Below are 222,120 nucleotides of genomic sequence, written 5' to 3'. Positions count from 1 at the left end.
GTAGCTTCTCCATTTTTTGCAATCTGGGGCTGGGTGATGGCTTAATGTTTGCGTGCCAAGCTGACATTTTGTTAATAAAATTTTGGTGTAGATACAATGTTTTGATCGCCCGTTATTGCATTTTATTGCAATGTAGAGGCAACCAAAAAAACATAATTCTGCCGTTTTTAATTTTTTTCTCGTTATGACGTTTGGGGTTAATTTTTTTAAATTAATTTATCGGGTGATTCTGAACAGGGCGATACCAAATATGTGTATATTTGATTTTTTTATTGTTTTATTTTGAATGGAGCAAAAGGGGGGGGGTGATTTGAACTTTTATATTTTTTTCAGTGTTTTAATATTTCTGAAAACTTTTTTTTACTTTTTGCATACTTTAACCCCTTCATGACCTTGGGATTTTCCATTTTTCCGTGTTCGTTTTTCGCTCCCCTCCTTCCCAGAGCCATAACTTTTTTATTTTTCCGTCAATTTGGCCATGTGAGGGCTTATTTTTTGCAGGACGAGTTGTACTTTTGAACGACATCATTGGTTTTACCATGTCGTGTACAAGAAAATGGGAAAAAAATTCCAAGTGCGGTGAAATTGTAAAAAAAGTGCAGTCCCACACTTGCTTTTTGTCTGGCTTTTTTGCTAGGTTCACTAAATGCTAAAACTGACCTGCCATTATGATTCTCCAGGTCATTACGAGTTCATAGACACCTAACATGACTAGGTTATTTTTTTATCTAAGTGGTGAAAAAAAAATTCCAAACTTTGCTAAAAAAAATAAATAAATTGCGCCATTTTCCGATACTCGTAGCGTCTCCATTTTTCGTGATCTGGGGTCGGGTGAGGGCTTATTTTTTGCGTGCCGAGCTGGCGTTTTTAATGATACCATTTCGGTGCAGATACGTTCTTTTGATCGCCCGTTATTGCATTTTAATGCAATGTCATGGCGACAAAAAAAAACGTAATTCTGGCTTTTCAAATTTTTTTCTCGTTACGCCGTTTAGCGATCAGGTTAATGCTTTTTTTTATTGATAGATCAGGCGATTCTGAACCCAGCGATACCAAATATGTGTAGGTTTGATTATTTTTTTATTGATTTATTTTGATTGGGGCGAAAGGGGGGTGATTTAAACTTTTATTTTTTTTATTTTTTTTTCACATTTTTTTTAACTTTTTTTTTTTTTTTTTTTTTTTTAACTTTTGCCATGCTTCAATAGCCTCCATGGGAGGCTAGAAGCTGGCACAACACGATCAGCCCTGCATAGCAGCGATCTGATGATGACCACAGGGTGGCGCTCACAGCTGCCGGGGATCAGTAACCATAGAGGTCTCAAGGACCTCTTTGGTTACTATTCAGAAGCATCGCCGACCTCCGATCATGTGACAGGGGTCGGCGATGCGCTCATTTCCGGCCGCCCGGCCGGAAGCGCCGGTTAAATGCCACTGTCTGCATTTGACAGCGGCATTTAACTAGTTAATAGCGGCGGGTGAATCGTGATTTCCCCCGCCGCTATTGCGGGCACGTTAGCTGTTCAAAACAGCTGACATGTCCCGGCTTTGATGCGGGCTCACCGCGGAGCCCTGCATCAAACAGGGGATCTGACCTTGGACGTACTATCCCGTCCGAGGTCAGAAAGGGGTTATTAATAGTCTCTATTCAGTACTTTGATCGCCTCTGCTACACACAGATGATGGATAAGATCGCCGGTTTGTAGCAGAAATGCTCACTTGCTATGAGCACCGACCACGGAGTGGCGCTCATAGTAATCTGGCAATGACAGCCTCAGAGGTCCTCTGCAGACCTATGGTTCTCATGCCGACCCATTGGTGACTCGCAATCATATGACGGGGTCACTGATGGGTGGAGCCAGCGGCGCACTTTCTGTAAGCGTGAGTTAAATGCCGCTGTCAAGAGTTTGAGTGGCATTTAACTACAGTAATTAACAGCAGAGGATGGATCATGATTCCACCCACAGCTGTTGTGGGCATATGTCAGCAGTATAGATAAGCGGTCATGTGCCCGGAAAGGTGCGGGCTCAGCGCTGGAGCCCGCGCCAAACAGGGGGATTCCGACATGTGCATATTATTATGGCACATGTTGGAAAAGGGTCAATAACCAGCAAAGGTTAGGCAGACAGCTGCAGACTGATATTAATAGACTGGGAAGGTTCATGGATATTGGCCCCTTTCCAGGCTAATAAGACAAGCCCTCAGCCGCCCCAGAAATGGCGCATCCATTAGATGCACCAATTCTGGCTCTTATCCTCGGCTCTTTCCAATTTCCCTGGTGTGTTGACCACCAAACATAAATCTTTGCCTCTAACACATGTTCACTCATGTAAGTTTACACTGCAGCATCATTTCTAAATGGCATGTCAAGTTGGCCACTTACAATTTATGTTTTCCAAATTGCTAGAGCAGTGCTAATCTCATTTTAAATTTGCCATGCCTGCACAGTAGGAGGTTCTGAACATGGCTACTGATAAAAGGGCAATCACATTAATCAGTAGCCTACTTTGAATAACTTTGTGTATTCATTAGTTTCTAATGGAGTATGAAGTATAAAAATGTTCAGAGTTGTAATCCAGGAATGTGAGACAATTTTGTTTCTCATTTGTCATCTATATACAATCCTTTTTTTTTTTTTAATAGCAGCAGCTATTAATCATTTATAAGACCATTTACAGTTTCCTATGCTACAATAATGCAATGTATCCATAAAAATTGAATGCTATACTGTGGCTCCATATGGCATGTTTTTTTGTCATGCACCCATAGACTTGAATGAGTGAGTCTCATCCAAGTTACAGAGGAAATTAGCGCATGCTGCTGTCTGTTTTTTTCACGGATAGCACTTGTAGAGAAAATACGGTCATGTGTAGGTGGCACACAGGCCGAGATGTCCTGTCACGACCTCAAACATGATGGGTTCATGGGGGTGTGTGTATTACTAGCTTACTCTTAACTTCCTTCACTCAGGTTGCAAATCATATGAAGGGATGGGAATTCCTGGTTTATGTGCAGCACAAATAATATCTTAGTCCATTTTATCAAATTAGAACTCTTTTTTTTTACTGGTGAACTACTTAGAATCTATATAAACAAAGCAGCAGGTATTCAATACAGTAGGCGTATCTTCAACCAACAGAGGCATGGGCTTAGCAAGTGCAAGTGTGGGCATAGAACTCTGCATCTCCATGTTATCTTCTTTCCGTCTGTCTATAGCTCATGTCTGTAGTGGGTACCCGTGGCCTGAGCTGGTCGGCCTATTCTCCTATTCCTGTATCTCCAGAGCCGGCTTCCATGTTGACTCTTCAGCCCCACTTCTCTGCTGCCTTGGCCCCATAACCTACAGCTCCATTTCTGGCTTCAGGCAGTACACACTACAGATGGGCCCCTTATGTTAGGCTCACTTCTCCCTCTTGTGTCTGGATATATCGGCCATTTCTTCTCTACAGTTACTCTTCAGCTTGCTACCTCAGCAATCTTCCCATTACACACCCCTAGTAATGCAACTAACATCTTTTCTCTGCATTTCTATTGTAAAATCACTGTTGTTTCTTTTGAGCATTTTTTTTCTCTGCTTCAGCCTGGTGAGAAAAAAAAAGTGTAATTCACTTCTGTGTATCATTAGCTTATGAAATCTAACTAGGGGGCTAAGCAATTAGAAAGCTTCAAAAACTGCTTCAGGAAAAAAAAATCTAAACTCTTCTAAACTGCTTCAAGAAACTTTCTAAAGAAAGTGCTTTCTCTGCAGCAGTTTCCACTAGAAACCGTATGCCTCAAAAAGACATGTACATGCTCTAATTAGAGGTCAATGGTAGAGGCAATGTGATCAAACCAGTCTATCACCAGCCATGTGCATTCACCATTAATGTACGTCAATGATACAGATCACAGATTCAACAACTGTTATTTTATCATGTTCATTTTTAATCAACTCCAAATTACAAGGTTGTACTTTTTAATTTAGATAAAGCATTAAAGGGAATTTGTCACCAGACTTTTGAAATTTAATCTGAGAGCACCATGATGTAGTGGAAGAGAGCTTGATTACAGGGATGTGTCACTTACTGGGCCGTTTTGCTGTTTCTATACGTTAACATATATCAGTGTTATATCAGCTGCCACCACTAATTAGCAGCTCAGTCACTATACAATGTACACAAAAAGAAGAGGTGCTGGTGAGATTAACAACTGAGCTCTGCTAGATCTGCAGCAAAGAAAATCGTGATTCTATCACAACTGCTGCACCCAGTAAACTAAGTGGTATATCAATGGAATCAGGGTCTGCGTCCCTCCCTACCTCATGCTGCAGTCGGATTACATAGTAAAAGCCTGCTCATATTCCCTTTAACGTCAAATCAAGCAAACAGTAAGGATCCATTTACATTACCCAATTTGTGGTATAAAAGGACTGCCAATCCGTAAATATTTTTCTGTTTAGACCAGTGTTTCCCAAACTCCAGTCCTCACGGCCACCAAACCGTCAAGTTTTCAGCACTTCCCCAATATTGCACAAGTGATGTAATTATTATTAAGGCAGTAGAAACTGCCACAGGTTCTCTCACCTGTGCAAAACTAAGGAAAGTGTGAAAACATGGTGTTGGGGGCTGTTTGGGAAACACTGGTTAAGACCGACAGACCACATTTAAAGAGGACCTTTCACTTTAAGGTCACCATGAGGGAGAATCAGCACAGCTGAGTTTAGCTGTGTCATTACAAACCCTTCTATCAGTTTTCCTTAATTGGCCTTGTCTGCCCTACTGTACTGCCCCTTCCCCACACTATCTGTGCTTAGGTGTGTCAGTATCACATTTATGTCTGTTGTGCTCAACTTATAATCGCTCTGCAGCGAGAGCAAAGGTGGGTCTCATTACATCTCACACAGTAGTAGTCCAGAACAGGCAGGTTGCTAATGTGTGAGATCTAATGACAGCTCTGATTTCACTGAAAATTATAAGCTGCTTGAGCACAATATACATACGTTTTGATTACTGACACTTTCAGTAATCAGGAGAGCTGATGGAAGGGTTTGTAAAGTGACCGAGCTAAACTCCGCTGCACTGCCCCTCACCCCTACACTGACTCATGCAGGAGATCAGGACTGTCTGTCATTATACATCTCACACACTGGGAAATCTGCCCTAAGCTTTGGTGGGGTGAGTTCTTTCCCTTGAGTGTTGCTATCTGACTGGTCAACAACATACAATGCTTAAAAAAATAAAAGGGAACACTAAAATCCCACATCCTAGAAATCTGTGAATTAAATATTTCAGCTGCAAATCTTTATTCATTACATAGTGGAATGTGTTGAGGACAATAAAACATAAAAATGATCAATGTAAATCAAAGTGAATATCCCATGGAGGCCTGGATTTGGAATGATACTCAAAATCAAAGTGGAAAATCAAATTACAGGCTGATCTAACTTCAGTGGAAATGCCTCAAGACAAGGAAATTATGTTCAGTTGTGTGTGTTGCCTCCATGTGCCTGTATGACCTCCCTACAACGCCTCGGCATGCTCCTGATGGGGCGGCAGATGGTCTCCAGAAGGATCACCTCCCAGACCTTGACTAAAGCATCTGCCAACTCCTAGACAGTCTGTGGTTCAACGTGCCATTGGTGGATGGTGCAAGACATGATGTTCCAGATGTGTTCAATCCGATTCTGGTCTGGGGAACGGGCGGGCCAGTCCATGACTTCAATGCCTTCATCTTGCAGGAACTGCTGACACTCCAGCCACATGAGGTCTGGCATTGTCCTGCATTAGGAGGAACCCAGGGCCAACCGCACCAGCACATGGTCTCACAAGGGGTCTGAGGATCTCATCTTGGTATCTAATTGCAGTCAGGCTACCTATGGTGAGCACATGGAGGGGTGCGGCCCTCCAAACAAATGCCACCCCACACCATTACTGACCCACTGCCAAACCGGTCATGCTGAAGGATGTTGCAGGCAAATCGCTCTCCACATCGTCTCCAGACTCAGTCACATGTGCTCAGTGTGAACCTGCTTTCAGCTGTGAAGAGCACAGGGCGCCAGTGGCGAATTTGCCACTCCTGCTGTTCTGTGGCAAATGCCAAGCATCCTGCATGGTGTTGGGCTGTGAGCACAACCCCCATCTGTGGACGTCGGGCACTCAGACCATCCTCATGGAGTCGGTGTCTAACAGTTTGTGCAAACACATGCACATTTGTGGCCTGCTGGAGGTCATTTTGCAGGGCTCAGGCAGTGCTCCTCCTGTTCCTCCTCGCACAAAGGCTGAGGTAGCGGTCCTGCCGCTGGGTTGTTGCCCTCCTACGGCCCCCTCCACATCTCCTGGTGTACTGGTCTGTCTCCTGGTAGCGCCTCCAGCCTCTGGACACTATGCTGACAGACACAGCAAGCCTTCATGTCACAGCTCGGATTGATGTTCCATCCTGGATGAGCTGCGCTACCTGAGCCACTTGTGTGGGTTGTAGAGTCCGTCTCATGCTACCATGAGTGTGAAAGCACAGCCAACATTCAAAAGTGACCAAAACATCAGCCAGAAAGCATGTGGTCCCCACCTGCAGAACCACTCCTTTATTGAGTGTCTCTTGACAATTGCAAATAATTACCATCTGATGTCTATCCCATTTGCACAACAGCAAGTTAAATTGATTGTCAAACAGTGTTGCTTCCTAAGTGGACAGTTTGATTTCACAGAAGTTTGATTTACTTGGAATTATATTCTGTTGTTTAAGTGTTCCCTTTATTTTTTTGAGCAGTGTACAAAAGAGAATAAGCACACACTCCCAGTAAAAACTCTGATCACACCCACTTGGGCTTAAAAAAGTTAACTCGTTAGGTTCCATATATTATGATTGCTATTATCTATGCAATGGAAAGGCAATATAATAATAAAAAAAATCATTTATTTCCTGCAGCAACTTTTACATCCTGTTTTAGATCAACAAGAAAGAATTTGTGCAAGGTCCTCTTTAGTATGTGCACAGAAATATGTGTACTGAATAAATTGAGATGTTTTGAATATTTTTACATTTTCTCATTATTTGTGCATATTGGGTCATGGGCTGAGGGAGGCATAAGTATACACTGGGGAACAATTTTAAACATAATGCTTGTCGAGATGGATTTTTCTGCTGATTTAGACTAAAATAGGCATGCTGATTTCAAAGCGGTGGTTAGTTTTCTTCCATCACGCCAGGATTTTTCTCTACAGCCTATCTTAATGCAATTACGCTGGGCTGGATCGAGGGTAGCAATATTACTCTGCTACAGGCCCTGAGTGAACCACACTGGAGTGAGGAAAGGTGGGGGACGAGCTTCATGATTGGAAACAGGTTATTTGTCTAGGATATTCAGTTACACATGAAACAGTATGAGAGGTTGTGTACCGCTTTATGTAGTGAAACATTCTGAAAGCCTATATACAAGAGAGTTAGTAGATTTTTTTTTATTTACACACATTTCTTTTTTTTCAAATCATGTCTGTATGTCATTTATCTTCGTAAGTGCCTAGATACAACAAAAGGAATTAGGGCTATCTGTGGCAGTTTCATCAATCCCAGTCAATGGACGGACATCAGCACATTTAATCAAGCAAGCCTATTTTGTATAATTCCAAGTAAAACTTGGTGATCTAGAGAAGTCTTGTGCCCCACTGGTGAGCAAGCAGTGTGTTAAGAATTTACGGATGTGGACGATGAGAACAAGTGATAAGATGCCATTTTGTATATCTATTGTTTGGAGACAGCAAAGAGATCATTTCAACAACTGTTACTTCTGAAATCTTGAGGATATAACAAAAAAAAATAAAATAAGAGTATCTTAGTCTACCATCAGCTATTCATCCAGTGCCTCATTCAGGTGAAATCCCCGTGCCAGTTTTCCTTGAAATACCCCAATTTTTAGACCAGCAATGTGGTGAACAGCGAGAGCAATGATGATTTTGAAATTGAAGATGTCTCAGCTTGTAAGGAATTTGACCAGCATGAGTTGAGCAATTTGAAATGAGATTTGGGACCAACAAAAAAAGACTTCAGAACTCTTGGCATCAAGAATGCATGAGAAAACTTGCTTGCAATGGGAGCAAAGGTACCCTACTTTCGATCAAAACTGCATTGCTGCAGTACTTTAGAAGGGACAGTGGCTTTGTATATTACCGTAACATACATGGTTTAATTGAGAATTCCAATCTATAACTCAAATGAATGGTGACTGTTCATCGATAGCTCAAAGCGAGGCTGAAAGAATGCCCTCCTCCACAATGGAAATTGATTTGGTGCAGTCCTAATTGGCTAATTACTTTCTCTTTGTGGAGAATATGGAGACATAAATAGTCATTGAATTGTTCTAATATCACAAACACAATTGGATCATCTATGTTGACATAAAATGGTACGCTTACTTCTTGGTCAGCAACGTGGATACACCAATTATCCTTATTTTCTGTGCATGTGGGACAGCAGCGCTCGTGAGAAGCATTGGATGGAGATGAATTGGACTCCAAGATCTGAACTCAAACCTGGTGATCCAAACATTCTACATGAGCCACTTGTTGAAAGAACATTATATTCCTACCACTGCACATGAAACTGGGTCTCATGAAGCAAGTAGTTAAAGCTTTGCCAACTGAAGGTGACCGTTTCAAGTACCTCATTTTGGCATTTCCTAACCTGTACTTTGAAAAGATAAAGGCCAGTGTGTTTGAGGGTCCACAGATTTGGCAGCTCATGAAGGATGAACATTTCATCAGGACAATGTCAGAATCCAAAAGAATGCTTGGTTATCATTCAAAGACCTTGTCAAAGACTTTCTTGGAAATACACAAGCATACAATCACACTGAAATTGTCCAGAAACTTTTGGAAAGCTACAAAATGTTTGGCTGCAACATGAGCATAAAAAGTACATTTTCTGCATAGCCATCCTGCTAACTTCTCTGAAAACCTTGGTACAGTCAGTGATGAGCAAGGTGAATGATTCCACCAAGATTTGAAGGTCATGGAGGGAGATTGTGTTAGGATAGATGGGATATACATATGATGGTGTAATATTGCTATCACATCAGGCGAGATTGTCCACAGATTGAACACTCTAAGAAAAGCGTATAAGTGTAATTTTTACCTTAACTTTACTACTTGCACACAATGTGACTTACCGTAACAATAAATCCTTTGTATAAACAAAATAGCTTTAAATAAACATTGTTCAGCCTACGTTGTGTATCATTTTCCATTGTGTGTACATTTTATATGGTTTTGAAGACAAGGAGCTTAAAACGTTGTTGTGATTGACCCCAATATTGCTCTATTTTAGATTCAGAAGCCAAAAGTTAATCAAAAAGAAGTGTCAAATCTAACTCAATGAAAAATTGTGTAAGGCTGGTTTCACACTTGTGTTTTGATCTGCAGCATTTTTTTTTTAAAAAACGCATGCGTTTTTTTCCCTATGTTTAACATTAAAAACGTATGCGGGTTTTTTTGTACGCATTTTGCCGCGTTTAACAATGCATGCGTTTTTTTGCTGCATGCGTCCGTTAGCAGAAATGCAACATGTAGTAATTTCTAGAGGCGTTTTTTTGCCACAAAAAAAACGCATGCGTTTTTTTGCCGCAAAAAAACGTATTGCTGTCTATGTAAACGCATGCGTTTTTATAGAAAAAAACAAGAATACACACTGACAAGCCACCCCCCACCATCAAGGTGATAAAGGGATCCAAACCCTAACCCTGACAAGCCACCCCCCACCATCAAGGTGATAAAGGGATCCATACCCTAACCCTAACAAGCCACCCCCACCATCAAGGTGATAAAGGGATCCAAACCCTAACCCTGACAAGCCACCCCCCACCATCAAGGTGATAAAGGGATCCAAACCCTAACCCTACCCCTAACCCTGACAAGCCACCCCCCACCATCAAGGTGATAAAGGGATCCTAACCCTAACCCTACCCCTAACCCTAGGGATCCATAGGAATTGGCTATTATGTTGACCTGGTGACCAGGACATTCTTCTAATAAAAAGCTTTGTTCAATGTGGACACCCCAAGATATACGGTATTGCTATAGAGTACTAAAAAAATAAACTCGTAGAGTATTGACTGTCATAGTGTTAGGGTTTGGATCCCTTTATCACCTTGATGGTGGGGGGTGGCTTGTCAGGGTTAGGGTTTGGATCCCTTTATCACCTTGATGGTGGGGGGTGGCTTGTCAGGGTTAGGGTTTGGATCCCTTTATCACCTTGATGGTGGGGGGTGGCTTATCAGTGACCTGGTGACCAGGACATTCTTCTAATAAAAAGCTACCCCTAACCCTAGGGATCCAAACCCTAACCCTACCCCTAACACTAACCCTAGGGATCCTAACCCTAACCCTATCCCTAGCTATTTCTATTTATAGTGGGTTTTCTAGTTGATTTTGATGATTGGCAGCTGTCACACACTTCTCAGCATGCGTTTCAAAAACGCAAACGCATGAAAAAACGCATGTAAACGCGGCAAAACGCCGCATTTTTTTTCCCAATGCAAAAACGCATGCGTCAAAAAAACGCAGCGTTTAAACGCGTTTACATGCGTTTTTTCACCACATTCGTTTTTTTAAAAAAACGCTGCAGATCAAAACGCAAGTGTGAAACCAGCCTTACCCAGTGAATTAGAAGGATCAAAAAGTGGAAGACTAGTAGAGGTATCAAGTGCAGTATAAAATGTTTTCATCTAAAAGACAAGTACAACCTTAATTTACAAGGTAGAACAGAAGGGTAATCTGGAAGTCATTTCTTATAACTCCTCTGTGCCATTCTTCCACTATACCTCCTTGAGATATGTGAAGAAAATTACAACTGGGTGTTATAATTTGCCTTGCCAACAGGAATATGTGTAGGGATAAACCCTGCACAATTGGTATCATCCAATTTATTTTAATAGAAATAATAGAAGAATGACACATTACAAAGCTCTAAGAAAAGATGCTCTTTTTTTGAAGAATACATTTACTAAGGTTGTTTCATTTGTTGATTTTAAAATAATATGAAATGCATACATTACATAGCTTTTGGCTGATCTATCATGTGTTGCAATAGATAATTTATTTTAGGAGATCAGGGAAAGTCAGTTGAATCTAATCTTCTGGTAACAGTTTGGATATATTTCCTTTGTTGAAGTGATTAAAACAAAGGGCTACTACTTTCCTGCAATACAGCATTGCTCCACCACTGCAATCTACAAAATGAATGCAGTCCACATATATATGTAGGTGTCAATTTTACTTTATTTAAGGGAAAAAAATTGGGAAAATAGGAACTTTCATGAAACACAGTAGACATAAGTTAGATAGCACTGCAAAATGTCCGAAAATGTTTACTTGACACAAGTCTGCTTTGCAGTTAGTAATACAATTAGTAATTTTATGCAGTTTGTCACTGTTGCCTTTTTCGCACTATTATTAATGAAAAAAAATGAGGTTATAGGTCACAAAAGGTGTATTACTAAAATTATGCAAAAAGAATCAATTTAAAAAAACATAAATATGTGATGCACATTAGTTTAACAAAAATGTAAACATTTTCTCCAATGTCACATGTGCAGAAACCAAAAAAATAAGCAACACTGCAGTCATACAGTTTCAGCAATTCAATGCTAGAATTTCTTATGAAGTAACTAAATCAAAAGAGCAAATTCATTCTGCTTTCTGATACATAGTGATTTGCGGTGTTAATACTGGAATTATTTGCCTGGAAATGGTTCCCAATAAAAGCAAGTAAATCAACGATGCTTGCTGTGATATCACATACATTGTACAAAACGTGATCTTCTCCATTACATTTCCTCTTTCTGTAAGTGTAACATTTTAAAGATAAGCCTTGTCCCCAATATTGGTTCCACCGATACATCGCTTACATTGGACTAACTGGAGACAGCACTAAGCAATATTCAGAAAGCTAAGGAACTCTGCTCCTGCTCTTTATTAGGTATACAGAATGGAACAAAATGTACACGAATGATTCTTTTCAGTGCTTCGGAGAGACATGAAGAAAAATCCAGACTTCATTTTCTGCCAATAAAAATAAGGCTTTCACACCACTTCAATGAAGGTGTATACGTGGGGGTGACTGCAGAGAAGTGCACATTTGGAGGAATAGTGGAATATATTCATTCCACTGATTTTATTTTTACGGCACCAACTGTTGACAACTGTTTCCCTATCCGCAAACAAACCACATTACCATAGTCCGCTCCAGTTCATTATTGTATGTAAAATGGAGATGGCAAGAAAACAAATAATGCTTTAACACAATGGCAGAAACAAAGGAAGAGTAGTCTATTTCTAGATTAAAAAGAGAAACTGTTCACAAATGAACAGCTTAAGGCAGCTGTCAAACAATGTACTTAACGCCAGAAAGAAAGAGTCCGTCAAAAAGAGTTGAATGACACTGTGCATTGCTACATCAACCACAACCGAACACTCCAGGATCCTCAAGTCAAGAATGGGATAGTCATTAAGCAGGTTATTCCCTGACGGACATTTATTACAAATGTCAAAACTTGAAGAAAATAAAGCAGATTATTTTATATTCGTAATAAAAAAAGAACTGGGAATCGTACATCTAAACACAGGTACAGTATGTCTGTTAAGAATAAGTATTATTATAACTACATTCTTAGAATTGTTTTAGTGCATTGCATTCTTAAAAACAAACAAAAAAAAATAAATATACACCTTCCATTCAGGAATAAGCCAACCCTCTTCACACCCCTCTAGTGACGTACACCTTAGAACTAGCCTAAACTTGATGATCTTTGATGCTACATCTGCTTTTTTTTTTTTTTTTTTCATAAGAGAAAGCCCTACTGGTTTGTATGAAAATGGTATGTATTAAACTAAAAGGTGAAAGCCAATGAACCCTATAAGTGTTTTGTCACCTCCGCATTGTTTTGTGCCATTGTTAATGCCAATTTCTGCCAATGAGGATGAACTACGATCAGTGGCATAAATTTGGTATTAAAATTACACATTCAAGGTATAGATAGCCTATATTGACTATGAGTCAGCCTCTTTATCAAGCCCTCGAGTGGCCAAGATTCCGGCACAGATCATGCAAGTCTCATGGCACAAAAGGGGTTTGTGCATCACTCAGAATGAGGTAGGAGAAAAAAATAAGTTGATTGGAATTTGCCTGCAATGTCCAAGTCCACAACCCTGTTTTGTTCCCTTTCTACAGTACAGATTTAGGCCACGATGACTGTGTGCACTCTTAGTCTTGATTTCTAGGAGAAACTTTATAAAAAAAGCTATGGATGAGGCAGCGCTAATACTTTGACACATTGCGCAGGGATGCAGAACTAAAAAAATAAAAAAAAGTAGAGGCAAAATTCAATAATTCACAACATTGGCCTAAGACGGCATATAAAAAAAAAAATCAAATAAACGTTAGCGGCTGCCTTTCACATTTTATAAATACAGTTTATTATATGAACTTTCCTTTGTCATAATCAACATCAGAAAACAAAACAAAAAACCCCACTAAATTAAATAAGTGAAATATTAGTAAGCCTAGCTGTGCATCATCAGAAAGGCTTGATAAGTTCTCTTGGACTGTTAAATTCCATTATTTCTTGGTGGAGGGGTGCTTTAGTGTGACTTATTCTTTCACGTCTTACTTGCATCATAATTAAAGTAAGAGGAAGTGTCTGTTAGTAGAACCCTCAGATGTTTGTAGCACCCAACAAAGGCATTACAGCCCCAGCTGCCTCGCAAGCTGCATGAAGGTTCTGTAATCTTCTCCCCTATGTTAGAAACACAAAATCCACTAAATGAATGTGGTTGTACTCCAGTTTCAAATGATTTCAAGTTACGGAGATTACGAAGACTTTAGGGGAGATGTCAGCAGTTCCACTTGTTACCAGCTCAAAAGAGAACTCCTGCCCAGGGTCATGAAATACACTTGGCTGCTTCCACCAGACCTCACCGAAGCAAAGAAAACCTGTGCACAGAGTAGAAATTAGGGATCAGCAATATGCATTACACAGGTATTAGAATATGTCATTTGCAGTGACAAATATTTGGGTTAGAAAAAAAGTTTTCATGGTTGATCAATACTGCCTCCTAGTGGTCATTTTATATTTGCATACAACTGCAGTGGGAAGGAAAGAAAAAAAAAAAAAAAGTTTAACAGTTCAGCAGACTGCTGAACCACTATAGATGTTTGGAAAAGAAGTCCAACCTTATGATAATTTTTAGTGGGCGGACTGTCGGGCATAAAAAGTCACCACTGTCATGCAATCAAAAGAAGTAAAAAGTTCTACCACGTTAGTAAGTTCATGAAAACCAAAGGAATAGAGCGCACTACCAATACAGGTTATAATAAAATATCCCACCGGGGTGCAACCAAGCAGCCAAGCATGAGAAATACACAAGGAAAAGACGCTGCTCCAAAGGATGCACACCACAGAAAATAAAACAAAGATATATATATGTATAATATAAACAAGGGATTTTTATTGACACACAGCAACTTCAATACATAAAAAACATAATTAAAAACAATGCAAAGTACAATTGGCACATAGATAGATAACGTGTGCAAAATACAGAGTGCAAGTCTGCAAAAACCAGCATGTAAATAGCAGGAGTAACCCTCTGGCTCATGGAGCTGATAATGAATGACCAGACAAGTGCACCACCTTTATGAACAGCCAAAAGAAACTATCCTCCAACCTGGGAAAACTGCTGAAGTGTGGACGCCCAACGTGCGGGGCAAGACCACCCAAATTCAGTGATACCTATGATAACTTATGCAGTCCCAGTAAATCCCATATCTCTAATAAGATGGGTGGGCTGAACATACCCAAGGTGGAGAAGGCAGGCACGCCAGCTCCAGACGCAGACGAAGTATGTGCCAAAACGAGAGGGCGGTCTCTCGTTTTGGCACATACTTCGTCTGCGTCTGGAGCTGGCGTGCCTGCCTTCTCCACCTTGGGTATGTTCAGCCCACCCATCTTATTAGAGATATGGGATTTACTGGGACTGCATAAGTTATCATAGGTATCACTGAATTTGGGTGGTCTTGCCCCGCACGTTGGGCGTCCACACTTCAGCAGTTTTCCCAGGTTGGAGGATAGTTTCTTTTGGCTGTTCATAAAGGTGGTGCACTTGTCTGGTCATTCATTATCAGCTCCATGAGCCAGAGGGTTACTCCTGCTATTTACATGCTGGTTTTTGCAGACTTGCACTCTGTATTTTGCACACGTTATCTATCTATGTGCCAATTGTACTTTGCATTGTTTTTAATTATGTTTTATATGTATTGAAGTTGCTGTGTGTCAATAAAAATCCCTTGTTTATATTATACATATATATATCTTTGTTTTATTTTCTGTGGTGTGCATCCTTTGGAGCCACGTTAGTAAGTTAACACCGATCTATAGGATAGCTGATAACTTGCAGATAGCTGGGGGATCCACTGCTGGGTCCCCCACCACATCATGGCTTTGCAATCCTCATCTGAATGGAGTGTTGGTCAAGCATGAGCACCGCATATTGAATGAACATTGCTCACCGATGGTGCTTGGCATTCTCCAGTAGTTCCATAGGCAATGAACAGAGCCCCCCACCCAGGGATCTACACCTTATTCAATCGGTGGCTCTGCAGAACCTTGCCCTCAGCTGAGGAAACCCAAGCTATTGGCGGTGGTCTTCAAATCCTCAAGATCAGTGATTATTTGTTTTAGTTAACGGACATTAACAATTGATATATATATATAGATCATTAAAGACTTGCAACTGAACCAAACCTAATCCCATCCTACAGATAAATAGACAGAAAAAAACAATGGCTCCTAAGGGGAACCTAGCTTCCCCAGATTCCTCCTCTTCAACCAAAGCACCATATATATTTATTACTACTATTATACCCATCCTAACAAGCCCATTTTACTGTTTTATAGATTTCTTTATATGACAAATATCAATTATATAACTGCAGGGCCTGGGGAAGCCATCAGGTTCCCTTTAAAATGCAAACATGAAAAAATGAAACAAAAAAAAATTAAAGAGGCTGTCCTTAGTGGTCAAAGAGTTAAAACAAAATATTAGCTCTGAAAATATTTGACATAAAAATAGGCAACACAGTCTAGTAATGTTTTACCTTATCATTTCGTTCACACAAGAACTTTAGTCTTTGTGCCCTCTTGTGCATAAAAACTCCATCTAGGTGTCCAGTCTCAACTGATCGAATTTCAATGGCTTTTTCGCCCCATCCCATTATCTGGTTAGAACGGATATATGCTGAAAAAATAAAACATGACTTTAGAAGGAAGCAAGAAGTTACTATCACTTACTAGGGTTTTTTCTTTAATAATGAAAATGATCAGAAACTTATAGATAAATAATAGAAAAACAAATGAAGACCTATTAAAAGTCTACTGCAATGTAAAACATACCAACAGATGTCGGCATTTCTCCCCATTGTAGAACCACATCTTTGGTGATTCTGCCGTAAGTATTAACATATACTCCTTCATCTTCATAACAAACCAACAACTCCATGCCATCGGTATTTGGGAGAATAATAATTGCATGCGGCTGGATACTGCTCTGGATCTGTAACAGGAGTACAGTAAGGAGTCGTTACTAATGGGGTTCATTTCTAGTTATCTCAGAACACAGAAAGCCAATTCAGATAGCAGTGTTGTTTTATCCATGCACGGTTCAGGTTTTCCATGACCAGCACACAGACACATTCGATGTTATGGACTATTATGCTTAGCTTTTTTATTTTTAAATAAAGTCAGAGACCACAGGATCCAACTTTACAGGAGCCTTTCTCACAATATACATTTTTTGCAATGTTGCAATGCTTCGCTATACATAATATTAGCCTAGATAGCTGATTGACAATATATTTGTTTCTGTTCACGCCATATGATATTACACATACTCCAAAAAACATGTCCCTTCTTAATGGCGTTTTTCACAACTTGAACAACCCTTATATAAAATAATCAGGGTCTCAGTGAGAATAAAAACTACTTATAATCTCCTCACAAACCAACGCCGTTCCAGCAATATCAACGCGCTGCATCTGCAGACACTCGCACCATCCTGAATGTTCACGTTTCAGCCAAGGGAAGTGTGAGAGACGCAGCTAATTAGTGGCCAACGACTGTCTGCAGTGCTCACAAGTTACGCAAGCTCCGGCAGGCGCAGCACCAACATCGTTGGAACGCCACCAGGCTGAGAGGCGACTAGAAGCTGTTTATTTTCATTTAATTAGGAGTTGCCAAAGTAGTTTAATACAACCCTTTTAGGCAAGCAGCCTCAACTCACATACAGTTGACAATCTGGGTTCTAGAACAAAACTAGAGTCTAGGACTTCAGATCCGATCATATATATTTACTGCATATTTACAGAAGCCACAAATTTCTCCATACCTATAACTTTTGACATTCCGTAACTCCAAAACACTCTAAATGTTCTACAAACATATGAAATGTTTGTAGGACAATAATCCACCCCAGCCCACAATGATTTCTACTAGTCACAATACCCACATGTGTTGGTAGATAAATGTCATAGACAGCTCCTGAGTCCACATCAACTGCATGAAAACCAGCACAGGATCCATAAATCACTTTTAGCCGCTGTCCTTCTTCAACCGTCAGGTCAACTAACAATGGCCTATGTACCAAGTCTCCAAATGACTGCAAGTAAAGAATGATAATTAGAAAATAGAACATTAACGCAAGGTGTTTTTGTTTTTTTTACAGTAAAAAAACTTAACGTCTCTGGCATATAGGACACCTTAGTTCCTTTGCGATATAGGTCTTAAGGGTGACTCCCTATGTGATGCAAGTCAGCAACTGCAGATCTGCTGCACATGATGTAGACCTGTCCACACCTAAAGGTTTTGGAAGGGAGTCACAAACATAATTAATAATGTCTATTCTGTAAATGGTTTCCTCACTTCACTGGAGTATATTCTGTGGTGTATGGAGGAACTTGAGACTGACAGGTCGGGAAAGACTGCAAAGGCAAGAATGCTTTACACGGCAAGAAAGTGGTTAGCCCATTGGATAGATGAGATGGGTCCCACTGTACAAGAATTTATTAATAAACTGCCTGATAATTTGTAGAAGGGAGTGTATACTACATGTGGTGGCATTTTGGAATCGTGGGAGTTATGGATTGATACACCCAGAATGGTTTACAGAGTGTTAATCAGTTCCCATCTGGGTTTGTTGTAGCGGTTGGTCAGGGATAGGTGTTAAGTTAATTAGAGGGGGTTGATGGTCCTCTTGGAGGGTGGAGGGTGTAAGGCAATATACCCAACCCCTTTTTCTCCTTTACAGTTTATTAAATATTTTATGTGTTCTAGCGTATAGGGAAGGACATAGAGATGCATGTGCAGGAAAAAATTTTTTGTTATTTTTAAACAGGGGCAGAAAGGATGAGGGACTGCATGGTCTGTGATTTGATTTCAGAAAAGATTCAAAGTTTTTAACGAAAAAAATAAATAAAACTTAAAAAGGTCAGAAAAATATTGGAAAGGAGCACATTATAAATTTGAGAAAATCAGGGATTACAAACCTTAAAGGCCATGAACTTATGATATGGCTTTGGCGCCCAAGCATAGACTTCCACTGAACTCTTTAAAGCAATTACCAAAAACTTGATGCGTTCATATTTTACTAAAGTAAAAGAAAAACAGGAAATATTAAACTAGAAAACATTTAGCCACTATAAGTATTAGGACATTCTTCTGAAAGAAAGTACTTGATATTATTACTTGTGGGTTGGCCAGTACTGAAGCATTAGTACAGCGTGCGCACGTATACTACATATATGCTCTGTGCCTTCTAATCTCATTGTGCCACTGTCTGCTCAGACCACTTCCTAGAGCACTGCCCTCCCCCCACAGTACAACGCTTCCTAAACATACACAAGTTCGAATAAATGAATCATCTTTGAACTAACATCGTGGACCTCTCCTCAAAAGAAGTAAAAATGTGCTGGATCTTTAGAGTTGCCAAGAATCTTTAGAGCATTTGTCTCAGAAACGGTCTGTCCTTGGACTACATCTGGCACTGAGGCTCATTTGTATTCAGGTAGATGGAGTTAAAAGCAAAAGCAGACACAAGTCATGGACATATTTCAATCTAATTACGGAGAACTGTGCATGCTCTGAGGTGCAGTTTCTCTTCAAATAGAATGCCCATGTCACAATTCATTCTTGTAGAATCCCTATATCTATTTCCATTCCAGCATTTTTGGTTATTTCAGCATTTGTTAGCCATCAGTGAAGTATGTTCAATGTGTGCATGAAAAAAAAAAAAAAAAGTAGACGACTTACAACATATAATCTTGTGCTGCTCCAGTCGGGTCCCACGCCTGCATCATGTAACCACAGCTCTTTCTTGTTGCCATACACAGCGTACAGGTACCGTATATACTCTAGTATAAGCCGACCCAAGTATAAGCCAAGACCCCTAATTTTGCCACAAAAAACTGGGAAAACTTATTGACTCGAGTATAAGCCTAGGGTGGGAAATGCAGCAGCTACTGGTAAATTTCAAAAATAAAAATAGATACCAATGAAAGTAAAATTAATTGAGAAATCAGTAGGTTAAGTGTTTGAATCAGGAGCCACTTATATTGCTCCATACAGTTCATGATGGACCCCATAAGATGCTTGCCCCCGTATAATGCTGCATAAAAGGTTAATGATGGCCCCATAAGATGCTCCATAGAATAATATGCCCCATATGCTGCTGCTGCGATTAAAAAAAAAAAAAAAAATTACATACTTACCTCTCGTCGCTGGGGGTCAGGTGTCAGTATCCTGAGCAGGCGGCGAAACCAGCACGCTATGGGGGCCAGGTGCAAGAGTTGCCACTGGCTCAGGACACCGGGCACTTGCGATACTCACCTGTTCCCGTTCCACTACCACGCGCCGCTGTGTCTTCCGGGTCTCTACAGTGACTGTTCAGGCAGAGGGTGCGCACTAAACACGTCATCGTGCCCTCTGTCCTGAACGTCACAGCCAGAGGACGCGGAAGACAGAGCCCGGCGTTGGAACGGGGACAGGTGAATATCTCATGGCTCACCCTCCCAGTCATACTCACCTCCTCCTGGCACGGTCCCTGCTTCTCCGATGGTCTCTGGCGCCGGCAGCTTGTTCCTATGTTCAGCGGTCACATGATACCGCTCATTAAAGTAATGAATATGCGCTCCACGCCTATCGGAGTGGAGTCGCGTCCATATTCATTACTTTAATGAGTGATACCACGTGACCGCTGAACACAGGAAGAGCTGCGGGCGCCGGAGACCATCGGAGAAGCAGGGAAGTGCAGAGACCGCGCCGGGAGCAGGCGAGTATGATGTGACAGCTGCCACTCACTGCCACTCCCCCGCCAACCCCCTGGGACAATGACTCGAGTATAAGCCGAGAGGGGGCACTTTATAAAAAAAAAAAAAAAAAAAAATCGCCTGAAAATCTCAGCTTATACTCGAGTATATACGGTAATTCCTCTCACTGTCAGCTCTATGAGAGCCTAAGGCTGCCGTCACACTAGCAGTATTTGGTCAGTATTTTACATCAGTATTTGGAAGCCAAAAACAGGAGTGGAACAAATAGAGGAAAAGTATAATAGAAACATATGCACCACTTCTGTATTTATCATCCACTCCTGGTTTTGGCTTACAAATACTGATGTAAATTACTGACCAAATACTGCTAGTGTGACGGCAGCCTTAGACTGAGTCTCATAGACTAACAATGAGAAAGTGTCTGCTGGCACCCCGGGTGTGTGGTGACAGCTGGTAACAATTATGGTCATATGATGCAAAAGATGACCAGAGCAGTGCAGGAAATGGCAGAAGACGAGGAATGAATAGTATTTTATTTTATTATGTTACAGATGGCTAACAAATGATGGAAAAAAAAAAAAAATCAGCTAGAGGGGGACTTCAAGTTTCAGGCTGCAGTCACCATTAATTTATTATTATTATTCATTTATATAGCAACATTAATTCCATAGTGCTGTACATGAGAAAGGGGTTACGTACAGAGTTATAATTATCGTTTACAGTAAACAAATTTACAATGACAGACTGGTACAGAGGGGAGAGGACCCTTGTCCTTGTAGACTTATATTCTACGGGGTAATGGGGAAGAGACAGAAGGTCGGGGTGCGGCAGCTCCGATGGTGGTGAGGCGGCAGCTCTGGTGGTGGTGAGGCGACAGCTCGGGTGGTGGTGAGGCGACAGCTCGGGTGGTGGTGAGGCGACAGCTCGGGTGGTGGTGAGGCGACAGCTCGGGTGGTGGTGAGGCGACAGAATGGTTATTGCAGGCTGTAGGCTTTCCTGAAGAGATGGGTTTTCAGGTTCCGTCGGAAGGATCCGAGGGTGGTGGATAATCGGATTTGTTGAGGCGTGGAATTCCAGAGGATGGGGGATATTCGGGAGAAATCTTGGAGGCGGTTGTGTGAAGAACAAATAAGTGTGGAGGAGAGTAGGAGGTCTTGGGAGAATCGTAGATTACGTGAGGGAAGATATTGGGGGATTAGTTCAGAGATATAGGGAGGGGACAGGTTGTGGATGGCTTTGTAGATCAGTGTTAGTAGTTTGAACTGGATTCGTTGAGGAATTGGGAGCCAGTGGAGGGATTTGCAGAGGGGAGAAACAGGGGAGTAGTGATGAGAGAGGTGGATTAGCCAGGCAGCAGAGTTGAGGACAGACTGGAGTGGTGCAAGAGAGAGTTAGCGGGGAGGCCACAGAGGAGGATATTGCAGTAGTCGAGGCTGGAGATGATGAGGGCATGCACAAGAGTTTTAGTAGATTGTGGGCTGAGGAAGGGATGGATTCTGGCAATATTTTTGAGTTGGAGGCGACAGGAGGTGGCAATAGTTTGGACGTGCGGTTTGAAGGACAGGGTAGAGTCGAGAGTTACCCCAAGGTAGCTGATTTAGGGTGCGGGAGAGAGCGTGATGCAGTTTACCATAATAGACAGATCAGGTAGAGGGGATATGCGAGATGGGGGAAAGATGAGGAGTTCGATTTTGTCTACATTGAGTTTTAGGAAGCGAGAGGTGAAGAAGGAGGATATGGCTGATAGCGACTCCTGGATTCTGGACAGCAGAGAAGTGACATCTGGGCCAGAGAGGTAGATCTGAGTGTCGTCCTCATACAGGTGGTACTGGAAGCCATGGGACTTTATGAGTTGTCCTAGGCCAAGGTTATAGATGGAAAAAAGTAGGGGCCTTAGGACAGCGTCTTGAGGAACTCCAACAGAGAGAGGGCAGGATGAGGAGGTAGTGTGGAAGTGGGAAACGCTAAATGTGCAATCGGAAAAGTATGAGGCAATCCAGGACAGGGCAAGGTCTTTGATTTAAATTTAGACCCCTGTGCTCTCATGTGTCAGCACAGTATCATTCCTGCACTCAATGTGGAGGAGTGTGCAATGTTCCCCTCCCTGCCCCTGCAAAATCTACAGGGTGTTTTCTCCTCATCTACCCTTTTGTATAGCTTGTCCGGTATCCTTTCCAGTCAACACTTTCCTCCCTTTCTCACCAGCCATGTATAAACTACCACCCCTTTCCTGGACATAATAAGGAGTGAACCGCAGACATTTACAGACATTTAGACGGAAGCAGTGTACAGTCTGATCTATTTTAGAAGTAGTAGTTCTATTAATAATAGAACACCAACTGGAAAGTTGATTAACTCTGCATTAAAGGGAACCTGTCAGCAGGATTGTGCACAGTAACATACAGACAGTGTCAGGTAAGGGCTGTTATACCGATAGCAATGATACCTTGGTTGATGGTGGCGCTCTGCTTATTCATCTGTATGGGCGGCATATGACAGGTCACTGATACCTCACTGACCTGCCCCCTATTTTACATACTGAATATAATATGTATTGAAAAGAAAAAAAAATGTTCTCAAAATGCCACACCTGCATAGCAGCATCTATCTAGTATCTATTGGATCACTGATGAATGCTACTGCGCAGGAACGGCCGGTACCATTTTGAGAATTTTTTAAATCTCCGTTAATGTATATGACTAAATAAAACAATTTAATGCATATTATAGATGCGATCATGCTGCAGCGCAGGCACCTTCTTGCTGAATGTGATTTTTTTTTCAATACATATTATATTCAGTATGAAAATAGGGGGCAGGTAAGTGGGGGGGATCAGTGGCCTGTCATAAGCCATACTGATGAATAAGCAGAGCACCACCATCAACCAAGGTATCATTGTAATCAGTGTAACGGCACCAACCTCACCCTGTCCGCCGGTTGCGCAACGCAATCCTGCTCACAGGATCCCTTTAAGTAAATGGACAATTTAAAAAAATAATAATTCAGTACAAAGATTTTCATAAAATTTAAACTTTCCAATATTAAAAGAAAAAAAAACATGAGAAAACTACTGAAATATATTGCTTAAATATGCAAAGCATATTTGAGTTAAATTTATAGTTAACTATAAAACATATGAACAGATATCTTCACCACTGGCCTGAAAGGGAAGAGACTCATGCTTAAAGGGAACCAGTCACTTTCTACATGGAGACCTAGCTGAGGACACCACATAATAATAATAACTATTTTATTTTATATAGCACCAACATATTCCGCAGCACTTTATAATTAGGCGGGGACATAGTATAGGGAAGGAGAAGCTGAGCAGAATGATCTATTTGTTGGAAAGTATTCAGTATCACATGCAATGTATTCATAGAGATCCTAGATCCTTGGTGATCATAGGTATACTACAATGGGTTGTCCTACTCAGTGATTGACAGCTAACTCTGTGTTCAGTCATATAAGGAAGACAGTCAATCACCGAATAGGACCGCCCATTGAACTCCTATGCATAAAAACACCAGGGATTGCAAAGGGTAAAACGTATGTTGTACTAAAACTTTCCCTAGAAAAATGTGTATCAATTTGAACAGTGACTGCTGCTCTATAAGATCTTGCCATCAGATATTAGCAACATGACAGATTCCCTTTAATCTAGGCTAAAGAGATCCATTGTAAAAAGTTTTTGCAGAATATGAACATTATAATTGAATCACTTCTGAATGTTCAAGTACCATATGAAAGGACTCCTTGTATACCTACCAACTTTATAGTGCACACAACCTTCCAAATCGCCAACAGTTGTCCAGCCTTGTTTCTTCTCAACCTCTGGGTCATTGTGGAGAATTTTGTTTCTCAACCAAGACAAGTAATACACTCGCAACTTGTTCTTCTTTCCTGTTAAAAATAAAGTGCACAACACCTAATGTAAAATAAATCTAGGCAATAAGGATGACTTGACAACTATTTTTCAGAATAACTTGCCATGACGTTTTGAAACAATACAAATTATATGATTTTTCTTGTGGCATTTTTTCCTTACTCAGCTGTCAACGCTATAGCTATATAGAATACATTTTTCTTTAACACAGCTCTGATGGTTCTTGCATGGCTCATAGTTAAAAGGATCTTCATAAAATTTTTATAATATTTATCTTTTTTGTTTTTTCAGTCCACAGACTTACAATTGCAAAAAAAACCCCTAAGAAATAAATGTCATTTATTCTCCGCAACTCCAGCACTTCCTCTCAGCCCCTACCCTTGGCTTTACTTCTATTTGGCACAATGCGGGGTCCCTTCGAGCAGTGCTTCTTCAGGTGTCACAGCTAAATATTCCTTACTAAAATAAAAAAGCCTTTTACATTGGACTTAAACTCCAAGCTGCACTTATAAAAAGCACAGCATGACAATACTGCAAAAAAACCTAGAGGCATCAAAGAAGCCCTTTAGAGCAGGGATGCACCACCTGCGACCCAGGGGCTTCATGCGGCCCAGAAAGCCATTCTGTGCAGTTCCTAACCCATATGGACAGAAAATGCTTGTCTGATAGGTTAGGTGTATGGGAGCATCCACACAGAAGAGTAATGGCAGCAGCTAAGGAGCCGGGACTGGCAAGTACTGGTGGTGCGTGGTGTAGACATCTCTGGAAGTCTCATACATCAGGAGAATGGGGTCTCTGGACCATTCTAGAAAGGTGTATTAGACAGGTAGCCTTCCGGGTCAGTGCTCGCTCCACTGTAGTGTAAGGAAGCTCTGACTCATTAGGTAGTAAGCAAAGTATCTATGATCTAGTCTCAGAAGCCGTGTGCATACATGACCTCTTACTCTTTAGGGCCTATTCACACAGGCATTTACGAGGATTTAGAAGTGTACTATACTGCAAATCCACATAAAAATATAAATCTGTAAAAAAGCTTTTTATTAGTTTTTCTGCAAACTGTTCAGGATAGTGTGTGCGCTATAGGAGTTTTTCCCCATTACAATCAGTCAGACATATTTAAAAACTATTTGACACTTTTTATGTGGATTTAGGAGCAGAATCTATTTCTAAATAGAAGGCAATAGCCCCTTAGTTTTTAGTGCAGTCCCCAAGATTGGTTCAGTATGACAATGGGGTCCTTGGACCCAAAAAGGTTGTGCACCTCTGCTTTAGAGGGTCTAAGTATCAGAGGTCGAGAATCTGCAAGGAGTTTGTATGTTCTCCCCATATTTGCTTGGAGTTCCCTTGGATGCTACGGCTTCCTCCCACACTCCAAAAAGACATACTTGATAGAGAATTTAGTTTGAGCGTTCCAATGGGGACAGTGATGATTAGATCTGTAAAGCTCTGTTCAATTAATGGTGCTATATACGCACATAAAATAAATAAAAATATAGGCCATAAAATTAAAGTCATGTATTAAGTATACCAAATCATTAACAGATCCAACAAATCCACAAACACCTAACAACACCCAACAAAAATTAAAGCAAATCTGTCATCAGAAAAAAAGAGAATACAGAGCGGCGGCAGTAACCGTGCTCCCGTCCCTGACACACTTGCTCAACTTTACGGGCAGCTGTCAGTCAGTGCCGGGGACGCAAATACCACCACTGCTCGTGGTGACTGGACAGGCACCCGTGCCGCCCCTGTGGCTGAATAAAGTTCATTTTCTCCAAGCAGGGTTCTGATAAATGCGGGCACCGGGCAGGTTAGTAACACTATTAACCTTCAGATTAACAGCACTTTTTTTTTCTGGTGACAGGTTCCCTTGAAAACGTTCACTACACTGGCTCACTAAATGCATTTACCCCAGTTCCAGCAAGTCTGCATATGACTCCTGGTTCTGGAGGCTTTATAGGTGCAACTTTACCTGATATTGTAACCAGGACATTTAAACCCTCAAGGACATCCATTTGCTGAAATCGCCTTCTGTTGATGAGGGGATAAACTTTTCCCTGACCACTTCGGTCTAAGAGCATTAATCCACTTTCAGTGCCAACCAACAGATTTACACCTGTGAGGAAAAAAAGTAGTAAATCATTGTAATTTGCAAAATACATAATTATTCAAAAACAAGAATTATTCCCATTTAATTGGTTATCAAATTATTTTGTGCATTCAACAGAGACCAAATTAGCTCAAAAAAAGAAAAAAAAAGAAAGTATGAGAACATTTGTCAAAGGGCTTGAAATATTAGCTATGTGGTTACAACAGACACATTTTCTGCATTTCGTATTGTTATAAATAATTTTGTAAGCATAATACATAACTGGCACAATAAATTTCCTTTTACTACACTATGAAAAAAAAAGCGTCATTTTTCTGAAAAGGGGGATTTCTCAAGAGGTCTTTTGGGCAGCTCAGAGCTATGCTGTCTCCCTACAGTCTCCTCACTTCCAGGTTTTTGGTGGGACAGGCACTCCTAGAGAGACAGCTCTGATGAGTGGCAGAGCTGTAGTATCAGGAGAATTCTAAAGCTCAGCACATGTTCTGCTGTAACACATCCAGTTATCAATGGTTTGTTCTGGAGTGTACGCTGAAAATATTCAGACATATCAAAATAACAGGGCACACAGCTCCGTACAGGGAGAGCCGTGAATAAGAGAACTACTCTGGGAGAAGAGATGTTGGCTGCTGGCGATTTTGCAAGATTTATAACAGCACCTTGTCAGGAGCTGAGTGTGAGGTAGGTGAGCAGATAACTGCTGTCAATGGGTTAGAGAGAGCTGGGATGTTAGGAGCTAATTTTTCTCCTGGAATGTAACTACATCACACACTTGGCCAGGGCTGGACAGACTGGTGCCAGAGCTCGATGGAAACCAGCTGTACACAATGAAAAATAAAAGCAGTCATTGCAGGAGACTAATAAATATAAAAAGCAAGTCAACTGCGACTACTCAATTAAAGCACTCTAATAATTTAAGAATACCTCTAACTCAACTATAGGTACAGTATACTAAAAAGTGATCAATCTACTGCACTTAACTTGGAGCTTGTCAGTCAAGAAAGTAGAAGGACAAATAACTGAAAATAAAATGTTCCATAGTAAATGAACCATATCTAGCAAAACAGAGCTCCTTTTCCCATGAAGGTGTGTATATTGTATGCCTGACAGGTTTTACTTGATTAATATAGCAGTAAGACAGCCTCATTTCATTTTTGTTCTTAAAAAAAAAAAAAATTCAGCTACCGGAAATTTAGACTGATATTTTACTATAATGAAGTCAAGTCTATGTATTTATACCTGGGGAGTCACAAAAAAGGAATTTGACAACATTAGTAAATAATGTTTTGTTGTACATTTGGGCCTCATCAAGAGCATATATGTAATACTAGATGGTGGCCCGATTCTAACGCATTGGGTATTCTAGAATATGTATGTAGTTTATTTATGAAGATTTTAGAATAATACATTGAATACACAGGATTCGGCCAGCCGGGAGCGACCAATTAGCGAAGCGTGGTTCAAATCCCGCACCAATTCGCGGCCGGACTGCGCCAGTCGCTGATTGTTCGCGGCCGGCCACGTAGTATATAGCACAGCCACGTAGTACATAACAGCCCACGTAGTAAATAGCACAGCCCACGGAGTACATAGCACAGCCCACGGAGTATATAGCACAGCCACGTAGTATATAGCACGGCCCACGGAGTGTATAACAGCCCACATAGCATATACCACAGCCACATAGTTTATAACAGCCCACGTAGTATAACACAGCCCACGTAGTGTATAACACAGCCCACGTAGTATATTGCACAGCCCACGTAGTATATTGCACAGCCCACGTAGTATATTGCACAGCCCACGCAGTATATTGCACAGCCCACGGAGTATATAGCACAACCACGTAGTATATAGCACGGCCCACGGAGTGTATAACAGCCCACATAGCATATACCACAGCCACATAGTTTATAACAGCCCACGTAGTATAACACAGCCCACGTAGTGTATAACACAGCCCACGTAGTATATTGCACAGCCACGCAGTATATTGCACAGCCCACGTAGTATATTGCACAGCCCACGTAGTATATTGCACAGCCCACGTAGTATATTGCAAAGCCACGCAGTATATTGCACAGCCCACGTAGTGTATAACACAGCCCACGTAGTGTATAACACAGCCCACGTAGTATATTGCACAGCCCATGTAGTATATTGCACAGCCCACGTAGTATATTGCACAGCCCACGTAGTATATTGCACAGCCCACGTAGTATATTGCAAAGCCACGCAGTATATTGCACAGCCCACGTAGCATATTGCACAGCCCACGTAGCATATTGCACAGCCCACGTAGCATATTGCACAGCCCACGTAGTATATTGCACAGCCCACGTAGTATATTGCACAGCCCACGTAGTATATTGCACAGCCCACGACTATTGCACAGCCCACGTAGTATATTGCACAGCCCACGTAGTATATTGCACAGCCCACGTAGTATATTGCACAGCCCACGTAGTATATTGCACAGCCCACGTAGTATATTGCACAGCCCACGTAGTATATTGCACAGCCCACGTAGTATATTGCACAGCCCACGTAGTATATTGCACAGCCCACGTAGTATATTGCACAGCCCACGGAGTATATAGCACAACCACGTAGTATATAGCACGGCCCACGGAGTGTATAACAGCCCACATAGCATATACCACAGCCACATAGTTTATAACAGCCCACGTAGTATAACAGCCCACGTAGTGTATAACACAGCCCACGTAGTATATTGCAGCCACGCAGTATATTGCACAGCCCACGTAGTATATTGCACAGCCCACGTAGTATATTGCACAGCCCACGTAGTATATTGCAAAGCCACGCAGTATATTGCACAGCCCACGTAGTGTATAACACAGCCCACGTAGTATATTGCACAGCCACGCAGTATATTGCACAGCCCACGTAGTATATTGCACAGCCCACGTAGTATATTGCACAGCCCACGTAGTATATTGCACAGCCCACGTAGTATATTGCAAAGCCACGCAGTATATTGCACAGCCCACGTAGCATATTGCACAGCCCACGTAGCATATTGCACAGCCCACGTAGTATATTGCACAGCCCACGACTATTGCACAGCCCACGTAGTATATTGCACAGCCCACGTAGTATATTGCACAGCCCACGACTATTGCACAGCCCACGTAGTATATTGCACAGCCCACGTAGTATATTGCACAGCCCACGTAGTATATTGCACAGCCCACGTAGTATATTGCACAGCCCACGTAGTATATTGCACAGCCCACGTAGTATATTGCACAGCCCACGTAGTATATTGCACAGCCCACGTAGTATATTGCACAGCCCACGTAGTATATTGCACAGCCCACGTAGTATATTGCAATATATCCCTGTTAAAAAAGAATTAAAATAAAAAAATAGTTAGTTATATACTCACCCTCCGTCGGCCACCTGGATCCAGCCGAGGCGTTTACCGATGCTCCTTGCGACGCTCCGGTCCCAAGAGTGCATTGCGGTCTCAAGAGATGATGACGTAGCGGTCTTGCGAGACCGCTACGTCATCATCTCATGAGATCGCAATGCATGGAGCGGTCACCGGAGCGCCATGAGGAGCGGGAAAGGCCTGTTCTGGATCCGGGGGGCCGACGGACGGTGAGTATATAACTATTTTTTTTTATTATTTTTAACATTAGATCTTTTTACTATTGACGCTGCATAGGCAGCATTAATAGTAAAAAGTTGGTCACACAGGGTTAACAGCAGCATTAATGGACTGTGTTACACCGCGGCATAACGCGGTCCGTTAATGCTGCCATTAACCCTGTGTGAGCGCTGAATGGAGGGGAGTATGGAGCGGGCACTGACTGCGGGGAGTATGGAGCGGGCACTGACGGCAGGGGAGTAGGGAGGGATTAATTCTCGGCCGGACTGTGCCCGTCGCTGATTGATACACTACGAGGGATTTCCGGGACAGACAGACAGAAAGACGGAAGTGACCCTTAGACAATTACAGTATATAGTAAATATTCTCATGGGAGGATTAAAAACAACCTTTTCTGAAAATTTTGCTTGCGAGTGAAAAAGTCAAACTGGTTTGCCTAGCTCTGCAGAACCATTACTGAAGCATCAAGCCTAAATGTATTTGGAGTCACGTGCAGCTGAATGTCAACATGCAGAGGAAGGTGCTTGTTATGCATTTCAAATCGGCAATACTATATATTTTATTTTGCTCTAAAATGCATGAGCTACAATATAGAAAAGCAACATTTTGGTTGCAGAAACTCTAATATCAATCTATATTATATTGCACTTGCTATACTATCTATCTATCTATCTATCTATATATATGTTTTGCGTTTACACAGTAGCTCACCCCATAGCGCTGCACAAAGAATTTCAGAATTAAATCTCTTCTTGTATTTGCGAATCTCAGGCGTATCACTCTGTGGCCTTGTGTTTGTGGGATTAACATTAACAACTGATCCTTTCCTTGTGGGATCCTGCCTCATAGCATCTGGCCTCAGCGCTTCACTGGAAAATCCCACTAAAATAAAATTAGTATTTTTAAGGTTAGCTTCCAGTGTGCGCATGTATGTACCTGAAAGATATAAGCAATCACATGTTCAATGACAAAACCTTATCATTTCATTTCTTATTACACTGCACACAGCAAGCAGGGTGGAGAGGCAGATGGCACTACAAGGTGTGGGGGAAACACAGGGCCCTAGGTATATGTACACTGTCAACACAGACAATCCAGAAGGTTTACATTAGGGAGCTCGGAAGTTTAGTGAACAGGGTTGGGTATATAATCTGTGACTACAGCTGTAAGACACGGATAAATATGACCCACAAATTTAGCATGCTGGACATCCCATCTGAAAATTTGGGTTTAAAAATAAACAAGAAGAAAAGAGAAACTAAGCTCTGCATGCAGTGAAGTATCAAACCTTTATTGAAAAGGTGGCCAGCAACGCACAGGATGTAGAAATGAAGGTTAGATTCAGTTTTATCATACCATGGTCAACAACACCACAAATAAAATACATATTGGGCCATAGAACAATGACCATCCAAAAGTGAAGACACGGAAAAAACAGCAGATGTGTAGAAGAAATGCTTTCTCGGTGATTGATGCCGCTAATCCCAGCTCACAGTGTCTCCCCTGCACTGCTGGTATAGGTTGAGGTGGTCAGGCTACACTAGTGGAGTACAGACCTATGTAAATGTGGGACATTCATGAGCACTGTAAAGTTGTTAGAAGCAAGGAAGCAGTTAGCGTGGAGCACAAGAAACATACACTCTTGTTTACACATGCCCAAGCTTACAAAATGAGAGCAAAGCAAATCTAATTAATACAGAGAATGGTCTTCTTAAGGAAGCAAAGTTACGGTAGCCTTCCTAAGTCAGAAGGAAGAAGGATTTAAGAACACTCTTAGTTGTCTTTAGTATGTTAACTTGTTCAATTCATTCCTCCCCTGTGTAAAATGAAGCACTAGCATCCCCTTTCCTACTACTATGAGGGTACCTACCCACTGATGTAACAGTTGTTCCACTGGACGGAGAAATCTGGAGTAAGCGAGGATCAATAAAAGGTGTAAATGAGGAAGAAGATTTGTGTTTCTGAAGAGTGTTACTTGCGGACTGGGTCTGCAAGGAAAAATACATGAAAAGTCAGAAAACAAATACAGAAAGAACAAGAAAGAAATCATACTGAACACCCTCCAGATGTCGGACATGGGAGCAGAGGGCGGCACATTGGCTACACCAAATTAGAAGTATCATGGAAAATTACATTATGAAATATGTTCGCGTGTTCCATACATTTGTAGTGTCCATCTACTTAATCTCACAAAGAAAATATTGTAAGTGAAAATATTATCATGGCAAAAAGGGAAAAAATTATTTCAATTAAAATTGATAATTCACCAACTAGTTTTGGAAGGGTTATCATTATGCACTACTGAGCTAATAGGGAAAACATCCTATTCCCTCACATAACAAAAAACATACCATTTTTCAGACTTATTATACATAAGGAAACAGAACTTCCATGTTTCTATGTTAACCATTTTGATTGATAAAGCTTGCAATACAGGACAAGCAAAGGGGGTTTATAGAAAGTGCGTAATGCAAATGGAAAGCTAAAAGAAACAACTTTAGCAAATTGGGGGAAAAAAATATTGCTCAAATTCAACAAATATCGCTAAGCAAACCGCTCTCTAACAATACACACGTTACAGGAGAGAATGGTAATATCTGCTAACCGCCAGCCATACTTGCATGACTGCAGGGACAACGTGCCTGAAGAATAGGCATGTGTGCATTCTGACAGGGACAGGCCATGTCAAAACTACTCCTGTCTATTGGTATACAATATATAAAAGAGTGGAACTTACCGTAATCTGAACACCCTTTCCAAAATTACCATTTAAAAAGGAATGTGCCAGCAGGAAATGACCTATAGTAAGATTGTGCTTTTATGTTAAATTGATTTTTTTACATTGATATTTTATTTTTCATATAACAATCCATATTAAACATAAGAAAACATGCAATTTTCACACTGGTCACTGGATCTAACCTGGATTTATACTTTATTATTCAGGAAATCCCCATGACATTAGCAGCAATTGACAGACCGAGATCTTATCTTTTGTACTGAAGCATCTAATGAGCGTGTGCAAAGGTCACTGTGAAAGGAGCAGTGGAGAAATCACCTATTGAGATTGGTGGATCCTGTGTACAGAGCTGTCACTGCTATCCTGCCTGCACTCCCAGTAGCCAGTGTGCAGATTGCAACTTTTCTCAGTTTTCTCTAATACAGATTGTAATATGAAATAAAAACACAAATAAAAAAAATACATTTACCAAAATAAAAAAAAAAGCCCATCGAAGAGCATTTTCTTTTTTTTTAAATAAAAATGACTATTTTATCTGCTGCAGATCTAACTGTTCTTTGCATGGTGAGCTCTGTATAACCCCACCCATATCACCGATTGGTGGCGTTCTGTGTATGCTGAGCATAGGCAGAAAGCTACCAATCAGTGGTTGGGTTATAAAGAGCTCGGCCTATGAATGAAGAGGATTACATGAACGCCGGTTTACTAGTCCTCTAGTGATAATCTCCTGCTGATAAAACCGTGATGTTGGCAAAACTACAGCAAACAGCCCAGAAAGTCATATAACTGGAAATAGGGTCTATGTTCTTACATTATGCTGCTCTCCGTTTAGGTGGCAAAAACCTAACAACAGGTTCCCTTTAAAAGATTTGTCACTTATTATTTTTTATTTAACAGTTAGGAAAAGTAAGATTGGTGGGGGGAGGGGAGTCTAAGATCCATATTATTTGGAGCTGACATATTCATGGATGGATTACAGCATGGAAGATAAAATGTATATGTATATTGGGTAAATAGAAAGACCATCTTTAAAATGGCTTTGTCATCACAGAATGACTTGTCAAACCAAGCACAGGAACTTAGTGCACCCTTAGCGTTGCCAATTCAGTGCACCGTCCCCCTATCTTCCTTCTTTGATTGACAGTTCTAATTGTAAAATGTCAGCGATAAACAAGTGTTTGTGAAGGTGCACGAGAGGAGGCATGAGACCTGTTGTCTTGTAGTGATAATCTCTTGCTCATCAAACAGTAATTGTATTGGAACAACAAAGCACAGCTCAAAGCGTGACATCGCTGGAATCAGGATCTCTGCGCCTACATTATGGTGCTCTCTGATTACATAGCAAAAACCTGCTGACAGATTCCCTTTAATGTGATCTTCATAGATATAGAAGACGACCAGCTGAGTGCTGCACTTTTCTAAAAGTGAATAGAGCAGCAGTGCAATTGATCGACTCTGCTTCATTCACACAAAGCTTTTCAGATCCCCATTTCTTGGGATCAGGAAGTTATCCCCCACCTCATGTATAGGGGATGACTTCCAAACTTGAGAATACCCCTTTACAATAGCACTCAGTTTTAGTTTTTTTACTGCAATCTGTCATTAGTCCCCCTTTATATAGATTTCAGTGTCATTCATAAAATTCAAGGTATACTGACAATTAAGTCATATGTTCACATGGTGACCTCCTGAGCATTACATGGCTTTATGTTCCCCTCGGGGTGTCAGCATATTAGGAACCAGAACTTTCTGTATGATGAAACTGCATGGAATGTTCTACCTTCTCTCCATGTTGATGAGAATTTGATGAAGATTATCACACAGCTAATGTAATGCCTTTATAATATAGAAGATGACAGCTCATCCTTCTGACTGTATACTGATCTATTAACGCATTAAAGGGAAGTATAGAGGAGAGAACAAGCCCTGTTAGCACAGCAGGCAGATGGTACTGGCTCTACATCCTGTGTAATGCTGTGCGGATGCATCATGGGATTCAGAGCAGAGTGAAATATGACATTCTAGTGGGGTCTGAAGTGCACAATGTATAAGAAGCAGGGCTATGGAGTACGAGTCCTGGAAATTGAGGAGTGGGAGGTTTGGCTTACCGACTCCACAGCCCTGCTAAGAAGTGCAGAGAGGGATTGGGCAGTCACGTGGGTGCAGGGATACAAAAATAAAACCCCGAGTGCTTCATTAAGCTACATGGTGAAATGTCAAGTTACTTCTGTTCTGCATACTCCATCCCAAAGAAATCAACATTCCCTAATAGTGTAAAGAGTAGCTATGAAGGACACACAAATAAATATGATACACACAGGAAAACGCAAGTACATATGAGGGAAAGTAGTGGGTGACAGAGCCCGGATAACTGCGGTCACTTCCCAGGATCCTTTAGTGTAGCAATGTATACTTATTGAACAATAAGACATGCAGATGATGGTGCAACCCGTGAACAGAATGGTGATGTTAAGTTGTGTATGGACGAATAATCTAGGATGGCATTATTCAGAAGCTCATGACAAGACTTTGCGTTCCCATCCAGTGTGGGATTTATGCCTCCTGACCAAAGCAGCCAGCTAGTGTCAGACATACCTCATTAGCAGTTAACTTGTCCTGGGGTGTCTGTGGGGACATGGTGGGTGTCGGCTGACTTGAGGATGGGGAAGAGGTGGTGGAGGAGGAATGGCTTTGCTGTAACAGATCTGGCAAGAGGTGAATGCGCCCGGCAAAGCCATTGCTCTCAAGTTGATTGGCACGCTTTTTGTCAACTGTACTCTGTAGAAAAAACAGGCACACTTGTCTTGTTCAAGTGCTGCTTAAGTACATACTATCCCTGGAAAATTCTACACGTTGGACTACAATAACCGATTGTGGGGGAGGCAGCTATAGATGCCAAGTAACTTCATGTCTTGGGGCCAGTCAGTATGAAGGGGTTTGGATTGTTTTTTTTTGTTTTTGTTTTTTTTAAGTACCATATCCTTTTTGGATGGTCTCAATTTTACGATAAATTTTTATTAATGCAATCGTCAAAGTGGCCTTTCAGACCATAAAAGACATCTACCAAAGCTACCCTTGAGCAAACTGCTGGACCACCAAGTATGAAGCCATAAATCCAATTTATAAACTTTGTATTTTCTGAAGCAAAAGCTTAATATTGTGTCACACATTTTATGCAACAATTAAAATGTTAGTGTTTTACACAAATCACTCTAGTTATGGGGATCACCCCATTGTTTACTTTAAACATTAAAGGGGGAAAAAAATAAATCACAAAGGGTTTTATCTGTGCCTATGGTCGTAAAAAGGGTCTGCACAGTCTTCTGGTTCAGAAAACCACTGGTTTATTAGATTAGTAGAGTGTCTGTGGCAGAGCATGCAGAAAGCAGCAAATTAATGGGACTTCATCTATGTATTGCACATGCAAAGAAACAAAAAGTAATCTGCCATAAGGTATGGGGGCTGAGAACACAAATGAAATGCAGGAAAATGAACAGCATGAATGGATGAGTTGGTTATGTTCAAGCTACTGGTTCGCTCATACCTGTCGGACGATTAAAGTGCCTTCTTTGGAAGGAGTCATGGCAGGCTCGCTCTCAACATCATCATGGACAATCATCGTTTTTACAGATTCCGTTTCTCCATTACTTAAATTTAATGAGGACCTATGTATTGAAAATAAAAAAACAAACAAAAAAAAAAAAGAAATGTGTATAAAACGTTCTTAAAACTATTTTGACAAGTGAGGTCAAAAGCAGTATGAGGGCCTGCAAGTCGTACATAGCTCTGGCATCCTCAGGGCCGGAGGTCGATTCATCTGCGCCTTCTTGCTCCATGTCATCATCCTCCTCATCTGTGGTTCCAGATTCTTCACTGGATGAAGAATAGTCTGTTACTTTATGCGGCGGCCGCACATCTTCCACAGCACGAAGTTCTTTTGCCAAAGCAGTGAGATCCTTTTATAGAAGAATAGGGAGACAAAAAAAAAAAAGAATGATAACCATAGCTTTCAATCATAATTGAGTTTCCGACAGTAAAAATATAATCTACACACAAAGGCTCCTAAGACAAACAGGAGATGAAAAAAAAAATATTGAAAATTTGCCTATTACACCAAATCTCATGGAAAAAAAAAAGAAAGAAAAAGCTTTCCACTGTTTGGGTTTTCATTTTTGAATAAGTGCTGCAGCTTATTTTATTTTGGAAAGCTCTTTCTCAACCCCCCTAGTTATGCCCCCTAGAGTTGAGCGAATATGTTCTGAATTGGCCATATTCGTGCCATATTGTTACCCGAACATATTCGGTCGTTTCTACTCCCATTGATTCCAATGGCATTCAGCTGTGTTTGGAAGCAAATATTGTTTTTGCAATATTTGCCGATCATAATCTGAACCAAATTTTTTAAAATTCGCTCAACTCTATTCACAACCACATGCGAGATGCAGCTGTTACTACTCCACTGATTTTTTTGGTAGGAAAAACCTTAAAGTGTTTAATTGAAAAGGGCTCAGAGAGATCAGACTTCTATTAATGTTTTCAGAAGGATTTTTGTCCGGCCTGGCAATTAGCAGATACAAAAATATCAGATTGCACTTACCACTTCTCCCTGAATAAGCCCATTCAGGTTAGAATGCAATAAAAAAAAATAAACCAAAAAAGACAAAAAATGGGAGACAAAATATTAGTGGCAACAAACACAAACATGTTTAAAAGAAAATAATAAGCAAGCATCCACACGTGTATGATTAAAGAAGTATCCCTAGATAAAGACTATATCATGAAGGATATTTATAATCAACAGTATGCCATAAATATCGATCAATGAGGTTCCCAAAGGTGGGACCCACATCTATGTAATAACAACACAAGTTCACAGATTGGTGAATTCATCAGATACTCTAATGTCAAAGGCCGTGAACAAACACCTCCACTCTATTATAGTCTAAGGGAGTTATCTAAAGTAAGGGGTGGAAGCAAAGGTCAAAAAAAATAGAGGCACCATGAATTGACAAGTTGGGAATGGCCTCAAGAAATTTTGATAAGATATTGCTGGGACTGTTACAACTGACCTACAGAACAAAAGTTGAAGGGTATATTCACACGTGGCGATCCTGCAGAGGTTTTTATGGTGTTTTTTTCAGGTAGCATTGAGAGTTCAGAAATCTCATGCACATGCAGCCTGAATTTGAGCACTGCAGTGTTTGTGAAAATCTGATGCATGTTAATTCTTCCATTTTTTATTTTAAATCAAATTTTTTTTATGGAAAATTTTTAAATTTAGGACAATTACAGACAAAGAAAATATAATAAACCTCACCTCCCACCAACACAACAATATCATACTTGGTTGGTTACCGATAACTTGATATAAGATTAAATACAGATGAATACGAGTATGTTGGAAAAAGTGGGCCAAGAAATGTAATGCATCTGGAAATAATATACAGCATAGATCTAGTGTTCAAAAAAGACCCAACCAGTATCTCTGTAGCTCTCTGGATGCCAGCACTGACAGGCAATCCATGGGGCCCACAGCTTTTCAAACTTCAGGATAACATTCCTTTTTAAATAAATGCCCTTTTCTAAATTCAATAACCAATTGATTTTATTTATAAACTCTGGAATTGGAGGGACTTGATCCATAATCCAATATCAAGCTATTAATTTCCCAGCCATGAACAACATACGGGACACAGCCTTCTTACCATATCCATCAGTAGTCAAGTCCTCAACATATGTCAGTAGACATAAAAAAGGAGCTGGGACTAGGAATTGAATAAACCCGATTTATCATTCCCAGCACCTCTTTCCAGAAAGGTTCCAGATTAGGGCAGAACATGTGTAGCAAGATTGCAGGATTTATTTTACACCTAGTGCAAGTAGGATTTGGCCGCAGTCCTAATGTCAAACAGGAATTGAGTGGTTCTATATACTTAATGTAATATATAAAGTTAGGTTTTCCAACATTTTTACAGTGAGAGCAAAAAATGCAGAACAGTTTTGTTTTATGTGCAGCGTTTTTTACTGCTGAGAAAGGCTTTGGCTGCAGAACAAAATGCTTCAAAAACGCCACATGTGAACATAACCTAAACTGTGCTGCCTTCGCGGATGCCAAGCAATCTTAAGGAAAGAGACAGAAGACTAGGATAAAGCCAAATGGATGAAACCATACATATTCGTAGCTGATACATTTTTCTTCCTTTTCCTTTACAATGGTGCATAATTTGCCCGAGTCATATTGGGTTGGGAACGGTTTTCTGTACAATTTTTCTACTTTAAAATCATAATAAAAAACCCATGATTTTTTTTTTTAAAGTCTATAGGATTTTAAGACCTGAGCACTGCATACTTTGCTTTTTTCTCCATATTTCAACAGACAGGGTGAGGCACAAACATAAATGAAAAAAAACAAACAAAACAAAAACACAGACTATGGGTGACACTCAGAAAATGCAAGCTTGGGCTCTTACAGTGGGTTTGGAAGGCCTTCCAGTTTCTTTCTTTTCATCGGGTTTTTTGGCTGTATTTTCAGGACGCTGAGATGGTGACCCTTCTGATTTTGAGGATGCTAACAAGAGAGAAAACTTCTAAATGAGTTAAAGATCAATAAGGGTGGACCTTGGACCTATCTGAAAAAAGGCAGACATATGCAGCAAGTAAAGATGGAAGTGTTTGGCAAAGTGTGGGACTTCTGCAATTGTAGAACAGAATAGATAGATCTGACAAATGTTTTTTACTTTCATTAAACCAACACGATGTTGTAGTATGCCACCTAGCCAACCCATAAGCTTACTCACATCTCACGCGAAAGCGCTCTCCAGAACCACTCTGAGACCCTGGATGAGAGCCTGCTTGGGAACCGGAATTACTGGAACCAGAAGAGCTGCCACTGCCCGGTCTGGGTACAAGTTTTTCTACCCGCTCCCAAAGCAATCTGGGCTCAATATTGCTGAACAAAGGGGGAAAAAAAGAACCTACTTAACAAAAAAGTATTTTAATCCTTGCAATTTAATTACCGTATATACTTGAGTAAATATCTGTATGGAGCATCTTATGGGGCCATGTGCAGCATTATATGGGGCAAATATCTCTGGAGCATCTTATGGGGCCATGTGCAGCATTATATGGGGGCAAATATCTGTATGGAGCATCTTATGGGGCCATGTGCAGCATTATATGGGGCAAATATCTGTATGGAGCATCTTATGGGGCCATGTGCAGCATTATATGGGGGCAAATATCTGTATGGAGCATCTTATGGGGCCATGTGCAGCATTATATGGGGCAAATATCTCTATGGAGCATCTTATGGGGCCATGTGCAGCATTATATGGGGCAAATATCTCTATGGAGCATCTTATGGGGCCATGTGCAGCATTATATGGGGCAAATATCTCTGGAGCATCTTATGGGGCCATGTGCAGCATTATATGGGGCAAATATCTCTATGGAGCATCTTATGGGGCCATGTGCAGCATTATATGGGGGCAAATATCTGTATGGAGCATCTTATGGGGCCATGTGCAGCATTATATGGGGCAAATATCTCTATGGAGCATCTTATGGGGCCATGTGCAGCATTATATGGGGCAAATATCTCTGGAGCATCTTATGGGGCCATGTGCAGCATTATATGGGGCAAATATCTCTATGGAGCATCTTATGGGGCCATGTGCAGCATTATATGGGGCAAATATCTCTGGAGCATCTTATGGGGCCATGTGCAGCATTATATGGGGCAAATATCTGTATGGAGCATCTTATGGGGCCATGTGCAGCATTATATGGGGCAAATATCTGTATGGAGCATCTTATGGGGCCATGTGCAGCATTATATGGGGCAAATATCTCTATGGAGCATCTTATGGGGCCATGTGCAGCATTATATGGGGCAAATATCTGTATGGAGCATCTTATGGGGCCATGTGCAGCATTATATGGGGGCAAATATCTGTATGGAGCATCTTATGGGGCCATGTGCAGCATTATATGGGGCAAATATCTGTATGGAGCATCTTATGGGGCCATGTGCAGCATTATATGGGGCAAATATCTCTATGGAGCATCTTATGGGGCCATGTGCAGCATTATATGGGGGCAAATATCTCTATGGAGCATCTTATGGGGCCATGTGCAGCATTATATGGGGCAAATATCTGTATGGAGCATCTTATGGGGCCATGTGCAGCATTATATGGGGCAAATATCTGTATGGAGCATCTTATGGGGCCATGTGCAGCATTATATGGGGCAAATATCTCTATGGAGCATCTTATGGGGTCATGTGCAGCATTATATGGGGCAAATATCTGTATGGAGCATCTTATGGGGCCATGTGCAGCATTATATGGGGCAAATATCTGTATGGAGCATCTTATGGGGCCATGTGCAGCATTATATGGGGCAAATATCTCTGGAACATCTTAGGCCGGCCTCACACTAGCGAGTTTTACGGACGTATGAGCGCATAAACTACGTCCGTAAAACTCGCAAAATAAACGGCACAATTATTCTCAATGGGGCTGCTCCTATTAGCCGTATATTACGGTTCAGTATTATACGGCTTTCTACGGCCGTACAAAATCGCAGCATGCTGCGTTTGTCAGCGTATTGCGCAAAAAAAATCGCTAATGAAAGTCTATGGGGGCGAGAAAAATACGGATTCCACACGGACCTGCAGTGTGACTTGCGAGAAATACGCAGCGCTGTTAGTGAAAAGTCAGTAATTCAATTGCCGGCTTTTCATTTCTCCTGCACAAACCCGACAGGATATGAGACATGATTACATACATTAAACCATCTCATATCCCCATTTTTTTTGCATATTCCACACTACTAATGTTAGTAGTGTGTATGTGCAAAATTTCAGCGCTGTAGCTGCTGAAATAAAGGGTTAAATGGCGGAAAAAATTGGCGTGGGCTCCCGCGCAATTTTCTCCGCCAGAATGGTAAAGCCAGTGACTGAGGGCAGATATTAATAGCCAGGAGAGGGTCCATGGTTATTGGCCCCCCGTGGCTACAAACATCTGCCCCCAGCCACCCCAGAAAAGGCACATCTGGAAGATGCGCCTATTCTGGCACTTGGCCACTCTCTTCCCACTCCCTGTAGAGGTGGGATATGGGGTAATGAAGGGTTAATGCCACCTTGCTATTGGAAGGTGACATTAAGCCAGATTAATAATGGAGAGGCGTCAATTATGACACCTATCCATTATTAATCCAATTGTTGGAAAGGGTTAAAAAACACACACACACATTATTTAAAAGTAGTTTAATGAAATAAACACAGCGGTTGTTTTAATAATTTATTGTTCTCTCAATCCATCAGGAACACCCTCGCTTGGCAAAATAATAAACGCACAAGATACATACCCTCAGCTGAACCGTCACGTCCCACGAAGTAATCCATCTGAAGGGGTTAACTAATATTACAGGCACGAGCTGCGATAAACCACTCGCTGGTGCCTGTAATCCCCGGGTGCTGAAAGGAAAGCAGGATCTGTACTTACATTGAGTCGCGGTGAGGCGCCCTCTGGTGGATGTTCTCATGAACTGCAGCCTGGGAACTTTTTCCCACGCTCCAGGTCATATGAGGACATCCACCAGGGGGCGCATCACCGCGACTGAAGGAAATGTAGGTCAATGACCTACATTTCCTTCATTCGCCGGGGATTACAGGCACGGAGCACACCGCTGCATTAGCAGGGCTCCTGCCTGTAATATTAGTTAACCCCTTCAGATGGATTACTTCGTGGGACGAGACGGTTCACCAGAAGGTATGTATCTTGTGCGTTTATTATTTTTCCAAGCGAGGGTGTTCCTGATGGATTGAGAGAACAATAAATTATTACAACAACCGCTGTGTTTATTTCATTAAACTACTTTTAAATCATGTGTGTGTGTGTTTTTTAACCCTTTCCAACAATTGGATTAATAATGGATAGGTGTCATAATTGACGCCTCTCCATTATTAATCTGGCTTAATGTCACCTTCCAATAGCAAGGTGGCATTAACCCTTCATTACCCCATATCCCACCGCTACAGGGAGTGGGAAGAGAGTGGCCAAGTGCCAGAATAGGCGCATCTTCCAGATGTGCCTTTTCTGGGGTGGCTGGGGGCAGATGTTTGTAGCCACGGGGGGGGGGCAATAACCATGGACCCTCTCCTGGCTATTAATATCTGCCCTCAGTCACTGGCTTTACCATTCTGGCGGAGAAAATTGCGCGGGAGCCCATGCCAATTTTTTCCGCCATTTAACCCTTTATTTCAGCAGCTACAGCGCTGAAATTTTGCACATACACACTACTAACATTAGTAGTGTGGAATATGCAAAAAAAAAGGGGATATGAGATGGTTTACTGTATGTAAACCATGTCTCATATCCTGTCGGGTTTGTGCAGGAGAAATGAGAAGCCGGCAATTGAATTACCGGCTTTTAACACATATCGCGCTGAATGAAATCTAAATACAGAATATATATATATGTGTCTCAATGACTATATATATATATATATATATATATATATATATATATATATATATATATATATATATATATATATATATATATATATACTGTATATATGTTTTCCCGAACATTTGAGCACATAAATCCATTAGATGTCGGTTTTGCAAGCCTGCGCAAAAATCTCGCAGTACGGATGCCATACGGATTACATACGGAGGATGCCATGCGCAAAATACGCTGACACACCCTGACTACGGATCAATATTTTGGGAACATTTCTCCGTATTACGGCCGTAGTACGGACGTATAATACGTGGCGTATTGTCTTACGCCCAGTGTGAGGCCGGCCTTATGGGGTCATGTGCAGCATTATATGGGGGCAAATATCTCTATGGAGCATCTTATGGGGCCATGTGCAGCATTATATGGGGCAAATATCTGTATGGAGCATCTTATGGGGCCACAATCAGCATTTGTGCAACATTATATGGGGCATATTTTAACCTACTGATGTCTCAATTCATTTTACTTACCATATTATTGGTATCTATTTTTATTTTTGAAATTTACCAGTAGCTGCTGCATTTTCCATCTTAGGCTTATACTCGAGTCATGAAGTTTTCCCAGTTTTTTTGTGGCAAAATTAGGGGTGGGGGGGGTCAGCTTAAACTCAAGTTTATACTCAAGTATATACGGTATATTAGTTTAACATCTAATACCACTCAAACGTTTGGACACACTTATTCAAGCAATGGTTTTCTATTTTCTTATTTGAATATGCACAATGTAGGATCGCTTAAAGGGAACCTGTCACCCCCAAAATCGATGGTGAGGTAAGCTCACCGTCATCAGGGGCTTATTTACAGCATTCTGTAACGCTGTAGATAAGCCCCCGATGTATCCTGAAAGAGGAGGAAAAAAAAGTTATAATATACTCACCCAGGGGCGGTCCCGCTGCGGTCAGGTCAAATGGGTGTCTCAGGTCCGCTCTGGCGCCTCCTATCTTCATTCCATGACGTCCTCGTCTGGTCTCCGCGCCGCGCAAAGTACTGTAGTGCGCAGGCGCCGGGCCTCTCTGACCTTACCGGCGCCTGTGCACTGCAGTACTTTGCTCTGCCCTCAACAGGGCAGACAAAGTACGCCTACGCCGGAGCAGCTGCGTGAAGACCACAAGAGGATGTCATGGAATGAAGATGGGAGGCGCTGTACCGGACCTGAGACGCCCATCGGACCGGGACCGCCCTTGGGTGAGTATAATCTAACGTCTTTTTCTCCTCTTTCAGGTAACATCGGGGGCTTATCTACAGCATTACAGAATGCTGTAGATAAGCCCCTGATGCCAGTGAGCTTACCTCACCATCGATTTTGGGGGTGACAGGTTCGCTTTAATCACCTGGAATTACTTCCAACAGTTTTGAAGTAGCTCCCCAAGGAGATGAGAACTTAACGACCGCTTTGCCTTCACTCTGAGGTCCAAGTCATCCCCAACAATCTCAATGTTAGGTGATCACTCAGGAATTTTTTCACACATGCATCATCACCCCTTGTTTCTATGTGTTTACCTTTCTATGGTCTTTATTGCCTTCAGTCTGAATCTACAATGTGCATATTACATAAGGAAAACATTGCATGAGTAGGTGTGTCCAAACATTTGACTGTTACTGTATGTAAATCAAATCATTTTCGTTCATAGTGTGCCAACATCAGGAACCTGCTAGGCTCACTTTCCATACCTTGTGGAATTCCTCTGCCCAGTTTGGCTGTTTGGTTGTACACTGCCCTGGAGAGGAGAATCTCTTCGTGACAACACCGGAGATCTTGATGTTGTCCTTACAGGCACCTATATAATGAGCAGAAATAGAAAATAAGAAATACCAATGGAGTCAACTCCAGTCAAACCACCAGTCATCATTGATAGTTCTTTTATCTTAAAAGGTTTCTTATTTTGAGCAACGAAGCTTCAATTCAAGCTGCAGACAATGAAAACTGGGGCTGACTTATTAATATATGAGAAGTCAAACAATATAAGGAGGTTACATGGATACAAGCTGCAAAACCGAATAGTGTGTAGTGAAGCTGTATTAAGGAAGCACACAGACATATCTAGGTATGATGAATATAAATCGATAGGACTCACTTAAACAATCCTGGTATGTAGAAATAATTTTTTACTAAGCCTGGTCAACAATTTAAAAAAAATAAAATAATGGCCTACTTTATTAGAAAATAATCTAAAACATTGCTTGGTTTGGACCAGAGGTATTCTTTCCAGTATTTGTCAGTAGAGCAACTGTAGCTAAACTAAATGCTACTTATTAAAAAATACCAGCTAACCCAATGTACTGTACTGTACTGTGATAATTAATCAGGGCATAAGTCAGTATATAAAATATTGCCCTGTGAATAAAGGTTACATAGTCATTGTCAGCAAATCCAATCTAATAGAACACGCACCATTCTGTGGCACAACATGACCCTACACACGAAGTGCTCATCTTACTAATTACTACATCTTACCCTTGGTGGCACCTCTTCACTGTCTGATCTAGCCCAAACCCTTTGGTTGGGTTCAGGTATGTCAGATTTAGGGTCAGAAGTTACAACTTCATTGCGTGGGGGTGGGTGGGAGTCCTGAGAACGAAGATGGTGAGGTGCAAATTTAGGAGAAGGGTCACTGAAGGAATGGGATCGCGAGACAGGGGAAACATTGCTCTTGAGGGATGCCAGATGAGACCATTGTACCTTACAAGAAAACAAGACATAAAACATTTACGAGGTGCACTGGCATCACTGACTTTTTAAATTCCAATGGAAAAGAATTTAAAAAGCCAGACAATGACAAAAACAAGACAAAAGCAGGCTCACTGACATAGCTGTAGGGAAAATAAGGGATGAATGGCGGACTTGTATATGATAAATTACTGTTAATGTGTTACTGAGCATGCACAACTCGTCATGGAAAGGAAAGAGCACACCAACGACAAAATAAAATGGGAATACTTATACCTGAAGGCTATATTCACTAAAGGATATGGACACCTTTAGGGACATTTCTTCTCTAAATGCATGCATTTCTGGCTTAGACAACCTTTATGAATCACACTGTATACACAGACTTTACAATGAGAATGATTAGAAACCAGAAATTAAAAGATTAACCCCAAAAGGTGACCGTGGTGCATGGAGGCATGTGGTTTGTGCCTCGGAGCATCTCTGTGAGGGTCAATATTCTCCTTTAAAGGCAATGTCGTAACATATCACGTGGCACAACATGTCACGCTTACATTTCCATAAAAATTTAATTTTCTCAATGAACAAAAGGCACACACAGAATCAACAGAGACATGCTGAATACGGCCATATTCATCTCCAATTAGTAAAGTACATGTATCCTTCCCTGGGATCAAGGGAGGCTATATACAGTACGAGGTATAACCATACCAGGCTGTACTGCACATTTTCATGCGGCCATCACTTCCCCGTGTACCCCTCCCCTACAATAACTGGAAACTAGGAAGTAAAACTTTTCATCCCACTCACAGGTTTTAAAGGAAAGGTGGTGTATCCCAACACCTGCTTAAAGCTACACTCCAGCGGGTTTTTTTTCAGCGCTGGAGAATCACTTTAAATGGAAGCCCCCAGTCATATACTCAGCCTCCAGCGTCTTCACCATTTTTCGGCACCGCTCTGCTCCCGAGGTGCCATCTTGTGACATTAGATTTTGACTGGCTGGGAGTTAGAATTAAAAGCTCTCACTGCAAGTCTCAGAGTCATGAAAATGAGGCCGTCAGAGACTTGTACTGAAAAGTGACCTCCGTGCCGCCCCATGGAACACTGGAGCTGCCGGCAAGTCACTTCTCGCCAGAGGCCAACAGGAGCGAGCCTGGAACGCCATGAAGTCGGTGGCAGGCGAGTATGAGACAAGGGACTAACATTTAAAGACCCACTCAGGCGTTTCAAAAAAAATAAACGCTGCAGTGGTGCTTTAATCAATGCAGCGCCCCATAGAAAAAAAATGTATACTTCCCTTCTGCACAGATGTCTATGGAACACTGCCGCTGCGGGAGGCAAGTATATATGGTTTTTCATTTTCCATGTGGAATTGAACTGATTAAGCCAGGCTAGTCCAGTGGTGGACAACCCCTCTTAGGCTATGTGCACACGTTGCGGATTTACTGCGGAACCGCAGCGTTTGTTTCCCGTGCAGAAACGTTGCAGATCTGCAAGTGATATACAGTACAATGTAAATCAATGGGAAAAAAAATGCTGCGCTAATGGTGCGGAAAATTCCGCACGGAAAAGCTGCAGATTAAAAGAAGGAGCATGTCACTTTTGTGCGGCTCTGCAGCGTTTTTGTACCCATTCCAATTATAGAAATCCGCAGAGGTAAAAAAAACGCACAAAATCCGCACAAAATCCGTAGTAAATCCGCATCAATTCCACACCTGCGTTTTCTGCCAACAGATGCAGAATCCGCACAAAAAATTCCAGAGGCAAATCCGCAACGTGTGCATATACCCTAAGAGGACTTGTCTCCAGGTGAAAAGTGGACAATTTTTGCTTGTATTATTTTCTAGCTGCTCCAGAGGTTTTTTTTTTTGTTTTTTTTAACTCACCATAAGGTTCCAGAGATATGGGCCTACTTGATGCTAATTTTTATGGACTAATGAGTATTGCTCACAGGGCATTATATGCATGACAAAGCCTTGAAAAAGTGATTTTTTTTTTTGCAGTCTCAGCTTGCTGGGTAATCTGTTCTGACATTATATAGCAATTATATATCCGCATTCACGTGCACTTTGAATATTATTGCATCGCCATCTACTGGTCATAATCTGAATTATTCCTCTTTTCTAAAAGCATCTTTTCTGCTGAGACCACGGCTCTTGATGTTTAATAGTTTTTAAATCATGTCCAATTCTATTTTTGTATTAATACAAGTCAATAAAAAATATAACGTAAAACCTGATCAAACAATATAAGAGTTTATAATGTTTTATGTGAAGCTCTATTTTTTTTAGGTTTATCTGGTTTTGACTTCAGAACAGAAAACTGTATATTTCTCTCGCTTATTGTGGGCTATTTGATGAGATAAGTGATAATTACGCAGAGCAGCCTAAAACAGATGCTCCCAGATCTATCTATCACCAATCAGGGGCCGCAGCGATGACCAACACAAAGTAGCTGGGGTCTAAATATTTTCCGAATTGCGATACCTGAGGCTCCACTGGCCTATGCATGGCAGGCTGAGCAGGCTCAGAATTCCCATTGGAAAATGACTCGGATCTTGAAGGCACTAACGGCTCCAACACTCTCCCTGTTTGTTTGGACTGTGCTTCAGGAGAGCCTTGGTTAGTTTTCCTAAGGCGCTCTTCTGCCTGTGCCGGAAATAAAACATGCACACTCATTAAAAAAAGGAAAACTGCTTTCCAAAAAAAAAAAAAAAAAAAGTGGTAGGAAAATGCAATTTAAAACAAGGCAACAAAACAAACAAAAAACAACAACAATTCTTTAAACCTGCACAGATAAGAAATTATATTTAATTATTTAATCTATGTACATAGGCTATAGATTTGTAGACAATGGTTTAGACAATACATTTCTGTCTCCCAAATCATAACATTATGGACATGAAATTACTTGTACTAAAAGGTAACTTCAAATCGCAGAAAGACAGGAGAGTCTGGGAATATACTGTAAACTGATGACGACCTTTGACACTAACTGCAGGAATGAATGTGTCACATGGATTTATGTCTTTTTACATCAACTAATGAGCTTGCCCATCAGACCATGTGGGGTCATCACAACAGAGACCCCAATCACAGGACAATAAAACAATCCTTATCTAAGAATTGGCCCAATATTTATGGACATAACTGTTTATCACCCATGGTAATTCTGCTTCATGTCACCTGGCTTATCCATGTTTTTTTTCCCTTCCTTTTTTTTTTTTTTCTATACTATGTTGTGCATAAATATGCGATTCTTCAGAATTAGTTTTAAGGTACCGTCACATTAAGCGACGCTGCAGCGATATCGACAACGATGCCGATCGCTGCAGCGTCGCTGTGTGGTCGCTGGAGAGCTGTCACACAGACAGCTCTCCAGCGACCAACGATGCCGAGGTCCCCGGGTAACCAGGGTAAACATCGGGTTACTAAGCGCAGGGCCGCTGCATTGTAAATGTAAAAAAAAAAAACAGTACATACTCACCTTCTGATGTCCGTCAGGTCCCTGGCCGTCTGCTTCCCGCACTGACTGTGAGTGCCGGCTCACAGTCAGTGCGGGAAGCAGACGGCCAGGGACCTGACGGACATCAGAAGGTGAGTATGTACTGCTTTTTTTTTTACATTTACAATGGTAACCAGGGTAAACATCGGGTTACTAAGCGCGGCCCTGCACTTACTAACCCGATATTTACCATGGTTACCATTGTAAAACATTGCTGGCATCGTTGCTTTTGCTGTCAAACACGACGATACACGCCGATCTGACGACCAAATAAAGTTCTGGACTTTCAGCAACGACCAGCGATATCACAGCAGGATCCAGATCGCTGCTGGGTGTCAAACACAACGATATCGCTATCCAGGACGCTGCAACGTCACGGATCGCTATCGTTATCGTTGCAAAGTCGTTTAGTGTGAAGGTACCTTAAGTCTTTGCCTGATGAAGAGACGTATGTAGTCTCGAAAGCTTGCAATTTGTTACCATCTTTTCAGTTAGCCATTAAAAGGTATCAACCACTGAGGACTCTCAATTCTAAATATTAGACAAGGGTTGTACCTCTCGCACACGCTCGGCCTGATCATAGTGGGGTTTAGGTTCCGGTGTATGATAACTTTGCTTGCTTCTTTCTTGCGGTTGCACTTGGGGTTGCTGAGGTTGCGGCTGCTGCGGTGGTTGTTGCGGCTGAGGTTGCTGCCTGTGATCATGTTGTAAAGACATAAGATACGCTTGTTCTTGCTGAAGCTGACGTTGTAGTCTTTCTGCCTGCCGGTGTTCTTCCATTTCACGCCATCGGTATTCCTAAAATGAAGAGTAAACATTTATGAAATACTGCAACATACTAACTACTATGAGTATATCTGCACCATAAAGTATATAAATTACTGTTGAATATAGGGTCTGTGCCCACCAAACAAGGTTACAAGGAGCCTGTCAGCAGTCTGGTGCCAGGAAGTGTAGCAGAAGGGCCAAAACTATTGACAGACAAACTTTAAGGAATTCTCACTTCACTAAGAACTAACACAAACAGTCTTCGATACATTCAAGAACTTTCACATTATCAGAGCCAAGCCACATATAATCAGGGTGTTGGATGTGGCAATCATGGGAGTTCCAGCAGTTATGGAGAGAAGAGGCAAGCTACCGTTTATTTTTCTTACAAAAATGTTGGGGCCATGAATTTTTGGCACTTGCTAATCTCAGTATTACAGGTTCTCCTCCTGCACTGGTTAAAGACTGCAGAGCTCTCATGTTCTCAATATGGCTGCTGATGGAGGAGCATGCCACCAGTCCTGTCCACCAGCATCCCCCAACTGAAACACACTGCACATGGAGAAGCTGCTCTTAATTGGAAGAGGCTGATGGACAGCATTGGTCACATTGCTCCTACATTAGGCGCTATTATGAAAGACAGAGCTGTGCCGTCTATGGGAACGGCAGCACTAAAGTTCAGGAGTACTTTACTTGTACCATTTATATACCAGTAAATGCCACAGAATAATGTCCCAATAATGGACAGTTTTCGTTTTTTACGACTCTTCTTCCAAGAGCTTACGAGGGATTGTATTTTTGCAGGACGAGTTGTGCTTTTGAATGACTTCATTCATTCTAAAACATACTGGAAAATGGGAAGAAATTGAAAGTTTACCGAAAATGCGAAAAATACGAAATTCTGAAATTCTTTGGGAATGTTTTTTATGGCATAGTGTGGTAAAAATGACCTGGCAATGATTCTTCACATCACATCAGTACAAATATGGTGATACCCAATTTATCCCAATTTTTTATTATTTTAGTGTTTAAAAAAAATAAAATCAGAAATGAAAATATATATACATTTTGCATCGCCATTTCCCAAGACCTGCATAGATTTCACTTTTTGATCGAAAGAGCGAAGCAAGGGCTTATAATGTTTTGCGAGGCAAGGCATCGTTTTTACCTATACCATTTTGGGATAGATATGACATATTGATTGCTTCTCACAGCCTTGTTTGGAGGATCGCAGTGTCTCAAAAAATTTAATTTTGGCATTTTCTCCTTTGGGGACTCAAACCTGCAATAGACTAATCACTTGTACTATACACAACAATACCACGGTACTGTTGCATAGAATCATGGTCTCCTTTGAGGCCCAGCCACAGGCTGGGTTTTAAAGGAGCTCAGTAATGACAGGTGGAGGTCTACAACAGATCTGGATGTTGTAGCAACTCATCAGCGCCCGTGATTGTGTCACGGGAGTGCCAATGGAAGCATACAATGACGCACCCCCATGCTGGCGAGTTTGACAACGGCATTTAACAGGCTAACAGTTGTGGGCGTAGCGCTGTTCCATCTACGGAAGATAGAGGCAGGTCCTTGCTGTAACACACAGACATTACCTGCTGGGTAAAGTTAAAGCTCACACCGTTAAAGGGAATATGTCAGTAGAATCTACCCTTCTGACCATTTGTACAAGCATGAAAGTCACAGGAAGTTGGATAAAATGATACCTTGATGTATGTCATGTCTTATTCCGGAGAAATCCATGACTTTCTTATATGCAAATTAACCATTAAGGTCTATGGGCAGGACACAGATCTCTGCAAAAATCTGCATTAGCAGTATAATGAAATGATTGACACTTTGCTCTTATAATCACACTCTGCTCTGCATGAGATCAGAACACAGTGCAACAGAAGTGAAGCTTGCCTCATGGCAAACGTGTGCACCTACAGAGACCCTTTCAGAGTGGAGCCTTATTATAGGCACAATACTGCAGCAATGCTGAACTTTGTTATACATGTGCAGGTGTCCTCGCTCAGTGCTTCAGCTTCCACGTCACAGGCAGCCAATGTGGGGAAAGGGCAGTACAGCAGAGCTGACAGCAATATAGAGGGGCAGCTGCAAATGTGTTTGTAATACGACTTCTGCTGTACTGTCTTAGCTCTGTTGTACTTGGTTAGCTCTGATCACACTGCAATGTTGGGACATCACTTCACTCAATTTTCAATTACTTGCATGCCCATGGGAGAGCTGATCCTACTGACAGATTACCTTTACGATAAAGTAGCCAACCTCATTTTATATAACTTTAAGCCAAATTTTATAAAATGTCTTGCATCAGCAACGACTTCTCGCTATATCAGTGTGAATACACAAAGGGTTTACTTTGTGGCATCTAGCTGATGATTTCCTACCCAAGCAATTCAACCCTTATAGGGAGAAATTGTTCCCTCCATATCAAAATGACTGCACTTACATTTTTTTAAGGTGGAACCTTCTACTTTCGTGCTTCTGGTAGTGTGTTATGATATCACATTTATTTGGGATTTCCATGTGTTCCTTTATACCCACTAGGAGTATTGCCTCCTAAGAGAACTTCATGTAGCTGTGCCTGTCAATCAAGGGTGCAGACACTTCCCACAACCAGCTAATTGTTTGCACAGCTTGTGCAGCTGCCCAGACAAAGCTGACCCCACAACCTGCTACAACTAGGGCATCAGATCACCAGTAAACTCTCACCAGTAACATGGCCTGCTCTTGAAGCAGCTGCTGTTGAAGGATCTCCAAGTGCCTCTGCTCCTCCTCCAGCTGTCGTCTGATATACTCCTGTCACACAAACATTTTGGAGGGTTCAGGTTGTTAACCTGAGCAGTGTGTAAAACGCACATGTACTGATGGCATTGCCACATGCCAACGACTACAATTTAAAAGACACGCGGCACATGGAAAAACAAGTTAGAATGAAAATGTTCACACTGAAAACAATGGAGACTTTGGGGTGTATTGCGAGATGAGAAAATGCTCACATTCTTTGGTGGCCATTTAATTAACTGTAACTTAATAATTACAAGACTTGTACATAATTATATCCACTTTATGTTACATTTATATAGCACATTCCTTTAATCCAGCATTCAACACCGAACTGCTAAATATCTAGGAACACAGTATTATGACACAGAACAGCAATATGCTACCATTCTTTATGTTCGCATTTTACTTGCTGGTTTCTCTTGCAAAGAAGTTGGAAGTTGTACACATATTTCTACAGTAGTCTGACAACAGACAGTCTCCATAGAGATTTATACCGTGTGGGATCAGACCATATATCAACTAAGAAATCTCATTGATGCTAGATCACAGGAACTCACTGCACAACACCAATAAGAGAACACTTTTTGTCACACTTTTTTCTGTGCAGATATGTCACAAAACCTGAAGGGTTTTCCGGATTCCAGCAGTGAATGAGAGTCCTGAAGTCTTATAGACGCGCTGATTATTTGTGACTTGTGGATATAAATCTGCAGAATGTCAATTCTTTCAGCATTTTTGCTGCAGATTTCACCCATACTAATGAGAGGGAAAAAATCTGCACCATAAACGAATGTCAAAAACACGTAAAAAAGCAAGTTTATCCTGCCAAGAGATGCAGAAATGGTGCAAAAATTTCTGCACCAAATACTTAACGTGTGGCGGTGTCAGGTGTGTAGGATGCTCTCAAAACAAATCATGTAGATCAAACTATTAAGTCTTTAAACAGCTATCAAATTTATGGCTACTTTTCTAGCAGAGGGCGCTATATAGTGAAAAAAGCCCATATACACTTTTAAGGTCCTGCAGCTCCATCAACTGTAGTGCAACAACGAAAAATGAGCTACAGGGGTAGCAATCATTACACGGTCAGCCAGCATGCTACTCTGCAGACAGCAGTTCTAATGCATGTACTATTATTTGTTTACTTTTTGATACTTTATACAGGAGGGGTGGCGCTCAGTTTTTGGGCTGTGCATTTGGTCTGTATAGCTTTTCCACAGGCAGGTGCAAAACATTCGGATCGGGTCCTGCTTTGCTCCCATCTGCTGACACAGAGGTGACATACTAGAGACGGGACCGTCCTGACTGGGTATACCTTGTCATGGTGAGATGGCTTTTATGCAATTTTTAAATCAAAGTGTGAACTAAATATCCTATATTGTTTACATGTACTACTACTATTTACTTACTGCAGGGAGTTTGTTCGCTTTGATTTAATCCTAGGTTATGCATGTACTATTATAGGACTGCAGGTGAACGACATTAATAGCATAGTATTTGTCTGTACATTAGAGCAGTAGTGCACTGGCTGAAGATCTATTAATCACTACATTTATAACTTTACAAAGCCCCCACCACATAATTCGTAACCATTTGGACTGGCTAGGTTTACTGGATAAGCGGTCCACAAGACAGATCATCATAATGCAGCTTTCTGACATTTGTATGAATGAACCAGTGCACGAGGCACAGAGAATGCAATCACAAATTGACCAGATGAAACTGTAAAATGTTAGGCATAAAGAAAGACAATAGTCAGATATACAGTATAATGTTAGAATGCCAGGTCTACAGTTCGGCAAGATGCAGAAATAAGAGGAGTTGCTGAAACATTGCAGACAAAGAAAAACCCTCTCCTCCCAGCTCCATCCATCTTGTAGACAGGCTGGTATCAGCCACAACCATTACATCACTTCTGAAACCGGAAGTTCGGGGGAGGAGGGGCGACAGTCTCAGCAATGCTCAGGGTTTATACCTGGAACAGGAGAGTTTTACACATCCATTGCATTTAGTTACAGGCCAACCATGTCCATATTAAGGTGGGTTTGTGAAGAAAAATAATAATAAAAAATAAATACAAAAATTAGAACTGCTGAGAAAATGTCTGCTTTCCATTAGCTGGTGAAGAAAAATGAGGGGGACCCCATGCCATTTTTTTATTTTATTTTTAAGCTAAATACATGTACATTAAACTACACGCGCACTGCACTAATTATATATGTCATGGACATCTTTCCATCTATCTATTCTGACGGTTCACGCTCTGAATTTACTGTACTTGGCTGATGAAATGTCAGGTTTCCTATGAGATGGGTGAGTAAAAACAGGACAGTGCACGCATGGTTTGTGGGCCATGTTTTTGTTTTGTTTTTTGCGCACCCATTACCATGAATTGGAGAGTCTCCCCGATAAATGCAGCCACTTGCAGGATGCAGAGATTTTTTTCTCAGTCCGACCCGAGAAGAAAAAAAAATGCAGTTGAACACAATTATTCAATAACATTGATCACCGTGCAATCCAATTTTTTTTTTATCGGATTGCCCTTGTCCGTTTTAAACACAGATGTGTATGATTAGTACCATTTTGGGATAGATGCGAAGCTCTGATTGCTTGTTACAGCAACTTTTTTGTGGAACTGTGGTGACCAAAAAAATGTAATTTTGGCGTTCTTTAATTTTTCCCGTTTACATTTACATTCCGTTTACAATCGGGTTAACTGTTTTTATATTTTGATAGATCGGGCATTTGTGAAAGCGGCGATACCACATGTGTATTTTTTTAATACCTTTATTCTCAATGGGGGAAAAAAAAAGGTGATTTGAACTTTTACTTTTTCCATTTTTTATTTTTTACGGTTTTTGATAGCCTCCTTAGGGGACTTGATACATATAGCAGAAATCATAATCTCTTTTGAAGCTCTGCTTCAGGCAGGGTTTCATAGGACCTACGTAATGACAAGCACAGGTGTCATCAGCTGACCCCGGCTGTCATGACAACCCATTGGCGACCCATGATCATGTCACGGGTGTGCCAATGGGTAGAGTCAATAACACACATGCACATTGGTACGTGTTAAATGCCACTGTCAGAGATTGACAGCGACATTTAACAAGTTAAAAATCAGGGGCAGGTCCCAGCTGTAATACACAGCCACCACCTGCAGGGGGTGGTGGGCTCGCTGTGGGAGCCCGCTCTATGCACCCGCATCGTGAAGGGGTTAATGCAACTTGCAACACCATAGTGTTGTCACTCTCACAGGACCCTGAACGGCATGTCAGTCTAGCTATATAGGGGGAGTTTATCACTACACAACTAGGCAAATTTAGAATTAAATGGGTTTTCCTGTCACAACAGATTGATGATCTACAATGGGGTTCCGACACCTGGCGCCCCAAATCAGACGTTCTTTGTGCTAAAGTCCACCACATGTGAACACATTGAAAGAAGTTGAAAAGCACAGCTCTACTCAATGTGTAAGGGTACTGTCACACAGTACCATTTTGATCGCTACGACGGTACGATTCGTGACGTTCTAGCGATATCGTTACGATATCGCAGTGTCTGACACGCAGCAGCGATCAGGGATCCTGCTGAGAATCGTACGTCGTAGCAGATCGTGTGGAACTTTCTTTCGTCGCTTGATCACCCGCTGACATCGCTGGATCGTTGTGTGTGACAGCGATCCAGCGATGTGTTCGCTTGTAACCAGGGTAAACATCGGGTAACTAAGCGCAGGGCCGCGCTTAGTAACCCGATGTTTACCCTGGTTACCAGCGTTAACGTAAAAAAAACAAACAGTACATACTTACATTCCGGTGTCTGTCCTCCAGCGTCTCAGCTTCTCTCCACTGTGTGAGCGTCTGCCAGCCGGAAAGCGAGCACAGCGGTGACGTCTGACGTCACCGCTGTGCTTGCCGGCTATGGCGCTTACACAGTGGAGAGAAGGAGAACGCCGGGGACAGACACCGGAATGTAAGTATGTACTGTTTGTTTTTTTTACGTTTACGCTGGTAACCACGGTAAACATCGGGTTACTAAGCGCGGCCCTGCGCTTAGTTACCCGATGTTTACCCTGGTTACCGGGGACTTCGGCATCGCTCCAGCGCCGTGATTGCAACGTGTGACCGCAGTCTACGACGCTGGAGCGATAATCATACGATCGCTGCGACGTCACGGATCGTGCCGTCGTAGCGATCAAAATGGTACTGTGTGACAGTACCCTAAGAGCAGCCGCCAGGAACCTCAGAACAGCTTCTATTCTGTAAACACTCCAAAGCGTTTACATCTGGAAGCCGCAAATAAAAGTGGCAGTGCAGTGTCAGACCCCAATCAACCCAAAACTGATGGCCTGTCCTAAAGAGGAGTCCGCACTACAGTGTGCTTGGACAACCCATTTGAGCATTCTGGGAAAGAGCGTTTTTTTTTTCTCTCAAGGAGATCAACTGGGTTTGTAAACACTGCACTCCTGATGATATGTGTACACTGTGTTCCAAATTATTATGCACAAAGAGTTTAGGAGTGATAAGGTTAGAATTTTTTTGTTTGGCATTTAAACTCATTGATGGTGATGTGTGTCAGGGCTCTTTATATCACTGAAAGCAAGTGCAGATACCTGTGCAAATTAGTTTGGCAGGTGTATCCAAATAAAGGCAAGACTACTTAAGAAGGCTGTTCCACATTATTAACCCCTTCATGACCTTGGGATTTTTCATTTTTCCATGTTCGTTTTTCACTCCCCTCCTTCCCAGAGCCATAACTTTTTTATTTTTCCCTCAATTTGGCCATGTGAGGGCTTATTTGCGGAACGAGTTGTACTTTTGAACGACATCATTAGTTTTACCATGTCGTGTACTAGAAAACGGGAAAAAAATTCCAAGTGCGGTGAAATTGCAAAATAAGTGCAATCCCACGCTTGTTTTTTGCTTGGCTTTTTTGGTAGGTTCACTAAATGCTAAAACTGACCTGCGATTATGATTCTCCAGGTCACTACGAGTTCATAGACACCTAACATGACTAGGTTATGTTTTACCTAAGTGGTGAAAAAAAAAGAAATTGAGCCATTTTCCGATACTCGTAGCGTCTCCATTTTTCATGATCTGGGGTCGGTTGAGGGCTTTTTTTTTTGCGTGCCGAGCTGGCGTTTTTAATGATTCCAATTCGGTGCAGATATGTTCTTTTGATCGTCCGTTATTACATTTTAATGCAATGTCGCGGCGACCAAAAAACGTAATTCTGGCGTTTCGATTTTTTTTCTCGTTACGCCGTTTAGCGATCAGGTTAGTGCTTTTTTTTTTATTGATAGATCGGGCGATTCTGAACGTGGCGATACCAAATATGTGTAGGTTTGATTTTTTTTTTTATTGATTTATTTTGATTGGGGCGAAAGGGGGGTGATTTAAACTTTTATATTTTTTTTTTTATTTTTTTCACATTTTTTTAACTTTTGCCATGCTTCAATAGCCTCCATGGGAGGCTAGAAGCTGGCACAGCATGATCGCCTCTGCTACATAGCAGCGATCTGCTGTTCGCTGCTATGTAGTAGAAAATCTGGTGTGCTGTGAGCGCCGACTACAGGGTGGCGCTCACAGCTACTGGCGATCAGTAACCATAGAGGTCTCAAGGACCTCTATGGTTACAATGGAGAAGCATCGCCGACCTCCGATCATGTGACGGGGGTCGGCGATGCGCTCATATCCGGCCGCCCGGCCGGATGCGGTAGTGAAATGCCGCTGTCTGCGTTTGACAGCGGCATTTAACTAGTTAATAGCAGCGGGTGAATCACGATTTCACCCGCCGCTATTGCGGGCACATGTCAGCTGTTCAAAACAGCTGACATGTACCGGCTTTGATGCGGGCTCACCGCGGAGCCCTGCATCAAAGCAGGGGAGCTGACCTCGGATGTACTATCCCGTCCGAGGTCAGTAAGGGGTTAAGCAGCCTACATTTTTTGCCAAAATGGGAAAGAAAAAGGATGTGTCGGCTGTTGAGAAGCAACAAATTGTGGAGTATTTAGGTCAAGGCATGACTACAATCAACATTGCCAAGACACTTCATCGTGATCATCGCACAATCAAGGAGTATGTAGCTGATTCCCAGCACACACGTGTGCGTGCTGATAAGGAAAAATTGAGGACTCTTTCCAACAGGCAATTGCGTAAGGTTAAAAGAGCAGCTGCAAAAATGCCTCGTCATAGCAGCAGACAAGTTTTTGAAGCTGCTGGTGCCTCCAACGTCCCCAGAACAACAAGATGCAGGGTCCTTCAGAGGCTTGCAGCTGTGCGTAAGCCATCCTGTCGACCACCTCTATCCACTGCACACAAGCAGAAACGGCTCCAGTGGGCCAAACGATACATGAAGACTGACTTCCAAACTGTTTTGTTCACCGATGAGTGCCGTGCAACGCTCGATGGTCCAGATGGATGGAGTGGAGGATGGCTGGTTGATGGACACCCCATGAAAACACGGCTAAGGCGCCAACAAGGAGGAGGTGGAGTAATGTTTTGGGCTGGAATCATGGGGAGAGAGATTGTCGGCCCCTTTATGATCCCTGAAGGGGTAAAGATGAACTCCATAATCTATGTGGAGTTTCTAAAACAACACTTCCTGCCATGGTTCAAGAGGAAGAACCGTGCTTTCCGCAGCAAGATCATTTTCATGCATGATAATGCACCGTCTCATGCTGCAAAAAAACACATCTGCATCTCTGGCTGCTATGGGCATAAAAGAGGACAAACTTATGGTGTGGCCACCATCTTCCCCTGACCTCAACCCCATTGAGAACCTCTGGAGCATCATCAAAAGGACTGTCTATGATGGCGGGAGGCAGTTCACATCTAAGCAACAGCTCTGGGAGGGTATTCTGTCCACATGCAAAACAACTGAGGCAGAAACCATCCAAAAACTGACAAATTCAATGGACGAGAGAGTTCAGAAGCTTCTTTCCAACAAGGGGTCCTATGTGCAAATGTAACATCACCTAGAATAAAGTTTTCACTTGAAAACTGTTTGATTTCATTTTGTAATAAGCTGATAATGCTTATAACTTCACAATTGACCATTTTTTTGTTCAAAATAAAACAAAAAAAGGTTGAAAACTCTGCTGTGCATAATAATTTGGAACATGCATTTTGAGTGTTTATTTTTTTTTTATAAAGATACTGTTTTCATAGGCAGTTTGTTCCAAAACATTGCAATTATACTGGAATAGTAGATGACTGGAAAATAACAATGACTGCAATTCAGATACCGTATATACTCGAGTATAAGCCGAGATTTTCAGCCCAAATTTTTGGGCTGAAAGTGCCCCTTCGGCTTATACTCGAGTCACGGTCGGCGGGTGAGGGGGAGAGGGCGCTGAGGCATACTTACCTGCTTCCGGGGCTCCTGGCGCTCCCCCTGCCCGTCCCACGGTCTCCGGGTGCCGCAGCTCTTCCCCTGTTCAGCGGTCACATGGGACCGCTCATTAGAGAAATGAATAGGCTGCTCCACCTCCCATAGGGGCGGAGCCGCATAATTCATTTCTCTAATCAGCGGTGCCGGTGACCGCTGACAGAGGAAGAGGCTGCGGCATCGAAGACCAGCTGTCCGGGGGAAGGAGCGGGACGCCGGGAGCAGGTAAGTATTACATATTCACCTGTCCTCGTTCCACCCGCCGGGCGCCGCTCAGTCTTCGCGTCCTCTTGTTCTGACTGTTTAGGTCAGAGGGCGCGATGACGCATATAGTGTGCGCGCCGCCCTCTGCCTGATCAGTCAGTGCGGAGAGACGCCGGGACCGGACGCTGAGGAGCTGCAAGCAAGAGAGGTGAGTATGTGTTTTGTTTTTTTTATTGCAGCAGCAGCAGCAGCAATGGCACAGATTTATGTGGAGTATCTTTGGGGCAACGGTGCAGAGCACTATATATAAGGCACAGATTTATGTGGAGCATCTATGGGGCCATAATCAAAGGTCAAAGGTGCAGAGCATTATATATGGCACAGCTATCTATGGGGCCATAATCAAAGGTGCAGAGCATTATATATGGCACAGCTATCTATAAGGCCATAATCAAAGGTGCAGAGCATTGTATATGGCACAGCTTTCTATGGAGCATCTATGGGGCCATAATGAACTGTGCAGAGCATTATATATGGCACAGCTTTATGTGGAGCATCTATGGGGCCATAATGAACGGTGCAGAGCATTATATGTGGCACAGCTTTATGTCGAGCATCTATGGGGCCATAATGAACTGTGCAGAGCATTATATATGGCACAGCTTTATGTGGAGCATCTATGGGGCCATAATGAACGGTGCAGAGCATTATATGTGGCACAGCTTTATGTCGAGCATCTATGGGGCCATAATGAACGGTGCAGAGCATTATATGTGGCACAGCTTTATGTCGAGCATCTATGGGGCCATAATGAACGGTGCAGAGCATTATATGTGGCACAGCTTTATGTCGAGCATCTATGGGGCCATAATGAACGGTATGGAGCATCTATTTTTAATTTTTGAAATTGACTGGTAGCTGCTGCATTTTCCACCCTAGGCTTATACTCGAGTCAATAAGTTTTCCCAGTTTTTTGTGGCAAAATTAGGGGGGTCGGCTTATACTCGGGTCGGCTTATACTCGAGTATATACGGTAGGTAATTTAGAGAAAATATGAGGAAATATTATTTGCATAATAATTTGGAACACAGTGTATATGTAGTATTAGGGCAATGGTGTATGCATTCTGCTTCTCTACATGAGCTATTGGTAAGGACGTGTACATACCTGCATTGGAGGACCCAATCAAACATTGTCAAGTAATGGATCAATTTCCTCATTCTATGACAAACAGAAGTGAAGAGCGAGCATGTGAGCTGATGGTAAAGCTCCATTTACACTGCAAAATAATCATGAAGGAGCAATGTTAAAAATGCTCATTTCACGATTATCTTGCTGTGTAAACAGGTACGCAATCGCTCCTTCATTATGTGAAATGATTTCTTGGCAGTACCCCCCACCAGAAAAAATTGTTCTAGGCGGTGCAATGTCGTGTGAAAATAGGGCTCACACTGTCAAGAACTATGGCTGCCTATGTGCACTGAGCAATCTAGGGTAGATCACTGTGTGTATCGTTTGCTTTGGTCTGCCTGTGCACACAGACATTTAGACGACCACCGATCAGTAAAAGTTTACCGAACAGCGGTTGTGTCCTGCCGCTGGGCAGTCCATGCAAACAGATCCCAAGACTGTACTGATCACAAAAAGGTTTTAGAGAATTTATACTAGCAGATATTCCACCCAAATGAGAATCATTCATCTAAAAAATGAGTCAATCGTTTAAGGGCCATTTTAAAGGAGCAAATGTAAATTATATGAGTACTAATTCTGTGTAATAGGATCGTGGGGAAATGTGCCACCAAAATTCATTCTGTTAAGGCCCGCATAAACATTGGGATCAGCTAATGAACAAGTGTTTGCTTGTACGTTGGCATATTGCTTCTTTATGGTTCATGTGTACAACTATTACAAGAGGGAAATACAGGAGAAAGAAAACATGGATACCTCCTTAGAGACATAAGATGGAAAAGAAATGCAGTGTATCACCCAAGTTATTCAAGTGTATTATAAGTCAGAAAAGAAGGTTGATGGATTTTTGCTTGCTGCCCATTTGTCTCAGAGCGAACTCTAGGTTTAGTTATCTTGTAAATCAAGTGCTGGGAGGATAGACCCAATATTTGTGAAGGGAAACTTTTCTTGTGTAGACTTGCCACTTTCCCACCATGTACAGTTCATAAAGTGTCTTTTTCCTTGAAAGGACAGCAAAATATGAAGAATAAAGCTTAGAAAAGGCAGCACATGACAAAGAGCTGCCAACATTAATCACAGACATGGTGGTTTTCAGAGATTCTCAATACTTGATATATGTTTGAGCTGAAATAGTGATCTTGTAGTTGAGGAAATGTTAACACATTGTGATCCAATTTATCACAGCCAACAGCCTCCCCCTAATCAGAACTGGCTGATAACAGGAAAGAACAGATTACATGTAACTGGAAAGCAAATGTAAAGATCATGGAATCAACTTAAAATATTGTATCTTTACTCATTAAGATGTACCTGTTCTCTCTCCACCCGTCTTTTCTCTTCTTCAGCTCTTCTACGTTCCTCCTCTTCTTTACGTCTTCGTTCCAGCTCCTCCATTCTTTTTTTCTCTTCCTGCTCTCTTCTTCTTTGCTCTCTTTCTTGCTGCCGTCGGGCTTCACGTTCTCTTCTCTGTTGCTAATCAGAAGAGTTTAAAAGAAAAACGGTTAAACAAGTGGCCAGGCATCAGCTAGCATATACGATACATTCACATCATATTCCGCCACGTAGAAGGACCCAGCTGCACAGCATAGTACATTTATGACTTTATTTACTTCAATGTGAGACTACATTTATAAAACCAAGAAATTCAGAGAAATCGTACCGTTATACTATTGTCTCTATGCCACCTGAAACGAGTCCGAGGCAATTTGTCAAGTATTTGATCAGCATGTGAGCCATTTCGCCTCAATATCCCATATTGTGAATCACTGTCAGACTACCTTGCAAGCCCGGAATCTGACTGTACAACTGTGCAAACTCCGAATGAAGCTCTGTTCTCATCTATACTTTTACTTGTGATTCGGTACAGGCACAGAATAACGAAAATAATAGCAGTGCCAGCACATGGCCAACATCAGTGACCTCTGATCAACTCCACTGACTGTATTCGGATCTATTGGGCTTTAGCTAGGACGTCAGCCATTTTCTCAGGACAGATCAGTACAGCATGCTGCTTTATTCTGTCTGGCAAACGTGATGGAATCTGGAGCCTCCAAAGTGGATTTGTACCTTATCTAGGCATTCCTGGCAAACTTTAGCATAGGTTACCATTAGAAATGCTTTATGCCTTCAAGTGGACACATTTTTTATTTATTTTCTTTATACAAGTCAGTCAAAAATTACTAGATACATTTATACAGCTCTATGGTTATGCAGGGAATAGGAAAATGAGTAGAATTACAATGAGTGACAAGCACAATGTTGCAATGAAGGAAATCAGTGGTAAAAGCCAAAATCAGAGCAGGAATGCTGCAAAAAAACTAATATTACCAGTTAAGTACCAATGCAATAGCAATAACTAAAATACAGTGCTGGGACGCTACTCCACAGGGAACCCGACAGCTGATCCATGCTACCCGATCCACAAGCAGCATTTATCAGGCACTGGCGGTATGATTTCAGCCATGTATGTGTATCTAAGAAACATGCTGCCATAGCCACCAGGAACTGGGCCACACAGGAGACTAGTCGGATAGGCTTGTCCCGGCGACTTCTCCTTGCCTGCTGCCCTCGATCGACCGGACACTCTCTACACCCATGCGGGAGAGACCTGTATGGCAAGATGCGCTGTCAGATTCCCTTTCACCATAAAACTACAAGACCCAATGGTAATTTCTGTTTGAGGACATACAAGATGTATCCAAAGACTAAAGGTACCTTCACACTAAACGATATCGCTAGCGATCCGTGACGTTGCAGCGTCCTGGCTAGCGATATCGTTTAGTTTGACACGCAGCAGCGATCAGGATCCTGCTGTGATATCGCTGGTCGTTGAACAAAGTTCAGAACTTTATTTGGTCGTCAGATCGCCGTGTATCGTCGTGTTTGACACCAAAAGCAACGATACCAGCGATGTTTTACACTGGTAACCAGGGTAAACATCGGGTTACTAAGCGCAGGGCCGCGCTTAGTAACCCGATGTTTACCCTGGTTACCAGTGTAAAATGTAAAAAAACAAACAGTACATACTCACCTTCGCGTCCCCCAGCGTCCGCTTCCCACACTGACTGAGCGCCGTAAATTGAAAGTGAAAGTACAGCACAGCGGTGACGTCACCGCTCTGCTGTTAGGGCCGGCGCTCAGTCAGTGCAGGAAGCGGACGCCGGGGGACGTGAATGTAAGTATGTACTGTTTGGTTTTTTTACATTTTACGCTGGTAACCAGGGTAAACATCGGGTTACTAAGCGCGGCCCTGCGCTTAGTAACCCGATGTTTACCCTGGTTACCCGGGGACCTCGGCATCGTTGGTCGCTGGAGAGCGGTCTGTGTGACAGCTCTCCAGCGATCAAACAGCGACGCTGCAGCGATCGGCATCGTTGTCGCTATCACTGCAGCATCGCTTAATGTGAAGGTACCTTAAGTAAATGACTGTGCATTGCACTTAAGGTACCTTCACACGAAGCGACGCTGCAGCGATAGCGACAACGATGCCGATCGCTGCAGCGTCGCTGTTTGATCGCTGGGGAGCTGTCACACAGACCGCTCTCCAGCGACCAACGATGCCGAGGCCCCCGGGTAACCAGGGTAAACATCGGGTTGCTAAGCGCAGGGCCGCAGTCAGTGTCAGGAAGCAGAGGCTGGGGGACGCGCAGGTGAGCATGTACTGTTTGTTTTTTTTACTTTTACGCTGGTAACCAGGGTAAACATCGGGTTACTAAGCGCGGCCCTGCGCTTGGTAACCCGATGTTTACCCTGTTTACCAGTGTAAAACATCGCTGGTATCGTTGCTTTTGCTTTCAAACACAACGATACACAGCGATCGGACGACCAAATAAAGTTCTGGACTTTATTCAGCGACCAGTGACATCACAGCAGGATCCTGATCGCTGCTGCGTGTCAAACGAAACGATATCGCTAGTGAGGACGCTGCAACGTCACGGATCGCTAGCGATGTCGTTTCGTGTGAAGGTACCTTTAGCATTTCGTCTTCCCCCATTATCACTTAAACCCATGCTGTGCTTCAACAATAGGAAAGCCTCTAGAAGAATAAGCTTAGTTTAAGGCAAGAAGAGAGGCACACAACAAGGGAACAAATTGGTGCAAGCACCTGGAAGAGGAGCCATTGTAGGCATCCCTGCTATTAGAATATGGTATGAAACACTGTGGATTGTCAGTGAGGGTGACAACTGTAATTCAGCTGTGTATCATGTCTCCGTAACACGGCATCATCTTAACTAATCGGGTGTCTGATGAAAGTCAGACTGCAGGCTTCTGCATTCTTACAGCGTGCACACCACACACTGTCAGGATTCTCCAGTGGTGCTGCTGAAAGGGACACTAGCTCTCACCAGAAACACCGGGAAATACTGAAGACTTTCATCGGAAGACAGAAGACCCCATTTAAGATATTACTCTCCATTTTAACTGGGAATATAATTAAAGCCTTGTCCAAGGTTCCATATATTTGACAGCTGTGTTACTATGAATACTCGGACGATTTTGTACCTCTTCAAGTCGCCTCCTTTGCTCTTTTTGCTGTTCTATGCGCTTCTGTCTCTCTGCCAATAGTTGTCTCTTGTACTCCTCCTGTTCTCGGAGTTGCTGCTCCTGCAGCAGCTGCTGCCTTCGTAAGGCCTCAGAACGCTCCTTGTTCTCTTGCTGCAGTCTCAGAAAATCACGTCGAAGGGTGGATTCCCCAGGCACATTAACAATGGAGCTGAAAGGATAACAGATACATTCGGACATAAGACAGTAGCTTAAAGGGTTTTCCCACCAACAAAAGTTCATTTTAATCAATAGATCTTGGAATAATAATAATTTCCACTATTGGATGTGTTTAAATAAAATGTTCCTGTGCTGAGATAATCTTATAAGATTATCTCAGCACAGGAACAGTTTGTTTAAACAAATCCAATTGTGGAAATTATTATTATTCCAAGATCTATTGATTAAATTCAACCCCTTTAACAGCATCCTCTGAATAATTTAATCAAGTGCAATTCATATCCCCACACTACTCCTGATAAGTAGGGAATTATTAATATACAAGGCAAGTGATCTTTATAGGCAAATGCTTTCTTTTCTCTCTTTGGTGATAGGGCTTTGTGAAAGAATTTATGTGCTGACAATATTTTGCATGTTGCTCCCATAAGGCAAAAGATAGGGCTAATTTCATAGGATTCCATTTACTGTTACATATGTGGTTGAGATGGTGGAATAAAATGTGCTTCCATTGAAAGTATAGATATGGTACTAGTATAAAGATTTCTGGTGCAAAATTTACAATACTATGAAATGAAGGATTTAAAAAAGCCAACCAGACATTCTGCACCTTGAATGTCAGTTACCTGACAGGTCTGTCCCAATATACAAACACACACACAGAGCCCCATCAGTCTAAGGGAGTAGGACAGGGAGATCCCAGCCGGTGTCCTGCCTTCCACTAGCCATCTGAGAAGCACAGTTCCTGGTTGGCTTTTATAGTACGCTTTTTCTGAAATGTCACAGCATTTCAGAGTGTAACAGACATGACTGCAATACCCACAAAAGCCAGAGATGGATGTTGACGCACTGGGATAACTGCCCACTGCTCTGAAGGTCATAGTGAAGACATTTAATTACTGCAATGACACAGCCGAACTATGATCCCTGCTGCCCCTGGTTTGGGCAGTATAAATCAGATGACCGGTTCCTTTAATAAAAATGGAGCTATAGTTCATGTACTAACTTCACAGTATGTTCAACCCTCAAACAACACAGGAGACTAGAAAACATCAACACAAAAATACAAAAAAGTAAATAAAAAAAAAAAAGTTATAAACTTCTCCGGAAATACCTGGGTTCTCCTTCCTGCTCAGGCACTTCCTCTTCCTCCTCTTCACTACCACTGTATTCATACTCCGTTTCATCTTTTTCGGGGGGGAAATAAAAACAGCAAAGAGAATGATTTATGCCGACCATATTAAAGACAACACATTTATGAAATTCATATTGCAATCCTTTAGATATGTTGATGCATTGCATTATTAATTCTGAAACTAATCATTCTGGGATTTGTCATCAGGATATCAAATGTTTCCTAATTGTTAAGGTTTATTTCTACTCTCAGCCGTATTCCTGAACTTGGCAAGTCTAGATGCTGTAAATTATGGGCAAGATCAACAGTTTCACAGTTTTGAAAAGCAACAACCATAAGGTCAGTTACTCCGTGAAAGTAAAGAGATAATGCCCAACAAGTCTCGCCATCATGGACCATGCTTTATATCCATATGCTGGCTTTCCATCCATGTGGAATATTGCAGCACTACTGCGTTAGGCAGTGTCTGCACACAGATTTTTGTCAGTCATCACCAACTTGCTTGTGACTTTACTGACCTATTATTCACGTCACACCGATCTTGTGCATGAGTTATGCACATATACACTAGTACTGCCAACTAGTGCTAGCTGCTGTCTGTCGTGCCACAGATCAGTGTGCTGTCCCACCATAACATAGATGACAGACAATTGTGTCTATGTTTCTAGGACAGAGTAATGTGAACAGTGCTGTGTGGCAAGTCACAGCAGGCACCCGGAAAACAACAGTCTGAGAGCATCTTTTCTTAGAACTCATTTGCTGCCGCTTTGTTGTTTCTCCTGGAAATGTAAAACCCATATTTACAAATGGGTGTTGCCATTCTGCTTGTCAAAAAACTGTGTCTCTACAAACTTACCAACCCAGGGCTGACAATGTCACACCTTTTGACAAAGCAAATGGGAACATTCAATTGTCCACTTATTCATATATTTCCAGGAGAAACAACAAAAAAGCAGCAAAACACAGAATTCTAAGAAACAATGCTCTCAAATTGTTATTTGCCACAATGCAGACTTAGCCCTCATTCAGATATTCATGTATAACAGCCAAGCACGGACCGCAGTGGAAGGGATATCCCTAGAGAAAATCATCAGCAGCAGAATGGAGAGGATCTAACCACTGACATCCCGGAAATCAGTTGTTTGCAACTTAGCGGACATAGCCGGCACTGCACAGCTCCATGCAGTGTGCCCTCAGGTATTCCAAGCCATCTCCCACCGAAGACAATAAAGGCAGAGCTGTAGCACCCGAAAAAGAGCCCTACACAGTGTCCACGGTTGTGGTACCCAATACTGATCACCTGTCCTAGGGATCAGTCTTCTGTATCGGAGTACTTACAACCTTTTAAACCAGCAAACCTGAAATAATTCACACTTTTAAACAGGTGAAGCTTAGGCAGATAATGGAAGCTTGCTGGTACTAGAATACAACAGGCATTAGCAATTTCATATTTACATTTTTGGGACCATCTGAAAGCAGATATGGTGAAGAGAAACAAAAACAATATAAAATGGACTTTGTCCAGAGTGTCAAGTCGCTCAATTACATATTCCAGGACCGGCCATGATTTATCTAAAAGTCTGGAAACTGCGGTTCACCACTAACCTTTCTCTCCTCTCTTCTTCCTGGTCCTGTCTATGTGATCCTTGAGCTGGATCCTGACTTGCCTTTCATTTGGCTGGTCTCTAATAAATGGATGCTTTAGTAACTGTTCTGTAGGGGGACGTTGCATGTAATTTTTCACAAGACAGCCTTCTATAAAACTAAAAAACTTCTTTGACCTGCAGAGAAAAGAAAAAATAAATATGTATATAATACAAAAAAATATATATTAGAGAAAAGAAACACACAGCAACAATTCTATATTTTACTTGCTTATATAGCATAGTCATCACTGTCCCATTGGGGTTCGAATCTAATTTCCCCATCAGTACTTGGAATGTGGGGGAAAACCAGGACAGAACATTTCCAACCTAGCAATATAGGACATCACTAAAAAGGTTGGCCAGTCTTCTGCTAAAAGGGAACTGAGCGAGGCCAAAAAAGTTTAGTCGGAATTTGGCTGGAAGTATGCAAATCACATATCTGTAGTCACAGGACCGCCCCCTCTCACCGGCAATACCAAAGAATCCCGACAATGTGCAGTGCAAGGATTCACAGTCTGCAGTCATGTACATTATTGCTAAAAATCTGCAGTCAGACTGGGCAGCCCATTTAAGAAAAAGCACAAGGGTTTTACAGATTTGCAATACTTGGAACAAGTATTAGGATCATATCCATAATATTCTTGCTCTGGAATCCATGACAGGTTACATGTAGATTTAGCAACAAAAACCTTGTAGTGCAAGATCCAAAACAACTCTGTACTTCAGAAATAAAACAAACTTTACCGGAGTACATCAAGAAACCTGTGACAAATCTGCAGTTGCCACTATTAAAAAGAAAAGTGAATGTGAATTTCTCTGCAGCATTTTACCAGAAGGTACGTGTCAAGACACGGAAATCAAATCTTAAACTGTTCTAAAACTTGAGGAGAGACTTCCAACCTCACAATAAAGCGAGTTGGTGGCACTAGAATGCTTGGCAGATGCTTCATTGTGGCAGGTCTGGGTCGTGCATGTAAAGGAGTAACTTAAATGCAGGGTCAAAAACATGCGCAAGTCTGAAACAGAACTGCAAAATGTAGGACAAGATTTTCTAACAAGAGGAAAAAGTAACTAAAGTGGCTGGATCAGACTCCAGGCCACAAAAAAATAATGCATTTTGGCAGGGCTTAAGAACAGCTGTTTACTTACAGCCCCAATGCAATTTACTGTGGTTTGCCAAAGTATTCACCCCCTTTGCATTTTTCTTGCTTTGCTGCCTGGCATTTTCACTACTTTGAGAGTCTGCATCAGTTCATGTGAAGAACATGGCTACAACTGTGAACATTTGGTTCTCTTTTTATTGTGAAGCAAACCAATAAATAGTACAAAATAACTGAAAACTTCAGTGTACACAACTATTCACCCCAGAAAGTCAGTACTTTGCGGAGCCTCCTTTTGTGACAATTACAGCTGCAAATCGCTTTGGATAAGTCTGTATGAGCTTTCCACATCTTGCCACTGGGATTTTTACCTATTCCTTAAGGTAAAACTGCTCCAGATCCTTCAAGTTAGATGGCTTCCTCTGGTGAACAGCAATCTTCAAGGTTGACCACAGATTCTCAATTGGATTAAAGTCTGGGCCTTGACTAGGCCACTCCAAAACACAAGTTTCCCCTTAAGACATTTGACTGTTACTTTAGCAGAATGCTTTGCAAAGGTCATTGTCTTGTTGGAAGGTGAATCTCCGTTCCAGTCTCAATCACCGACAACAAATTAGTAACAAATTAGTTAAAAAGCCAAGGGGGTGAATACTTGCGCAAGCAACTGTAAAAAAAAAAACTTGAACGGTTTCATAAAAAACTAACATTTAGCCGAATCAGTGTGTGTTAGACTACTAGCGATGTGTATATTCTTGCAATAACTAATCACACATTCCAGGGGTTTACTTACTGAACACCATTTTTTTTTTACCTTTACAAACAAAAAAAACAAAACATGAATGCTGAATACCATCAGAACAGACAAATAGAGCAATTATCAAATTATATTTGGACTTCAGTCGTTCCAAAGTGTGAAGAAATTTCAAGGGGTCTTCAATGAAGGCTTCATATTTTAGCATTGTAATTGCTCTATAAGTCCTTACCGACTTCCAAAAGGCAAATGAGGCAACTGCTGACTAGCTGATGAAAACAAAACTAAAATGATGCATACAGAATATTAAGTATGCACGCATTGGATACCAAGTGTGAAACAACAAGCACACAGCAGATCCCAACAACAAAGATGGGATGAATAAGCTCACTGAAAATATTACTTGTACATATGGTATGAAACTAATTAGGTCATTAGTAGCGTGCATTAGTAAAATGAAAATTACATGACACTTCCAGTTGTGGTTGCTGTTTGTACGGTAAATATACCAGCTAATAAAAGAAAATTATCACACCTTAATGACCAAAATACACAAACCTGTCATCATATAACATTTCAGTGAATTGGTTTCAAAGCTACACGATGTTCAACTGGAGAGAAAAAAACATTAGCGCGCCTAAATACCGACAGAATCCACCGATGTTATGTCTCTAATGCTTGTTAATGAGGTATATTATATCGCTGATTACTTCTATTATATCAAAATGGCATTTATCTGCGTACTAATTCGCTGGACAATGCACATCAGCAATCAAAAACAATAGAAAAATGACAACCAGTTTGCCATAGGACAAGCTGTTCAATGTGAACCTTATGCCACCATATAGTTTATCAATGTGTTTCTGCAGAAGATAATGTGTTTCTTATGTTATTTCTATGATTTTTTAATTTCCGCAGGTTGCTATAGCAGTGACTTCTATGCCCGCTCTAGTCAGTAAAGCCGAGCGTGTGTACGTTATGGCGACTAGTTTACATCTATAGTAAAAAGTAAGCCGAAGGCTCTTTTAACTTTCGTCAATGCGGGCCCAGTTTTTTTTGCGATCCTTTAAAAAAAAAAAAAAAAAACACCTTTCCCACCGTGCCCAATTCTTTGTTTTGCATTGTTCTTTTTTCTCCCTTTCTTCCAAAAGTCATATACCTTTTTTTACTTTTCAATCTATATAGCATATAGGTTGTACCTTTGAATGACACCATCCATTTTACCACACAATGTACAGGAAAATAGTTAACAAAAAAAAATTCCAAGTGTGGTGCAAGCACAAAAATAAAAAAAAACCTTCAACACAATTTTGACATGGTTTTTTGGATTCTTCTATGGTGGCGTTTATTGGGAGGTAAACGTGATCTGGAAAGATGATTCCCCAGGTTAATTGGATTATGGAAATATCAAATTTGTCAGTTTTTTTTTTATTATTACTATTTTAGTGTTAATGATGTGGAAACATGTAAATAAAAAACTTAAACTTTTAGAGTTTTCTGTTGATAGAAGTGTGTGAGGGCATACTATTTTTTTTGCTGGTCAAGCAGACATTTTTAATTGATTCCATCTTGGTATAGTTATGATGTTTTGTAGTGATGAGCAAATATACTCCGTTACTTGAGATTTCCCGAGCACTCTCGGGTGACCTCCGAGTATTTTTTAGTGCTCGGAGATTTAGTTTTCATCGCTGCAGCTGAATGATTTACATCTGTTAGCCAGCATAAGTACATGTGGGGGTTGCCTGGTTGCTAGGGAATCCCCACATGTAATCAAGCTAGCTAACAGATGTAAATCATTCAGCTGAGGTGAGGAAAACACTAAAAGCACTAAGCACTAAAAAATACTCGGAGGACCCCCGAGTGTGCTCGGGAAATCTCGAGTAATGAGTATAATCGCTCATCACTAATGTTTTGATCACTTCTGATTAATTGTCTTGCACCATTCCAATAAATTATATATTATGCACATGTGCTGCTGTGTTCTTTTTTATATTTATGATGCAGTTTAGCAGCGTGCACGTGTTCACATTAGGAGTGCTGATTGTTTTTTGTTTTTTCTCTCTCTCTATCTATCTATATATATATATATATATATATATATATATACACACACATACATACATACATACATACACACACACACACATACATGTTAACGTAAATAAAATGTTAAAATGTTAATATGCTACTCTTTACCCTCCAAACAAAAAAAAACTACACACAATTTTGGCATTTTTTTTCTGTTTACAGTGTTTTAGTTTAGTATTGCTGTATAATAAAGTAAATAACAGACTGATTTGAAATCCATTGCTTTTCAACATCAACAGTGCACCATGATGGCAGACACTGGAATCTTTATCAGATCCCCACTACCATAGCAACACATCGGCTGCCTGCAATTGTGTCACTTGGGGAAAATGGGGTGTTGGGCCCTTGGAACACCCTCCCATCTAACCACCTCTGAGCTGGTGCGCTGTAAATGTGGCAGTCACATGTTGACAGCAGCATTTAACAGGTTAAATGTTTTGTAATGGCGATACGACTTCTAGCTGCCTTGCTGCTTCAACCAAAAACAAAAGTAATCTTCCTCATGTGTAGCGTAACAGTTCTGCTTATTGAAAAAGGACTGTTATCTGGAACTTGACAGATTAGAGCTGCCCGATCCACAGGCTACATGTATCAGGCACAGGCTATACGATTTCAGCAAGGTATGTCTGATTCTGAAACACTGCAGCGTTATAGAGAGACATACAGTACTTTAAGAGCCACCAGCAGGGTGAGACCTGTCCCTGCGGGAAAGTGGGCAGGGAGAAAATGCCAGGGACCCACCTTTTCGACTAGACTCCCACGTGACTTGGTCACCTGTGGTTTTTAAAGTATTTGTTTCTGAAACATCTCGGAGCGATTGAGGTCAGGTTCTGATACAGGATACCGGTGGATTGGGCAGTACGTATCAGTTGTCAGATTCCCTTTAACAAACTATTTTTTAGTATTTTTCATTGTTTTGTATTTGTTGATTTTTCTTGCACCAAATTCTTGATAAAGATGCATGTGGATTTTGGCACAAAATAAAAATGGACCTTGTTTTCTTCACCTTTCTCCTGTGCCTATTTAGACAAAAACGTGCATTTTGCACAAAAACGTCACCTCTTGCGGGGAAAAAAAAAGTACACAACATACATAAAAGTCACTCATGGAGGGAGTGTGGGTACTAAAGTACATTTGTGCCAAAAATTATTATAAAAATGTTCCATGATGAATTTGTCGAAAACATGAAAAACAAAAAACCCTCCATATTGTCAAACATAAAAAAAAAACAAGCGGACACAAAGCAGACTTAATTCTCACAACATGTGCCGTACAAGGCTCAAATTAAATGATGAATTTGGCACAAAACAAAAGCATGCTAAAACAATGCTAAATTTAAAGAAAAAAGGCACATGTGCAACAATGATTCAGGTATGTAGTAACGCAAGTTCCTTGCACATTTTTCACATTAGTAGGGAAGATCATCCAGCATGGGAGGTCATCAGAAACTCACCATTTCTTTGATTTTAGCCGTGGAGGAGGATTTCTTGGGATAAGGAACAGCGCTCTCATTGGGTGCATATCACAGAGGGCTTTGAAAAAAGTAAATAACTCCGTCATTTGGACTGCACAAAACAATTTGTATGGAATCCTTTATCATAAACCCCATCATTATAACTTACGGGGTGCCCCTTCTGCCATCTCAATAGCTGTGATACCACAAGACCAAAGGTCACTCTGTAATATTAAAAAACATCACAAGTATCACAAAACTTTTAATTGAAAATTTTAAAAAGCATTTTTTTTTATTATTCACATAAATCAATTTATGTGATTGGATCCTTTCACATTTTATGTTGGACTAGATAACCTACACAATTGTAAGTTAACGAAGCACATCTTAAAAGGGAATCAGATAGCGGATTCATGCTGCCCGAACCAAAGGCAGAATTAGTGTATTATTGTAGGTTTCAGAAAAAAACATACTTTTAAATGGCAGCCGTGGATGAGGCGGCTAGTCACAGAGGTATGTTCATGCAGACTTCTACCAGCCCAACTCACAGGGATTGGCAGGTCTCTCCAGAGGTGCGCGTTTAGGGAGAGACCTGTAGCAGAGCACGATGGGGAGAAGCTGGCGGAGACATAACTCTGGCTAGTCAACTCATCTCCGGCTGCCATCAGTAAAGTATGTTTTCACTAAAATGCTGCAGTGTTTCACAGCAAAACATGCATGTGTGAAATAACAGAGCTGGTCTCCGATTCTTCCTGGCCGCAGTTCAGGCATCATGAATCAGCTGATCGTTCCCATTAAGCAGTACTTGTACAACTGTCTACAATGGTGCGGTCATATGCAACCTACAGACTATGTAACACTGCCCCTCATGTCTACTAAAAAGCATATGCCAACTACATATAATGGCTGTGGATAACGCGTACATCGAAAAAAACAAAAAAAAAAAACTAGAGATGATATCTAAACTCTGTAGTACAGTTTTTACATTGCCCTACTAAAAATCAAGTGTTCATCAACTTACTCTGTAATCATAGGTAGCATCTGGGTTTTCATCACAGGCTATAACTTCTGGGGCCATCCAATAAGGTGTACCAATAAATGTATTTCTCCGACCCACTGTCCTGTCCAACTGTGCGCTGACACCGAAATCCACTATAGGAGACAGGAGAACACATAGCAGGAGACCGGAGCACACACTGAGGTCCTGTAACATATCTAGTCAGCTGATCCACAAGCTGTAAAGTGTTGTGAACCCTCATTAGGAACTCATCAGATGAGATGTAATCAGTATCATTTTGCACCACTGCATTACCCAAAGGGAAAAAAAAATAGTGGAGAACAACAGGATGTCCCTAATGGCTCATTTACTTTGCTATATCTATTGCACATTAATTACAATGAGAAAAATATAGAAATCATTAGAAAGCGTTGAAATACTTTTTCTTACAATCCATATTCCCTTTATATAGTATATTTGGCAAGAGCTGGAAAAGTAATACTGCAGGTTAATAAGACTACAGGAATATGAACGGCATTCATTCTTCAACAAAGGCTTAAAATGACACGCAAGTGGGAAACGGGGGAAAGTACAGTGTCCGCCATCCAGCACACACAAGCTTTACATGTGGCTGGCAGAGGAGCAGCACAAGCTGTCCCAGGGCTCTAAACCTCTAGCACTAAAGAACCGTGGGCGCTCAGGATAGTTTACACTTCGTTCATTCACTCCTCTAAATATATGACAAGGCACAGTGGGGCCATGTGTCTGTCTGTAGGCTAGGTCTATTTATAATTACCACAAGTCCCAAGAATCTCTGTGGTATGCTATACAAATAGGAGTTCTTCTCATGTGGTCTCTCAATCATAAAAACAAAAACACGAAAATGGGGTCATTGCCCCAGACAGTGTTTAAGCCTATACTGCATATGGAAACTCCTCGCTCTAGTTGATGGATGTCCGATCTGAAGCGTTGGAACACTTAGGCAATGCTTTCCTATCAGGCCATAGTGAGCTAGCCCATCACTTAGGATCAGAATAAATCCAAAAGCTGCTTGAGGCATTGCTCTCAACAACTGAGAAATGACCAAATATCTTAATGAAAATAAATAAATTAGCATAGTATATCAAATACTTTAAAACATGCAACCTAGCATACATTTTTCTTTAAAGGGAAACTGTTGTAAGACAAAAAAAAAAAAAAAAAGACACTTCCCAAACCATAGGGCTAATCTGCAGGTAAATTCCATTCAAGACATATTTGGCTGTGTGACTGGATGTTTGGCTGACGGGAGATGAAGCGGCTTGCTTCCAGTCATCGGGGCGGAGGCAGCGACAGTGAGCAGTCAGAGCTTGGCACTAGGGAAGCTCTGCAGTCACAGCTACCGACTGCCTACAGGGCCACCTACCTACCTGGAAGAGGGCGGCTGCAGACACAAGAGGACTTTATTTTCTCTATGGAGCTATTGTTATATGTACGCTAAATATTTTCACGGGTTTTGCTTTATTATGGCTCAAACGTGTGCAGTGAATACCTGATGTAGGTACCTACCCAGCTTCACCTCTGCATTCTCCGTCAGCAGTACATTCTGGCCTTTGATATCCCTGTGAATCACGTGGTGAGCATGGAGATGAGCCAAGCCCTTAAAAAAAGAAAACACACGAAATAAAACAGAGTGAGTTTACAGTGAACTTGATGAAAAGATGCAGCACTACTTGTTGGGATATTAGAATACAAAATTTGGCTGAAATTGAGAGAAAAAAAAAGAAAAAAGAAGCAGACTCGACCTTTGTGTTTCACCCATGAAACATAATCCTAGCTTATATAATAGGGTGCAGTTGGCAATCAATGTGATTAACCACAAGATGGAAACCACTTTAAGAACACAAGGTTGAGACAAAGTAGTCAGCTTTACAGCTTATAGGCCCAGAGTTTAATGACTGAAGTCACAGGGAACCTGCCAGTAGGATTGCTGTTAATCACATTGATTGCCACATTTTGCTTTTCCAGAGCCTTTGAGCTACCAGTAACATTGAAGCCCCCTATATTTCCGTTAACAGATGAAGGACCTGAGTGGGGGCTTGTTTTTTTGTTGATTGAGTGGAATCTTTTATTGGGAACATTTTACATAACCTGTGGGATCACATTTATCCGCTGCTCTACGCTGAGCACTTACTTTGGGGTTTCCAGCTAAATCTCTGAATGATGTGATTCAGATGAAACCCCCGAGGGATCCATTCATTATAATGAGGCAGCAGAGTTACTCTAGTCTCCGTCTGGCCTCTGTTCAGAGGTGTCCTTTTCAGACGTGCACAAAACTGTGTGGCCAATGGCACTTTTATGCACGCCTAAAAAGACGGACACCCCCGGATCACAGGTAAGATGACGTCAACTGTGCCTCCATTTGCCTCATTATAGGGAATCTTCTGCCAGAGGTTCCGTCTCAATCACGTATTTCAGAGATTTACACAGAAACCCCAGTGTAAACACTCATTGCAGAGTTCAGGATAAATGTGAGCCTTACCGCGATCTTGGGGAGACAGAATGAAAAAAATCAACAGCAGATGAAGATTTGAGTTTATTTATTTTTTATGCCGTTCCTCATGCGATTTTATAGAAAAAATAATTATTTTTGCATTGCTTTATTCTGAGAGCTATAACTTTTTTATTTTCCTGCTGATGACGCTGTATGGCGGCTTGTTTTTTGTGCGGGACAAGATATTTTAAGCGGCACCATGTTTATTTATATCCATCTTTTTATTCATGTTTGATTGCAGCATTTAGGGGATTAAAGTGTCGGGAGTGGTGTGTGACACCCGGCAGCGATCACCCGCGCACAGCCCGGCAGTAATAATACATCCCTGGTCAGGTAGGCACAGGGACGTTTTATTCCAACATGTGTCAGAAAGGGTACTAAAAGGCACCAGAGATTACCATGGACCCATGTAGGTACAACAACTCATATATACATCAATTTTATCAGGAGGAAAACTGAGTAAATAATATACCAAAATTCAAAATCTAACAATAGTCTTTATTAAGTAACAAATTTTATGACATGTTCAATAGATGCATAGGTCACAAATTACAATTATGTGAATCACACCAAAGTGTTAAAAATATGACCCAAGGAGGAACATATCAGACCGAGATAAATCAGCATTTCAGAGGGTAATATTTAGTACTAAATGGCAGTATGTCCATGTGGACAAGGTATATCTCCAACTAAAACTGCAACAGTTGTATTCCCTACTACTTGTAAGGCGGCACTCATACCATATGTTGAAGATAACCTAACCATTCCCCCAAATGCATAAATTGTCAACGATATTTACCCATAGTAAGGTCCCCGGGCCGGCTCCTGACATGTGTCATATCCTGATAAAATTGATGTGTCAGAAAGGGGTTAAAGGGGTTGTCCGGTCAAAACCAATAAGTCTGTGCGACTGCAAACTTTTGAATCCCCCCCAATGCACACACTGTGTGGATTTGCCGGTTTCCAGGCGAGGGATCAGAGTGTATGTACGAGTTATACATACCCCCAACCAGTGGCCGTGGCCTCCATACAATCCATACAAGTGTATGGAGAGCGAGGCTGTGCCCACTGGCAGGGGTATGTATAACTCATATATACCCTCCTGTCCCAGGTCTGAAAACGGCGAGTCCCCACACTGCGTGTGCTGGGGTGAGTCACAAGTCTGCAGTCACATATCTGTTTTGACTAACAACCACTTTAAAGAGTAACCGTCCTGTTAATTTTTATTTCATAAATCAATAGTGCACATGAAAATAAGCAACTTAATATTTCTTGTCAGAGATATTTGCCTATTTCGCATCCTGGATTTATCTTTCACTTCCAATACAGAAAATAAAAAATCTGTACCCAGAAGGATTTTCCCATTGCTGAGATAGGAGAGGACCTTTTAAAATCCTATAGAGGGAGCAGCTAAAGGCAGGCAGACATTTTGCTGCAAATTCTCCAGAAACAACAGTCACAGTTCTCCATATAATGTTACGAGCACCAACTGTCATCTATCTCTGTAATGGGAAAGTCTGTATTTACTGAAGACACATTTTAGGTGTGAACCAAGATTTTTAAGACTGAAAGATCAGTCCACGAGGAGAATGAAGTGGCTTTATGTAATAAGAAAAAGTATAACGTTTCTTATTTTCACGTTTAATATATAATATTTTTAGGGGTTTTTTTTTTATTTTTTTTATTTACCCATGGCATATGTTTGAAATAGAACATTATGTTATTTGTTTAGAGAGGTCAAAACATTCACAACAACATAGAAGACTACTGAGCAAAATAAAAAAACAAAGATACTATTTAAAAAAATACCTAGATTAATGTGCGTAATATTTGCTATAGAAATTAATAAAAAGGGATGATTCCCAGCCAACAGCTAGTCTTTGCAAATGCTGCCATGTGTTTGTACATAGCATACTAAAGATCATTTACCCTCAGGCTGTGTACTTTTACAAGTTTTACATGAATGTAATAAGTGTCATTTATGCTGATAAATGGATCTAGAATACTCCCCTTTAGAAGTAGCAGAGCTTTTAACCAGATGATTAATATTTCAGAGGTGGAAAAAAAAAGTTGCAAGAACATAAAAGAGCACTTTTTCCTCACCCTCAGGATTTCACGAGAGATATAAGCAATCCAATCTTCTTTCAAACTGTTCCCCTTCGTATTCTTCACCAGGTCAGTGATTGAGCCAGCGCCACAGAACTCCATTACAAGCTGAGAAACCAAAAGCATTCGTTCAGTACAGTAGTAAAGCTATAAAACCGTGGAAGATCCACCACTGGATCCAGAACAAGAGCCACAAGGTATTTCCAGAATGGTAGTAACATCTAGGACAATACAGTGGTCATATCACTGCTGTTATGATGATCATCTATGAGAGTTGTAATGTAATAAAATAAAATAAAAATCGCCATGGCTGCCAATCCAAATTTTGGAATACCAGTTTCTATTAAATTAGGTTTATTTTTCAATAAATGTGAAAAGATTAATATTACTGGTGTTACGCTCCCGAAGGGCACCTAATTCAATAAAAGGTATGGGCTTTCATACAAGGATAGAACATGAAAAGTCAGTCTTAATGGATAAAGTTTTCCAGCAGACTGATCTCACTAAAATCTGCCTAACCAGAAAAGTACAAAAACTGATAAATTGCATTTATTTCACTGACTGTCAAAATCATTCCAACATTCAATACTTGTTCACAACCACTTTAGATAGTGAAATCAGGGTTGAATGATTTATATACAGTAAAAGTTCTGGCAATTAAAGAGGTGGTCTGGGACCTTAATATCAATGGCCTATGCTTGAGATAGGTCATCAATATGTGATCTGTGGGGGTACAATACCCTGCACCCCCACCGATCAGCTGTTCCCAGTGGGGGCGAGCTATGAACCTGCACATCTCCATCAATGTAATAGTGGGTATGGCCGGGTACTGCACAACAGGGGCCAAGTGTGCCGTACCCAGCTTTGGCCACTATTCCACTGACAGAGCTGTGCGGGTCCATAACTCACCCCCACCGGTCAGACAGTCGTGACCTTTCTTAAAGATAGGCCATCAATATAAAGGTCTCAGACAATGAACAATAAAAGTTTCAGACCCCCCCTTTGAACCACCCATGTAGACATTAGTGCGGCACCTAAGTATCATGTGACTAGGAGCACAAAATTATCAGTGTACAAAGGAATTGCCACATGTAAAACACAAGACAACTAGTAGTGTATAGTTCTGCAAGCTACAAGGCACAAAATGGTACACATTATAGCAGTAAGTAAAGACATTCTGAGGCAGATATTGGTCAGATCAAATAGAAATTTATAAAAATTCTGTACATATAAAAGTCCATCAATAAATGGTATTAATATTCAGCTTACCCATAGCTGATCATCATGCCCAGGAGGGCTCTTCTTGATAAAAGCACCATAATAAGTGGCAATGTTTCTGTGATGGGAATATTTCTTCAGCATATTGATTTCCAGTTTGATTTCTTCTTCTTCATCCTGTTTGAAAAAGAGAATGCATTAAATAAAATCATGACATCACAAAATAAAAATAAAAAATCTACGGGTTATTGGGGGAAAATTATGAATTTACTTTTTAACGTCAGTTCTGTTTGCGGCAGTTTCTCCAAATTTATCAGTCTTGTATGTAGTTTGACAAATTTGGCACATGTTACGATACAAGCGAGTCTTTAACGTAACCCCTTCGGAAGCGAGTTTGCAATTTACGATGAGACTAACAAGTTACCATTCATAAAAATCTGGCTTGCACTTTTTAAACAGATAAGTTTACACCCACAATTCTTTGTGCAAAAACACTCTGCTACAAAATGCAAGACTTGTTTTTATACAAGAAAAAAAATGCCATAGAATCTCTGAAATACAGTGGGTACAGAAAGTATTCAGACCCCTTTAAACTATTCACTGTGTTTCATTGCAGCCATTTGGTAAATTCAAAAATGTTGATTGTTTTTCACATTAATGTACACTCTGCACCCATCTTGACTGAAAAAAATCAAAAATGTAGACATTTTTGCAAATCTATTAAAAAAGAAAAACTGAAATATAACATGGTCATAAGTACTCAGTCCCTTTGCTCAGACACTCATATTTAAGTCACATGCTATCCATTTCCTTGTGATCCTCCTTGAGATGGTTCTACTCACTTCATTGGAGTCCAGCTGTGTTTAATTAAACTGATAGGACTTGATGTAGAAAAGGCACACACCTGTCTATATAAGACCTCACAGCTCACAGTGCATGTCAGACCAAATGAGAATCACGAGGTCAAAGGAACTGGCCAAGGAGCTCAGAGACAGAATTGTGGCACAGATCTGGCCAAGGTTACAACAGAATTTATGCAGTACGCAAGGTTCCTAAGAGCACATTGGCCTCCATGATCCTTAAATGGCAGAAGTTTGGGACCACCAGAAGTCTTCCCAGACCTGACCGTCCAGCCAAACTGAGCGATCGTGGGAGAAGAGCCTTGGTGAAAGGTAAAGAAGAACCCCAAGATCACTGTGGCTGAGCTCTAGAGATGCAGTAGAGAGATGGGAGAAAGCTCCACAAAGTCAAGTATCACTGCAGCCCTCCACCAGTCGGGCCTTTATGGCGAGTGGCCCAAAGGAAGCCTCTCCTCAGTGCAAGACATATGAAAGCCCGCATAGAGTTTGCTAAAAACACACATGAAGGACTCCCAGACTGTGAGAAATAAGATTCCGTGGTCTCAAAGACGAAGATAGAAATTTTTGGTGATAATTCTAAGGGGTATACGTGGAGAAAGCCAGGTACTGCTCATCACCTGCCCAATACAATCCCAACAGTGAAACATGGTGGTGGCAGCATCATGCTTATGGGGGTGTTTTTCAGCTGTAGGGACCCTGGGAAGACCTGAAAATGGCTGTCCACCAACGTTCACCATCCATCCTGACGGAACTGGAGAGGATCTGCAAGGAAGAATGGCAGAGGATCCCCAAATCCAGGTGTGAAAAACTTGCATCATTCCCAAGACTCATGGCTGTACTAGCTCAAAAGGGTGCTTCTACTCAATACTGAGCAAAGGGTCTGAATACCTATGACCATATGATATTTCAGTTTTTCTTTTTTAATAAATTTGCAAAACTGTCTACATTTCTGTTTTTTTCAGTCAAGATGGGGTGCAGAGTGTACATTAATGAGAAAAAAAATGAACTTTTTTGAAATTATCAAACTGCTGCAATAAAACCGAGTGAAAAACTAAAAGGGGTCTGAATACTTTCCGTACCCACTGTACTTTCAAAGGAAATCCTTGTGGAGATCCGGTTTCATTTAGGAGCCAGACGATTGACCTTGCAGTGGAAAGCACAAGGCACCAGTAACCAGGAATATAGGTAACTTAGCAAGCTTTGCGATTAGTCACAAACCACCTCAAAAGGCCAAGATAAAAAACCTACCATAATTGAAGGGAGTCTGTCACCTCCCGATATTGAAACCGAACTAATTAACCAATTATGTAGAGGACGTAGTCCCTATAAAATCAGATTAGCAGCATACTTTTCACTGTTACAATTAGTTTGAAAACGCTTTATACAACATATGCAAATGAGGGGACTTTGGTACACACTTGGCATGACCGCTCTCAATTTGCTTACTGAGTGGTTCCTGACAGCGCTCACTTGGCCGTAGTGAGCGCTGCCTGAGCCCTAACCCACAAAGTAGGGAATGGGGGGCCCATTCATCATGGCCTCCTGTCATGGCACAGCCGCATTTACAGAGAAGTTTAGTGAGCGGCTTCAGAGGGGAGAAGAGATCAGCTTTGTGCTTCTCCTGTTATCAGTGCAGACATACTCTGATGTACTGAAGACAGGGGGAGAACATAACCAATCTCTCCTCCCCCAGGCACACAACAGATCCCTCCTCCCCCTAGGCGCACATAACAGACCCCTCCTCCCCCTAGGCGCACATAACAGACCCCTCCTCCCCCTAGGCGCACATAACAGATCCCTCCTCCCCCTGGGAGCACATAACAGATCCCTCCTCGCCTAGGCGCACATAACCGATCCCTCCTCCCCCTAGGCGCACATAACCGATCCCTCCTCCCCCTAGGCGCACATAACTGATCTCTCCACCAAAGCGGCTGCGATGGACCAGCAAGAGACTGAAAAACACAAGTAGTAAACTTTTTAATTAATTAATCTGGTTTTCTAGTCTCAGAACTTTGACTCTTAAATCTGAAAATTGTCACCCACAGGATTAGAACATTTAATGAAGAAATTTACAAGTATATTATTCAGATTAAAACAAGAGTCTGGCAGGGACAGAAAGCCTGGTTACTTGGGTGAACTGATCCCACCTGATTGTAAGGGGAGACAGGAAGGCTGGTGTCACAGGAAGGATTACAAACACCATATGCTCATATTTTTCAAAGTCTAAATGCTCCTGAAATATGACACTCTTGTCAAATCCTCCCTTCGTTGTTGCCTCCTCTCTGCACTTGGCAAGGTTTCAAAAGGTAATCTGGTGTAAGGGATAAACGATATATTTCCCCACAGTTTAATAAAAAAAACAAATTAAATAAATAAATACGGTAAGTTCTGAATGAGATTTGTAGACTAATTATATTTTTACTACTATACATGTTATGGTGAAAAGTATGCAAACATCTGACCATTACACCCATATAGCTTATGGGACACCCTAATCTAAAGCCATGGATGTGAATAAAAAGCTGGGCCTTCTTTCACGGCTATATACATCCTCCACACTTTGCATCAGACTTTCCACAAGATTTGGGAGTGCATATGTGACAAGTCAATGCTCTGAAAATGAGGTCTCTACATACAGGCTATGTGCACACGTCAGGATTTCTTGCAGAAAATTCCTGAGAAAAACCTGAAATTTTCTGCAAGAAATCTGCATGCGTTTTTGCCGCGGTTTTGCCGCGTTTTTTTCCGGACATTTCCCAATGCATTTTATAGTGGGAAATCCGCAAAAAAAACCCGCAAAATTAATGAACATGCTGCGTTTTTTACCACGATGCGTTTTTTTTGTGGAAAAAAACGCATCATGTGCACAAAAATAGCGGAATTCATTCTAAATGATGGGATGCATATTGTATGCTGTTTTTTTGCGGTTTTATAGCGTTTTTATCGGGAAAAAACGCGAAAAAAACACAAAAAATCAGCAGTGTGTACACACAGCCTAAAGAGGAACTGCTATCAGGTCAAAAGTGGCCACCCTATGCTCTTATTTTATTTACACTGCTTCCTTAATTATTCCGCTTTTATTTTTTTGTTACATCAACTATATGATAAATATAGGCCTTTTTTTATTTAGCGTTAATTTTTATGCTCTTTCCCAAAGGTGAGCAGCTCACAGGATAATAATGAAGAGCAGCCTAAAGACATGCCGCCAGAGAATCCTGCACGTTCTTGTAGTGTCCAAACGGTGGTTGGGCTTCATAAGAAAACGGGATTTTCACAATATACTGTCATGCCATAGTATTGAAGTATATGGCATAAGCAATCAAACAATTATAGGTTCAAGTCCCCTCAGGGGAATATAGAATATATAATGTATAATATATATTTTTATATATATATTTTTTTTTTTATGTAAAATTAAAAATCACCCCCTCCCCTCCATTAAAAACACAAACGGTATATGCAGTGTTGCTGTGTATGTAAATGTCTGATCTAGCATAACTTTAAAGTAATGAACCCGATAAGTAACCCATAAAAAAAAGCCAGAAGACTTCTATTGTTTTGGCCTCTCCAACAATGCTAAAAAACACAATGGAGATATCAAGGCGTTGTATCTGTTGTCAATAAAAAAAAAAAAAGTCAACTTGCCAAGCAAAAAAACAAGCTCTTAGATAACTACGAAAATGAAAATGTTACAGGTCTTAGAATAGAATATTTCATTGCACTCTGAATTTTCTTTCGCATTTTTTAGTACATTGCATAGGAAAATGGATGGTGTCAGTCAACATTACAGCTCATCCACCAAAAAACAAGTCTTCATATGGCTATGCTGACAGGAAAAAAAAAAAATATGGCTTTTGGAAGAAGGGAAGAAAAAAAAAAAAAAAAAGAGCAAAAACAAAAAATCCCGATGTTGGGTAGGGGTTAAAGGAAATCTAATCAGACCTGTTCGCAACAAACTGCTCAAGCCAGGTTACTGGACTAGGAATATACTGATATAATCATATGTATAGTCACAGGCATGCCCCCAAAATTTGTTGGGAAAGGGTATAAACCGCACATGTCAATCACCCACAAATCACTCCTCGGCCCCTCTTGGGCCCACCTAATGAACCTTCCCACGTCTGCTGCTCTGTCTCAATGATGACAATAGTGAATGAACTACTTAGGTGCGGCTTCAGCATGTGCTATGCTAGTTGGATTGCAGTATGAGTGTGAGTTAAGGGTATGTGCACACGTTGCGGATTCTCTGCGGATCCGCAGCGTTTTTTGCAGTGCAGAAACGCTGCAGATCCGCAATTGATTTACAGTACAATGTAAATCAATGAGAAAAAAAAATGCTGTGCACACTTTGCGGAAAATCCGCTGCGGAAACGCTGCGGTTTAAAAGAAGTAGCATGTCACTTCTTTTTTGTGAATCTGCAGCGTTTTTGTACTCATTCCATTATAGAAAACCGCAGGGGTAAAAAACGCAGCAAATCCACAAGAAAACCGCAGCAAAAACACACAAAAAAAACGCTGCGGAATCGCACAAAAAACGCAGGTGCGTTTTCTGCCAGGAGAGACAGAATCCGCACCAGAAATTCCTAAGCCTAATCCGCAACGTGTGCACATAGCCTAAAAAAAAAAATGCATTCTTACAAAGTTTTTGAAACCCTATCGAATATTGGATGTTTACTGTAGTTTCCATATGAAAAGGGTCCGACAGTGTTTAAAGTCTTCAGTCCTTAGGGTATGTGTCCACGTTCAGGATTGCATCAGGATTTGGTCAGGATTTTACGCAGGTTAAATCCTGACCAAATCTGCACCTGAGGTCACTGGCAGGTCACCTGCGTTGTTTCAGCACTGTAAGCACATGCTGCATTCTTAAAAGACGTGCCGCATGTCCGTTTCCACGGGTCTGCCACATGCGCCTTTTACTGCATAGTGGAGACGGGATTTCATGAAATCCCCTCCACTATGCTGTAACATCTGGACGCTGCGTGTTTGATGCTGCGGCTCTACGCAGCGTCAAACACACAGCGTTTCCTGAACGTGGAAACATACCCGAAGGCTTCGTTTTAGGAAACTTCTTTCCTGAGCTCTTGTTTACAGCAGCCACAAAGTTGAAAGCATACAACTGTCTTTGCATACTGTACCATTATCATTAAAGGGATTACCCAACAGTATAACCATATTTTTTTCTTTTTACAGTATGGATTAAAACTAATAAAATTATATATATATATATATATATATATATATATATATATATATATATATATATATAAAATTTCCATTTAACTTCCATTTTATCAATTTCATGAAGCTCCCAACAAGCACTTCTAGTGAAAGTCACTTTCGGAGACAGTTTTGGACCCGAATGGGCCCGAATGGGGGCTTTTGACCTCTATTCGCTTGAGGGGTCTATGGTTGCATGGCTGGGCTAGCGTTGCCACCATTTCTATTTCACTTACAGCTGACCGAGGCAGATCCAGTAGATCAGAAGATTTACATATTAATTTGGAACAAAGGTAGTCATCATATGAAATTAAAAGTTACTGTGCTCTTCACTAGAACTCGCACTAATGTTACAAATGGAACAAATGGAAATTACAGGACTGCTCACCTGATTTTACACATCTGATGGTAATGAGTATGACTAAGGGTATGTGCAGTCGATCAGGAATTGGCAGCGCTTTGGACGCAGCACATGTCCAAAGCGCTGCCATCTATTGAATGCAGGTGAATCTGCATGTGTTCAGTAAACCATGTGGATTAACAACGTCCAATACATTGTATGGGTGAAATTTCTTTTACGGAGACTTGAGTCTCCGCAAGAGAAATTGACATGCTGCAGTCTGGAGAGACACGCCGCATGTCCATCTCCGCGGGTGAGACTGGGAGTCTGTGTACACAAATATCGGGCATGGGATTTCTTGTAACAGCTGGATGCTGTGGGTTGAACTTTGCACAAGTACACAGCGTCCAACCCACAGCGTTTACTGATTGTGTGCACAAGCCTAACACAATAATGAGTGAAGCCCATGAAGTCACATCTACTGTTACCTGACACACAAAGCTTAAGATAGAAACAAAATGAACATATACCCTTGGAGCTGGTGGTATGGCATTTACACTATGGACAGCGGTGGCTCAGTGGTTAGCACCATAGCCTTGCAACATTGGGGTGCTGGGTTCCAATCCTACCAAGGAAAGGAGTCAATCAAGGAAATCTGAAGAACAACATGTAATATAACTACACTAGGTCCACCAGAGTTACTTTTCCTTGGCACTGGTGGGATGGCTATGACGATTGGGTTTTTTTAAGCATGTTTATATGCAATGTTGCTTTTTGCTTACTTACAGCAGGGTGTATGTTCATTTTGTTTCTATCTTAGGTTTTATCTGTAGTGTGGCCAATGTGAACATGCTCCTATACATTGCATGCATAACAATTTCAACTCCAGTCATTTCTTTCAGTTTTGAGACCTGCCAGGAAGATTGGCAGGTATCGTGCATCTATCCTATTCATATAAGGACACATGCACGATATCTGTCACTAGTGTATTCATTCTGGCAGGTATCAGAAGATGTGAGCGGAACCTAGATAACCACCTGAATTGTAACATGTGATTTTCCTTGCAGTTTCGTTTCACTTTTCTCTGCTGACTTAATTTGCTAAATTGTGGCTTAAAATAAATAGCCATCGCATCATTCCACGGTAGCAGCACTATAAGCATTTTCTAGAAACTGACATTTAGCTTAGTATAAGTGCAGTAATGACCCGATAAAATAGATCTCATTGGCAATTTGTGTATAGCCTATGTTCTGGCTATCTGTAATGTACATCAGGACTCCATGCATTGACCCCTTAGGTTTGCTTGTGTCGATGCACAGAAGCCAAATCTAAGCAAAACTGAAGCATTACTCAGGACAGATTAATTTCGGGCTATCCCTTTCCCTCACCTATGGCAAGTTCTCTTTGGACTTTTGTAAATATAGCTAGTGTCACGGGTTTACCATGACAGAGAAGAGCCAGAAGACCGCAGCGTCAGATTTCTCCTACTCCTTCACTGGACACGACCATAAATACCATTGTGTAGAATTCCGTTTTATTAAATATTAAAACTGTGTACATGGAGCAGTGCAGGGGTTAATCCACTCAGTTGAGAGTTCCTCAAAGCTGCACTGTTAGCCACTCAGCCACTCCCATCTCCTATATAAATCATTGCACTAATTGTCAGAGCTAGCTTATGCTGCATTGCTGGAGTTTGTTATTGGAGAAGGCATTTGATGTATTATCTGTTACTGTTGCTAGGTTTTGAGTGTGACAATTCCCTTTCTTCTTCTTTGGTTTAACAACATCTTCCTCTATTCCCTGATGTTTACCTCTGTTGTTTATGACTGTATATTTGTATGATTGGTATATTTCTTTATCCCTGATCGTATTACCTTGTTAGTCTGGTTGGTATATTACGGTACACTACTACTCCCCTCTTCCCTGTGTGGGGGAAGGGTACAGACTGAGGGCAGATTCAGGAGCTAAGGCAATGTATGTGGCCCCGGCATCTTCTCCATCAGAAGTAATCCGGGGAACAGGGCGAGCTTGGGTGTGCCTAGCGTTAGGACAGTGAAGGAGCCCCTGATCCTGGGACATCCGACAAGAGTCGTGACAGCTAAGCATCCAAATAAGAGAGCAGACAGTCATTTTGCCATAGACATGTATTTTCAGGCATGTCAATTTAATAGGGAAACAGACTGCTGTCAGACTCTTCAATCCAGATCAACCCAGATACAAGGAGTAACGCTACTCCTAGTGGAGAGTGAAATACCAAGCCTGGTATGTCATTTAAGCCTTGCAATGCTCCTCTGAAGAGGAAGTTTGCATACTTAATTTCCCAGAGAGGAAGAGCACTGGAACTCTAGTGCCACCTATTGGAAGTAGCAATCCTAAAAGTCAATATTGACCCTTTAACAAGCCTTGCCACATGACTTAGCATAAAAGCCAAACCAGAAGAGACAATCTGTATATTTAATTCCCCAAAGAAGCATTGCAAATCTTAAGTCTCTTCACAATGGCATGCAACGCTTGACATGTCACTCTCCAAAAAGAAAAATGTTACCCCTTGGATCCTGGTCAGACACCTCGCACTTAGTCAAACCAGATCTCACAGTTTGCACTAATGAGGGGAGGCACCCTGAAACCCCGTGTCTGTAAACTGAGTTTCTGGTTTGGCTTTTATCCCAAGTCATATGTAAGGCTCAATATCAACTTTTAGGATTGCTACTTCCAATCAGTGGCACTAGAGTTCTAGTCCTCTTCCCCTCAGAAGAGGCAATTTGCATACTCTTCAACCAGACGTGCCCAATCCTTCATTCTTCTGATAGGTAACCCACTGATAGGAGGCCTTTTCAGACTTAAATGGCTGAGGGAGACATATTGACAACAGTAGCTGCATTCATGGATCATAGTGGTGCACAAATAGCTAAAAAGCAGGCATCACTAATGCCTAATTTAAAAAAAGGCCAATTGTTAAATATCACAAAAAAAAAAAACATTTGTGAGATCCATAACAGACCTTGTGCCATATGGCACAGTAAATCCACGGTCACCTGGGAGCCCGTTTTAATCCTGCACTCCAGGAGCTGCTCAGGAGAGCTGCCTCTTGGAGAATACACCCCGTCCCAGGTGTGAGCAGATTACTATGAGGATTTGACCTACTGACTACATCAATGCTGTGCATTTAGATTATAGCAGTCTGGCTGAGGTCATGCTGGGATAAAAAGAAGCAGACACACAACAGAGCCTCAGTTAATGTCTTTCCTGGCTACAAGAGCCAGACCAAAATTATTTGCTGCTTCAGTGTAGGAGTTGGCAGGCTTCAGCCAACTACTGTTAATCATTTTTTTCTCTTCCTTCAATCCATACTGCAGTACTGTGTAACCTAAACAAGCCTGGGAGAGCAGGAATGACACAGAAATGCTTAAGTGGCAGAATTTCAGAGTGATAAAGCTACAGTACCTCCCACATCAGCAGCATTAATCTCCCATGCTCGATAATGAAGTCAGAGGTCACAACTCAGAACTTGCTAACTGTAGTTGTAAGAGGGTTCTCCACCCTCAAAACAACTTTGGTCACAAGAGCAAATTATCAGTTTTCACTGCCATTAAGATGTGCAGTGTTGTGACGGACATGTAACAAATTTGAGAAATGCAGTACGAGTAAGGCTACATACCCACGACCACCAATAGTACCTTATTGAACTCAGCGCATTTTCTTATTCCAAAGCGCAGCCTTCAAATTACGGCTCGTTTGCTCAACATTCTAATGGTCAAAATATGCAGAAACTTACATGCGGCTCGTACACATGTGAGCTCCACAATGACACAGAGGACTTCAACAAACCCCATGCTATCATAGTATCCTATATCGCTTTTGATGGGGCTTCAGCGGCCTCTGCTGATGCGACGGGGCAGGACTGTCGTCATTCTGACTGACAGCTAGCTTCCCCAGTTAGGCAGCAAGGATCTGGCTGTCAATCAAAATGATGTCAGAAGTCTCGCCCCATCAACAGAGTGGACTGGAAAAGAAGCCTCCTGTCTGTAGATGGGAGGTCAGCATAGCCTTCTGAATCCTCGGCAGGAGCAGTCTGTGATGGGAAAGAATGGCGGCGTTCACAACTAGCTGGTAAGTTGCAATTACCTGCCTATTAGTGCTTAGGCTTCTTTTTCCTGGCCGTTTTTGCGGCCCCAATAGATCGGCCAGCAAAAATTCCATGGTGCGCCGTGTGCCGTATGGCCGTGAAAAAAGATCGAACCTGCTCGATCTTTTTCAGGGCGTACAGACACGGCGCCCATTGAAAGCCAATGGGTGCCACAAAAACAACGGAAACTGTTGTTGCGGTGCACCGTCACTTCCGGTTTTGTGGAATGCAGTTTTTTTTTTTCCAATACTTCTTCCACAGTATTGGAAAACTGAAAAACAGCAATCCGCAAGTTTTTTTGCAGTCAGTTATTGTGGCAGACCGCCTTTTTTGCAGCGATATGGCCTGCAAAAAAAGGCCCGCAATAACAGGCCGCAAAAAACACGGCAAGTCTAAAAGTAGCCTTAGATACATATTTTGTTTTTTGTAATATCCCGGATACCCTCTTTAAATACCGTGGTCAGACCTAATCACAGGCGGCGCTTCGCGGTTATTGCTAACAATCTTAACATCTCAGATTATGGTGAGGAAAAAAATAGGGCTGTGGAGTCGGAGTCGTGGAGTCGGAGTTAGTTTTGGTTGGAGTCGGAGTCGGTAGAAATGTACCGACTCCAGCTTTAAAAAAAATGTATTAATAGTTCATAATTGAATTTTCATATGAATTTTATAAATGTTACTCAAATATATATGTTCTATCAAACTATGAACAACAGTGATAAGCAGTTCTGCTGGAGATATAGACATTTCTTACTTCTTGTGTGTCACTGTTCTCCACTGCCCTTATCTAATCTTATACTATTTAACCTCATGCTGCCCCAACCCCCCTACTTACAATGTATGAAACTGAAAGTGAAAATGTGTTGCAAATTCTTAGTAGTAAAGCTCCTCCTCTAGACTAGATGTTTACTAGGTGTGCATCTTCCAAGCATCTCACAGCTGCTACTCAGAAGAGGAAGACTGTAAGAAGTATTATCCTTTCAACAAACTTTGCATCAGTTATCTGTGAGTACATGAGGAATAACAGTATTACTGACCACTATATCAGTTGTACGACCTGGCAATAATTTTGTACAATTGTTTTTAGGAAAAACAATTGTCATTTGGATTGTGAATGCAGAATTAAAAACCTGAGAATGTCAAAGAAGCGTCACATTAAATCAGCTGTATTTGAACATTTCACCATCACTCAAGATAGAAAACATTATGTCTGTCAGTGTATGACAAATGATCCAGACGAAAACAAATGCTGTGAAGCCAAGATCAGTGCATATTCAGGCAAAGATAAAAATGAACCTACCAGAGCTTCTAATCTAAAGAGACATTTAGGCCATGTGCACACGTTAAGTATTTTTCGCGTTTTTTTCGCTATAAAAACGCGAAAAAAACGCTTACATATGCCTCCCATTATTTTAAGTGTATTCCGCATTTTTTGTGCAAATGTAGCCTTTTTTCCCGCGAAAAAATCGCATCGCGGGAAAAAAAAGCAACATGTTCATTAAAATGCGGAATTGCAGGGGATTCCGCACACCTAGGGGTCCATTGATCTGCTTACTTCCCGCATGGGGCTGTGCCCACGATGCGGGAAGTAAGCAGATTATGTGCGGTTGGTACCCAGGGTGGAGGAGAGGAGACTCTCCTCCACGCACTGGGCACCATATAATTGGTAAAAAAATAAGAATTAAAATAAAAAATAGTCCTATACTCACCCTCGATGTCTTCCCGCCTCCACTGCACGCTGTCGCTTCGGTTCCTGTAGCTGATGTGCGGTGAAGGACCTTGCCGATGACGTCACTGTCCTGTGATTGGTCGTGAGCGGTCATGTGACCGCTCACGTGACCGTGACGTCACGGAAGGTCCTGTGCGCACAGACCAGCTATAGGAAGAGGAACGGACGCCGGTGAGGAGATGTCTGGGTGAGTATAAGCATTTTTTTTATTTTTTTTATTATTTTTAAACATTCTATCTTTTACTATAGATGCTGCATAAGCTGCATCTATAGTAAAAAGTTGGTCACACTTGTCAAACAGTATGTTTGACAAGTGTGACCAACCTGTCAGTCAGTTTTCCAAGCGATGCTACAGATCGCTTGGAAAACTTTAGCATTCTGCAAGCTAATTACGCTTGCAGAATGCTAAAAAAACGCGAAAAAAAAACGCAAAAAAAAAAAAATGCGGATTTCTTGCAGAAAATTTCCGGTTTTCTTCAGGAAATTTCTGCAAGAAATCCTGAACGTGTGCACATACCCTTACAGCGCTTTCATCCAGAAGTACTGAAAGCAGTGGATGAGAAAGACTGCATCCAAACCAATGAACCAGTGCCCAGCTCTTCCAGCCAAACAAAGGAGCAGAGAACTTTGCAGCCATCAGTTGCAAGATATTTTGTCAGTGACAAAGTTACTGTGACAATGACAGTAGATACATTTAAAAAAACAGATCATAGAGCTTGTTGTAAAGGATAGTGTGCCTATTTCATTATTTTCACGACCAGCTTTTATGTGTCTGAATGGGGAAATGGCCCGCAAGCTTGGTGTTTCTCTGGAGAGAGAGAGAGAGAATTAGAAAATTCGTAATCGAAGAAGGTTTTAAACAAAAGGAAGAACTTAAAAAAACTCTCAAGGGACGCTTTCTGTTTCTTAAAATGGATGCCTGCACACGTCACAGAGTGAACTATTTTGCCATCAATGTCCGATTTGTTTGTGACAAAAATGAAATAGTTACCAAGACATTGGCAGTAAAAGACACCAAAGCTCATCACACCAGTGAGTTTCTCCAGGTCTTGGTGGAAAAGGTTCTGCAAGACTATGATCTTAAAAAAGAGCAAGTTCTTTCTGTCATAACTGACAATGCTTCAAATATAAGTACTATTAAGCTAATGAATGAGAGTAATGATGGTGACCAGCAGCTAGAAGAACATTCTGGGTCCACAGACACGGAAATGTTTGAAATAGAGGAACACAGTATTGTAACTGAGGAGCAAACTGAAGTTGCTTCAGATGAACAGCAACATGATAGTTTAGATGATCTTGTTGAAACTGTGTCAATACGGTCTTTCATTAATCACATGTGCTGTGTTGTGCATACGCTACAGCTGGCTATAAGAGACAGTCTGCAAGAAGGACATGCTGCTGCACTGATTGGCAAGGTGAGAAAATTGGGGGGCAGTACTTACTTAATGATTCAGCGCTTGGTTGAACTGAATACCTTTCTTGTAGACATGGCTAACCCTCAACTGACGCTAAATGAAAGTCAGTGGAATCAGGTGACTGAGCTGGAAAAATTGCTAGAGCACCCATTTACAGTGACTAAAAAATTACAAGCAGAGGACTTCACTCCAGGTATTTTCTAAAAGGAGTGGAAGAACCTGATGTTTCACCTGTCCCAAAGAGGAGGGTTAATTGCAAGTGGCATTGCTACATCAATGAAATGGAGAGAGGAGCTACTATTACAAAATAACATTCTTTTGGCAGCTGTTTATGTAGACCCAATGCATCGGATTCTTCTAGATGATCAACAGCTAGCTAAAGGAAAAGAAGCTCGGTTTGAAATAGCAGTAAGGATGAAAGGGTTGCAGAACAGTCAGGAGGAAGAAGAAGAAGAATTTGGTCGTCCTACCACATCTTCACCCTCATCAACTGATGAAGAATTTAATTTCGAAAAATATTTGGATCACAAGGACCGTGCAAAGCGTTCCCGCATAGAAGAAGAGTCATCCCCATCAAAGAACACAGCCAGTACATTTCAGCAGAATTTTTCATGTGCACTAAAAGAAATTGAGAAATGTTACCGTTCATCAAAAATAACAGTGCAACAAGCGATTCCTCTGTATCCTGACATTGTCAGAGATGTTGCCCGAGTGGTTACTGCTTTGCCACCAACCCAAGTTAGTGTAGAGAGGTTGTTCTCTGCTCTCAAAATAATTAGATCAGATTTGAGGGCATCCATGAAGGAGGATCTGACAGAGGCAATACTTTTTCTGAGGACAAATTTATAGATTTCTTCTTATTAACTGCATAACAGTGTTTATTGCATATTTACTTACAAGAGTTTAGAAAAGTTTATAAAAGTTATTTGTTATATTCTAATTGTATTCTAATAAATATAGTTTTTGCTCTAAGTGGTCTGATTACTTATATGATGGTGAGAAACTGAATAAGCACGATGTTAATATTTTACAACAGTAAATTTATTGTTACGAATTGGCCATTTATGAAGGAGTCGGAGCCGGAACCTGATAAAATCCAGGAGTCGGAGTCGCAACTGTGGCTTACCGACACCACAGCCCTGGAAAAAAATTTATTTAGCCAGCCACCAATTGTGCAAGTTCTCCCACTTAAAAAGATGAGAGAGGCCTGTAATTGACATCATAGGTAGACCACAACTATTAGAGTCAAAATAAGAAATTAAATCGAAAAAAAAAAAAAATCACCTTGTCTGATTTGGCAAGATTTATTTTGCAAATTATGGTGGAACATAAGTATTTGGTCATTAACAAAAGTTCACTTCAATATTTTGTTATATATCCTTTGTTGGCAATGACAGTGGTCAAACGTTTTCTGTAAGTCTTCTCATGGATGGCACACACTGTTGGTGGTATGTTGGCCCATTTCTCCATGCAGATCTCCTCTAGACCAGTGATGTTTTGGGCTCGTCACTGGGTAACACGGACTTTCAACTCCCTCCAAAGGTTTTCTATGGGGTTGAGATCTGGAGACTGGCTAGGCCACTCCAGGACCTTCATATGTTTCTTACGAAGCCACTCCTTCGTTGCCCTGGAGGTGTGCTTGGGATCATGATGCTTCACAGTAGGTATGGTGTTCTTTGGATGCAACTCAGCATTTTGTCGCCTCCAAACACGACTAGTTTTGTTTCTACCAAACAGTTCTACTTTGGATTCATCAGACCATATGACATTCTCCCAATACTCTTCTGGATAATCCAAATGCTTTCTAGCAAACTTCAGATGGGCCCGGACATGTACTGGCTTAAGCAGGGGGACACGTCTGGCACTGCAGGATCTGAGACCCTGGTGGCGTAGTGTGTTACTGGTGGTAGCCTTTGTTATGGTGGTCCCAGCTCTATGCAGGTCATTCACTAGGTCCCCCCGTGGGTTCTGGGATTTTTGCTCACAGTTTTTGTGATCATTTTGAACCAATGGGATGAGATCTTGCGTGGAGCCCCAGATCGAGGGAGATTATCAGTGGTCTTGTATGTCTTCCATTTTCTTATTGCTCCCAGTTGATTTCATCACACCAAGCTGCTAGCCTATTGCAGATTCAATCTTCCCAGCCTGGTGCAGGGCTACAATTTTGTTTCTGGTGTCCTTCGACAGCTCCTTGGTCTTCACCATAGTGGAGTTTGGAGTGTGACTGTTTGAGGTTGTGGATAGGTGTGTCTTTTATACTGATAACAGGTTAAAACAAATGCCATTACTACAGGTAATGAGTGGAGGACAGAGGAGCCTCTTACAGAAGTTACAGCCAGAAATCTTGCATGTTTTTAGGTGACCAAATACCGTACTTATTTTCCACCATAATTTGCAAAAAAATCTTGCCAAATCAGACAAGGTGATTTTCTGGATTTGTTTTCTCATTTTGACGCTCATAGTTGTGGTCTACCTATGATGTCAATTACAGGCCTCTCTCATCTTAAGTGGGTGACCTTGCACAATTGGTGGCTAACTAAATGCTTTTTTCCCTACTGTATGTGCATAGTACTACAATCAAGAGTTTTAAAATGTGATTGATCATTAGTCACAAGAGCTACAAACTGTAGTGTTTAGTTTACTAGCTGCTAAAAAACTGACATATGGTGTAACACATATCATGCTACAGGTCATTTTCTAATAACATTACGAGTATGGGCATACATCGCTTTTCCTGTAAGCAAAGCAACTTGAAAATATAGCCAATGCGTTACGCTGATGGCTGGTCTCACTCCAAATCAGTATAAGATTGTGCAACACACACACACACACACACACACACACTGATGCTTCAGCCACAAACCCTGTTCTGATGAAAGTCTCTACTGAGCGGTTTTAAAGGAAATACAATGTAATAGTCAACTCAAGAAAATTTGTTGTCTTCTTTCCAAAACCCATTTACCTAAAATAAAAATGGGTTGCATAAGTTTATATACAGAAACATAGTAACATAGTAACATAGTTAGTAAGGCCGAAAAAAGACATTTGTCCATCCAGTTCAGCCTATATTCCTATATTCCATCATAATAAATCCCCAGATCTACATCCTTCTACAGAACCTAATAATTGTATGATACAATATTGTTCTGCTCCAGGAAGACATCCAGGCCTCTCTTGAACCCCTCGACTGAGTTCGCAATCACCACCTCCTCAGGCAAGCAATTCCAGATTCTCACTGCCCTAACAGTAAAGAATCCTCTTCTATGTTGGTGGGAAAACCTTCTCTCCTCCAGACGCAAAGAATGCCCCCTTGTGCCCGTCACCTTCCTTGGTATAAACAGATCCTCAGCGAGATATTTGTATTGTCCCCTTATATACTTATACATGGTTATTAGATCGCCCCTCAGTCGTCTTTTTTCTAGACTAAATAATCCTAATTTCGCTAATCTATCTGGGTATTGTAGTTCTCCCATCCCCTTTATTAACTTTGTTGCCCTCCTTTGTACTCTCTCTAGTTCCATTATATCCTTCCTGAGCACCGGTGCCAAAAACTGGACACAGTACTCCATGTGCGGTCTAACTAGGGATTTGTACAGAGGCAGTATAATGCTCTCATCATGTGTATCCAGACCTCTTAATGCACCCCATGATCCTGTTTGCCTTGGCAGCTGCTGCCTGGCACTGGAAACAAACTCCTTCAGATGTAAAAGAAAAAAAAAAGAAAAAAAAGAGTTTTTGGAATATCTGGCTGTGTAAATTAGGGATAGGGAACCTCAAGCCTGCAAGTAGCTTACAGCCCTCTATTACTTTTTATCTGACCCTGGGCAAATACCTTTGTACAGCCCCCGAGGGCTGGAATAAATATCTAAATGGTCCTTTGCAGAAAAAAAAATAATTGTGCTGTAAACCTTCGCTTATGGCTGCCGTCACACTAGCAGTATTTGGTCAGTATTTTACATCAGTATTTGTAAGCCAAAACCAGGAGTGGAACAAATAGAGGAAAAGTATAACAGAAACATATGCTCCACTTCTGCATTTATCACCCACTCCTGGTTTTGGCTTACAAATACTGATGTAAAATACTGGCCAAATACTGCTAGTGTGACGGCAGCCTAAAGATGGGTTTTCCAGTCAAAAATGGTAATCCTTCCGATGCTGCATACTGTGGAAAGCATATGGTCCCTGAGAGTAGTGACAGCAGATTTTCATGGGACTAGACCCCCATCCTATGGGTATGAAGGATTCCTAAAAGAGGAAGTATTTAGGGGGGAAACATTCTACATTTCTGCTTGCGACAAGAACTGTTGCCAGAGGTGTCTTGGAGCAGCCCATTCAAGCAGACCCAGCCGAATTGAGCAGTCATGTGTACGGGGGCAGTGAGGAGTCACAAGAGAACTGTTGGACGTAGCTGCATTTGGCTCACAGCTATCTATCATGTGTTTAGGAATTTAACTTCTAGCAAAAGGGGCTGCAAAAAGAACCATACGGGAAAGGTGACAGGATAATTTTCTGTGCAATCCTCAAGCTGAAGCTTTCCTACATATAATTATGAAGCATGAAATACATCAACTCAATCTATTACAATCTATTATTGATTACAAGAATACACACATAACGAGTATTTGGAAAAGAGAAAAGCACTATAAATCAATGTGACAAATACTTACAAGAGACCGCTTAATCCTCTCTACTTGTGCAAATTGACAGACATGATTAACATGTCAACTTGGTAAGGATTGAGACTTTAAAAATAAAAAATAAAAATCAGCAGTGAAACAGTTAGCTGAAAGAAAGCCATGAAAAGAGCCTTGTGTAAAGTGGATATAATCTCTTTCAATTGTAAAGAGAAAATTAGTATCTGTATGAAAAAAGCCCAAATGATTGTACAGCGCAGTGGGGGCTATGGGACCCTTGGAGGGGCAGGAGCTGTAATTAAGCACAATTTGCATTTCAAAATAGCCAGGAATACAAAGAGAAACAGAAGCCATACATTCATTTCCAAAAATACATCATACTATAACCTGCACAGCACACAGGCACATCCTGCACACAGCAATGACTGGGGCAGACCACCGCTACAGGAGGCCACTATTAATGACTATGGGCTGAAAAACAATCCACCCAAGACACAAAATTATTTTCAGAGTAAAAATATTTTAGTTATTCAGTGTTTTGTGGTTATATAATTGTCTCAGGACTTTGGGGACCTCCGCTATATTCAGTTTTTTACAGTTCCCATTTATTCATTTTGTACATCATTAGTAGTTATGCATCATTATATTAATTGTGAAAAGTTCTCTTGTGGAGTAAATGATTCCACATATGCACATTTCTCTGGGTGACTGGTTTCTTCAGGGGTTCATACCAGCTGACCTGTGCCAGGAAAGATGTGGGCTCAGCGACGGAACCCACATCAAAGGGAGAGAAGCGTCATGTGCAGTACATATACGGTGCATGTTGTGAAGGGGTTAAAGAACAATACACTGGAGTAAAGGCTGAGTCACACAACGATATCGTTAACGATATTGTTGCAACGTCACGCTTTTGGTGACGTAGCAACGATCCCGCTAACGATCTCGTTATGTGTGACAGTGACCAACGATCAGGCCCCTGCTGGGAGATCGTTGGTCGATGGGAATTATCAGGACCTTTTTTTGGTTGCTGATCACCCGCTGTCATCGCTGGATCGGCGTGTATGACACCGATCCAGCGATGTGTTCACTTGTAACCAGTGTAAATATTGGGTTACTAAGCGCAGGGCCGCGCTTAGTAACCCGATATTTACCCTGGTTACCATTGTAGAAGTAAAAAAAAACAAAAAAAAACAGTACATACTCACATTCTGATGTCTGTCACGTCCCCCGGCGTCCTCAGGGTTAAAACTGCTTTCGGCAGGAGCGCTGCTAATGCACTCGCTGCTGCCGAGAGCTTCCCTGCACTGAGTGTGTCAGCGCCGGCCGTAAAGCAGAGCACAGCGGTGACGTCACCGCTGTTACTGCCGGCGCTGAACCCTGTGGACGCCGGCGGGGGACCTGACAGACATCAGAATGTGAGTATGTAGTGTTTTTTTTTTATTATTATTTTTACAATGGTAACCAGGGTAAATATCGGGTTACTAAGCGTGGCCCTGCACTTAGTAACCCGATGTTTACCCTGGTTACCCGGGTGCTGCAGTAGGACTTCGGCATCGTTGAAGACAGTTTCAACGATGCGGAAGTCGTTCCCCTGATCGTTGGTCGCTGGAGAGAGCTGTCTGTGTGACAGCTCCCCAGCGACCACACAACGACTTACCAACGATCACGGCCAGGTCGTATCGCTGGTCGTGATCGTTGGTAAGTCGTTTAGTGTAACTCCAGTTTAAGACTTGCCAAATGCATTAAATGGAATCTGTCAGCAGGTTTTATATGTAATCTGATAACATCACAATGTAGATATGGAGCCTGATTCCAGAGATGTGTCCCTTACTTGGCTGTTTAGTGTAGTTTTGATTAAAAAAAAAAAAAACATTTTGCCTGATGTTGATGTAGCAGAGCTAAGACTTCTAAACTGTATAACCTGCCCACACCCTTGATTGACAGATTTCTTTGTACACTGAATTGTCCACAAGCTGCTACTTCCTGGGGGAGGGGTTGTCTGACAGCCTGACTGCTGTGAATGTTCGACTATCATGTTAATTTATCTTTTGCTGATAAAACAGGGATTGCACAGAAACTACATCACAGAGCCTGATAAGTAACATAGCAATTTAAGGTTGAAGGAAGACTTTAAGTCCATCTAGTTAAACCCATAGCCTAACCTACCATGCCCTAACATGTTGATCCAGAGGAAGGCAAAAAAAAACCATGTGGCAAAGAGTAAGCTCCACATTGGGGAAAAAAATTCCTTCCCGACTCCACATACGGCAATCAGACCAGTTCCCTGGATCAACGCCCTATCAAGGAATCTAATATATATGCCCTGTAACATTATACTTTTCAAGAAAGGTATCCAGTCCCTTCTTACATTTTAGTAATGGATCACTCATTACAACATCATACGGCACAGAGTTCCATAATCTCACTGCTCTTACAGTAAAGAATCCGCGTCTGTTATTATGCTTAAACCTTCTTTCCTCCAGACGTAGAGGATGCCCCCTTGTCCCTGTCTCAGGTCTATGATTAAAAAGATCATCAGAAAGGTCTTTGTACTGTACCCCTCATATATTTATACATTAAAATAAGATCACCCCTTAGTCTTCGTTTTTCCAAACTAAACAGCCCCAAGTGTAATAACCTATCTTGGTATTGCAGACCCCCCAGTCCTCTAATAACCTTGGTCGCTCTTCTCTGCACCCGCTCCAGTTCAGCTATGTCTTTCTTATACACCGGAGACCAGAACTGTGCACAGTATTCTAAGTGTGGTCGAACTAGTGACTTGTATAGAGGTAAAATTATGTTTCTCCTCATGAGCATCTATGCCTCTTTTAATGCATCCCATTATTTTATTTGCCTTTGTAGCAGCTGCCTGACACTGGCCACTGAATGTGAGTTGTCATCCACCCATACACCCAGGTCTTTATCATTGGCGGTTTTGCCCAGAGTTTTAGAATTAAGCACATAGATATTCATCTTATTACTTCTGCCCAAGTGCATGACCTTACATGTATCCCCATTAAAGCTCATTTGCCATTTATCAGCCCAAGCTTCCAGTTTACATAAATCATCCTGTAATATAAAATTGTCCTCCTCTGTACTGATTACCCTGCAGAGTTTAGTGTCATCTGCAAATATTGAAATTCTACTCTGTATGCCCCCTACAAGGTCATTAATAAATATGTTAAAAAGAAGAGGGCCCAATACTGACCCCTGTGGTACCCCACTGCTAACCGCGACCCAGTCCAAATGTGCTCCATTAATAACCACCCTTTGTTTCCTATCCCTGAGCCAGCTCTTAACCCACTTACACATATTTTCCTCTATCCCCATTGTTCTCATTTTATGAATCAACCTTTTTTGTGGCACCGTATCAAAAGCTTTTGAAAAGTCCATATACAGCACGTCCACGGCGTGTCCTTAGTCCAGTCCGGAACTTACCTCTTCATAGAAACTGATCACATTAGTCTGACATGAACGGTCCCTAGTAAACCCGTGCTGATACTGGGTCATGAGGTTATTCCTCTTCAGATACTCCAGTATAGCATCCCTTAGAATGCCCTCCAGGATTTTACCCACAGTAGAGGTTAAGCTTACTGGCCTATAATTTCCGAGTTCAGCTTTTGTCTCCTTTTTGAATATTGGCACCACATTTGCTATACACCTGTGACACTTCCCCGGAATCAGTCTCTCTTATCCTATATTATGCTGCTCTCAAATTAAATAGCAAATTCCTGCTGACAAATTCCTTTTAAAAGACATGCAGCTCCCAATGAATTTGGCGCATTTTCCAGCAACTGTGCGCCACAGACAAAAAAACACCAGTCAGAGGAAGTTAGGGCGCAACTTAAAACCAGTTTTGTGGCATAGATTATCATAATTTCCAAACAGCAGAGCTGGTCAGGTGCTAACATTTTTCAACATTTCAAGCAGTTTTACACTAGAAAGCTGACCAAAAAAAGGCTTGATGAATTATGGAGCTTAACCCCTTTACCCCCGAGCCTATTTTTACCTCCCTGACCAGGCCAAATTTTACAATTCTGACCAGTGTCACTTTATGTGGCAATAACTCTGGAACACTTCAACAGATCCCACAAATTCTGAAATAGTTTTTCCATGACATATTGCACTTCATGATAGTGGTAACATTTGTTCAATATGACTTGTGTTTATTTGTAGAAAAAAATAATGAAATTTGGCAACAATTTTGAAAAGGCTGCCATTTTCAAACTTTTAATTTTTATGCCCTTAATTGAGAGTTATGTCACGCAAAATGGTTATTAAATAACATTTCCCACATGTCTACTTTACATCTGCACAATTTTGAAACAATTTTTTTGTTAGAAGGGTTTAAAGTTAACCAGCGATTTCTCATTTTTAAACAATTTTTTTTTTTTTTTTTTTTTTTTTAAGGGACCATATCACATTTGAAGTCACTTTGAGGGGTATATATGGCAGAAAATACAGAAAAAGTAACAGCATTCTAAACACTGCACCCTTCAAGGTGCTCAAAACCACTTTCAAGAAGTTTTTTAATCCTTTACGTGCTTCACAAGAATTAATGGAAGATGGAAGGAAAAAATGAAGATGTAATTTTTTCACAAAATTTGCACGTAAAATTTGCTGGAATAATTAGCGGATGCAATGTTGCATTTGGAGAACCCCTGATGTGCCTAAACAGTGGAAACCCCCACAAGTGACCCCATTATGGAACCTAGACCCCTCAGTGAACTTATCTAGATGTGTGGTGAGCACCTTAAACCCCCAGGTGCTTCTCAGACGTTTAGAACGTAGAGTCATAACGGGGGGGGGGGGGGGAGGGGAAATCACATTTTTCACACAAAAATATTCTTTTAGTCCCAAATATTGTATTTTCACTAGGATAACAGGAGAAAATGTAACCCAAAATTTGTTGTGCACTTTCTCCTGAGTACGCTGATACCCCATATGGTTGTTGAAAACTACATTTGAGGCACAGTGCAAAGCTCAAAAGAGAAGTGCCTTATTGGAATTCAGATTTTGCTGGAATGGTTTGAGGGTGCCATGTCACATTGAGAGAGCCCCTGAGGTGCCAGAACAGCAGAACCCCATAAGAGACAGCATTTTACAAACTATACCTCAATTAATTAATCTAGGGGTGCAGTGATCATATTGACACTACAGGTGGGTCACAGAATTTTAGACCATTGCGCAGTGAAGAAAAAAATTACATTTTTACCACGAAAATTTAGTTTTATCCACAGAATTCACATTTTCATACTGGGAAATTGGTAAAAATGGCACCCAAATTTGTCACACAATGTCTGCAGAATGTGAAAATACCCCATATGTGCATGTACAGTACTGATTAGCCATATGGAGAGACTGGGGAGGAATTGAGTGCGATTTGCCTCCTGGAGCGCAGATTTTCCTAGAATTGTTTGCAGACTCCAGATACAGAGCCCCTAATTGCTAGAAGAGCAGAAACACTCCTCAAGTGACCCCATTTTGGAAATGATACCCCTTTGGGAATTTATCTACAGATGTATGGACTATTTTGAGCACATAGGCATTTTAAAGAAACAAGCAGCAGTGCATGTTGCCAAGTGAAAACTGCAAACTGCTGTTGTAGTGCCCAGTACATTATGCCCCGCTCGTGCTTCTGGAGACACGCACCCGCAAATTAGGCGGGCTCTCATCGCTACAGAAATGCCAAACATGTGTACGATGAATATGGCATAGGCATACAGGGGCTCAGACGGGAGGGGGTATTTGGACTTGGGAGCGCAGAATCCGCTGGGTAACTTTTTTTTTTTTTTTTTGGGGGGGGGGGGGGGGGGGGTGAGGAGCAATTTTGCTTTTCCAGAGTCATTGTAGTGCTAGTAACGTGGAAGCCCCCTATATTTCCGTTAACAGATGAAAGAGCAGAGTGGGGACTTTTATTGGGAACATTTTACATAACGTTTAGGATCACATTTATCCAGCGCTCTATGCTGAGCACATCTAAATCTTCAAGTGACATAATTCAGATCAAACCCCCAAGGGATCCACTCACTGTAATGCGGCAGCAGAGTAACTCTGGACTCTGTCTGGCCTCTGTTCAGCGTCCTTTTCAGAAGTGCACAAAACTGTGGCGGACTGTGCTTTTATGCATGCCTAAAAAGACGGACACCGCCGGATCACAGGCCAGACAGCGTCCACAGTGCCTCCATCTGCCTCATTTTAGGGAATCTTTGGTTGGGGGATTCGTCTAAATCCCTTATTTCAGACATTTACACGGAAACCACAGAGTAAGCGCTCAGAGTAGAAGGCAGGATATATGTGAGCTGAGCCTTACTGCAATCTTTGGTAGGCAGAGTGGAAAAAAAAAAAACAGCAGGTGAAGAATTAGTTTAATTTCTTTTTTATGTGGTATAAGTGTTTAGACGACTTTATTCTTAAGGTCAGTGCGATTACAGAGATACCAGATTTATATGATTTGGGGGGTTTTTGTCGGTTTGGCTGCTGACACACTAAACAACACTTTTTATTGCAAAAAATAGTATATTTTGCAAAAAGTGTCGTTTAGTGTGTCAGCAGCCAAACCTACAAAAAAAAAAAAAGTAAATAAAATTTTGAGAGCTATCATTTTTCAGCTAACAGTCATGTGAGGTCTTGTTATTTTGAGGGACAAAAGTTAACACTTTTATGGGTACGATTTTCGGGCACATGACATTTTTTGATCGCTCTATTCCGATTTTTGGTGGCTTGTTTTTTGCAGGACAAGATGCAGTTTTCAGCTGTACCATTTTTATTTCCATTTGTCTTTACGATCGTGTTTTATTCCACTTTTTGTTCAGTGGTAAAATGAAAAGGCATAATTTTTTGTCTCGTTTTTGATTTTTTACTATGTTCACTGATGGGGCTCACTGGTTGGATAATTTTATTGGTCGGTTCGTTCTGGATGCGGTGATACCATGTGTTTTTTCATAAAAATATTTCTCTCTTTTATGGGTTCAATATAGTTTTTATTTTATTTGTGTATTATTTAGTGATTTTTTTTTTTTTAAACCAATACTTTTGCAACTTTTTTTTTTAACTTAGTCCCTCTCTGGGACTTTCACTTTCTGCAGTCTGATCGCTTTTTTAAGGCATTGCAATACATTTGAACGGTCACACAAACTTGCACGGAGCATGATCTAACAAGCTTGCTAGAGTCTGGTGACACTTGTCACATGATGACATTGGGCCACCATGGCAACAATAGGGCCCTGGTGATGAAGTTGTGCGGGCGCAGATTGGAGGGCAGAGAGGGGGCTCTTCCCTCTGCCTTCTAAATGCTAGCGATCGCAGCATTTAGGGGGCTGAATTGACGGGAGCGGTGCGGGCACAGTTCCTGGCAGGGAGTGCCAGGTGTCAGAATCAGCAAACACCCGGTGGCTAGCGCCCCTGCAGCCTCCTGCACAGAGGTGATCACCATGACATGTATACACTTCATTCGTCCTTCCCGACAATGAAATTTACATGTTGCACATGTCGTGAAGGGGTTAAAGGGAACGGTCATGTGAAAAAATGCTATTAACCTGAAGATATGGGGTTAATTTGAATCTTAATAGTGTTCTGAACCTGCCCAGCGCCAGAACTTAGAGCCCCACTGCCAGGAGGAAATTAACTTTATTGCTTTCGGCAGCATTCGGCTTTCAATCACAGGGGTGGTGAGGGCAATCCTTTAGTCACCGCTCTGCGTATAAGGAGCACTGACTGACAGCCGGCTCTAATGAGGAGGTAACCGTAAGTCAATGCCAGGGTGCGGTTACTATATGCAGAGAGGCAACAACCAGCCCTGGCGCCACCCCCAAGACTAAAATCTGAACGCTACCAGGAGGAAAAAAAGAAAAATTGATTTTCTCCAGGCGGCAGGTTTCGAATGCTAGTAACCTGCAGGTTAACCCTATATCCGCAGGTTGATAAAAATATTCCCATTAAAGGGAACCTGGCACTTGAAAAGCTACTAAGTGAATAAAGGAGGTTCCAGAATACCTTTTAAACATAAAACACAATATTAAAAAAATAAACTAAAGAGACATTGGCTGAGGGCGAGAGCGCGACATAACTTACTGGTATCGATACTGCACTGGAGCTGGCTATAGACATTATGGAATAGCTCAACCTCTGCCATTGGTCAGATTACAACCTATTGAACTCTACTTCTTCCGAATAATTTGCATAATTACACTTTTCTTCAGTATGATTGTACTGTTTCTAGATCCTCACTGACAGATAAACTACAAATCAACAAAATCATACATTATGTACTGAACCTTAAAGGGTAAACATTTTTAGGAACATATAGCCTGTAGATCTGGGCTGGTGGCATTTTCCTACATACACTATGATAGACCCCAATGCACCCAGTGTTTGCATATGTAGCCTTTAGGCTATGTGCACAAGTTGCAGATTTTGCTGCAGATCCACAGCGGATTTGACGCTGCAGATCTGCAGCTGTTTTCCATGCTTTGTACAGTACCACGTAAATGTATGGAAAACAAAATCCGCAGTGCATATGCTGCAGAAAAAACTGTGCGGAAACGCAGCATTGTTTTTTTCGGAGCATGTCAATTCTTTTTGCGGATTCCGCAGCGGTTTACACCTGCTCCTCAATAGGAATCCGCAGGTGTAAAACCGCCGGTGGAATCCGCACAATAACTGCGGTAAATCCGCGGGTAATCCGCAGTGCGGTTTACCTGCGGACTTTGCAAAAACAGTGTGGAAAAATCCGCACACCAAACGGCAGCATGTGCACACAGCCTTAATCATAAGACGGGTCACTATATCCTTTTCTACCCAACTGAATTCAAAAAGGTCTTCCACACTTTTGTATACAGCGACTTAAGAGAGGGAAAAAAATACCCGGCACAAATAGGACTTGTCAGATTTGCAGACCAAACGCCCACATTTATATATACACTCACTGGCCACTTTATTAGGTACACCTGTCCAACTTCTTGTTAACACTTAATTTCTAATCAGCCAATCACATGGCTGCAACTCAGTGCATTTAGGCATGTAGACATGGTCAAGACAATCTCCTGCAGTTCAAACCGAGCATCAGTATGGGGAAGAAAGGTGATTTGAGTGCCTTTGAACGTGGCATGGTTGTTGGTGCCAGAAGGGCTGGTCTGAGTATTTCAGAAACTGCTGATCTACTGGGATTTTCACGCACAACCATCTCTAGGGTTTACAGAGAATGGCCCGAAAAAGAAAAAAAATCCAGTGAGCGGCAGTTCTGTGGGCGGAAATGCCTTGTTGATGCCAGAGGAGAATGGGCAGACTGGTTCGAGCTGATAGAAAGGCAACAGTGACTCAAATCGCCACCCGTTACAACCAAGGTAGGCCTAAGAGCATCTCTGAACGCACAGTGCGTCGAACTTTGAGGCAGATGGGCTACAGCAGCAGAAGACCACACCGGGTACCACTCCTTTCAGCTAAGAACAGGAAACTGAGGCTACAATTTGCACAAGCTCATCGAAATTGGACAGTAGAAGATTGGAAAAATGTTGCTTGGTCTGATGAGTCTCGATTTCTGCTGCGACATTCGGATGGTAGGGTCAGAATTTGGCGTAAACAACATGAAAGCATGGATCCATCCTGCCTTGTATGGAGCATCTTTGGGATGTGCAGCCGACAAATCTGCGGCAACTGTGTGATGCAATCATGTCAATATGGACCAAAATCTCTGAGGAATGCTTCCAGCACCTTGTTGAATCTATGCCACGAAGAATTGAGGCAGTTCTGAAGGCAAAAGGGGTCCAACCCGTTACTAGCATGGTGTACCTAATAAAGTGGCCGGTGAGTGTATATGGGTCCATGATGTGGACGGACAGCATCTGCGTTTTCTTATGTGGTTCATTACAAATGCAGGTGTGTTTAGTCTAAGCCATACTCCCCAAGTGTCCATCCGACGTGCCTAACGCACCAGTTGTGAACAGGGCCTAACAGTGACAGCAATGGGTCCCCAGACTGACACACCGAGACAATTTTTTTTTTATTGTTCTCAATAAATAAAGCATTGAATTGTATCTGGAATTGTGATGTACAATAACAAATTGTATTGTGGTACCGCGTTAGGCTACTTTCACACATCCGTCTTTTTGTTTCAGGCTAAATCCGGCTCTTTAGAGAAAAAACTGAAAAAATAAATACCGGAAAAGTTTTTTCCCCCCATTGACTTGTATTAGCGCCGGATCGCGCCACATGGCCCAGCGTTCATTCCGTTTTTTTCCGGATCCGGCTAAAATTCCAATTCCGGCGTCTGAAAAAAAAAAAGTCTACGGCGCGTCCGGCTGTTTGCTACAATGAAAAGCCTATGGGAGCCGGAAGGTGCTGGATCCGGAAAAAGGCAGATCCGGCGGCCTGATCCGGTTTTTTTAAACTGAGCATGCTCCCAATTTTTTTTATCCAATAATCTAGATAGGCTAGCCGGATCTGTCAAAAAAACGGATCCATCGCATCAGTTTTTCAAAATCTGCGCCGGATCCAGTTTTTCCAACATTCACTGGATTTAGCCAGACACTGAAAACCTGATGTGTAAAAGTAGCCTTAGCCGGAAAAATCGATGTGAATACTTTTCTGCCCAATGATGACAGAAGTATTCTAGGAGTGATACCTTTATTGGCTTTATTTTCTGGTTAGCCAATAAAGGTATCACTCCTAGAATACTTCGGTCATCATTGGGCAGAAAAGTATTCATATCTGGAATTGTAAAAGGGCAATATCGATTAAACTGCAAAGCATTAGGGGTTTTGAATTTTAATATACGGTAATAAGATTTATTTATTATTATAGGCTCTTCAGATAAAAAAATATGGTACGTAAAAAAAAAAAAAAAAAAGTTAACATTATGAAATTCTTTGCTTCTTTGATTCGAAGAGTGGTAAAATTAAGCAGCAATTTTTTTATACCAAAATATACACTGCTGAAAAAAACAAAAGGGAACACTAAAATCCCACATCTTAGATATCACTGAATTAAATATTCCAGTTGTAAATCTTTATTCATTACATGGTGGAATGTGTTGAGAACAATAAAACCTAAAAACGATCAATGTAAATCCTAACTAATATCCCACAGAGGTCTGGAGTTGGAAAATGAAGTTACAGGCTGATCCAACTTCAGTGGAAATGCCTCAAGACAAGGAAATGATGCTCAGTAGTGTGTGGCCTTCACGTGCCTGTATGACCTCCCTACAACGCCTGGGCATACTCCTGATGAGGCGGCTGATGTTCTCCTGAGGGATCTCCTCCCAGACCGGGACTAAAGCATCCGCCAACTCCTGGACAGTCTGTGGTGCAACATGACATTGGTGGATGGTGTGAGACATTATGTCCCAGATGTGTTCAATCGGATTCAGGTCTGGCGAACAGGCGGGCCAGTCCATAGCTTCAATGCCTTCATCTTGCAGGAACTGCTGACACTCCAGCCACATGAGGTCTGGCATTGTCCTGCATTAGGAGGAACCCAGGGCCAACCGCACCAGCATATAGTCTCACAAGGGGTCTGAGGATCTCATCTCAGTACCTAATGGCAGTCAGGCTACCTCTGGCGAGCACATGGAGGGCTGTGCGGCCCGCCAAAGAAATGCCACCCCACATCATTACTGACCCACTGCCAAGCCAGTCAAGATGAAGGATGTTGCAGGCAGCAGATCGCTCTCCACGGCGTCTCCAGATTTTGTCACGTCTGTTACATGCGCTCAGTGTGAACCTGCTTTCATCTGTTTAGAGCACATGGCGCCAGTGGCGAATTTGCCAATCCTGGTCTTCTGTGGCAAATGCCAAGCATCCTGCACGGTGTTGAGCTGTGAGCACAACCCCCATCTGTGGACGTCGGGCACTCAGACCATCTTCATGGAGTGGATTTCTAACCGTTTGTGCAGACACATGCACATTTGTGGCCTGCTGGAGGTCATTTTGCAGAGCTATGGCAGTGCTCCTCCGGTTCATCCTTGCACAAAGGCTGAGGTAGTGGTCCTGCTGCTGGGTTGCTGCCCTCCTATGGCCCCCTCCACATCTCCTGGTGTACTGGCCTGTCTCCTGGTAGTGCCTCCAACCTTTGGACACTATGCAGACAGACACAGCAAACCTATATGCCACAGCTCGCATTGATGTGCCATTCTAGATGAGCTGCACTACCTGAGCCTCTTGTGTGGGTTGTAGAGTCCGTCTCATGCTACCACGAGTGTGAAAGCACAACCAAAATTCAAAAGCGACCAAAACATCAGCCAGGTACGGAGATGTGGTCTGTGGTCCCCACCTGCAGAACCACTCCTTTATTGAGTGTGTCTTGATAATTGCCAATAATTTCCATCTGTTGTCTATTGCATTTGCACAATAGCATGTGAAATTGATTGTCAAACAGTGTTGTTTACTAAGTGGACAGTTTGATTTCACAGAAGTTTGATTTACTTGGAGTTATATTCGGTTGTTTAAGTGTTCCCTTTATTTTCTGAGCAGTAACATTTCCATAGCTGCCTATCCCAGTGGCCATGGATTTTAGTAAAGAATGCCAGTGCTTGCTCAGTGCGGCGGCAGCCCCTGTGCTCGCTTGTGAGGTCAGGTGTTATTTATAACTTGGCGTGCAGTCAATGATGAAGCATATATGGTGTATCCTGAGAATAGGACTGGATACAACAGCTTTCATCTATAATACAGCAAATCACTGCACATCAGCTTCATGCAGATCCAATAGCATAGCCTGCTCACTATAGCAGGAAGAGCGAAAACCAAACCAGGGAATAAATGCACTAGACAGTCTGCCTGGCAACCTGAAAATCACGACAGGCATCCAGAGATTCAAATTAAGGAACATGCCAAATCCTTTTATACACAAAATCCCACGCTCCGTCTCCCTCCCAGCGCACTAAGCATCCCTATGGAGAGGATACCTACTACATTCGGGGTTCTGCCCAGCACTGCAGTTTTTGCACCAGTCAGTGCTATAGAGAATCCTAGCAATCCTGATAAGATGTGTATTGTGGAACTCTTGAACAGACCTGGCCTCACTTTGCGGTTCACAAGTCAAGTTTTACCAGTGCAGAAGGAGATAATATACTGGTGAAGAAAAAAAAAATGTTGCAGAAAGTGCTAATGAATGCGATTATCCTTTCACACTTTCCGTGGCGAGGAAGGAATTGTACACATTCCATGACGCCTTGTGCTGCTCCAAGTTACTCCTTCCTGACTGTTTATTTCAGGAACGTGATGTCATAGGAAGCCGCAATGTTTGGCTGATAGGATCATGTTGTCGAGCAGAAAACCATCCTGACACCATGTGACTCCATCAGGGCTTTGTTCATTAATCTTGTAGAAGGCAGACATGAATGCTTTCAACTGCTCAATTCCCATGTGCCACAAGGCGTACTTATTACTACCCATAACTCACCATGACCCTACACACGTGTGACAAGCAATCCTACCAGAGGCCATTGTGCAGGGCCGAACATTAAAGCCCACGCCAAGTCTCATCTAAAAGGAACTAAGTTTCATCAAGGAAACATTGCTTCACAGGGCGAATTAAGGACACCGAGGACTTGGGAGTTTGGCATTTTTCTAACTACATGATTAAAAAGTTGTATCTAGGAAGTAACCCAATCTACGGTAATAATTATCACAAATGTTTCTAAAAGTAGTAACCATTTTGTGACCACGGTCTTGAATACGACGGCCTCATTCAGATGTCAACAATGTTTTTCATAAGTAAAAAGCAGATAGTAAAAACTGCTAAGTAACGAAAATCAGTCAGTTTAGTATTTCCTTATGTAGGAGAAGAATTCTACAAGATTCTATTATCAAACATGAAAATCCGATAGAACTAGGAAATAACTAGGAAGGCATCCAAGTGCTGTCCCGTATTTCAAGGCCCTAAAGACTTCCAGTTGATCCATCAATGAGAAAAAACCAATGGAAAGATGGACGAGGCACGTGTTCACTCCCGCTGTCAGAGATTGACAGCAGGATGTAACAAGTTAACAGCCACGGCGGAGCACGGCTCCACCTGCAGCTGTTAAAGGCCCATAATGGCTTATTAAATCAGCTATCATATGTCAGGAATGATGAGGGCTCAGCGTGTGACCCCGCATCAAAGTCAGGGACACCATACGTAAATATACGCCATACGTTGTGAGGGGGTTAAAGACACACCCTAGCTGCAAATTCATCAATTTATACATTTCTACAACCTCAATTCAAAAAAAATGCTGTGTATAAAAGTGTAAAAGTGTAAAGGAAACAAGAAAGCAATGATTTGGAAAAGTCTTATAGCCATATTTTATTCACAACAGCATACTAATCACATATCAGAAGTTGACATTTAGACATTTTTCCAGTTAATTTTGAAATTAACTCCTTTACTACAGAATATAGGGCCGGGCCCTCTCCCCTATGTACCAGTCTGTGATTGGTAGTTTCTTAACTGTAATTTATATCTGTAATTTGTATGTAATCTTTCTCATGTACAGCACCATGGAGTCAATGGTGCTCTAAAAGAAATAATTTACAAATTGATGGCAGCAACACATCTCAAAGTTGGAGCGGAGTTACCAAAAGGCTGAAAAAGTGACAGTAATGGAAAACGGCTAGAGAATCAATTTAAAAAAAAAAAGTCAATTGACGGTGTATAAGGCTGTGTGCCCACGTTGCGTTTTTTATGCATTTCTGCTGCAGCGAAAACACATAAAAACGCTTATTAAAACGCATTCCCATGCAATCCTATGGGATTCCGCAGTTCCTGTGCCCATGCTGCAGATTTTCCTGCTGCAGAATCGCATAGCGGTAAAATCCGCAGCATGTTCATTATTTCTGCGGAATTGCAGCGATTCCACCTCCATAGGATTGCATAGAAAAGCTCACTTTACGCATGTGGCTATGCCAACCATGCGTAAAGTGAGCGCTTCATGTGTGGATGGCACCCAGGGTCTGCAGGAGAGGAGACTCTCCTCCAGGCCCTGGGAACCATATACCTGTAAAAAAAAAAAAAGAAGAATTAAAATATAAAACAGGGATATACTTACCTTCCGATGGCCTCCGGAGACCTCCCGGCTCTCAGCGGTGCACGCGGCGGCTTACATTCCCAGGGATGCATTGCGCCAATCACCTGGGATGACGTCCCGGTCACACGACCGTGACGTCACAAAGGTCCTTCGCGCAAAGCATTCCTGGGAATGAAACGTACCTGGAGCGCCACTGAGGAGATCGGGGCCGTCAGAAGGTGAGAATAACCATATTTTTTATTTTTTTATTATTTTTAACATTCTATCTTTTACTATTGATGCTGCATAGGCAGCATCAATAGTAAAAAGTTGGTCACACTTGCCAAGCACTATGCTTGACAAGTGTGACCAACCTGTTAATCACTTTTCCAAGCGATGCTTCAAATTGCTTGGAAAACGCAAGCATTCTGCAAGCTAAAAACGATGCAAAATGCTTGTGTTTTGCGGGAAAATGCTTGCGAATTCCACATGCGTTTTACCGCAGGCAGGGAGTGTCGGAAATGCTGCGGACATTTCCGCAGCATTTCTGCAATGTGGGCACATAGCCTAGCATGTTACAGAGGTAGAGTCTCTCAGAAGCAAATAAAGTGAGAGGTTCACCAAGCAGAACATTTTTCTGAAATTGTTCCACAAATTTTAGACGCAGCTTTTCAATGTATAATTACAGTACATATCAAAATATTTAAAGTCTTTGTAGATAGTGGCATATTCAGAGATTCTGGCACAATCCTTGTGCACAAGGCTCTATGGGCTTTCAGGCAGCACTGTATGAAAAATAGGCAGTACACTGCATGGGCTCAGGAATACTTCCAGACATAGTTTGTGAACACAGTTTGCTGTGGGGTTCACAAATTCAAGTGGAAGCTCCATCATACCGAGAAGCCATATATCAACACAATACAGCAGGGATGTCAAACTCAAATACACAAAGGGCCAAAATTAACAGACTGGGCAAAGTCGCGGGCTAACCTTGATATTTATTTAAAAAAAATGTCTACAATAGAGGAAGTTTTTAATTCTCATCAAATAGAACAATTAACCTTTTCATACAGAAACAAACTTAAAAGGGGTTGTCCCACAAACAAAGTACATTTCAGTCTTCGAATAAAATAATGTAATAATATAATGTTATGTAAGAGGAGTAAAAAGCATAAGGCCCAATGGCCTATTTTAAATAAGTAATAAAGGATAAAAAAAAAAACTTGGATACTGTTGATAATCACGTATAATGCCAAAAAAAGTGCCCCCGAACACAGTAAAATACCACCACAGCGAATTCTTCCACAGTACCCTCCATTCGCGCAGTATGATTATCTCCCCCTCAATCCCTCCTGCAGAGTATGGCGACACTCTGATGCACAGTTGGTGCAAAATAATGATGTCATCATGCCTGCTGCGCCGAGACATCAGACGCAGAGGGAAAATTATGTCCGAGGAGGGAGGGTCAGCTGACACTTCTTCCATCATTGCTCTCAACTGCATAGACATCCACGGTGCTGATACAGTTGAAAGCGCGATATTGGCCAGGGAAGGTCAAATATACTCACACTGTGGTCCTGATTTGGCCCGCAGGCCATAGTTTGACATATGTGCAATATAGAAGCGCTGCCATCTTCTCAGGGCCAAAGCTCATATAAAATGAATGGATTCAAAATGGGAAAACTTATGTGGACAGATTAAATAAAACTTGAAACTCATTATAGAAACCATGTAGTCCAACAGACGCGAGAGAAGAGGAGCCATCCAGCTTCTTATAAGTTTAAAACCTTGCACCTCTGATGGTATGGGGTTGCATTAAGGTCTATGGCATGGGCAACTTGCACATCTATTTGAGGGAAGGACTTGCATATTTTAGCAAGACCATGCTAAACCAGATACTGCATCCATCACAAGAGTATGGATTCCCAGGAGAAGAATTTGGGTATTGAACTCCTAGCCTGTAGTCCAGACCTTTTACCAATAGAGAACATTTGACATATTCTGAAACAGGAAATCCTGCAAAGACGAACAAGAACTGTTGAGCAATTATAATCCTACATCAGAACAGAATGGGACTGTCACGACTGTTGTCAGATGTTCCAGGCCAGGGGCTCCTTCCCTGACCCTAACGCTATGGGCGCCGCAGCCTGCCCTGTTCCGCGTAGCTTACTTCTGATGGTGAAGACGCTGGAGCCACATACCTTACCTTACCTTAGCTCCTGAATCACCCCCTCAGTGTGTACCCTTCCCCCTCCCAGGGAAGAGGGGAGTAGTAGTGTACCGTAATACAACAACCAGACTAATAAGGTAGCATGAACAGGGATAAAGGAAAATACCAATCTTACAACAAAAAGATGCCCGCTTACAATCCATTTTTCCAGACCCCCCACTACTGTGTTTTAGGCAGCCCCCAAATCTAAGAAGCATCATTGTCAGAAGCTCCCTGTCCTCTCCAACAGCTGCAGGTACCTTTCCCTGCAATCAGAAAAAATGTAAAACCTGTCCATTTATAATGACCACGGACAAGATAAAGATCCCCAATTCACACCAGGACTACAAGATACCAGGTACATTCAGCTGCATCACTTCTAATGTGGTGTACCTAATTATTTGTACTAAATGTCCAACTGGGGGTCTGTATGTGGGGGAGACAGGGCAGAAACTGAGAACAAGGATGAACTCTCATCGCCATACAATAAAAGAAAAAAGAATGGATATACCTGTGGCAATACATTTCTGTCTCCCAAATCATAGCATTATGGACATGAAATTACTTGTATTGAAAAGTAACTTCAAAACTCAGAGAGACAGGAGAGTCTGGGAATATAAACTGATGACGACCTTTGACACTCTAAATGCAGGAATGAATGTGTCACACGGATTTATGTCTTTTTACATCAACTAATGAACTTGCCCCTCAGACCATGTGGGGTCATCACAACAGAACGAGACCCTAATCACAGGACAATAAAACAATCCTTATCTAAGAACTGGCCCAATATTTATGGACGTAACTGTTTATCACCCATGGTAATTCTGCTTCATGTCACCTAGCTTATCCATGGTTTTTTTTCCCCTCTTTTTTTTTTTTTTCTCTATACTATGTTGTGCATAAATATGTGATTCTTCAGAATTTGTTTTAGTCTTTGCCTGATGAAGAGACGTATGTAGTCTCGAAAGCTTGCAATTTGTTACCATCTTTTCAGTTAGCCATTAAAAGGTATCAACCACTGAGGACTCTCAATTCTAAATATTTTTCAATCTTACAACTATACATACATAAACAACAGTAGGAGAAAAGGAATTATCACACTCAAAACCTAGCAACAGTCACAGATAAATCCACTAAAAGCCTTCTCCAACAATAACCACCAACAACCTTCAGCCATGCAGCATAAGCTAGCTCTGACAATGAGTGCCAGCCAAGACCCAGTTTATATAGGAGATGGGAGTGGCTAACAGTGCACAGCTGATCTATGTTTTATGTTCTATTGTGAATAAAATATGGCTATAAGATATTTTCAAATCATCGCATTCTTGGTTTCTTTAGATTTTACACAGCATCCAAACTTTTTGGAATTGGTGTTTAATTAGGAATAGAGAATACAAGTATGAACAAGCCACTCAGAGCCATAGAGTTCAATATTACAAAAAGAAAACGGACACCTTTCTCAACTGGTACTACAGCTAACTCCACTGTTTCCAATGTCCACCTTTATGAGATTTACTATAACTGTCTGTTTATAGCCCTGGATTTTCCAAACTGTCTGCCCTAGATTTCTAACTAAGGAATATGTGCAGCCTTTTACTTGGGTTTTTATCTTTGTTCCCACTGAGCACTCTGCTAAACTCCAGAAACTGTAAAATACAGCCAGAGGGGCACCATCAATGAAAATACACAGTAATGTATGCTCTTCGAAAAGTACATTTGTTTGGTTTATAAAAAAAAAAAAAAAAAAAAGAAAGCGCCCAGAGTACCATAATGCTGACAATCGAATCTTTAAATAGTCAGTATACAAGAGCCTTCACTTTGCAGATAGAATATAACTTGTGTCCTACATTGTATCTATTCAACTTTTTCATACACACCAAGCCTGGTTCTCCTCCTCACATAGTGACATGACCCAACCTCGAGATAAATGGCACACAACACTGAGGCACAATAAGGGTATGTTTCCACGTTCAGTATTTGCTGCGGATTGGACGCTGCGTACAGCCGCAGAGGCCAGATGTTACAGCATAGTGGAGGGGATTTTATGAAATCCCATCTCCACTATGCGTTCAAAGACGAAGGTGGCAGACCTGCGTATACGCACATGCTGCGCATCTTTATATACCACAGCATGTCAATTTAGTCTCCGCAAGATAAATATCACCGTCCAATGTATAGGATGCAGTGATTCCGCATGGTTCAATGAACACATGCAGAATCACCAAGCGTACAAAAGCCGGCAGCGCATTGAACAGAGTGGGTATCTGCTGCGTCCAAAGCGCTGCCTTTACGGAATGTGGAAACATACCCTTAAATGTAGCAGAATGCATGATATATGTGCCTTCACATATGTAAGGAGTGTTTATGGCATTATATGGAAAAACGCCACATTGGTGCCATTTTTTATCAAATTAGAATATTCAAATAGGGCTATATGCCCCCGGAAGAAGGCACGGCACCGAACCGAAACACGAGTTGGGGACAGTGGCACCACAGAGCTTCAGGTACCCTCCAGGTAATTGTTACACTTTAGCTTTGACTTTTTTTTTTGCTCTTTGCTCTTTTTTCTAGATGTGGCACACAGCCCTTTTGGAGATTTTTTGATCTGGGTAATTATTTCCCAGATTCTACAATTGGACATGCTTTATTGCATGTTTTGCACTTGCACCTCTTTGAGCAAACTACTTACAGTATTTTTTAATATTTTTTGTCATATCCCCATTTACTCCTGGTCATATGATTTTATATATTTATCAATAATAAAGTTTTTTTATTTTATAGGATTTGGTTCTATTTGGTGCTTCTTTCATATAGGATTTTTATGTATATTTAGCACTGAACATGCTTGACTTATTGACTTATTCTTGCACTTTCACATTGGTTTGTGGGTGTAGGCCTTCTTATAGGTTTTCTATATGGACTTTTGTAGCAATATGGAGAGATTAACCATTGAAGAACAACTACAGTACACTGTATTGCAAACAACTCTTAAAAATTGGTCAGTAGCACTTCAAAAAAGTAGCGGTGTCCAAAATAATAAATTAATATATCGAAATAATCTGTCTGAGGCCAAATAGTGAAAATGAGATTTCAGCATCAGTCCTTCCATCTCAGTAGGCAGAATACCAGCTGTCAGTTCTCCCTTTGGCCTTCTGAGCACAACAAAGCAGTAGGCTACATTCACACATCTGTGCGACAAGTTCTAGTGCTGTCCGTTTTTCAAAAGACAGAACACTAACCCATAGAGCTTCATTATTCCATATACATCAGCTTTAAAAACAGATCCGTGTCTCTGGCCTGTGAGACTCAATGTCCCAGTCTCATCAGTTTCGATGAACTAAGCAAGGAAGACATAATTTGTACTTTAGTGTTCCATACATGTTTTCTCGGTTTTTCACCGATCCACTGTTAAAGGGAATCTGTCAATATGAACAACCCTCCTCAGCAGTCTATATGGGCATGCAGGTTATAGGAAATTGATACCTTGATATCTGTGATCCGATGTCTTATTCCAGAGAAATTAACTTTTTTTTTTTATATGTAATTGAGCTGTTAACATCTACAGGTAGGACATGGCTCTCCCTGAGAATCTGCCTCCAGAGCTTATTTGAAATGAAAGTGGGTTACCAGTGTGACATGTAATGACTGACACTTTGCGCTCATAAATCACACTCAGCTCTGTAGAGTTCAGAACTAGCAGTACAGCAGAAGCTACTTTGTCTTATTACAAACATGTACACCTACAGTTGTCCTCTCACAGTGCTGTCAGCTCTGCTGCAGAGCTGTGCCTTATTACAACCAACACAGTACAGCAGAGTTGAATCTTGTCTCATTGCAAACACATTTTCAGTGCTGTCAGCTCTGCTGTAATGCCTTTACCCACACCGACTGCATATGACATTGAACCTGAAGCACTTTGAGATACCTGCAAATGTGTTTGCAATGAGACAAAGTTCACTTCTGTACGGTGTTAGCTCGGACCTTACCGCAAAGCGGTGTCTCATTGAGAGCAAAGTGTCAGTCATTACTAGTCTCAAACTGGTAATGCCCCGTTTCATTTAAATTAAAATCACCCTGAGAATCTGCCTCTTGAGCTATAGGTTGGACATAAGCTCTTAAAACAACAGAATATAACTCCAAGTAAATCAAACTTCTGTGAAATCAAACTGTCCACTTAGGAAGAAACACTGTTTGACAATCAATTTCACATGATGTTGTGCAAATGGAATAGACAACAGATGGAAATTATTGGCAATTATCAAGACACACTCAATAAAAGAGTGGTTCTGCAGGTGGGGACCACAGACCACATCTCAGTACCAATGCTTTCTGGCTGATGTTTTGGTCACTTTTGAATGTTGGTTGTGCTTTCACACTCGTGGTAGCATGAGACAGGCTCTACAACCCACACAAGTGGCTCAGGTAGTGCAGCTCATCCAGGATGGCACATCAATGCGAGCTGTGGAAAGAAGTTTTACTGTGTCTGTCCGCGTAGTGTCCAGAGGTCGCTACCAGGAGACAGGCCAGTACACCAGGAGACGTGGAGGGTGCCGTAGGAGGGCAACAACCTAGCAGCAGGACCGCTACCTCAGCCTTTGTGCAAGGAGGAACAGGAGGAGCACTGCCAGAGCCCTGCAAAATGACCTCCAGCAGGCCACAAATGTGCATGTGTCTGCACAAATTGTTAGAAACCGACTCAATGAGGATGGTCTGAGTGCCTGACGTCCACAGATGGGGGTTGTGCTCACAGCCAAAAACCCTACAGGACGCTTGGCATTTGCCACAGAACACCAGGATAGGCAAATTCGCCACTGGTGCCCTGTGCTCTTCACAGATGAAAGCAGGTTCACACTGAGCACATGTGACAGACGTGACAGAGTCTCGAGAGGCCGTGGAGAGCGATATGCTGCCATCAGCATGAACGGTTTGGCAGTGGGTCAGTAATTGTGTGGGGTGGCATTTCTTTGGAGGGCCGCACAGCCCTCCATGTGTTTGCCAGAGGTAGCCTGACTGCCATCAGGTACCGAGATGAGATCCTCAGACCCCTTGTGAGACCATATGCTGGTGCGGTTGGCCCTGGGTTCCTCCTAATGCAGGACAATGCCAGACCTCATGTGGCTGGAGTGTGTCAGCAGTTCCTGCAAGATGAAGGCATTGAAGCTATGGACTGGCCCGCCCGTTCCCCAGACCTGAATCCGATTGAACACATCTGGGACATCATGTCTCGCACCATCCACCATCACGTTGCACCACAGACTGTTCAGGAGTTGGCGGATGCTTTAGTCCAGATCTGGGAGGAGATCCCTCAGGAGATCATCCACCGCCTCATCAGGACCATACCCAGGCATTGTAGGGAGATCATACAGGTACGTGGAGGCCACACACACTACTGAGCATTATTTCCTTGTCTTGAGGCATTTCCACTGAAGTTGGATCAGCCTGTAACTTCATTTTCCACTTTGATTTTGAGCATCATTCCAACTCCAGACCTCCATGGGATATTACTTGTGATTTACGTTGATCGTTTTTAGGTTTTATTGTTCTTAACACATGCCACTATGTAATGAATAAAGATTTACAACTGGAATATTTCATTCAGTGATATCTAGGATGTGGAATTTTAGTGTTCCCTTTATTTTTTGAGCAGTGTACTTCTTATGATTGAGGTTATCCTGATATTTAAAAATAAAATTAAAAAAAATCCATTTAAAAATGGCGCCTACGCAGTAGCAAGTATTGTTTCACCTCTATATACACCGATGGCTGCTACTTGTCATCAACAGCGGGCACCATTTTCAAATGGATTTTGTTTTTGTTTTTTTTAAATATCAGGATAATCTCAACCAGGGATCAGTGACCTGACAGTAGTCTTCGTTATTAGGGATGATCGAATAGCTTTGAATAAGAGCTTATCCGAATAGATATAGCGCTTCCCGAAAATTTTGTACCCTCCTCCTTACTAATAACTTTCAACAATGAGATCCCTTTGTGGTGTTAAAAGCAGTTTACAGACTATGGCTTTTGCTGTAAAATGCAACTAAGAAAATGTCAGGAAAATCTTACTAGAACATGCAAACTTTATATGGGGTTAATCAGAATAATTTTAAAAACGATAAAAGCTGTGTACTGGCTACTATTTAGCATGCGTGTGATTGGCCAATGCTGAACAGCACCACATCCCCAATTGTAAGAGGTTAGTCACACTTATGCAACCACATTATCTTAGAATTGTACAAATCCATTGATAAAAATAAAACTATGGAGGACATAAAAGGTTTAAAAATCTCTGAAATTATTCTCCCGGTATAATTTTTTTTTACATGACCGAAAACTGGCTTTTTAACCATGGAGTGAAGACTTGTTAAATCCACTGTATGTACCGTAATCATTGATGGGGCAGCAGACGGTGTGGTGAATAATGTACATGATACAGATGATATGTAGGTGTGGTCTTCTATACAGATAATACAAGGAGCTGTTGTACTATTGAATCATCCCAAGTTTGGGATGTACTAATTTAATTAGAATAATTCTAAATCATAAGTGGACACAGATGAGAAAAATTCAAGGGATCCACACAAAGAAAAATAGAAAGCAAAAAATAAATTGGTTATAGCCCCCTTGGTATTAACCAAAAGGAAGGGCAGAATACTTAGGCTATGTGCACACGTTCAGGATTCTTTGCAGAAATTTCCTGAACAAAACCGGACTTTTTCTGCATGAAATCCGCTAGCGTTTTTATTGCGTTTTGTTGGCGTATTTTTCTGGGGCTTTCCACGACTATATTATATAGTGGCAAATCCGGAGATTTTCAGCAAAGTTAATGAACATGCTGCGTTTTTTTCCACGATGCATTTTTTTGCGGAAAAAAACACATGTGCACAAAAATTGCGTACTGCATTCTAATAATAGGATGCTTAATGTAAGCTTCTTTTTTTTTTTTTTTTTTTTTTTTTTTAAGAGGAAAAACGCTGAAAAAAAAAACACGTGAAAAATCCTGAACGTGTGCACATAGCCTTAAAGATAGCTAAAAAGGGGGCTTTGTTCCCCAGGGGGGAACCTTTGTTCCCCAGATTATCAGGCGATGTCTGAGGAGTTAAAAAGTTAAAAGGATTGTCCAGTACTGGACAAACATTTCATAACAGCAAAAGTGTCTTTCGTAATAATAATTAAAAAAAAATTAAGTTTTTGAAGCCATTTTTGAGGAGGATTTTAGCAAGGATCCCCTAAACAGAAAAAAAAACCTCAATGTGAACATAGCGTCATTTGGCATGTCTAAAGAGGCTGGCAGTCAACTAGAAAACAGGCAAAATGCTTTTACAGCAAATTAGATGATTTTTATGCAAGCTTAATTGTAGTTCTCAACAGGACAAAGACCCAATTTCTTGACTTTTGCTGTAAGTAAATTTGATTTGATAAAGGTCATTTAAATTGACAAAACAGGAATGGTTAACTAATAGATCAAAGTACAGCATCACTTACCTCTGTAACATCCATGACCTTAATAGCTGCAAGCTGGCCCGTCTTAACATGGCGGCCCTGAAAAAAACAAATTAAAAAAATAAATTACAAAAATAATTTTTATAGCTTATTTTATAGAAAGAAAATAAAGAAAGAAAGTAACAACATTTTCAGCCTACAAATTGCAACTGTAAGCAAGTCCATGGACAAAGTCAACTCTTCTGGCTCCCCTTCCTAATGACCGTTGCAAACTCATTAGATGCTTCAATACAAAAGATAGAATAGAAGTCAGTCTATTGCTGCTAATGTTCATGTTAATGTCTTAAAATCAGGACATCAAAGACTAAAAACAGAAAGTAGAAAGTACTGAGCATTTTAAACTAAGAATCAAAATGGGGAAATTAAAATAAAGTAAGTTTGGTTTAGGCTCCAGAGTAAGCCTATTTGAGATGACTAGCATACTTTACAGCATCACTAGATCACCATGCGTTATTGTGGGCACCACCTGTAAGTATTATTCTATGGGACACGCAGATCACAGGTGTATACACAATTTCAGGTTGATGCATCAGCAATGGTGTAACTAGAAGCTCATGGGCCTAAATACAAAATCTCCAACAGAACCTGAGACTATCACACATCTTCAATGGTCCTTGTTTTCTCACATTGGCCCTCTAGACTCTAGGGCCGAGGGGCAACTGTGCCCATTATACTTATGCTTCTCTGTAACAGCATTTAGAGATAGGATCTAATGTTCTACCATAGAACAACCCCAGTACCAGCAGTAATAGCTTAAAATGCAACATTATCTTCTTAAAAGAGTTGCCAAACTTCAGAAGCGATGGATGCCCTGATCGGAAGACAGAAAACCACTGCAGCGGTCAGATCATTAGGAGATGCTGTTGTCAGAGGTTTCTCCAAAGACCGCTGCAGCCAATCACTATCTTTATTGGATCCTCTGGCTTCTAAAAGAAAAAAAACACAAAAAAAAAAAGAAAAGCGGCCATTGCTTCCGATGCAGATCTCCAGAGAGGCCAATGCTAGATCCGTGGGGGTTCTGGAAGAAGAGTATGCTACACATCCATGCATGAGGGAAAAAAAAAATCCTTTCTGACAATCCCTTTAAAACATTGAGGAAGATAAAAAAAAATATAAATCAGTGTCTTGCGAAAGTATTTGGCTCCCTGGAACTTTTCAACCTTTTCCCACATCATGCTTCAAAGATAATTGTACATTTTTGATGAAGAATCAAAAACAAGTGGAACACAACTGCGAAGTTGAACAAAATGTATTGGTTATTTTAAATTTGTGGAAATTCAAAAACTGAAAAGTGGGGCGTGCAATATTATTCGGCCCCTTTACTTTCAGTGCAGCAAACTCACTCCAGACGTTCATTGTTCATCTCTGAATGATCCAATGTCCTAAATGCCTAATGATGATAAGTATAATCCACCTGTGTGTAATCAAGTCTGCTCTGTGATAGTCTCAGGGTTCTGTTTGAAGCACAGAGAGCATCATGAAGACCAGGCAGGTCCGTGATACTGTTGTGGAGAGGTTTAAAGCTGGATTTGGATACAAAATGATTTCCAAAACATTAAACATCCCAAGGAGCCCTGTGCAAGCCATCATATTGAAATGGAAGGAGTATCATACAAATCTACCAAGACCCGGCCGTCCCTCTAAACTTTCATCTCAAACAAGGAAAAGACTGATAAAGAGGTCCATGATCACTCTGGATGAACTGTAGAGACCTACAACTGAGGTGGGACAGTCTGTCCATAGGACAACAATCAGTCGTACACTGCACAAATCTGGCCTTTATGGAAGAGTGGCAAGAAGAAAGCCATTTCTCAAAGATATCCTTTTGGCAACAATACCAAACGATATGTTTGGCATAAAGGCAACACAGCTCATCACCCTGAACACACCATCCCCACAGTCAAACATGGTGGTGGCAGCATCATGGTTTGGGCCTGCTTTTCTTCAGCAGGGACAGGGAAGATGGTTAAAATTGATGGGAAGATGGATGGAGCCAAATACAGGACCATCCTTGAAGAAAATCTGTTGGAGTCTATAAAAGACCTGAGACTGGGACAGAGATTTGTCTTCCAACAAGACAATGATTCCAAACATAAAGCAAAATCTACAACGGAATTGTTCACAAATAAACTTATTCAGGTGTTAGAATAGCCAAGTCAAAGTCCAGACCTCAAGCCAATCGAGAATCTGTGGAAAGAGCTGAAAACTGCTGTTCACAAACGATCTCCATCAAACCTCACTGAGCTCAAGCTATTTGCCAAGGAAGAATGGGCAATAATTTCAGTCTCTCGATGTACAAAACTGATAGAGACATACCCCAAGCGACTTGCAGCTGTAATCGCAGCAAAAGGTGGCGCAACAAAGTATTAAGTTAAAGGGCACCTGTCACCCCGTTTTTTCAGTATGAGATAAAAATACTGTTAAATAGGGCCTGAGCTGTGCATTACAACAGTGTATTTTGTGGACCCCGATTCCCCACCTATGCTGCCAAAATACGTTACCAAAGTAGCCGTTTTCGCCTGTCAATCAGGCTGGTCTGGTCAAAAGGGCGTGGTGTCTTCCCCCAGATCTTGCTTAGTTTTCCGTTGGTGGCGTAGTGGTGTGCGCATGCCCAAGGTCCCGAATCCACTGCACAGGGGAGTTAAAAGAGCGCGATGTGCACTATTTCATTGGTGCTCGGTGGGGGCGGCCATCTTCCTTTGGCCGCGCGTGCGCAGAAGCGGCGCTCTGCTGGCCGCGGCTTCAGGAAAATGGGCGCGGGATGACGCACGTGCGCAGATGGAGATCGCGGCGGCCATTTTCCTGAAGCAGAGATGCAAAAAGAGCGCCGCTTCTGCGCACGCGCGGCCAAAGGAAGATGGCCGCCCCCACCGATCACCAATGAAATAGTGCACATCGCGCCCTTTTAACTCCCCTGTGCAGTGGATTCGGGACCTTGGGCATGCGCACACCACTACGCCACCAACGGAAAACTAAGCAAGATCTGGGGGAAGACACCACGCCCTTTTGACCAGACCAGCCTGATTGACAGGCGAAAACGGCTACTTTGGCAACGTATTTTGGCAGCATAGGTGGGGAATCGGGGTCCACAAAATACACTGTTGTAATGCACAGTTCAGGCCCTATTTAACAGTATTTTTATCTCATACTGAAAAAACGAGGTGACAGGTGCCCTTTAAAGGGGCGGAATAATATTGCACGCCCCACTTTTCAGTTTTAGAATTTCCACAAAAATTTTAAAATAACCAATAAATTTCATTCAACTTCACAATTATGTTCCACTTGTTGTTGATTCTTCACCAAAAATTTACATTTGGTATTTTTATGTTTTAAGCATGATATGTGGGAAAAGGTTGAAAAGTTCCAGGGAGCTGAACACTTTCGCAAGGCACTGTATATTTTGCAGACATGCTCTACACATTAAAAGTCACAACTCTTGGCATACAGGTTTTCCTCATAAGTAATGTCAGTCTGATGTTTGTATGCACACTGCTTTAAATTAGTAATATCCCTATGGATAAATAATTCAAGCTTTTTAAACCATTCATGTGTGTTCTCCATAGTTAGATTGGACCACATGGGAAGCCTTTCCTGGAGTATATATACCCCTGATCAGTGCATGCCAAGTGTAATCCAGGGGGGAAAGACCGTTTCTAGGAGAGGGAAAAGCAGAGGTGCACCACAGCTGTGTCATTCCCGCACAAATGCTCACTAGCATACCATGATTCCATTTACACATCCTCAACTACAAACTACATAAATCACCTAAAAATCCCACACCAACAATGATGCAACTGCTTTGGCTCTAGTTACGTGGCATTTGGACAACATGCTTCATGTATACCTTTACATTATGAAAAAAGAAGAAATCAAACAAAAACCTTACAATTAGTGTTTTTAGGTTTGCTTGTGTTTTTATAGGCCAAGAGTATGTCTTCATTGAACTGCTTGCCATTATTACTGCTTGTGATAATTTGATCAATCTATTTTGAAGTACTGAGAAACAAAATGAAACCCCCTAGATCTGAAGAAAGAGAATATATATATATATATATATATATATATATATATATATATATATATATATTTTTTATATTTTATATATATATTTTTTATATTTTATATATATATTTTTTATATATATATTTTTTATATTTTATATATATATTTTATATATATATTTTTTATATTTTATATATATACTTTTTATATTTTTTATATATATATTTTTTATATATATATTTTTTATATTTTATATATATATATTTTTTATATATATATATATATATATATATATATATATATATATATATATATATATATATATCTATCTATATATCTATATATATAATTGTCTAATGGTTTTTCTGTCTGTCTGTCTGTCTGTCTGTCAATCAGAGACGGGCACAGCATGGCGACGATGATGTCATAATGGAAATCCCACGTCTCTGATTGGTCGAGGCCTGGCGGGCACAGTATTGACGTAGATGTCATAATGGTTGCCATGGCGACAATGATGTCATAAAGGTTGCCTCGACCAATCAGCGACGGGCACAGTCTGCCGCGAATTCTGGAATCATCATTGTCCATATACTACGGGGACATGCATATTCTAGAATACCCGATGCGTTAGAATCGGGCCACAGTCTAGTATATATATAATTGTCTAAGGGTTTTTCCGTCTGTCTGTCTGTCTGTCTGTCTGTCTGTCTGTCTGTCTGTCTTGGAAATCCCGCGTCTCTGATTGGTCGAGGCCGCCAGGCCTCGACCAATCAGCGACGGTCACAGCATGGCGACGATGATGTCATAATGTAATTCCCGCCTCTCTGATTGGTCGAGGCCTCCAGACGTAGGCCGCCAGACGTAGATGTCATAATGGTTGCCATGGCGACGATGATGTCATAAAGGTTGCCTCGACCAATCAGCGACGGGCACAGTCTGCCGTGAATTCTGGAGTCATCATTGTCCATATACTACGGGGACATGCATATTCTAGAATACCCGATGCGTTAGAATCGGGCCACAATCTAATATATATATATATATATATATATATATATATATATATATATATATATATATATATATATATATATATATATATATATATATATATATATATATATATATATATATATATATATATATATATATATATATATATATATATATATATATATATATCTCAACATAAGAAAAAGCAGAACAAAAAGATAGAAAAAAGTGGACTTTATTGCCTGAACGGCGTGGCAACGTTTTGGATATAAAATCCTTTTTCAAGTAGGATTTTATATCCGAAACGTTGCCACGCCGTTCAGGCAATAAAGTCCACTTTTTTCTATCTTCTTGTGCTGCCTTTTCTTATGTTGACTATGTTATTGAAAGCCATTGGACTACTGCCTGGGAGAACTTTTGCACAACTACTGAGGTGAGGTATTTTGGATGCTGTTCCAGTTTTTTTCTATATATACAGTGTGTATATATATATATATATATATATATATATATATATATATATATATATATATATATATATATATATATATATATATATATATATATATGTATATATATTACATATATATATATTACACATACACACACAGTACAGACCAAAAGTTTGGACACACCTTCTCATTTAAAGATTTTTCTGTATTTTCATGACTATGAAAATTGTACATTCACACTGAAGGCATCAAAACTATGAATTAACACATGTGGAATTACATACTTAACAAAAAAGTGTGAAACAACTGAAATTATGCCTTATATTCTAGGTTCTTCAAAGCAGCCACCTTTTGCTTTGATGACTGCTTTGCACCTTCTTGGCATTCTCTTGATGAGCTTCAAGAGGTAGTCACCGGGAATGGTTTTCACTTCACAGGTGTGCCCTGTCAGGTTTAATAAGTGGGATTTCTTGCCTTATAAATGGGGCTGGGACCATCACTTGTGTTGTGCAGAAGTCTGGTGGATACACAGCTCATAGTCATACTAAATAGACTGTTAGAATGTGTATAATGGCAAGAAAAAAGCAGATAAGTAAAGAAAAACGAGTGGTCATCATTACTTTAAGTCAGTCAGTCCGAAAAATTGGGAAAACTTTGAAAGTGTCCCCAAGTGCAGTGGCAAAAACCATCAAGCGCTACAAAGAAACTGGCTCACATGAGGACCGCCCCAGGAAAGGAAGACCAAGGGTCACCTCTGCTTCTGAGGATAAGTTTATCCGAGTCACCAGCCTCAGAAATCGCAGGTTAACAGCAGCTCAGATTAGAGACCAGGTCAAGGCCACACGGAGTTCTAGCAGCAGACACATCTCTACAACAACTGTTAAGAGGAGACTCTGTGCAGCAGGCCCTCATGGTAAAATAGCTGCTAGGAAACCACTGCTAAGGACAGGCAACAAGCAGAAGAGACTTGTTTGGGATAAAGAACACAAGGTATGGACATTAGACCAGTGGAAATCTGTTGTGAATTCTGCTTTTGGGCTCCCTCCGGTGGTTGTAGGTGGTAATGCAGTTGCCCCTGAGTTGCAGTCCTGGTCAAGTGTATCTGCTGATTGCAGTTCTGACTGGGGTATTTAGGCGTGCAGGATTCATTAGTCCTTGCCAGTTGTCAATTGTTGTTGGGAGGTGTAGGACCTCTGCCTGGTTCCTCCTGCCTTTCTGCCAAATCAGCAAAGATAAGTGTCTGGTTCTTTTTCCCTGTGGCACACATGTTGTGTGCTTCACAATTCAGTGCTATATTTTGTGTTTTCTTGTCCAGCTTAGATTGTGTCAGTATTTTCTCAGTCTTGCTGGATTCTCTGGAGTGGCAGATATATATTCCATGTCTTTAGTTAGATTGTGGAACTTTTTGTATTATCTGCTGTGGATATTTTTGGAAGGGTTTTAATACTGACTGCCTAGTTATCTGTCCTATCCTTTCCTATTTAGCTAGAGTGGCCTCTTTTGCTAAATCCTGTTTTCTATCTGCGTGTGACTATTCTTCTCCTACTCACAGTCATTATTCGTGGGGGGCTGCCTATCCTTTGGGGGTCTGCTCTGAGGCAAGATAGCATTCCCATTTCCATCTATAGGGGTATTTAGTCCTCCGGCTGTGTCGAGGTGTCTAGGGAGTGTTCGGCACACCCCACGGCTACTTCTAGTTGCGGTGTTAGTTCAGGATTGCGGTCAGTACAGGTTCCACCGACTCCAGAGAAAGTTTCATGCGGCTCCAAGGTCACCAGATCATAACAGAAATCTGTGCTTTGGTCTGATGAGTCCAAATTTGAGATCTTTGGTTCCAACCATCGTGTCTTTGTGCGACGCAGAAAGGTGAACAGATGGACTCTACACGCCTGGTTCCGACTGTGAAGCATGGAGGAGGAGGTGTGATGGTGTGGGGGTGCTTTGCTGGTGACACTGCTGGGGATTTATTCAAAATTGAAGGCATACTGAACCAGTATGGCTACCACAGCATCTTGCAGCGGAATGCTATTCCATCCGGTTTGCGTTTAGTTTGACCATCATTTGTTTTTCAACAGGACAATGACCTCAAACACACCTCCAGGCTGTGTAAGGGCTATTTGACCAAGAAGGAGAGTGATGGGGTGCTACGCCAGATGACCTGGCCTCCACAGTCACCAGACCTGAACCCAATAGAGATGTTTGTAGTTTTCAGTACACACACACACACACACACACACACACACAATGAGTCGGGTATGTACAGCAAGTAAAGTAACATGATACTGACTAGGAGGACAATATAATGCTCATTTTGACATTAGCCTAACACCCCCGCCCCAAATTAGCTAGAAAAGCACATCTGTATTCTGCAGATAATACAGGAAGGAAATGTGGATGTTACAGGAACAGAGTTGGTTAATGAACAGATTGCTGATATCGCTGTTACTTAGCCAAGCCAAATGCTAAGTTCACAGTGGGCGTTTTTGCTGCATTTTTTATGCAAATTTTCAGCTGCATTTGACAGTACCAGCTATGTCTATGAGATTTCAGAAATCTCATGCACACAGCTTGTTTTTTTTTTTTGTCATCAGTATTTTGTACTTTGCTTGATTTTTTGGATATCGAGCAGTTCACTTCTAGCGTTTTTTTACGAATTGAATGGAAAAAACACACCAAAATCTACATTTTTGCTGAAGCTTCTTTCCTGCCAAGCACTCAGGTTTTGCTGCAGAGAAAAAAAAAAAGCAAAGCAGCAAAAACGCCTAGTGTGAGCTTAGCCTATATGGTGCTGCCACATTACATGGTCAGCCAGTAATTCAGAAAAAGAAAAGTGCTAGAAGACAATGTAATGTGCATGTGGCGTCTACTCTCTGCACAGCAGACATTGCGGTAAAAATTAATCAGGTATATTGGATTTCAACATGCCCAATACTTCAGGGGTTTGGCACTAGCTGAACTTCCCTCACCCCATATACAGTATATCACTTGCACACTAAGACAAGCTAAGGGTGTACGTGTTCAGCATCTACATTAAAAGGGGTTTACCCAACTCAAAGATCCTATCCCAATAGGTAGTAAGTGTAATAATAATATTAGCACATCGCTCCAATTAAAAATGTAGTAGTTTTTCTGATTTGCCATGTCTCGGTCATCATTTGCAGGACCTACGGTATCCATGGTTACGTCCACCTATGAAATGTTAGCTGATATATTTTTCGGACTGTAAGACTAACTTTTCTTCCTCCCAAAATTTGGAGGAAAATGGAGGGGCGTCTTATAGTCTAGATGTACCTGCTGTGGCTGTGGATGCATAGGTGGGGGAGCAGCAGCAGCAGGTCACTGGAGGTCGGAGCCAGATGCTGCGGCTAACACCTGTGCCCAATGCTAAAGAGAAATATATATTCACTGCTCCCCACCTCTATGCACTGAAGACGTCACCTAAAGATGGGATGGACTATGGGCGAGGGAAGCAGTGAAAATTCATTACACTGTAATAGCGGGCACAGTAGCCACAGAATTTCTGAGCCTGGGAGATAATGGGTGCCCGTTAGTAAAGGGAATGAATATTCACGGCTCTCCACTCCCATTCTCTTTCATAGCGGGCAGTGTTAGCCGTAGCTGCCAATTCCTGCCTGCAGCGGCTGGGCGATCACGTGTTCCCATTATTAGAGAGAATATTCACTGCTCCCCGCATCCATGGGAGTGAAAAGCGGTGAATATTGATACCCTTAACAAGCGGGCACAAGTGATCTCCCAGCAGCAGGATGCCCACTATTTAAGTGAAATGAATATTCACTGCTCTCCACTCCTATAGTCCCGGGCATGGGGAGCAGTGAGTATTCCATCAGTTGTCTCCAGCTAGTAAGCAGTGCATGATATTACTGTCAGACCCACCCACTCTGAAGACCCACCTCTTCCGACAAGCCTACAACCTGCAGTGATCCCCAGTCTACTGAACCGCCACATGACCAGCTCTACCCTCACCTAGTGTATCCTCACCCATCCCTTGTAGATTGTCAGCCCTCGCGGGCAGGGTCCTCTCTCCTCCTGTACTTGTGTGTGCCTTGTTTTACTCATGTTTATTGTACTTGTCTATATTTGCCCCGTTCACATGTAATGCGCCATGGAATAAATGGCGCTATAAAAATGAATAATAATAATAATAATAATAATAATAATAATAATAATAATAATGTGCTGCATACAAGCTGAAATCAGCTGCTGGCATCAGAACAGGAAGCTGCAAGGGAGCGCAGGGAAGGCAAGTAGAATTTTTTTTTTCTGATGGAGGCCATGCATACCAGGATAGGGATGAGGGGACCATGTGTATCAGGATGGGGATGAGGGGGCCATGCATACCTGGATTGGGGACATATACATACATACATCCATACATACATCCATACATCCATACATACATCCATACATACATACACCAGGATTAGTACAGAATTCACCACATTTCTTGCTTCAGTTTTTTTTCCCCCATTTTCCTTCTCTAAAACCTAGGTGCATCTTATAGTCTGAAAAATACAGTAGTGGTCAAAACCATGGAAACCTAAGGTCCTACAATGCCTGCACATGAGGAAAGAAAGACATAGCAAATAAAACAAGCAAAAAAAAAAACTATACTACATTTATAATTGGAGGCATTTGTTAATATTATTACACCTACTACATATTGGGATAGGATTTTGGAGGTGGGACTAGCCCTTTAAGATCTCCTGAAAACAGGGCACTGTATCCTTGCCCAGAAAGAAGCGGAAGTGAGCATCCACAGCCTCTGCTTCATTCATTGTCTATGTAGCTGAAAAAAATATTTGAGTGCTGTGCTGGGATATCCCACATAGACAATGAATGAAACAGAGGACGTGCATGCGCAACTATGCTCTATTCAGGGCAGGGCTGCACAGTCATTATCTTGAAATTGATGTGGGTTCAAGGAAGTTATCTCCTATCCTACTTTTTCCTTATTTCCCGCAACCCCCCTAAAGAAAAAAGTTAAATCATTAGTATCTTTCTTAGATTCTTTTTCATAAAACTATGGTAATATGTCAGTAGGATCAACCCTTCTAAGCCTGTAGGTACCAGAAAACTTAATAAAAGGATACCTTACTATCTGCGATCCGAAGTCTTATTCCAGAAAAATCCACATTTTTCCTGATATGTAGATGGGCTGTTAAGAACTGTGGGCCAAACACAGATCTGCATGGGAAGCTTCATTCAGGGCTTATTTTAAATTACCAGCGTGAGACATGTAATGACTGACACTTTGCTCTCAAAATAACACACAGCACTGCGGTGAGATCAGCCAACACAGGACGTGACAGGACACCTGGAGTTACTTTTTTTGTAATGAGAGAAAGTTCACTTCTTCTGTACGGTGTTAGCTCTGATCTCACTGTAGAGCCATGTGTGACTATGAGAGCAAAGTGTCCGTTAATACATATCTCAAATGGATGAAGTTCCTCAGGGAGATCTGTGTCTAGTCCATAGGTGGTCAATTGTAGAAGAAAAAGATGGCTTTCTCTGGAATAAGATATTAGATCACAAATCAAAAGGTATAATTTTATTTAACTGTATGACCAGCATTCCTCCAAAAGACCGCTCAGGAAGGTTGATACTACTGAAAGATGCGCTTTAAGAAGCCAGCATTACCAGAAAAGATTAAATAAAACTACAACATAAATAAGACTAAGTTAATACTACAAAAACTCTAAACATCAAAATGTTGTATACAGTAGTGGCCAAAAGTTGAGACGGACACAAATATTGATTTTCACAAAGTTTGGTGCATAAATGTTTTTAGATCTTTTTTTATCAGATGTTTCTATGGTTACGCAAGTACAACTATAGGCATTTCATTAGATGTTCCACTTTTATTGACAAATACAAAATTCATGTAAATACTCAATCTTTAGGCTGTGTGCACACGTTGCTGATTTTTCGCGGGTTTTTTCACGTTTTTTCGCGATAACGCTATAAAACCATAAAAAAACAGCATACAATATGCATCCCATCATTTAGAATGAAATCCGCATGTTTTGTGCACATGATGCTTTTTTTTCCCGCGAAAAAAACGCATCGCGGTAAAAAACGCAGCATGTTCATTAATTTTGCAGGGTTTTTTGCGGATTTTAAATACATTGGGAAATGTCCGGGAAAAAACGCACCAAAAACGCGGCAAAAACGCATGCAGATTTCTTGCAGAAAATTTCAGGTTTTTCTCAGGAATTTTCTGCAAGAAATCCTGACGTGTGCACATAGCCTTAGGCTATGTGCACACGTTCAGGATTTCTTGCAGAAATTTCCTGAGAAAAACTGGAAATTTTCTGCAAGAAATCTGCAAAAAATCTGCATGCGTTTTTTGCGTGTTTTTTTTTTTTTTTGCAGATTTTTCCGGACATTTTCCAATGCATTATATAGTGGGAAATCTGCAAAAAATCCGCAAAATTAATGAACATGCTGCGTTTTTTACCGCGATGCGTTTTTTTTGCGGAAAAAACGCATCACGTCCACAAAAATTGTGGAATTCATTCTAAATGATGGGATGCATAACAAATACTGTTTTTTTTTTTTGCAGCTTTATAGCATTTTTATAGCGAAAAACCGCGAAAAATCAGCAACGTGTGCACACAGCCTTAGGCCATGTGCACACGTTCAGGATTTTTCGCAATAAAAACGCGAAAAAAACGCTTACATATGCCTCCTATTATTTACAGGGTATTCCGCATTTTTTGTGCAAGTGTTGCGATTTTTTCCGTGAAAAAAATCGCATCGCGGAAAAAAAAGCAACATGTTCATTAAAAATGCGGAATTGCGGGGATTCCGCACACCTAGGAGTGCATTGATCTGCTTACTTCCCGCACGGGGCTGTGCACACCATGCGGGAAGTAAGCAGATTATGTGCGGTTGGTACCCAGGGTGGAGGAGAGGAGACTCTCCTCCACGGACTGGGCACCATATAATTGGTCAAAAAAAAAAAAGAATTAAAATAAAAAATAGTCCTATACTCACCCTCTGATGGCCCCCGAAGTGTTCCCGCCTCTCCGGTGCATGCTCTCTCTTCGGTTCCTATGGATGGTGTGGTTCAGGACCTGTGATGACGTCACTGTCTTGTGATTGGTCGCGTGACCGCTCATGTGACTCACGCGACCAATCACAAGCCGCGACGTCATCACAGGTCCTGAACCACAAAGGCATCTATAGGAACGGATGCCGCTGAGGAGATCGTCTGGGTGAGTATAACCATTTTTAATTTTTTTTAATTATTTTTAAACATTCTATCTTTTACTACAGATGCTGCATAAGCAGCATCTATAGTAACAAGTTGGTCACACTTGTCAAACAGTATGTTTGACAAGTGTGACCGACTTGTCAGTCAGTTTTCCAAGCGATGCTACAGATCGCTTGGAAAACTTTAGCATTCTGCAAGCTAATTACGCTTGCAGAATGCAAAAAAACGCGAAACAAACGGGAATAAACCGCAAAAAAAAAAATGCGGATTTCTTGCAGAAAATTTCCGTTTTTTTTTTTCAGGAAATTTCTGCAAGAAATCCGGACGTGTGCACATACCCTTACTGTGTTGACCATATATATTAAGGCTTCTCCCAACGATCCAGGAGCAATTTGGTGATGTGCAAAGCTTTTTTCAGCTAATGGAGACCAAGTCAAAAGGCAAAAGTGATAATTAAATTGCTCGGTGAACAAAGCATTCAAATCTTGGGTCCACGGCCAAGAAGCTCCCAAGATCTAAATCCCATTTATGATAGGATTGCGATCACCTCAGCTATGAACTCCGGTGACCTCACAAGAGCGCTAGACACTGCATGAGCTCCTCAGTGTGAGCTGGCTGGCTTGGATAGCGATCACATCACTGATGTGACTGCTATCCAAATCATCCGGATCTTCTTGGGACAGATATGGATTATCTTCACATCGGACAGGTGAGGAATATGGTTGTTCATTATTTTTCTTTTTCACGGGAGATCGGCATGGATTAGATATAGAGATAAGTATTATGGTTGTTTGCTATTTTCTGTCTTTTACAGGTGACATAGGCTTCAGTGGATTAGGTGTAAAAGGTGAGTATAACTTTGCCGTTTATTTTTATTTCAAATAAAAGGTGTCATTGTCTTTATTTTACATAACGGACTTTATCCTGGCTTTTTTTTTTTCCAATCCAAGCCTATTTTGACCTTAATGACCTGGCCATTTTTTTGCAATTCTGACCAGTGTCCCTTTATGAGGTAATAACTCGGCAACGCTTCAACGGATCGTAGCGGTTCGGAGTTTGTTTTTTTTTGACATATTGGGCTTCATGTTAGTGGTAAATTTAGGTGGATAATTTTTGCATTTATTTGTGAAAGGAAATTTGGCGAAAATTTAGAAAATTTCACAATTTTGAATTTTTATTCTGTTAAACCAGAGAGTTGTGCGACACAAAATAGTTAATAAATAACATTACCCACATGTCTACTTTACATCAGCACAATTTTGGAAACAACATTTTTTTTGCTAGGAAGTTATAAGGGTTAAAATTTGACCAGCGATTTCTCATTTTTACAGCAAAATTTACAAAACCATTTTTTTTTTTAACACCTCACATTTTAAGTCAGTTTGAGGGGTCTATATGGCTGAAAATACCCAAAACTGACAAAATTCTAAAAACTGCACCCCTCAAGGTGCCCAAAACCACATTCAAGCAGCTTATTAACGCTTCAGGTGTTTCACAGCAGCGGAAGCAACAAGGAAGGAAAAAATGAACATTTAACTTTTTAGTCACAAAAATGATCTTTTAGCAAGAATTTTTTTATTTTACCAAGGGGTAAAAGGAGAAACTGGCCCCCGAAAGTTGTGGTCCAATTTGTCCTGAGTACGCCGATACCCCATATGTTTGGGCGCACGACAGGGCTCGAAAGTAAAGGAGCGCCATTTGACTTTTTGAATGAAAAGTTGGCTCCAATCTTTAGCGGACACCATGTCGCGTTTGGAGAGCCCGTGTGCCTAAGATTGGAGCTCCCTCACAAGTGACCCCATTTTGGAAACTATCAAGATGCATAGTGAGCACTTTGAACCCCCAAGGTGCTTCACAAATTGATCCGTAAAAATGAAAAAGTACTTTTTTTTTTTTCACAAAAAATGGGCAACAGGATAAAATGGATCCTAAAGTTGTTGGGCAATTTCTCCTGAGTACACCGATACCTCATATGTGGGGGTAAACCACTGTTTGGGAACACGGCACAGCTCGGAAGGGAAGGAGCGCCATTTGACTTTTTGAATGGAAAATTAGCTCCAATCATTAGCGGACACATGTCGCATTTGGAGAGCCCCTGTGTGCCTAAACAATGGAGCTCCCCCACAAATGACCCCATTTTGGAAACTAGACCCCCCCAAGGAACTTATCTAGATGTGTGGTGAGCACTTTGAACCCCCAAGTGCTTCACAGAAGTTTATAAAGCAGAGCTGTGAAAATAAAAAATCATTTTTCTTTCCTCAAAAATTATTTTTTAGCCCGCAATTTTTTACTTTTACAAGGGTAACAGGAGATATTGGACCCCAAAAGTTGTTGTCCAGTTTGTCCCAAGTACGCAGATACCACATATGTGGGGGGAACCACTATTTGGGCACACGTCGGGGCTCAGAAGGGAAGTAGTGACGTTTTGAAATGCAGACTTTGATGGAATGGTCTGCGGGCATCACGTTGCGTTTGCAGAGCCCCTGATGTGCCTAAACAGTAGAAACCCCCCAGAAGTGACCCCATTTTGGAAACAAGACCCCCCAACAAACTTATCTAGATGTGTGCTGAGCACTTTGAACCCCCAAGTGCTTCACAGAAGTTTATAACGCAGAGCCGTGGAAATAAAAAATAATTGTTCTTTCCTCAAAAATGATTTTTTAGCCCGCAATTTTTTATTTTCACAAGGGTGACAGGAGAAATTGGACCCCAAGAGTTGTTGTCCAGTTTTTCCTGAGTATGCTGGTACCCCATATGTGGGGGTAAACCACTGTTTGGGCACACATCGGGGTTCAGAAGGGAGGGAGCACCAGTTGACTTATTGAACGCAAGATTGGCTGGAATCAATAGTGGCGCCATGTCGCGTTTGGAGACCCCCTGATGTGCATAAACAGTGGAAACCGCTCAATTCTAACTCCAACACTAACCCCAACTCTAACCATGACCCCAATCACAACCCTAACCCTAATCCCAACCCTAACCCCAACACACCCTTAACCCTAATCCCAACCCTAACCCCAACCCTAACCCCAATCTTAACCCTAATTCCAACCCTAACTCTAAATCCAGCCCTAAGGCTATGTGCCCACGTTGCAGATTTGTGTGCGGAGTCTTCCGCACCGTTTTCGAAAAATCTGCAGGTAAAACGCCCTGCGTTTTACCTGCGGATTTACCGTGGATTTCCAGTGTTTTTTGTGCGGATTTCACCAGCTGATTCCTATACAGGAACAGGTGTAAAACGCTGCGGAATCCGCACAAAGAATTGACATACTGCGGAAAATAGAGCGGTATTTTCACACCATGGGCACAGCGGATTTGGTTTTCCATAGGTTTACATGGTACTGTAAACGTGATGGAAAACTGCTTCGAATCCGCACCATGTGCACATAGCCTGATTCTAACCCTAGTTCTAACCCGAACCCTAGTTCTAACCCTAACCCTAGTTCTAACCCTAACCCTAGTTCTAACCCTAACCCTAGTTCTAACCCTAACCCTAGTTCTAACCCTAACCCTAGTTCTAACCCTAACCCTAGTTCTAACCCTAACCCTAGTTCTAACCCTAACCCTAGTTCTAACCCTAACCCTAGTTCTAACCCTAACCCTAGTTCTAACCCTAACCCTAGTTCTAACCCTAACCCTAGTTCTAACCCTAACCCTAGTTCTAACCCTAACCCTAGTTCTAACCCTAACCCTAGTTCTAACCCTAACCCTAGTTCTAACCCTAACCCTAGTTCTAACCCTAACCCTAGTTCTAACCCTAACCCTAGTTCTAACCCTAACCCTAGTTCTAACCCCAACCCTAGTTCTAACCCCAACCCTAGTTCTAACCCCAACCCTAGTTCTAACCCCAACCCTAGTTCTAACCCCAACCCTAGTTCTAACCCCAACCCTAGTTCTAACCCTAACCCTAGTTCTAACCCTAACCCTAGTTCTAACCCTAACCCTAGTTCTAACCCTAACCCTAGTTCTAACCCTAACCCTAGTTCTAACCCTAACCCTAGTTCTAACCCTAACCCTAGTTCTAACCCTAACCCTAGTTCTAACCCTAACCCTAGTTCTAACCCTAACCCTGGTTCTAACCCTAACCCTAGTGGAAAAATAAAAATATTTTCTTTATTTTATTATGTTCCCTACCTATGGGGGTGATAAAGGGGGGTGTTTACTATTTTTTTTATTTTGATCACTGTGATATGATCTATCACAGGGATCAAAACGAATGAACGAATCTGCCAGGTGATTTGGCGGGCGCACTGCGCATGCACCCGCCATTTTGGAAGATAGCGGCGACCATGCAGAAGACGGACAGACACCGGGAGGGACATCGGAGGTCGATAAGTATGAGGGGGTGGGATCGGAGCACGGGGGGAGCATAGGACAGGACGGAGGACAGAGGGGAGGAGATCGGTGGCAGATTGTGGTCTCCAGCCATGGCCGATGATATTGCAGCATCGGCCATGGCTGGATTGTAATATTTCACCAATTTTCATTGGTGAAATATTACGATTGCTCTGATTGAAAGTGAAACGTCACCCTCCCTGGGCTCAAGTACCACTCCCCCTGTCCCTGCAGGTCGGGTGAAATTGGAGTTAACCCTTTCGTTTAATCTGCAGGGACGCAATCCCTCCATGACACCACATAGGCGTCACAGGTCGGGAAGGGGTTAATAATAGGGGGTGCCTTATAGACATTTCTCCATTACTAAACCCTGGAGCTTGATGTCAACCCCACAAATCTTACCCTACTTGCCACCGCACCATGGCATGTGGGATAAGCTAGTCAAAGAGCCAGAATTGATAGATGCCCCTTTTCTGGGATGGCAGTGGGTTGCAGTTTTCAAGTTTCAATATTCAAGGCCTCGTACCAGTCTGAGAATACAAGCCCCCAGCTGTCTGCTTTTTTTGGCTGGTTGTCAGAAATAGAGGGGACTCCATGAGTTTGTTTTGTTTTTTTTTTAATTATTTAAATAAAAAAAATTAAAAAAAAACAGTGTGGGGCCTCTCTATTCTTGAAAACCAGCCATGATAAAGCTGACAAGTAAGGGTTGCAGCCCGCAGCTGCCTGTTTTGCCTGCACTGGTTTAAAAATAAAGAGACCTAACTTTTTTTTTTTTTTTTTTAATTTCCAGAGAAATAAGGGACAACACTGTTAATATTGAGTCTTTGCATAAACTTGATGTATTTGTCAATAAAAGTGTAAAAACATATGGAACACTTATAAGTGTACTTCAGTGAACATAGTTACATCTGACTTAAAAGATCTAAAAACACTGAAGCAGCAAACTATGCGACAAGCAAAAATCGTCAGTGTCAAATCTTTTGTCCACGACTGTATATACGGTAGATATTTTGAAACTTTACTAGAGTTCTACCTAACATCTGGCAGAGCTTTGATTCAGTAAATGGTTTAATACCTCCCAATGAGGGAGAATAATTGTGTGTAAATTCTAATGACCTCATTGAAATTCCTCAACACAGTTTAATGCACAGGAGCTCTGTATTTCAAGAACCACCACCATAAAAGGCCAGCAGAGAAATTGGTTAGCGTTTGCTGCTGGCACCATGTGGGAAAACAAAATGAAAAACAGCTTCACATTCACTGCCAGAACATGGTCAATGCTGAGATGCACCAAGCGCTTATGAACCACTACCTGGACGTCAGTCATAGGGAAAGCCTCACATACTGCTAAAGATATCCCACATTCAAAATGGGCAGATTAATGTCCACCAACAACTGAAATAAGACATATAGGAACCATTGCTCCAGTTTCCAGAGTATAAACCAGACTGTTCCCAGAGTTATGAATTCTACTATATTATATTTACATTCTCCTGGGAGACATCTGTGCCAAATTTTTAAAGGCAAAAAAGAAACAGATCTTTTTCTTAACCCCTTAACGACCGCCGATACGCCTTTTAACGGCGGCAGTTAAGGGTACTTAAACCACAGCGCCGTTAATTAACGGCGCTGTGGAAAAAGTGAATAGCGCCCCCCAGAGTCGGATTTTCTCTGGGGTCTCGGTTACCGGGGGTAGCCGAGACCCCAGAGAACATGATTCGGGGGTTTTTTACCAACCCCCGAGTTGCGATCGCTGGTAATTAACCGTTTACCAGCGGTCGCAAAAAAAAACAAAAACGCGATTTCCCATTTAATTTCTCTGTCCTCCGATGTGATCGCACATCAGAGGACAGAGAAATGGGGTCCCCGATCGCCCCCCTATACTCACCTGTCTCCCCCGGTGCTCCTCGTGGCTCCCGATGGGCGCCGCCATCTTCTTCCGGCAAAAAAATGGCGGGCGCATGCGCAGTGCGCCTGCCGGCCGGCAACCGGGAGTCCCCAAACATGATGGGGGTCGGTTTTTACCGACCCCTGTTTTGCGATCGCCGGTAATTAACTGTTAACAATTAACAAAAAAAAAAAAAAAAAGCGATGTGTAATTCTCTGTCCTCTGATGTGATCGCACATCAGAGGACAGAGAAATAGGGGGATTCGGGGACCCTATCACACTTACCGGTGTCCCTGGGTCCTCCTGTGTCCTCTTCTGGCCGCCGGCTTCTTGCTTCGGTAAGAAAATGGCGGGCGCATGCGCAGTGCGCCCGCCATGATCTGCCGGCTGGCAGCTAGAGGAGTTGGGGCTAAATTTAGGGTTAGGGATAGGGTTAGGGTTGGAGCTAAATTTAGGGTTAGGGCTAGGGTTAGGGTTGGGGCTAAAGTTAGGGCTAGGGTTGGGGCTAAAGTTAGGACTAGGGTTGCGGCTAAATTTAAGGTTAGATTTGGGATTAGGGTTTGGATTAGGGTTGGCATTAGGGTTAGGTTTGGGATTAGGGTTAAGGTTAGGGTTGGGATTAGGGGTGTATTGGGATTAGGTTTGAGGTTAGGGTTGAGATTAGGATTAGGGGTGTGTTGGATTTAGGGTTCTGATTAGGGTTATGGTTGTTTTGGGGTTAGGGTTGCGATCATCCTTAGGGTTGTGATTAGGATTATGGATCGGGTTGGCATTAGGGTTAGGGGTGTGTTGGGGTTAGGGTTGGAGTTAGATTTGGGGGGTTTCCACTGTTTAGGTACATCAGGGGGTCTCCAAACGCCACAGCCAATTTTGCGCTCAAAAAGTCAAATGGTGCCCCCTCCCTTCCGAGCTCTGCCGTGCACCCAAACAGTGGTTTACCCAAACATATGGGGCATCAGCATACTCGGGATAAATTGGGCAACAACTTTTGGGGTCCAATTTCTCCTGTTACCCTTGTGAAAATAAAAACTTGGGGGCTAAAAAATCTTTTTTGTGGAAAAAAAAATATTTTTTATTTTCACAACTCTGCATTATAAACTTCTGTGAAGCACTTGGGCATTGACAGTTCTCGCCACACATCTAGATAAGTTCCTTGGGGGCTCTAGTTTCCAAAATGGGGTCACTTGTGGGGGTCTCTACATCAGGGGCTCTGCAAACGCCCGCAGACCATTCTATCAAAGTCTGCATTCCAAAACGGCGCTCCTTCCCTTCCGAGCTCTGCGATGCGCCCAAACAGTGATTTACCCCAACATATGGGGTATCAGCCTACTCAGCATAAAGTGCACAATAAATTTTGGGGTCCAATTTCTCCTGTTACCCTTGTGAAAGCAAAAATTTGGGGGTGAAAAATCATTTTTGTGGAAAAAATATGATTTTTTTTATTTTCATGGCTCTACATTATAAACTTCTGTGAAGCAGTTGGGGGTTCATAGTGCTCATCACACATCTAGATAAGCTCTTTGGGGGGTCTAGTTTCCAAAATGGGGTCACTTGTGGGGGGTTTCTACTGTTTAGGTACATCAGGAGCTCTGCAAATGCAACATGACGCCCGCAGACCATCCCATCAAAGTCTGCATTCCAAGCGGCGCTCCTTCCCTTCCGAGCCCCTATGGGTGCCCAAACAGTGCCCCCACCCACATATGGGGTATCAGCGTACTCAGGACAAACTGGTCAACAGATTTTGGGGTCCAATGTCTCCAGTTACACTTGAGAAAATAAAAAATTGCAGGCTAAAAATTCATTTTTGAGGGAAAAAAAAAGGATTTTTTATTTTCACGGCTCTACTTTATAAATTTCTGTGAAGCACTTGGGGGTTTAAAGTGCTCACCACACATCTAGATAAGTTCCTTAAGGGGTCTAGTTTCCAAAATGGGGTCACTTGTGGGGGGTTTCTACTGTTTAGGCACATCAGGGGCTCTCCAAACGCGACATGGTGTCCGATCTCAATTCCAGCCAACTCTACATTGAAAAGGTAAAACGGCACTCCTTCTCTTCCAAGCTCTGCGGTGCGCCCAAAAAGTGGTTTACCCCCACATATGGGGTATTGGCGTATTCAGGAGAAATTGCACAACAACATTTATGGTTAAATTTCTGTTTTTACACTTGTGAAAATAAAAAATAGTTCTGAAGTGAAATGTTTGCAAAAAAAAAGTTAAATGTTCATTTTTGCCTTCCACATTGTTTCAGTTCCTGTGAAGCACGTAAAGGGTTAATAAACTTCTTGAATGTGGTTTTGAGCACCTTGAGGGGTGCAGTTTTTAGAATGGTGTCACACTTGGTTATTTTCTATCATATAGACCCCTCAAAATGACTTCAAACGTGATGTGGTCCCTAAAAAAAAAAATGGTGTTGTAAAAATGAGAAATTGCTGGTCAACTTTTAACCCTTATAACTCCCTAACAAAAAAAAATTTTGTTTCCAAAATTGTGCTGATGTAAAGTAGACATGTGGAAAATGTTATTTATTAACTATTTTTTGTGACATATCTCTCTGATTTAAGGGCATAAAAATACAAAGTTTGAAAATTGCTAAATTTTAAATTTTTTTGCCATATTTCTGTTTTTTTCATAAATAATCGCAAGTAATATCGAAGTAATGTTACCACTAACATAAAGTACAATATGTCACGAAAAAACAATCTCAGAATCAGCAGGATCCGTTGAAGCGTTCCAGAGTTATAACCTCAAAGTGACAGTGGTGAGAATTGTAAAAATTGGCCTGGTCATTAAGTACCAAATTGGCTAAGTCACTAAGGGGTTAAACTACCATTATAGAGGAATTTCTGAATCACATAGAGGCTGACAAAATAGATACAATTTCTGTGTTTCTAGTTATTGAAATAGTATTTAAACCAGCAACATATCTATTAAAGCAGCATGATCACCTTCTATAGTGTTACAAAAGCACAACGCCCATATAAAACCAGTGACATTTGTGCCTCGGTAATGAAGATATGGGCCCACAGCAGTAGTGGCCGACATATGACGGATTGGTAATCTCACCAGTTGCATGAATGTTTAGTGCTATGGATGGAACCATTGCAGATCCATCTTCTGTATTAAACTTTAGGGTACCGTTACACTAAACGATTTACCAACGATCACGACCAGCGATACGACCTGGCCGTGATCGTTGGTAAGTCGTTGTGTGGTCGCTGGAGAGCTGTCACACAGACAGCTCTCCAGCGACCAATGATGCCGAAGTCCCCGGGTAACCAGGGTAAACATCGGGTTACTAAGCGCAGGGCCGCGCTTAGTAACCCGATGTTTACCCTGGTTACCATTGTAAATGTAAAAAAAAACAAAAACACTACATACTCACATTCCGGTGACTGTCACGTCCCTCGCCGTCGGCGAGGGACGTGACAGACATCAGACAGACAGACATCAGAAGGTGAGTATGTAGTGGTTTTTTTTACATTTACAATGGTAACCAGGGTAAACATCGGGTTACTAAGCGCGGCCCTGCGCTTAGTAACCCGATGTTTACCCTGGTTACAAGCTAACACATCGCTGGATCGGTGTCACAGACACCGATCCAGCGATGACAGCGGGTGATCCAGCGACAAAATAAAGTTTCAAACAATCTGCTACGACGTACGATTCTCAGCGGGGTCCCTGATCGCTGCTGCGTGTCAAACACCGCGAGATCGTATGTATATCGCTGGAACGTCACGGATCGTGCCGTCGTAGCGACCAAAGTGCCACTGTGAGACGGTACCCTTACATCTCATTTTATAAGTGACAGAACAATTCATCACTGAACATTTTAGATTTGCTCACCATTTTCTTAATATTGAAGTTCCGTACAGATTTTTAATAATTGTAATCTGAGAATTTTTCCATTTCTTTTTTTTTTTTTTTTACAAGAATCAAAACATCAAGTATGTTAAACCTTGTCAACTTACACCATGGATGCTACTGCAAATTGCATTGCAAACAAGTGAAACACGTGGCTTTCTGCAGCAGTAATGCAATGCTCTGCGCATACCCCAAGATTACATACAGATATGCTACCCCACAGTTATGAAATCGGTCCTATTGTGCTGGGCTAGGACTGTACATGTACAACCATGGAGTTTTTTTGCTGATTTCCCACATGCTGGAAAACATCTTTATGGTGACACATTCTTGTCCTACAAGGAAAGTCCTTTAAGGCTATACAATGGTGGCACCCTGAATACAGGGCACATTAACAGTTTATCTACTTGAGGAATGACAAAACTCCACAAGAGGATCTAACACTCATTCAGAACAGACTATTTATTCCAGAGCAGCGCACTTCATCCTTTTAAAAGTGACGTAGTATATTGCCCAGTGACGTAATATATTGCCCAGTAACGTAGTATATTGCCCAGTAACGTAGTATATTGCCCAGTAACGTAGTATATTGCCCAGTAACGTAGTATATTGCCCAGTAACGTAGTATATTGCCCAGTAACGTAGTATATTGCCCAGTAACGTAGTATACAGCACAGAGCCACGTAGCATATTGGCCAGTCACGTAGTATATTGCCCAACGACGTAGTATACAGCATAGAGCCACGTAGTATATTGCCCAGTGACGTAGTATACAGCACAGAGCCACGTAGTATATTGCACAGCTACGTAGTATACAGCACAGAGCCACGTAGTATATTGGCCAGTCACGTAGTATATTGCCCAGCCACGTATGTCACAGATAAAAAATAAAAATATACTCACCTTCCAGGGCCCCTTGTAGTCTTGTCGCCTCCTTCTCGCCCTGTGATGATGTCGCGGTCACATGACCGTGTCGCGGTCACATGACCGTGACGTCATGGCAGGTCCTTCTCGCAGACCATCCTTGCCAACGGAACCTGCCGCTTGCATGGAGCGGTCACCGGAGCGTCGCAAGGAGCGGGAAAGATGAGTATATAATGATTTTTTTATTATTATTATTATTTTTAAACATTAGATGTTTTTACTATTGACGCTGCATAGGCAGCATCAATAGTAAAAACTTGGTCACACAGGGTTAATAGCGGCGGTAACGGAGTGAGTTAGCCGCGGCATAATGCAGTCCATTACCGCCAGCATTAACCCTGTGTGAACGGTGACTGGAGGGGAGTATGGATCGGGCGCCGGGCACTGACTGCAGGGGAGTAGGGAGGGACTAATCGGACTGTGGCCGTTGCTGATTGGTCGCGGCAGCCATGACAGGCAGCTGGCGAGACAAATCAGCGACTTGGATTCCATGACAGACAGAGGCCGTGACCAATGAATATCCGTGACAGAAAGAAAGACAGAAGGACAGAAAGACGGAAGTCACCCTTAGACAATTATATAGTAGATGATTATTGTAAATCAGAACATGGCAGATAGTTGGCAATAGAGACAACAACAATTTTGGATTCAGGCACAGCTGCTAGCAGTGTCTCAGGTATTCCATTTGCTTACCTTTAGTAACTATCCAAGAGTCACAAATTTGATCAGGACATTTATATTAAGGTGCATTTACAATAAACGATTCTGAAGAATGAGTATTACCAAGAACCCTAGTAGGCTGCCTAGCACCAGGCAAAACGCTTGTTCGTCAGGTGAAATGAGCTTTTAGCTTGCAGAAAAAATTATGCCATGAATAAGGACAACTTATGCGCGCTGAACAACAGATTACAAATCATTCACTGCCCATCTCAAGCTAGTTCAGCTTAAGCAAACAGGCAATTAAAAGAGCACCAGCTACCAAACCAGTTACCGGATTAATTCAGAAATGAACCTTACTTCTGTACTTTCCTACCAGTGATGGTTGCCTATAAAGTGGTCTGTAATAGCGATGAGTGGATGTGCACGGATAAGGTGTTATCCAAGCATGCTCGGGTGTTGTCAGAGTATCTTTGGCGTGCTCGGATAATATGTTCGAGTCCCCTCGGCTGCATGTCTCGTAGCTGTTAGACAGCCGCAACACATGCAGGGATTACCTGCTTATTTTTAGGCAATCCTTGCATGTGTTGCAGCTGTCTAACAGCCACAAAACATGCAGCTGCAGGGACTCAAAGTATCCGAACATGGTCGCTCATCACTAGTCTGCAACGACTTCCTGTATAGGGGGCCACTTAACTCTCAAGAAGATGTGTTCTCTTATCACACTCCCCAAGTCTAGTGCTGTGGCCAGTGAGCTCAGCTGTGCTGCCGAACTGATGAAATGAGCCTCTGAGCAGATCAATTGGCTGCAATGCTGTAAAAATGACATCAACGCTACAGACAAACACAGAGAAAAACTCCGCATTATACCTGGGTAGGTTGAGTAACGGATAGTTTGAGGTGTGTTTTTTTTTTCATTAACAAACTGCAGCCAGGACTCATGCAAAGCTCCTTGACTCCCGACTCCTGCCTCAGGACCGATCCTACTTTTAAAGTAGCTCAGACAGGCTCAGTGCACACGTTGCTTACTTTTACATCTGCAGCGTATGGCTCTGACGTCAGCATATGTGTCCCGTGACTAAACATATGTATTAATAGTTTAGTGTCTGCATCCTATAGATCAGTGATTTACACAAATTCCCTGTAAGGCTTCTTTCACACTTCAGTTGTTTGGCGTCAGTCACTTCCGACATAGTGACGGATCGACGGATCCGTCACAATTGTTGAGAAAACGGTTCCAACGGATCCGTTTTTTTGACTGATCCGTTACTTGGGGGTTGTCTGGGAAAAGTATCTACTTTTTGGAGCATACGCAATTGAAAAAACGGACTGGGGCGACGGATCCGCCGAAATGACGGTCGCGACGGATCCGTCGCCCATAGGCGGCCATTCTATGGAATGACGGACGCGACGGATCCGCCGCGAACCGTCATTTCGGCGTTGACAAAAAACGTTTCAATGTCCGTCTATGTCTAGACAACGTCCGCCAAATTTCGACGGATCCGTCGCATGACGGATGGAACTGACGACCATCCGTCACAATCCGTCGCCAATGCAAGTCTATGGGAAAATAACGGATCCGCCAAAAAAAAAAAAAATGGCGGATCCGTTATTTGAGGAAACTGGCGGTTTTAGACTGACGCCAAAAAACTGAAGTGTGAAAGAGGCCTAAGGTAAAAAGTTATCCAGCACATAAATCACACAAAGCAGTTTGCTTAGGCACTAGATTCACAAAGGCTGCAGGTAGGCATTTCAATGTTTTCTTAAAGGGCTAGTGCTCATTTACTGTTTTACAATTAAGTAAAAACACAGTATATATATATTTTTTTTTTTATTTTTTTTAAGTGCAATGAATAATATGGCCTCAAAATATACAAATTTACTGTATTATATATGAGGGAGACTATTGTACAAATTAAAATGCTATTCCTAACTATTCCAATTTGCGGTGTATATACTGTATGTTGAGGGTGTAAGACTTATCAGTTATACAAATATACACAAATGTTGGAATCTGACACCATACTAGTGCCTCATCTCATGCAATCTTCTGCTTCAGGTCCCACTTTTCCCGTAAGGGCTGGGGGAACAGATATAGAATACCTTGGGGTATCATTTTGTCAGTAAGCCACTCAATGTAAAATTAAGGAATGCAAGTGTTTATGAGCAACATTTAAAAAGGTGTCACCATAAAACTATGTTGCTGTAGGGTGACTGTAGGGATCTGATGAATCAACTTCAAAGAGAGGAGAGCGCCTTAATGCGACAATAAAATCAGAAAATAGAGAGAAGGTTTTATAGCTACACATCACTGTCATTTCTATACATGCAACATTTACATACGCAATTAAGATTTGTTTGAAAACTGGTAGACCTCACGTACAGAGGAAAATTTATTCTGCTTCACTTTCATTGTTAATGTTAAGTATTGGATACAATTACTTCTATATATATATTTTTTTTTTCAATATGCTTTAAGGCCTCAGCTTGGGCTCACTGTGATTTGCTGCCTATTCAGGACTTTGTTAGAGAAATGCCTAAATACCAGCATTTCAGACATTTGAACAGAAGTATCTGAAGGTGGTATTAAAGGCCTCCCATCAAAGTTTTTATCCTCTTAATAGATTGCAATTATCATATTATGTAGCCCTGTGTACTTACAAATTATCATTTTGCCCTTCTACCCAGCTAAAGAGGTTGTCTGGTCCAAACTGGTAAGTCTGCAGTCACTCTGTCACTTGTGAATCCCCCCAGTACATGCACTGAGCGGTACGAGGATCCGCCAGGTTCTGAGATGGGACTGGCGGTTACGTATCCAGCAGACACAGCCTTGCTCCATGCACTTGTATGTATACAAAAGTGTATGGAGCGAAGCTGCGCCCACTTGTCGGGCTCTGGTCGGGAGTATGTATAATGCATACATATCCTCTGACATCGGCTCACAAACCAGCGAACCCCTGTAGTACCAGTCCGTTTGTTGGGGGGATTCATAGTCTGCAGTCACACAGGGCGATTATTATCTTTTCTCTGCAGTGTGTAGAAACAGGAAGTCTCTTGTCCCTGCATTTATCATTCCCCTCTCTAAAGCCCCCGTCTCACTAAGCGAGATCGCTAGCGAGATCGCTGCTGAGTCACAAGTTTTGTGACGCAACAGCGACCTCAGTAGCGATCTCGCTATGTGTGACACGTAGCAGCGACCAGGCCCCTGCTGTGAGATCGCTGGTCGTGTCGGAATGGCCTGGACCTTTTTTTGATCGTTGAGGTCCCGCTGGGTAGCACACATCGCTGTGTTTGACACCTTACCAACGACCTCATTGACGACTCAGACACTGAATCATCATAATAGCTCCCATGTGACATCGTTGTACAGGTCGCTACAGGTCGCTGGTGAGATGTCAAACAGTGAGATCGCAGCAGCGATCGTTGGGAAGATCTCACTGTTTGACATCTCACCAGCGACCACATAGCGACGCAGCAACGATCCCTGACAGGTCGTATCGTTGTCGGGATCGCTTTAGCGTCGCTAAGTGAGACGGGGCCTTTACTCCTGACCCAGCCGCTTCCTTCCTACCCCTGCCATAGACTTTTGCAGTGACTCATGACTTGTGCAGACAAAATTGACCTCCTGTTTTTACATAGATCTTAGAAGGATTCAGAATCCGTATTTAATCCCGTGATGTCATAGACCTTATGGAAAATAGAAGAATTATGTGGGTAGAAAGGCAAAATGAGCAATTGTAAGTACAAATGATATAATGACTGCATATATTAAGAGGATAGAAACGTTGAAGGGAGGAGTGCTTCTTTAATAAGCAGTAACAACAGCATGTAAAACTAAGATACAAACAAGATGAATATATACCTTGCTATAAGTAAAAATCAATAGTACATACAAATAACATAAGGTAACTGGTGAACACTTTTTTTTTTTTTAATCAAAAAGTAAAAGCTTTCCCACAAGGCAAAAGGTGTACCCTGTCTGGTAGCTGCTCATTGCCTATGTTTTTGGCTTACAAATAATAACTGTGTGGTGGGCTTCACATTGCAACTGATCGCACAGCCGACACTCTGTCCATCAATGGCAGTCCAACAACTTATCTTTCTAGATAATTGTGTAATTTGAATTGGTCGAGAGACTGAACCTCGTGTCCGAACACTATCACAGATCGTGTATTTAATCATTTACGCAAACAAAAGGGGTCTTTCCTTTTTTTTTTTTTTATTTATAGAATGTAAACAGTTTGTTTACTCATTCAACGACCAGTCCAGCAAAAAGGAGAAATGGAAATTCCAGAAATAGAAATATATGAAGCAGTCACGCTTGCGTCGGGAGAGCTATGGCCAGTCCGTGTGCTGCGATCAGAGATAGGAAGCCAGAGATAGGATACATGGAAGGCTGCATGTGCTTAATATAAAACGGACACACTGACCAAAAAACAATGACAACTTGATCCAAAGCACTGATGAGAGAGTCAGATTTTCATGTATGGGAAGGGACAAAAAAAAAATAAAAACAAAAAAATCGGACATCTGAATTAGTACTTCTGTGGTACAATAAAAATACACAAAACTACAAACAGAAATCAGAAGCCTATGAGATCATAAAAACACCATTACAAACAGTTAAATTAAAATATAGAGCACACCCATTATACCAGTTTAGCCCAGAACCCAAATTCATATTTCTGTTCACATCAAAGTTATCATTGGTGGACTAACCATAAACTGAGGTGGAAAAGCTCAGCCTCAAGCATTCTGCCAGAGACAGTGGCCAGAGGTGCAGCTGCTGGACGTACCTCGGCTATAAAACCTGAGCGCTTCATCCACGCTCACCCAAAGCACCAAAAGGGGTTATTCACTATTGGTCAATCCCTTCTTAAATGCTATAGTGACGTAGAATCATAGAATGGTAGAGTTGGAAGGGACCTCCTGGGTCATAGTGTCAAACCCCCTGCTTAAAGCAGGAGTCACTAAACCATCTCAGACAGATGTCTGTCCAGCTTCTGTTTGAAGACTTCCATTGGAGGAGAACTCACCACCTCTGGTGGCAGCCTGTTCCACTCATTGATAACCCTCACTGTCAAAAAGTTTTTTCTAATATCAAATCCGTATCTTCTCCCTTTCAGTTTCATTCCATTGCTTCTTGTGTTTCCATGTGCAAATGAGAATAAAGATAAAAACATCTAGAATAGCAACGCATATTCACCTTCCGAAGTGGCACCAAAAACAGTAGAAATTGATAGATTATGGTTAACTAGATGGTAGCCCGATTCTAACGCATCGGGTATTCTAGAATATGTATGTAGTTTATTTATGAAGATTTTAGAATAATACATTGAATACACAGGATTCGGCCGGCCGCGACCAATTAGCAAAGCGTGGTTCAAATCCCTTGTCAATTCGAGGCCGGACTGCGCCTGTCGCTGATTGTTCGCGGCCGGCCACGTAGTATATAGCGCGGCCGGCCACGTAGTATATAGCACAGCCCACGTAGTATATAGCACAGCCCACGTAGTATATAGCACAGTCCACGTAGTATATAGCACTTTTTTTAACTAAAAGAGCCACCTTGTGCAGCACTAATGCTGCATTCTGTCAAGGTGGCTCTTTTAGTTCGGGTCCCTGCAAACGCTGAAATAATCGCTTTTATAATGTGCCCCTCATACCTGCAGTTTGTCAGGGGGGCATGTCTTTTCCCCCCTGACACAAACGCCTCCCAGCCGTCACTCAGGGACTCCGTGCGCCGCCTCCATTTCCTTCCTGAACGTCCCCCCAGCGCTGTAAGTTCGAAGGGCAGCGCAAACTGCGCATGCCCGAAAAAAAAAATAAAATACAGCATTTTTTTAAATTTAGCCGGATTGAGCCTGACAGCGAAAACCTGATGTGTGAAAGTAGCCTAATATGCACATCCTTTTTCAGACACTTTTGTGACAGAACTCAATTTTCTTTAGTAAATCTCCCCAATAAAAGAACAATTTTATAGAAATGAGTATACTAACTATTCTTTTCTTACACTGCCACCAGCAAGTTCATCTATGTATCCTGTTTTACTAAAACAATTGAATGAAATAGGAAGCACATGTGTCTCCAGGATGGATGGCTGCAGAACAATGTAGTGCCCTGCCACAGCGGTATGGCAGATCACATGGACATGTAGTTCACGTAGTATGATGTAACCCATGCCTAGCTCAACCTGGATCAGCCAAAGCCAACATCTCCGAGGGCTTGGCCTCTCATTTGGGCATGAACCAGTGTCAGGCAAACATTATGGCCTGATCGTCACGGAACTCTGCAACCGTTTCAGCCCAAACAGCCATGTGACCACAGCAGCACATCACTGGCCAAATGGATGATTAGTTCTCCTTGAAAAAGTTGATGAATTACATTTACACTGCAACTTTGCTCAGATGAAAGTAAATAGGAACATTATAAAGGTAAATACTTGAGAACTGGTTAAAGAAAGTTCATGAATGTGACCTACTAGAGTTTATCTTCCTTCCAAAAGAAGGGGGAGGTGGGAACTCAAAGCAAACATGGATTTTCTCCTCTGCTGATGGTGCAAAGAGCACAGAGCAGAAACTTTCCTTCTCCTATTTGTGTTCACAGTGTGAATATAAACATTGGCTGTCTTCAAAACAAAGCCAGATAAATGGAGCAGCCGCTGTCATACAAGGTCACATCAAGGTTGGACAGCAACACAGTATGAAGCTAATCATGTGTTCACCAGAGTCGTTCAATTCAACTTTTATAGTGACATGAGGTGGGGGTTGGGGCATTGTAAGGAATATATGAAAAACTTGGAGGAGATCAGCGCTCCTCGATACCAAAACAAGTTTATTGCTTGAAAGAAGTTTCACTTAAAAGGTTTGTCTGAGCTTCTTTCTTCAGATGTGCACTGCTGTCTTGTCGGGGAGGCGAGAGGGGGCTGTGGGCTCTACATTGACAGTTCGGGCCAACAGCCTGGTCACTCCGCTGGTATAAACAGTTTGTGCTCTCCCATACTGCTAGTAGAGCTTCAGAGCAGTGCTTGCAAGCTGTAGAGCAGGGGTGGGGAACCTCAGGCCCCAGGGCCATTTACGGCCCTCGATGACCTTTTATCAGCCCCCACCCCCCCCCGGGCAGATTCTCAGGGACCGCATTCTTGGGCAGGGAGCTGTATTTTGATTGCCACCAGCTCATTAATTTCTTCTTGCTCTGTTAGCACAAACACGCAGTGTTCACTACTGAACACTGAAGGGCATGCAATGAAAGATTACGTCCTGAAACCAGTGCCAGAGTCAGGATGTACTTTGTGGGCGGAGTGTGTATGACCCCTGAAGGATGGTATAAATATCCAAATGACACTTGGCAGAAAAAAAAAAAAAAAAAAAGATTCCCCACCCCTGCTGTAGAACAAAGTTTGCAAGTGTGCATTCCTTGCCTAGAAACCAGCCAACTCTGACAGACACCATAATTGGCATAGCCCCAGTGTGGATTTTCCATCGGAGCCCCTTATGATCACAGATGTTTAATAGCATTGCTCTTTTCACTTTGGCCCCTCTAGTCTCTAGGGTCCTAATTCTGCGGCATCCACTATAGTTACGCTACTGGTGGCCAGTAGCATAAGAAACAAGTAGTAAACTATAAAAAAAAAAAACATTTTTAATAAACAGGTAAATGGCAAAGTTGATTGCATTTTAACCCATTTAAGAAGTTGCAAAAAATGCTTTTAAAAAAAAAAAAAAAAAAAAGAAGAAGAAAATTAATCACAGTAAAACCTGGTCTGGCAACAGTATAAACAAATGCAACCTAATTTAATGTTTTTTTCCTATTCCTCTCAAGGGCCAGGGATGCCTCTCAAATCATTGCAATCAGACTTTGCTGATTGGTCGCAGGAAGAATGTCGTGACTAGAGCGTACCTGACCACTGCAGCCCATCTCGTCTACATTGGCATCACGACTGAGCCGAATGATTGGCTGCAAATCTCAGGTGCTCTGATGTCATGCCACCGCTCCAGCAGCAAAGATGTATTGGATGAAGTTAACCTAAATGTATTATTTTTATTCAGTTGTGGTAAAGAAAATTAATCCTGGATAACCCCTTTAAGGCCGGGATCAGATGAGAGTATGAAAGATAGTCCAATTTTCTTCCATATGCCATCAGTGTGGCATCTGCATTTAAACAGTTTAAAATGTACATGATCAAATACAATTTCCTTGATTAATAACGGTAATGTATTCATAAAAACGGGAGTGGAGAGCAGTGAATATTCATTCCCTTTATTAGCAGGCACACATGATCTACCAGCAGCAGGAAGCTGCGGCCATTGTGCCCACTACTAATGTGAAATAAATATTCACTGCTCTCCACCCCAAAAGTCCCAGTCGTGGGGAGCAGTGAGCATTCCGGCCGCTGTCCTCTGCTTGTAAGCAGCACATGACATTACCGTCATGCACTGCTTACAAGCTGAAATCAGCTGTTGGCATCAGAATAGGAAGATGCGAGGGAGCGTAGGGAAGGTAGGTAGAATGGTTTATGGGTTTTTTTCAATGTATACACACACACCAGGATGATGGGGGGGGATATTAGTACATAATTGAACGCATTTTTTACTTCACTTTTTTTCTATTTTCCTCTTCTAAAACCTAGTTGCGTCTAAAGGCCCCGTCTCACATAGCGATTTACCAACGATCACGACCAGCGATATGACCTGGCCGTGATCGTTGGTAAGTCGCTGTGTGGTCGCTGGGGAGCTGTCACACAGACAGCTCTCTCCAGCGACCAACGATCAGGGGAACGACTTCGGCATCGTTGAAACTGTCTTCAACAATGCCGAAGTCCCCCTGCAGCACCCGGGTAACCAGGGTAAACATCGGGTTACTAAGCGCAGGGCCGCGCTTAGTAACCCGATGTTTACCCTGGTTACCAAAAAAAACAAACAGTACATACTCGCCTTTCGGTGTCCAGGTCCCTTGCCGTCTGCTTCCTGCTCTGACTGAGCCGCCGTACAGTGAGAGCAGAGCGCAGCGGTGACGTCACTGCTGTGCTCTCACTTCTCACTGTACGGCGGCACTCAGTCAGTGAGAGCAGGAAGCAGACGGCAAGGGACCTGGACACCGAAAGGCGAGTATGTACTGTTTGTTTTTTTTTACATTTACGCTGGTAACCAGGGTAAACATCGGGTTACTAAGCGCGGCCCTGCGCTTAGTAACCCGATGTTTACCCTGGTTACCAGTGAAGACATCGCTGGATCGGTGTCACACACACCGATTCAGCGATGTCAGCGGGGCCTCAACGACCAAAAAAAGGTCCAGGCCATTCCGACACGACCAGCGATCTCGCAGCAGGGGCCTGATCGCTGGTACGTGTCACACATAGCGAGATCGCTATGGAGGTCGCTGTTGCGTCACAAAACTAGTGACTCAGCAGCGATCTCGCTAGCGATCTCGCTATGTGAGACGGGGCCTTTAGGGTATGTGTCCACGTTCAGGATTGCATCAGGATTTGGTCAGGATTTTTCATCAGTATTTGTAAGCCAAAACCAGGAGTGGGTGATAAATGCAAAAGTGGAGCATATGTTTCTATTATACTTTTCCTCTAATTGTTCCACTCCTGGTTTTGGCCTACAAATACTGATGAAAAATACTGACCAAATCCTGATGCAATCCTGAACGTGGACACATACCCTTAAAGTCCAAAAAATAAGGTACATTCAATTGCATTGTACCTCACCAAGACCTGCTCCCTGCGTCACAATAACTATATCAGCCACTGATCAGAGGCCAGCAGCTGATGTAATTGTGCGTGTCGCGGAAGCACATGATGTCACTGCCATGTGCCGCCCCAGCAGGGGTGGAGGAAGACGAGGCTATTGGCCAAGGGAGCGACGTCATGAGAGAAGAATTTATTTTTTGTAATATCTGCATATTTGGGGACTACAGGAAAGGGAGCAGGATGGGGAACATTACAATAAGGGCTCATACTCACTTGTGAGAAACTCGGATGAGTCTTGCACAGCAATACCCGGCACTGCACCTGGCACAGAGTAGCGGAGCGTGTGGCCGCATAGGAATACATGCAGCCGCACGCTCCCCTCCTGAGTGCTGGGTGCAGTGTCGGGTATTGCTGTGCAAGACTCATCCGAGTTTCTCACAAGTGAGTATGAGTCCTTAGAAAGGGAATAGGATGGTGACACTACTACAAGATGGGAAGAGTATGGGGGCATTACAAGATGGGGACATTAATACAAAATGGGAACCAAGATGGGGATTTTACTTCAAGATGGGGTCCAGGATGGGAACATTCCTACAAGATGGGGGCCATTATTACAGGATTTGGGCCAGAATTACTGTGCGGGACTAATTGTTAAAACAATATTACTGTATAGGGCTGAAAGGGGGACAAAAAAAAAATCTGAAGGAAAACATTTCTTGTAAATTAAATAATTCAAAATAAAAAAATGTTGCCACCAAAAATGATGTTTTATGTAAAAAACTGAAGTAAAAAAGAAAACTTGTACAATAACATGTGATAAGCACTATTAAACAAAAAACAAACCAAAATGGTACAAGATGATCAAATCGTTCTATAAAACAAAAACTATCACTGATATCATCTGATCTCTCAAAGAAAGAGACCTGTCATATTCAAATTTTTACTATGTTCGATCCATTTACCTGGCTGAGTTTGGAACCTCTGGTCTTAAAATGCCAAATGTAAGTTTGCACTAAGAATTAGTACTAATAATTAGTAATTTTGTAAAAATATATTCATCTGCATAAATAAATAATAGCTGTCCACATAAAAACAATGCAATGCCTTTGTTAGTTCTACTTCTATTTAATTCAGGACAAGACCGGTGTCAAAGATGAAGCACCCCTGACCAGTGAACAATGACTAAAGCACAGGAAGCTGGAAATAAACCTGAGTCAGAAGATCCAGTTTCTAATGAGTCAGGCACCTCCAGCACAAAGCTATGTGAGCTATGACGTTAACAGGATAAGGGCGGGATAGCTAAGACTGTCATATCTCCTCTTACCCTGCTACAGCATCCATATTGAGGATGTACCTGGAGCAGACAGAGGTATTGTTGTATCACACATCATGTAAAACCAACAGCTGGAGAAACATAGTAGAGAAAGTTCACCATTCCGGTGTGTTCTCATTTACACAGTGGGCTAGTCTATTGTGCAGTAACTGATGGTTCATGCTTTTGTTTGACTCCTGGTTTAAACCAGTGCAACAGAAAACAAATCCCTTTACTGAGGAATATTCTTATTTTGGGTCACTAATGCTTTTTTTTTTTTTCTTCGAAAGCAGAAGAAAGTAGATCCAAACACAATGGATAAGGATTAGTGTTGATCGAACATGCTCTGATAAGGTGTTATCCTAGTATGCTTGGCTGCTAATCAAGTGTCTTCGGCGTGCTCGAATACTATGTTTGAGTCCCTAAGGGTATGTGTCCACGTTCAGTTTTGCTTCAGGCTTTGGTCAGGATTTTATGCAGGTAAAATCCTGACCAAAACTGCACCTGAGGTCACTGGCAGGTCACCTGCGGTGTACCTGCGTGTTTTGCTCATAGTAGCAACATGCTGCGTTTTGAAAAAAACGCACCGCATGTGCGTTTTCGCGGCAAAAACGCATGCGTTTTTTAACGCATAGTGGAGTCAGGATTTAATTAAATCCCCTCCACTATGCTGTAACATCTGGACGCTGCGTTTTTGATGCTGCGGAAAAACGCCGCGTCAAAAACGCAGCGTTTCCTGAATGTGGAAACATACCCTTAGGCTGCATAGATTGTGGCTGCTCGACAGCTGCAACACATACATGTAGGGATTGCCTGTTTGTTAGGGAATCCCTGCATGTGTTGCAGCTGTCCAAAAGCCACAAGACATGCCGCGGCAAATCGAACATAGTATTCGAGCACGCCGAAGACGCTCTTAGCACCCGAGCGTGCTTGGATAACCTCTTATCAGAGCATGTTCGATAAACACCAATAAGGATGCATTTACACTGCACAATCCAGTGGATGGCCATTTAATAGCCTGTTTTCCAGGAAGACCGCACTTCAGATGCGCGCTAACAATCTGTAACAGATCGTTCAGTGTACATAGGGCAACATTGCTCTCGTCCTGTTTACACATAATGATACCAAGAACGATATTTTGGAAAAAACAAAAGATAATTTCACGGGGCGAACAAGAGTCATGGTCATTCGTCAGGTGATCAGAAGCCTGCACATTACTTTATACCACAAATCTGGTCACAAATCAACAGCAGATCAACAATTCATAGCAATATCTCCATATATTACACACAGTTTTTGCCTATAATATTCTCGTGCCACATTCCAAAGCCAGGATGAACTAATGAAAAGCCACAGCTTTTCTGCACAAAAAAAATAATAAGCTGCAGATTTTCAAGTCACTGATTTTAATCTGGATTTTTTCAGCTTGAGGACATGTTTGAAAACCCCATTCTGTGCTGTTACTGTAAGAGCATGTTCACACATAGCTGTTCTTGTCAAATTATATTACCGGTATTTTTCAAAAGGAAGGGGAATACAATACGCAAGAAATAGTTAAAAACATTGAGGCTGCGTGCCCACAATGAGAAATAGCAGCGTTTTAGATGCAGCGCATTTGCGCTCTAGATTGCGAGCACAGTGGATGGCATTTATAGAAATCCCATGCCCACCATGCTCCTATTTAACGCTGCGTAAACTCCCCCGGGTTTAGGAGTCTCAGAATGTGAATTTCGGCAGTGAAGACACTAGCCCTCGCTGTGTAGTTTCCATCATAGCCAGTCATTAGATGCATTACATCCGCATAGATCACTAACCACATTCGGATTTAACTGCGAACGAACACAGAATGTTGCGTCCACAACGCTGGTATTCTGGATCATGGGCACGTAGCCTTATCCTTGTTTATGCATTTTTTATTTGCATGATAATGCAGTCTGTGGCCACAAAACTGAAGCGAAAATTATGTACGGTATATGTATGCATTTTTAGTGCGTTTTTTGCTACAAATCCATTAACTCACTTGGGAAAAACTGCATTAAAACAGAACTGTGTACTGTGTGAACATTATTTAAAGCTACTAAGTCTGGGCCTACCTCGACAATTTCACCAACTACACAGTATCTAGCTCTGGTTTGCAAAACATTCACCTTCTATACATGACATTGCCCAATACTTGGCGCACGTTTAAAGACATGAATCCATGGGAAATAAAGAAAGAAACCACTTAACAATATAATTGTGTTACATTTCTGCACCGTGCCCTGCTGTGGGAACCAGTTCTGCAAACACTCCACTGTTTACACAAGGTTCCCCGTCACCAGTGGCGCAGCACAGACATAGCAATGGATTTGAGTTCTAGCGTCGGCAGCATTTCGGACACAGGCACAAAAACATGGTTGACCATTTTTGTGCCCACCTCAAAAAAGCCAACAGCGCTACGTTTCTCAATACACTAATTATGCAAAAAACACACTATATATCTATCTATCTATATCTATCTATATATTCCAGCAAAGCTTATGGGATTTCTCCAAATCTCATGCCTTCTGTGGTTTTTATATTTTTACTCTGTCCAAACTGACCTGTGATGTGTTTTTAATATCTGCAGCATGACAATATCTTTTGAAGTGATGATCATGCGTTACATTTGCAGATTTTCCCCAATGACTAATTAGAAGAAGAGGCACATATGCAGATTAAAAAAAAAAAAAAGTATCTGTGGATGAAATGGACCAATTGAGGTGTGGAAAAAAAGGTGATGTGAACCCATCCTCATTCTGCATTACACCACAATATAACAGGAGCACAGTATGAATGTAGAATGCACAGTAACATTTCCTAAGCACATAATACACCATATAATAATGCAGAGAAATTAATAACCTAAGCAAGCAGCAAAAGATTAAGCCAATATCATCCACAAATAAACATTTAAGAGAAAAGCTGGTCACCGATTCTCAACGTCTGTCTCCATAGCAACCTCCCATGCATGTGCTCGTTATATTTATCTACTTTCAGTAGACATTATATTGTAACGCAGCATAAAGCACCAATCCAGCGTTGTTTTTTTCAGCACGGGAGTGGCGCTTACATTCAAGCCCCCTTCCCCCCCATTATTCTACTCCCTTCCGGCAGCGTCACCATTTAACAACGCCACTCCGTTCCTGTGGCGCCATCTTGTGCCCATAACTTCTGACTGGCTGGAAGTTACATCACAAGAGCTCAACGCAAGTCTATGAAAGCCAGAACGAGGCTCTCAGGGATGCACGGAAAAGCGACCTCTGCGCTATAAAACACTGGAGCCTGTTTCCACCTCCCTGACCAGGCCAAAATTAACAGTTCTGACCATTGTCACTTCATGAGGTAATAACTCTGGAACGCTTCACCGGATCCCACTGATTCTGAGACTGTTTTTTCATGATATATTGTGCATCACGATAGTGACCTACATTCATTTGTGGAAAAAAAATAATAATAATTTGCCATTTGCCAACTTTTAATTTGTATGCCCTTAAACCAGAGAGTAATGTCACACAAAATAGTTAATAAATAATATTTCCCACACGTCTACTTTACATCAGCACAATTTTTTCTTCTTCCTTTTTCTAGGGACCACCTCACATTTGAAGCGACTTTGAGGGGCCTATATTACAGAAAATACACAAAAGTGACACCATTCTAAAAACTGCACCCCCTCAAGGTGCGCAAAACCACATTCACAAAGTTGATTAACCCTTCAGGAGCTTCACAGGAATTAAAGGAATGTGGAAGGAAAAAATAAACTTTTTTTTCACAAACATTTAACTGTAGACCCAATTTTGTTTTTTATATTTTCACAATAGTAAAAAGGAGAAAATGGTCCACGAAATTTGCTGTGCAATTTCTCCTGAACATACTGATACGTGGGCGAAAACCACTGTTTGAGCGCACGAAAGGAAGGAACACTGCTTGACGTATTGAGAGCGGATGCCATGTCGCGTTTGGAGAGCCTCTGATCTGCCCAAACAGTGGAAACCCTCCATAAGTGACACCATTTTGGAAACTAGACCCCTCATGGTACATGTGTGGTGAGCACCTTGAACCCCCCAACGTGCTCCACGGAAGTTTAGAACATGGAGCTGCAAAGAAAAAAAAAAAAGAGGCACTTTTCGAACAAAAATGTTTTTAGCCCCAAATTTTGCATTTTCACAATGGTAACAGGAGAAAATGAACTGTACAATTTGTTGTGCAATTTCCCCAGAGTACATCGATACTCCGTATGTGGTTGAAAACTACTTTTGAGGCACAGTGCAAAGCTCAGAAGGGAAGGAGCACCATATTGGTGTTCAGATTTTGCTGGAATGGTTTGCGGGTGCCATGTCACATTGGCAGAGCCCTGAGGTGCCAGAACAACAGAAACCCCCCATACGTGACCCCATTTTACAAACTGTACCTCTCAATTAATCTATTTATGGTTGCAGTGAGCATGTTGACACCACGTATGCCTACCATTGGGCGGTGAAGAAAGAATAATTACATTTTTAGATCTAAAATGTTATTTTAGCCCCAAATTTTTATAAAAGCCAATAAAAACAAAAAAAAGTGACCTGAGAGATTGTTGTGCAATTTCTCCTGATTGCGCCAATACCCTATTGAGACACAGTGCAAATTTTACGGTTATGGTTTGCAGGTGCCATGACTCAGTACTAATTAGCCATACAGCGAGACTCAGAAGGGACGGAGCGTTATTTGCCTCCTGGACCATAGATTTTCCTACAAATTTGCAGACTTCATACACAGAGACCTCAAGTGCTAGTAGAGCAGAATGCTCCCCGATAAGTGACCCCATCTTGGAAACAATACCCTTTAGGGAATTTACCTACAAGTGTAGTGATGATTTTAACTCCACGATTGTTTTGGGTGTTTTCCAGAAATAAGAAGCAGTGGATGCTCTCGAGTGAAAATTGCAGTGCCCGTACATTATAGTGACCAGTACATTATGCCCAGCTCGTGGCTTAAGTTGATGCTTTTATATAATGTTTTGGATCACATTTATCCGGCGCTCTATGTTGAGCGGGTTTCCATCTAAATTTCTGAATGACATGATTCAAATGAAACCCCTAGAAACCCCCTAGAATGAGGCAGCAGAGTTACTCGGCACTCCGCCTGGCCTCTGTTCAGCGGTGTTAGTCTTTTCAGAGGTGCACAAGGCTGTGGCGGACGGTACTTTTATGCATGCCTAAAAAGACGGACATCGCCGGATCACATGCCAGACGGCGTTCATAGTGCCTCCATCTACATCATTATAGGGAATCTTCCGCCAGGGGCTCCGTCTGAATCATGTATTTCAGAGATTTACATGGAAACCCCGATTTAAGCGCTCAGCGTAGAACGCATGATAAATGTGAGAGCTTTACTGCGATCTTTAGGAGGCAGAACAAAATCAGCAGCAGGTCAAGAATTGGTTTTATTTTTTTGTCGTTCCTCGTGCAGTGTAAGTGACTAGACAACTTTATTCTCCTGGTTGGTGCAATTACAGAGATACTAGATTTACATTGTTTTTTTCTGTTCGGCTGCTGTCACACAATAAGTTTTTTTTTTTGCAAAAATTAATTTTGTGCCCAGTGATGTTTTGAGAACTATAATTTTTCCATATTTCTGCCAACAGAATTATGTGAGGGCTTGTTTTTTTTGCTGTACAAGCTGATGTTTTGTTGGTACCATTTTTGAACACATGACATTTTTTTATCGCTTTCTATTCAAATTTTTGGGAGGCAGAATGAACAAAAATCAGAAAATTCAGGAATTTACATTTTTTTCGGTGGGGGTGGTGTTACTGATGAACATGGCCAATTTTATTTTTAAAAAAAATTTAGAAAACAGCACAGCATTCACTACCTAAGTCAGTTTTACAGACCAGAATATAGCAGTGAAAGACAGCACTGGCAACCTTTCACAATGCAGACAAGCATACAGAGCTACACACGGAGCCAGTCTCATCATTTTTGTGGTCATAACTAGCCCATTTTTAAGATGGTGGGGGTGCTGAGGGTCCCACTACACAATTCAGATGTGCCACAGCTCATTCAATCAGCTAACTGATACAGGTGCCGGAGTCAGTCCCCCACTAATCTGATATTGACGACTCCATCCTGAAGTTCCTTTATATCACCTTAGTACAGGAAAAAAAAAAGGCATAAAAAAGCAAGCTCATAACAGGCGATTACTTTCCACTCACATATAGAATGACATTGTGATTTCTAAACAACACAAAAACCACACCATATGATGAGGTCTTCTTGGAAATAAACACACATATGCGTGAAGATAAAACACAAGCTCAATAACTGCAAAAGGCATGTGCATACTGCAAATGAGATTTCAATGCACCAGAAACAAGTGCTGGCAAGAAAAATGCGCAAAATATTCAGTTTGCTTTTTTAAAGCATTTTTTACTTGCAGATTCTTTCATATTAGTATTTAGCGAGGCAGTGCAGTCTAGTGGGTGCAGCCTCGCTCTATACAAGTGTATGGAGCGACGTGGCACCCACTGAATGGGCTCTGGCTGGATGTATGCAGATCGCATACATACCTGCCGATTCCAGGTCAGAAACCAACGCATTGTTGACTGCAAACTTATCGATTTAGTCTGGACAATCCCCTTTAAAAGGATGTGGCAGTAGATTCATACTGACAAACCAAGTGCAGTGTGAAAGCATTATTGCAGCCAGACATGTCTTTCGCTAGTTGAAAAGCTGGCTAAGGGTATGTGTCCACGTTCAGGATTGCATCAGGATTTGGTCAGGATTTTTCATCAGTATTTGTAAGCCAAAACCAGGAGTGGGTGATAAATGCAAAAGTGGAGAATATGTTTCTATTATACTTTTCCTCTAATTGTTCCAGTCCTGGTTTTGGCTTACAAATACTGATGAAAAATCCTGACCAAATCCTGATGCAATCCTGAACGTGGACACATAAGAATTTTAGAGACATCTGTTTAGTCTGCTGCGCCCCTCGGTTGGCTTCTCGCAACCCCACTAATTGATCAAGAGGTCTCTCCGTATGTACACACGGGAAAGACCTGTCAATCACCTAGAGCAGGAAGGGGAGAATCCCACTTTGTCAAACCATGTATTTTCTGAAAACACCTGACTGCGATCATGCAGCGAGGTTCAGGCAGCATGAATTTTTAGGTTCCCTTTAAAGATACTTAATGAGAACTTCTCAGTGTTGTTCTGTAACAGTCTGACTCAGTCACTTTTGATGCTCTTAAAACTCCCACAAACCACCCTAGCCCTTAACATCAGTATTTTCAAATTAAAAACACATTTTTCATTTTTAAGAAGCACTCCCATGAAGGTTTTTGCTTTCTATAAACACACTAAACAAGTGTATATCTATTTATATAATTGCCTTAAATTGTCTGTCATCCACTTACATCTGGACGTCCTCAAATCCCACAATTCACCGCACAGCACCGCAAGCTTGTGACCGCCATATTGGAATACCCAAGTGATGGGTATTCCAATATGGCACCCGCTGGTGGTACCAGGCCCTTGCGCAGTACCACCAACGGGTCATCGCCGATCCCCCCGCTGCGGCAGGGTGGCGGAGGGAGAGCGGGACGGCGGAGGGAGAGCGGGACGGCGGAGGGAGGGAGCTGGATGTCCAGTGCAGAGCAAGGCTGCGGAGGGAAAGAGCGGGACAGCCAGTGGAGAGCGGGGCTGCTGAGAGGGAGAGCGGGGCTGTGGAGGAAGAATGCGGGATGGCGATTGCAGAGTGTGGCTGCAGAAGGAGAGAGCGTGATGGTGGATGGACAGCTGTGCTGCGGAGCTGCTGAGGGAGAAAGCAGGACGGCCAGTGGACACAGGGTATGTGAAAGAACACAGAGGGACGGTGGATGGACAGCGGGGCAGCTGAGAGAGAATGTGGGGCGGTGGGTGGAGAGCTGGGCTTTGGAGGGACAAAGCGAGACGGCGAGTGGAGAACGGAGCTGCACACATGGGGGCAGAGATTCTCAATGCTGCAAAGTCTGCCCCCATCGCGACATTACCGCCCTCCCGATGCGAAAGCAACGGGCCTCCATTTAGTATTAATATATTTATCTACAACCATCTTCTCCGGTATCCAGCACTGTTCTGTTCCTCTGCTTGGTGACATCACCATTCTGCAGACTATCCAGATCACACTGCACTCTGCGTGACTAGTTAGTGGCTTTTACAGTGTAAGCCTATGGAATGTCAGAAAAAAGCACCATAGACCTACATTGCAAAAGTAAAGCACAGTGAAGTCATTGAGAAAAGAAGCAGAACGGCAGTGGAGAAAGGAGAAGACAGCAGTAGGCGAGTAGAACAACACATGCACACTACTTTACAGAGATTTAAAAAATAAATAAATAAATTAATTAATTATAGTCTTGCTCTCTAAGCTCCATTCCAGATTTTAGATTAGAAATACTGCTGTGTGAAGGCCTAAGAAAGCAGTCTTCCAAGCGTGCAGGGAAGATGCTGGATTAGGACTAGAAATTAGCTTGTTGCTCCATATGACCCCAATCTATGGCCCAGGTCAGTAGTTTTTAGCCATGGACAATGGTTGCATGAATTTCCTTAACCTCAGGCATCCCAGGCTAAACTTCTGATTAGCTGGGCCAGCGTGGCATCACCTGTGTAAGGAAGCTCACGTAGCTCCTATCCACGGCTTGACAGTCTACTGGATCATGGTCATGTGAAGTGATTGGCTCAGCTCCAATTAGGACTTTTTAGTCTTTCATTTTCTCTTCATACTTAAAGATTTTTCAACACAGAAGTACATGTTAAAAGAAACCTTGTTTACAAAGCAACAGTTATCATAATGGACATATTTGGCTGTAGAGGTCATTCTAGGCCAAGATGTGAACTAATCATGTGTCAATTAAATGCTAATTTAATATCAAGTGACCTCTGCTCATGAACAGCTGCCGTTTTATCTCATCACATCAGACAAAATAAGGTTGTACTTCTGTCCTTACACGTCAGGCAGGACAGGTCCTGCATCCAAAATAACATTTTTAAACTATCAGCCAGTGCTTGATCAAAATAAAAGGAGTAGTTCCTCACCATTTGCAAATGTAGCAAGGCTATCTAAACTACAGAACAGAGCACATCATAGCTGCAGCCAAATCACTGAGTGGCTCTCCCTAGGTCGAAGGCAAGCAACTGAACTCAGTGACTGGCAGCAGCAGTGATGTGCTCTTTAGTAGTGACATTATAGCTCAAGTCTGTATATCACCAGAGCAGTGGCAGGGTGCCCGCAATAGATCCAGGGAGAGTGAGTAACCGCTCTAACTATCTTAACCAAGCAGTGGGGGAGACCGTTTGAAAACTCTTTCGGGAATATCCCTTTAAATTGGACATGGCAAAAACTGACTTTATTATTTTCCCCGTGCTCCCGAGTATTCAGTTTCTTGTTGCTTTTTTTTTTCCCCCCCATTTCTATAGCATGTCATCAGGGATCACACATTATCGATTAGGAACATTCACTGGTAGTCTGCTAGGCAGGAACTGCATCTAAGGCCGGTGTCACACTTGTGAGTGCAGCGAGAGTCCCGCGCATAAATACCCGGCACTGCTGCTGTAGTTCGAACCGGAGCGTTCAGCTGCATAGAAATACATGCAGCCGTGCACTCTGGTCCCGAGTGCGGGCGGCAGTGCCAGGAATTGATGAGAGGTTCTTGCAGTGCACTCGCAAATGTGACACCGGCCTAAAGGGGTTTTCGGCCTCTCACTAAAGCACTGCCACTACAAAAGACAAGCAGTGACAACATCCTGGCCACCAGGACAGTGACAACAATACTAGTGTTTTAACTTAGGAAGAGTTCAGAAATCAATATTTTTAATAATAACCATGATTTTTAATCACAGTTTTATGCGTCTTGGCATGCTTTCCACCACTCTTTCACACTGCTTTTGGGTGACCTTATGCGCCCCCGTTAAAGGATTTAAAGTGTACTCATTCCAATTACAAAGCCGGAGTCCTGTATTGTTATTTTTCATCACTACCTCACCAGGTCAGGAGTAGGTAATTTGCACGCCTGCTGCCTTCCTTGGATGTGATAGCCGTCTCTCAGGGGCTCCCTCTCAGGAATTGAACCCTGATTCTTAGTTACCCGTGGTCACCATGGTAGGCACAAAGAGCCATCGAAAGTTGATTGGGCAGACACCCAAATGGAAAGTCACTGGGCGATCTGCCTGAGGTTCTCCAGACGCGCAACGCTTACGGGGAGAACGCAGCAGGGGGGAGGCCGCAGAGGACAGTCCCAACATTGCGCCCGGGACGCCGGATTGGTTTTGACCTGATAAATGCACACATCCCTCTGTAAACTTCAAAAAGACCGCAACTATGAAAAACCTGATGCAATAAGGTTAAAATGCTGACAATATACTGTTGCAACAGACCAAATAGAAATCATTCATATTTTATTCACTTTCTAGAGACTTCAATGAACATTATTCATCCTCAAAACAGGCAAGTGAGGCGCTTGATGCATAAAAAAAAAAATGTAAAAACCCATTACAATATTAAAACCGGAGAACAAACGGATTACATCCACGTGCTGTACATGATTTTCATAGACTTGTATAGCTGATTTTGTTAATTTATCAGAAGTGAACAGGTCTCTAGTTTTTTCTGCAGACACAAGATCCACAAAAACCCACAGTCAAATGAACAGAACCATAGAGTAAAATAAGTATGTGCTCTATCCATTAATAACACAGATGGAACATGTACTTGTAAAACAGATGTCTGAGTGAGGTGTTAGTATGGGTGCACATATTGTGGGGTCAAGCATGCAAACATGTGGATTAGCCGCCCAAGCAAGAATAAAAATGCAAAATGACGCAAACAAATCAAACAGAATAAGAGCCCGGTTTCAACAAAAACACGGCAACAATACATATCCTGCAGATTCATTGTAAAAATGTAGTTGGTCAAAGATCAGTTCGGCAAATAGTACATATTTCCTTTTTGTATTTGCCAAAGGTGAGCTCCTCAGCATAAATGAGAATTTACATTTGAGTCATTGACCAAGCTGCAACTGTAATACACAGCGGATGTCCAGTGAAGAAATCTGAAAAAAATAGTGATTATTCTGAACAAAAAAAGTGCATGCGTACATGAAAAAAATACAGAATTATAAACGTAACAGTCTGAGGGAGGGTTGAATTGGTCTGGAATAGTTTATCCAAGACATTGGCAGAGCAATGTGTAGGGTGGACACTGATTACTTTCACACATTGGTCAAGCAATATTTCGTTTTACACATTGGTCGGTCATTGATTTGCTCAGGCAAGGTTTACCTTTACACATACAGTTATGTTAAAAAGTGTTTGCCTCTTCCTGATTTCCTATTATTTTGCACGTTTGTCACACTTAAATGTTTCAGATCACAAAACAAATTTAAAATTACTAGAAAAAGATAAAAAACACAAGTAAACTCTCAATGCAGTTTTTAAGTGAAGGTCTTTATTATTAAGGGAAAAAGAAATCAAACCTATAGGGCCCTGTGTGAAAAAGTGATTGCCCACTAAACCTAGCAACTATTTGGGCCACCCTTAGCAGCAACATTTGTGATAACTGGCTATGATTCTTTTGCAACGCTCGGGAGGAAATTTGACCCACTCATCTTCGCAGAATTGTTGTACCATAATTCAGCCACACTGCAGGGTTTCTGAACATGAGCCACCTATTTAAGATCATGTCATAGCATCTCCATTAGATCAAGGCCAGGACTTTGACTAGGCCCCGCCAAAGTCTTAATTTTGTTTTTCTTGAGCCATTCAGGAGGTGGACTTGTTGGTGTGCTTTGGGCTATTGTCCTGCTCCATAACACAAGTGCGCTTCAGCTTGAGGTCACGAACAGATTGCTGGACATTCTCACATAGGATTTTTTGGTAGACAGCAGAATTCATGGCTCCATTTACCACAACAAGTCTTCCAGGTCCTGAAGCAGCAAAACAGCCGAAGACCATCACAGTACCATCACCACATTTTACTGTTGGTATGATTCTCCTTTTCTGAAATGCTGTTACTTCTACGCCAGATGGAATGGGACATACACCTTCCAAAAAGTTCATAATTTGTCTCGTCATTCCACAGAGTATTCTTCCAAAAGTCTTGGTGATCATCAATAACTTTCCTGGCAAAACTGAGACGAGCCTTTATATGCTTATTGCTCAGCAGTGGTTTTCATCTTGGAACTCTGCCATGCAGGTAATTTTTGCCCAGTCTCATTCTTATGGTGGAGTCATGACCACTGATCTAAACTGAGGCAAGTGAGGCCTGCAGTTCTTTGGATGTTGATGTAGGGGTCTTTTGTGACCTCTAGGATGAGTCGACACTGCGTTCTTGGCGCAAATTTGGTAAGCCAGCCACTCCTGGGAAGGTTCACCAATGTTCCATGTTTTTGCCATTTGTGGATAGTGGCTCTCACTGAGGTTCGCTAGAGTTCCAAAGCTCTAGAAATGGCTTTATAACCTTTTCCAGACCGATAAATCGCAATTACTTTGTTTCTCATTTGTTCTAGAATTTCTTTGGATCACGGCATGATGTCTAGCTTTTGAGGATATTTTGGTCTACTTTACTTAGTCAGGCAGGTTTTATTTATGTGATTTCTTGATTGAGAACAGGCGTGGCAGTAATCAGGCCTGCAGCCGATTGTGTGGCTAGGGAATTTGAACTCCGCTTCCAAAGATGTGATAAATCACAGATAAACCATAAATTAACAATGGGGCAATCACTTTCACACAGGGCCCTATAGGTTTGGATTTCTTTTTCACTTAATAAAAGACCTTCATTTAAAAACTGCAGTTTGTGTTTACTTGTGTTATCTTTGTCTAATATTTAGATTTGTCTTGTCATCTGAACCGTAAGTATGAAAAACATGCAAAAGAATATGAAATCAGGAAGAGGGCAAACACTTTTACACAACTGTACAGTATTACTAATTTAATTAAACTGCACTAATCCTGACTGCCACTCTAAACGTACTCGGGACAAATTGCACAACAACTTATGGGGTCCAATTCCTTCTCTTACCTTTGGGGAAAATAAAAAATTGGGGGCGAAAAGATCATTTTTGTGAAAAAATATGATTTTTTATTTTTACGGCTCTGCATTATAAACTAAACTTCTGTGAATCACTTAATGGGTCAAAGTGCTCATCACACATCTAGATAAGTTCCTTAGGGGGTCTACTTTCCAAAATGGTGTCACTTGTGGGGGGTTTCAATGTTTAGGCACATCAGTGGCTCTCCAAACGCAACATGGCGTCCCAGCTCAATTCCTGTCAATTTTACATTGAAAAGTAAACCGGCGCTCCTTCCCTTGCGAGCTCTCCCTTGCGCCCAAACATCAAATATCGGCGTACTCAGGACAAATTGTACAACAACTTTTGGGGTCCATTTTCTCCTGTTACCTTTGGTAAAATTAAAACAAATTGGAGCTGAAATAAATTTTGTGTGAAAAAAAGTTAAATGTTCATTTTTATTTAAACATTCCAAAAATTCCTGTGAATCACCTGAAGGGTTCATAAACTTCTTGAATGTGGTTTTGAGCACCTTGAGGGGTGCAGTTTTTAGAATGGTGTGACACTTGGTTATTTTCTATCATATAGACCCCTCAAAATGACTTCAAATGAGATGTGGTCCCTAAAAAAAAAAATGGTGTTGTAAAAATGAGAAATTGCTGGTCAACTTTTAACCCTTATAACTCCCTAACAAAAAAAAATTTTGGTTCCAAAATTGTGCTGATGTAAAGTAGACATGTGGGAAATGTTACTTATTAAGTATTTTGTGTGACATATCTCTGTGATTTAATTGCATAAAAATTCAAATTTGGAAAATTGCTAAATTTTCGCCAAATTTCCGTTTTTTTCACAAACGCAGGTAATATCAGAGAAATGTTACCACTGTCATGAAGTACAATATGTCACGAGAAAACAATGTCAGAATCACCGGGATACGTTCCAGAGTTATAACCTGATAAAGGGACAGTGGTCAGAATTGTAAAAATTTCATGTCAGTATCACATTTTCGAAATATATTTACTTAGAACATTGGTAACATGTTCAATACTTATTTCACCTTTTTTTCGGTTTTAAAACCATTTTTCCATCTTAAAACCCTGCATGCCCTAAGGCGATGTTCACACGTTGCATTTTTGCTGCATTTTTTAAATGCAAATTCAAAAGCTGCTTTTTACAGTACCAGGAAAAGCTATAAGATTTCAGAAATCTCATGCACAGTTTTTTTTTTTTTTTTCTCTGACTGAATTGGAAAGCTACTGTTTTTAAAAAACTGCCTCGTGTCAATGCTTTCAGCTTTTTTGCAGTTTTTTCACCCATAGAAAGCAATGAGAAAGTGCAAAACGGCAACAAAAACATACGGTAGCAAAAAAAAAATGTTGCCTTCAGTTTTTCCTGTGTCTTTAGTGAAAGAAAGCAGATACATCAGGATGTGAAACCCATTTATTTTTGTGATTTTTCTCAAGTTTAAACCAAAATCTCTTGATCAGCTCACAATTTTGTACTTAATGACCAAGCCATTCTGACCACTGTCACTTTATGAGGTTATAGCTCTGGAACGCTTCAACGGATCCTGGTGATTCTGAGAATGTTTTTTCATGAGATGTTGTACTTCATGAGAGTGGTAACATTTATTTGATATGAATTTTCTTTATTTATGAAACAATTAGAAATTTGGAAAAAATTTAGAAAACTCTGCAATTTTAAAATTTTAATTTTTGTGCCCTTAACCCCTTCACCCCCGAGGGTGGTTTGCACGTTAATGACCAGGCCAATTTTTACAATTCTGACCACTGTCTATGAGGTTATAACTCTGGAACGCTTCAACGGATCCTGGTGATTCTGACAATGTTTTCTCGTGACATATTGTACTTCATGATAGTGGTAAAATTTATTTGATATTACCTGTGTTTATTTGTGAAAAAAATGGAAATTTGGCGAAAATTTTGAAAATTTCGCAATTTTCCAAATTAGAATTTTTATGCAATTAAATCACAGTGATATGTCACACAAAATACTTAATAAGTAACATTTCCCACATGTCTACTTTACATCAGCACAATTTTGGAACCAAAATGTTTTTTTGTGACGGAGTTATAAGGGTTAAAAGTTGACCAGCAATTTCTCATTTTTACAACACCATTTTTTTTTAGGGACCACATCTCATTTGAAGTCATTTTGAGGGGTCTATATGATAGAAAATACTCAAGTGTGACACCATTCTAAAAACTGCACCCCTCAAGGTGCTCAAAACCACATTCAAGAAGTTTATTAACCCTTCAGGTGTTTCACAGGAATTTTTGGAATGTTTAAATAAAAATGAACATTTAACTTTTTTTCACACAAAATTTATTTCAGCTCCAATTTGTTTTCATTTTACCAAAGGTAACAGGAGAAAATGGACCCCAAAAGTTGTTGTACAATTTGTCCTGAGTACGCCGATATTTGATGTTTGGGCGCAAGGGAGAGCTCGCAAGGGAAGGAGCGCCGGTTTACTTTTCAATGTAAAATTGACAGGAATTGAGCTGGGACGCCATGTTGCGTTTGGAGAGCCACTGATGTGCCTAAACATTGAAACCCCCCACAAGTGACACCATTTTGGAAAGTAGACCCCCTAAGGAACTTATCTAGATGTGTGATGAGCACTTTGACCCATTAAGTGATTCACAGAAGTTTAGTTTATAATGCAGAGCCGTAAAAATAAAAAATCATATTTTTTCACAAAAATGATCTTTTCGCCCCCAATTTTTTATTTTCCCCAAAGGTAAGAGAAGGAATTGGACCCCATAAGTTGTTGTGCAATTTGTCCCGAGTACGTTGATAACCCATATGTGGGGGTAAACCACTGTTTGGGCGCATGGCAGAGCTCGGAAGGGAAGGAGCGCCATTTGACTTTTCAATGCAAAATTGGAATTGAGATGGGACGCCATGTTGCATTTGGAGAGCCACTGATGTGCCAAAACATTGAAACCCCCCACAAGTGACACCATTTTGGAAAGTAGACCTAAGGAACTCATCTAGATGTGTTGTGAGAGCTTTGAGCTTTATAAACGCAGAGCCGTGAAAAAAAAAAAAAAATTCCCACAAAAATTATTTTTTAGCCCCCAGTTTTGTATTTTCCCAAGGGTAACAGGAGAAATTGGACCCCAAAAGTTGTTGTCCAATTTGTCCTGAGTACGCTGATACCCCATATGTGGGGGGAACCACCGTTTGGGCACATGGAAGAGCTCGGAAGGGAATGCAGACTTAGATGGATTGGTCTGCAGGCGTCAAATTGCGTTTGCAGAGCCCCTAATGTACCTAAACAGTAGAAATCCCCCACAAGTGACCCCATATTGGAAACTAGACCCCCCAAAGAACTTATCTAGATGTGTTGTGAGAACTTTGAACCCCCAAGTATTTCACTACAGTTTATAACGCAGAGCCGTGAAAATAAAAAATCTATTTTTTTTTTTCCACAAAAATTATTTTTAGCCCCCAGTTTTGTATTTTCCCAAGGGTAACAGGAGAAATTCGACCTCAAAAGTTGTTGTCCAATGTGTCCTGAATATGCCGATACCCCATATGTTGGGGTAAACCCCTGCTTGGGCGCACGGGAGAGCTCGGAAGGGAAGGAGCACTGTTTTACTTTTTCAACGCAGAATTGGCTGGAATGGAGATCGGACGCCATGTCGTGTTTGGAGAGCCCCTGATGTGCCGAAACAGTGGAAACCCCCCTAATTATAACTGAAACCCTAATCCAAACACACCCCTAACCCTAATCCCAACGGTAACCCTAACCTAACTAAGGGGGTGATGAAGGAGGGTTTGATTTACTATTTATAGCGGGTTTTTTTATCTGATTTTTATGATTGGCAGCCGTCACACACTAAAAGACGCTTTTTATTGCAAACAATATTTTTTGCGTTACCACATTTTGAGAGCTATAATTTTTCCATATTTTGGTCCACAGAGTCATGTGAGGTCTTGTTTTTTGCGGGACAAGTTGATGTTTTTATTGGTCACATTTTTGGGCACGTGACATTCTTTGATCGCTTTTTATTACGATTTTTGTGAGGCAGAATGACCAAAAACCAGCTATTCATGAATTTCTTTTGGGGGAGGCATTTATACCGTACCGCGTTTGGTAAAATGGATAAAGCAGTTTTATTCTTCGGGTCAGTACAATTACAGCGATATCTCATTTTTATCTTTTTTTATGTTTTGGCGCTTTTATACGATAAAAACTATTTTATAGAAAAAATAATTTTTGCATCGCATTATTCTGAGGACTATAACTTTATTTTTTCGCTGATGATGCTGTATGGCGGCTCGTTTTTTGCGGGACAAGATGACATTTTCAGCGGTACCATGGTTATTTATATCCGTCTTTTTGATCGCGTGTTATTCCACTTTTTGTTCGGCGGTATGAGAATAAAGCGTTGTTTTTTGCCTTTTTTTTTTTTTTTTTTTTTTTAAACAGTGTTCACAGAAGGGGTTAACTAGTGGAACAGTTTTATAGGTCGGGTCGTTATGGACGCGGCGATACTAAATATGTGTACTTTTATTATTTCATTTATTTAGATAAAGGAATGTATTTATTGGAACAATATTTTTTTATTATTATCTTCTTCTTCTTTATTTTTTTTTTTTTATATAGCGCTAACATATTACGCAGCGCTTCACAGTTTGCACACATTATCATCGCTGTCCCCGATGGGGCTCACAATCTAAATTTCCTATCAGTATGTCTTTGGAATTTGGGAGGAAACCGGAGTACCCAGAGGAAACCCACGCAAACACGTAGAGAACATACAAACTCTTTGCAGATGTTGTCCAAGGTGGGATTAGAACCCAGGACTCCAGTGCTGCAAGGCTTACTTTTTTACTTTGCCCCGGGGGGGGGGGGGCATTACATTTTATTGACATATCACTGATCTGACACTTTGCTGTGCACTGTAACAGATCAGCGATCACACAGGCACAGCAGGGATGCTTACCAGCGCTTGCTCTGAGCAGGCGCTGGTAAGCCACCTCCCTGCAAGACCCGGATGCAGCCCTGTGGCCATTTTGGATCCGGGCCTGCAGGGAGGAGGAGGTAAGGCTGCTTTCACACTAGCGTCGGTACGGGCCCGTCACAGTGAATCGGGCCGACGTACCGACGCTTGCTGTGAAAGAAATGCCTGACGTGGGCAGCGGAAGCAGTCTTATGACGCTTCCGCTGCCCCATTGTAAGGTCTGGGGAGGAGGGGGCGGAGTTTGGGCCACGCATGCGCGGTCGAAAATGGCGGACACGACACGCAAAAAAAACATTACATGTAACTTTTTTTTGTGCCAACGGTCCGCCAAAACAAGACGCAACCGTCGCACGATGGTTGCGACCTGTGGCAATACGTCGCAATGCGTCGGTAATGTTAGTCTATGGGGAAAAAACGCATCCTGCAGACAACTTTGCAGGATGCGTTTTTTCTCCTGAACGACGCATTGCGACATATTGCAAACGACGCTAGTGTGAAAGTAGCCTTAGAGATCACATCGCGTTGCTCCGAGGGTCTCAGGGAAGCACGCAGGGAGCCCCCTCCCTGCGTGATGCTTCCCTATACCGCCGGAACACTGCGATCATGTTTGATCGCAGTGTGCCGGGGGTTAATGTGCCGGGGGCGGTCCGTGACCGCTCCTGGCACATAGTGCCGGATGTCAGCTGCGATAGTCAGCCGACACCCGGCCGCGCTCCCCCTTGAGCGCGGCTGATCGCTCTGGACGTACTATTCCGTCCTTGGGAAGTAGGGCCCACCCCACATGGACGGAATAGTACGTCCAATGGTAGAAAGGGGTTAAACACATGCCTCACTGAAGATTATACTTCTAGGATAGAAACCCTGAAGTAACAGGCCTTTACACCTTCTAAATCCATTGGTAACTACTCTACATATTAATATGTTTCCCACAGGCCTCTAAGTATTAATGTTAGAGTATCTGCTTATTCACACAAAAGGGTGTGACTTGAAGTGTAAGCAGGGAATGAGGTTATGCACACATTGGTGTCCCGGTTCTGCATGCACTCAAAATCTATTCACAAGAAAGAAACAAAGCTCAAATGTCTGATCTCAAACTGAGGATCACTGATCCCAATGCAAACAGTTTCTTCATATTGACTTTGTGGAACACAGGTCCCTCCGGTTGTGTTCATTTAATTCACATAAAAATCTGAGCTCACAAACTGTGGAATGAAACTAGGGGTACTTGTCCCATGCAGCAACCTGCACAATAAACTGATCAGAAGGGATTAAGGAAGCTGCTCAATCACTGCAATCTATATGTAATGTCTGAATTTTTATGTATTTATTTATTTAAAATCAGACAGCACTCAGACCTATAGAGTCTCACAGATCTGAGAACGAGATCCATGGAACTCAAGCACATCCTATTCAGATCGTCAGCATCGGGATATCCTCCGAGGGTCTGCATGCTGTCAGCACACACCACATTCACACAGATGTGGGATTGCACTCGAGCAGAGCTGCACGTAGATCCCTTTTCTATCAAATATGGGGCACTGACCTCCATGGACTGTCGACAATATTGATGCAGGACATACACACTTAAAAAAGGTTTGCATGGGGTGTCTTTTTAAAAACGGGACAGAGCTTTAAGGCATTGACATACTCATGTCACACGGGCACTCTAGTTTTACATAATCAAAGTCAAAGGACACGGCAAAGCTTTCACAGTCTTAAATGAAGTGGGAATTTTGCCTAACTAAAATACACGACCATCCCCACCAAGCAGGACTCAGACATGGCAGACAGCAAAACATGTCAATCCTTCAAAATGAAAGGAGCCTGCACAGGTGAATTGCCTGGGGTACAGAGTCAGACAATGACTGTGTGTGTTCCCTCTGCCAAGGTGAGCTGTAGAGCCCTGCTAACATATGTTAATAGCTAGAAGTCATTGTTATTCTGAATGATGAACATGCTCAACAACTACACTCACTGTAAATACATCTCACAAGCCCACATTAGTTCTATATAATTTGGAGTGGACTACCACCATTGCCTTAGAGCTTCAGTCCAAAAGAACTCATTACTTTACCTTTCACTACACATCTGCTATTCGTAAGGGCTCTTTCACACGTCCTGATATTTCCGGGACAGTGTTTTCCAGTACCGAAGTGATCTAGGTCTGCGTGTTACATACGTGTGGCACATACAGTGTGACACTGTAAAAATTAAAATTATTTAAAAAAAAAAAACATACTCCCCACCTGTCTGACAGTAATTCTTTTGTCCCACAAAGAAATAACCACAGTTCATCAGCCAGCTCAGAGTGAAAAAGAGCATAGGAACAGCTGGCAGTGACCGGCGGTAACCTCTATGACATTACCGCTGCTGGTCACTGAAGCTGCATATCAAGCTCAACTCACTATGTCCTTGATTCATGGCTGAGCAGTTGCATCATGCCACTGGTCAGCCATGAAATCCAGATGAAGCAAAGCTGGACTTCGAGTGACAAATGGACTGTCAGACAGGTGAGGAATATGTATTTTTTTTAACTATTTTCATTTTTACAGTAATAAATGGAAAAAAGGAGGGTAGGGTGTGTTTATTTCAAGTCAAGGAGTGTCTTTCTGTCAGTTATAAGGACTTCATTCTTGCTGTGTATTTTTTACAATATGACTATGGGGTTAGTAATGGGGCATCTTAGAGAGGCCTCTCCATTACTAACCTCTAGGCTTGATGTCAGCTTTGTATGGTCAGCTGACATCAACCCCATTACCCCTCTTCATGGGTTATTAATATCAGCCCGCAGCTGTCTTTGCTGGTTAAAATTTATAGGAGGGACCCTACGTCATTTTTTTCTGGGGTCCCCCGTAAACTAACCAGTAAAGGCTAAGCAAACAGCTGTGAGATGTTATTAATAGCCTGGGAACCTTTTGGGATATTGTCCCCTTTCCCAGATTAGCAACATCAGCCCTTAGCAGTGGGCTTTCCCTCTGCTGGTTTTGAAAATTATGCTGGAGCCAACGCCATATTTTTTTTTTTTAGAAAAAAATTATTTTACACACGATGTACACAGGAGGTGCTGAATACAACTGGCATCATTTTGCCGGGTTGTGCTGATCTCAGGGAGACCAGACGACAATGATCCAAGTTGCCTTCAGCACTTGGCACCTGGGAACAGTACGAACTGTCCCACTTTTTCCCACCAGGCGCCGGTACGTGTCACACAGATAACACATGGATGTCATCCGTGTGCATGTGTGCAGGATGTTTTGCGGCCCGTGCTGCTGATAAAAATTTAACATGTCAGCATGTTTTGCCCACGGAAACACTAATTGGATAATTAAGTTTTTACTCTAAATGTTCAAAATAATGTGAAAAAACAGCACTATGTACAATGCTGAAGGAGCTTTTCCCATTAAAAATCAGTCGAAAACGTTTTTCAAGTAGCATTTGACGATTTTTTTATGTGGGTCTAGGATCAGAATCTATTTTGAAATCCTCATAAAGAAGTGTGAAGCTTATTTTTTGAGGCAAGAGTCCAGAAAATAGAATTTGTACCCATCAGACATTTATGGTATATACTTTTGATATGCCACAAGTTTCACAGATGGCAATACACCTTTAATTTTTAGTGCAGTCCCCTGACTGGTTTAGTATGGCAATGTGGTCGGTGGACGAAAAACAGTTGTCCACCCCTGTTCTAAATGTCTTAAGATTACGCTTTCTTTCTCAATTTCCATGATGCACTGCAATAACAAATCTAATATTCAAAAACAATGAAAATCATTACAATGATAAAAGAAAAAAAAAAAAAAAGACATACCATCATGTACACTCACCGGCCACTTTATTAGGTACACCATGCTAGTAACGGGTTGGACCCCCTTTTGCCTTCAGAACTGCCTCAATTCTTCGTGGCATAGATTCAACAAGGTGCTGGAAGCATTCCTCAGAGATTTTGGTCCATATTGACATGATGGCATCACACAGTTGCCGCAGATTTGTCGGCTGCACATCCCAAAGATGCTCCATACAAGGCAGGATGGATCCATGCTTTCATGTTGTTTACGCCAAATTCTGACCCTACCATCCGAATGTCGCAGCAGAAATCGAGACTCATCAGACCAAGCAACGTTTTTCCAATCTTCTACTGTCCAATTTCGATGAGCTTGTACAAATTGTAGCCTCAGTTTCCTGTTCTTAGCTGAAAGGAGTGGTACCCGGTGTGGTCTTCTGCTGCTGTAGCCCATCTGCCTCAAAGTTCGACGCACTGTGCGTTCAGAGATGCTCTTAGGCCTACCTTGGTTGTAACGGGTGGCGATTTGAGTCACTGTTGCCTTTCTATCAGCTCGAACCAGTCTGCCCATTCTCCTCTGACCTCTGGCATCAACAAGGCATTTCCGCCCACAGAACTGCCGCTCACTGGATTTTTTTTTCTTTTTCGGACCATTCTCTGTAAACCCTAGAGATGGTTGTGCGTGAAAATCCCAGTAGATCAGCAGTTTCTGAAATACTCAGACCAGCCCTTCTGGCACCAACAACCATGCCACGTTCAAAGGCACTCAAATCACCTTTCTTCCCCATACTGATGCTCGGTTTGAACTGCAGGAGATTGTCTTGACCATGTCTACATGCCTAAATGCACTGAGTTGCCGCCATGTGATTGGCTGATTAGAAATTAAGTGTTAACAAGAAGTTGGACAGGTGTACCTAATAAAGTGGCCGGTGAGTGTATATGAAGGAAATCTAGGTACAGCAATTACTGGACTATGCATCTAAGGGAATGCAATTAGGAAGCTACTGAAAGACTTTTTTAAAGGCAAAGATTTGTCCCAAAGGCATTTTAGTGATTGGATATCTAGTATGAACAGCCATAAGGGTCAAAAAGGTTACAGCTCTGAAGAGATGGGTGAAACAAGAGCAACTGAGCTCCAATTTCCACCACCGAACTGGATTTTATCAAACCAATACATCCATGATACTTTAAAGGGAATACATGACCAGCTCTTGCTACTCCATCTGAGAACACCATGTAAAGGCAGATGCTCCGATTCCAGCAATGTGTCACTTACTGTGCTGCTCACTGCAGCTTTGCTACAATCACTTTTATCTGCTGCAGATCCTCGGAATGCTGAGCTATGTATAACCCCACCCCCACCACTGACAGCTTTGTATACTTTGTATAGGCAGAAAGCTGTCAGTGTGGGGGCAGGGTTATACAGAGCTCATGAATATGGAGGACTACATGACAGACAGTATACTAGCTCTCTAGTGATGATCTCCTGCTGATGAAATGGTGATTTTATTGAAACTACAGCAAGCAGCACAGTAAGTGACATCGCTGGAATCAGGCTCTGTGTCTGTAAAATGCTGCTATCAGATTAGGTGGCAGAAGCCTGGTAACAGGTTAAAAGATCCTCTGCCACCCCCAAAATGAAAATTAACTACTATCACCAATCTGATGTTACCCTTTTTAAATCTCCTAAATTTTACCAGATTTTTTTATTACCAAATTGTGGAATACAAGCATGCCGTGTGGGATCCCACAAACCTCTGACTGCTCTCACAGGGCTTGCGAGAGCACGCTCTTTTCTATAATCCAGCACTCCTGTGTACTTTAAACGGTTAACATCATTACAGCAGTTACAATACGTTAACAGTTTAAGAACTGGATCAGTAGAAAAGACAAGATGTAGCACTTTCACTGTGAGGGCGGCCACAGAAAGTTGTGTGTAATTCCACTTTATCCAGTATTCATTCAATCTGGTAATTTAATGGCATCTGCTTCAGGTACGTACGGTAATCGAAGAGAAAACACACACACACAGTGGACACACGTAATAAACAGAAAACAAGGAATATTGGCACAAGCTTGGTTATATAAGAATCAAACAAATGATTAACATACCCAATTTAGTAACCATTGTCAACATGAACAAGGTGACAGTAACCAACCCTAATACAGACAGCTCCTGGTTCTATTATGCAACACCTAACTGGTTAGGGCAGGCAGACTGGATATTTAAACTAGGCCACATGCCCCCTTTGGCTTGCAAATAGAGACAGCGATACATTTCACATGGCTAGTTTGTTGCATTCATTTAAAGAGAAAAACAAATTAAGGTCCTTTAAAAAATTAGTATAATCCTTTAAACAATGAGCAATGCTACTTTTAATGGTGCCCATAGACCTTAGGTGACTGCCGACCGAGGGCATCACTCCGGACTACCTCGCACACGAATTATGGTCAGCAGTGTTCAAGTGTTCTCTATGGGGAGAGCAGAGTAAACCAGTGCCAAAGCTCTCTGGCAGTGGATTTACTGCCTGTAAAACAAAAGGATAGGAAACCAAATTGAAACTGCCTGTTTATTATTACCCCTGACATAAATTAGTCAAGGGAGAGTTAGGAGGTCCCCACAAACTGGATGGTTGGTGGTTCTCTCCAGCTTTCATTTATTCGACACTACACAAGCGCAGGATTTTTCAAAGTGGACTTGAGTGACGTTGGAGCAACCACAGGAACATCAAATTGCGTGGGCGCCGACAACTGTGACTGAATGAAATGAAGCCCACCCCTATGACTAAATGAGCAGGTATGACCCAACTATATAAAAGTGATTTTTGCACACACAATTGCAGCGCCATTTTTAATTTAAAAAAAAAACAAACATGTTAGTGATGCACATTGCACCACTAACAACGCACTGGAGAAAGTTTGAAAGCTAAAAAGGACATGACAGGTTCCCTTTAAAGGTCTGTCCGATCTTGTGGTGAAAGCTTGCAATCACTGACTGCAGACTTCTAAATCCTCACACCACACACTGTTAGATTCTTCAGTGTTGTGGGTGAGAGAATATGGTCATGTGACCACAAGTATGACATTTGCATACTTCCAGCTGCATTCCGACTAGACATTGCCTTGCTCAATTCGAGCAATTTGAGTGAGGCCACATACCTCTAGTCAGAATGTGGCCGGAAGTATGAAAATCATGAGACCTGTAAGGAATCAGAAGTCTGCAGTCACAGAGTGATTACAGAATGTCACCACAAGACTGGACCACCCCATTAAAAATGTGCACCAAAAATGTGCACCAAAAGTAGCTGGGGGATACATGATAAAACTTTGATGGATTTTTTTTGTAAACAGGAACAAGTTAAAACAGAATGTTACTAAAATCGGCATCTTTTGTATGTCAGTACTTCATTTAAAAAGGGGCTGCAAATGCCGTGGACAACCCTTTTAAAGCGACTCTCTGGTTTGATACCAAACATTTAACAGACTATGGAATTACTAGTATGTACTTTTGCCACCTGTCATCTACTGGCTCCACTTTTGTCATCCAAGTTGGTAAAAGTATTTCCCAGACTATGGAATGCACAATGCATCAGTAATGCTAGACACGTTCTGCCTCAACAAAACTTCAGATAAGCCATCAATATTTGGTCAGTGGTTACACCATCAATGTAAAGAAACTGGATAACACCTTAAATTTTGACCTGCGACGCCCTTTGTTTTTATTGGCGCACTGTGCATGCCCAGCTAGGCAGATCTTAGCCAGCCGTTACCGCTGGCTCTGCAAACGTCACATTAGGCTGTGTCCTACATCATCGATGAAGCTGGAAAGCATATACCAAGCTTACTGTGCATTGCCAAGGAGGCGGAGATTTGCAAATAGCCAGCTGTGAGGCTGCTCTTGCAAGTCATGACACTCACATCCAGAGAGAAGGACAAAATATAAAGAGGACAATTCATAGCAGGAAACCAACAAACCCAGAATTAATCATCCACTAATTAGCATATCGCAACTGCAGTTATAAAATTGATTTTTGGCATATACAGAAGTCAATAAGCCACTAAAAGGGGGATTGTTGGTAAGGAAATAAAGGAATGAATAAACACATGGTGGCTGTATGGGGTCCTGGGGAAGCTGACAGGTTCCCTTTTAGGTCTTATTGTTTTGCAGATCACTTTTTATGCAACATGTGTACCCTAGGTGCTCAGGATCACACAAAAAAAACAACTTGGCCTTCTCTAACAGATAACAAAAGTTCATGAAGAAGACCACTTTTGGTCCAATTCATCAAGAACAGTGTTGTTCAGGCCGGTATATAAAAAAAAAAAAATGCACTATTTTCCGATACTTGTAGGGTCTCCAGTTTTTGTGATCTGGGGTTAGTTGAGGGCTTATTTTTTGTGCACCGAGCTGACAATTTTAATGATACCATTTTGGTGCCGATACGTTCTTTTGATTGCCAGTTATTGCATTTCAATGCCATGTCACGGTGACCAAAGAAACGTAATTCTGGTGTTTCTAAGTTTTTTCTCGCTACGCCGTTTAGCGATCAGGTTAATCCTTTTTTTTTTTTTTTTTATTGATTGGGCGATTCTGAACGCAGCGATACCAAATATGTGTACAGTATGTTTGAATTTTTTTTCATTGTTTTATTTTGAATGGGGCGAAAGGGGGGTGATTTAAACTTTTATATATTTATTTTTTTTTTACTTTTACTTAGTCTCATACTTACCAGCCGCTGTCTTCTGTTCTCAGCGCCGCTCTGGTCAATCTCCGGTAGTTCTTCACCTGCCGGATCACTTGAGCATTTGCTATGCGATCCAAAAGTCACAATTCAAGTCTGAGAGCCAAAACAAGCACTCATAGACTGACATGGAGAGCCTGTGTGTTGTGACTGACACAGCCGACACACATGCACCTGCGGAACCGAACAGCTGATCAGCAGGAGTGCTCCAGGTATCCGGGTTCCTGCTGCAGCTTCTTCGGTAAGCGCTATAGGTTGCCAAATAAGGAGGCAGCTGACAATGTGCATTCATCTCTAGTGACAAGATGTCGGCGCGGGACCATAGCAGTGCCAGGAAGAGCTGAAGACGGCAGCTGATAATACCTGGCTCAGAGACCTAACGTCAGTGGCACCACTCAGTGCTCTCCACAGAAGAGGACACAGCTCTTAGTTACAGTACTGATGACAGATCAGTGCAGGGGCAGATTACTGACAGCCAATGAGTGTGCAGTGGGCGGGGCTGGACACAGGCAGGGCGGTGCCAGCTTTGGCTGTGAGGTTAGATAATAAAGCACAGAGCTGTCAAGTTTGGTAGAGCAGCAGGTAAACAAAGAAAAATTCAGGAGGAACGAAGGGCAGAAACAAAGAATAAAAAAATAATATAGAAAACCCCTATACATTACAATATAGCACAGATTAGCTTAAAAAAATAATTTTGATTTTGTGGTCGGACAACCCCTTTAATCTAGTGGTCACTAATTTGACCCATTTTGGCACAAGTGGTATGGCCCCAACCATCAGGCTGGGATATTTCAGTAAATCTCTTTAAAGGGAACCTGGTAGCAGGATTATGCTGAGTGACCTACAGACAGTGTCAGGTTGGCGACGTTACACTAATGGCCGCGATCCGACAAATGCTACAGCACAGGCGCTGCTGGCACCATTTTGAAAGAGGGAAAGAAAAAAAAAAATTTTCTCCATCAACCACAAGACTGATTTCATCAACCAAGGTATCACTGTAATCAGTATAACAGCGCCGACCGGACACTGTCTGTAGTTTACTGAGCACAATCTGCTGACAGGTTCCCTTTAACAGCATAACACATTAGGGGTGCCAACCAAATGTTATCCAAGCTGGTCATCAAAAACAGTAAGTGCACATTGGCTACCAGTTCAATCAAACATGAATGTACGAAGCACCGACTCTTCCTCTCAAAAGTGAATTGGAAGCATAATCAAATATTGCTGTAAATGGAAACAAAAAGCCTCTGGATGCTTGAAGTCTGTGGGAGACATGTTACAGGCTTTGTTCAATTCAGTTTTCTTTTTGACTTTACAAAACGGCAAACTACCCAGAAACGAATGCAAAGTTTTTGGGAAACCGCATTCTCATAATGATGCTCAGTGACTGAAAAGGAGCAAGTTGGTAAAAGTTTAACAATACCATTATAGGACTTATGACATCACAGTATTTTCAGAATAGAATATAGAGACAATATAGCATTTCATGTTGCCGCAATGTGTGTTAGTGTAGAAAGTTTACATTATCTTTAACTCACATATAAACTGTCAAAGATGTGATTCATTTATAAGACAAGATACTCAACTATTTGCTCCATTAACCCCGTTGATGAAATCACAATTTTCCTTTTTCACCCCCCCCCCCCTCTTCAAGAGCAACAGATTTTTTTTTTCCCCACCAACATGGCCTTATGAGAGCCTGCTTTTTGTGGGACAATTTGTTCTTTTGAGTAACACCATTCATTGCAACATATAATGTACTGTAAATTGGGAAAAAAAATCCAAGATATATATATATATATATATATATATATCTCGTGTTTACTACATGGTAAAACTGACCTAGCAATATGATTTTCCAGGTCAATTCAAGTACGCAGACACCAAACATGTATAGTATTTGTTTTTATGTGATAAAAAATAAATACCGTAAATGCCTGCTTTTGTTGCCATTTTTCGAAACCCATAAGGTTTTCATTTTTTGGGATACAGTGCCGTGTATTTTTTGTGCCCTGAGCTGCTGTTTTTATTGATACCATTTTGGGGGTAAATAAGATAGTTTGATTGATTCTTATTGCATTTTATTAGTGTCACAGCAGCCAAAAAATCATGGATTTTGCAGTTTATCGATCAGATTAATTTACTTTATAATTTTGATAGATCGGAATGTTACAAATGAAATGTTACAAAATGTGTAAGTTTTTTGTTTTATTTTTAATGGGGGTAAAAGGTGGGTGATTTGTACTTGTGTCACAGCACTTTTGCAGGATATCCCAGGGTAAGGGGCTCCTTCCCTATCCCTAACTCTCCCTGCTCCCCGGATTACTTCTGATGGTGAAGACACTGGGTCCTAGAGCCTTGCTGAGCTGCTAAATTAGCCCTTATCTGCCCCGTCTGCCACCCAGGGAAGTGGGGAGTTGTAGTGTATAAGAATACACAAACCAGACTAACAGGGGAAGACGTACAGGGATAAATGAAAATACCAATCATACAAATATACATGCACAAACAGCAGAGTGGAATACCGGAGAGTAAAGGAAGGAAAAACTAAATAGAGGATGAGGATATGCACACAGACAAATCACCAGGCTCCAGGGAGTGCGGTGCCTGGAAGAAATCACTGCCTCCTGATTTCATTATAATGGTACCACCCCATCAGCATCACACTGACCTGTCCAGCCTTGTATTCCTGCGCTCCCGCTATGCACACGAGTGGTTACGCGAACCCTGTCCACTCTCCTATGGGCAACGTCTGCGCAGTAGCAGAGACTTGCCGGAGCCTGCGCCGAAAATCAATGCAGACACTACCCATAGGAGGGCAGACTGGGTTTGCACCAAACAGGTCAGTGTGATGCTGATGGGAGGGGTGTACCATTATAAAAGGAGTCAGGCAGGCAGTGACATCTTCCAGGCACCACATGCCCCGGAGACTGGAAGAAAATATAACATTATAATTTCTCACGATCTACACCACAGCCATGAGGCATACAGGTAAGACTGGTTAAGCCATTCCATTACCTGTGTGCCCAACGTAATAGGTCAAAATCGTCCAGGCAGTGACAGATTCCTTTTAAAAGGTCTTCACACCAGAAATATGGCATAAAAACCTTAATTGGTCGCAATATTGTTGCGGAACTCGGCAGTTGGGAAAATATATTGCAACTTTTTGGTGTTTACATGCCAGTCCCAGCGAGCTGCGACAATATGGGCGCAGACACACCTGCCAGTCATTCATCGTAAAATACGCTACAAATGTGGCATAACGTAGTCCACAGATGTACACGAACTCTCAGATGTTTACCAGGAATGGTGCTGTACTTTCAGCAGCGGCTTTCTGTAGCATTACAGCTCAATCCTATTCACTTATAATGGACTACACAGTAGCAAACTAACACACCTGGTATAGCTACATCTAGATGTATGGAGCTGTGCCTTGGATTAAAAGGAAAAAAAAAAAATGGACATGTGAATCACCTGTTAGAAGGCAGCATCAAAAAACTGATAGCTAGGACTACTGATTTGCATCACTCACTGAGCTCAGATTAGCCTTAACATTGACCATCAGTTTTAATCCTGAATTTAGTCGCAAATAAGCCCTTTAATAAAGTCAAAAATCGAAAATTTCTGAAGACACTCGGAAAAGACAGCCATATTCCTTGATATTGCTTCCCTCTGAAACCTTCAATCAGCCAGCTGAGACAATGAGCTGAAAGACACAGCAGGACTTCTTTACCCAAGTGCATCAGATATGACATGTAAGCAAGGGCACAGTGTTTACCAGGCATCTACCATAGGAACATGCAATAAAACCAGGCACCTTGATTTTGCACTCTTCATATTCACTTGGTAGAGAACGAGTGTAATAATAATGAGGAGGATGATGAGGATGTTTGGGGAAACGTATTTTCTTGTGGTACTGGCTAGCATATATTCTTAGGGCCTTTCAACTTGGATTTGCAGGCAACAGTTAATTCCACTACTAATGCGCTATTTAAAAAAATAAATAAAAATATGGCACCGAATCATGGCAGGCGGTTTGTACAATTGGTCTGAATATCCTGAATTAATTTTCTTTATAAAATCCAAGAAAAGACTAATTAGCTGCAGAAATATGAATACAAAATTATAATTAGACACCACAAACTTGAATCTTTTCCATGGTGGAGTCTGACGACCATAGCTATTGTAAAAGGCAACAGATGTTTCCTGGTCTCCCTTACATTGACCCAGTGACCCCAAGTAGCCAGAAAAGCAATCAGTAAGGATAGAGCAGTCTTACTGACATATACATTACTTAGAGAAAACCTGTTATGGTATCTGATCTGCAGGCAGAAAGTTATATAGCAGAAGGAGTGAAAAAAGAATAAGAATTTAAACAAGAAAAACAAAATCTTTTTTCACAATGCTTTTTTTATGCTCTGGAGTCCGGTGGGAGGTCTAATAAAGTGATTGACAGCCTACCTTGCAGGAGACTGTATACAAGTAGCTGTCAATCACTGATTAAGACTGCAAGTTTGGCTTGTTGGGTGTAAACATTCTCTATTTTCATGGAGGCAGAACAGAGGTCCCAAACAGAAAACATGACCATGCTGCTTTTCTATGGGTTGTGTGTGACAGTCTTAATAGGTTTTATTTTAAAGAACGGAAGCTACTCCCTATCTTGAGGACAGGGGATAAATTCCTGATCATTGGAGGTCTAACTGATGGGACCTCCACCAGTCCCAAGAACGGGGCTCTTAAATGGTGCAGAGGTCAAGCATGCACACCATGCCCTAAAATTCCCAATCAGCACATCGTTACACAATCTCTGGCACTCTCATTGTGTGCAAGCTCACCTTCAGAAGGGGCTTTTCAGAGCCCCATTTTTGGGCTCAATTGGGGGAGTCACAGCTGTCAGACCCCCACCCCAATCTCAGTTTTTGATTTGTGCAACATTTTAAAGACAGAATTTCCTTTGCTTATGTTTCGCCTCTGAATAACTGATAATAAATGTGTGGTCTACAGCAAGACTAGAGAGCACAGACAGCTCATTGAGAACAAGGCATGTCACCGAGACAGACAGCTGTGTGGGAGGCAGGTGCACTGGCGGTTATTTCATGTTTTGTTTTTATTCAGTCAGATATCATTGAAAAAGGAAGCTGTTGCCTTCCTTAACAAGTTCAGACATGCCAATACTAAAAACCACAGGTGACTACACCATAATTTCAGATTTATGACAGAATTGTTGACATGTATGCAGATACTATCATAGTGCTATCACAAGTCAATCTGGCCATAGGAACATAGCTATGGGGATTATTTATGTGTAAAAAAAAAAAAAAACACACATAAGCCATAAATGGCAAGACCAAACAGGAAAAAAAACATCCTTTCCAAAATCTGTGGCCTAACAGACAGACATCTGAAAGTGCAGTTCTCCTTGACACAAATGTATTGGCTTAAACAAAAATGCTGAAATCATCAAATTACATTGTGCTGGTCAGAGAGTGCACACTGCTCAGTTATTAACATCTTCACGGATGAGTGTTGGATGGATGGAAAAACAATTACTTTTGCAATTTACTGCTTAATAAAATTTGAAGCTGGTCTTGCGATAGTAACACCCGGTACCAACTTTTTGTCTAGGAGACCGACCACTACTTCTGCCTAGCTTGTAAACACTGGCTGGGGTTAGGAAGTAACAGTGCGGTTCAACATTCCTTACAACTTCAAAACCGAACTTACAAGCGCAATAGAAAAAAGTTGTGTGCACGGTGCTTGTTCTGCTGTTAGTCAGTCTACAAGGCCAAATACTGTATATTAAAAAAAAAAGTCATGAGAATTTTAAAACTAATGGCATGTATGCAGAGGTGCTTTCATGCTGATTAAATCAGAGAGAAATGTGTTTTGCAGTTTCAGAGAAACCCAGTGTTGAAGTCATTGTGTGAATAAGCTGCAAGTGCTTTGGACGGGGGGGGGGGGGGGGGGTTAACACTGCACTTGCAATTTTCCTTCCCTCCCTTCACATTCCCGTCCTAATCCTCTAGGCAGGATGCCTCCTTGCAAATTATATTCTTGAAATACCTGCAATTTCCATAACATCTGTGTTGCACCATTCAAGTGAGGCTGAAGTCACAGTAATAGAAATATCTGTGACAACAGCTATTAATCCACTCTATGAGCTCGTTCACACAATCATATTTTTGATCTGACTGATGTCTGAAATATGGAAAGATGTGAACAGAGCCTTATCCCCACAGTAAGGCTATTTTCACACTAGCGTCGTGCACTGCACGTTGCAATGTGTCGTTGTGGAGAAAAAACGCATCCTGCAAAGTTGCTCGCAGGATGCGTTATTTCTCCATAGACTTATTAGCGACGCATTGCCACACGTCGCAACCGTCGTGCGACGGTTGCGTCGTGTTATGGCGCACCGCCGGCACAAAAAAAGTTACATGCAACTTTTTTTGTGCATCTAGTCCGCCATTTTCGACCGCGAATGCGCGGCCGAAACTCCGCCCCCTCCTCCCCGGACCTTGCAACGGGGCAGCGGAAGTGTCTTAAGACTGCTTCCGCTGCCCACGTCAGGCATTTTTTTGCACAGTATGCAGCGCGACGGCCCCGTACCGACGCTAGTGTGTAAGCAGCCTAAGTATGCTTGTTCCTAGTTATGGACTCTGGTAACTACGTAGTATGCGCTATTAGCTATGTATGCTGGAGCAGGATATTTTTATTCATTTTGCCTGTTTACACATCTACAGAAAACTAAAGTTTTGCCATTTTCGCAGCATTATTTTTTTTTTCTCGGTTCACACACCACCCAGAAAAAAAAAAAAAAAAAAAAAAAAGACGTTCAGCTACAATATGCTGAAGAGTAGACCTCATTAGACATAGATGTCCTGGATTAACATTAGGCCTGCGAGCCATGATATTATCTGGAAAGAGGCAAAGGATCTATGTAAAATGTAGTATCCACATTCAGAGGAGAAATAGTAACGCAATTACCAAAACATTTAGCCTTTAATATCCAGACAATAACACACACAATGAGAGGAGTGCTGTACCACAGAAACAAGAATTAAGAACTTGCATAAAACTTTCTCAAGGCCTTGAGCAAGGGCGCACAACGCAAAATGGCTTTAGGCCACAAGTCAGCATGCCTCTTGCTGCAGCGTTATAGACTGTGGCTAAAAAAGGCAGCATATTTCGATGATTAGCGACACAGTTGTTTCTTGGCTTGTGGCATACATTGTGGACGTCTCACTGAGCACAATCACAGCCAGAGAATACCCTGCATGTGAATTATGTTCGTGGTGCAACCCATACTTCAGAATTCTGAACATTGCAGAGCTTATGGATTGCTTTGGCAGGATCGATGTAAAATATAGGTTCACTTCCTTTATTAAAAAAAAAAAAAAAAAAAACACAACAATATACTGTACAGTATATATTGATAGACAGACAGAGATATATAATCTCTATCAGGTAGTTTATTCTTTACCCCTTATCGCATCAAGACATGAATTATTGTCTGCATATGTGGACAAGGCTCAGGAGTTGAGCTCCTTCCACACGCGGCTGATGCCAGCCATATTACATAGCCAGCAGTCTCCAACAGCCAGGGCCAGGACAGAAACACGGGCGTAGCAGTATGGCCTGAGCAATTACAAGCTGCCATGAGCATGGCAGACCCAAGTGTCATTCCTGACACCTTTCAGTTTTCATCCTATGGCAGTCCAGGGGAAGGGTGTAGTGGGGGGTTTGAGGGAAACACAGCTGAGTTTAGCCCTGTCACATTACAAACTATCAGTCCTCCTATCATAGCACTACAAACTCTGCTGTACTGACCCCCCACTTCCCCAATTGACTGCCAGAGAAGATGCGAGACAGAAACCTATGATGGTTCTGTAGTGAGGTCAGGATGTCGCTCATAATATGCCTCACACAGGAGGACCTCATGCTGAGTTTAGGTGGGGGCATATAGCTGCTGCCTAGACAACATCATACAGGAGGAAGAAGTACCCGCCCCCCACTGAAAATCGATAACTTGAAATCTTAGGCAGGATAGATATACACACTCGCTATGTTAAACGGGATGTCCGGTCTTTAACTACCAAGTCTGCAGTCACTAGACGTGATTGCAGACTTGTGAATCCTCACGTAATCCTCACAGTGTGCACTCTCCAATGCCCGCAGTCGTGTGACATGTATACTCCCAGCCAAAATCAGACTAGAGCGTTTACGGCCTTGCTCAAAATACACTTGCATTGAGTGAGGCCGTGTCCATCTAATTGGAACGTGGTATACTTTCAGTCACAGACAACACAACCCCTTTAACCAAAAAGGTTATCCAGTCTTCTGATAAATGTTTGCAGTCAATCTTTATGACCGCAGTCTTCTGAATCCTAACAATGTGCAGTACGTACATGTTAAGGATTCTCTGGTATAGCTGTAGAGAGCGGGCGGTCACCTGACTGAAAGAATATGACTTGCATACATGCATTCACGTGTCAACTAGACAGCTCAACTTCAGTTAACATAAAAGCTGTACATATAGTGGGAACGTGACAGCAAGTATGCAAATCGCAAAATTGCGGTCACATGACCACCCAATCTCACCAGCAAAGCTGCTGAATCCTGACAGAGCGCGCACTGCAAGCTGTCAGGATTCTTAAGTCTGCAGTCACAGACTGACAGCAGATCATCAGAAAACCGGACAACCTTTTTACATCTAACACACAATGGAAGTATAGTTTTATCTACGGTATTTAGAATTACCCATATGTGCATAATATCACATATACTAAGTACGTTGTTCTGCATATGAACGGCTTTACATGGTGAACTCTAGCAAAGTTATCCCTTTTCTGACTTGTGCAAGCACATTATCGACCATTAATAAGGAGCAAGTGACAGAAGTTTAATGTTCTTCAGGCCTCCTGATAGCCTATTTGATCAGTATAGGCACCTCCTTCAGGATTGCTGCTCAACAGCACAGTGAATAGGGGAAGGCACTTCTTGGCCCATTGTTTCCTTCTTTATAAAAGCACATTAGATCACCTGGCCATGCTTGGTCAGCAGCTCATGTTACACAAGACCCACCAGTACAACCCCTTGTTAGAATGAAACTACCTGTGTGCTCAAACACAGCTTTTCTTATGCATGGCAATAGGCAGTTATCGCCTATGGAAGACGAGTGGATACGACTTTTTCCTTAAGTTTACCACATTATTAAACTACTCAGCTAAATATTGGGCAGAAGAGCCCCATTATTATGCCATGGACAAATATAGGCTCCACTTTAATAGTAATGGTATGATGATTGGGACAACCACACACACAAAGATCTGTTTGTCACCTATGGGGCTAAAATAGATATATTGATAGTATTTCTATAACATTATGTAATGTACCGTTAAAAGTCAATCATCTCATCATAAGGGGAACTCTGTTAAGAATAATGTAAACTTTGTTTATATAAATACATTATGTGTCCAGCCAGTATAATGTAGAAACCTTACATTAACGGTGAATGCAGGCAGCAGAAAGCCTTTACATTGGATCATTGGAGACAACTTGGGCTTTCCCTTTTAGTACACAGACAGTAAACAAACAGTACCTTGCACTAATCTTATTACTATGAATTGTAGCCCGCTTATGCCACTTTTAGCGAGATCACTTCTTATCATCCTCGTCTCATCAATGTCTATTAGTCACATCTGTAAAACAACTCATTGCACAGTCATACAACCCCAAGAGATGCTCCTTCCATTTACTGTAATTACGCCACATGAGGCAGCACATGATGGAGGCCAGCTTCACATAAGGATATAAAGGTCACATGAGAAAGGGCAGCACTCTACCCTAACATAACATACAATAAACCCCTAAGCATGGGTTCAATGGAGTTACTCCATGTAACGCTAGAGGCCACTATCACAAAAGCTATACAGCAGTGTATGAAACATACTATACACACGCTGCATACACACAAGTGAGGCCTGCATATAAAAGTACGGAACAAAACGGATTGCCGACATTTAGATAATTAGTAGCGTTATCTGCACCAGAGGACTGAAATCTGGCGCATTTGTACAGATGGAAAATTTGTACCCCCAAAAAAAAAAAAAATACGCACCTTTTTCTCCGATCCTACGGCCTGCACCACTGTCCTATGGAGGCCTCGCCCATCTTTCTACACTTTAGGCTGGGTTCACACAAATATATTCACATTCCAGATAAGGACCGCAATGCCGACTGACCATGAGTCTCCAAGTCCTGACCTTACAGCCTCTGGCACATGAGGCAGTAAGTTGAAGGCAGGGGACCACCCCAATCAGTCTGGCCATTACTGTCCGAATACAGACTGTGAAATGCAACCGTTTAACCTGGCCTTCCGGTCAGATTATAGTGACATCTGAGACACGTAATAACTCATGAAGGGCCAGTGGGTGTCACACAGAATATGTACACACATCACACAGTGGGAAAGGAGGAACATGGAAGTGCCCAGAAAAATGGAGCGAAGGAGAAAGCAATGTCGTCATTTCTGGACAGGTTCCAACACCAATACTATTTTTCAGAAAGAGGAGAGGTTATACAGGTCCTTCTCAAAAAATTAGCATATAGTGTTAAATTTCATTATTTACCATAATGTAATGATTACAATTAAACTTTCATATATTATAGATTCATTATCCACCAACTGAAATTTGTCAGGTCTTTTATTGTTTTAATACTGATGATTTTGGCATACAACTCCTGAAAACCCAAAAAACCTGTCTCAATAAATTAGCATATCAAGAAAAGGTTCTCTAAACGACCTATTACCCTAATCTTCTGAATCAACTAATTAACTCTAAACACATGCAAAAGATACCTGAGGCTTATAAAAACTCCCTGCCTGGTTCATTACTCAAAACCCCCATCATGGGTAAGACTAGCGACCTGACAGATGTCAAGAAGGCCATCATTGACACCCTCAAGCAAGAGGGTAAGACCCAGAAAGAAATTTCTCAACAAATAGGCTGTTCCCAGAGTGCTGTATCAAGGCACCTCAATGGTAAGTCTGTTGGAAGGAAACAATGTGGCAGAAAACGCTGTACAACGAGAAGAGGTGACCAGACCCTGAGGAAGATTGTGGAGAAGGACCGATTCCAGACCTTGGGGAACCTGAGGAAGCAGTGGACTGAGTCTGGTGTGGAAGGAAATGGGCTACAGGTGCCGCATTCCCCAGGTAAAGCCACTTTTGAACCATAAACAGCGGCAGAAGCGCCTGACCTGGGCTACAGAGAAGCAGCACTGGACTGTTGCTAAGTGGTCCCAAGTACTTTTTTCTGATGAAAGCAAATTTTGCATGTCATTCGGAAATCAAGGTGCCAGAGTCTGGAGGAAGACTGGGGAGAAGGAAATGCCAAAATGCCTGAAGTCCAGTGTCAAGTACCCACAGTCAGTGATGGTGTGGGGTGCCATGTCAGCTGCTGGTGTTGGTCCACTGTGTTTCATCAAGGGCAGGGTCAATGCAGCTAGCTATCAGGAGATTTTGGAGCACTTCATGCTTCCATCGGCTGAAATGCTTTATGGAGATGAAGATTTCATTTTTCAGCACGACCTGGCACCTGCTCACAGTGCCAAAACCACTGGTAAATGGTTTACTGACCATGGTATTACTGTGCTCAATTGGCCTGCCAACTCTCCTGACCTGAACCCCATAGAGAATCTGTGGGATATTGTGAAGAGAAAGTTGAGAGACGCAAGACCCAACACTCTGGATGAGCTTAAGGCCGCTATTGAAGCATCCTGGGCCTCCATAACATCTCAGCAGTGTCACAGGCTGATTGCCTCCATGCCACGCCGCATTGAAGCAGTCATTTCTGCCAAAGGATTCCCGACCAAGTATTGAGTGCATAACTGAACATTATTATTTGATGGTTTTTTTGTTTGTTATTAAAAAACACTTTTATTTGATTGGACGGGTGAAATATGCTAATTTATTGAGACAGGTTTTTTGGGTTATCAGGAGTTGTATGCCAGAATCATCAGTATTAAAACAATAAAAGACCTGACAAATTTCAGTTGGTGGATAATGAATCTATAATATATGAAAGTTTAATTGTAATCATTACATTATGGTAAATAATGAAATTTAACACTATATGCTAATTTTTTGAGAAGGACCTGTATATAAATATATCACAGACTCCATGTATCTGAAAGAACAATAGGATTATCTCAAATATATATTCCCCAAACGTGGTTACAGTCATATTGTAATACCTTGTATGCAATATTACAGGTATTTACCTCATGTACTACCTGAAGTCATCGGTACAGGCCTACAAGGCCATTATACCATGAGGGCAAAATCAGGAGGTGACTGGTATACAGACACGTAGGTGCCTATTTTCCACATGCTACCATATAAAGTACATGTACAGTTTGATACATAACTTATACACTGTTCTCGCAACCATTAGGCTATGTGCACACATTCAGGAACCGGCAGCGCTGTGGAAGCAGCACATGTCCGCTGTGTCCAATGCGCTCCTGGCTATTGAACGCAGGTGATTCCACATGTGTTCACTGAACCGTGCGGAATCACTGCAACCAATACATTGTGCGGGTGAAGTTTCTCTTGCAGAGATGATAAAGACAGGATGCGGTCTGTACAGATGCGCCGCATGTCCGTCTCCACAGGCGAGCTGCGGCGTCTGTGCACGCATAGTGGGCATGGGATTTATAGAAATCCCATCCACTATGCTGTGACAGGTGGACACTGCGGGTTGGACGTTGCACAAGTACCGGAGGTGTCCAGCCCACGGCGTTTACAGATTGTGCGCACAACCTTAACACTTCGACATGAGGTAATAATACAACTTATATGGACAACCTGATACATATATACACACAGGTACACTCGCTGTCCTCACAACCATTACACTGCCACATGAGGTAATGCAGGATCCTGCATTTTCTCATAGACTTGTATTAGCGACGGATTGTGACAGATGGCCAACCGTTTCATCCGTCGTGCACTGGATCCTGCGTAAAAAAAAAAACGGTCTGTTGGGCAGAGAAAACGTTCAGAGGAATGTTTTTTCTGCACATCAAAAAATCTGTCAGCGACGCATCCTGCGCTGCCCGTCACTGGCTACAATGGAAGCCTATGGGCACAGGATGCGTCGCTGCCTGTGAAAAGCAGGAATCCAGCAACTGGTCCCACCTTTTCAAGGAGAGCATGCGTGGAAGGATTTCCCATCAGGAAAACTCTCTCACTTGCTCTCTTTTTACTATTGATGCTGCCTATGCAGCATCAATAGTAACAAGATATATAATGTAAAAAATAAAAAATAAAAATAAAAAAAAAATAAAAAAAAATAAATTGCAATATTCTCACCTACCGGCGTTCCCGCGCAGCGTCACCGATGCTCCCGAGATTTCGCAATGTATTACTAGGAACGCTAGCTGCCGGGAGCATCGCTAAGCGGGAACGCCGGTAGGTGAGAATATTGCAATTTTTTATTTTTTTTTAACCTGGTTTGTGTTGTGTATGTGTTTTCGCAGTGGAAAACCGCTTCGAAGACGCATACACATCAGGTGAACATAGCCTCGACGGGTCCGTCAGAAAGACTGGCCCAGTGCACACGTTTTCCACAATCTGCACAGGATCCGTCATTTCAACGTCTTGACGGATCCTGTGCAGATTTGGAAGACGGAAGTGTGAAAGAAGCCTTACTGCCCTCACAGCCATTACACTTCCACATACGAGGTAACGTGTTACGTGTACAGCCGACATATGTTATATACATGTACACACTGTCCTCACAGCCATTACACTTCCACATACGAGGTAACATGTTACGTGTACAGCTGACATATGTTATATACATGAACACACTGCCCTCACAGCTATTACACTTCCACATGAGGTAACGTGTTACATGTAGAGTTGACAGACGTTATATACATGTACACACTGTCCTCACAGCCATTACACTTCCACATATGAGGTAACGTGTTACGTGTACAGTTGATAGACGTTATATACATGTACACACTGCCCTCACAGCCATACACTTCCACATATGAGGTAACGTGTTACGTGTACAGTTGATAGACGTTATATACATGTACATTGCCCTCACAGCCATTACACTTCCACATATGAGGTAACGTGTTACGTGTACAGTTGATAGACGTTATATACATGTACACACTGCCCTCACAGCCATACACTTCCACATATGAGGTAACGTGTTACGTGTACAGTTGATAGACGTTATATACATGTACACACTGCCCTCACAGCCATTACACTTCCACATATGAGGTAACGTGTTACGTGTACAGTTGATAGACGTTATATACATGTACACTGCCCTCACACTTCCACATATGAGGTAACGTGTTACGTGTACAGTTGATAGACGTTATATACATGTACACACTGCCCTCACAGCCATACACTTCCACATATGAGGTAACGTGTTACGTGTACAGTTGATAGACGTTATATACATGTACACACTGCCCTCACAGCCATTACACTTCCACATATGAGGTAACGTGTTACGTGTACAGTTGATAGACGTTATATACATGTACACACTGCCCTCACAGCCATTACACTTCCACATATGAGGTAACGTGTTACGTGTACAGTTGATAGACGTTATATACATGTACACACTGCCCTCACAGCCATTACACTTCCACATACGAGGTAACGTGTTACGTGTACAGTTGACAGACGTTATATACATGTACACACTGCCCTCACAGCCATTACACTTCCACATATGAGGTAACGTGTTACGTGTACAGTTGATAGACGTTATATACATGTACACTGCCCTCACACTTCCACATATGAGGTAACGTGTTACGTGTACAGTTGATAGACGTTATATACATGTACACACTGTCCTCACAGCCATACACTTCCACATACGAGGTAACGTGTTACGTGTACAGTTGATAGACGTTATATACATGTACACACTGCCCTCACAGCCATACACTTCCACATATGAGGTAACGTGTTACGTGTACAGTTGATAGACGTTATATACATGTACACTGCCCTCACAGCCATTACACTTCCACATATGAGGTAACGTGTTACGTGTACAGTTGATAGACGTTATATACATGTACACACTGCCCTCACAGCCATACACTTCCACATATGAGGTAACGTGTTACGTGTACAGTTGATAGACGTTATATACATGTACACACTGCCCTCACAGCCATTACACTTCCACATATGAGGTAACGTGTTACGTGTACAGTTGATAGACGTTATATACATGTACACACTGCCCTCACAGCCATTACACTTCCACATATGAGGTAACGTGTTACGTGTACAGTTGATAGACGTTATATACATGTACACTGCCCTCACAGCCATTACACTTCCACATATGAGGTAACGTGTTACGTGTACAGTTGATAGACGTTATATACATGTACACACTGCCCTCACAGCCATACACTTCCACATATGAGGTAACGTGTTACGTGTACAGTTGATAGACGTTATATACATGTACACACTGCCCTCACAGCCATTACACTTCCACATATGAGGTAACGTGTTACGTGTACAGTTGATAGACGTTATATACATGTACACACTGCCCTCACAGCCATTACACTTCCACATATGAGGTAACGTGTTACGTGTACAGTTGATAGACGTTATATACATGTACACTGCCCTCACAGCCATTACACTTCCACATATGAGGTAACGTGTTACGTGTACAGTTGACAGACGTTATATACATGTACACACTGCCCTCACAGCCATACACTTCCACATATGAGGTAACGTGTTACGTGTACAGCTGACAGACGTTATATACATGTACACATTGTCCTCACAGCCATTACACTTCCACATACGAGGTAACGTGTTACGTGTACAGTTGACAGACGTTATATACATGTACACACTGCCCTCACAGCCATTACACTTCCACATATGAGGTAACGTGTTACGTGTACAGTTGATAGACGTTATATACATGTACACTGCCCTCACACTTCCACATATGAGGTAACGTGTTACGTGTACAGTTGATAGACGTTATATACATGTACACACTGTCCTCACAGCCATACACTTCCACATACGAGGTAACGTGTTACGTGTACAGTTGATAGACGTTATATACATGTACACACTGCCCTCACAGCCATACACTTCCACATATGAGGTAACGTGTTACGTGTACAGTTGATAGACGTTATATACATGTACACTGCCCTCACAGCCATTACACTTCCACATATGAGGTAACGTGTTACGTGTACAGTTGATAGACGTTATATACATGTACACACTGCCCTCACAGCCATACACTTCCACATACGAGGTAACGTGTTACGTGTACAGTTGATAGACGTTATATACATGTACACACTGCCCTCACAGCCATACACTTCCACATATGAGGTAACGTGTTACGTGTACAGTTGATAGACGTTATATACATGTACATTGTCCTCACAGCCATTACACTTCCACATGAGGTAATGATCCACTTTCTATGAACAATCTGACACATGTGAACGTTCCTGCCCGCTGAGATCCCTTACACCCCCACACACACGTTGTATACACACCTTATATACTTGCCCATAGGTGCCATTTCCCACCACTTCCACCAGTTCAAAGATCCCAGCCGGATCCTAGAAGAAAGCACAGGAGACATGATGTGAGCTCATCTCCAGGAGCAGGGGCTATGCGGGATGGATGGATGCAGCTGTTGCGCCCTAATTTCTTGGGTTTCACCACTTGAGGCACATGCCAATACATGCAAACAAAGGAAGCCAGTGTGGCCGTGCCACCCGCAGCCCGATGCCCGGACACACTGTACCCCAGCACTGCAGGAAACAAACAAGTGCCCCCATCGGCCTCCTGCAGCCCTGCCTCCATCATATGGGTGGGGGTCTGCAGCTGCCAGGGCTCCTTCCATCACAAGCCCCACTGCTCTAGGAGGCCGCCCCACGCCTTTCTATTGTGTACAGCCCGCACACACTCACCCTCAAGGAGGAGAGGTCTATATCCACCAGACTCTTGGCAGGCGAGTCGTTGGCCATGGTCGCCCCCTTTTTGTGTATTCTCCCCGGCAGAGGCTGCGCCCTCCTCCCCGCCCTGGATGCAGACACAGCCGGGCGAGCTCCTCTCCTCCCTCACGTCGTCCGTGCCGGGCTCCGACTCCTCATTGGGGTGCAGCGGCCCCTGGTCTCCGGTGTGCGCCTCTGCCTGACCGTCGCTCTCGTGCCCCGGCTGCAGGATGGCGATCTCACACCATGTTGAGGTGGCAGCTCCCAGCACAGTGATCCGGGTTCGTCTCTTTCCTTCCCTCCCCTCCCTCTTTTCTTCCTTTCTTCCTCCCCTCGGACACACAGACATGCAAAGAGGAGACAGAGGGAGGGGGTGGGGAAGAGAAAATCCTCAGCCAGCCCAGCTACTGGAGCCGGCAGCACCAATCCTGGCACCCCGACATCTCCTCTCCTCCTCCTCCACACCCACCCTGCCACCGCGGGCACCCACTACCCTGCCAGGTGCCCACATCCTCTGACACTGGGGCATTGTGCCATCATGATGTCCTGCCATGACACAAGGAGTTTTCCACAACTAGTGATCAATGTGACAAACTTTGGAAGCTTGCCCATAGCTGGACCCACCAGTCCTAGTCCATGCTGTAAGCTTTGTGTCACTGGATTAAAGGGACTGTCAACATGGCGGATAAGTGATAACTTGTGATCACTGGGGGTCTGACCACTAGGACCTCACCAAATACAACAGTGGGGGTCCCCTGTGTGACTGGAGCATTAGTGCCTGATTCCCTGTATAGCAGTGGTGGTCATCCATGTCCTCTACAGCTCAGGTCACACAGGGCACCTTTGGCGCCTGGTTCTCAGGACGCTAGACCCCAGCAATCATACATTTAATGTTTTGGTAGGTGTTAAATGTCCTTTATAGGACAGCTATTTAATTAACACTAGAAATGCCCCATTGCCTTTAATTTTTTCTTCAATAATTTATTCATATTTTTTTTTTACCATTTTCCTCCAAATACTGTGACTTTTATATATATTTTGGTTCTCTTTAACCCCTTCACCCCCAAGGGTGGTTTGCACGTTAATGACCGGGCCAATTTTTACAATTCTGACCACTGTCCCTTTATGAGGTTATAACTCTGGAACGCTTCAACGGATCTTGGCGATTCTGACATTGTTTTCTCGTAACATATTGTACTTCATGATAGTGGTAAAATTTCTTTGATATTACCTGCGTTTATTTGCAGAAAAAATGGAAATTTGGCGAAAATTTTGAAAATTTTGCAATTTTCCAACTTTGAATTTTTATGCCCTTAAATCACAGAGATATGTCATGCAAAATACTTAATAAGTAACATTTCCCACATGCCTACTTTACATCAGCACAATTTTGGAACCAAAATTTTTTTTTGTTAGGGAGTTATAAGGGTTAAAAGTTGACCAGCAATTTCTCATTTTTACAACACCATTTTTTTTTAGGGACCACATCTCATTTGAAGTCATTTTGAGGGGTCTATATGATAGAAAATACCCATGTGTGACACCATTCTAAAAACTGCACCCCTCAAGGTGCTCAAAACCATATTCAAGAAGTTTATTAACCCTTCTGGTGCTTCACAGGAATTTTTGGAATGTTTAAATAAAAATGAACATTTAACTTTTTTTCACAAAAAATTTACTTCAGCTCCAATTTGTTTTATTTTACCAAGGGTAACAGGAGAAAATGGACCCCAAAATTTGTTGTACAATTTGTCCTGAGTACGCCGATACCCCATATGTGGGGGTAAACTACTGTTTGGGCGCATGACAGAGCTCGGAAGCGAAGGAGCGCCATTTGACTTTTCAATGCAAAATTGACTGGAATTGAGATGGGACGCCATGTTGCGTTTGGGGAGCCCCTGATGTGCCTAAACATTGAAACCCCCCACAAGTGATACCATTTTGGAAAGTAGACCCCATAAGGAACTTATCTAGAGGTGTGGTGAGCACTTTGACCCACCAAGTACTTCACAGAAGTTTATAATGCAGAACCGTAAAAATAAAAAATCATATTTTTCACAAAAATTATTTTTCGCCCCCAATTTTTTATTTTCCCAAGGGTAAGAGAAGAAATTGGACCCCAAAAGTTGTTGTACAATTTGTCCTGAGTACGCTGATACCCCATATGTGGCGATAAACCACTGTTTGGGCGCATGGGAGAGCTCGGAAGGGAAGTAGCACCGTTTGACTTTTCAATGCAAAATTGACTGGAATTGAGATGGGACGCCATGTTGCGTTTGGGGAGCCCCTGATGTGCCTAAACATTGAAACCCCCCACAAGTGACACCATTTTGGAAAGTAGACCCCCTAAGGAACTTATCTAGAGGTGTGGTGAGCACTTTGACCCACCAAGTACTTCACAGAAGTTTATAATGCAGAACCGTAAAAATAAAAAATCATATTTTTTCACAAAAATTATTTTTCGCCCCCAATTTTTTATTTTCCCAAGGGTAAGAGAAGAAATTGGACCCCAACAGTTGTTGCACAATTTGTCCTGAGTACGCTGATACCCCATATGTGGCGATAAACCACTGTTTGGGCGCATGGGAGAGCTCGGAAGGGAAGTAGCACCGTTTGACTTTTCAATGCAAAATTGACAGGAATTGAGATGGGACGCCATGTTGCGTTTGGAGAGCCACTGATGTGCCTAAACATTGAAACCCCCCACAAGTGACACCATTTTGGAAAGTAGACCCCCTAAGGAACTTATCTAGATGTGTTTTGAGCGCTTTGACCCACCAAGGGCTTCACAGAAGTTAATAATGCAGAGCCGTAAAAATAAAACAAAAATTTTTTCCCACAAAAATTATTTTTTTAGCCCCCAGTTTTGTATTTTCCCGAGGGTAGCAGGAGAAATTGGACCCCAAAATCTGTTGTCCAAGTTGTCCTGAATGCGATGATATACCATATGTGGGGAGAACCACTGTTTGGGCGCATGGGAGGGCTCGGAAAGGAAGGAGCGCCATTTGGAATGCAGACTTAGATGGAATGGTCTGCAGGCGTCACATTGCGTTTGCAGAGCCCCTAATGTACCTAAACAGTAGAAACCCCCCACAAGTGACACCATGTTGGAAAGTAGACCCCCTAAGGAACTTATCTAGATGTGTGATGAGCGCTTTGACCCACCAAGGGCTTCACAGAAGTTTATAATGCAGAGCCGTAAAAATAAAACAAAAATTTTTTCCCACAAAAATTATTTTTCAGCCCCCAGTTTTGTATTTTCCCGAGGGTAACAGGAGAAATTGGACCCCAAAAGTTGTTGTCCAATTTGTCCTGAGTGCGCTGATACCCCATATGTGGGGGGAAACCACCGTTTGGACGCATGGAAGGGCTCGGAAGTGAAGGAGCGCCATTTGGAATGCAGACTTAGATGGAATGGTCTGCAGGCGTCACATTGCGTTTGCAGAGCCCCTAATGTACCTAAACAGTAGAAACCCCCCACAAGTGACACCATGTTGGAAAGTAGACCCCCTAAGGAACTTATCTAGATGTGTGGTGAGCGCTTTGACCCACCAAGGGCTTCACAGAAGTTTATAATGCAGAGCCGTAAAAATAAAACAAAAATTTTTTCCCACAAAAATTATTTTTCAGCCCCCAGTTTTGTATTTTTCCGAGGGTAACAAGAGAAATTGGACCCCAAAAGTTGTTGTCCAATTTGTCCTGAGTGCGCTGATATCCCATATGTGGGGGGAAACCACCGTTTGGACGCATGGAAGGGCTCGGAAGTGAAGGAGCGCCATTTGGAATGCAGACTTAGATGGAATGGTCTGCAGGCGTCACATTGCGTTTGCAGAGCCCCTAATGTACTTAAACAGTAGAAATCCCCCACAAGTGACACCATGTTGGAAAGTAGACCCCCTAAGGAACTTATCTAGATGTGTGGTGAGCGCTTTGACCCACCAAGGGCTTCACAGAAGTTTATAATGCAGAGCCGTAAAAATAAAACATAAATTTTTTCCCACAAAAATTATTTTTCAGCCCCCAGTTTTGTATTTTCCCGAGGGTAACAGGAGAAATTGGACCCTAAAAGTTGTTGTCCAATTTGTCCTGAGTGCGCTGATACCCCATATGTGGGGGGAACCACCGTTTGGATGCATGGGAGGGCTCGGAAGGGAAGGAGCGCCATTTGGAATGCAGACTTAGATGGAATGGTCTGCAGGCGTCACATTGCGTTTGCAGAGCCCCTAATGTACCTAAACAGTAGAAGCCCCGCACAAGTGACCCCATTTTGGAAACTAGACCCCCCAAGGAACTTATCTAGATGTGTTGTAAGAACTTTGAACCCCCAAGTGTTTCACTACAGTTTATAACGCAGAGCCGTGAAAATAAAAAATCCTTTTTTTTCCCACAAAAATTATTTTTTAGCCCCCAGTTTTGTATTTTCCTAGGGGTAACAGGAGAAATTGGACCCCAAAGGTTGTTGTTCTATTTGTCCTGAGTACGCTGATACCCCATATGTTGGTGTAAACCCCTGTTTGGGCACACGGGAGAGCTCGGAAGGGAAGGAGCACTGTTTTACTTTTTCAACGCAGAATTGGCTGGAATTGAGATCGGACGCCATGTCGCGTTTGGAGAGCCCCTGATGTGCCGAAACAGTGGAAACCCCCCAATTATAACTGAAACCCTAATCCAAACACACCCCTAACCCTAATCCCAACAGTAACCCTAACCACACCTCTAACCCTGACACACCCCTAACCCTAATCCCAACCCTATTCCCAACCGTAAATGTAATCTAAACCCTAACCGTAACTTTAGCCCCAACCCTAACCCTAACTTTAGCCCCAACCCTAACTGTAGCCTTAACCCTAGCCCCAACCCTAGCCCTAACCCTAGCCCTAATGGGAAAATGGAAATAAATACTTTTTTTTTATTTTTCCCTAACTAAGGGGGTGATGAAGGGGGGTTTGATTTACTTTTATAGCGGGTTTTTTAGCGGATTTTTATGATTGGCAGCCGTCACACACTGAAAGACGCTTTTTATTGCAAAAAATATTTTTTGCGTTACCACATTTTGAGAGCTATAAATTTTCCATATTTTGGTCCACAGAGTCATGTGAGGTCTTGTTTTTTGCGGGACGAGTTGACGTTTTTATTGGTAACATTTTTGGGCACGTCACATTTTTTGATCGCTTTTTATTCCGATTTTTGTGAGGCAGAATGACCAAAAACCAGCTATTCATGAATTTCTTTTGGGGGAGGCGTTTATACCGTTCCGCGTTTGGTAAAATTGATAAAGCAGTTTTATTCTTCGGGTCAGTACGATTACAGCGATATCTCATTTATATTATTTTTTTTATGTTTTGGCGCTTTTATACGATAAAAACTATTTTATGGAAAAAATAATTATTTTTGCATCGCTTTATTCTCAGGACTATAACTTTTTTATTTTTCTGCTGATGATGCTGTATGGTGGCTCGTTATTTGCGGGACAAGATGACGCTTTCAGCGGTACCATGGTTATTTATATCTGTCTTTTTGATCGCATGTTATTCCACTTTTTGTTCGGCGGTATGATAATAAAGCGTTGTTTTTTGCCTCGTTTTTTTTTTTTTTTTCTTACGGTGTTTACTGAAGGGGTTAACGAGTGGGCCAGTTTTATAGGTCGGGTCGTTACGGACGCGGCGATACTAAATATGTGTACTTTTATTGTTTTGTTTTTTTTATATTTAGGTAAAGAAATGTATTTATGGGAATAATTTTTTTTTTTTTTTTTCATTATTTTGGAATATTTTTTTTTATTTTTTTTTACACATTTGGAAATTTTTTTTTTTACTTTTTTACTTTGCCCCAGGGGGGGACAATACAGATCGGTGATCTGCCAGTTTGCATAGCACTCTGACAGATCACCGATCTGATTGAAGTGCAGGCTGCTTCACAGTGCCTGCTCTGAGCAGGCTTCTGTGAAGCCACCTCCCTCCCTGCAGGACCCGGATCCGCGGCCATCTTGGATCCGGGTCTGGAGCAGGCAGGGAGGGAGGTAAGACCCTCGCAGCAACGCGATCACATCGCGTTGCTGCGGGGGGCTCAGGGAAGCCCGCAGGGAGCCCTCTCCCTGCGCGATGCTTCCCTGCATCGCCGGCACATCGCGATCATGTTTGATCGCGGTGTGCCGGGGGTTAATGTGCCGGGGGCGGTCCGTGACCGCTCCTGGCACATAGTGCCGGATGTCAGCTGCGATATGCAGCTGACACCCGGCCGCGATCGGCCGCGCTCCCCCCGTGAGCGCGGCCGATCGGCTATGACGTACTATCCCGTCAAGGGTCAGATAGGCCCAGGTCACCTCGACGGGATAGTACGTCAAAGGTCACAGAGGGGTTAAAATATGTATTGCAATCTACAAAACATTCTTTTTCTGCCCAATGAAAAAAATATATCAGTTCTAAAAAAAACTTATATTATTAGCGGTTCTAGTGTAGAGGACCTATCAGTAGGGAAAAGTGGCCAGTTTTTGCTAATAGGTTATTCCCACGGCTCCCCTGAGTTTTCTGAGGGGGGGGAGTTGTGGTGGGGTTTTTTTTAATCCATCATGTGGTTCCAGAGATATGGGACTTTTTATTTAATCCTAATTTTTTTTAATGTTTACAAGGGGGCAGTGCTCACCGCCGCCATAGTAAAGACCAAAAAAGTCATCAAAAAAAGCAAAAAGGCCCATATTTCGGGAAACGTATGGTGGATGTAAAAAACAAGAACTGAAATATAATTAGAGATGAATTTTTAATGTTGGGTATTTTCCCTGCATCAAAAACACAGCAACTTACTGTTCCAGCAAAATGGATGGGATTTATAGAGATCTCATGGCCACTGGGCTTTTACTTACTCAGTGTAATCTGGCCTGCGGTGCGGGTTTCCAATCCATAACATGGCAGTCTCTCCTGCGGGTACACTGAGGTGTATGTGCTGATTTCACCCATAGACTTACATTAGATGCATAAAATCTCCATCTCATACCCTTCAATAAAGCATGCAATCCGCACATGACTATATCAATAAAGTTGTGTCAAAGACAAATTCCAGGAAGTATCAAAAACAAAGCAGCTTTATTTAAATTATAACACACCAGCAAGAGACAATAAAACACAATAAAAATTCATGTAAACAAAACACATTCAAAAACACAATTAAAAAGCGCAAGTAACCTAATTTTACTGAAGGCCACGAACACACATTGAGTATTCTGTAAGTTTTTTACTTCAGTATTTGTAAGCCAAAATTAGGAGTGGAGCAATTAGAGGAAAAGTATAACAGAAACATATGCACCACTTCTGCATTTATCACCCACTCCTGGTTTTGGCTTACACATACTGAGGTAAAAAAAATGACCACAAATAATCAGTGTGCACATGGCCAATTCATACATGCAGAATAACTTACCAAAAGCTCATTGTGGGAATGTTGCCATAAAGAGGTTTTTCCATCTAAAAATGTGTTAACTCAAATGACTGCTAGTTAACAAGAAAATAAGCTGTACTTGCTGTTCTACTGCTCCAGCACCAAGTGATCCTGATGGTTGTGTACAGGCTGCAGTGGTGATCTCATGGCTACAGCGCACGTGGCAACTACAACCAATCTCCGGGCCTGCTCCTGAAGTCTACATCTTTATTACCACTGAGCGCATGATTGGCTGCAGCGGTTACCTGCATTATAGTCATAACATCACTACTTCAGACTCTAAACAATCAGTAGGATCAGTGGCAGAGAGCAACCACTGGACCTTTTTAACATTTAAAGGGATCATTTGACCTCTTAGGGTATGTGCACACGTTGCGGAAAGGTGTGCGGATTTTTCCGCACTGATTTTGGTAAATCCGCAGGAAATCCGCACTGCAAAATTAAAGCGCTTTTTTGCGTTTTTTGTTCGGATTTCTCCTGCGGGTTTACGCCTGCGGATTCCTATTATGGAGCAGGTGTAAACCACTGCGAAATCCGCACAAAGAATGACATGTTGTGGAATAAACAACGCAGCGTTTCGGCACGTTTTTTTCCGCAGCATTGCACTGCGGATTTTGTTTTCCATAGGTTTACATGGTACTGTAAACTCATGGAAAACTGCTGCGAATCCGCAGCGGCCAATCCGCTGCAGATCCGCAGCAAAATCCGCAACGTGTGCACATACCCTTAAAATTGAGGGCTTGTCTGAGTTTTTTTGACACCTCAGACAAAAGGATTGAGAGTGTTGAAATCCAACATACAGAACCCTTCTTTAGGGTATGTTTCCACTGTAAGTAAACGCTGCTTGTTTGACGCTGCAGTGTCAAACAAGCAGCGTCCAGATGTTCCAGCATAGTGGAGGGGATTTAAGGAAATCCCGTCTCCACTATGCGTGGAAACCCGCACGCGGCGGCCCTGCGACTCCGGACATGCTGCGCGTCTTTTCAGATCGCAGCATGTCCGTACACCTTGCGGGGACGCAGCGTCCCCGCAAGGCATATCACAGGGCCCTATGGCGAGGGGTGCGATGATCCCGGATGTGTACTGTACACATCCGGCACCATCGCGTCCCAGAAAGGGGGCGGGGCTTAGCGCCGAGCGGCTTCGCCGCTGCGGCGATAACGTCGGCCGTACGGAACGTGGAGACATACCCTAACTCCGGCAACTAATGATGGTGGAGAGTCACCATCATGACCACCTTTAGGGTATGTTTCCACGTTAAGTAAACGCTGCTTGTTTGACGCTGCAGCGTCAAATAAGCAGCGTCCAGATGTTCCAGCATAGTGGAGGGGATTTTAGGAAATCCCGTCTCCACTATGCGTGGAAACCCGCACGCGGCGGCCCTGCGACTCCGGACATGCTGTGCGTCTTTTAAGATCGCAGCATGTCCGTACACCTTGCGGGGACGCAGCGTCCCCGCAAGGCATATCACAGGGCCTTATTGCGAGGGGGGCGATGATCCCGGATGTGTACTGTACACATCCGGCACCATCGCGTCCCAGAAAGGGGGCGGGGCTTAGCGCCGAGCGGCGATACCGCCGCCCCTCCGGACCGTGGAGCCATACCCTAAGACTCTGCTTGCATTGCATTTTCTCTGCACATTTGGTGTAACTGTTTCCATAGAACACCATTAAGCTGACTTTTGGCTCCCATTGGCATTGTATGCCGCACTGCAACCTACCGTATGTATATATATTATTTTCTTTTTTGCTTTACAGAAAAATTTAATCACCTATGCTTTTGTACGCAACATAATGAAGTACACTATGGAGTATAATTCAGTACATTTTTAACAATGAGCCCTGTGGCTACATCTGGCCTTTACAATCAGCACATATTTTGAACCACTTTTATTCATTTTGTCCCAGGTATGGTTTCTATTGCAAAGCAGCTTTCATCATCCTGACATCAGTTTGCTTTCCCTAGTCCAAAAGTGACAGTGTTTGTTGTTGCTGTCTTCCAGGGAACTAGCTATTTCATAGGCAGCTTTAAAAAGACCAGCGAGCCAGGCTCAGAGAGAAGTGTTCAGCATGGGGAGAAGTGTCCAGCATGGGGAGAAGTGTCCAGCATTGGGAGAAAGGTCCAGCATTGCAAAAAGGGTCCAGAATGGGGAGAAGGTTCCAGCATGGGGAGAAATGTCTATCATGGGGAGAAGGTTCCAGCATGGTGAGAAATGTCCATCATGGGGAGAAGTGTCCAGCATGGGGAGAAATGTCCATCATGGGGAGAAGTGTCTAGCATGGGGAGAAGTGTCCAGCATTGGGAGAAAGGTTCAGCATGGGGAGAAGTGTCTAGCATGGGGAGGTATATCCATCATGGGGAGAAGGTTCCAGCATGGTGAGAAATGTCTGTCATGGGGAGAAGTGTCCAGCATGGAGAGAAGTGTTCAACATAGGGAAAGGTGTCCAGTATGGGGAGAAGTGTCCAGCATGGGGAGAAGCGTCCAGCATTGGGAGAAAGGTCCAGCATTGCAAAAAGGGTCCAGAATGGGGAGAAGGTTTCAGCATGGTGAGAAATGTCCATCACGGGGAGAAGTGTCCAGCATGGAGAGAAGTGTTCAACATAGGGAAAAGTGTCCAGTATGAGGAATGAGAAGTGTCCAGCATGGGAAGAAGTGTACAGTATGAGGAATGAGGAAAAGTAGCCAGCATGGGGAGAAGTATCCAGTATGGAGAGAAGTGTTCAACATAGGAAAAAGTGTCCAGTGTGAGGTATGAGAAGTGTCCAGCTTGGGATGAAGTGTACAGTATGACTAATGAGGAAAAGTATCCAGCATGCGGAGAAGTATCTGTAGCGCCCCCACTGCCGCAGGGCCGAGGGGTACCCGGTACCAGGCCTCTGAGTCTCTGCTCTGGGGTTGTCACGGTGGCTAGGCCCGGTCCGTGACCCTGCCGAGGGGCGTACAGTGAATAATAGATATAATGGATGATGGTAGTGGTGGTGGTGGTGCGGTGCAGTAAATAACGAGGACACCAGGTTGCAGTCTCTTTACCTCTTTACTGAAGATCTCTGGGTCCTCAGTCCAGAATACGGTTCACCAGGCTGCGCAAGTCCGGCCGGTCCAATGGCACCTCCAAAGCTCTCTTCACAGGTGGAAATCTGTGCCTTCCTTCCAGCGCTATGTGTTGCGGTCCTTCCCTGCTGTGCTTACAGAAAGTCCCCACAACTGTTGTGTCTGTTTCTTAAGTTCCCTCACAACTCGATTAGATGATGTTCTGCTAATCCTCCGTCCCTCCCTGATGTTCTGGTTGGGACGGCACCCGTTTGACGGGTAGGCTCGGAGCTCTTCCGGGACCCTAGAGTCGCCCCTCTCCACAAGTTGCCCCCCAAGACTGCATAGGTGATTTAAGTTAGACAGCCCGCCTTAGACTGACTGCCCTGCCGCTGTTTAGAGTATTGCTTGAAGCTGGATGTTGAAATACCCTCTCGGCGTTCCGGCCACCGGTAGTGCGCCTCAGTAGGGTGTTGCTTCGGTCTTACAGCACGACCCCTACTGGTATTCTCCTTATTGCTTGATCTCGTTTCTCACTCAGCACAATCTATCTCGCTTCTGATCCTTCCTTGGGCACCGCCGCTATCCTGAGCAGGCACGGTCCCGTTACGTTCGTTCTTGTTGCCAAGCCTCTGTCAGGATCCCACCCCTGACAGAGACCCTACTGTATCTTCCCCTGCAACACCCTCTGCCACAAGGTGTTGCCTGGTTCCAACCCAGTCAGCTTTCTGCTCTAACTTCCTGCCTGACCCCCAGTTTACCCACTATGGTGGGGAGTGGCCTAGTGAATAGAACCCTTAGCTCCCCCCGGAGGCCCGACTGTGAAATGTATTGGTGTCTGTGATACCTGATTAGATGAACTCCTTCAGTGCCATCAGACGCACCATAGCTCCCCATAGCGGCGGAGCCACAGTACTGCAATGACCAGGACTCTGGGGCGCTGCATATCCATCATGGGGAGAAGTGTGTTCAGCATAGGGAGAAGTGTACAGTATGAGGAAAAGTGTCCAGCATGGGGAGTGTACAGTATGAGGAATGAGAAATCTCCAGCATTGGGAGAAGTGTCTACCAGGCAGCTTCCTTCATCAAGTATAAACACGAGAAAAGGCAGAGTACAAAAACCACCAAAGAATAAAAAATAGAAAATTTTATTATCAATATTAATAATACAGATAAAATGACAATCAATATAACTATACAGAAAAGAAGGTGATCAAGAAGACATACTGGTGCAGCAAAAGAGACTGGATCACATATTACCAAGGGTGAGCAGGTTCAAAGGTGTTGATCAGTAAAGAAACTACCATAATCATAGTACACATAATATATAGGGGCTAGTGAGTACTCAAGAAAATATCAGTGCATAATATACATCAAGTCCCCCAAAAGATTAATCCTGCTTACCCATCGTCAGAGGCAGTGACCATGCGTCTCCCTGCTGGCCCCTTTGAAGCGCCTTTTCGCGTGACAGCTTTTTTAAAAGGGGGGTTCATTCTCAGGATAAGTTCACACTAGCATAAAGAAAAATGTCAGATTTTAATGCAGAAAAAAAATTACTTTTTTTAATCTGTATTGTTATTTATATGGCAGCCATCTGTTTTTATACTTCAGCAGATTTTAATCATTTACACCAAATACAGATTCCTATGTTAAGAATTGCAATGTATCTTTAAAAATCTAATGCTAAATGAATGATTTGATGGGATCCATTTTTTTTGTTATCCCATAGACTTGAACGCTCAAGTCTTATCTGATGAAACTACTGCATGCTTTTTTCATACGAACATTCGGTCATTTGAACAGCCAAATTGAAAAACTTTGGTCTTAGTGATGTCTTTGTGATGACAGTTTTTTTCCACAGAAAAATAAAGTCAAGTGAACATAGCCTAAAACTATATTTTCTCACATTTTACATTAGGAAATACTTTCTGCATGTTGCATTTAAATGGGTTGCCCACTACTAGGACAACCACTTCTTGATCCAAATGTTTGGCCCCCATTAAATAATAAAGCCTACACTCATCTCCCGTGCCAGCGCCGTTTCCGTGGCATCGGCACTCGCGGGCTCTGGAGCTGCTATAGTGATATGTGACGCCGGCACCCAATGAGCACCAGAATCACTGTCCCCGCGCTCGGACAAATCAAACATGAAGAGGAAGTCCGGGCTACAGTTGATCCCTGACTTCCTCTTACTGCTCAATTCGACTGGAGGTGGGAACAGTGACCCCAGTGCTGATTGGGCGCCCGCGTCACGTGTCACAACAACAGCATGGGAGCCCCAGGAGATGGAGTGCCGTCCCCGCGGGAACGGTGATGGGTGTCATGGGTGATGAAAGGAAGTTGTCCAAGTAGTAGACAACTTTTTTAACGTGTCATTTACAAATCTAACCAAAAACTGGAAAATTAAACCCATAATATATTATTTATTTTAATGGAAAACACCAAAAACACCAATACATAATTATATACCTATCACCAAGCTATATAAAGTACAAAAAAAGTCAAAATGTATCAAAACCTTTATTACAAACAATTAATTATACACAGAAGCAAAAAAAAGCCATTCAAAAACATAAAACCCAGATAAAAGGAAAATGTGGACAATATAATAATTAGCATAGTTACATTTCCATCTACCAGGAAAGTGGGGATATAGGGAAATATATAATAACAGTATACAGAGACTTGGTTTAATATGTCAAGTATATACAATATTATTATAACTAGTCTCATACCATAGAGAGTGCTAACACCACAAATAATCAATTATATTACTTCTATGATGCCAGTTAGACCAGTGGTGGACAACCCCTTCAACGTCCACAACAATCGTCTTTCCTGGGCCCCAGTTCACATTAGACTGTCGGCCAGACCTGTCATTATCGGCAGGTCCAGACGACATTCATGTAATATGTATAGGGACTTAACTATAGTTTCATTCAGCGCCATATAGAGATTTTCCTGACCCATAGGATTCTATAAGTACCAGGGTTTCCTTCCCTATACCTGACAGAGTCTGTATGGCGACTCAAGCCCTTAGGTTCTGTAGAAATCTGATCATAAAAACAATGACCCAGCTTTGGTGTGGTAAACTTTAAATTGTTTCCCCACACACTTGCCAGACTGGTTCTCTTCACACATTGCAGCCCTCCAGCTCTAAAAGGGAGTAACACAATGACAGGGAGGAGGGGAAGAAGACGGATGTGTCATTTCCAAAGCACAAGTGTGTGAAATAGGCACAGCTCCCCTTCGCTTCCCTGCTGATCCTGAAAACTTAAACCCCCTTGTATGTAATCCACCATGCAATTTGCTCCTCGCAATGACTGGTCAAAGGGATGACAAAACGGATGTGCTCGTATTGATTATCACCAGGGGTGGGTGGGGCGCTAGACAATAGGCTGATTCTTGCCTTATGTAATATGCCTATGCATTTACAATGCACACTGTATCCAGCGTGTCTGTGCAAGGTCAGACTGCAATCTGTCTACTCCTGGAGACTCTATACTGTCACACGATTTTGAACCATGTATATTCAAATGCAAGATTCTGATAAGGATGTTTTCTAGCAAAATTCAACAATCTTTCACTGGAAATGTTTGCTCAATTTATACTTATTTGGATACTGTCAAATCAGTATCACTGTGTTTCTTAATTTGGCTATAAGATCATTTTAAGGCATTCTTCAAAGGTTTATCCTGGACTATTTTATATTTTCTCATGGGGCTAAAAGCTGACAGGCAGGTAGTTGCTAACTACTTGCCAGTTCTGCCCGTCGCTGGCTCAGAGGGGTCATGGACTGCTCCTGCCAGAGATTCTGCTGCTTCATTTGACCTCGTGTCTGGCTTCCATCCCCACCATTCCACTGAGACTGCCCTGACCAAAATTACTTATGACTTACTTACAGCCAAAGCTAACAGACAATTCTCTATACTCCTCCTTCTAGACCTGTCCTCTGCCTTCGACACAGTTGACCACTGCCTCCTACTACAGATTCTCTCTTCCTTTGGGGTCAAAGACCTCGCCCTATCTTGGATCTCCTCATACCTTACCAACCGCACATTTAGCTTTTCCTACTCCCATATTACCTCTTCATCTCGCCCCTTCTCTGTTCTCTATCCTTGGGCCCTTACTCTTCTCAATCTATACACTCAGCCTGGGACAACTCATAAGGTCCTATGGCTTCCAGTACCATCTATATGCTGATGACACTCAGATCTACCTCTCTGGCCCAGATGTCACCTCTCTGCTCTCCAAAATCCCAGAGTGTCTATCAGCCATATCCTCCTTCTCCTCTCGCTTCCTCAAGCTCAATGTGGACAAATCTGAACTAATTATCTTTCCTCCATCTCGCATATCTTCCCTACCTGATCTATCTATCAAAATAAATGAAATCACACTTTCCCCTGTCCCCAAAATCCGCTGGCTCGGAGTAACCCTGGACTCTGCCCTGTCCTTCAAACCGCACATCCAAGCTGTCGCCACCTCCTTTCGCCTCCAGCTCAAAAATATTTCCAGAATCCACCCTTTCCTCAACCCTCACTCTACCAAAATGCTTGTGCATGCCCTAATCATCTCCCGCCTCGACTACTGCCTCTGTGGCCTACCTTCTAACACTCTCGCACCCCTCCAGTCCGTCCTTAACTCTGCTGCCCCACTAATTAATCTCTCTTTTCACTACACTTCTGCTTCCCCTCTTTTGCAAATCCCTTCACGGGCTCCCAATTTCTCAGCGTATCCAGTTTAAACTACTAACACTGACCTACAAAGCCATCCATAACTTTTCTCATCCGTATATTTCCAAACTAATCTCTCAATATCTTCCCTCACATAACCTCCGGTCCTCCCAAGACCTCCTTCTCTCCTTCACGCTTATTTGCTCTTTACCCAATCGCCTCCAAGACTTCTCTCGAATATCCCCCATCCTCTGGAGTTCTGTGCCCCTAACACATCCGGTTATCCACCACATATGGATCCTTCAAAAGACACCTGAAAACCCACCTCTTCAAAGAAGCTTACAGCCTGTAATGACCACACGGCCACCTCAACACCATCGGAGCTACTGCAACCCTCGACCTACTGTCTCCTTCCCCATAATCCTGTAGAATGTAATCCCGCAAGGGCAGGGTCCTCTTCCTTCTGTATCAGTCTGTCATTGTTAGTTTTATTTACTGTAAGTGATATTTGTATTTTGATGTAACCCCTTCTCATGTACAGCACCATGGAATTAATGGTGCTATATAAATAATAATAATAATGCCAATGGAGCAGCTCTACCTCTTCCAGGCTACTCTGTCAAGTGTGAAAATTGACATCATGCTGATTGACCGCCAGCTTCCTGAAGTTAAGTAGTGGGGAGCCAGCTGTTAATAAGTATGACATTCAGAGAAAAAAGTATTGGTCTGCACTCTGTCCAATAGTGAGGTGCTGGCATAACGGGTCAATTGACCCCTAGTCTATGTAGTTAAAATTCACTTCACAATCTAATTTTTGGTGATGCAAGGAAAGACATTTATTTAAGTCAGTGAAAATCAGAAAAAATTGTCAAATCGCAGGAAAAATCAGATAACGTTACAGAAGCGACTATATTCAATTGTAGACGTTTCGACCTATCCAGGCCTTATTCATTACATTGTTGTATGAAGATGAGGATAGAATAGTGTTTCAAAAATGGGGGGGCAGTCCCCAGAGTACGAGAATATATTGAGAGCTTAATAGTCCTGAGTTTCCTGGAACATTTGTGGTGTGCTGTGTTGGAAGATGGTGGCAGCGCTCCTGCCCTGTGCCCCTGGTTGTAATAGTTTTGCCTCCTTATCCCGCTTCGGGGGGGCCTATTTGATTGGGAGTATTCTATATGCTCAAGGTTATATATATATATATATATATATATATATATATATATATATAGTGTCTTATACAGACTGGTTTTGGGTTTGGGAAAGGTCACAGTACCTCTTTCTGTGGAGAATTGCTTATGCACCTTGCATTGAGCTCAGTGTATGTTATGACTGATATATATTTATTGAAGGTCTCAGTGCATAGTGCCGCTTGGTTCTTTATTTCCCCTGCATTTTAACACTCGTCTTGTATTTTGTCTATTGGGCTATATGCCCGCATTATTCATGTGAGTGAGTTACATCAATAAAGATAACTACCCTGTCTTATGTCACTTTGTACATCTCACTTGGTTTTCTACATATCACTTGGTTTTCTCTTTTGTAGGACCATATATTAGAAAATAGTTTAGATTATGGCACTAAATAGATAGAGTTTAGAATGAAATTTACTTTGCCTTCAGACCACCCCTTAAAGCCAGACACAATAGCAGTGGCGGCTTAGAATAGCTCTTCATTGTAAGCTTCTGCTTCTTTGTTTCAGTGATCGTGAGGGTCTCAGCCAGGTACGGACTGGGCCTGAAATTTGTCTCTGGCATTTGAAATCACACAGGCTCAGGCTGTCCCCGTCCCCAATAACCAGATGGGATATATTACTAAGATTACCCTGTGTGGAGGAAAGCCAGATTTACTACAAGACCAATATTTCTAATGATACCCGTAACCTGCTGGGGTAAGTGACCAAGTCAGTGACTTTGTGCTCCGTAACAACTCTTAACAGTATGGGTGTCTTGAGAACACCGATTCTGTTAATAACATAGCAGACAAGGTGGCCCACGACCAGACAGGCCCTTCTGGCATTTGCCAGATGGCCATCCGGCCCTGGTTTCCGCAGTCTCTGAACAGAACATTTTTGTGGGTATAGTTTAAACTCCATAATTTAAAACTCAGACAGCCAAATTAGAATAAGATAAGGAGAGGCCATAGCTCTATGTATATGTATGAAACTGCTTGTGAGAGTGAGACATGGGATGGAGGACACCATTCATGTCTTGGATCTGGTCCTAAAGGTCTCAGAGGACCAGTAGATATGTCATAAATGCCTAAAATGGAAATCCCTCTTAATGTGAATGTAATACAGATGAAATTCACCCACTTAATAATATAAATGATTGTAGTAAGCGGCATCTCTTACAGAAATTGTAGGCTTGTCCACGCGGGCAACTGCAAAGACAGGCCTAATTCAATGTAACTCAATGGGGTAATTTTTTGAGAGCTCTAGTTTTTACTCAACGTAAAGTTAGTCTAAACAGTCTTAAAATGTGCCAGATTTAGCAGAATAGCTCATGCTGTTTAATACATTTGCATTGTTAGACTCTCCGGTCTATTAGTTGGCTTACTTTGCAGTAGAAATTTGCGCCAAAGTCACGCCTGTCTCATTGTAGATCAAGGCGAGAATCACAATAAATATGATGCAAGAAGAAGTTGGGGCTCACATTATTTTGTCAGAATTCGGAGGCAATTAGCCTAGTAAATCTTCCCTGATATGCTGCTTGCTTGAACAAGCTGCACCGTTAGGGTATGTACACACAAAGATTTTTCTGCTGCGTTTTCTAAGAGGAAGATGTTACAGAAAATGCTGGCGTTTCTTTAAGCAGATTTTTGTGTATGTTTTTTTGAGTAGTGCCTCCTGAGTCCTTTTTAATCATTTTCAGTCGTCGGTGTTTTTTTTGAGCCATCCCATTGTCTTGTAACATATACAGCGTTTTCAAAGTAGAAAACGCCCGAAAAATGGTCAGCCAAATTCATGTAACCATTTGGCCCTTTTGGAAACACAAAAGAAATAAAAAGATGCTCACCCTAATGAACACATGAACATCAAGTCATTTTTACACAGAAATGCAAATGTCCATTCTTTACAGCATTTTAGTTACAGCTTTTTCAGGTAGGTTTGGGAGCGGACTCACCTGAAACAAATATCATGTGCACTCATTCTTACTGCTCCCTATATGTGTGTGTATATATATATATATATATATATATATATATATATATATATATATATATATATATATACATATATACATATATATATATATATATATATATATATATATATATATATATATATATGTATATACACTCACCGGCCACTTTATTAGGTACACCATGCTAGTAACGGGTTGGACCCCCTTTTGCCTTCAGAACTGCCTCAATTCTTCGTGGCATAGATTCAACAAGGTGCTGGAAGCATTCCTCAGAGATTTTGGTCCATATTGACATGATGGCATCACACAGTTGCCGCAGATTTGTCAGCTGCACATCCCAAA

General features: G+C 42.0%; 1 protein-coding gene across 11 annotated transcripts; it reads right to left on the bottom strand.

The window, feature by feature from the left end:
- Positions 1-11,228: 11,228 nt before the first annotated feature.
- Positions 11,229-203,943, bottom strand: MAP4K4 (mitogen-activated protein kinase kinase kinase kinase 4). Of its 11 annotated transcripts, none has more exons than XM_077296640.1 (32): positions 203,474-203,943; positions 203,054-203,119; positions 124,509-124,565; positions 81,568-81,693; positions 80,296-80,406; positions 77,208-77,298; positions 75,684-75,814; positions 74,832-74,886; positions 74,663-74,741; positions 69,230-69,405; positions 67,604-67,676; positions 66,274-66,484; positions 63,082-63,243; positions 52,915-53,001; positions 49,972-50,214; positions 48,399-48,560; positions 45,700-45,924; positions 44,916-45,022; positions 39,511-39,662; positions 39,184-39,281; positions 36,494-36,669; positions 36,258-36,378; positions 35,309-35,491; positions 31,844-31,961; positions 30,685-30,909; positions 26,202-26,345; positions 24,112-24,246; positions 18,565-18,665; positions 17,529-17,678; positions 16,418-16,577; positions 16,123-16,262; positions 11,229-13,959 (listed from the first exon to the last, which is right to left on the bottom strand). In XM_077296640.1, the coding sequence occupies exons 1-32, from the start codon at positions 203,528-203,530 to the stop codon at positions 13,876-13,878; spliced, it is 4,206 nt and encodes a 1,401-aa protein (XP_077152755.1). In that variant the 5' UTR covers positions 203,531-203,943; the 3' UTR covers positions 11,229-13,875. The 11 variants fall into 11 exon arrangements, with proteins under 11 accessions (XP_077152755.1, XP_077152756.1, XP_077152759.1 ...); XM_077296641.1 differs by having other exon boundaries at positions 30,685-30,855; XM_077296644.1 differs by lacking the exon at positions 35,309-35,491.
- Positions 203,944-222,120: the final 18,177 nt, after the last annotated feature.

Source organism: Ranitomeya variabilis, chromosome 3 (assembly GCF_051348905.1).
Source record: "Ranitomeya variabilis isolate aRanVar5 chromosome 3, aRanVar5.hap1, whole genome shotgun sequence".
NCBI lineage: Eukaryota > Metazoa > Chordata > Amphibia > Anura > Dendrobatidae > Ranitomeya > Ranitomeya variabilis.
The sequence above is the reverse complement of the archived record's forward strand: the minus strand, read 5'-3'. Positions and strand labels throughout refer to the sequence as shown.

What these genes read in the sequence shown, in the direction of transcription:
- MAP4K4 (XM_077296640.1), bottom strand. Translation starts at nt 203,530, where the DNA reads ATGGCCAACGACTCGCCTGCCAAGAGTCTGGTGGATATAGACCTCTCC. An exon ending in CGGCTAAAATCAAAGAAATG is followed by an intron (nt 69,406 to 74,662) that starts GTGAGTTTCTGA and finishes TTTTCTCTGCAG; the next exon opens with GTCAAAGAAGTTTTTTAGTT. An exon ending in GAAGGCCTTCCAAACCCACT is followed by an intron (nt 36,670 to 39,183) that starts GTAAGAGCCCAA and finishes CTTCTATAAAAG; the next exon opens with GATCTCACTGCTTTGGCAAA.